The sequence below is a fragment of the Apodemus sylvaticus genome, chromosome 5, assembly GCF_947179515.1.
Source record: "Apodemus sylvaticus chromosome 5, mApoSyl1.1, whole genome shotgun sequence".
Lineage (NCBI taxonomy): Eukaryota > Metazoa > Chordata > Mammalia > Rodentia > Muridae > Apodemus > Apodemus sylvaticus.
Genome location: NC_067476.1, coordinates 173220 through 405000, shown reverse-complemented (window position 1 = coordinate 405000; position 231781 = coordinate 173220). Strand labels below are relative to the sequence as shown.

General features: G+C 38.7%; 1 protein-coding gene, 1 long non-coding RNA gene and 2 pseudogenes across 5 annotated transcripts; 3 read left to right on the top strand and 1 right to left on the bottom strand.

Moving 5' to 3' along the window:
* The first annotated feature begins 4680 nt into the window (after positions 1-4680).
* Positions 4681-148817, top strand: LOC127685016 (ubiquitin-conjugating enzyme E2 pex4-like). 4 transcript variants are annotated; one of them, XM_052181749.1, is made up of 12 exons: positions 4681-4764; positions 52259-52384; positions 62940-63140; positions 69872-70017; positions 97418-97520; positions 104546-104650; positions 107475-107572; positions 121751-121813; positions 124143-124179; positions 141663-141804; positions 147067-147347; positions 148377-148817. In XM_052181749.1, the coding sequence occupies exons 6-11, from the start codon at positions 104616-104618 to the stop codon at positions 147196-147198; spliced, it is 507 nt and encodes a 168-aa protein (XP_052037709.1). In that variant the 5' UTR covers positions 4681-4764; positions 52259-52384; positions 62940-63140; positions 69872-70017; positions 97418-97520; positions 104546-104615; the 3' UTR covers positions 147199-147347; positions 148377-148817. The 4 variants fall into 4 exon arrangements, 1 of the variants encoding a protein (XP_052037709.1); XR_007977777.1 differs by lacking the exons at positions 121751-121813; positions 124143-124179; positions 141663-141804; positions 147067-147347; positions 148377-148817 and adding exons at positions 84648-84763; positions 113271-113408; XR_007977776.1 differs by lacking the exons at positions 4681-4764; positions 121751-121813; positions 124143-124179; ... (1 more) ...; positions 147067-147347; positions 148377-148817 and adding exons at positions 45664-45742; positions 84648-84763; positions 113229-113408.
* Positions 148818-151127: 2310 nt separating this feature from the next.
* Positions 151128-152493, bottom strand: LOC127685014 (vomeronasal type-1 receptor 1-like; annotated as a pseudogene).
* Positions 152494-173299: 20806 nt separating this feature from the next.
* LOC127686625 (uncharacterized) lies at positions 173300-173428 on the top strand (annotated as a pseudogene).
* A 3393-nt stretch (positions 173429-176821) lies between these two features.
* On the top strand, positions 176822-183115 carry LOC127685021 (uncharacterized). The gene is made up of 3 exons (XR_007977782.1): positions 176822-177225; positions 178063-178141; positions 182952-183115. It is a non-coding gene; the product is annotated as an uncharacterized LOC127685021 (long non-coding RNA).
* Positions 183116-231781: the final 48666 nt, after the last annotated feature.

Genomic DNA, 231781 nt, shown 5'->3' with positions numbered 1-231781 from the left:
CCAGTGAAAGAACATGGGAGCCAAGATCTTGCTAATTGTAGTGACCCTGCCTGCATTGTGAGTGTCAGATGATTTGACAGGACTGACATGCAGCTAAATGGAATAGGAAAAGGCACGTCAGTGGACTGTTGGTCCATTAGTTTGCCCAGGCATCTTGTTTTACTAAGGAGCTCTCTAATGGTTTCTCGGTAATAATTACTCTCTCTCTTCCTCATGGTATTCAACATGACAGGCACTTGCCGAAGTCACAGCTAATATATTTGCACTCTAACAGGCCCCAATGCTGGGTCTCCTTGAGTACTTTGGCTAAGATATGAGTGATGTCTATGCTTTTTTTTTCCTTGAGAAAAATCTCTAATGCAGAAGACAACCGTTTTATTTTGGATATTAAGCAGGTATGTGGTGTGGCATGAGTGCTTGAGAAAAGAAAATGATGCATTAGCTGTGAACTCCCCATTGTATGTCCTGTGTATTAGTAGTTGATGATATTGAAACAGACGAAAACTTTTATGGGCTGATTTACTTACACAGTGATAATTCAGACTTGATCCAGAAGCACAGATAGGGAGGGGGTTTCCATAGACATGAACTTCCAGGCAACTGTCTTGAAAGTACACAGTATGGGATGATTCTTTCATTTCAGATGATGTGCAATCGGGAAGTAGTTTTCCTACTTCCTACACTTTCCTACAGTTTTTTAAACCAAAGAAGGTATCTTAGAGTAATTTAGCTTAAAAAAATGTTCTTCAGGTCACTTCTTTTTGATATGTATTTGATTTCCCCTATAGCAAGATTTACTTTTTGGAAGTCAATTTGAAGTTCTATATTAAGTATTTTAGTTTAGTTAATAATTATTGGATTCTTTTGAGATTCCTAACACAGTTTGTTAGTGTATAGCTTTGGAAAACAGTGTATGTCATAGTCCTGCACAGTGACATGATCATTTTTCTTACAATCTTTGAATGGTGTGGTCATAAAATAATCCTTGTGCTAGAAAATACAAGAGGAAGAAGAAATACATGCGTAGAGGCTATGGTTTGGGTTTCAGTGTCTCTTCTTCATATTCATGTATTTGTAGGGGGGTGGTCCTACTCAGAAGTTTCATCAGATTAAAGATCCCTGTTTATTTTTTATTTTTTATTTTTTTTAAGATCCCTGTTTATAAACTCTTTAGAGGGTTGAAGAAATAAGCAACAACTCGATTTCAGATACTTATTTTTTCAACCTTCAGCTATCTCTTAGAACAGTTTCTTACTTTTTTAAAAAAAGTACTTATGTTTTGCTGTATCAGAAAGAAGAGAAAAAATCTTAGAAACATATTAAGCATATGATGAAATTGAAAGGGTTCTGAAGAATCCTTTAGAATCTGTTTTCTTTGTGCAGGTACCAGATGTTGATGTTGGCAGCACTTATGAGGGTCACAGGACATTTAAAATCACTAGGCTGGGGTGAATAAAATTCCAGGTCTGTTGCACTGAAAATTATTTGAAACTTGTGTTTGTTTACTCAGTGGTAAGTAGTACAAAAAGCATTTTTTTCTATATGAGTGTGTTTTAAACAGGTACCTTTGACATACATACATGATCAATGAAAATGTTTAAAACACATTTGTGTCCCAGGGGCTCCTATCACTGCAGGCCACTGGTTCCGTTGAAGTCCATTTTCACATGTGCAGAGCTGATCACGCTGCACTTGACCTTCCTTGTAAGTTATTTGTTTCATGTACTAGAGGGCTAAGGCTACATAGCTGTGCAAGAAGGGGGAAAAGGCGTATGTGCTACACTTAGGTAGTATTTCCTTAGTGTTCTCTGACAGTAATTTTGAGAAGAAAAGAGGACTTTTTATGCCCACCCCCACTTTTGGGACTGAGCTAAGTTTCTCATTGATAAAATAATTAAGAGTTTATAGTTTCAATGCTAAAATAGAAAGTAAATAAATGGTTTTGAGGAACAGAACCAATTCCAACAGGGGGTACCTCTCTGTACTCACTGTAGATTCTTATTCTTGTTTTATGGGTATCACACTTGAGTAGTTAGGTTGCCTCCTTTCTTAGTTTTCCAAAGGAGTTTAATACATAGATCCTCCAGTTTGCCTTGTTTCTTTAGTTAGGAGTTTGAACCAATGCTGTAAGTGCAACGAAATCCTTTTCTTCTAGTCTGTGTTATCTATCTTATTACCGTCCATCACGATAGTATTCCAGCTTTCTGTGGGAAGGGAAGTATTTTGAATAGTCTGTCAGAGGAAATGGCTAGGAGGAAAAGCAGATCTCAGCAGCTCTCATTTCTGGGATTACGGCTGACTTCTTCCTTTTTAGCACACCTTTCAGGTTGTGTATAATTATACAGAGTGGAAATAAGAAAAATAGTATGTGTGATGAAGTTAATTTTTATACACCAAAGAAGTCCAGATGTTGCTTGTTCTGTTTGTAGATCCTGGTGCCTTGGTTTCATTCAATGACAAAGAGAGGTGTGGTGTTATTTGTGCTCTCATGTCGCTAAACCTCAGGAACATGCCAGGACATTTAGATTGAATTGTTATGTGAACATCACTGAATAGTCTTCACAGTCCTAGATGGTGTGGCCTGTTCCTTAAGGTTATGTGATACATTATCTTGCTCCTAAGTCACAAGACTATACAGCGTATTTCTGTTCTGTATATTGTAGTCAACCGGAACAGATATTTTTATATTTAAAAACATCTAACACAGAAAAGATACAAAAAGAACACAGTAGAAATGCTGAAAATCAAGCATACATAGGGTGCACTTCTATGAGTGGAGTTTACAAACCTAAAGCCGTGGTGAGTTGGTGAGTGAATGGTGTGTGACTTTGAGGACCTGGGGCATTATAACAAACTACTGTAGACTTTGTAAGCCCTCTGCACTTAGTTCGGTTTTTTAATTAGTTGTATTCTTTATTTACATTTCAAATGTTGTCCCCATTCCTGGTTCTGCTTTCCCCCAAAACTCCCTAACCCTTCCCCCCTCCCCCTGCTCACCAACCCACACACTCCGTCTTCCCTGTACTATCATTCCCCTATACTAGGGCATCTCGCCTTCTCAGGACCAAGGGCTCTTCTCCCTTTGGTGTCCAACAAGCCATCCTCAGCTACATATGCATCTGTAGCCCTGGGGCCCTCCATGTGTACTCTTTGGTTGGTGGTTTAGTTCCTGGGAGCTCTGGGAGTACTGGGTAGTTCTTTAGTAATTAATCAAGTTACTGAATCTTTGCATTTTATAAAACTTATTTTTAAATGTTTGAATCTTATACTTAGATTAATATATGGATATATTGTACAAGATTATTTGACTGTTGTCAAGACATTTTTCATTTAAACCTTTTTCTGATTAAAAACTAATATAAGAGCTGAAGTCTAAACAATGTCAGGATCATATCTTGTCATCCTGGAAAGTCGTCCGTGGGTGTGACAAGATGGAGATGCCCATTTGCTTAGCACCGTCTCTCAAGCCCTTCTGAGGACTGCCTCCTCCTCAGACACAAATGTGTCTGTAGTAGTTTTTCTGGTTTCTCTCTTCTTCTTCTTTTTAATCATAGATTTATTTGTAAGCAGATAATTTACCATCAATATTTTGCTCCAACAATAAGGCCTTTGTTTTCTTGTCCTTCAGTTTCTTTTTTTTTCTTTTTCAACTATGTGTACATTAGATCATTTTATAAACATTGCTTCATGTCACTCTGTGGGACCACCGTGTTCTCATGGTCCATTGTCAAATGAAGCATTGTCTGAACAAGCTAGCTGTCACACACAGCCATTTGATGTTTAGATTGGTAGTGTATATAGCCACAGATCCTATATCCATAGGGTTTCTGATCACCAAAGACAGAATGTTTTAAACTGATGTATTTTAACTTAACATTACTGTGATAATTACGACATAGGTCTTTTATATATTATATACATACATATGTATCTATAAATTTATTATATTTACTTGTATTTATATTGCTAATCAGTATACTTATGTAAAGGAAACAGACTTACATGGTAGGCAGCATTGAGGGGGAATTTTAGAATGCCTTTGTCAAGTCTTTAGTTTAGTGGAGTATGTAAAATAAACAATGCCTACTGTGTGATGAACGCCAAAGAGCTAATCAATTTTGGATATTACTCCTGGTTAGAACTCATGTAAGCTGTCCTGTATTATAGTTACTTGGAAAGATGTGTAGAAGTCTAATGTTTTGAGTGGGTAAATTTGTTTTGTAACCTGTGAAATGTGTTCCTGGGGATAGTGCATCTAACCTCTGAACTTTCCACTCATTGTCTATGCAGTGAGGATTCCAATAATGCTTTTCTTTTGGATGATATGAGGATATAGGAATACCTTTTGTAAGTTTATATGCAGTTTGCTAATTTACTAATATATTCTTGCCAAATGACCTAAATTAGAAGGAGGGTGAATTGGATCAAGTCCCTGAGCTCACTGTCTAGAGTCAGATTACATTTGTCCATTCTACTTGGAAGAGGTGTGTGTGTGTGGGGGGGCATCAAAGATGTATGATTTTAATCTTATTTTTGTTAGAGGCTATGACTACTCTAACCCCCATAGCTTCAATTAAAAAACTTGAAAATAGTTCATTTTCTATTCTAATTACTTGGCAGAAATTTAGAATAGCAAGAAACAAGTAACAACCAAATCTTTCCTTTGCACTTACAGATCAACGGAAGAGATTCTTGTGTCCTACAGACCAAAGAAAGAATCAGCAGGAATGCCCAGGGTGAATGATGGATTGCAGAGCCTGACTGGTAATTACTTTCACTGAGCTAAAACATTAACTTGATACATGGGAGTAAGGCCAGATGAAAATCAGGAGGTGGACCTCTTCCTCCCAATGGAATGCCCATACTTGCCTTGTGGAGGTAGTTGTTTCTTTGGTGGGAGAGTCCAGCTCAGCTTCCTTTCCCGAGCCTCAGCATGGATTTTCATCTACCATCCCGGTAGACAAGGAGTGGTACCTTTGTTTTGGCCATTGTAATGATAGGTGTTTAAGTCATCCTGCTTTCTGAGATGGCAAGAACTCACAGTTTCTCAAGACTTTTCAGTAGGATACCCGATAACAGATTATTTCTCCTCTTGGGGTTCAGCTTTTTTGTAATTTTTTTCATAATTTGGGCTCTGGAACCCACATGGTTGATAAGCATTTTAGCATTAACTTAGCTTTTGGATTTTTGTAACATGGCTACTGAACAGATTCCTTACACTGAGCTAGAGAATACTGTTCTCTTCAGAAGAGCCAGGGGATATTTTTAATGACATATAATAGTTATTAATACTTCACTACTTTGCTATCTAGGAAAGATTGTGATGTGCTTATGACACCATGTATGTTTTCATTCATGCATGGTTTCAGATGGCCATAGAATGTAACGTATGTGAGAACTCATTCAGTGCCACTGTGCTCTCTGTGACTACCGTCTCAGCATACAGTACACTTGAACTTGAATTTTCTGAGTTCAAGTTGATTATTACCTCATGGGAATAATAGTTATTGTTTTGAGAGACTTAGAGTAGATTAGATCTTAAAATCTATACTAAAGATAGAAATGGCACTAGATGATGAACTCTCCCGTATTGTTTCTTTTATTTTAATCATGCTCCATTTCTCCAACCATGATGTTTTGTGCTGGTCAGGAAGTTCTCTGTTGTGTGCCATATTGTTGAAAGTCTAACTTTCTGATATCAGAGTCCATGGTTTCTTGCCATCTGCCGAACAGGCTGACCTGAACATCTATTGCCATGCTAGCCACAATGGGTACTTACTAATCTAGCCGGCAATTGTGGGCATGCACTACAGTCAGTGAAAAGGATGCTTATCAGTCTTGTTGTTTTTGACATCCATGGAGAGCCAGAAAGGCAGATAATGGATATTGAATTTACAGATGCTCTATTTCTAATGTTAGATTGTGTTTTGTGTATTTATGAGTTAGTTATATTTCTGACATATAAACATTTCTCACATGTGATTTTACAGATATATTCTCTTGCAACAGACATTCTGTGGAAGCATGATTTTGTTGTTGAAACATCTACCATACTTTGCTTTCTTAGACGTCTGAATTGAAGGTGTACTATTTTGAGTATCTATAAATACTCAGTCTAGCTAGCATAAGCGTTTAAGTTGAAAGGCTTCAATTATAAAAAAAGATTCCTTTAAAGAGCTGATTTTTGTGGAATTTTTAAGTAACATGAGAATATTATTGATAAAAGGAACTTTTATTAAACACTGTTAGTTTCTGTGGGATGTACTTGTTGACTCATTGACAGCATGGAATACTGGTTTGGTAGTTTATCTATTTTCTTTACTTACGTGCTTTGAGAGTGGGTGTATTGTTTTTTCAAACCTTCATTGTCACAAACTTGGAGCACAGGGCTGGAGATGGTTCAGTGGTTAAAGACACTGTTCCTCTGGAAGAGGAGTAATCTGGGGTTTGATTTCCAGCACCCAGGGTGGCTCACAACTGTCTGTAACAGGCACTCGTGGTGCACCTATATCTATGTAAGCAAAGCACCCATTCACATAAAATAAAATAAATGCAATTTTTGAGTGAGGGGTGCTATCTTTTTTGAAAGATTCCTAATCTTGAAGTGACCTGCTCTATTTTTTTTTTACCACAACATTTTCCTCAACCCCATTTCCTATATTACAGAAGGACCAAGTCATGGCATAAGGAAAATTGGAAAGTTTTTGTTTTTATACTAGCATTTTCTGTAGTTAGACTTGTAAATCATGTCTTTACTGGCTTCTATAAATCTCAGGCCCTTGGGAATGAAACCCATGACGTGTCTTACTTCAAAAGGTGAGAAAACCAAGGAACTCAAATGTTCTCTGCAGTAGAGCTGTGTTCATGCCCCTCCTTAGCATCATCACCTGGGGAAGTGAGGAACAGCATTCCCATCCACCTCTTACCGGCAGTGGCTTGCATGGCTTGGAGGAAGCTTTGGGACTGAGCAGAGGTTTATAACTACTGCTGTCTGGCCTTCCTTGACCATTGTTTCCCCTTCCAGGATTCCTGTAACTGTCAGCCGATGGTTCATACTCCCAAATGTTTCTAATACTGCAATGATGTCAGAAGTATTTTTTTAAAGGCTAGGATTAGCAGTTACAGTTTTTCTTCAAACATCTTTGGAGTGGAGAAACTTCTGTCAAACGTGGAGTGCTCTTTTCCTCTTTTCTATCTTCCTGCAGTTTTCCCACTTCTTTTGCTAACTTATTCCACCTACATTGCTTTGGAATCCCCACCCTACAAAAGTTAGTCAACATAGATTATATCAATTATACTCTGTCTCCACTTTGGCACCACTCTTTCTGTGGATCTTTATTGAGCATTGCATCTTCCTTAAGTTAGTTAAAGGCATCAGGGAGGTTGAAAATTGGTCTAGACAGTGGATGAATCCTGTGAAGGGTGATTCAAGTCTTGGGGTTTTCCTGAGATAGGTCCTGATTTAGACCTGGTAATATTTGAATGCCTGAGGTAAAGGCATTAAGTGTCAGAACAGATGCTTCAATGGAAAGAACAAGCTACAGGGCACAGGAAGAGAAGATGATTGTGTTCTGTAGGGGGTATGTGCTATATAGTTCAGCTTAAAATTAAGAAAGACTTCATACATTTACATTCATACTTGTTTCCATGCTTAGGGTAGATGCTGTCTGTATGACATAGGAGGGTGTCTGATACGCTCAGAAGCTTTTTACTCTCTGGCTTTTAAGGTAATATGATTTCATCATTGTCTTAGTCACTTTTATATTGGTGTGTTAAAATACCATGACCCAGGCAACTTGCAACAATTTTTTGAGGGTCATAGTTTTAGAGGGTTACAGTCCATGACCAGTGTGGTAGTGCGTATGGCATCAGGAGGCAAGCATGGTGCCCGGGGAACACTCTTCCATTCTTGGTCAGAGTGCAAACTTGTACAGCTACTTTGGAAGTCAATATGGATGTTTCTCAGAAAATTTGGAATTGATTTACTTTAAGACACAGCTATACCACTCCTGGGCATATACCCAAAGACACTCCATCTTACCACAAAGACACTTGCTCAACTATGTTTATAGCTGCTTTATTCATAATAGTCAGACTCTGGAAACAACCTAGATTTTCCTCAACCAAAGAATGGATAAAGGAAATATACACTTAAACAATGGAGTATTACTCAGATGTTAAAAAATGACAATGTGAAATTTTCAGACAAATAGATTAGACTACAAACCAACCAACCAACCAACCAACCAATCAAAAATACCATGATCCTTAGCAAGGCAACACAGACCCAGAAAGGCAAGCATGATATATACTCACTTGTAAGTGGATATTAGTTGTTAAGGATAATCATACTGCAAGTCACAAACCCAGAGAGGGTAAGTAACAAGGAGAGAGGACTGTGGTGGGGGTGGGTACGTGGATCTTCTGGAAAGGGAAAACAGAATTTGTAGGTGGACCAGGGGCAGGTAGGAATAGGAACAGGATTGACACTATTTTTCAAGGAAAGGAAAAGTTGCCTAATCAAGAAAGGACAGTTCATTTATCAAATACATACATACATACATACATACATACGTACGTACGTACATACGTACATATATACATACATCATGCAAAATTCATTGACTGATCTAAATCCCTATATTCTTCCCTCAACCCTAATTCCCCATAGCAAAGACTTACTACAGAGAGGAGTGGGCCATACTGGAAAGTGTAAAATTAATGATAACATAGACTATTGTTCTGATTGCTTTTGTTGGCTGAGAAATTCAGCTTTTTAAAAGCTGGGCTGAGTCTTACAGTAGGAAAATAGTTCCCTGTCCTCTGATCTTTCTGTTATGTAATGGTAAAGTGTTTTCTTAGCCACCGCTGGATAATGATGCAACTGTCCACAGAACAACCCCTTCACAGTTTTCAAATAGATACTTAAAAATAATCGAGGCAAATACTTGTACCTAATGTGAAAACACTGATGCCTATGCCTGCCCCTTCTTTCCTGGGGGCATGGTGTAGACTAGGAGCATGAAAGTCCTAGCTCTCAACAAAGAGAGAGATGCCTCGTGATTTTAGTCATGGAGATGAACAGCCTTGAGAGTAGGCACTGGACCAAGTTTTCTCCAGTGCTTCCTGAGAGGAACTATGCTAGGAGAGGGTAGTGATTACTTCCTATCTGAAATTTAGAAAATTAACTGCTTGCAATAAGGCTGTGGAGCTCAAAAAGGCAATGAGACAGCCCTACCTTCTGAGGGAGACTCTTACCACAGTAAGAGGCCGAAGCTGTGATGGATACCCAACACTGGGCATCACCTCTGACCTACTGTTTTATTATCTTACGTTCCCTTCCTGGAATTCGCATCCTCGATGCAGAAGCTACAGAGCTACCATCAGCTTATGCTGGGTCTGCCTGCCATTGTGAATTCTGACTCAAAACGGAACATATATATTCCTCCTTCTTCTCTTCTGTCTTTAGGTTGCTGGCCAGAGCTAAATATGCTTTCTCTAGTCCTTTAGGTCTCCTTTTCTTTAAAGCTTTTGTGTCTGCCCTGTAGCTGTTATCTGCCAGGTGGCTGACCTCCATGTTGGCTTAACTCAAACCCTTTCCTGTTCAATTCTGTGACAGCTGCTGAGGTTTACAGCTTACCTGCTTTCAAGTTTCTCTTTTCAATTTTAGTAAAATTGTCTTTGAACATCTAACAACAAGAAGTCACACCATGCATTCCATTTCTATAGAATTTATTTATTTATTTATTTATTTATTTATTTATTTATTTATTTATTTATTTATTTATTTATTGTTGCAATACTTGGTTGGCAAGCTCTCCTTTCTGGTGAGATGGCGAAGTAGACAGAGTTTTCCCCACATGGAAGCCCACTGATGGTGAAGTTGCCTTATTAACTGCCTTGATTTTACTTCTTGTGTCACCTTCATGGAAGATGTGTTAGAGTAAACCGTTATTATGTCTCCTGCTGCTTACAAACTGAGTCTCTTTTTCTTGGTCATCTTACTTCTGCTTTGGGTTGTTATGATGACAGAGGAAGAAGCATGTTTTGAGAAACATGAAAAGCCATTGTCATTCTGAGAGCAGTTAGTTAGTTTTCATTGTGTTCATTTAGCCTGCCGTGTTTGCTTTAGTGTCTGAGTTTGGTGACAGTTCTGTTATTATATTAAAGATGTTTCCTGCCATACATTTTCCATTTCAGTTACGAAAACTCACTTTATTTCCTAAGATGAATTATAATTAGGATTGTTTGGTACTGAGACTCTTTTCCTCACTTAATACCCCTAATGAGATACAAATGTTCTAAATGTCCTTATGAGCGGATTATATTTAGAGAGGAATCCACTTATTTTAGTTAACTAATCCCTTTGCTCCTGTGTCACACATCCTTATTAGGCCCTCACGTTCCTGCTCCTTATGGAATTCTTGTGAGATCAGACCTCTGCAAGCAGTATGATTAACTTTCAGGGTCAGAGGTATTGAAAATGTCAGTGGAATTTGTTGATGCTCCATACCTTGTTGTAGCAGCACTCTTCTTAGACACATTAATGATAAATACAAGACTTTTTCTAGTCTTACAAAGCGAATTTTTTTAGTGATCTTCTTGTATTTATGTCAGTTTTCCATAGAATAAAATAATGGACTTATTTTGAATTTTTTTTCACTCTGTTCTCCTGCCACCCTTAGCATCTTGGAATGGTTTTTCTAACTCAGTGGGTCATTGTTTGTTGTACTTGATGTCCCAGGAGAGCAAACTGTGTGTGGTGTTGAACATCACTAAGTGATATCTGTGCAACATCTAGGGATCAGTATTGGGTACCCTTCCTGATGACTGTGTTTATTTTGTACAGAAAGCAGAGAGAAATAGCATTTTGAACAGCTTGATTTGTGAAGTTGCTTTTTGAGTTCAAATCCTGGCTTTATTGCTGACTGTTGGCCTATCTGTAGATGAATTATTGGACTTCCTTATTCTCTGGCATTCTGCTATACATACAGGTGATTATAATGCTACTTGCCTTGTGGGTGGCTACGAGGATTCTGTGAGCACATTAGAGAATAGTACCAGTTGCAGTCGCTGTGTATATTTGTATGATAGTGTCTGGTTGGATTTCTACAAGTATTGTCTAATATTATTCTCTCTTGGTCCATTCAACCAATGAAAAAATATTACTGACTTTGTAAAAGGAATGTCATAAAAATATAATAGTACCCATAATTTTGTTACTGGTATCAGAGTTGGAATTGTAGGACAAATTTCTTCTCATCTATTAATCTAGATGGAATTGCGTCTTCAGGGACCTCCCCACTTCTTTGATTATTATAAGATGTAGGAAGGTACTCAAGTTCTATTTCTTAAATCTGTGGTGATTCAGTTCATTCATTTTAAAATTATTTTAAGTATAATTGTTTCTTCTTTTACATGACTTTGGCTTTTACTTGCCATGGTTAATTAATACCAGTTCCCTATCAGTAGAGTCTAATTATATCAGAAGTCATGTTAATGAGTTATGATTCACTGTATTAGTGGTGTTAGTTCTTTCTGTTGGTTTATGAGCAGACAGGCATGTAGTTATGTTGTCCCCTTGTCTTTGATAAACTCATGTGACAGGTCAAAAGAAGTGATAATAGAAAAGAAATCTGTCAAGAAAGCTCAAAGTGAAGCAAAGAAAAAGTATTCACACTGAAAATAAGATTTGAACTAATTATAAACAGGATTCCTGGAACAGGGTAACTGACCAAGGGCACATCAAGCCTCGCACTGGTGTCAGAACTGTGTGGAGTTGGGAAAGCAAAGAATTCATCAAGCCACAGAAGAGCTACCTAGTGAGCACTATGCACTGTTCAATATAGTGTTCTTGTTTGTAAATTAAACAACACACCTTGAAAGTACCCCTATGTGATAGAGAAAATAACGTCTATTCTCCTGCCCGTTATTGGTATCACCAATATTTTTCTCACCCCTGTAGTTTAGTCTTTTCGGAATGTGATACAAATGTAAATCATACAGTGTGTATTTGTAAGTGTGGTGGTTTCATTTGAGATTCATGACTGTTGTTGCATGTAAGAACCTTTGGGGCTTAAGCCAAACTGTAAGACTTGCCTGAAGATAGAGAAGGGAGGGCTCTTATTGTAACCTGGCTAGGCTCTGGTCGGGAGTACACATTCAACATGCAGCGTGAGTCCTGGCTTCAAGAATCCTGTGGGAGCTGAAACATGTCTCAGCTGAGGCCCTTAGGAGCTGCCACAGGTGGTGGGGGGGACTGGCCTAGTGTGGTGAGGAGAGAGGATTATCCAGAGGTGAAGCCCAGCAGGCTATGGAGCATGTGAGGAAGTTACTTTCTCCCATTGTTCTCTGTTCTTTGCCTAAATTACTTTTCTGGCATTACTTTTCTGATTTTGCTTCATTAAATGGCTCCTTTTCTTTCCATTCCACCTCGTCACCACAGGAATGTGTTTCCAGTACTGGTACCGCACTTTGGATCACTCCTGTTGTTAAATCAGGCGTCATGTTTATAGGGACCAATCTTTGCTGCCTTCTGGCGATGGCAATGCCATTGTGCTCCTGAATTCACACTGTTGTACATGTGGGGAAGGGGCTTGTGCGGCCTCGTGATGAGCTGTTGGCAGTTAATGGTTGCTAGAAGAGGAAGAATCATTCTTCTCATAATTATAGCCATTGCCAAATTGCCCATGCTTCAATAAATAACCACTAACTCATGCCCCTGCAAGCAACCTTAATTAAATTGAGTTGGTTACAGAAAAAAAAAGACAAAGAAAAAAGAGAGGAACGGAAAGAAAAGGAAGAAGGATATGAAAATGGGAGAAGTGAGAATGAGGGGGCTCAGTGTTGGGAGATGATAATGGGGTTAAAATGACTAAAATTCAATATAACGCATGTATAAAGTTGTTAAAGAATAATGAAAAGGGACCTATCTCAGTTTATCTGAAGTTTTCCATTGCTTCCCACAGGGAACAACAGCATAAATGTCACTGAGATGTTGGTGAATTGGGGGCCCCTTAGAGCTGCAAGTCAAGGGTTCGGTAGTCCCAAACCAGTTATAGGCTCTTTTGTAAAGATCTTGGTAAATCTTCTACCAATTGGGATTCTATGGATTTTTTTTTAACCTTTATTTTTAGTACTGGGGAATCAAACCCAGAGTTCATCATATAGTCATGTATTTTCCAAGTGTCCATCAACTGAAACATACTCCCTGTTCCTGGGACCATATTTTTAAAGGTACAGTACACAAGCTAGATTGAACTCTGTGGCAAAGACATAATGGTGAAGTAATGAAGCATTGGTAATTCTTGGGCCATGATCAACTAACTCATCCTTTGTGTAATCCTCATCAGCATACTCCTGAAGCTGCATCAAGCTAAGTAGGAGATTCTAGCTTGATTAATAGTTGTCTGTCTGTGGCATAGGGGGTGAAGTACTCTAAGAGGTGGTATTCAGAATAGCTGTACTTCCCACAAAAACATTTACCAAAAGGTAGTTTGTTCATATAAATACTCATGCTGGAAAGATACTATCATTAATTACAAAATAGTAACTAGAGTTATAGCTGAAGTACATTTTATACTTAGGGATAGGTCCATCAGAGAAAAGACGGTTTCTTGTCTGTTATAGGCAGGAAACTGAGGCAAGGGCAATTTAGCCTGAGGTCTGATCGCTGGTGGTAGGGGAACAGAGACTCACACTCAGGCAGTCTGCTTGAGACTCTGTATTCTGCTGTGTATATGTGTGGCCTTCGGAGTTCTAGCATATTAGTGAGTGCCTGAAGGACGCTCAGGAAACTCATTGTGTGTCCTTCATTTTAAGAGCAAGGTCTTCAGGAGACTTTAAGATGATCATGGTGTCTTGGAGTAAACTCGATTCTCCTGCCAGAGGCCCTGGTCGCTGAAGGAGGTGTTAGGTTGGCTTGTTGCTGGTCTCATGTCAGGGGACAGAGAGATGTCGCTCATCTAGGAAGACTCACGAAATTGGCGTTCCTTTCTATTCTATGCCTTGGCCCTGGCCCTCTCTTGCCTGGGAATACATTAATTTGTTCTCTTCCTGTGCTCTCTGCCACTTATTTTTCCCAGGGAGCCTGGAATCCCCGTTATCTTTTCTAGGCTGCCCTCTCTATTTGCTTGACCCATCCACCAGGTCTCTGTATGTAAAGTACTGTTCTAGCTGCTGCCAGATACCCATGCTCCTGGCTTGCTTTCTATTGTGTTAAACATCGCTTGTGGGCACTTGTGGGGGAAGGCCTTCCTTGGCTTACACATTCCAGATCACTGTCCATCACTGACGATGTCAGAACAGGAGCTCCAGCAGGAACAAAGATGGGAACCTCAGCAGAACGACACTTCCTGCTTGCTCCCAGGCCCATGTTCAGTTGCCTTTCTCATACCTCCCAGGACCACCTGCCTACAGATAGCACTGCCCGCTGTGGTCTGGGCCTTCCATGTAGCTCAGCCCCCAAGAAGCTGTCACATAGACATGCCTACAAACCAAACTGATAGGAGTCATTCAGTTCATTCTTCCCCAGTGACTAGTGTGTGTCAAGCTGACAAAAGCCAACCCGCATGCCAGGTATGAAGGAGAATACCAGTGCATTATATTCACTAGTCGCTGACTTTTTCCTCCATATTTTCTACAATTAAGAATGTCCTTCTCAATTTCAACTCAAAATACCTGAAAAGAGTCCTTGTTTAGTTAAGAGAGAGTAAATTTCCCCAGGTAAGTTCCCATATGTTTTCTGTAAAAACCAGCACACACTTTCTTTGTATTTCACCCCCGTCGATGAGAGTCTTAGAACAGTAATCAGCCAGGATAAGCCACTCAGCTCCTGTTGCCTTGCATTTTGTTGGGCAATTTCAGCTCTTTTATTTATTTTTTTTTTTTTGGTGCTATTCAGAAGAGTCTGCTTCTTGTCACAACACTGGCATCCCAGGTTCTGTGATCCTTTTCTTTGCAGGCCCTGGAGCAGTTGAACTGTAGGTCTGCTCACCTAAGTAGGTACAATGGTACAAGATGCTCGGGAGGGGTGTGTGTGTGGTTCCATTCCGATTCCGGTTCTGGTTCCGGGAAGGTCTGGTAGTGTGTGCACATGGCCACTGCTTTTGTAAGGTTGGCATGTGTGTGTTTATATCCCCCCAGGCCTCTGTTCTTCCCTTCCCTTCTAGAGCCTTTCCCTCCTTTTGTTGGCCCTTTACTCCCTACTTGGGGCTTTGTGCATGCTAAGTGTGCACACAACTGTCTATGTGTAGCAATAGCCCTGCATGCTTTCTCTTACAGCTTTTTATGGTTTATCCAAGGAGTGGCTAAAGGACCTGGTAAATGTATGCTCCTCCTTCCCTCTGCCTCTTCCTTCTTTTCCCTCCTGCTCCCCTCTCTTCCTTCTTTCCTCCTCCTTCCCTCTTCCTTTGCATCCATTTAGTTCCAGCTCTGGCTCAAGAATGTGTTCTTGAATAGCTCCTTCAAGAAGTAAACAGTGCGAACCTTAGTGCATCTTAGTTCATGACCCATTTATGTGTTTGTGGCCCAAATCCTTCCATGTGTGATATTACCTTCTTAGAATAATTGAGGCCTTCGTGAAATACAGAATAGCTGTGTGCCCTGTCAGATAGGATGTGAAGGCCCTGTGTAATCCTTTGCTAGTGGGATACTTTAAGGCACGTTTGCACTACACTGAAGGCTTAAGTATGGGCCCAAGTTTAACCTTATCTATTAGGTAAATGGGTTCGGCACAGTTTGTTTAAGGTCCTAGGCCTTTCTGTGAACTGAAAACGTGCTCTTTTCCCCCCAAAAGTCCCCACTGTAGAAGTGCGGATTCTGTGCTAACGTCCAGCTCTCACCGTTCGTACATTAAATACAGTGTTTTCATTTCACGTCCTTTGCAGCTGCTTCCCCTTTGAATGTCTTTTGAACCCTGAGTTGTAGTGGCTGGAGCTGGAGGGCTGGGGTTGGTTGGTGGTGCATTTTTATCCCTGCTCAGAGCCCTTTCTTGGCGTGTTACCTTGCTGCTCAGGTCGCCTTCAGTTTCTCTACAGGACAGTCTTCTTGGGGTTGGAGACTTCAAAGAAAATCTTCTGACAGTGTCGTTGCTCTTCGTTGGGCAAACTCCTCAGCTGTGTAGCCAGAGCCTCTTTTGAGTGTAGGGCAGCTTACCTGTCTGCATTCACTTTTCTCTGATAGTCTTTACCTGTTTGGTACCAGGCTTAGTGTTCCCTAGTTTCTTAATCTTGTCCTTTCCTTATCACAATTGTTCCTTTAGTAGAGTTGCTAGTATATTTATGTACTGCTCTGAACTAGGTTTTAAAGTCCTGGAAGAACTTTAGCCAGGTATGGTAGAGGCACTGTATAGACCTTTTATGGTGACATAGACCTGCAGATTCCATGCTGAGAGGTAGAACAGGTTACCCTCATTCACAGGATAACCTAATTTAAGATTACCTTCAGCTATACAGTGAGTTCAAGACCACCCTGGCTATTTGAGGCCCTGCATCAAAACAAACACTGGCAATAAAGATTTTATACATTTAAAAGGATTTTAATATTTCTGTCTGGAAAGATTACCACTATTCTTTTGGCTAATTGTGTTGTCAACTAATATTAGTTAAGACTGATCTAATTTAAATATGAATTTGATGTTTGAATTTAATATTTTAAGGCAGCATGGAAAGAAGGTGAATGGTATAGTGGCTTCAATAGAGGCTGAATTTATGAATGAATTTTAAATTCGAGTTTGTTGTATAGACACTGTGATCAAGTGCTAAGTAAGTAATGTGAATGATATTGTTTAAAGCTTTTCCCAAACAGATCTTAAATCTTAATCAATACCCAACTGTCTGAACTGTAAAATTGTTTCAGTAGACCAACTGAGCTATGGGTAAATGTGTAGAAATCTTGGAGAATGCAAAAGTGCAGGCTTAGATATGATACAAGCGTAAGCCATTATGATTTACATGATTTATCTCCTCAGTATAAATATTGTACTTGTAAAGTTAAAACTGCTGTCCTGGAAATCAGATTGTGGTTGTCTTGAGTATTTGTGGGCCTGGCAGAGGTTTTAGGGTTATGTTTGTGTTTAGATTAAATTTGAATGGTAAGTTAAGATTTATGGTGAACAGTATGTAGAAAATATTATTTGCTTTTTCAGAGCTTATGAGTAAAAGCAACATCTGAATTTAATGTTTGAGAACCAACCAAATTCAAGAAATATGATACAATTCTATTTTAATTGTTTCCCTTAATTGTTCCTAACTTCTGATCATTTACGGTTTATGTGTTTATGATATTAACATATTTAGTACCCTGTCACTGGTTACATTTAAGTTTCTGTAGTCATACTTTCGGGATTTTTTTTCTCTTAAGACAGGAATAATATGAGACCTCTGTTTGCCCAGAGTCCTAGATGATTGTATTCTGATTTTGTTCATTACATGAGATATGCTCACATGGTTTGCTTCTGAATAAATCCTTTTAAGAATTAGTCAGTCTTTTCCCTGAAATGCACCTTTTACCTATTCATCCATTCATATATGAATCTTGTGTCTCCCTCTCCCTCCCTTTTTTCCTCCCTCTTCCCCTCCCCCTCTCAAATATTGGTCATAGGCTTGTGTAGCTCTAGGGTAAAGGCTGTCCTTGGATCAGAAATCCGTAAAACAAAACAACAGCAAAAAATGATACTGCTTGGTAAGAACTACGGCTGTGAATAAAACAGAGACATTGTGTGTGCTCTAGGTAACTGTGAATGAAGCTGAGGAGAGAAATAAAGGAGATAGTCACCAGTCTACACACTATGGACCTGTCTACACAGACAGGGTGCAGTCCAAAGACTTCCAGGAGGAAACGGCACCTCTGCCTCCATATTCTTTAGTTCCAGAAAGGTGAAAATTGACACACCGTTAAAACTCAAGGCAACCAAAGCTCCATGTCCTCAACCAGAGCTCTCATTTTAGGTCAGGAAAGTCTTTGCTCTGCATCTTACCTGATGAGAAGATGAGAATGTGTTCTTTGAGATCCTTTCTTCCACAACAGAAATAAGTGTTTGTTTTAGAAAATTTGAATTGGATATTTTTAACCATCAGTCTCTAAGATGCCTTGTTGATAGAGTAAATTTAAAAATGAATCTGTATTGAATCTGGACAAATAAACCACAGTTTGAAGCTCCAAAAGAAATGCATACCATTAACTGTCATCTTTCAATATTAGTTTTCTCTGAATGTATGTGTGCAACCCGTCCAGCGGGTCAGTTATTCCAGGGTTCCGAAGGGGTGCTACCTGCGGGTCAAAAGGGGTGGAGAGAGGGACGGAGGCCAAGCACCAAGAATGACATGCCAATCTGAGTTGTGTCAAAGCCTCGTTTAATGTTCTGGGGTACACAGGTTTTAAGGCTTTCAGGAGAGGCATACCCCAAAGCAAGGACAAAGGAAGGAAAGGCAATCTAGCAGATTAGCAGGAAGAGATAAGGGTCCTCTGGTGGAGACAACAGGTGTTTGCACAGGCCGGAGCCTGCCGCAGTTATCTCAGGACTTCCTTCCACCGCAATTACTGGAGTCGGTGGGTGATGATGCAGGCAGGATCATTCTGTAGTTATCTTCAAGACAATGGCTAAACCAATGCCCGCGGGAGAGGCTCCAGTTAATTGTTCTTGTATTTTAGCAGCCACCACCTTAGGGCCATGAGTAAGCAATAGTCCGAATAGCTCAGGATGGCTTCCCACATATGTGGTCATAAATCTTTCTTTATGTTTCTGTCTATTGGTAATTTCATACAAATGGAATTGTCTATGTTATTTTGCATTAATCTTCTTTCATTTGCAGACCATTTTAAAGCATCATTCACAACATATCTGTGCATAACTGTGGATAATTATGTAACTTCAATATGGGGGTTGCAGTAAATTTGGCCAAAGCAGAAGACCCTGAATATACAGCAACAAAATCCCTGATGATTCAAAAGCAAACACGTGATGAGTTTATTGTGTGTCTGTGGTCTTGCTTGCACTGTGGTGCCCTGTCACTTCATTGCAGTCTGCATTCGGAAGCACAAGATTTGCAACGTCTTCTACAGTCCCTCACACCCTGTGGGCTCACCGGTGGCCTGACATACCTCAGCTCAGGATTGAAACTATTGTATGCAATTATTAAATTCAGTGCTTTTACGAAACCTTGACGTTTCGACTTTTACAGAAACAGGATGGTTTAATTATGGTAACAAACACTTTTAGTATTTTTCTACCATCGGTTTTTTTAGCATTTAAGTACAAATGAGTATTAATGAGCATTTGGGATATTATTGTGTTATAATGTTTGATTTCAAAATTGCTGTTTGTTGGTGAGTCTTGGTGCACACTTGGGAGGTGGAGGCAGAACCAGGTGTGCAGTGTGCTTGTGAAGAGCTGGGGGGGGGGTAAGACCCTGTCTTACCCACCCTTCCTCAACAGGAAATAGGCATCATGAGTAGCTTTTCTGAATTTCATGAAAAATTACTATGGCTTGGGGTAGAACAGAATTTCCAACCATTTCTAAGATGGCCCAAAACATCCTTACATCATGTTTTATCATGTATTATGTGAAGTGGCATCCTCAGCATTGGTCATTATAAATCAAAGACCACCTCTCCCTGAAGAAGTTTAATCTCTGCATCCAGCAGTAGCCAAGATTTAATTCCCTATGTAAAAATAAGCATCAACAAAAAACCATGTCCATCTTTGTATGCAAATTTCCATCAATAAATGAACACATTTGTATATGTGCATATACATATATATATACATATATATATGCACCAAAGAATCTTTTAAATAATTTTATTATTGTTTTCAATATGCATCTTATGCATCTGTACACTTAGAATTATATAAAAATGTTTTGATAGAAAATGAATTGTGAGTAGAAAAAATTAGAAGCCTTGGCTGATGCCAATACTTTATTCTACCACCACATGCTAGTATTCTATCAATATATCATGTCTCCATTATCTATTTATCAGTTGATGAACTAGATATATTTTAACATTTAAGCTAATTGGGGGAGTCGTACGGAATAAAATGAGGAAGGATTGAAGTTCTCAGAACCTCAGTCAAGAACCTTAGGAGCTTGAGAGTTTGTTAGGGTTGAGAGTGCTTGTGAGTAAATGCTGAGAGAATGCAGTGAGTCGCAGAGGTCTCATGTTGAAAACAGGATCACATGACCAGTCGACCTGTCAGACTCACCAGAGCGCTTAGTCTCCTTTGCTTCTCCATATACTGAGTAGATACTGAATCAAAATTGCTCGTTGTTCATAGTTTGTTTGTAGTCTTAGAGTCAGTGTCTGTTCTATAGCCAACCTATTGCCTTAAATTCATGATTTCTGGGATTACTCTATCAGCAGACAGCAGCAGCAATATATTTTGTTTAGTCATTGGATTTTTATTATTATAATAATACTGTCCCTAAAAGCAGGCAAAAGAATGCACACACACAAACACACACACACACACACACTCACACAACACACACACACACACACACACACACATACATGCATACACACATAAACACACACAAACACACACACACAAACACACACACGTACATACACATACACACACATATACACACATATCCCTATCCTCAGGGATCAGAAATCCTTAGTATAATCTCATGGCTGTCTCACATTAAGACCTGCTTCCTTGTCCTCTCTTCTATTGTATGTGAAAGTTTCTGACATAATACAGGCTTAGTAAATTGTGACTTTTGCATTTTTATTTTAGGTTATTAATTTGACTACAGTAACTCAGATCAGTTTGATAATAACATTTTAAAACTGAAAACGATCTATATATTATGATAATATATCATTGCATCCTGTAGATGTATTTTTACATTTATCTGTCTCTGTGTGTGTGGGTGTGTGGTGGTGGTGATCTAAGGACAGTCTGTTGGAGCTGCTGCTTTCCTTTGACTGTGTGGATTTCAGACTGGTTAGCAAGCGCTTCTACCTGCCAAGCTGTCTATCTTAGGGCTTAGCTCCCAATGTCTGCATCTTTGTCTCAGAATATTGTTTTCATGACGCTTGGAATTCTGTGTAATATCCTTGCCTGGCTTCAGTACACCCTGAGGTCATGGCTTGCAGAGACCATAATTCCTCCAAGTCTTTATGATGTTACACTTTAAAGGCAGAACAAACGTCCAATTCTTTCACTTTATTTTGCTCTTCCTCAGGTCCAGGTTTCCAGTTTTCTCACTCTTTTACCTCTGTTTACCTTGGCAAAGCTGTCCTTGTCACCTTTACCTGTCACACGTGGCTGCTCCTGCTTAGCGGTTACCTTTAAGCAGTCCTTCCTTCAGAGTGGCTGTGGCTTCTTCTCAGACCCCTATGATTAATTTCATTACACTGTTCCCATTATTTTTCTATCACATTATCTCAGATTTGAAATTAAGTGTTTAATTGTATTAATTATGTGTAGAGTGCTTTCTTTCATTCAAATAAAAAAATAATTGAGTGGTTTACATTATATAGTACAATTGAAAGACAGTTTTAAGGTTTATCATCTATTGCTCTAAATTTGGATATTAAATAATATTAAAGATATTTTCAGCAATTGAGTAGTGTTTTTTTCTTTTTGTATCTTTTACATTTGCCTGTGGCAAATTAATAAATGTTTAAAGAGTATTAAATATCTTAAACAGTACACACTTAATATCACATTGAATAGTTTAAGGGCATGGTTTTTATAGTTTAGCATGTGTCAGAATCACCTGCTCATGGAGTTTCATAGGGGTTCTGGGCCTTGAACCCACAGTTGTGTTCATACTTGGTCATGCTGATTGAACTTGACCTCATTCCTAGCACATCATGCTTGATTCCAAAGTGCTGGGCCCTGTTCACATTCTCTGATTTGTAGATCTGTGCCACAGCCTGAGAATTTACATCTCAATGAGATGCTGTTGCTGGTTCCAGTACCATACATGGGGCTATGGCATAGCAAACAAGTACTCTACCACTGTGCCACACAGCCTCTTGAGACCATGCTTTGAGAGTAATTGCTATAAAGGAATGTAGAAATAATGTTTAGATTATCTGTGCTTTTTTATCCTTATTTCTTTTCTCTTTATAAGAGTAAATAAGACAAATGATGGCCCTGTTTTAGAAGATATGGCATTTAAAAAAAAGCAGAAGCAGGGGTTGTAATGATGTCTCAGTGGACAGAACAATGACTGCTCTTCCAGAGTAGCTGGGATCAATTCGCAGCACCTGCATGGCAGCTCCCAACCATCTGTAACTTCTAAATTTAGGGGATCCAATGCCCTCTACTGGCTTCTGAGGACACTTCACACACATGGTGCAGATAAATATGCAGACAGAATACCCAAACATATAAAATAATAACAAAAATTAAAATAAAAATCGTATTGATAAAATATAGGAAGGGCTAGTGGTGTGGAGAAGACTCAGGAACAAAGTCTTACTTAAAAATCTAGGGTTTTTTCACCCAAGACACAAACCTTTTCATTCCTTACACTTTTAAGAGTTTGTTTTTGTTTTTTTTTTTTGGAAATCAAGTGATTGCCACATGATTCTAGTTCTGCAGGCATGCTCTTAGTATATTTAAGCAGTTTATAGTATTAGAACTGTCACCACTTAAATGCCTTCTATATAGGCATTTAATAATAGTCAAAGTAGCTTTTTTTTTTCATTTTGGTCATTTATTTTTATGTGTGTGGATGTTTTGCCTGCATATGTGTTCATGTACCTTGTGTATGCCTGGTGCCTGTAGAGTCTAGACAGAGATGTAGGAACTGGAGATACAGTCGGTTGGAGGCTGCCACGTTCATGCTGGGAATTGATCCCAGGTTCTCTGGAAGAATAGCCAGTGCTCATAACTGCTGAGCAGATACCCCAGATTCCTCAGAGCATTTTTAATAGCATTTTGTAAAAGTTTTTTTTTTTTATCACAATTGGAATTTAAAATGTGATTGAGAAAATACATAGTAAAATCAAAACTAGTCTGTAAAGCAATAGAAATCAGAGCTACAAAACAGGTAATTGTCTGTATGTCAAGTTTACTGGTGGAATAGAAGATTGAGCCCAGAAAAGAAAAGGAGGTGATAGAGAAATTTCAAAGCAATGAGTTGAAACTGTTGTTCGATGCTTTTGGTTCATCGGATCCAAGTTTAGCTCGGTGTGCAGTTCCTTATCAGATCTTGTAGTCACTGTACTTACTAGAGACGTGGCAATTTGGACCTTTTGGATTTGAACAACTTCTGTTTGACAGCCGGGAGGATGGAATAAAAAGACGCAGCTGGCTGTCGTGCACATTATTTGTGTTTGCATATAAAGAATATACTGTTAGAGGAAGCACAGGAGGGAAAGGCTGTTGTGGATAATCAGTCTCTGTGTAGCTTAAATTAAAGGAAATAGTGATGGATTGCTATGGAGATAAATATGATATATCACACAGGAAAAACTACATTAAAAGAACATTAAAGGTGGGACAGAAAGCCCTAAAAAGTGAAGAAATTCACTGCTAAGGTTGAAAAGTGATATCATTTACATCGCTGCTAATATGTAGACCTAACAGGAAGCATTAGGAAGTTGTGAGCATGCTCTGATTTGGAAGGAAGAAGGCTTGGACTTAACACACTACATTTAATACACAGTTTCATTGCCTGGATTTAATTAAAGTTCATCTCTGAATGATCATAGTCCATGAGGGAAAAGCTGTTCCTTTGACTAGAAGACTTTGGGGGTTTTAGAGTTTGGCTGTGGAGGGCCAGGTGGTAATTCTGCACCATTGCATTTAAATACCTGAGCCCTTAGCTTTAGTGTCATATAAGTCAAGGATTCTTTTTGGAAGGCTTAGCTTAATTTGTGCATTCTAGACATTGATTAACAATTAAATAATTTAATAATAGGTTTAGTAATATTAATGCCATTGTAACTTCTGGATCAAAGAATTTAGGTTGTATTCATTTCATGAGGGTGTGTTGCTCCAGGATACATCTAAAATTTTGCTTGAATATTTTGAGAAAATTAGGGTCCTGTGATAGAGCCCTTATTCAGAATCAAAGTCTAATCACATTTTGAATTTATAAAATCATATCATGACACTCGAAAACTTCTGATGACTTTGGATTTTTCCTTAAAGTTTGTCTGTTTATTATGTGCTTACCATATTAGGAGCAGAAATCCCTCCAAAGGCTCTGGACCAGCGTGGCATAGAATGTATGCATGATAGATCTTGAATAATATAAAATGAACCCTTAGCTGCTTTTGTTCCTTCTTTATGTACAGAAGTCATTACCTTTCCTTAGATCAAGAGCTGGGATTGGATGTGTTACTTACCAAGACTCAGATGGCAGAGATGATGAATCCTGTGCTTCCTGGGACAGGCCCAGCTCCCTCCCTCTCTTCCCCTTTGTTTCCCCCTCCTCTGTCTTCCTTACTATTTCCCCTTTGCTCAGTTCCCACAGCCCTTCTTCCTGTTTACCTCCTCATCTCCTCTTAGTTCCTCACCTCCTCTCTTATGTTTGCTCCCATCCTTTTGGATGGGGAGGGATTTTATGTTCTTCCATAGACATGTGCTTATCTGAGAAGGCAGAATCAACCCAACTATGAAATCGCTGGACCATGGAGAGCAATGTAGTTAGCGAATTTAGATATTCTTGGTCAGTGTCCTGCTACTATAGCAAACATCAGAGTTAGTCATGTTAGAAGAAGGGTTTATTTGGGCTCATGGTTTCTGTTCCTGGTCACTTGGCTCTGTTGCTGTGGTTCTGTAGTAGCCCGGTATGTGTGGTATAGTAGAAAAGCTCTGTTCACCTCATGGAAGTGTAGAGAGTTAGGAAGAAACTGAGATTCCAGTGTCCCTTCAAAGGACACAGCATCAGGGAGCCTACATTCTCCCACTGGGGACCACCTACCAAATATTCCATCCCTCCCAGGACAACTATAGGTTGACCACTAAGACTTTACCGTGTAGACTTTTGCAAACCTAAAAGATTCAAATTGAAGTTATACAGAATCTTAAAAACTATGTCACTATGTTTGTTGTTTAGAAACAGAATTTGTTGTTTACTATTAGACGTATTATATGTAGGATAATAACCTGTTAAGAAGTATATTTCTGTGTTGAAGTAGGTAAAAGATTTTATTTGTACTTTTTGAGGAATGAAATATGAGCTGCGGTTACTAGTTTTACTAGTAACTATAAAGGGGACAATGAAATTACCTTAAGTAAAATAATGATTAACCAGCCTATTTATGGTGTGCAGATCTGAGCAATAGTAATTTGTGTCTATGGCAGGATATATATTCATATCTTCTGTCACAGATTTTTAGGTCGAGTTACTTCCTAAATGGGTGTTTATATTTCTGATTAATTTTCAGAACCTTCCTAAGGCTAAATATTTAGAATTGAATATTTCTCCGGTGTTCACTTTGGTACATTTCGATAGGCTGTTTTTTTTAACACAAAATAAATCTGTGTGCCTGTCTGGAGTTTTAAATGCAATATAAATGTTATGCATCATCAGAAGTGTGCAAACATGTTTGAAAACACAGTATTATATGGAAGCAATTACTGGCAGTGACTGAGCTACACACCCCAAGAATGGGGTAGTGCCAAAAAAACCCAAAGGGTTTCTAAACAGAATTACTTTTGTGTGGGTGGGAAAGAGAGCAAGGGTAACTTTTATTAGGAACCAATTCCAGTTGTGATTTTAATTCTAATCATATATTTGATAGCTCAAGTAAATGAGTGGTAAAGAGACTTCATGTTAGGGTTAGATTATTTGTTCCTTTCTTAGTGGGGAGGAGTTAGTGTTTACCAAAAAAGGACATGACAGATACAAATATTAATAAGACCAATAGATGTCTTACTTTCTTACTTTTCTGTTTGCTGATGCCGGGCCTTGCCTAAAGATGATCTTGCTGCTTTTTTTTTTTTTTTTTTTTTTTGACCTTTTTGTTTTCTTTTTTTTTTAAATTTTTTTTATTCGATATAATTTATTTACATTTCAAATGATTTCCCCTTTTCTAGCCCCCCACTCCCCGAAAGTCCCATAAGCCCCTTTCTCTTCCCCTGTCCTCCCACCCACCCCTTCCCACTTCCCCATTCTGGTTTTGTAGAATACTGCTTCACTGAGTCTTTCCAGAACAAGGGGCCACTCCTCCTTTCTTCTTGTACCTCATTTGGTGTGTGGATTATGTTTTGGGTATTCCAGTTTTCTAGGTTAATATCCACTTATTAGTGAGTGCATACCATAATTCACCTTTTGAGTCTGGGTTACCTCACTTAGCATGATGTTCTCTAGCTCCATCCATTTGCCTAAGAATTTCATGAATTCATTGTTTCTAATGGCTGAATAGTACACCATTGTGTAGATATACCACATTTTTTGCATCCACTCTTCTGTTGAGGGATACCTGGGTTCTTTCCAGCATCTGGCAATTATAAATAGGGCTGCTATGAACATAGTAGAGCATGTATCCTTATTACATGGTGGGGAATCCTCTGGGTATATGCCTAGGAGTGGTATAGCAGGATCTTCTGGAAGTGAGGTGCCCAGTTTTCAGAGGAACCGCCAGACTGCTTTCCAGAGTGGTTGTACCAATTTGCAATCCCACCAACAGTGGAGGAGTGTTCCTCTTTCTCCACACCCTCTCCAACACCTGCTGTCTCCTGAATTTTTAATCTTAGCCATTCTGACTGGTGTAAGGTGAAATCTCAGGGTTGTTTTGATTTGCATTTCCCTAATGACTAATGATGTTGAGCATTTTTTAAGATGCTTCTCAGCCATCCGAAGTTCTTCAGGTGAGAATTCTTTGTTTAACTCTGTACCCCATTTTTTAATAGGGTTGTTCAGTTTTCTGGAGTCTAACTTCTTGATACCAAATACCAAAATTAAATCAGGACCAACTAGACCATCTAAACAGTCCCATAATGCCTAAAGAAATAGAAGGAGTCATAGAAAGTCTTCCAACCAAAAAAAGCACAGGACCAGATGGTTTCAGTGCAGAATTCTATCAGACCTCCAAAGAAGAGTTAACACCAATAATCTTCAAACTATTCCACAAGATAGAAACAGAAGGAACACTACCCAATTCCTTCTACGAAGCCACAATTACACTGATACCAAAACCACACAAAGATCCAACAAAGATCTTGCTGCTTTTTGTGACTTGGTACTTGAACATTCTTTTGCTGGGTGTGTTGTGTTCATGCTTAACAGATGTAAAAGCATGGAGGAAGGTTAGATTTTTATCATTTGGAAGTAAGAGGCTCTGCGACTTTCTCCCATTAACTAGTAGGCAGAAGAATATAAGACTGGATTCTCTGTTCTGTCCCCTATATTTCAAGTTTTGTTTATTTTTGAACTTTACATCAAAATGAGATTTTTAAACCAAGGTGATTTGTGGCGGCGTCTATAGATCTTAACTGTGGAGAGAAAGGAGGTTGTTGTACAAAAGTTGGTTTGTGGCTGACATTTTAGTGAATTTTTTGTTTTCACTGGAAAGAAGTTTAAGTGGATTTTCTTTTAAATTCTCAGAAGCCAGTACCACTCCCAGCTGGAGAGATGTTTTGTTGGTGTCCAGGTTGGTCTGAGCAGCTCTGTAGACAGCACAGTGCTTGTAGCCCCTTAACCGTTGTCAGAACATCGTTGTATTGATGAGTGAGGCCTGGTCAAGTCACTTAACCTTTCTTCCTTGGTTTTCTCTTATGTAGACTGGAAATGATAATATCTGCCTTTGATCTCACAGGGATGCTTCAATCCATTAGAATCATTAAAGCACTTTAAGTAAGGTGTAAGGCACTAGAATCAAGGCGCCTTCGTTATTGTTATCATTATTGTTACTTTATTACAGTGCCATATACGGGGGGGGGGGCACTTATTAATCCTAAATAGTCAAGTCTCGGAATATGTTCTGCGGGCATGAAGCATTAGCTTCAGAGGTCAGGTTTTTCCCTCTTTTCTCTTGTGCTTAGGCTGTTTTCCCTTACCTCCATTAATTTGGAGAATGCAAAAATTGTAACAAAGGCAAAAACACAAAAATGAATGTAGAAAGCAAGGAGACCGAGGTAACTTTCTTAGGATCCCTGAGAGCTTCGGGCTTCCTAAAATGGAATCAGTTTGAAGGCCTTGCTCCATTGTTCGTCTCCTGTCCATGAAATGAATGATCAGGAGTTCTAAAGTGCTTTCGAGTAATCACCCACCCACCCTCCACCCTGCCCCCCCCCTTTTTTTTAAAGTACTGTTTTTCTAGCAAAGAGCAAAATATTTGGAGTTGATGGGTAAAGATCTCTGTCTTTGGAAAGTGTTCAAAGGCATTTTGTACAAGCTGATTGTATTTCGTAGATCAGCCCCTTCTGGCGTTTTGTCTTGAATATTTCCTTCCTCACACCTCATATACTGTCCCAGAAGGTGATAGATTTCCATATGGCCTTGGGTGGCACCAACTTGATGTCTATGAAAAAGTGGAAGATGGAGGTCTACCCAGAACAGAGAGTTCGTGTCCTGGTTCTTTTGATCTCACAGATGTCACTGTTCTGAAAGAAGCTAACCTGGCCTTCCTTTATCTCTGCTCTCTGAAACTGAAGAATGTGGCTCTGCCGGTGCTTTGTCTGCCTTCTTACTCGTTGATACTCTGACTACTGAAATAATGTTTGCTCCATTTCTAAACTGATCCATCTCAAACACTTTTGATTTGGTGGCTTATACCATTTGCCAACTACAAAGCACTAACTTCTCAAATAAGAGTCTTTATAGTTAATGCACATAGTCCTTATAGTTAATAATCTTGTAATTAAGATAACTGAGCATCATAGTCTGAACTGGGACTCTACATAGCCCTGAATGTGCAGGAATTCACTATGTAGACTAGGCTGGCCTCAAACTCACAGAGTTATACCTGCCTCTACTGGATTAAAGGCACACCTGGCTCTCCTCTCCTCACCTCCCTTCCTCTCCCCTCCCCTCCCCTTCTCTCCCCTCCCCTCCTCTCCCCTCCCCTCCCGTCTCTCTGTCTTTGAAATGCTTTTTGTCCAGTAAAACATGGATGTCATATGGATGTCACAAACCATCTATATTTGATTACAAACACTAAAGAATTTACAAGCCCGAAATAGATAAGGACTAGTAAAGTCACACTAGCCTATCATTTATTATTTGGGTTTTATACTAGTTATTGAATAATTAGAATCCCAAAGTTTTGACAGATATGCTGCTTTTAAATTTTGGTAGATTTATTTGTTTGTTTTTTAAACTCCTAACTTAAATAAAAGAAAACTTCCAGGCTAGCTGAATTCTATAGAATTAATTTTTTATGGAAAAAATCAGATCACATTACATAATTAATAATGCATTTTGCTGGAATGATATAGTTACATGAAATTATAAAAGTAAGTGGAATATGGATATTATAGATAAAACATTTTCAGAATAAAGAATAATCTCTTAAGTTTCAAACTGCCTTTGCTGCCTCTACATCTAAAGAATTATATATATATATATATATATATATATATATGTGTGTGTGTGTGTGTGTGTGTGTGTGTGTGTGTGTGTGTGTATACATATATGTATATATACATCACACTCATGTGTGATGATTTGGTATTGATCAGAGTCAGGCAAGCTTTTTCTTCAGTGTTACCTGAATTTATTTATTTATTTATTTATGAAGAGTTTCAGCAGCACCCATCTTGTTCTTCCCTGTTGCCATCTGCTCCCCAAATTCCATGGGAGCAGCTTCATTTCTTGTTACATTTCAAACACAGTTTGTGTGGTTTCCAAGGTCATATTCTCCTCTGAGCTACTTCATGTCTCTTTGAGAATCCATTCATGACCTCATGGACAGTGCTATATTTCCTTCATTCCCTGTGTGGTATGCCTGGATGGTTTTTTAAGTAGGTAGGGGAATGAACAGGAGCAACGACTGCTGGGGCTATGGGAATGGAGGAGCTAGGAGTAGATAGTGAGGGGTCCCCTAATTTCTCAACTTCCCTGCTGCCCTCAGGGTCCAAAGCTTCCTTAGAGTTTGTTACTCTTTCTGTTCACTGCCCTTTTCCCAATACCATTTAAATGGAAATAATCCCAAGGAATAAAATTTAATCTGCTAAGGTTCAGCTTTGAAAGACCATAAACCGTGGTATTTTGAAGATTCATGTTTTAGACTCAGCATGTGGGTGCAGATAATATTAAACACTTTAGTTACTTATATTCCCCCTAATACTGAGTATATGTTCTGAGAGCCATTAAAGGAAGCTGAATACTTGGTAGCTTGCTAAGATGTCATTTTAGGTAACTTTCATGTCATTTCTTCCCCCAATAGAAGTGGCTTATATTTTTCATGATATAAAAATAAACCACATCATCATTTCATTGGATGCTGAAAAAGAATTTGATAAAATTCAGTATCCTTTCATGCTTAAAGTCTTGGAAAGAACAGGAATTCAAGGCCCATACCTAAACATAGTAAAAGCAATATACAGCAAACCAGTAGCCAACATCAGACTAAATGGAGAGAAACTTGAAGCAATCCCACTAAAATTAGGGATTAGACAAGGCTGCCCCCTCTCTCCTTATATTTTTAATATTGTACTTGAGGTACTAGCTTAGGCAATTAGACAACATAAGGAGGTCAAAGGGAAACAAATTGGAAAGGAAGAAGTCAAACTATCACTATTTGCAGATGATATGATAGTCTACATAAGTGACCCAAAAAACTCTACTAGAGAACTCCTACAGCTGACAGACAACTTCTGCAAAGTGGCCGGTTATAAAATCAACTCAAGCAAATCAGTGGCCTTCCTCTACTCAAAGGATAAGCAGGCTGAGAAATAAATTAGGGAAATGACACCCTTCACAATAGCCACAAAGAGTATAAAGTACCTTGCTATGACTGACCAAACAAGTGAAAGATCTGTATGACAAGAACTTCAAGACTGTGAAGAAGGAAATAGAAGAAGATCTCAGAAAATGAAAAAATCTCCCATGCTCATGGATTAGCAAGATTAATAATAGTTAAAATGGCGATTTTGCCAAAAGCAATATACAGATTCAACGCAATACCCATCAAAATCCCAACTCAGTCCTTCATAGAGTTAAAAGACAATTCTCAAATTCATCTAGAATAACAAAAACCCAGGATAGCTAAAACTATTCTCAACAACAAAAGAAATTCTGGGGGAATCAGTATGCCTGACCTCAAGCAGTACTACAGAGCAATAGTGTTAAAAACTACATGGTATTGGTACAGTGACAGGCAGGCAGATCAGTGGAATAGGATTGAAGATCCAGAAATGAACCCACACACCTATGGCCATTTGATCCTCGACAAAGGAGCTGGAAACATCCAATGGAAAAAAGATAGCCTTTTCAACAAATGGTGCTGGTTCAACTGGAGGTCAGCATGCAGAAGAATGCGAATTGATCCATCCTTATCTCCTTGTACTAAGCTCAACTCCAAATGGATCAAGGACCTCCACATAAAGCCAGACACTGAAGCTAATAGAAAAGAAACTAGGGAAGACCCTTGAGGACATTGGTACAGGGGGAAAGTTCCTGAACAGAACACCAATAGTGTATGCTCTAAGATCAAGAATTGACAAACGGAACCTCATATAATCACAAAGTTTCTGTAAGGCAAAGGACACCATCAAAAGGACAAATAGGCCACCAACAAATTGGGAAAAGATCTTCACCAACTCTACATCAGATAGAGGGCAAATATCCAATATATACAAAGAACTCAAGAAGTTAGACCACAGAAAGCCAAATAACCCTATTAAAAATGAGGTACAGAGCTAAACAAAGAATTTTCACCCAAAGAACTTCAGATGGCTGAGAAGCATCTTAAAAAATGCTCAACTTCATTAGTCATTAGGGAAATGCAAATCAAAACAACCCCGAGATTTCACCTTACACCAGTCAGAATGGCTAAGATTAAAAATTCAGGAGACAGCAGGTGTTGGCAAGGATGTAGAGAAAGAGGAACACTCTTTCACTGCTGGTGGGGTTGCAAATTGGTACAACCACTCTGGAAGTCAGTCTGGCAGTTCCTCAGAAAACTGGGCAGGTCATTTCCAGAAGATCCTGCTATACCACTCCTGGGCATATACCCAGAGGATTCCCCAGCAGGTAATAAGGATACGTGGTCCACTATGTTCATAGCAGACCTATTTATAATATCCAGAACCTGGAAAGAACCCAGGTATCCCTCAACGGAAGAATGGATGCAAAAAATGTGGTATATATATACAATGGAGTCCTTCATGAAATTCTTAGACAAATGGATGGAGCTGGAGAACATCATACTAAGTGAGGTAACCCAGTCTCAAAAGATTAATCATAGTATGCACTCACTAATAAGTGGATATTAGCCTAGAAAATTGGAATACCCAAAACATTATCCACACATCAAGTGATGTACAAGAAGAATGGAGGAGTGGCCTGGTTCTGGAAAGACTCAGTGTAGCAGTATAGGGCAAAACCAGAACAGGGAAGTGGGAAGGGGTGGATGGAAAAATAGGGGGAGGGAAAAGGGCTTATGGGACTTTCAGGGAATGGGGGGCCAGAAAAGGGAAAATCATTTGAAATGTAAATTAAAAAACATATCGAATAAAAAAATAATACACTCATATTACAAATTAAATTTAATATACCTAACTCATGAGTTTCTGATTCTAAAAATTGAAGTATTTTAAATTTATGTTACTTGTAGCCTTCAGTGTTACAGTGGCATGCCTACACAGATTTAAAATATGCAAACAATAAGACTGGATTGTAAATAAATGGCCTGGTAGAAAACGCACCTTGAGGATGCATGTTGACACTGTGTTGTGTGGGTAATATTAACATTCATTCACACTGATGCTAGTGAGGAAACTTACATTCCAACTGGAGGAGGGTAAAATGTCTTGGTAAAAACAAATTAAAGAAAATCAACTTTGTAGGGCTTGTTTGGTTGGTTGGTTCGTTGGTTGATTGGTTTTTGTCCTATGAGCCTTAATAAAATACCTTTCTATTAAAGTCCTTTCAGATGCCATTGACTTAGTAAGTTTGTGTCCCTGATTAAACAGGCTTTAGGTAAAGCCTTCTTTGTGGTTAAAAAAAAAAAAACCCAACTTTTTATAACAAAGCAAAAATATTAAGTACAATTTGTGTAACGTCTAACGTTCCAGTGCTGAAATCATACTTCATAATGTTGAAGTGTGAAGCTATAGCCTATTGTTGGAGTAGTAATGTGTAATTGGCACACTGTTTCTCTATGCTGCTTTCTGGTGTAATCTGAAAATTGTTACTATGCAGTTAGGTATGATAACGAAGTTTAGATGAATTAGTTTCCTAGAATTTATGACTTTAAAATGAAAACAAATCTGCTCAGGAATCACTGTGTGGAACACAAACAAACTGATCACAGAATATTTTACCCATCCAAGTGAAAGATAAATATATTTTTAGGTATTTTTTAAGTGTATATATGTGTGACTATAAATAAAATTAATTGATTATTTGAAGCTTTTAATTGTTGTGACAAGGTGGATACACCACACCATAATAGTTAGGAATACTGTAAATTCTCACTGTGAGGATGTTGACTTGAAAATTTTACATAGATTGTTTGGTCAACAGCACAATAGCCCCTCATTGTGTGCAAATATTAAGAACCTGCAAATTGCACCCAGCACATGCTGCTGTGTGCAGTAAAAGTACTTGGTATTCAAGCATGAGGTCATGAGTATAGATCCCCTGTACCTAGATAAATGTCAGGACTACTTGATAACAGTCCACATGTCATTTCGGTGCTTGGGAAGCAGAGACAAGTGATGCCTAGAATAAGCTCATAATCTAGACTAAGTGAACCAGTGAGCTCTGGGTTCAGTTGAGAGACCCTGCAGAAATAGGTGACCAAGCATCCAACATCAACCTTTCATACCAACAGACACACACGAACACTTTCATATAGACATGCACACCACATACATTGACAATAAAAGAGCCTGCAAATCTTAACCTTAGGGATGTTAGAGATGTGATTAAGGTTAAGGACTATGAGATAAGGGAGGTACTCCGGGGTAATTTATGTAGACCTAATTTAATTGCATGGGTAGTTAAGAGTTATGAAGTTTTTCTAGCTATGGTGAGGGAGAAAGCTATAATACTGGAAGGAAGAATGGTCAGATATAGCATCCTGCCTGTGAAGATAGAACAAGGGGGCACAAGCCAAGTAATCCAGACAGCCTATTGAACCTGGAAAGGACTGGGAAGCAGATTGTCTATTAGCACCTCTTGAAGATGCTACACTTTGAGATTGGCTCAGTGAGACCTGCCCAACAGAATGTAAGTTTCTCTTGTTTAAAGACATTGGAATTTTGTTAACTTGTTATGGTGACCATGTATGTACCCTACTGTGTTTTAAATTTGTTAAATATTTATTAAGTTTAAATACGATAAAGGAATAAAAGCTATTTGGTATAGTAAAAAAATGTGTGGTAATTTATAAGACTTCCTTACATGAGGACTGGTAACAGCCCATTTTGGTACTCCAATGAACTGAATGAATTAAGAACATCTTCATAGATAGGTTTTATCTTTTAATCAGAGGTTGCTGGGCCAGGGATGTATCTCAGTGATAACGTACTTGCCTAGCGTATTTGAGGTCCATGTTTATCCCTAGTATCAAGACAAAGAAAAAATCATTTTAATAGTGTCATGGTGTCAAATATATAACCAACATGTGATGATTGCTAAGAAGAGCAGGATTTCATTGACAGTTGCATTGATATTGTCCACGAATGTAGTTTTGACAAATGAGTTTGAAGACATACACAAACATAACTGGTTTTGTCATACAGAAGCACCATCTCCACCCTTTTGACACATGAGGGCATTTCTAATTTTGTCATGCTCAACAATTATCAAGAAATTGTATAAGGACTTACTGGACTCAAACTGCAGGGCCTGAGTTTATCTGTTTTCACATAGTGCTCTTCAGAAAGCAGGGGTGGTAAGGCATTGGAATCTTTATGAAAATGGCTTCCTGTTTAGTAATCAAACCTAATGCAGGAAGCCTGCAAAATGACAGGATTCAAGATACTCTACTACGGCAGGAGATCTAAGATTAGAATAAATATCTAGTAGGTAAGTACATAAAGATAAAATGAGCTTTAAGCAGTTTCTGTCCCTGTTCTGCCCAGCTATTGAAGGATAAACTCAGAAGTATTTATTTAGTCTCTTTCCGCTAATACTGGGGATATAGGTCCAAAGAGCTTTACCACTGTTGTATTTAGTGACAAATACAACAAAGAACCTAGGAAAAGAACAAGAAAGAGGACAGGGTTTAATTGTGTTTTTAATTTGTTAAATATTTATCAAATATCAAAATTTAAATATTATAAAGATATAAGCTATTTTGGTATAACACTAAATAGGTGATAATTTATAAGACTTGCTTACATTGAGACTGATAACAGCTCATTTTGGTACTCGAATGGAATGAATTCAGAACACCTTCATAGATATTCTATGAGATCTATGTGAGATGACTGGTAGAAACACTGGTCACTGGGAGAGGAGTCAGGTGATCAAAACTGGGAAGGTTGGCAGAGGTTGAAAATCATGTTCCTTTTAGAGGACTTGGGAGACTCAGCTTTAATTCAAAAATCAGTTCAAAAGGAGAAAATGCAAATCCACAAAGCTGAGGCAGGGGGTTATTTTAACTGTGAAAGTGCATGCTTGTTGGGATGTAGCTAGTGGACTAGAGAGTAAGTGAAGGTAGAGATACTGGAAGGCTCTAGAGATTGATTGCATAAGAAAAGTATTACAAGAACAACAAGGCTTCTGGGAAATGCAATCATTCTGCCAGCTACAAAAACAACAAACACATTCTCATCAAGAAAGGACACACATTACTGAGTAGGTATTGAAAGGTATGCACTTGTAAGGTAGCTCAAAACCGCTGAAAAGTTAGGGAAAAGTAGGTGAAAATAATAAAATTAAAATTGATAAAGTGTTTCCCCTTTGGGATAGTCTCTCTTAAATCTCCATGAGGATATTTGGATCCAAGACAATCATTTATACATATGTTGAGTTGATTTGCTAAGTAACAAATCTTACCATCTCTATACTGGTGTTATCATTATACTGTAAATCTAGAGACTGGGTTCAATCCTTAGAGAGATTTACCTCTGTTCCAAAAGTTAGAGAAAAGACTCAGATACACTATGTCTCCAAGGAAACACTTGTTTTACAAAATTGAGGAAGGAGAGAGTGGTGTGTATAAAAGGAAAAAGTCATTTCCGAGTTCAGTGGTGGATGACATCACTTGCTAAGGTGGGCAGAGTTGAGAAGTCAGGTTTGAAGTTGCTGTTGCACAGAGCCTTGGAGATGGATTTACACTAGAAAATTCATCTGTTGTGTAGAAATCGATTGTCTCATTAGGGTTTTAATGCTATGAAGAGATGCCATGACAACTTTTCTAACAGAAAATATTTAATTGAGGCTGGATTACAGTTTCAGAGGTTTAGTCCATTATGGTCATGGTGGCTAACACAGCAGATTGCAGGCCAGGCAGGAATGGTGCTGGAGAAGGAGCTGAGAGGTCTACATTTTGATCCCAAGGCAGGCAGCAGGAGACTGTGTGTCATGCCCGACATAGCTAGAGCACAGGAGACCTCAAAGCCTACTACTCAGTAACACACTTCCTTCAACAAGGCCACACCTACTCTGAACAAAGCCACGCTCCATAATAGTGCCAATAACTCCCTATGGCCCAATCATTTAAACACAGAGTCTTTGGGGGCCATTCCTATGTAGGCTGATGATAGGGCTTTGTGGCCCTCAACTGGATGTTGGTAGCTGGATAGGCTGGTATGTAGGGGCACAGAAAGTGAGAGGAGAAAGGGGGTCATTTCTTCTGCTGTGTAATCATAGATTTAACACAAGTAAATCATTCTTAAGTGGTTGATCCAGGAGGCATAGTCCTAGCAGTGGCTATTATTTTTATCTTTTAGTGCTTTTCCTGAACACTGTGGTAGAACATTTAGGTTGCCAACACTTGTAATCCAGATCTGTGCCTTCCGCAGTAGTGTGTGTGCTTAGGGGTTCCTCCCCTTGGCCTATGCTACTCACAGAGTTGTACCTTCTCTGAGTCTCTTGGGTGTGCTGACTGTTCTCCTGCTCCTGCGCCTCCCTTGAGACCTGGAATCCTCTCGTTCCTTCTGTCTTGCTGCCCTCCTTTGAACTTTTGCTTATTTGGAAATATTTTCATTTGTTTCCACACATAACTTGTAGATGTTTATCCCCCCGGCACAGTTAGGTATCCGTTTACTGGCTTATTTATTTGATCTGGAATGTGTTGGATTTGCAACCATAGCACAGATGCTTTTCTCTCCCAGGAGAGTGGGGGATGCACAGAGAATGGTTTTGTGTGGCTCAGAAGTGACGGTGAAGAGGGAAGTGTCTTATTGGGAAGAAATACCGAGTTGGAGCTCCAGGTGTGTGTCTAGAGTAGACTCACTTCATGACTATCTTAGTTGCTGCAACAAATTGAAAAAGGACATATAGGTGGGAAAAATTCTCATTTGCAAAATGTTTTTGATCTAGTTTAAAATTAGGACTGTCTGCCATCTACTGTATTACATAGATCAGTTTGTGTATCTTTTGTCCTGGAGCCACCTGCTTAAATCAGCCTCCTGTTCTGGTAAATCTAAAAGGATTCAAAGAAGCAGGGGGTTGGCTTCCTATGAAGAAATGCTTTTGCTGACCGGGTCTGACAAATAGAAAAGTAGGAAGAGGTAGCCTTCAGGAATCCCTTTCCATTTTATGAAGACTAGTGTTGGGGAACTGAAGTATAAATACAATCAAGAGAAAGCAATGGTGACCTGGACAGAGACTTTACCAACTGATGGTGTGAAATATTTGGTGGTCTCACAGTTTTAATGGGTTTGTCTTAGACAGTTCTCCCATGAAATTGTTGGTTAATAATTTACCCTTCCTGAGAGGCAGAGACCGCAATCATAGGTTGAGAGCAGGAACTCTGAGGCCTGTCATCTGCTGGAGTTCATCTTGCTGGCTAGAGCCATGAACCCTGTTGGTTGCCACAGGGTACCAAGCCTCTGAACATTGACAAAGAAAAGCTTCAGAGAGCTCAATAATGCAGAGATGTTTGGAGTGATTTACCTGAAGCGGTATCTAAAGTAATGTGTTACTACTGTAGCTACCCATCTGCTCTGCATCAAAAAGAATGTAACTCTACGTCTTTTGAAAAAGTTTATTTTGAAGTAGGGTGGAGCTGCGTATGGAGGGAAGAGAGTGTGGCAGGCTGATAAATTATTGCTACAGAATATTTATGAAACTTCGGGAGAAAGGACAAACAGCGCTTGTTGATTGATACCTGGAATATGTTTTTATTGTCTAACAAAATATTGGATGCAGCTGTACCTGTAAGACTTAGCTGCTGTGCGTGTGATCGTCAGTGGGAGCCGCCGGAGCGTGTTACCCCTTGCCATACACTGTTTTGATAGGATAGTAAGCTCAGCTCTGCTGTAGGCTTCAGTACAATTTATGTGAATTGTATTTCCCTGTTTAGTCATTGAATCATATTGTGATATGGGCATGGTAAGTTTTGTAATTTGCTTTCCTGTGTGAAGAGTACTTTTCTTCTACTGAAGGTTCATTGCTGCATACTTTTTTTTTTTATGTTAGGCATTATGTCATTACAAAGATTTACAGTTATTTAATAATGATTTATTGTAGTTATTTATTCTGCCAGCTGTGTCACTCTTTCGGTAGAATTTGTAAATCAAATTTATATAGAAATTTACCAGGACATGCATTTCAGGATTTAAAAAAATATACTTTAAAATCTTTTTGATTTTAATCACATTGTTAATGTTCAGCCTCTGCCATGTCTCTCCCACAACCACTGCAAAGAGGACCCTGTTAAGTCTGTTAAAATAGTTTCTGGCTTATCCTCTTTTCTTTCAGACTATTAGTGTCATGTTGTATTTGACCTGGGATGTTCACACGACATTAAGGAACGTGGAAACATCTTGACATAAGGCTCTCTGCAGTATCATAAGTTTTAATCACTACTAAAGTGCTCATCCAGGATCTAACTGAGAGCATTTTTAGGAGGTTGTGGAATCCCCTTCCTTTGCTCAGAGCTCACTGGCTGTAGCCATGAAGGCTGCATTGTGTTTTGGTTCATTGGGCAACTCACACTTTTTCTGTTACTTTGTTATATACAAACGCCAAGTTGTGTTTTATTTTTTTTTCTTTTTAAGGCTGCGTTTACTTAACACCATGTCTTTTGTTGTTGTCAGCACAGAATCAGAATCTAAATACAATCTAAATACTTGATTTCCAAGAGTGCATGAGAATTTTAGTTCTAAGATTAAAACACTAAGTTTTATGTACAACCTCATGAAACCTCTTTTGATTAATTGGCTGGCCCGAAAACACACTGATGGCATTGTTCAAATGTTTTGATATGGTAATGACTCTCTTAATGTTCCTTAAAGTTTCAGTCACCAATTAATTATACTTAAAGATGGAGGTTTTGGTTCAAGAGGGAAGTGAAAACATTAAAAGTATTCCAGACTCAACATTTATTCTACTGGTGTATATTTCTTTATCATGCTGGGCACTAGTAAATCAGAATGAATTCAAGAAAGAAACAAAGGCATCCCAAACAGCTTCCCACCTGAAGGTAACCCTTTGTCACACAGCTTCATTTGGACTACAGGTAGCAGGGGAACTATGACTTCTAAATTCGTTTCTTTTTTTTGTTTGTTTGTTCTCATATAATTTTTATTGGATATTTTATTTATTTACATTTCAATCTTCCCAATTCCCTCCCCCCAGCTAGAAAATCCAGAAAATTTCACCCGCTCCTGATTGTTTGAGTGTATGCCACACACACACACACACACACACACACACACACACACACTTCTGCCTCCCTGCCCTCAAATTCCCCTACACTGGGGCATCGAGCCTTCATAGAACCAAGGCCTCTTCTTCCATTGATGCCTCACAAAGGCCATCCTCTGCTACATATGTGACTGGAGCCTTGGGTCCCTCCATGTATACTCTTTGGTTGGTGGTTTAGACCCTGGGAGCTCTGGTTGGTTGATATTGTTGTTCTTTCTATGGAGTTGCAAACCTCTTCAACTGCTTCAGTCCTTTCTCTAGCTCCTCCATTGGGGACCCCGTGCTCAGTCCAATGGTTGCCTGCAAGCATCCGCCTCTATTTCTCAGGCTCTGACAGAGCCTCTCAGGAGAAAACTATATCAGGCTCCTGTCAGCATATACTTCTTGGCATCCACAATAGTGACTGTATATGGGATGAATCCCCAGGTGGGGCAGTTTCTGGATGACCTTTCCTTCAGTCTTTGCTCCATACCTTTTCTCAGTATTTTCTGAGTATTTTGTTCCCCCTTCTAAAAAGGATCAAAGAACTCACACTTTGGTCTTCCTTCTTCTTGAGCTTCATGTGGTCTGTGAATTGTTTCCTGGGTGTTCCAAGCTTTTGGGTTAATATCCACATATCAGTGAGTACATACCATGTGTGTTCTTTTGTGATTGGGTTACCTCACTCAAGATGATATTTTCTAGTTTCATCCATTTGCCTAAGAATTTCATGAAGTCATTGTTTTTAATAGCTGAGTAGTATTCCATTGTGTAAATATACCACATTTTCTGTATCCATTCTCCTGTTGAAGGACATCTGGGTTCTTTCCAGCTTCTGGCTATAATAAATAAGACTGCTATGAACATAGTGGAGCATATGTCCTTGTCATATTCATTTCTTTTTTAAGGCATAATTTTTAAAAGTGTTCTTAAAAACATTGCACGGCAGTTGATTTTTGCCTTCAGATGGGAATTCTGTATGTTAAGTAGAATCTTTACACTATCATATTAAAAGGAGAATAACGTTAGACAGCTTAGTGGTAGAGGGCTGATCATGCATGTTCGAGGTACAATCCATATCCACCCACACTGGCAAACATTTTTAATAATAATTGAAAATATGTACAAAACAATTTGCTTAGGAAAATATACCATGAAGGAGCTTATATACCAGAAAAACATTTACATCTTTTTATGAGTTGTGACTAAGAGTAATTGATGAATCCATAGTATAAGGGATAAAGAAGTGTTATGAGAGGGAACAGAGGCTGCACTTCTTTGGGCATATAGAGAGGGTATGTATGTATGTATGTATGTTTGTATGTATGTATTCTGAGCAAGCACTTTCTTCTGAGATATATCCCCAGCCAGGAGAGAGGCTCTTCTTGAAGGTTTTAATTTGTGGTTTCTTAGAGGTAGCACTTGCTTTCCTTAAAAGCATTTAGAATGTCATGTTGAAGAGATCATGGAGGAAGATGGAGGACTTTCTTTTACATTGTCTCAGCCAGCATCAAGTGTTCATGGTACCCTAGGCAGTTTACCTACAGTTGGTTAAATATTTAGGAAAGGACATTTAGAAGCACGTCTTCATGAATCTGGCCTTAGCTTGGACTTTGTCAGTTCTTTATTTTATTTTCCTTTTGTTTTGATCTGAAAACCTTTAAAATATGATTCTAACTAGAACCTTTAAAAGAAACGACAAAATTCAGTAATGAAGATGCCTCATCTTACAAGTGAGTCTTTACTGGCTAATGATGAATGCTCTGACAGGCTGAGGAGCTGAGGGAACAAACAAAACAAGGCAAGGTGCTCAGTCAGCAAAGGCTTCCAGTGCTGTTGAGGGAGCAGCCTGGATAAGCACACCCTGGGCTTAGCCCCTCTCCTCATCTAGTGTTCATTCCTTCATCCAAATTTCTTAAATACCTTTGAATACTGGGCAGTTTGCCAAATGTGGTAAGGCTATAGAAGTTAAACACTTGAATTTGCTTTTAAGCCCAGACGAGTAGGAGGTTTAATTGTTTGTTAACAAAACTCTGAAATGGGCAGGGAACAGTTATATGAGAACAGTTACAAAGGTCTGATTCACACACACTGAGTTTGGGGCCTGAGAGGAAGGCTCTTGAGTGTGGAAAATCACAAAGATTTAAGTGCTTGTGCGAGAGAGCATATACACTGGCCTCCTGGTTTAGTAGTTTACTGCGAGTTCTGGAAAGAGGCTCCTTCCTAAAGAGCATGGACAGGTGATCCCCTATAGAGATGTAAACACTGGGCGTAGTGTCTCTGTAGTTTATAGCAAAGCCATAGGTGCTGTTGTTTTGGGGTGAGCTTCCAGTTGGGATTATAAGGTAGAAAATGTCTATAAACATAGTGCCAATGCTCTGCTATATTTAATTTGCGAAATTATTTTGAGGTAGAAAAAAATTGGGCCACAAATACAAATACTGATACTTAAAATTTTCTGTAAACAAGTTTTTGAGTTATCCTACATGATCTTTTTAAAATGGAAGTACTTGTAAATTGCTAATTTATTTCATCTAATTGCAGGTGGAGGGGCCTCAGGTGCTACCATGTCATGGGCTTTCCCTTTTCTGTTTAAATATACTGTATTTCCAAGTGTTTATATACTTGTAGCATACAGAAAAACAGCAAGCTCTTTTGTTCTTGTACCTTGTATTCTGTGGGAATGTGGACATACAACCCTCACCCCAACCCCTGCCAACCGAATACTTACTGTTTCGATCTCTCTCTCTCTCTCTCTTCTTATATTCACTGCCCATTGTTCCTAGAAAACCACAAAGCTTGCATTGACTGGTTGAAGAGCATGGTTCTCCAGTCTCAAGGCCTGTGCAGTTGACCTATATAATCTCACCTCTTATTAATTCATTGCATCTCTCTGTCCAAGGTGCAGTGCTCCTGTGTACTTCCTCATGATGCCTTCCTGTTTAGAGTGCTGTCACAAGTCCTCTCAGGACCAAATTATTTCTGCTGCATTCACACTGCAGCTAGCAACACTTGCACTGATTTGGGGACTTTAAGAGAGCAAGTATTTACACCTTCTCTTTCCACTTAGGGTTTGTACATGCCTGCCTGACTAACCCGGAAGTCAGGAAGTGAGGGGACTTTGTTTAAAATGGTATAACTCTGAAGACATGGGCACTGTTTCCAGCCTCCTCCAGAGAAGAAACGAAGTTGCTTAGCTTATTTGGACCTATAAACCCTGTAACTCTGTTTGGTCATCTGTGTGTCCAGGCCACAGTATTGGGCTCTTCTCTCCTTTGTACTCTCTTTTTATTTTATACTTTAGACAGTAATGCCACAGACAGTGAGGATTTTCTGCACCTTTTGTGATTTTCTTGGAGATCCAAGAAATTTGCTTGGAGATGATTTTAAAAAGATCATGTAGGATAACTTTCTTGGAGATCCAAGAAATTTGCTTGGAGATGATTTTAAAAAGATCATGTAGGATAACTCAAAAACTTGTTTACAGAAAATTTTAAGTATCAGTATTTGTATTTGTGGCCTAATTTTTTTCTACCTCAAAATAATTTCGCAAATTAAATACAGCAGAGCGTTGGCACTATGTTTATAGACATTTTTCTCTTTCTTTTTAACAGCTACATAATATTCCATAGAAATATCATAATAAATTAAAACAAATTCTAAAAGCACGAAAATGTACATGTTAGTTGTACAATATGTAATTATTGTACATAAAACAAGCTGACTACAAAAAGGATAAACTTGGTAGATTATTGAAATTTTAAAAATGGTGTATTCCCAGATTTCTTTTGGTTTAAACTCTTCTGGGAAATAATTTCCCCAAGCCCTAAAGAGATTCATGTTAAGTGGTGTTCAGATTGAAAAACAATTGACAAATACTTTTACTTCTTAAGGAATCAAGATAGTATTTGACAATTTTCAAGGAAATGGTAAAAATGAAACAACACAGCCAGTTGAGGTGAGTACATGCTTTGAAAGTAGACCCACTCAGTCTTAAATTTTCACCTCAACAAGATTTGGCCAAGTGATTTCATCCTGCTAGTTTCCTCATTGATAAGGGAGACACATTGATATTAGTACCTACCTCATTAGTACCTACCTCATGGGGCTTATGAAAAACAAAATGAAATGTATTTGATACAAATGGGAATCATACACATACACACACACACACACACACACACACACACACATACATATGAGGTATCTCTTGTTCTCTCTGTCAACATGATCAGACTTTGGCTACAAATAGTATCTCAAATACTGTACTTCTTAGTAAACTTGCTTGGACTGCATCATAGGCTTATAGAAGAGCTCCTGGTCCTAACTATAGCCTTTGTCATCGTTGTTCTCATCTTCTTTATTTGTTATCCCTGGTCTTTCACTCAACACCTTGTCATTAAGGACCCCTGTTCCTGCTGGCTCAGGTCAAGTGGATGGATACTAATCTACTCTAATACACACACACACACACACTGATATAGATTATATACATATATATAATAGAGAAATTAGAATATATATAGGACTTAGAATCTACATTATTAAGCAAGGTCACATGACCTCAAAAACAAATGAATCACATCTTTTCTCTCATGCAGAATCAAGTCACTAACGTATGTGTAGATGTTGACAAATGTACTTGTGGATACCCTGTGACATGAAGAAAAGCTAAGCACAAGGGAATGATGTGGTGATTGATTTCAGGTCATTGATAAGTTAAGGGAACAGAGTAGTTTTTTCTGATTGAAATGTTGTCATAGAGTTTGGGCTTTTTTTTATTAGAGGAATACATAAAATATATTCAATACTTAAAGAGTAAAATTTAATATGAAAAATCCTAGATTCTACTTTGAGTTGCAGTTCTAACAGAACATAAGTTCATTACCTTACATAGGCTTTGGGTCTGGTATGTCGTGTTTTTATTTATTTGCATTTTTATAATAAGGCTTATGAAAAGAAAAATGGAATGTATGTAGGGGAATTTTGATCCTTTTCACAGTATCTGGCATACAGCAGGTAAACACTGAATGCAATAAATGTCTATAATGATTAAGGTAAGAATTCTAGTTGCTGGATTTTTGACCAATTCCATCTTTATGTAACTTGTCACTATGCCTTATAGAGTGAGTGATCTTAGCCAATGGACATATTTGCTTTCTTCCTTAACTCTTAGGATATGGCTTGGCTTTTCAATCTCTGGAAAGCAGGGCATGGAAACACTGTTTTTTCTATGTACCGTATATAGAATGCCCAGTGCTGGAGTTAGCCACGAGTCAGAGTATCTACCAGGGCTTGTGCTTGGAAAAGTTCATTGTCTGGCTCATGGGGCTATATGCAAAGAGCTAGAATCTGTCCAACTGTTGATGACTTCCAATCTTACCTATTTTAAGTTCTCAGTTTAAATACAATTTGCCTGGGAAGTTTCTTGAAAGTTTAATATTTGGTTTTGTCAGGTGAGTAGGAGAAACTCTGGTATACCATGAGTTTTCAATATATGGCCACTGCTTTAAACTCTGCTGTCAAAGCAATATGGTAGACCCAAGCCTAGAAAATGGTCCTGGTTCTGTTACCAACTCATTTTGTGTTCAGCCTCAGTTTCCTTGGTTGTAAAGCAATCATATTAAATTAGTCACCCCCAACCTCCCCGTGGGATGCCTCAAATTACAAAGGCTAAGACACCCAGGCTCTGCACTGCTCTTCCCCCATGTTCAGAATTCACATCTTCATTTTTCAGAGAAAAGATTTCCATTGATTGAAAGAAAATGCAATGGAAAACATGTGGAGCTGTGCATGGTGGTGCACACCTTTAATCCCAGCACTCAGGAGGCAGAGGAAGGTGGATCTCAGTGAGTTCAAGGCCAGCCTTGTTTAAATACCATTTTCCTTTGTGTGTGGGAATGAACTCTCCATATGTAGTACTTGAAAGGCTCAAGTAGCCAGGCAAACAACAAAATGAGGAAAACAGGTGATGGTTGAAGAGACTGGTGGGGGAGGTATGCCTGCTAAAAAGACAGGAGCTTCTGTTCCACCCCAGTTTAGAGTTTTTGAAAAGGAATATTTATGCTATGCCTTTAGTTTCCCAACACTTACCTTTTGTCTCTGTCTAACTCACCCTTTATATGTGAACTTTATATGTTGGCCATTAATTAAAACACAGGCCAAACAAAAATGCCCAAAGCCATCTAGTTTGAAATCTATACACACACACACACACACACACACACACACATACTGTGCATATGTGTGTGTGTGTGTGTGTGTGTGTGTGAGAGAGAGAGAGAGAGAGAGAGAGAGAGAGAGAGAGAGAGATATTCATATTTGTTGAGTATCTATGTCTAGAAACTAGGTAAACCTTTTGTACTAACCAAAGTATTTGGTTTTCACAATGATTCTATGAATTACTTCTACTACTACCATTTGGAGGTAGAAAATTTGGGTTAAGTGATTTGGTCAGTAAGTAAAAGCTTCTACAGATAGTCAATCCTATGTTTAAAAAACGTCTCCTTGCTGGAGTTCTAACCACATACACAGTTGACTGCTGGGCATGCAATGTGAATAAATGGCACATGGGCTGCTGTATGGCAGAAGCTGCTGAGTCATATGGAGACAGCTGTATGATACCAGTTCAGTGCATACATGTGCGTGATAGGATAAAATACTGAGTACTGTGTACTTTTATACTTTATGATTTTTTAATAAAGCTCAGTTAGATCATTGTCATTTTTTAAAAAGAAATTTTAGTCTTTCTCTTTGCTGCAAGCAAACCAGACTCACTGAGCTTTGGATCTAGTACCATCTGTGTCCAAGGGCAAATACCCCTTCTCCTTGCCATCTATAAGCCCCACTCATGGAAAGGCTCCAAGTCTTGAGTGATAATCACTTCCTCTGGGCTAGAGTATGAAGAGGAAAGTAAATCTAGGGGGGGCTAGAAAAGGGAAATCATTTGAAATGTAAATAAATTATATCAATTAAAAAAAAATAAAGAAAAAAAAAAGAAAGTAAATCTAGCAGGAGTGGTAAATCCCCACATACATCGATAAGTACTTGAGGTCAGAGACTGCATCTTTTATAGTTTGTCTACATACCAAAGTCATTAATATGAAGAGTCATCTTAGCAGTAGTGGTTGTAGTAGCGAAAATAATACAAAGAAGTTAGTCTCAGTCTGTGCTTTGCTATCCGCTTTCATGATGCCTAGGACTCAGGGATGTGTCTTTTGAGAAAGTAATGTGAAATCATCCCTCTCATGCTCCTCCTTTATTTTTGCTTTTTTCACCTAACCCTCATAAAATGTGTTTCAACCTTCACAACTCTTGCCTATAGGAATAAAACTATAAGATATTAGGAAGAAAAATAAAAATACTGTGGGGGAGAAAACCCTGTATGTTTATCTGTTTAGGTTGTTTCCCAGGGGCTTTTTAGGATACTTCAACACTATAACTTTTGTTTTTCCTTCTCTGAAAAAAAAATATTTTCACTGTATATATTCATTGTGCATATACGCACATTTTATACATGTATCTGCTATTCATTGAGCCTGTCCTCCACTGCACTCCCCCCTCACTTTCCCCTTTCTAGCTTATCCACTTGATGTGGGGTGGGAGAAGGAAAGAGCCAGTGACCCCGACAGTATTCTTCTTGACAGTCCATACCCATCACGTGAGTGGAAAGTACCAAAAAACCCATTTTCAGAACTGTATCTAGAGTCTCTGGCTCCTGAAGAAAACCAGTGTGGTTCTGATGTGGGACGGGAAGAGTGGTTTGCATTGGCACCGGCCCTGCGGGTGCTTTGGGGCTGGAGCACACACAGCTGTGGGTTACAGATGCTTGCTCTTCACTATTAATGTGGCCAGCATGTGAAACCATGGCACCGCAATACTACACAGAGGTCCACGCCTCTGATAGTTTGAGAAATAACTCCCAGCTGAAGGAATTTTTTCTTTGAAGGGCTGGAATACATTCCAGAATAGAAGGTCCTCTTCCAGAAATGGTAGAATTAACCACTGATTAATTCTAGTCTAGTGATGTTGGACTGGGCATTGGGGACTGCATCACATGTATCTAAGGGCTTGGCAGCTTTAACCAAAAATACAAGGGGAGGAAAAAAGAAATGAAAAAATAAATTAAAGTTCCTTTAAATCTTTGGTTAATAACTTCTGCATTCCTTACTGCGTGTATATCACAGACCTTGTTGTATACACTCTCAAGGCATTGCATAGTTTCTTTGAAATCACAACTGCAAAGCATTAGTAGGAGCTGTCATCTGAGTTGAGGTATGATAGACATGTTTCTACCAATTATTATTTCCCTGAGGATGGGGGAATCAGAGGCCTGTATATACAAACAGAAGAAATGTGTATGGTGTTGGGTATTGCTTAAAGTTCAGTAACAAAAATTATCTTCTAGACAGGAATTTCTTCTCTCTCTCTCTCTCTCTCTCTCTCTCTCTCTCTCTCTCTCTCTCTCTCTCTCTCTCTCTCTCTCAACGTATGTGCTCCCTTCTAATGGTATACTTGAGAGAGGGTCTTCCATCTGCCATTGTTAGTGAGAATGTTTTCTCATCCAGGTTACAATTTCCATTGAAATAGTTGCATACAAGTATTCAGAAGTTAGTTTATTGACTCTTATTGCACTTCGGGGTATCTAATAAATAATTTATTAGCTTGATGGATATGTGGCTACCTAACTATGGAGCATGAAATATGCACTGTTTCTCTAATACACTGTAGGGAGACCTGTTTATAAAGTATTTAGTATTGGTTTTATAATGCACTGTTGACAACAGGAGACCACGAAGTTCAAAGATCAATCTCATTTTGACCCACAGTATTAATGCTACTTTATAAAGCTATATGACAGGTCACTTAGACAGCGGTCCTTACAGAAAGGACTCTGTTAGGAAGGCTGGTTGTAGTGGCTGCCAGCACAGCAGATAAATGTCTTTGTCCATGTCCCTGAGATATTTGTTCAGTGGCTGTTGATACTGGCCATGTGATGGAACTCATCTTTTCCCTGGTCTCTAGAGGGATTCTGGACTAAAAGTGCTGAGGTCTCCTAATGCAATCCTCACTAATTGGGTAGAGAGTTGATGTGACTTTGGATCACATGGGCCTGGAGGTAGGAGTCAGCAGTAAGGGATGGGGGGCTTACCACCTCAGCTTTGTCTCATGTCTGCTAATGAAGCAATATTCTTAGACATCTCCTCTCTCCTTAATTCAAATCATATATGTGATATAGTTCAAAATATTTCCAGTTTTTATTTGCTTTGGGGAATTTCTTTAGCCAGGAGTAAACTTGCAGCCATTTTTTTTTTAAAAATGCTCTGTATATATTTAGAATTGGGTTTATGAATAAATAAAGATCAAATAATTTGGTCTAAAATGTATTCTTGGCATTTTAATTCTTTTACATGAACTCATCAGTGTGGGAATGTATGTGATCACTATAGTTCCCAAAGTTCTGTTTCTTTCCTGGGCTATATGTTCTGGAGCAAGGCATTACTGTCTGCATTCAGAACCCTTTATTGGTTTTCAGTATTTCAGATTTCAGTGTCAGTATTTCCAACTCCTAACTACACTGCCTTAAAAAAAATTCTTTAAATTTTAAAAGATAAATAAATCTTAGAGAGAGAGAGAAAAAACGAATGCACCTATGTACATACGTATGTATGTATGTATGTATGTATGTATGTATGTATGCACCTGATTATCAAATCCCCTGGAGCTATAGTTACAGCAGGTGTGAGCCATCTCATGTAGGTACTGGGAACTAAACTTGGATCCCATGTAAAAAAAAAAATTGTACATGTTCTTAACTACTAAGCCCAATGCGTTGTCTTAAAGCCAACATTGTCTTGACTGGGAGGAGACTTCCTAAGTACTTTCAGGGGCAGCCCTCTCTGCAGTTGACCTGTCTTCTGATCACCACTCATGGATTCTGACCTTCATTGTGCCTTTTTAAGTAGACTGTTCCTTTTCTCTTCTCCAGTTGTTCTCTAGTTTGTGCTCTTAACTGGAGTTGTAATATCTGTGTTTCTTTTTAAAAACATTAAGTGTATTTATTATTGTTTTAAGTAAAATATAATTACATCATTTCTCTCCATTCCCTTTCCTTCCTCTAACAACTTCCATGGCCCACCCTTGCTCCTTCTCAAGTTTCTGGCCTCATCTTCTTTAATTGTTACAATATGGCAGGGCCTGAACAAGGACAATGGGGGGGAAAAGTGGAAGAGGGAAATCCCGTGGGACCCCAACCTCAGACAAGAACTACAGGCAACTAAGGGATGCTGAGAGAGGTTGTCTTCCCTATGGAAGATGCCCTCTCATTGGTTATTCAATGCCAAGTGTCTGGTCCTCAAAGCATGTATATGCAAGCAACTGAGTAGACTGAGTAGGACCTATTTACACACACACACACACACACACACACACACACACACACACACACATCAATTCCTGAATTTCTTTGTTTTTGTTGGGTTGAGACAGGGTTTCTCTGGGTAGCCATGGCTGTCTAGAACTCACTCTGTAGACCAGGCTAGCTTCAAATTCAGAGATCTACTTGCCTCTGCCTCCTGAGTGCTGGGGTTAAAGGGGTATTCATCACTGCCTGGCCTTAATGCCTGAATTTCTTACCAGGGAAAAATTTCTATATCATTCCTTTGTGTCTGAGGGATTTTTTTCCTCTCTTCAGAGAACCTTTTCATTTGTGTTCTTACCACATTCTCTCCTAGGACCCTTTATATCATTTTCCCTCTGGCTTAGATCTTCAATATCCTCTTAACTGTCTTGGTACCCTTCACTCACTCTAGATTTTTCTTTTTAAACCTCCCATAGTGGAAAACAAGCTGTCTGTTCCTAGGGACACTTCTTTAAACCCTGCTAGCTTTTCAAGCCCCAAGGTTATTTTACTGTTCCTGCCCCAAATTACACATTCCTTTGCTCCTCAGACTGAGCTAAACTGTATTCTGCTTTCTCTAGAAAGTGCTGCCAGCCAGATCCCTAGTGTCACACTGGCTCTTGTGATCCACATGTTTAATCGTGTGTATGTGTCTGCATCTTGGGAGGGGGGCTTGTGTGTGCACATACATGCAAGTGCCTACAGAGGCTGGAAGAGGACATTGGATCCCCTGGAGTTGGAATTAACAAGATTACAGGCAGATGTGAGCCACCCAACATGAAAACTAACTTGGGCTCTCCACAAGAGCAGCGTGCTCTTAACCAGTGAGCTATCTGTCCCATGTCCTTACACATGTCCTGTCTGTCATTCCTAGGGCTTTAATTTCATTCCCACGGTGTCTTTTGTGTTTTGCTTTTTTTTTTCATCAGCCTTATCTGCTTATTTTACCTGTTTATTATAATAGTTCCCTGATTGATCTCTTAGCTTCCTTTTAGTTATGTTTTAATGTGTTGTCATAGATGTACTTTCTTTAAAAATATTAATATTTGCCCTGTGTTGAGGTTGTCTTTTTGTAGAGTTGGTTGATGACTTTGTGGATAACAGAATAGCAACTGAGTGGACTGTGGGACTCTTACCCATAGTTCCATTACCCACGCATCTTCCCATTTATTACTGCTTTATCCATCATCCTCCCTGCGCCCTAGTGAAACTAGATCACTTCTCTAGAGGAATATTGGTGGTCTCTCAGGGCCTAGAACAAAGGCAGCCTTTGCTTAGATGCTTCTTTCACATATCAGTGGGAAGGCATCCTTCCCTAAATCATAAGGATCTACTGTGCTTGCCTTAACACTATCTCTATTTATGTTAGGTCGTTTTAGCGCATGGCTTTTATTCTGTAGTAGATTATAAACCTGTGAGCAGGGATCATGTCTTATTTTGGTGTCCCCACAACTTCCTGTACTTGGTATGTGAAGCTTGATAAATAGTTCTTCAACAGTGAGTAAAAAGTTTTATAATGATTTTCTTGATGATTAGTAGAAGAAAATGGAGTAAGTTGGGGTATTGACTGGAGTGTGGCTCAGTGGTAGAACTTGTGTTTGGCAGCCCCGGTGTCAGATACCCACATGACTGTCCAGTTCCTCCTTAAAGAAAGAATCTTAAGTGCAATGCTGGTTTGGCTTCTTAGCACACAGGCTTGCACTCAAGAAGCCCTGAGTGGCTCCCTTGTCCTGTCACCCCTCAGTGAGCTATTCTGTTATTCCTCATTGTTGTTTTCTTATGGTTCATATATTTAACTGTTGGTTGCTATACACCTTAGTAATTAACTCTTTTTACAAGTGTTTGAGTGGTCAGAGGAGTATATTATATCTGTAGTTTTTAAGATAAAGTATCTTGATGCAACCAGGATTTCTGTAAAATACTGCCTGCAGACTATATAAAATTTCCTCTTCTAATCTCTCAACAGGCACATTTTGTGCCCTCCCCGCCTCCAAATTGCCTCAGTTACAAATCGGAAGGCAGGCTTGGTGACCAGGACTGGCAAGCACATTTTAAAGTCCCATGCTGTGGAGTTGATCCATCTCAACTTGAGGTATGTTGTTCTTTCTTATTTAAGTCACTTAAATATGCTCACATTCTCTGACTGTCCTATTGAGGTTTGTTCCCACATAATTATTCTTTGTTCCACCCTCTTACTGTCTTTCACACTCATGTGCACGCTAGGAAATGAATGTGTTTACTTGCTTCTCAACAGTTTTTAACCTCTGAAGATACTGAATGAAATAGAATTTTGTGGCAATAATTCGAATGATTTTGATTGTGATAAAGTGTCTTCTTTTATTTCATCCCCTTTTTCCCCTTTTCATTTTTTACACATAGTTCTAGGGAAGATTTATTCTAATTGTCACTATTTTTAAAATGGATGTGTTAGGGTAGTAATCTTTGAGAATTGAAATGTAACACATATGTAACACACACACAGACACACACACACACAGACACACACATACACGTGCAGACTAATGAGTTTCCCTAAGATGATCATAACCAGGACATCAGCTGATGGACAGACAGTGCAGTTGTGTGTGAAAAGCTTCCTGCCTGCTTGCGTCCAGCCGAGGTCCTACACCAAAGGCCCCCACTCTCCTATTTAAGTTTTTTTAATTTGAAAAACAATCCAGAAATCATACAAATTTTCTTTGCATCAATGTTTTTCACTTAAATGTATGTTTGTGTGGGCATATGCATGATTTTGTGTGTAAGCATGTTTTTGTGTCTAAGTAGTTTGTAAGGGCTTGTGTATGTTTGTGTATGTATGCATGTATGTATATGTGTGTATGTTCTTGTATATGTGTTTGTTAGTATGTGTGCATGTGTTTGTGCATGTATGTGTGCGTTTGTGTGTATTTATGTATGTATGTGTGTGTGTTTGTGAGTACTTGTATATGTGTTTGTATGTATGTATGTATGTGTGTGTTTGTGTGTGTTTGTGTGTATTGAGCCTTGTAACAGGGTTTTCTTGTGCAGAAGTGAATCTCAATCTTCCTTCTTGACAGTAATTTAAACTATTACTGTGACATTTTTACTAGAGCTGCCAGCATCTCAGGCTACAGTTTTTAGAAGGAAGTAAATAAAAGCATTAATATTATCTTTACAATCCCACAACTTTCGTGGTCATATGAAAGTAATTCCCCAGTGCACTTCCATGCCCCAGCCTGTTGGATTTTTGTCTTTTGCTTTTGCTTTTTATTTTTATCCTCATAGTCATTTAAGGAAAGATACCACTGATTCTTTCAGAAGATTTTTCTCACAGGACATCAACTGAAGCTTGTGATAGTAAGACAGCTTTTGTCACTGCTTGTACACACAAAAAAATTAAAGTCACTTTTTTACTTTTTAGATCAAAACAAAATAGGAAAATGTTTGATCTTTTGTAGGCATAAGATTTGTACTGACTGAAGATGCTTTTTTGAAATGTGAATCTTGATTCCAAGGGATTCTCATTTCCTTAGCATTTTGTAAGCTACCTGATCTACTGTACCTAACCACATCTGTCCATTTTCTGATCTTTTGCATCCATGGATTATAGCCTTTTAACATTTCTTGGAAGTGCATTCCGGCGCTCAGCCCTGACTAGGGTGTCAGACACAGCATCTCAGGCAAGTTAGACAAGTGTCAATTGGAGCATTTTCTCCTTTTCAGTAAAGCATTTAGGTAATATTTTCCTAAGGGGAATGTTAATGTCACTCTCTGAAGTAGCTCGAACCTTGTTTAAGGGGCTTGTGTTCCTTTTCTGGTCACATAAAGATATTTTTACTGCATAAGGTTTTCTCTGTCAGTATTGGTCACCATTTTCTTCTCTCAGTGCATAGCAGCTGTTATATATGTCTCGTGCACTGATGTGATTGGTGTTCATGTGAGTTCACATCTGAGTATTTAGTATGTCTATAATGGTTTGGCAGAAAGCTGACTATAAATGAAGGTATGGGTACTCTTACTTAAAAATTGAACAATGGTCTTATTCCTCAGAATCTTTGGGCTGTTTTGGCTGAAGCTACTATATGTTGAAATGTCCAACTAGGTTGTCAAAGCCATCTGGCATTTATATATAGTTATATATGAATATTATAAATATGAAGGAACAAGTGAATTCTAACACAGACTCTTGGAGGAGAAGGATTGAGATGCCAATCAAAGATGATAACATGAATTTAGATTTTTCTTCTCCTTTTCATAAAGACCCTTTAAGCTAATTTTAAATTAGCTAATTCATGGACTCTAAACCTAAATTCTTACCATAAAGATTTTAATAGAAAGAGTAATAGACTGTGTAGTTTAGATCGTATACATATGACACTTGGTTACATTTAGTTGTTGGCGTGCATGAATCATATATCTTTTTGAGGATAGGATCTCACTCCTATCTGCTTTGAAACTCACTATAGAGATCAAAGTGGCCTGGGATTCACAGAGGTCTGCCTGCCTCTGCCTCCCAAGGGCTGGGATTAAAATCTGAACCACCATGTACCCCCATGTACCCCCTGCCATGCGTCATCCTTTTAACCTGAATTAAAGACTGCTACATACATGTCAGTCTGCTACTTACAGCTCAGTCACCGAATAAACTGAAACAAGAAAAACAATTGCTAAATAAGAAAAATTTTCCTGGTTCCTTAAAATTTAAACATGAGGACCCATGATTACCAGATGTTACTGTTTGGGAACATTGGCAATCGAGACACAGTTGTCCATCTCTTACAGAGATCGAAATGGAAAGAAAGAAATTGGAAATCAGTTGGCAAGCAAAGATTTAGGTGTAACTATTAGGTGAATCTTAATTGTAACAATGAGTATCTTTACATTAAGGAAGATAATTCATAGAGGCAGGCAGATCTCTGTGAGTTCGAGTTGAGGCCAGGCTGAGCTACATAGTAAGTTCCAGGACAGTCAGAGCTATGTGGAAAAAACCCTGTCTCAAAAAGAAAACGATACAAAGCACAAACAAAAACACCTGTAACAACCAAACAAAACCGAAAAGATAATTCAGATCTTGATCTTTTATTTATCATTTTTTATTTTATGATCTTTTTTGGTTATTTTACTTATTTACATTTCAAATGAACAACATTATCAACCAAGCAGCTCTTGATCTTAAGAAGTACTTTTAAATGTCATTTCTTCTTTTCTCCACAGAGTGCACATAGATGTGCTTGTGTACTCATTATGTTTGGGTTTATATGTGTTAAGGGAAACAAATATTTTACTGTCCTCTCATCAAATTGTATAAACATAGATAACTATACAATTATAAAGCAAACAAAAAAGTGGAAATTAAAATTTAAAATTGAAATTATTATTTAAAATTTAAAATTGAAATTATTATTAGCTTTACTTTTTCCTATTCTTTATATTGAACCAAATTTGTTCCTCCTTAACTTTGTGTCTGAAAAGAAATGGCACAATAAAGTAGGGGTGTCAGGCTTCACAAGGGGAAAGGGTGGCAGGCTTCACTAGGGGAAAGGGTGGCTGTCAACCTTCTTCCTTAGGAGTATGGAAGTGAGGGAAATATCTGTTCAGAGGAGTTTTCCTTCATTAGTTCTTTCTCCTTTTTTTCCCACTTAACACATCTGTTAGCATTCCACACAGACCAACAGATGTTGCAAAGCAAGTCCTACACTTCGTTCTCAAGAAAAATGACATTTCCTCAGTTGCCTGCCCCACCTCTGTGACTGAGACCAGCCTGCTGCTCCTGCATAATTTGCATATATTAAGTTATGTGCCTTAATGCATTAGGAACCTGAGCTTCAGCATTCCTTTATATGTTAAGGTCGCATGTCATTAGTGACTAGTTTACAGGCTGCCTTAGAGTTCTGAGAAGGAAAGAGATTTGAGGATGGCAACCTGATTCTGTACACTGAGAGTGGATAGCCAGTTAGCAATATTTTTTCTATAAAATAGATGAGTTACAGAAAGCTCGAGCTGTCCCACCACGAGGAAGTGCTGATTGTCATGTGATGTGAAGCATCATTTTTATTATTTTGGCAAGAACAGGGACAGTTTTGTCTTGACAAGCCATTTGATGAATACCAGCGTGTGTCACATGAAAAACCACTGATCTTTAACCCAGGTCTGTACTTTACCAAGCTTTGGAAGTAAATTGTGACTGAAGGAAGAGCAAAGGCCAGTACACTGTCATTACAGATTACAGAGTCTGCTAACAGCGGGAGAACTGAGCCCAGGGAGCCACAGGTGCGGTTCTGTAAGCTGTCAGTAGTCCTGCGGATGCTTCTTAAACTGTGTGCACAAGCCATACATTTATTTTATATTTGTTCAGGATTTACGTTGTAGCCCTAGCTAGGGAGGAAAAAAAAACTGAAAGAGAGAGAGAGAGAGAGAGAGAGAGAGAGGGAGAGAGAGAGGGGGGGGAGGGGGGAGGGAGGGAGAGAGAGAGAGAAAGAAAGAAAGCCTTCAAGTGCTTTCTTAGTGCAGGGCCTGAGTTTCTTAGCACAGAACCACGACCTTTATATAGCTTCTATGTTCCCAGTCACAGAATGACATTAAGAAAGCCCTGTGTTTTGAAGAAATTAAATCCAGTGAAGAAAAGTAAAGTTGGGTATGGTGGAGCACACCCTTAATCCTAGCACTGGAGAGGCAGAGGCAGGCAGATCTCTCGAAATCAACCTGGTCAATAAAGTGAGTTCCAGGCCAGCCAGGGCTACATGATGATACTCTGTCTTTAAAAAAAATAATTGTAATATATATAAAGAAATGATGGGTTATATTCTCATAAACAAACAAACAAACAAACAATCCTTGTCTCCTTGTACTAAGCTCAAATCCAAATGGATCAAGGACCTCCACATAAAGCCAGACACTCTGAAGCTAATAGAAAAAAAACTGGGGAAGACCCTTGAGGACATCGGTACAGGGAGAAAGTTCCTGAACAGAACACCAATAGCGTATGCTCTAAGAGCAAGAATTGACAAATGGGACCTCATAAAATTACAAAGTTTCTGTAAGGCAAAGGACACCATCAAGAGGACAAATCGGCAACCAACAAATTGGGAAAAGATCTTCACCAATCCTACATCAGACAGAGGGCTAATATCCAATATATATAAAGAACTCAAGAAGTTAGACTCCAGAAAACCAAACAACCCTATTAAAAAATGGGGTACAGAGTTAAACAAAGAATTCTCCCCTGAAGAACTTCGGATGGCGGAGAAGCATCTTAAAAAATGCTCAACTTCATTAGTCATTAGGGAAATGCAAATCAAAACAACCCTAAGATTTCATCTTACACCAGTCAGAATGGCTAAGATTAAAAATTCAGGAGACAGCAGGTGTTGGAGAGGGTGTGGAGAAAGAGGAACACTCCTCCACTGCTGGTGGGGTTGCAAATTGGTACAACCACTCTGGAAATCAGTCTGGCGGTTCCTCCGAAAACTGGGCACCTCACTTCCAGAAGATCCTGCTATACCACTCCTGGGCATATACCCAGAAGACTCCCCACCATGTAATAAGGATACATGTTCTACTATGTTCATAGCAGCCCTATTTGTAATTGCCAGATGCTGGAAAGAACCCAGGTATCCCTCAACAGAAGAGTGGATGCAAAAAATGTGGTATATCTACACAATGGAGTACTATTCAGCCATTAGAAACAATGAATTCATGAAATTCTTAGGCAAATGGATGGAGCTAGAGAATATCATACTAAGTGAGGTAACCCAGACTCAAAAGGTGAATCATGGTATGCACTCACTAATAAGTGGATATTAACCTAGAAAACTGGAATACCCAAAACATAATCCACACATCAAATGAGGTACAAGAAGAAAGGAGGAGTGGCCCCTGGTTCTGGAAAGATTCAGTGAAACAGTATTCAGCAAAACCAGAACGGGGAAGTGGGAAGGGGTGGGTGGGAGGACAGGGGAAGAGAAGGGGGCGTACGGGACTTTCGGGGAGTGGGGGGGGCTAGAAGAGGGGAAATCATTTGAAATGTAAATAAATTATATCGAATAAAAAAAAATCAAAAGTAAAAAAAAAAATAATTGTAATATATAAAGAAATGATGGGTTATATTCTCATAAACAAACAAACAAACAAACAAACAAAAAGCAACACAATAAATAAACTAGTTTATTCCAAAAGTATATGCAAAAGAGCATTCTTTGGCCTGTCAGTAGTCAGTAACTGTGACTAACTTTTCCATCACTGTGTAATTTTTGAGAAAATAAAAGAAAAGACCCAAATTCACCTCACTACAAAATATTAAAAAGATAGTAATATTCTAAGCAATCACTTGTGGGAATTACTGCTTACAGAGTGAACAGGAAAGAACACACTGCCTTCCTCTGTTGGTGGGATTGCACTGCACCTCTCTGTAGTCTTGTTATCCTACACTAACTGAAATGCAAATTCTTTGTAACTAATTGGATCTCATTGAGGGTACATGCACAGTGTGTAGTTATGTGCAAAAAGGTTTTTAAAAGTATGAATTTCCTGTAATTACAACTTTTAATTACTATCCAAAGTGTGCAGTTAGTGCAGGGTTAGTATATATGCTTAACTTTAAAAAATATTATTAGAAGCATGACTGGTGAAATGTTTGATAAATACCAGATAAAAACAAATGTGTAATTGTAGCATCTGTAAATTGAATTTAAACTATTTTTTAAAATTAACATTTAGGATTTAGAATTTGAAGCCAGTTGAGTATACTGATGGCATGTTAATAGTACAGGTTTTTTTAAAATAAATAAATAAATAAGTAAAAACATTGTAAGTGTTAAAACATCATTAGTTATTTCCAGAGCTGCTTACCTTGTCCACTCTCCTGGTCTTATGTTACTGTTGTAAAAGTATTTCAGAGTTGTGTGTGTGTGTGTGTGTGTGTGTGTGTTACTGCTGTGTGTTATGAAGAAGAGTTAGTTACTCCTAGTTCTACAGTTTCTTCAGGACCTTGAGAGCTCCTTGGTGGACCTCTCATTGTACACAGCCTAACTCTCAGTCTCAGGGACTGTGAGGAGCGTCACGTGACCTTTCAGATTTGTGATCCCCTAATCTGAAGTACACGACTTTGAATCAGGAAGAAAGCAATAATTGTGAAAATGATGTTTATCCCCATGGCCTAGTTGTAAATAACTCGGATACAAAGGATATCAGAGGGTTATTCTGTAATCTACAGAATGTTGAGCCAATGGAAAGCCTCAGGAGATGTCTTGGTGCCTTGGTTTTGTTGTTAGTCATGGACCTGAGTCTCTAAAAAACAATTCAAGTCTCTTACTGACTAGAAAAGCATCAAGGTTCTACATTTCCCTATGGAAATGGATGGCAAGTTCACATAACATATTTTGGGACTTTCTATAGGAGTCAGAATTTTATGTTCTAAAATTTATTAAAAATGGTTTTAAACATAATAAACAAAACATAAACATTCAAGGTTTGTACTTTAGCATGTTTATATATAGCTAACTCTTTGGACTGGTGTCTGTTGTTATAATGAAGCTTTTACTTTTTTTTTTAACTGATTTTAGGAATTAACTAAAATTTTGTTTGACAAAATCCATCTAGGAGGTACAGTACTGTGTAATTGTTGTGATTTTTCTTGTGAATCTTACGAGGCTATCCTGATGTTTTTTTTTTTTTTAAGATTTATTTATTTATTATATGTAAGTACACTGTATCTGTCTTCAGACTCCCCAGAGGAGGGCATCAGATCTCATTAAGGATGGTTGTGAGCCACCATGTGGTTGCTGGGATTTGAACTCTGGACCTTTGAAAGAACACTCAGTGCTCTTAACTGCTGAGCCATCTCTCCAGCCCTATCCTGATGTTTTTAAGGCGTGGCTACGGCAGGAATATTTAGGTAATAGTTTTGCTGCAGACTTGTTTGGTTAGACCTTGCAGTCTGAGAGAGACCGGTTTGCATACTCTGGGTAGCATTTTGTCAGAGGACTGTGGCTGGGCATAGCAGATTTGGATGTATTAGCTAGTCAACCTGATAACCCTGTACAGACTGTATTGATTTTCTAGGAGAGAGTTTATGAACTAAATAAACTTGGGGTTGGTGTCTTAATAAACTGCTTCTCTCAGTCTGTCACATTTAGTTATGGAGCTGTGCAGTTTAGGGGGGAAAAGGGCTAATTCAGTTACAGATTGTTCACAGCAGGGTCTCCAAATTAGCCCTTTGTTTTGTAATGCCACCTTGCTTGGGCTCGTGTTGAGCATATTTCTCAGTTTTGCCCTAATGAGTTGCAACACTGATAATGTGGCCGATGATCTTTCATTGATTTCACTATCACTTGCTTGTCTGGTAATTGATCCGTTGCTGAGCCTCTAGTTAATTATATCGGCTTTGACATGGCCCGATCCCTGGGGAATTTCAAGTCTTGTAGAATAACAGTTTTAATAAAAGAGTCTATTACTGCAGGTGCTTGCTGCTGCATGAAAATTGATTTTTGTCTTGTGGTGTGGTGTGGTATGGTGTGTGTGTGTGTGTGTGTGTGTGTGTGTGTGTTCGTTCATTCATGCCCGCATGTGTGGGGGTTAGGGGAAATACCTGGGAAAGAAGAGGATCTCAGAACTGAGAAAAAGGGGTGGGGCTGGAAAAATAGGAAGAGGGAGTGAGGGAGAGTGGGGAAGGAGGGGGAAGGACTAGGAGAGAGGGAGAGGAAGCAGAAGAGGCCAGAGAGAACATGCAGGCAGAGGATACAACAGTGCTTGAGGGGAGAGAGGAGGAAGCTTGCTGTTGACAGTGTCCTTAAGCCTCCCATAAATAACAGCCATTAGTGGGAAGGTCAGGAGCTGAGCAGGCAGCTTGACTGAGGCACTGAGTGCCACTTCAGAAATCAAGAGGCTAGCAAATTTTAGAGGGAGTTAAGTGGGTAATAGTAAAGGTACAGTCACCGTTGACAATTGACTCATAGGGGCTTTTCCCGCCCTCCCCCTCGAAAGAATATTTTTATTGACCACAGGTAGACTTAATATATTTTAAGGCAACAATTCTTTGGGTTCTTGTTTGTCTCCTTTCAGATATTGAATTGGCTTCTTTTGAGACTTTTTTGTGCTTAATGGTGGTGAACTGGAGGGAAGTTTAACAGAAAAGCTTTCAGGAGATGTCAGTTCTAGAAGGGAAGGCACATTTGTGTCAACATAGCGTACGGTTGCTCATCTTTTCTCATTGTCCACTAATGACACAGGCTGCCATCGAAACGCTTTTCTGTTTCTTCTGTTGTTTCTGAGAGGAAGGTTTATTGTTATTCTTTCGTTAAGAAGGAGCGAACAGAGTGCTACATTTGTCCTCAGTATTTGTAAGTGGCTGAAGATTAATGTTCCTTACATTTTAAGTTTAGGAAGGATGGCTTTTTCCTGCTGACTACTTTTATGAGATGGCATGAATTTAGCTTTCCATTTTGAAGTTACAGTGTTTATGTACAGTGGATTTTGTTCAGTTCTGCTTTTTCCATAAATAAGGGAGATAAATACTATCTAACAAATGGTTGTTTTGTTTTAAAACTGGTTTAATTAAAAATATGACCCGCTATCAGGGTTATATTTCATCAGGCAGGGAAACATTATAGAATTTTCCATAGAGGTCCTAAATGAAAAATGGCATTTTTATATGCATTACTTTTTGCCTGAAATAGGACAGGTTTCTTTTTTTCTTCATCTTTTGCCCTTTTTTTTTATGATTTAAAAGGTTGATGTAGATGTCTTACCTGAGAACTTTAACAAAGGATTTTATTCTGCATGTGAGCTTTAAGAAAAGGTATTCATTTTTCTTCTCTTCCTTCAGTGTCTCTTTACTTAACCTTCCATTTGGTAATTAATGGCCTGAGGTGCTGGGTATTAAGTGATATATATTTATTTTTGCATATGTTTAGTGTACATCTTCCATGTTTAACTGGTAGCTTTGCTTGTTCACCCTTTATAATATAAGGTCAAATCTCTGTATATTATTTTCCCTATGAGTTTATATGTGGTTATAAATAGCCCCAGCATTACGGTGTGACTTGTGGCAGCTAATATTTAAAAAGCCACTAAGCAAACTTTATGTTCTCCTCCAGATGAATCTTTACTTGCTTCCAGTTTAATTAAAAATATTTAAGTGTCATAGTTTTGCAAGTGTTAAAGAAAGGACTGGTGCTGGATATAACATGTTACAGCAGAAAGCATTGTTGGCGAAAATTCCCAGGGAGGAGCCCTGGCTTTCCCTGGCCTTGTGGGTGGTGATCGTGGCAGTCCGTGGAGTATGCACCAGTGTGTGTGTCTATCTGTGTATCTGGAGGGGGGTTAGTACAGTGTCATTTGGTGCCTGACAGTGGAACAGTGCAGTTGACTCCTAGCTCTGCTGTCCAATGACATGCAGTGGCTGAGGGTTTGAAGCTGATGGTTGGGTCTCCAGTGCTGCCTGCGCACCTGACAGGCAGCTGTGAAACTGAGCAGAGGCAAGCTAGGGGAGTCACAATCTATGCATAAATGATAGGGATATCTGTGCAGAAGGTGCGAAGGAAGCTCTGACCCCCCCTCCCCCAGATCTCCCCTTTCCCGAATGAAATGCACAGTTCAGCCAGCTTCTTACCTACACTGTACTCCTGCTACTGGCTGCCAAGAAGCTCAAAAAATCCACCTTCACTTTTCAGTCAGAAGAGGCAGAAGTGGATGTGAGAGAAAGAGACACACAGAGAGACAGAGAGCCAAAGAGGGCAAGAGACTTGACTTTAAGAGACTCCTGTACTGACAACTCCATGCAGTTCGGAACCAGAACGACTGAGGCTGGACCAGGGTTCATGGGGACATGGCAAAATGCTGATACTAACCTCTTATTCAGAATGTCCCAACAGGTAAGTTACTTTTTCTTTCATTTTTTTTTTTAAAGAAACCTCGAGTTGTTATGTGCCCTTTTCTTCCTGCTACTTTTCTTTCTAAATGTTTTTGAAATTAAAAAAATATATATATATATATATATATATTGTCATTTCTGTGTTACTGGAATGTGCAGTGTTACTTCATGGCTTCCCCAAGGGCTCTTTAAGGAAAAGGGGGGAAAGGACATCGAAGTTAGAGAAAGCAAAGGCATTTGTTGCAAAGTTTCACCGTGTGCAGCCTGAGCCCTGCCTTAATTTATTTCTTTGTTTCCCGCGAAAAAGAGAAAAGGCCACTCAACAAATGTGTCTTTCTGACTGTGAAAGACTTGGTCAAAGTGTCTGCTGTCTCGAAGTAGGTCTTGCAACTGAACAGTCATAAAGCGCAGCGGGTTTGACTTCTGGTGTCTGGAGCAGCTGGACTCAGACCCGAGCGAGGCTGTGCAGGCTTCCCTGCCGGCCGGGTCAAGCCGAAGGGCGGCAGGCTGCACTCAGGCTTGCTCTCGGCCTCCATTCTGGCTCTCGGTGGGTGGCTCGGTGCCTTCGCTCTCCCCTGTGCTCCACTGGCCCAGGTGCAGCCAGCTCGGCTTGTCACCTGCCCGCCGCCTGCTGCCCACCGCCCGCCGCCCGGCATGGTGCACTCACACTGGGCGCGGCCCCTGCTTTCTCCCAGAGCCGCTTCTCGCTCAGCCGCCGCAGGCAGCTCGGCTGCTGCCCTGCAGGGAGAGCTGCCTGGAGAGCGCCAGGGCAGCAGCGGACAGATCATTAATCACCCGCAGCGCTCGGTGATTTGCGCCCTGCGTGCCCGGCTCCTCTTGCACAATTGCAGGCTCTCAGGCTCCGCGGGGGAGCGAGGGTTAAGTGGAGGCAAAGGGGAAACAACCCAGAAACTTTCCTCTTTTCAGAAGCCTACCCTAAACCCATACAAAGCAAGAGTTAGTTTATCTTCCATGCCCCACTTTAAAATTTAGATATCACCAATCCGGGTTTTCCTTGAGTTGTGTGTATGTACATGCATGCTGTGAAAGGTTAGATTGCTTTAGGTTTTTCCCTCTAGTGAAAAAAGAGTTAATAAAACAGATAGAGATAATGATCAATTGATAAATGGCTATTGAACCACATAGATGTGTTAGATTGCTGCTTTGGCAAGAGCCCATTTCCAAGTAGATTTGCATCTAAGGAGACTTTAAGTGATGCAAAACATTTAGGACTAAAAGAAATAAAAGCAAATTACATAAAAATAGGTCAGAATTAGGAAAATAATTTAAATTCCTCATAGAGAAACTTGTATGACCAGCTCACTGTGGTGTTTTCTGTGTGTTTGCTTGTGTACCTGTATGAATGTATGTGGACTGTGAGCCTTGGTGCCTGTGAGAATAAACACAGGGAAGGCCTTTATGCTTGATGAACAGATTATGACACAGAACACTATGACAAAGGATGAAAATCACAAACTTAAAAAGTATTGTAAATCAACCATTTAGCTGTAGTTTGTTATTATTTTGTTTTTTTTGTGTGGTTGTTGTTGTTTTGGTGTTGTTAGTGATGCTTAGCTTCCCATTTACTTTCAGAGTTACTAAATGTTTACCTTTTGTGCATTTTGGAAGTCATCTAAGAAGAGTATATGTTTACATGTGTAGATGTACTTTTCTTTCTCTTTCAAGATGCCATTTCAGAATGTGTAGTCTTAAATTCAAAATCTGCCTAAATATGCACTGTGCTGTGCATGCCTAATGTTTTTGTTTTCCTTATGGGTAGTGGGTCAGCAGTGCTGGTTCAGTGTGAGTGGGACAGAGTGTGTGCATGGGGGATGGGGTGGGGGAGGGAATGATTCCTGAAATGCTCTCTTAAAAGTCAACAGTTTTGAAGAATAATAGTTTCAATATCCACATTAAGCCACCTTTTGCTAAAGATAAAAAGGTTTTTTTCTAATTTAATCAAATATGTACAATTCTCTATATATAATTGTTTAGGATAAAAGAGGCTTTTCTGCTTGATTATTTTAATCTGAGTAAAAATTTAGCTCATAGAGTGAATGAAATCTTTTAAGTACAGTTTTCCACAGTTTTCTATAGTAGAATACAAATTAATATTTCCTTGAATATCTTGGTAAGCATTGGACAAAACTGACTACTAGAGCCAGTAAAAGATGTTTAAAGACTGAGCTATAGAGAACTCACCACATATGATGTTAGCTACAGAAAAATGTATGCTTGGGAATCGGATGAACGCTGAAGTTGAAGAATCTAGGTCTGTGTCTTCTAAACGTAAGCTAGGCAGAGGCATGGGACAATCTGTATCTTGCATTTCCCCTGAACAAAGTTAGATTTCCTTAACTGTAAATCTTTCCTTTATCTAACATTAGCAAATGATTTGACTCAGACTCAGTGGAGTTAAGTCTGTTCCCCTTAAAGCTTTAAATGGGACTTCCTGACTTCATCTCTCTACCTTACACTATTTTCCCTAAAATCAAAGATTATTCCTCTAAAAATCAATATGATTTGTTGTTGTTATTGTTGTTTAGAAAAATAATATTTTCTTGTAGCAAGATACTTGAGAGGTGTAGCTGTTGACTTGTGTAGCTGTTGACTTTTGTAACTGAGAGTTCTGGATTCAGTTATGAGTTGATAATGTCCAAAACCATTTTCTCCTTTTCCTTATCTCTTAAAACCTCAAAGGTTATTTTTCTCAGGATACTCTCTTAAGGTGTTGTTAAAAAGACAGATGGGGGTGGTAGGAGAAAGGAGCTTGCTTTTGGAAGGTTGTTTTGTTTTTTTTAATCATACTTTGAAAGCTGTTTTTTCTACATAATTTGTACGTTTGTGTATTTGAGACAGTAGCAAATAAAATCCTTATAGCTTCCTCTAAGAGCAGGTATAGTTCGATCTAATTGAAATCTTTTTAAGAAATGACACTGTGCAGATAATGGTGATAGTGTACTTTTCCCATATTACCAGAGGTGTTTATACCTTTTATTATTGCTCAGGTATACTTAACCTGTTTCAAATAAAATGCAGATCCCTTAATAAGGTCTCTTTTCAGAGTAGAGTGAGATACCAAGTTAGAATTATAAATGACGCCTTGCATCATTATGGAGTAATTTAGGATTCACCCAATGATGTAACAAAACTAACAACATAATTTCATTGTGAAACTGTGTCTTATTAAAGAACAACTGTCTGACATTCTTTTACAGTTGCTTTATTTAACTTCATGCAAATATTATTAGTAGTGACATTTTTCTGTTGTGTATTAGATTCTCTCATTAGCACGATGTGTTAGTTATCACCAGAGAAATCATTTCCTAGATAGGTGAGGGACAAAATCGAGAAAGCTAAAAATTATATCAGTGATTTACATTACTACCAGACCGTCTGCTCACCAGAGATATGACAGAGTAAACTTTTTGACTAGTATAAAACCTAGCACTTCTGAGAAATGATTAAAAGATTTATAAGAAATATATAATAATATTTTTGGAAATCATTTACAAGAGTGCTCAATACAAATTTTTCTTCCAGTAGTCTTTTAGTATTTTCAATTCATGAGGACAAACACAGTTCCAGTCATAGGATTTGTAGTCAAAATGGAAATGATGTGTGTTTTCTTTTCTGGTTTCTAACCCTCCCAAAAAAATTTAAACATCTCTAACAATTTTAAAGATTCATATATAGTATTTCTTGTTTGTCACGTATCTAAAATATGTGCTGTGGGTGGCTTGGTTGTTCTTTGAAGTTCATGCAATATATTTTTATTCTAAAGCTTCTCCTCAAAACTGGACACATCCCTTTGACATAGGATGAATAGTCTTATTTAATCAGAGCTACGAATAAGGCAGTTGATAGTTAATGGCCTTTGAAAATGACTTCCATTGTGAGGCAGCATCCATTTCTAGGTTTCCCTCTCTATTTTTTCTCTCTTCCTTTTTAGTATTTCCTTCTTATAGTTGGTGTATTTGGGTAATCACAGCTTACTTCAAAAGGATTAACTTGACAAAACTTACCTTTATGTTAAAATAGGTGTTTATATTTGGTGGCAAATAGTTTTAGCTTGTTGAATTAGCATGCTGCCACCTCTCAGTTCCTCTAACTTGAGAGATGATGTGCTTTATTTTGAACTGTTAATGATAGGTACATATTGAAATTAAAATGTAAGCCTTGACATTCACTTTAATACTGTAGCACACAAGTAGGAATATTTGGATAATTGTCATAGCAGTATTGGATTAGAAATCGTGGTAAAGAGGTGAGTCCCTGTGTGTCAGCCTTTACTTCCAACTTGGTGTGAACATGCAGGCCTCACTAACAGCTCTGCATACTGTATAATGAAATGGGAATGGCGTAGGCCTTGTATGTATGATATTCCACGTGTGAGTTATTGTAATGAAACATGCACAAATAGATCCTCAGATGTGTATACACGCGAATAAACTCATTCACCAATTTAAAGCTTATTTCTAACACGTAGCACTTCAAATGAATTTAAGCATAGTTGGGGATCATTTTGAAATTACTTCTTTCAATATCTCTGTTATCTGTAACCAAGTAGCTTTATGGAAATTGATTAATGTAACAGGACAGACTTAGGCTTCCACCACAACATAGCGTCCTACGCCTATGTCAGGGATAAGCGCCATGACGATTCTTCCCTTACTAATTAGATGCTGAGCAAGACATCTCTGGGAAGTTGGGACAAACATGAATGGGTCACAGCCAAGGCAGGATTGCAAGGATTCCAGTGATAGTGAAAGCATTCAAGTTTGCCAGGTCGCTGTGACACAGGAGCTGATTCCAAAGGAACAGCCCGTTACAGATAGTGAGATGGCGTCACATACTTCAGTGAAAAACAAAACCCTAGGGTTTCTTCTTTTCCAACTTACACATTGCACACACTTATTTAAAGGAAGACACAATGGACATGGCTCTGGTCAGTCTTCAGTTAGCATGTAGGTAATGCCTGTCCATAGCTAACTTGGTAATGTGGACGAGAATATATATAAAGTATAAGGAGAGGAAATTGGAGCTTGCCTTTGCCTTTACCCTGTATTCATAAGTGAACTATGGTGGATAAATTGTTTTAGGTGTGAACTCCTTTCCCCCAGAGTATATAGAGAGAACTCTGTGCAGTAAGGAAAACTGAATTGGTGAATCATGGGAATACCTTTTTCAGTGAAACCCATTTTCTCTAGAACTCACTGTTCTTTGTTATTGAAGGAACATTGGATATAACTGTCCCAGGAGTTCTTTCCTTTGGAAGGTTTGGCATCTAATGTGATGTGTGTGGAAGCATGGGCTTTGTTCCATGTGCAGACATGCTCATGCCTTTCATGACACATGTTTGCTGGTGACTAACCACGGTTCTCCAGGCTTTGGCCAGAAGAATGTTTGGGGTCGTAGGAAATGATTGATGTCACACACATCTGCCAGAGCTGATGCCATTCTTATTTGCAGAAGAGCAGCTGGTGTCCACATTTTGCGTGGTTCCCCTCATCCACTGAAGCACCTGGGATTAGAGGCAAGAGGAGTCAAATACCCTTTGGAGGAACTTTGACTTCTAATAAGCTTAAGAGAAGTAAAGAAAGAGGGGCAGAGCAGGAACAGCAGTCTTTAGGTTCTGTTGTATAAACAAAACAAAAAGCAGGAGTATCTTAGAAGACAAACTGATAAAGAATACAGAGGGAAACAGGATGGAAAAAATTATCCTGGGAAAAAGAAAGACTATGTGCTATGACATCACTAAGATGGTGTGGGAGCTGTGACTGCGGCCCACAGTTCCCCCTGAGCCTTTCCTGTACCATGTCTCCCTCCCTGGGCTTAAAAGGAAGTTTAGAGAATAGGAAAAAAAAGTATTGATTGTTTTTTCAATTTGTACCTTCCCTGTCGGAAACCTCACACATTTCATAGTGTACGCTTGCTCCACCTTCCAGTGTAACACTTATGACTGGACTTGGCATGGGTGAGGGCAGAGTTCTGGGTCCTCTCGATGGGACACAGCGCACAGCGTTTTGTGCCATGGTGTGTGGGGATGAGAGAGCGTTGTCTCCTTCTGCAGTCAGAGCCCTCCTTAATGGGAGTACTACAGGGAAACAATGCCTCACTCAAACCAGGGCGTTCAGAAATCAAATTCTCCGCTTATTAATCATCATTCTAATTAAGAAAAAGAATTGATCCTTTAACAACAATATAATATCCTTTTGTTTTCCTTTAATTAAGTCCATCAGTTTTTCATTTCTCTCTATAAAGGAAGAATAATGTTAAATTGTAGGAAGTTACTTATTGAAACCACTGATGCGATTCCCTGGAGCACCTCTGACATCTTATTTATCCATCCTTAGGAACTGTAATGCTACTTTGCTGCTACATTTAGTGTTTGGGTCAGAGAAGGGTGTTGAGTTATGACTCCTGTGCCTGTTTGGCTGATAGACATTTACCTAATAGCCTTAGTACAAGGTTAGTTTGTTCTTATTCCCCGATTCCTCTTTCTTAAACTTCATTTCTCTCTTCTACCTTCACTTCTCTCATTATACAACTGCTTCCTTAGTTTTACTGCCTCTCTTTTGCCTAATGCAAAGGAATTAAAATGTGCTTGAAAGTAACAACTATTGAATCAGGTATCCTTTTGCCAATCTGTCATTTTGATAAGTTCAGGAATGTGGTGCTATCCTCACATACAAACATGTCGGTGACAGGACTATCCTTGTTTTACTGCAGGCCTGTCACCCTGGCTACTAAAGAATCCTCAGACTTCAGTGGTTGGCTTACCAACTGCAGTCTTCAGTTTGGTATTTAGTGCCAAGAAGGAAAGTGATCATTTCACATCCATTGATTGGTTCTCGATTCCAGGCTGCACTGTAAATGTATGTATATAATAACTAATTTGATTCTTATGATAGTCTAATGGAATCAGGAAGTGTTCTATCTTGATTCTCCAGATCTAGAAAACTAGCTTTTAACTTGGCAGTGTCTTCATGGAAAGTTACTCAGTAGCAATATTCAGTACCAGTTCCCTAAAGAAACAAAGTTATTAAGGAGTGCTATGCTTTTTGTTCCAGGAGAATGCTTTCTATAAGTCTTCAAAAATTACCTACCATGAACATAAGACAGTAGTATTTTCTAGACTATCAAATTTGTTTTTACCCATTAAAACACAAACTTTTCTTGTAAACTGGTCAAACTTCAACCTAAAATTTATGAATGCTTCAGTTTTCCCCAAATTGTTATTTTTTTCCTAAATACATTGTGTTTTTTAAAAAGTTTAAAAGATTTAATGTTAATTCATAAAAAGGAATCATCTTCCACATATGTTCATTTACTTTTAATATTTAATATCATGAAACTGAATTGGTATTATTTTTGTAAAATTTCTTTACATTATTGTTTGATGTGTGTGATGATAACCATTGACTGCTGTTCCTCCCGACTCCTCTAATCTCATGGCTCACAAATGCTTTCTACATAAAAGCTGGTGTCTATCTACATATTCTTTGAACAATATGTCATATGTTTTGAACAGTTTGATATTCACATAATATTTTTTAATATTTAAATTATATGAGCAGGGTAGAGTAATGAATTACTGAAAGAGTAGCTATCAGTATATATATGGTTGTGAAAATATGTCATTCCTTACAAAGATGTATGGCTCAAATTTAAAGCCACTAAGTGTAAGGGAAAGAAATGCATGTGCCTTTTTGTCCGTTGTCATGGCCCTTAGAATACTGACATCACAATGGTTCTTCATCCTGACTGCTACAGAATCCTCGGACTTCAGTAGGTTGACTACCAACCTTAGTCACCAGTTTGCTATTCAGGACTAGAAAGACAAAATTCGAGTTTATTCAAAGGTTCTCCCTTCCAGGCTCCACCAAAAAGGTATTTTTTTTATAAGTAATTTGTTTCTCATGATAGCTTAATCATATCAGGAAATGTTCTCTCTTTATTCCTCTAGATCATATGAACTAACTCTCAACTCAGTAGTGGTTTCTTGAAAAGGTAGACATTCAAGCCATATTCGGTACCAATCTTCTGTAGAAACAACATTATTATATGAAGGGAGGTATGCTTTAAGCATACAGGAGAACAATTTCTGTAAATCTTACCAAAAAAAAGTGTCCAGGTTATGCTTGAGCATTGTTTTATATGCAACCCAATTGTTTTAACCACCATGACTACAAATATTTTTAAAAAGAATTGGTCATTCTTTTTTGTAGACCCTAAACCTTAGAACTCCCTGGTTTTCTTCAAATTGTTATAGTTACAACACATATTGTGTTCTTTGGAATATATTTTGAATATTTGAACATTAATTCTAATTAGACAGGAACTACTTTCCAGACATGTTAATTTCCTTTCAGTTTGTCCATCACAAAATTTCGTTGCTATTATTTTGTAACATATCTTCACATTAGTGTTTGAAGTATGCGATGACAACCATTGGCTGCTGTTCCTCCTGACTTTGAATCTCATGGGTCTCATAGGCTTTCCACATAAATGCTGGTGTCTCTCTACATATTCTTTGAAAGACGTCATATGTTTTGGCGAGAATTATAGTCACTAAATATATAATTTTAATATTTGTATTGTATGAGCAGGGTAGAGAAAAGAAATCACCAAAAAGTATGAGTCACTGCATGTGTGTGTGTGTGTAACCAGTGAGAATCACATCAAGTCTGTCTTCTACATACAGGATTTAAGACTTATCAAAATGTACAGTATTGTCCTGGACCTGGGGTTCATGAGTTCACTGTCCCTGCTCTTTGTGTGTTTATTAGCACAGAGATGTAACAGCCCACACAAAAACATTTTTCTCTTATTATGACCTTAACATTTGCCAAAAGTGCCCCATACTGAAATTCCTTTTTAGTATCTTTTTTCCCCTTAGACCAAAGCCAGATGTGTACCCAGACACAAAGCCTCTGTGTATAGCAAGCTGTTTTAAATATTGTGACTCGGCAATGTGCTGTCTTTTCTCTGCTTGAGCCAAGGATCTCTGCTCAGTGTCTGTGGGTTACCAAGCTCCTTCTTTATTGTATGTCTTGTCAGCTATCCCTATTCATTTAACCTTTCATTAGCGTCTGTGCAGCTTTCCTGTCTGCAAAGGCAAGGAGAACCCGAAAGGCCCCACTGTCACAGTTATTAGATTTCTCCGTTACATCCCAGCAACCACAAAGAAGCAAGAGTGGAGACTATTGTCGTGCATGCTGCTGTCCTGGGGTGCAGCTCTTCTGTGCATGTCAAGGACATGTGCCACATGTTGATATATGCATCCCAGGAATAAATGCGCAACATGGGGGATAGGCTGACAGAGGCAGCAATGAGCTTTGTAGGAGTTATTGCGAAGACCAACAGTTAGTGAAGGAATTTTGCTTAACCAGCCAAGGAGATAGACGGAGTTGAGAGTTGCCAAGATCTGCCTTGTGGAGCTTGTCAGTCCCATTGTTTTCATCTAAACTTCATTTGAGGGAAAATTGAATACCTTCGACAGGAATGAAAGTCTTCTTTTCTCCTTTAACCTCGGAGGTGAAAATGTTATTTCTGATGACTGTTATGGTGCATTACAACTATTTTTGTATGGACTAAAGATATGTGAATGATTATGTTACTTACGTCTCATAATTTTTACAATTTCACTGCAAAATCGTGAAAAATGTTTTAACAGGGATTTGTATGTTTTATAAATCTGGTTTTAAAATGGAGCACGTGAATCTCCTTGTGCTCCTGCTTTGCTGTGGCTGCCATAGCACAGTGTGGCTATCACCTGGTTTTTATACATGTGTTTTCATGCTTGCTGTAATATGGAGGAGAAGAGGAATGATTACAGGTCTCTTTCACATAATAATAAATACAAATACTTGGATATGTAGAGTGGAAAAGATTTCATTTTAAACATCATAATGAACTCTCAGAGCTGGAAGAGAGCTCAGTTGGTAGAGCGCCTCCCACAGGAGCATGAAGACCTTGCTCCCCAACAAGTATAATGGGCCAGCCAGCATGGCACCTTTCATTGCTGTTCTCAGGGCTGGGAAGGCAGTGACAGGCAGGTCCCTGGGGTTCACTAGCCACCCAGCTCAGCCTCATTGTTGAGGAGAAGGCAGGGAATCACCATGAATGCCATTGGTTCTGGTGTCTAATCTTGACCCACTCAGTGTTTGGGGATGTCTGCCTTGGAAAGCAGAGTTTAAAGTGAGCATACACTATAATGGCTTCAGTTATGGCGTTTCTGTGCATATGCTTCCTTCTCTTTGTGGCACTGCCTGCTCATTCCTATTAGCCAAACAACCAGTTTGGTAATCTCTATGGCTGCCTCCCCACAACTGCTTGGTGATATAAGTCCTAGTGGTTTCGTTTTAACTGCTTTATTGTGAGATACCTCACATACCACCATGTAATCACCCTTTAAAATGTACATTAATAATACCCCATTATATGGATACACGGTTTCTTTTAGCATCATCAATTTATGGATTTTTTACTATTATGCATAATGCTGCTGAGAACTTTATTTGGGAGAGGGTCAGATGTTTTTATTTCTCTTGGATGTATACCTTTAAGAAGAATTGTTGGATCATGTGGCCTTCTTTTTGTCCATTTGAGTTGTCTTCAGAAAAACAAACCAAAACCAAAAACCAAAAAAACCTCTTGTGGTCTTAAAAAATACATATGTGGTAAAAGGGTTTTTTTTGTTTTTTTTGTTTTTTGTTTTGCTCGCTCTCTCTCTTTCTTTCTTTTACATTAATAAAAAGCTGTTACTGGGTGGTGGTAAGGCAGAAGCAGACAGATTTCTGAGTTCAAGGACAGCCTGCTTTACAGGGCAAGTTCTAGGACAGACTGGGATACACAGAGAAACCCTATCTTGAAAAACAAAAAATTAGGAAAGGAAAATCATATGCTTAGGTTATTTAGATGTATGGTTAGGAATGAACTCAATTTGTGAAAGTGTGAAAAAGGAAAAGGACTCATGTAGTATGCACTTTATATTGCAAAAAAATTCCTTTTCTAGTGGCATTCACTCACATACACATACACACACACACACACACACACACACAGACACTAATTGATTTAAGAAATTAAGAAAATATGGTGGTGATGGCGCACACCTTTAATCCCAGCACTTGGAAGGCAGAGGCAGGTGGATTTCTGAGTTCGAGGCCAGCCTGGTCTACAGAGTGAGTGCCAAGACAGCCAGGGCTATACAGAGAAACTCTGTCTTGAAAAGAACCGAGCCCCCCCCCCAAAAAAAGAAAATATTTCTTGATTGGGTTTCTTGTTATATTTGTTCTTTCTTATTAATTCCTCACATTAACAAATCTAATTTACTTTTGAATAGTGACTTGGCCCCGTCTTAAAGCATTACTGTTATTTTAGAAACCCAGTGGAGTTTTAACATTTGTTTTCCCTAGTTTTTTTTTAAATACTAATAATCATTTTCCACCCCCCAGAGGTAGCTACTCTAGCAACAAAAGGCTATCTGTTGCAGTTGAAGAGAAATTTACTAGTGGGATCCCCCTCCCCACCTGCAAAAATAAAAGTTTGAAAAACAGTAGTAAAATTATCTCTTTTTCCTATGTAGGCCAAGAGGGCTTGCCCTGGTTATAGTCTCAATATTTTAAGTCATAGGATCATGTAAAATTTTGACTTGCTAGCATTAAACTTCTGATATATAAAATGAAAGCTTTAGATTTAATTCCAAATTTACCAAATAATTTGAGTGCATACTTCCCAGAATAGCAACATAAAGTAAGTCAAAGAATGAACAGCATAAAATTCTTGCTAGCATAAGAGAGATAATGAGCTAGACAATTAAGTTAGAAATTCTTTTTTTTAAGATTTATTTATTATTATATGTAAGTACACTAGCTGTTTTCAAACACTCCAGAAGAGGGCGTCAGATCTTGTTACGGGTGGTTGTGAGTCACCATGTGGTTGCTGGGATTTGAACTCAGGACCTTTGGAAGAGCAGTCAGTGCTCTTAACCACTGAGCCATCTCTCCAGCCCTAAGTTAGGAATTCTAACCTATTAGTGATGAGTGAGAAGATTGGTGATGTGGATGGGTTGGGGGTAGCATGTTGATTGTCTGAGGGACTAGCTTTCTAGGTGGAGAGAAGAACCAGCACAGAAGCTCTGAAGTGGGCAGAGGGACTTACATTGCCTGGGGCACATGGGGTCTTGGTATTAGTGGGGTGAATGTTGGCTTTTACTCTCTCTCTCTCTCTCTCTCTCTCTCTCTCTCTCTCTCTCTCTCTCTCTCCTCTTGAGGCTAAATGGTTCAATAAGGAAGCAAGTAGTAGATACAAAGAACTTAAATCTTTGTGCACTAGTTTTTTAAGAGTCACAGGAACTGATGGAGGATAGGAAAAGAGTGAGGAAAACAAAACAAAATCAAATTTGGTTGGTCTGTAAGACAAGCAAAGGAAGTTTCACATAGAGGTCAGGTAAGGTAGGGATGAGGTTGCCACTGGAGATGAATGTTACTTTGAGGGTGGCAGTTTAAGTGAAGTGGGCCAAAGCTTGGTCTGAGCTTGGGAGAATGAAAGGAAAGTGAGTATAGGAAATGAAAACAACTGTTTAAATTGTACCTCAAAGGGCAAAAGGAAGCACCTGAAGTTAGGGTGTTTCATTTTTGTTTTGGTAAAATTGCAGAATTGTTAGCATATTTAATATTGAGATTGAATTTAGTGGAGAAGGAATGGTTGACACAGGAGGGAACTGGAAGTGTTTTTTTTGTTGTTGTTGTTGTTTTGAGAAAATTTAAGATGGGATTCTAATCACTGCCTGTGTTGAAAGCTTTATTTAGCTATGATCAGTTTAAGTATGATCAGTTCATCTGAAACAGAAAGATGGTGGTGTAGTTAGTATATGAGACTCAGGAAGATTAAATGTGTAGAATGTGGAAACCGTTTAGGACAAGAATAGAGACTTTTCATGAGAATTAGTCAATATTTGCTTTTCCCCCAAGATTTATTTTTATGGGGCTAGGGAGATGACTAAATAATTAAGAGGGCTTGCTTCTTTTGCACTCCAGCACTAGGGCCAGGCAGTTCAGAACTGTCTGTAACTCAGTCCTAAGCGATCTGGCACCTTCCTCTCTCCTCCTTGGATACCTGCATATACATGTCTTGGTCATGTACATAAATAAGAATAATACAAATACATTTTAAAATATTTATATGTTTGTGTGTTTGCCCATCCACAGGGGTCAGAATAAGGCACTTGCTGCTCTTTACTGCTGAGCCATTCTTCCTCTTTGTTAATATTTGTAAAGTCATTATTGAACACAAGAATTAATTACTTAGTGATTTCTTCAGTTACTACAGCTATCACTTGGAGAGATAACTGTAAAGAATTGGTTTTTAAATTGTGCAAGTTTTTTATGTATTGCTTGTGAAGTTACAATGTGATTCCTATAGCTAGTTTATTTTACTCACCCTTGTAATACTCCAGAAATACTGGGTATTCATTCAAGTTAGGTAAATGAGTTCAAAACTTGTAGATAAGTCATCTTTTCTTTCCCAAGGTGTTAGCCTCCACAGGTTCCACCTACCTAGACTATTAAAGCATATCCCAGAAAGACAAAGAGTTTTATAGTTTTAATCTGAAACAGATGATTTTTAAGGCCTTAAAGGATGTTTAGTGTTCAATATCTAGATAAAGGTTCTTATAGTGAAATTGTAACTGTGTAATAGAAAGTTGAATTCTTTATCAGTATTGAATAGAAAGAAGTAGTAGAGAAATTACAAATAAGTTGAGTTAATTATAAGCCGGGCGGTGTGGTGCACGCCTGTAATCCCAGCACTCTGGGAGGCAGAGGCAGGTGGATTTCTGAGTTCGAGGCCAGCCTGGTCTACAGAGTGAGTTCCAGGACAGTCAGGGCTATACAGAGAAACCCTGTCTCAAAAACCCCAAGTCCAAAAACAAAAACAATACCACCACCAACAAAAAAGTTGTAATTATAGTTGTAGGATTGATTGTAAAGCTGGAGCAGGTCACATACGTTTTGTAGAGTTGGAAACAGGAAATACTTGGGAAGTCTATCTAGAGTCTCCCTGACTTTGAATATGTGCACTCATTCCTATTTTAAACTAGGATACGGAAAATTAGGGACTGGATACTTGGCTCAGCAGTTATGAGTGCTTACTATTTCAGAGGACTGGAATTCAGTTTGCCAACACCCACAGAGATGGCCTGTAAGTCTAGATTGAGGGGATTTGATGGTTTCTTCTAGACTCTCTGGGGACTTGCACTTATACCTCTCACTCCATTCCCATAATTAAACATCATAAAAATAAGTTTTTTTAAGAGACTGGAGAGATGGCTCAGTTGTTCAGAGCACTGGCTGTTCTTCCAGATGACTTAGCCTCATTCTCAGTACCACCTACATACAGGATAGCTCACAATTGTCTGTAAGTCTGGTCCCAAGGGATCTGACACCCTTTTCTGGGCTCCTCTGGTACCAGATAAGCATGTGTTATTCCGACATACATGCAGGCAAAACACTCTTACACATAAAAATTTTAAATGTCTTTTTTAAAACATGTAGAAAGTTAAACTCAGTATCAGTTTAGTGTATAAGCTCAGGACATATTTTAGAGAGATAGTGGTTAAAGGAGAATCAGATAGATCTTAGTGAGGTTTCTGTTGGGTTATTGGGAAAGAAGTGATAGGTCTAAGGTAGATTTGTAAAGAAGATCTAGGGTCAAAACCTCTTTAAAGAACACAGAGAATAGCCGGGCAGTGGTGGCGCATGCTTATAATCCCAGCACTCCGGGAGGCAGAGGCAGGCGGATTTCTGAGTTCAAGGCCAGCCTGGTCTACAAAGTGAGTTCCAGGACAGCCAGGGCTATACAGAGAAACCCTGTCTCAAAAAAACCAAATCCAAAAACAAACAAACAAACAAAAAAAACCAAAAAACAAAAAAAACAAAACAAACAAACAAACAAACAAAAAAAAACCACAGAGAGGTTGGAAACTTAAAGAGGACAATTAGAGAAGAATTGGATTTGAATCAAAGGCCAATAACTTAAAAGTAGTTAAAGATATGTGAAACGCTATTTGAGGGACCAATGGATCAGTAGATAAAGGCACTTACTTGTCACCAAGCCTTATAGAGTTTAAAGCATAGCTTGTTCGAACCTTCATGGTAGAAGGAGGGAACTAACTTCCACAAGTTGTCCTCTGACCTCTACACACTCAAAGTTGCATGTTCACAGGTGGACACAAGTAAACATAAATAATTTAAGCAAACAATCTTTAGTAAAATATAGTATTTTAAGTATACCCACAGAACTAAATTATTTTAATGAATTAATGCTTTCCAAAATACTTCATTTGTTAATAAAATAGTCAACATTTGAAAAACAGTATTTATTGTAAATGAGTTAAATGGATCCTGTAGTCTACAAAAACATTGATATAAGGGAAGGGCTGTAAGGAAGACAAAAAATTACAATGCCAATATTAATGAGGAGACTACATTTGTAGGCAATATTTCAGTTAACAGTGTGCTCTTTTAGATAGGAAAGAGTAGTATCTGTCTGTACAGGATATAAATAGTTCAAGTTAAAATTAAATACAAATAAAGGAAAATTTTCAAAGCAGCGTATATATCTCAATCCCCCAATGAGTTCTTACAAGTTTGTAAGTTAACCAGCACTTGAAAGGCAGAAGGAAATGGTCTACATTTCAAGGTTCAAGCTAGCCAGGAGTGTTCAGTAACATTGTCTCAAAAAAATTTTATGGTTTATGTAAAGGAAAAGGGGAAAGTGAAGCACAAACATATATAAAATGTACTTTAATAAAATTATGGAAGAGAACATGCTTGAAAAGCTCAGGAACATAGACTGTAAAAAGTTTAAGTATAGAAGGAAATACTGTGAATAAAAATTTTATTAAAGAATTGTAGGAACTATAGCATTAATGTTTCTCTGTTCTATTTCTTGACTGTGGTAGACACTGTGTGTATGACCAGTTGCCTTAGATTCTTGCCACTGTGTCTTCCTCACCTTAGATTCTTGCCACTGACTTTTTTTTTTAATCTTAATGGATGTTATGTCTTCAAACTGTGTGAATCAAAGCAAATATTTTCCTCAAAAAAATTGCAGTATCAAACCAAACTTTAAGACAGTCCTTAAAGAAAGAAAGTTTTAAAATAATTTTTTTAAAAACTTAATCAGCACAAGGACCAAATAGCAAAGTGAAAATGTACCACAGGCATGAAGAGGTTTTTTTCTTTCTTTTTCTTTTTCTTTCTCTTTCTTTTTCTTTTGTTCTCTTCCCTCCCTCCCTCCCTCCCTCCTTACCCCCCTCTCTTTCTTATGATGCGAGGGGACAGGTTCTCACCATGTAGCCCTCACTTAGCTGAAACTTTCTGTGCAGACCAGGTTGGTCTAGATTTTTACAAATAGCTAGCTGCCTGTCTTTGCTGTGCTACAATTAAAGATGTGTGCTACCCAGCCCAACAAACCTCTTCTTTTGCCTAGGCTATCTGGCCAGCTTGCTTCTTGGACCCATCTGTCTCTACTCCACACTCAGGTTTCAGATACATTTGGCTCTTGCCTGGCTTTTTTGTTGGTGTTGGGGACTTAAACATCGGTTCTCATGTTTGCGCATCAGATGCTCTTACACACTGTTTACCTATTCTCACAGAATTTTTAAAGAGGGGTGTGTGTGTGTGTCTGTCATTGTATGCCTGTGTCAGTTTTCTGTTGCTGTGAAGAAATACCATTACCATGGCAACTCTTTATAAAAAAAAAAGCATTTAATTGGAGCTTGTTTAGTCTATTGTCATGTTGGGATGCATGATTGCAGGCAGGCATGTAGACATAGTGTTAAGAGTTGTTGAGAGTTCTACATGTGGATTGGCAGGCAGCAGAAAGAGAAAAACACTGAGTTTTGTTTGAGCATTTGAAACTTCAAAGCCAAACCCCTAGTGACACACTCCTCTAACGAGACCACACTTATTCCAAAAAGGCCTTGGACTTAGAGCTCATGTTTTTTTGGCCAGGGTGTAAGTCAGTAAGCTTCAGTGATTCTTTTGAAGCTGGGGTAAGTTACATGTGTGTGCAGGATACCTGGCTTGTTATGTGGGTAACTATGATCTGAACTTCTAGCTCTCATGATTCAGTAAACACTCCACCCTTACAATATCAAACTGATGGGGAAATAAGTTGATATTTGTATTTTCTATTTATCAATATATGAAATAGGGTCTCATATAGCTCAGACTGACTTTCAACCGACTATGTAGCTAATGATGAACTTTAACTTAAAAAAAAAAACACTTATTTTTTTGAGACAGGATTTCTCTGAGTTGTTCTGGCTGTCCTGGAATTTACTCAAGACCAGGCTGGCTTCTGACTCAGAGATCTACCTGTCTCTTCCTCCTGAGTGCTGGGATCAAGGGTGTGTACCACCTCACCTAGATTTTTCCCCCTGCATGTATGCCTGTGTGAGAGTGTCAGATTCTCTGGAAACTGGAACTACAGACAACCGTGTGGGTGCTGGGAATTGAACCTAGGTCCTATGGAAGAAAAACCAGTGCTCTCAAATATTGAGCCATCTCAAATATTGAGCCATCAAATATAGCTCCTTTATTGTTTTGAAACACTGAGTCTTAACTATGTAGGCTTGGCTGGCCTGGTATTTCCTTTGTTAGACTGAGATGGCACCAAAGAGATCAGCCTACTTATGCCTCCAGAGCACTAGGATTCACGGTGTGTGCTGTCACATGTTGCTTTTAATTACACATTTATTTTGTGTAGGTTTGTGTGTATGTGAGCTTATGTGTACCATGGGCACATGTGTAGTGGAAATCAGTTCTCGGTTTTGAACTCAAGTCCCAAAGTTTAGCAACAAAACACCCTTACCTGCCTAGACTTCTCACTGGCTTCAGCTCCAGTGAGAGTTAAAATTATGGAGGCATCTGTTCTCTAAGTAATTTAAGACATCTTGAAATTCCTTTATTCTGTTTTTTAGCCTTTTTATTTTCTAACATTTAATTGAATGCTCAGTACTTAATTTTAATTTATGATCAGTTGAAAGGACTTAGATTGTGGGTCTTAAAAAATGTTGGAAGTTTTACCATGTTGTATCCCTGGCTGGCCTTGAACTCCGAATCTATTTGCTTCTACCTTCTAGAAGTCTGGGATAAGAGGTGTTGGTCACGATGTCTGGCTGGAGTTTGATCACTAGAAAAAGTGACTCTGTCTTTTGGCTCTCAATGTTTCATTGTTTTTTTCTTTAATGAGTTTCAAAAATGTTTATATCTGCCTGATACATTTTTTGTCTAACTGTTACTTTTAACTTCTCAAAGTCACCCTTTTAGGTTTGTCTCATGTAGACCCTGTAGATGGATCCATGTAGTTGGATCAGGATTAGGTTTTTTTTGGTTTTTTTTGGGGGGGGGTTAGGGGGGACCCAATTTAAAATGCTTTTACTTGTTCACATAATGTGGGTTTACTTCTGTAATATTAGTCATTTTTTGTTGTTGTTGCTTGTGTTTCTGCCTGTTTTTTTATCATCTTTTAAAATTACTTTTTAATTTGCTCTCATTGTTCTTCTCATCTTACAAAAATACTTTATTTCATTTTGTTTAGGATACCATCAATTTTTTAATGTTTTATTTTCCTTTAATAAAGCCAACATGTAATAAACTGCTAGCATGGATAAATGTTGTCAAACCACGACATCATCAGTTGTAATATGGATGCTGATTTCAAATAAGCTAAAACGTGAAATTGAGTGCATTTTAGAATGATGGTCCTTTGCTGTTTGTACTTGACCTGTACAGTAACCTGTTGTTACTGAAAAGCCGAAGCCTTAATACACTTCAGTCTATTATATTTATCAAGTATCTTTTCTGAGAGCGGTTGCCTGAAGGCAATATTCTCAGCATTCTTAGCTTTGAAGTACTATTCATGGCTTTCAAGTGAAAGGATGTTTTGTCTGACAATATTTTAATATTTAAATTAAAAGTCAGAATTGGAGCTACACTTCTTTTTCCTTAAAACCCAACAGACTGTTCCCTTATCTATTGGCCTATAGGGTTACTATAGGGAAGTCTGGGACCAGCCTGACTTTTTTTTTCCCCTTTGTAGGTGACCTACTTCTGCCTGGGTATTGGCAGATTGCTTTCTTTATCCTTGAAGTTCAGTAACTTTATTAGACTGTATCTCGCTCTTGGTGTGATTCTCTATTACATTTTTCCTATTAGTGGTAAGCCATCTCGATCGGTGGGTTCAGGAAAATTTCTTAGATATCTTACATGCTTTAATTTTTGGAATTCTTTCTTAAGCATTAGTTATATAATTGCCCATCTTCATTTCCGGCTCCATTTCATTATTTACTAAATGCTTCCTTTGTTCTGTTCTGATATGTTATTTTCTTGATAATCTTTACTAAGTTTGTTCTCTTCAGTATTAGGACTACTACTTATAATGTGGATTTGTTTTGTTTGTTAGTTTCATTTTGATAGTGGCTTCACCACTTCATTCAGTTTTGTTATGTATGTCTGTGAGCAGGCTTTTCAATTTACCTTCTATTTACAAATGCTTTTAGTACTTGTAATGTCAAAAGGTGAAGCTATGTTGTTTTTGAGAAGATGGGTTCAAAACAGTTATAGAGTAGCCATGTCAAAATCTATTCTCTGTGAACACAAAATCAAATGATTTTGATTAAGTCTTTGTGTCAGATTTTGTGTTTTGTTAATGACTTGAGATTTGGTAAAAGCTCAATCATAATTCTTTCTGAAGATGTATAAACTGCATGCGCATAGTAGAATTCTGTTTGTTGTGTATGTTTCTGTGTATCAATAAAGGATGATTAATTATTTTTTACTTATGATTAATTACTTTTTACTTATAGTCATTAAAAGTCTATAAAGGTTATTTTTTATTGAGTAAGTTACCATGCAGAATAGATGAAATTCTTTGATGTTATGACTGATGTATTCTCTATCATTCATGTGTACCACAATGAAAAGTTCTTTTGTAAGAATTTCTCCAGAGTACCAATTTGTTCTTTGTGTTTGTTCTGGGTGGGGAACTGAAGATGGTGAACAATGTGCTCCTGATCTTTATTCAGACTTGAAGGCTGTAGTGGACAATGGGACTGTGACTAGTTGTTGTTAATGTGTGAGATTATTACTCTGACTTTGAATAAAAAAGGCCATTTCACTTGTTAATGGAGCAGGCTCTCTCATGAGCAAGTTTGTGTTAATTTTCTCTGTCTGTCTTCTTCCCCCTGAGGTGCAAATATACGTCTCAGAATTTCTTAAGGATTCTAAACTATTTTACTTAATTATCAATATTGTGACTGCTTCCTGTGATGTTTCTGGGGTTTTTTTTTTTTGTTTCTTTGTTTGTTTGTTTTGTTTTTAACCAGCAATTAGTTTGTCAAACACTTATTGCCATAGATAATAGATCCTGGGGCTTTAATAAACAAAAATTCATGTTCCTTCAAACTAGCATTCTAGGTGAAGTAAAGGAGTTAAACACAATTAATAAAATGTAGTAGAATACTAAGTGGAAAGGAAAAGTTTACATTTCCTAAGAACATGGGAGTCATAATTAAAGTTAGGGTGACATTTAAGAATGCTTGGTGAGGGAGTGAATGTGAATGTGTGAAGGGTACCACAAGTGCAGCATCTGCAACGGGGATATAGATGAGAATGTTGCAGGAAAATGATAGAGTAGCTGAACCCAGAGACAGAAGGTGGGAGTGAGATACTGGTAAATTCTGAAGGACTTTTTAAGGCCCTCACCAAGTGAGATTAGGCTTCCATATGAACAGCAACACGATTTAGGTTTATAGGGGTTTCTCTGGCTGCTAAATTGATCATAGAAACAGTAAGGTAGGCTAGGTGGAAGTGGAAGTCTTCCCAGCACTCGGGAAAGCAGAGATAGGCAGATCTCTGGGTTTGAGGTCAGCTTGGTCTGTAGAACAAGTTCTAGAACAGCCAGAGATATACACAGACAGCCTGTCTCATAAAATAAACAAAACAAAATAACAGCAAGGTATTTTGGCTAGCATTTTAGTATACACATATATACACATATACACATATAAGCAAATGTTTTATAACTGAAACGATACATTTACTAACAATACTATTTTTTGTTTCTGTTAGGAGAAAGGAATTCTGGTCAAATTACGGTAGATTTGTTTGATTCCACATCTTGTCGGTGACTAACACTGTCAAATAAGTTATAGCCCTGACTTAATAAGTAAAATTTTGGTTGTATATTCAGACAAAATGAATAAAATGTAAATTACAAATAATAAAAGCTAAAAATTAAATACCTAAAATTCTTCTAATAAACTGCTACTAAAGAGTTGTTGCTGCTCCCTAGGGACAACTGCTTTCATAAAATATTTTTGGTTCAGATTTCCTGGGGATTTAACTCCATGCTTCTAAATGATATGTTTATAGTGTCTGTGTTTTTGGTTTATCAACTTTAGACATTCTCTCTTGACTTCTTGCTATGACAGATGTTTTCAGTCCCACTTCTCACTACTGACCTTCCTCGTTCATCGGTCACTGACTTGGCGCCTCTCTGGGGTTCTGCCCAGAAGATTTAGCCTTCCTCCTTCGCCTCAGCCCCTCTGTGAGTATTTTGCTCCCTACACTTTGCTGACCAGTTCATGTTCTTCTATCTGTCTCCATCCTTCAGAACCATGGGCAAACTATGTAGTTTTTGAAAAAAATTTAAGAATTTTTATTGGCTTAGGTTCATATTGGCACTTTGGAACTCTTGAATAATAGACTAGAATATTAGGTCAAAAGGGTTTTTTTTATATGTATACACTTGAATAATTTAGTTTTTGTTTTGCTATTAAAATGTTTTGAAGATTTGTTATTTTACATACATGAATGCTTTGCCTGAATGTATGTCTGTACACCTGTGTGCCTGGAGTTCAAGTAAGTCAGAAGAGGCTGTCAGATGACCTGGAGTTGAAGTTACAGATGCTTGTTAGCCACTATGCCAATGCTGGGAACTGAACCCAGGTTCTCTGCAAGAGCAACAAGTGATCTTGACAACTGAGCCATCTCTGCAACCCACTTTCTGTTTTTTAAAGAGATAGATGATATATTTGCCATATTTCATTCTTCAAACAACTAAATTTTCTCATGTCAGCATCTACTCTTTCAAAGTATACTAAATAGGTATGTAATTTTTTTTCATATCCTGGTACTATAATATTTCTTTCATTTTGAGTTTTTAAAGTTGTAATTAAAAATACTTGAATTATTATTGAATTTTTCCAGCAAAAATATTTTTATGTTCCAGTTATTTCTCTTCTAGGAATAGCCATTTCTAAGTCAAGAAGATAGGCTTTAAAAGTTTTGGTTGCTTTAGAAAGGTTTTACAGGTCAGAACTCTCCCTTTTATTACTAGAAAGTGAATAAAGGATAAAGTCAGTCATGATTCGGATCACAGAAGTATATTATTTCCATCACCTTAGATGGAAAAGATTTGAAAATGAATTTGAAGCATGATAGAGGGATATACCAGAAAGTGAATCAATATGCATCTGTATATTCATTACTTTCTTTGTGGCTATGATCAATACAGAATCAGCTTAAGGAAAAGTTCGTTTTGTTTGGATCATGGTTCTATTTCTCCCCCCCCCCCCACCAAGATTCTACCGCCTACCACCCACCCAATTGCTTATGGTTTTAAAAAGTATAGTTTTTCATGGTCAGGAATAGTGTTGCAGCAGGAAGATAGATCACTTTCCTGGAGCTCTTTATAGCCTAATGGATCAGGATTCAGAGCATTTGTGCTAGAACCAGAAATTACTATCACCTTTAAAGCCTTGTCTCACCAGTCCACTTCTGCTAGTTAGGCCACAATCCTCAAATTTTCACAACTTCCTAAAACTGCAGCACCAGCTGGTGGCCAAATGCTCCACGCGTGAACATACATGATGTTTCATATATTTTTAAACCATAATAGAGTGTATCATAGCTGGTTCAATACTGTCTTACTTGATATGCCTTGTATTGCACCTGGTATGGCCTGATGCTTAGCTTAGATTATTTTCTCCCATACACCTAGGTCTAAGAAGTAGTGGAAGATTTGCAGGGGTGGGGGCTGTTGAAATCTCTAGCTTTGGCTGTCCAGGAACTTGCTCTGTAGAACAGGCTAGCTTTGAACTCAGAGATCTGCCTGCCTCTGCTTTAAAGGCTTGTACCACCACACCCGGCTTGATTTTTTTTTAAAATAGGTTTATTGTGTGTGTATGATTATATTGCCTGGATATTTGTAAGTGTACCACCCTTGGCCAGAAAAGGTTATTGGACCTCTTAGATCTTTAGTTATAGGTGGTTGTGAGCTGCCACATAGATGCTAAGACTGAACCTGGGTCCTTTGCAAGAATAGTAAGTGTTCTTAGGCGTTGAACCAGCTCTCTAGCTCTCAATTCTCTCTCTCTCTCTCTCTCTCTCTCTCTCTCCTCCCTCCGTCCGTCCCTCCCTCTCCTTCTCCCTCCTCTCTCCATCTCCCTCCTTCCCACACTCTCTCCCTCCCTCCCTCCCTCCTCTCAAAAGAATGATTTTACATCATATGTATGAGTGTTTTGCCTACTGAGTCATTGCTCTAGCTCTCTCAACAGTGTTTTAGAATACATATATTTGAGTGTTTGTTTTGTATACTGTTTGTATTTTTATAAATATTCTATAGTTACATGAAAATAGATTACTACTTAATCATATAAGTATTTTTACTTTATTATTCAAGGTGATATATTTCTGTATAGGTGACTGTTATTCTGACCTATGTGACTTAAGTTTTCATGTCATGCTTGTCTCAACCAAAAAATATCCAGCCAAATTATTTTGGTACTCATCAATTTAATTTTTAGATAAAAACAGTACTCTTGTACTTGACCAAATCATCAGTCCATGCAGTTACAGAGATTGAACCAATCTATGTATATATATAAAAGTACACATACATATGTATTAATTTGCCTTTTAATTTTTTGGTATGTATGGTTTACCTGCATATATTTTTGTATATTTTGTGCATGCCTGGTGCACATAGAGTCTAGAAGAGGGTATCTGATCTCTGAAAATTGTAGTTACAGATGGCTATGAGCCACGATTTGGTTGCTGGAACCAAACCTAGGTACCTTCACAAGTAATAAATATTCTTTACTGCTGAGCAATCGTGTATATTTTTAGGCTTGTGGTAATATTTTTAGTTTTGGGTGTTTGTGTGGACTCAGTAATTATTATTTGTGTTTCGGATTACAAAATTCATTTTTAGCAGTACAAGAAGCAGGCCAGAGAGATGGGTCACTGGGTAAGGGTTCCTGTCCCGAAGCCTGACCACCTAAATTCAATTTATATGGTAGAAAGGGAGAACTAAGTCCTGCAAGCTGTCCTTTAACTTCCACATGCACAGTATGGTGCAGTGTACATGTTCACACTATAAATGATGTAAAAAAGAAAAAAAAAATTAAGAAACAAGTTCTAAGGTTCATCCACAATCTTGTTCATCCTAGTTTGATTTCTTTGACTTCCTTATTCTTTGTATCACACTTTGCTTTAGAATTCTGTAGTTTTGTCACTACCAGCTATGCATTGTTATGGAGAAATAAATCTGAGACCAACTTGATTCTTCTGCCCACATTTTTTTTTACTTGATTTCCTTCTCCTAGATGCCCATGTTATTGCTTTAAGTTTAGTACTTCTTGCTCAAATATGTTCTATTTATTCTATATTTTTATTTTCTTGTGAATTAGTTTAAGCTGTATTTATTACGGAAAGCTTATATATGACTTTTAAACACTGAGACATTTCTCTAGCTTCAACTTTTATAGTTAGTCATTTTTATTTTTTAAACTACATTTTAAAAGTAAACTTATACAGTATCTTATTGTCAGCGTTTTGAGATACAGGTAAAGGAGGCAGTTTCACACTGTCGACCTCAGCAGCCTAACATATTCCCAAAGAGTTTTAGGAAAATTGACTCAGGCCAAACCAGCATTTGTGAATTTGACTTGAAAAGAAGTCAGGACTAGACAGCATATTATGAAGCAGACAGAGTTTAGTAAACATTTTAATACAGGTTTAAGCATGTATTAATAGATGTCTTGTAGGTTTACAAATGGTGAGGAAAAAAGTCTTCCCTCAGGAATATTGGAAGTTAGAATATTTTTACTGTAAGCAGGGAGTCAGGGGTGGAGGGCTCACAGCAACTCTCATTAGAAACATAGTTTGGATGATGTTTGGAGCTGGCTAGTATTTTTCTTAAAAGGTGGTAGCGAAGGTATAGGCTTGTTCTTGAGATTCTTTTGTTTTGTTTTGTTTTTTGTTTTTTGTTTTTTTTTTAATTTGGTTTTTTCGAGACAGGGTTTCCCTGTATAGCCCTGGCTGTCCTGGAGCTCACTCTGTAGACCAGGCTGGCCTCGAACTCAGAAATCCGCCTGCCTCTGCCTCCCAGAGTGCTGGGATTACAGGCGTGTGCCACCACCGCCTGGCTCTCCATGCTGTCTTAACTACCCGTCAACTCAAAGACCCTCCTACTTCCTGAGGCTGTTCTTGAGATTCTAAAGAACATTGTATTTGTTAGACTATGGGAAGACAATGGATAATTAACATTTTCTACATGTATCCTAAGATAGGACAATATTTTGTGTCTTCTTTTGGTGATGAGGAAACAGCTCAGTCAGTAAATTGCCTGTTCCAAAGCTTGAGAGGATCCCAGTTTAGATTCCCTGCAGGGACTTAATGCTAGAAGGGCCAGGGGCAGCCCTGGAGCTCATTGGCTAGCCAATTTAGTCAAATCAGTGAGCTCAAAGTTCAGCGAGAGACCCTGTCTCAAATCTGAAACCACCAGCTGTTGGTCCTTGCCTTCCAGACTCAAGCACTTATATGCACACACCTTATTTTTCTGTTTTATAATACCACTATAGGTTTTATCCTACTTTATGGATAAGAAAATGAAGCTTGGGAAAAAAATGAGATGACTAAATTTGGCAAGACTAAGGAGAATTGAAATGCAGACTTAGTCCTGACATATAATACCATATAATGTATATGGTCTTCTGTTCTCAGGAATTCCTGCTGCATCAGATTTCAGCAGAGAAGTATGCTGATGATGTTGTATTTAAGCACAAGCTACAACATACAAAGGGTATCAGGATATGTCTAGATAAACTCATCAGGATATGTTTAGAATATAAGAGTCATTTAAGTTTGTAGGGAGAGAGAAAGAATGAGAATTTAGATGACTTTGACAACAGAACAGCTTTATTTAACCTGAGAATGACACACCATGGTCAGATGTAGGTGGTAGAATGTACCTGTTAATTCTAAGGAAGAAAATCCTTTTGGCAGAATATTAGAAAGTCTTTATAAATATGGAATGACTGTTTTTTGCCTGTCTGCTCCATGGTCCACCCCCCCTTTTTTTTAACCAGTTAGGAAGTCAGCTCACTGTAGCCTATGACTCAAATGTAAAGAAAAATATTCTAATTGTAAGCAGTTTTAATGTTGATTAGAAATCTATAAAGATTATTAGATTGGATCTTTAAAAAAACTATAGTAGAAATGTAATAAAATTTGTGCAGTTGTTTGTTGATATATCACTTTATTAGTTACTTTTCTATTACTGTGAAAAAACACCATGACCAAGGCAATTTATAAAAGAAAGTGTTTAATTGGGCTTACAGTTCCAGAGGATTAGACTTTATGATGGTTGAATAAAGGCATGGTGGCAGGAACACCTGAGAATTTGACTCTTAAACAGCAAGCAAGAGACACAGTACTAATCTCAATGCTCACTGCTGCTGACACATCTCCTCCATTAAGGCCATACCTCCTAATCCTTCCCAAACAGTTCTACAAACTGGGAACCAGGTATATGAACATGAGCCTATGAGGGCTGTTCTCATTCAAACCACCACTGGTATTTTTCCAATATTGATTTATTAATGAAGGTTGAGGAAATGATTGTTTGTGTAGTTACAGTAATTACAAAACACACCTCTTTTCTGTTTCTCAACACTATTACAGTAGATGTGTAGCAATTCCTGTGATAGAGTGGTAACATTATTTTGGTAAATCATAATTTACTTAAGAGAATCTACAGAATATTTAGATAAAAGGTTTTATATGTTACCTTAATGGTTTAAAGAATTGGGCATGATGGTGCACTTCTGTAATTTCAATTCTAAGTTGAGGCAGGATTATAAATTCAACGCTAGCCTGGACTACATAGTGAGACTTTACCTCAGAAAGCCAGAAACTTGCAAAGATGGAAAGTTAAAAAAAAAAAGATTCAAAGAGGATCTGCTGTAAAGATGGGACTCTAAGTTTGGGGTCATGGTTTTTGCCTTTAACCCTAGTGCTGGGGCACTAGGGAGGCAGAGCAGGCTATCTAGGGACAGACAGTGAGACCTTGTCTAAAAAACCAAAATGTTTATTTTTATTATTACTATCATCATTGTTATTTGTTTGTTTGTTTATTATTGAGACAGGGTTTTTCTGCATAGCCCTGGCTATCCTAGAACTTGTTATATAGACTAAGCTGGCCTGGATCTCAGAAATTCGCTCACTTACCTCTGCCTCCCAAGTGCTGAGATTAAAGGCATATGCCACCACTGCCTGGCAGATATTTCTTAATATCTGTTATCTAGTCAGATTTCATATATTCAGTTAACTCATAAACATCTCTCACCTCTTTAATGTTTAGATTCTATAGAAAATTGCTTGCAATCCCAGGTCTTGTCCTTATAATTTCTCACATGTAGCTTCTATTAGTTATATTCATAACAGGGATTCTCTTAACGTGTTTCTCTGTGTGTTTTATATTTGACTTTTTTTTGTTGTTGTTGTTGTTGTTTGGTTTTTTTTGTTTTGTTTTGTTTTGTTTTGGTTTTGGTTTTTTTGAGACAGGTTTCTTCCTGGTTGTCCTGGAACTCACTCTACTGTAGACCAGGCTGGCCTTGAACTCAGAAATCCACCTGCCTCTGCCTCCCAAGTGCTAGGATTACAGGTGTGCACCACCACGCCCCGTTTTATATTTGACTCTTACTATGAGCTTTGAACAGGTTCAGTTTTGCTACATGAGATTACCTCAAAAATAATGACTTTTATCTTTTAAAGATTTATTTGGTTTATTCATTTTACATAGAAATTTTTAAAAATGTAGAAAAAGTAATAAAGTGACATTTCTGAAACTTTTCAGCTTAATGTATTTTTATTTTTTAAGCCAGAGGACAATCTTGCTTTAAAAGAAAAAAAGCAAAACAAGACCCAAAAACCCAGAGAAGGCAAACTTTAAATTTCTGCAGCTTCTTAAAGTAGGAAGATAAAAAGGAGGAAGAAGAAGCTATGTCTTTTGAATCAGGAAAAGTTAAATTTGTTTGAGTAATTCAGAAAATTGGGCATGTTCAACTTAGCCATACCCAGGGGCTCCATAAACAATCGCATAGCTGGAGTTTTTTAGAGATGTTATTTGATAACATAATTATTATTTCAGTATTTGATAATAGAGTGCAAGGTTCTTCTACTTTCTTTGGTTTTCAAAATAATGTATTGCTTGCACAGAGTAGGCCAAGAATTGGATGATGAGATGGCTCTGTGGAAAAGATGTTGTTACCAAGCCTGCTGACCTGAGATTGATTCTTTACATGGTTGAAGAAGTATATCCCTCCCTCCCATCCTTTTTTCTCTGTAGCTTTGGCTGTCCTGGAACACATTCTATACACCAGGCTAGCCTTGATCTCACAGATATCTGTCTGCCTCTGCCTCCTGAGTGCTGGCATTAAGCCAGCTGTGGGATAAGACCCAAATCAAAATGACAAAATGGTTTACTAGCACCTAATTATAACAGCCATGGCTGGTTGGTTTTGTGTGTGTATGTTAGTTACTCATGTATTGAAATACATTTGTCTATCCTTCACGGTTATTATTCATACTAATACTCAACTCATAACATTTTTAGCCAGTGGGGCTTCTAACTGATAGCTTTTGTTTTATTTAGTATTGAGAAGAGCCTAACACATTTTATTGAGTATTGAGAAGAGCCTAACATATTTTTTCCTTATGCCTCAGACTTAGAATCTGTCATTTCTTCACAAAACCCTGCTTGTATTAGAAGACCATATTGTGGATACTAGGAATGTTCATCATACTGAGATGACTGTTTCCCTGAACCTTTTCTGGTGTATAAGCCTAGTTTTTAAAAAAAACACTTTATGAATTTGTATTGATCCTAATAATTCATGTTTGTTCACTTTTCATATGCTCTCATCTTTTTAGAGACATGTCTGACAGGATCTTCTTTTCCCACCCTCCAAAAGCTGAAATCAGAGAGTATACACTATTATGCTTACTCTTAGTTTTTGTGGATTCATGCCTCTCCCCCTGCCCCAAATTAGTTGATTCTCAGAGCGAGGTCTGATTCTATAGCCTGGGCTGCAAGGGAAGATCCTATTTAAAACAACAGCAGCAATAACCACAACCATTATAGTGTCATATGTCTGTAGTCTTAGCAAAGAGGCTAAAGGGTAAGGCCAGCCAGTCTACATACAAATTTCAGGCCCACTAAGACAAAATCGTGCCTTAAACAAAACAAAACAAAACAAAACAAAAAACCTGAAAAATCAACCAAATAAAACTACTTGATTGCATGAATTTCATTTGCTCGTGGCTATGGCTACTGTAATTTTTCTATCTATCGAAACCTTAGAGAAACAATTTCCACTTGCACTTTTCCACCTTAACCTTGTTAGTGTTGTTCTAGTTATCTTTACTGCTTATGCTGAAGACGGTTTTGGCTTTCTTTTTTGAACCCAATGGCCTTAATTGAGATAGTGTTTCCATGCTGTAGAAGAGTGAACTTATCATTGTTGGCTATTTACTCTGTTAAACATATTAGCCTCTTTGTTTTCCTGCTTTCCTCTCTGGCAAAAACCCTGATATATTCTGAGGATGTCTCTCAGTGGTAGAAGACTTGCCTAGTGTATGCAAGGTCCAAAGTACAGTCTATAACTCTGCAAAGACAGCCCCTCTCCCAACATATACAACATATATGTGCTGTAGAAATTTAACATTAAGTAAGTTTTCCCCTTTCAAACAAGTATCTCATCTTGTGTTTCCTATTTTAATACATTTGTGTCATTTTAAGAACTAAGATGAGATATAATATGTTCAAATGTAATAAACAACATATATACAAATAATAGTAGATAAACATATCTATGTTCACAGTATTATACAACCATTAACCTTTTCTAGTTTCAAAACCATTTCACCACTTCATCAAGTATCTTCAGTGTTTGTGTTATTTATAAGTATGTACCAACATGCCTAGCATGGTTTTTAAAGAATGACTGCTTTCTTTTTAACTATGTATACATTTGTGTCTGTATATGGGTTTGTGCATTTGAGGCCAGAAGATGGCATCGTCTCCCCTAGAGCTGGAGTTACACCTAATATGGGTATTGGGAATCAAACTCAAGTTTTCTGCAACTGCTATATCATCTTTTTCTTTTTTTCTTTTCCTCTTTTCCTTTCTTTCTTTCTTTTTCTTTTATTTTTAGATTTATTTATTTTATGTATATGAGTACAATGTAATTGTCTTCAGATACCAGAAGAGGGCATCGGATCCTATAATAGGTGGTTGTGAGTCACCATATGGTTGCTGGGAATTGAACTCAGGACATCTGGAAGAGCAGTCAGTGCTCTTAAATAACGAACCATCTCTCAAGCTCCCTGGTATATCATCTTTTAAGCTCTGAGCCATCTATCCAACTTTTTTTTTTTTTTTTATTATTCGATATAATTTATTTACATTTCAAATGATTTCCCCTCTTCTAGCCCCCCCCACTCCCCGAAAGTCCCGCAAGCCCCCTTCTCTTCCCCTGTCCTCCCACCCACCCCTTCCCACTTCCCCGTTCTGGTTTTGCTGAATACTGTTTCACTGAGTCTTTCCAGAACCAGGGGTCACTCCTCCTTTCTTCTTGTACCTCATTTGATGTGTGGATTATGTTTTGGGTATTCCAGTTTTCTAGGTTAATATCCACTTATTAGTGAGTGCATACCATGATTCACCTTTTGAGTCTGGGTTACCTCACTTAGTATGATATTCTCTAGCTCCATCCATTTGCCTAAGAATTTCATGAATTCATTGTTTCTAATGGCTGAATAGTACTCCATTGTGTAGATATACCACATTTTTTGCATCCACTCTTCTGTTGAGGGATACCTGGGTTCTTTCCAGCATCTGGCAATTACAAATAGGGCTGCTATGAACATAGTAGAACATGTATCCTTATTACATGGTGGGGAGTCTTCTGGGTATATGCCCAGGAGTGGTATAGCAGGATCTTCTGGAAGTAAGGTGCCCAGTTTTCGGAGGAACCGCCAGACTGATTTCCAGAGTGGTTGTACCAATTTGCAATCCCACCAGCAGTGGAGGAGTGTTCCTCTTTCTCCACACCCTCTCCAACACCTGCTGTCTCCTGAATTTTTAATCTTAGCCATTCTGACTGGTGTAAGATGAAATCTTAGGGTTGTTTTGATTTGCATTTCCCTAATGACTAATGAGGTTGAGCATTTTTTAAGATGCTTCTCCGTCATCCGGAGTTCTGAGACAGGGTTTCTCTGTGTAGTCCTGGCTGTCCTGTAACTCACTCTGTAGACCAGGCTGGCCTCGAACTCAGAAACCCACCTGCCTCTGCCTCCCAAGTGCTGGGATTACAGGCGTGCGCCACCACGCCCGGCTATCTATCCAACTTCTAAAACTGGTTTTTGAACATTTAAATCTCCCAAGCTCGCCCTACTTTTGGAAAATGTATTAAGAACAAATACATTCCAATTCTTCCAAGGGTTATCATTGCTCCATGTATGAAGTTGAAACTTAATATGGCTAACAAACGCCTTTACTTTCCAGTTTTTGCCATTTTGTCTTGTTTCATTTATGCCTCTTTGTTCAGTATAGGCCCAGTTCTTCATTGTAGATATTCTATAAGTCTTTCTCTTTCCCTTTCTCCCTCCAAGGCAGGGTCTCATTATTAGTCACGGTCATTTTGCAACTTAACCCACCTCTACTTCCCATGTTCTGGAATAAAATGTATGTGTCCCTCTGTGCTGCACCCCCTTCCCCCTTTTTAAACTTTTGAGACTAGACATCACAATATAGACTTGGCTGGCCTCAGAGTTGTGGTGCTCTTCCTGCCTTTTTTTTTTTTTTAAAGCTATTAAAGATTGTTATATGCCCTTCTTTTGTACTTCTTTAACCCCTATTCCTTGTACTACTTTTAGGTTACCTATTTCACATTGTCCTTACTTATATATTTTTCTGGAACAATGAACCCATGATAGTCAAATGCTAGGTAATACAATACAGGCTGCAACTATAATGAATAGGATTTTTAACAGAAGTCAAGATTATTTAATAAATTATTTTTAAAAAGGTTTCAAAGATAGGAGGGTAGTTCTTGAGCTAGACCTCAAAGGAACCATTCCCATCAACACTAAAGTGTGTATGTGTATTCTTTTTTAGTAGCTAGCAACATAGTTGGGATTCAGTGAAACGTATATGATTATAAACATAATAAGTTTAAAATGCAAATCATATCTTAATGGTATTTTAAAATACAGATTTTATCTGTTTGCTTTGCTTATTAGATTTATAAAATCTGTGTTCAAAATCCAAGAAAAGAAGTTCTTTGTGTTAAAATACAATTTAATTCTTTATTTTTATCATTTTGTTGTTGTTGTCTGCATGTTGTGATGTACATTAATTACTTTATTGTTAGTTGGACAAAATAATTGATCAAAACAGCTTTAGGAAGAATTGTTTATGGTTCATCAATTATTTAGTTCGTCATGCTTGGTAAGGTATGATAGCTGCAATGTGACAGCAGTAAAATGATGGGAGTGGGTATGAGTCTTGTATTCTGTTTCACAATCCTTTTAGAATAGTTCCAACCACATTCCAAATTAAACTGTTTTAGAAGCACCCTCAGACATGCACAAGAGGTGTGTCTCCCAAGTAATTTCAAATTCCAGTAGATTGACAAATGAAGATGGACCTAATAGCCCTATATGAAGTTGTAATTGTTGAACTAAAACCACCTTTGATTGCTCAAAGTTATGGAGTTAGTGCTTCCATAGTTACCAGCACACTGTTTGGCATTTTATAGTACTCTGTGTTGTATTATATTTGCTTTCATGATTAGATGGCTTATCTTGATGATGGGCAAGTACTGTATGAGAATCATGTACTCATTTAGATTTCTGGCAAGTCCTTTCTAAACTGCTCTTAAACATGTTTTGTCCTTACTCACTGCCCAGTTTGAATCAGTCAGTCCTCAGCTCTCTTGACAAAATAATAACTTTTCTGGTGATTGTTGTGTATACTTACTATCATGATTCTTATCCTGCCTTCAAAGATGATAGTATATTAAAAGTATCAAATTATATAGTATACCTATTATATATACCTATAGGTATATATAGTATACCTCTAATGTCAGTTACACTTACTTAAGGCTATTTGAAAAACTCATGCGATCTGCCCATTACAAAGACATCCTTATTTTATTACATCCATCTCTGTAAACTCTTAAGGTTATACTCTTCCTAACCTGTTGTTTGATGATCCTTTGTTGGCCTTTGTTTTTCTACCTTACTAGTTCCTTGTCTCGATTCTTAATTTTCTGCCCTCATCATCTATTCTTCATGGCAGAACACTGTTTAGAAGAGAAGAATCTTATGATACCATCACTATTTCTGTAGGCACCAGCTATTCTTAGAAAGCTATTCCTGTTGCATAGTTGAATGTACCTCAAGGCATCATGGCAATCAGACAGATGTTAATGTAAGTAAGAGTTGAAAACACTCGGCAATTCTGACGTAAAAGTGCTTTTGGTTGTTTTTTTAAGAATTAGTCTTAAAGGCTATAGAAAACTTGCCATTTCTGATTTGATTTGACTTTTGATTTTCTTTCAACTAAAATCTCTTGTGAGAATCAGCCTTATTTGCATTTTGATTGCCTCTCATAAAACCTACCCAGAATGCTAAGAGCTTTGGTTGAATCCCAAGGTAGATGTAGGAAGACAAAACAATTCCATCTGGATAGGTTAATATACCCATGGCTTCCTTGTTGTATGGAAATGTTATAGTTATGAAGCAGCATTTTAATAGTTTTCATAGTTTATAGCTTATTTATGGTCATACTTTACCTGTTGGAGAAAAACTGTTTTAAAGTTTTTATTGAAATTTTCTTTTTCCACAGAACTCAACAAAAATCCAGTGGGAGGCTTTTCAGCAGGTTTAATAGACGACAATGATCTCTATCGTTGGGAAGTCCTTATTATTGGTCCTCCAGATACACTTTAGTAAGTATACTGGAACTGACATCTTCACTCCTTCAACTAAAATTAAAACTTAATTTTGAAAATTGAAAAAAATTCTAAAGTAGCAAGCAAAATGGTTATATCGAGTATCATTTCAATGTGATCATGTGTAGAGCCTTTGTGTTATGCTTGAAGCTCTAATGTCTAAAACATGTTTTTAAAAAGATAGCTTCAGAAATTTAAGCTATGTTGCTGCTGGAATAAATATGTTATGAAAAGCTTTTTCTAGTGAGGTTATATGTAACCCTCCCCCCCTCCCCCCCCCCCACACACACAGGGTTTTTCTGTGTAGCCCTGGCTGTCCTGGAACTTTCTCTGTAGACCAGATTAACCTCAGAATCAGAGATCTGCGTGGTTCTGCCCCCTGAATCCTGGGATTTAAGATGTGTGCTATGTGCTACTATTGCCTGACTGTAAATAATTTACACACACACACACACACACACACCCCTTCTATAATTTAGGATATTAATTTTTGTAAGCTTGGAGGAGAAGAGAAAATTTCATCTCTAATTATATATTTATGTGTGCTTCTGTGAGATTATGTTCATGTGAATGAAGGTGCACTAGGAGGCCATAGCTGTTGGATCCCCTGGAGCTGGAGTAACACCTGATTATAAACTGTTTGCTATGAGTATTAAGATCAAATTCAAATCCTTTAGAGGCTCTTAACCTCTGAGCCATTGCTCCAGCCAAAAGAGAAAAAAGTCCTATGCAATTTAGAGAAATTTCTCAGTAGTTAAGAGTACTGAGGTCCTAGGTTCAATTCCCTATGGAAATGATTTTCCTTCTTATGTTTACCATGCCTTGACCCCAAAGGAAACACCATAATTAAGGATGACAGTTTTACTATTTTTTTAACACCACTTTTTAAAAATAATTTATTTTTCTTTTATGTTCATTAGTGTTTTGACTTCATGTAGCTCTGTGTGAGGGTGTTTGATCTCCTGGAACTGGAATTATAGACAAGTGTGAGCTGCCATGTGGGCTCTGGGAATTGAACCCAGGTCCCCTGGAAGAGCAGCCAGTACTCTTAACTGCTTAGCTACCTCTCCAGCCCCAGTTTTACTGTTCTTAATGCCTTATTTATTAAAGAATAAGATTGCAATTTTTTTCTTTTTAAAAACAGTTCCTTTTAATGTAATTAAGTCAATTAATATCTATGTGTATGGTGTTTTGCATGCATATATATTCACTGTGTTTGTCTGGTATCTGAGGAGGTGGATGGCATGGGAACCTCTAGAACTGTACTTATAGATGGCTGTGACCTGTCCACCAATAGGTGCTGGGAATTGAACCTAGGGCCTCTGGAAGAACAGCCAGTACTCTTAACTAATGAGACATCTCTCTGGCCCTGAGATTTTTACATAGAATGTATTCTGTATATCTGTGTTTTATGACTTAAGGGAACTTTCAAGGTCTATTTTAATAATTTTATAACCTGGTCTTCACAGAGTATAGTTTATAAGACTATATTTTGTTAGTTTAGTGTTAGGACATAAAATAACTTATTAACTGACTACCAGTTGTTGAAAATGAGGCGAATGAGCTAGAGAATGATAACAGATCTTTACATCTGCAATTCTTTGGGACTGCACTTCCTTCTTGTAAGTCCTTCCCCCTAGCCCTCAAGTAGCTGTTTGAATATATATATATATATATATATATATATATATATATATATATATATATATTCAAAAAGTGGATATATATAAAAAGAAGGGCTGGTGAAGATGACTCAATAAATGTTTGCTATAGAAATGTGATGACAATTCCCAGAACCCATGTAAAAAAAGTGTAATGTAGTAGCCTGTGTTTGTGATCCCAACACTCCTGTTGCAAGATGAGAGATAGAAATAGGAGAATTAACCCAGTTATCTTGGAGTAGACATTTGGCAGAAATGAGGGAAGCTCCCTCAAAAATAAGGTGGAAAAAGAGAGGAAAAAGTTAAAGCAATGTGGGAGTTCATGTTTTACACAGTGGACAAAGGGTGGTTCATGCTTTGTTATAGTTTTTAGCAGTCATTGTTGCTCATATGTTTGTTTTGTTTTTGTTTTTGTTTTTGGATTTGGTTTTTTGAAACAGGTTTCTCTGTGTAGCCCTAGCTGTCCTGGAAATCACTCTGTAGACCAGGCTGGCCTTGAACTCAGAAATCCGCCTGCCTCTGCCTCCCAAGTGCTGGGATTAAAAGCTTGCGCCACCACTGCCCGGCTTCATATGTTTCTTTGAAAACAACATATGTTTCTTTTAAAATTGATATATTTGCATCCATCAGTTTTGCCAGTTGATTTAGGTGAATCTGGTCATGGCATGGCATTAGGATTCTTTCATAGCTGCCAGTAGCCACCGGAAACCAGTTTAGAGATAACTCCCTCACAATCACATTGTTATTTGAGGTAAACTTTATAAATTTTGCAAATCATTCTATGTAAGTAACCTGGTCTATGATCCTAACACAGTTCTGGTCTGTTCTTCATGTTTATTCTTCTGTGTTTAAAATAGTGTTTGGTTTTATTCCCTCCAGGCATAGTACCTCTAGGGGATACAGAGGAACATTTTGATGATAGGATTCCTTTACCCTTAGTGTAGCTATAAAATAATGAGAATTATTCTCCTAAACCAAGTTCTTATGGAACATTGTTTAGGAATCCAGGCTTAAAGCTTCAACTCTTAAGGGATCACTGAATTTTTTATCCTTACATGCATTTGTGTCAAGTATTATTAGTTGATCAACAAACACACACACTTCTGGGTTTTTAAAAGATAGCTACTCGAGCATGTGGTGCAAACTTTTAATCCCAGCACCATGCAGCAGGGCTCCATAGTGATACCCTGTCTCATATAAAGTCCATATAGTAAGACCATTTTAGTTAACAGCTCATTCTTTTTATTAACACCCCATTTTACTGCCCCCTCCCCGCGCACGTGTGTGAGGCCAGGTTGGCCTCAAACTCAGAAATTTGCTGGCTTTTGTCTCTTGAGTGCAGGAATTAGAGGCATGTATAACTACTGCCCAGCTTATTTTTATTATCTATAATTATGTGCTCATGTTGTAGAAATTTTAAATCCCAATCCCGAGTTTCTACCCTCCTTTGATCATTCAGTTCCTGGATAAAAGACACACTCAAACTTTGTATTTGTAATAAACCTTAATCAGCATTAAGAGCTGGGGAGATATCTATCCTCTATACTATTATTTCTGTTTCCCAGCCAATAGTCCTATTATATAATTTGCCATGTTTCTTCTGGGTTGCACTTAACTCTAACTGGCCATACAACATGGCCATTACTTCAAGATTAATCTAACTGGTGGCAGCTTCTCCTCCATTCACTTCCTTCTTTCCCTTTCTCAAGGTTTTCCTCTGACCACCAGCCCTGGAATCCTAATCCCTGCCTATGTCTGTAGGCTGTGAGCATCTTTATTTACCAATGGGAAATAACTTGGGGCCCAGGTCACATAGCATCAATTGACTCTACTTTAGGACTCTCTGGTCTTTGGAGCAATGCTAATACTAGTCTTGAGGAACCAGTATTAGCACTAGAATACAAGCAATATCAAGCCAACCCAGTACATATACAGGTCTCTGTGTAGGTATGTGTATGTGAGTGGAGTTGCTTCTCAGAGGTTGAACTTGTAAGATCTCGTTGGAACTGTGCTTGTAGTGGTTGTGAGCCACCTGACTCCTCAAACAGATCAATGCTGTTAACTGCTGAACCATCTGCCATCTATTCAACTCTGGTTGTGGGTTATAAAATGTATTTCTCACTGTATGTTTCTAAAAGTGTTGGCTGTTGGTTTGTAATGTGAATAGCAGACATGTTTGTGGCAACTTTGAATGTACTAATGAGACACTGGCCACTTTATCCAGTGCTTTTCTGAAATCTATAACTTTTGTTTAGGGAAGAAGAGACCGTGTGCCTGGGACAGGTCCTGAGAAAATAGCTAGAAAGGTGTCAGGACAAAGGACAGGGAAAGACTTTATAAATGGAAGCTTTCTAAAATGTTACTTGTTGGGGGAGATAGGTACTAGGACAATTTTATTAGAGTTTGAAAGAAAAACCTGAGATCTGGCAAACTAAATCTTAATAGCTTCTTAGTGGAGGACAACGAAGGAGAGAAGGAGAAGACCCTGCCATTTAAACTGTCCACATAAGAGGTTAGTTTACATGGCTGTGGTGGAGGGTGGGAGGGAGCTTAGAAAAAGAGTAAGGAAGCACAAAATGTTGGGGAAAAGGCCAAGTGGTAAGGCAGTGGCTCTCAACCTGTGAGGCACAACCCCTTGTGGTGGTTGAATGACCCTTTCATAGAGGTCATATCAGATACCATCCTGCATATCATATTTACATTTATGATTCATAACAAAAGCAAAATTACAGTCATGAAGTAGCAGCAAAAAATTATTTTATTGTTGGAGGTCGCCACAACATGAGGATTGCAACATTAGGAAGGTTAAGAACTACTGTGTTAGGGAAGTGTGCTTACAAAAGAAAGATAAAGGACTGGAGAGATGGCTCAGCAGTTAAGAGCACTGACTGCTTGCTCTTCCAGAGGTCCTGAGTTCAATTCCCAGCAACTACATGGTGGTTCACCACCATCGTTAATGGGATTTGATGCTCTTTTCTGGTGTGTCTGAAGATAGCTGCAATGTACTCATATATAAAATAAATAAACCTTAAAGGAAGGGGTGGATGGGGGAACAGGGGGAGGGAAGAGGGCTTATGGGACTTTCGGGGAGTGGGGAGCCAGAAAAGGGGAAATCATTTGAAATGGAAGTAAAAAATATATCGAATAAAAAAAAAAGATAAAGAAGACAAGGAAAAGCAGACAGACTTAAATGACATTTACAAGGCTGTTAATTCTAAGTACTTTATAGTATGTTCTTAAAAAGCACTTATTGACTTAAGTGCAAGAAAGTGATCTTGTAGTTATTTCAATAATGTGAAGAGGATAGACTGATTGAAAATAAGTTGGCATGGATTTGAGTGGTATTTAAATCTCAGTGATAGTGGTCTGAGGTGTTAACTCAGAGAAAGTGTTATGCCAAAATTCTGTAAAAATATGGTATGCTGTTTTGTGATAGTATAACTAACCTTCACTTAATTACTAAAGGACACTCCACACTATTTACAGTCTGTGTAATCAGTGCCTAGTACATTTAAGTGTTACTTTAAGACTGATAGTTGCCAGGGCTGTTACAGAGAGAAACATCTTGAAAAACAAAACAAAAAGATTGATAGTTACTGAGTATTTATGTAGTGTGATGGCTTATATGCTTGTTCCAAGCAGTGGCACTATTAGGAGGTGTGGCCTTGTTGGAATAGGTGTGTCACTGTGGGTGTGAGCTTAAGACCCTCACCCTAGCTGCCTCGAAGTCAGCCCTACTAGCTGCCTTCAGATGAAGATATATAACTCTCAGCTTCTCCTGTACCAGTGAGTATCTGGATTCCTGCTTTGATGACAATGGACTAACCTCTAAACTGTAAGCCAACCCCAATTAAATATTGCCTTTTATAAGACTTGCCTTGGTCGTGGTATCTGTTCACAGTAGTAAAACCCTAAGACATGTAGTTATTTTACCCATCTTCACCTAGCATAATGTTTTTAAAATCTGTATCCAATATTGAATTTTTCTAGTGCTGCCAAGAATAGATTTTCTTAGCCAGGTTTGGTGGTGCATGGCTTTAATCCCAGCATTTGGGAGGAGGCAGAGACAAGCTGATCTTTGAATTTGAGGCCAGCCTAGTCTATAGAGAGAATTCTAGGACAGTCAGTGCTACAGAGCGAAACCCTATCTTGACCCAAACCGCTTCCTCCAAGTAACTTTTCTTATGTGTATAACATTTGGAAAGAAAGGACCAAGCTCTTTAGGCAAGTGCTGGACCACTGACAGATTCTGAACGCCAAAATAGAGTTTTTTGTTTTTGTTTTTAATTGAAAAGGGGGTCTTGATATGTAGTTTGGGTTACTTTAAATTCAGTAGGCCTTCTGCCTCATACTTTCCAATGCTAGATTATAGGCATGTGCCATACCCAGTTAAGACTTTTGTGATTTAATTTACAAAAATAACAAAAGGAGGTTTTGTGCCAGAAATATGACCTTGGTTTTCAAATGTTCAGCAGTTGGTTATATAATTCCTTAACATCATGTTAATTGTTCTACCAATACTTTCTACATGGAGAAATATTTTTACTTCACTGCTACTTCAATGTCTTTTTTCGTCCCCATAGTCAAATCTTTTTATGTGTGAACAATAATAAATACAGTCTGTCTGTCTACTTTGTGATTTTTACCTATGAGTTTTTTAGTTCCTCTGTCCTAACTTGACATTGAAAGTTTGTATACTCACAAATTGGCTGCCACTAAGCCAGGTGGGTTTTTTTTTAATTTTTTAATTTATTAATTATTTTATTTATTTATTTATGTAAGGTGGTTTTTTTGGGGAGTGGGTAAAGTGAGGTAGGAGAGGCACAGGTAGATGATCCTTAGGTAAAGTAGAGGATAAGTGAATCCATTTTAAAAAAAACATTTGAGAACTAGCGTAATTATTAGAAAAACTTCTGCCTTAAAATTTTTTAGGGCAACACTATTAAGTAAATTTGACAATTACTTATTTAATTACACAATTTAGAGGGGCAGTAGCTACTTTTTAGCATGAGAATTCCAGTCAGATATTGTGAAGCTTTTGAATGAATTAAATCAACCAAAATGAAGTGACCTGGGAGAAATGAGGTACAGATATTTTGTAGAGACTTTTCTAATACCCCTTTACATATATTCTTGGCTCTTTTATGGATTTCTAGCTTTCTCAAATTCTGTCTGTCTACTTATTTTCTACTCTTATTTTAAAATGCTTATTTTTAAGACTAATTACTTTCTTTTTAATCCTTGATATCTGTGCTACCTTTTATGTTCATTCCTCCATGGGAAAAAAACAGCTTTTAAAAAAAACTAAAAAGATTGTGTTCATGTGTCTGAATGAGTAATATAAACATCACATGGGTGCAGGTGCCCCTGGAGGCCTGAAGAAGGCACTGGATCCCTGAAATTGGAGGACCAGGCAGCTGTGAGCTGCCACATGCAGATGCTGAGAACTGAGCCTTTGCAAGAGTAGTAAGTGCTCTGTGTCATTCCTCCAGCCTTACATCGTTCCTTTTTCATGGTTATGCTTTATACTAGCTTTATTTTATTTTTTTCACTTCTAGCTAATTTCTGATGACTTATTATTTGGAGGCCGGGTCTCATGTATCCAAGACTAGCCTTCAGTACCTTGCTATATATTAGAGGACCTCTGTTCCTAGTTGTCTTTCTGCTAGTCTCCTCCCATTGCCTCAGAAACTAGTTTTATTCCTTTTTTAGAGACCTTTATTTGTATTATGTACCACCCTCTTTTAATCCCCCAGCCTTAAAATCAAGAGAAAAGATCTTTCTCAGGCTGATATGGTCTTTATTATTTGACTAGGCTGGCCTTGAACTTATGAGAATCACCTTGAGTTGCCAAGCATGCACAACCACACAGACTCTCCATATATAAATGTTAATTTTTTCACCAAATTATCCCCTTCATTGTGCGCTTTACCATTTTTCCATTTAATCTTTTATGAACTTTTTCTTACTGTTTTCATCAAGTGTGATTTTCTTTTCAGACTCTGAGCCCTCAGCTTACCTCCTTACTATTTGGAAATATTTTATATTAATAGCACGCCCTAGCTCCCCACGTCCCCTTTAATGTTTACCCTGTGCATGCAGTGCCTATGGAGTCCAGAAGAGGGCGGCTGATAGCCTTGGAATTAGAGTTACAGATGCTTGTCTCTGTGTGTGTTGGGAATTAAACCCTGGTTTTCTGGAATATCAGCTAGTTCCCTCAACTGCTAAATAATCTCAAACATTTTTTAAGCAGAAAAAAGTAATAAAATCCAGTATTTATAATTAAAATTTCAATCTGTACTGAAATGTGCAAAGCACATTAAAAGGATCCCATGTCTTATATCCTACAGTTGATAACTGTTACATGTAACGTGTTGTTCTTATTGTTATTATTGCTGTCATCATCATCATCATCATCATTTGATTTTGTTTTTGAGACAGGGTTTCACTATGTATCTTTGGCTGTCCTGGAACTCACTCTGGAAACCAGGCTGGCTTCCAACTCAGAGCCTGGCTTTTTTCTTTTGAGATAGGATCTCTGCCATTTTTTCTTTCCTATATTCTTTTTAAAGATTAATTTATGTTTATGAATGCACTGTAGCTATTTTCACATATATCAGAGGACATCAGATCCCATTACAGATGGTTGTGAACCACCATGTGGAATTGAACTCAGGACCTCTGGAAGAGCAATCAATGAGTGCTCGAACTGCTGAACCATCTCTCCAGGCCCTCACTTTTTTTTTAGTATACATATATAGCAATATCTCTATTCATAATCCCACACTACAATCCTCCAAGCTCATAACCACAGTGACTAGAGACTTCCCCCAAACTTGAAGGATGAAGAACAGCATTCTGTTGAGTGTTAACATTACACATGGGCTTAAACAGACCAGCAAATAGTCAGCAGGATTGGAACCTGTGCTTGGAGAAGGGATTTCTAGTCTATTGCCTTAACCACTTGGCTGTGACCACAGCTCTGTTTCTATTTTTATGTCAGTGTACAAACATCTGTCCCCATCTTTTAAAAATTACTTATTAGTGTGAGTGTGCATAATGTGTATGTGGGTATGTGCTCCACAGCATAGATAAAGAGGCCAGGTGACAAATTTGTAGAGTTTGTTCTTTCCATCCATCTTTAAGTAGGTTTTGGTGACAGAGCTCAGGGGTCAGGCTTGTGTATCAAGTGCCTTTATTTCCTGAACCATCTTATCAGTCTAATATACACCTTTTAGAGATTGGGTCTTGCTGTGTAGCCCAGGATGACCTTGAGCTAGATATCAGGTGCTAGAATTCCATGTGAATATCACCATTTAGTCATTTTTGCTTCCTAAGGCTGACTTGATTTCTTCTAGCTGTATGGACAGTTACTTGTGAGTTGCCATTTGGGTGCTGGGAATCAAACCTATATCCTCTGCAAGAATAAGTACTCTTAACAATTGAATAATTTCTGTAGTCTCCAGTTAGCATTCACATAATTCATCTGCTCAGGGATTGCTATTCACAGTGGACTGGGTCCTCCCATGTCAGTCATCAGTCATGACAATCTTTCACAGACATTATCATAGGCAAATATGACCCAGAAAATTCTTTAATGGAAGTGTTCTCCTTTCAGGTGGTTCTAGGGTCAAGTAGATAATAAAAACTAACCAAGACACAAGCCATTTTCAGAGTGTTACTGGGTAGTACATTAGATAGTACAGACAGAGTATCAATATTGCAGCATTTCCATTCTGGAAAGTTAGTAGTATAAAACCTCTCTGGGAGACGTTTTTTATTTATTACTGTCCTTCTAATGAAGTTTTAATATATGATGAAATGAACAAACGAGATAAATAGAAGTATGGCAATCTGATACCAGAAAGGGAAATCACAAAATATATGCCTAAACTTTAAGATGAGAAAGAGGTCTGGGTATGACCAGAGCATAGAAGAAAGATTATTTGAAACCAATATAGAAAATTCAGCAAATTGAATCATGTAGACAAGATTAAACTTCCTGAATTTCATTTGAAGACATATACTGAAAAGACTTTTACCATATCACCAATAATCTGATCTGGACACCTCTGTTTCCAAGTGTTCCTTTTAGTTTTACTAATTACCTGAGAGTTTAGCAAAGCAGAACTTATAGTAGTTTATTAAATTGTGTATTTGTATTTAGGAAACTAGTATTTTTGTCTACCTTTTTTGTTGGCTTATCATCTGTACCCTTTTATTTGTCTGATTGAGTACTTATAAAGAATAACTTAAATTCATGAACCTGGTTTTTCTTTTATTTTTTCAGTGAAGGTGGTGTTTTTAAGGCTTATCTCATTTTCCCAAAAGATTATCCCCTCCAGCCTCCTAAAATGAAATTCATTACAGATATTTGGCCCCCAAATGGTAAGTTTTCTAATTTTATTTTCACATTTGCAAGTTTAATGATCTGTCACTAAAGATTTCACAACTATCTCAGTAAAAGTGCTAAGTGATTTTATGGTTTTTTTGTGCATATGGTCTTGTAATTGACTCTAAATACAAAGGTTCTTAGGTACTTTCCTTCCTTCCTTCCTTCCTTCCTTCCTTCCTTCCTTCCTTCCTTCCTTCCTTCCTTCCTTCCTTCCTTCCCTTCCTTCCTTCCTTCCTTCCTTCCTTCCTTCCTTCCTTCCTTCCTTCCTTCCTTCCTTCCTTCCTTCCTTCCTTCCTTCCTTCCTTCCTTCCTTCCCTTCCTTCCTTCCTTCCTTTCCTTCCTTCCCTTTTCTTTCTTTTTTCGTAGTTTTCTGCTTTGTTTGGAGATGAGGAGTAGCAGGCTTGAGTTCCAGATCAACATGGACCTCACTATGTAGCTAAATTTTGCCTTGAACTTTTGGTAATCTTTGTGTCTTAAGTTGCCAATTGGTCGGCTTACAGGCAAGAGCCACTACCACACTCTGGGAGTGTTTACCTAGCATGCACAAAATCTTAGATTTGCTCTTCAACATTGCATAAAATGTATGTGGTGATGATGCAAACATGTACTCTTCTAGCTATATAACAAAGAAAGTTGTAAAGGTGTATCCCAAAATCTTATAGATTGCAGAATTATTTATGTTAGCTAAAAAGTTATGGCTAAAAGTTAGCCATAATACTAGTGCCTATCAGTTGATGAAAGTAAAAGCAAAATACTGCATATACATATAATGAAACGTGATTTGATTTATAAAAGTGTTTGGTATGATTTGGTAACAAAAAAGTGAAACCAGATGCCTTTGGTATCTGTCAGTGTCTGCCTTCACATGCACGGCCATACACAGGCATATGTTCATACATGGAAAATAAATATTTTTTTCAAATTAACAAACAGATGGAAGCAATCATTTAATAATTCCACTTATGAAATTTCAAGAATATGCAACTCTGAAGAGTATATTCATGGTTGTTTAGGACTGCTGGACAGCTTGAAGGGGAGAAGGGTCAATATAGATTATAAAAGAATTTGTGGGGGTGGTAATGATGACAAAAGTTCCTAAAAATGTGTGTGCTTTGGTTGTATAACTGAGAAGTGTACTATATAGAAACAATTGGATTGTATGCTTCAACTAGATGAATAATGTGTTGGGTGTTAAAGTTATTATGGAGATAGCTGGTAAAATTGTTCAGTGAGTTAAAGTTCTTGCCATGGAAGCCTAGTAATCTGAGTTTGATCCCTGGAATCCATATAGAGGTAGAGATCGCATTCCACTAAGTTATGCTCTGGCCTCTGCACATGGTCTGTGGCCTATGTGTTCATAGATACACACAATAATAATAATAAAATAATTTCCAAAAACACTACATAGCAAATAGTAATTTGTGTAGCTTAGATGTATGTCAGTTTAGACCTCTCTCTCTCTTCTGTTGTTGGTTTTTACTTGTTTGTCATTTTGGTTTAGTTTTTTTTTGTTTGTTTGTTTGGTTGGTTGGTTCTTTTATTTTTGAGACAGGTTGTCACTGTAACATTGGCTGGCCTGAAATTATGTATGTAGATCAGGCTGGCATTAAACTCAGAAATTATCCTGCTTTTGCCTGTCATGTGCTGGAATTAAAGATTTGTACTGTCATGCCTAGCTTTCATACAGGGTTTTCAAGTGGATTTAGTATTAGAAATAAATCCATTTGTAAAGAGCAATGAGATGAAAGGGAAAAAATAACAGACAAAACATTGTATGGGGAATTAAGAGCATTTTGGCAAAATAAATGTAAATATTAAGTGTACAGCTAGCTATAGAGTTAATAATTAACATCTCACAGAGAACATAGTTGTCATTCAACATACTTTTGGAAACGTTGCTTAAATCAGAGATCACTAGAATTTAAACAGTGTCAGTATAGAAGAACTTTTGTCTTGAATAAGACAGCCATAATGGCATCAGTGTTTATTTCTGATGACTATATAAATGACATATTTATTTTAAAAGTGTGATTCGGCATGATTCTAATTTTGGTCATTCAACTTGGAATGCATTCTACCAACATTTAATGATGAATCTTGAAGACATGATAATTGAAATATGACAAATTTAAAAGAACAAAACTGATTGTGTGATTCTGCTTCAGTGAAATATTTAATTAAAATAGAATGGGGCATTTTAGACACTGAAGATTTAGGGAAAGTAAAGAATTTGTATAGGCAATTTGATTTGAGGAAGATGTATAGTGGTTGTAATTGTGTATCATTGTGATTTTTAATTCTTAACTGAGAAATGGAAAAAATTGTAATTTTATTTGCTATATATAGTACAATAAAAATAAATTTCATGTCAACAGATATTAATCTGTTAATTAATGAGATAGATATTCTCATTTTTGAAGTGACGTGTAAAATTAAAATATTTTAAGATTCTATAGCTTTAAATCTAAAATGATTCAAATTTAAATGACTAGTAATTGTTTTTGTTTCTTGAGACAGGGTTTCTCTGTGTAGTCCTGGCTGTTCTGGAGCTCACTCTGTAAACTAGACTGGCCTCTAACTCTTAGAGATCTTCCTGCCTCTGCCTTCTGAGTACTGGGACAAAAAACATTCACCATTACTGTTCTACCAAATGATTGCTTTTTAAAAGTAATTTTCTTTTAAAATTGTTATTATTATTATTGTGGTGTTTGCTTATGTATGTATGTATGTATGTATGTATGTATGTATGTATGTGTGTATGTATGTATGTATGTATCCACCCATCCTATCTATCTACCTATCTATCTATCTATCTATCTATCTATCTATCTATCTATCTATCTATCTATCTTATCTATCTATCTATCTATCTATCTATCTATCTATCTATCTATCTATCTATCTTATCTGTCTATCTATTATCTATCTTATCTATCTATCATCTATCTATCTATCTTATCTATCCATCTTATCTATCTATTATCTATCTATCATCTATCTATCCTATCTATCTATCCTATCTATCTTATCTATCTTATCTATCTTATCTATCCTATGTATCTATGTATCTATCTATCTATCTAATCTATCTTATCTATCATCTATCTATCTATCTTATCTGTCTTATCTATATATCTTATCTATCTATCTTATCTATTCTACCTATCTTATCTATCTATCTTATCTATTTATCTATCTATCAGGTCTTATCATCTACCCTTGGCTGGCATGGAACTCAGAAATCTGTCTGCTTCCACCTCCTATATTATGTGATTAAAGGCATGGGCCACCACACTATATTATTATTAATTTGTTCTGTGTGTATGGGTGCTTTGCCTGCATGTAGGTGGGTCCTTGTATATGTGTACCTGGTGCCTCAAGATCACAAAAGTGGGTTTTGTATATCCTAGGACTACAATTATATAAGGTTGTGCTGCCACATAGTTGCTGGGAATCAAACTCAAGTCCTCTGGAAGAACAGCGAATACTCTTAACAATGGAGTAATCTTAACAGACCCATTAATGATTTGGGGGTTGGGGGTTGATACAAGGTCTCATGCATTCCAGGCTGGCCTTGATCTTGCAGCTAAGGATATCCTTGAACTACTAATCTTTCTATTTATGTTTACCTCTTGAGTGTTGAACTTATAAATATGTGCTGTCATGACTGGTTTATAGGATGCTGGATGTGGGACCAAGGCTATGCATTCTGGGCAAGTCCTCTTTTCTCTGAGCTACATATACCCTTCAGTTCCTATCTTCCAAATCTTGATCTTAAGTAGATTCCTTCTGATGGAATTATATACAATTATTCAATCTCATTTTTTCAAAGACAGTTCCTTATTTTGTAAAACGTAGTGGAAAACAAAAACAACATTTTGGGCTGAATGTTACAATGTTTAATACTGTTCCTTTTTTATTTGTTAATTCCATTTTGTTGGATTTCACAAGCCATGGGAGTGGGTTAAGAAGAGAAACCTCAGTTAAAGGAAAGTTTCTGTATAAATCAGCAAAAACATGAGTTTTTGATTACATGTGAAGAGTAATTTTGCTTTACAGTAGGGCTTCCAAAAGTACTTGTTGGATTGATTAATTTTATATCCCTTGACATACAAACACCCACCCTCCCTCCTTTCCTCCCTCCCTCTTTCTGTTTCTGTCTCTCCCTATTCCCTCAGTCTCCCTGTGTTCTTTAACCATGAGTTGGGATAGGAAGATTGCTAACAGGGACAGTTAAAACTCTTTCAAAACAACAGCCAACCAAACAAGCATACATATGTTATTACTGATTGAAATCTTTTTATACTCAGAAAATTTATTTATTCCTACTTGTTTTGTAAACTTCTTCAAGTAATAATAGTATTTTTGACAGAAGACATTTACTGTGAAAAGTTACTTTTATTAATTGCTGATATAATTATTTGAATATGTTTATAGATTAACACTGTAGGATTTTTTGAGAATATTTACTTTTGGATAAAATAGTGCAAAGTGAGATATAGTTGTGTCTATCTTTATCCCCTATAAAATTGAGGATATTTCTGTATTTCTACCCCCACTGACTGTTACTATATGGAACTTGCATTTAAAATGAGTTTGTGAAGTAGATTATGAGTATCACTTATTTATTTTAAAGCTTTTGTTATTGTGTATATTTATGTTTATGAGTGTTCTGTCTGCATATATGTATGTGTACCATGTACCTATGGATGTTGGAGAAAGGTGTTGGCTCCCCTGGAAGCAGAATTACAGATGATTGTGAATTGCCTTGTGGGTGCTGGGAATTAAACTTAGGTCCTCTGCAAGAGCCCCAGTGTTATTAACCACTGCAACATCTCTCTAGCCCCTATTTTATTAATTTTAGTATGTGGATGTTTTGCTTTTATATATATATATAAATGTCATATATATATATGTCTGTATACCACATGCATGCCTGGTATCCACAGAGGCCAGAAAAGGGTGTCAGATTCTCTGGGACTGTAGGGTGTGAACTCTCATGTGAGTTCTCAGAATCGTACTCTGGTCTTCTGTGAGAGCAGCCAGTGTTTCTAAAGATATATTTATTTATTTTATATATGTGAGTACACTATATCAGACTTAGGACATACCAGAAGAGGGCATCATATCTTACTACATTTGGTTGTGAGCCACCATGTGGTTGCTGGGAATTGAACTCAAGACCTCTATAAGAGCAGTCAGTGCTCTTAGCCGCTGCCATTTCTCCAGCTCATGGCCAATGCTTCTAATCACTGAGATATCTCTCCAATGTGTGTCTTTCTTTGAGTCTGTTAATTTTTATTATTATTATATCACCCTCCCCCTTTAAAATTTTTATTTGCTGAACCTTGAGGACCATCTTAACTAGAATTTGAGAAAGACAACTGTAAATGCTGAGAATAAAGAATTGGAGAAGTAGAAAAGAGACGGCATGTCCTTTGAATCAGGGACAGCAGTGGAGGTCTGCAATTACTTGTAATTTTAAAGAATGTAAAATATAGTTAATCTGTAACATTCTTAAAAGTTAGTAGATTACATTTAGGAAATCTCCATGTAAATAATGTTTTATATGCATAAGTAACAGATTATGCATTTGTAATAGATTATGTGTAACCAAATTTAAACAATTCTTATTCTATAATTTTACAGTTGATAAAAATGGTGATGTTTTGCATTTCATTTCTTCATGAGCCTGGGGAGGATAAATATGGTTATGAGAAGCCAGAGGAACGCTGGTTACCTATCCATACTGTGGAAACCATCATGATTAGTGTCATTTCTATGCTGGCAGATCCTAATGGAGACTCACCTGCAAATGTAGATGCTGCGGTAAGGTATTTGCCTAATAACTGCTCCTTCTATCCTTTACCTTTTTTATTCTCTCTTAATAAAACTCAACATGAAACTTACTACGTATATGAATCTCTTTGTGTCCACATTTTCATAAAAATAAAAATTTATTATGTATAATGGATTATTTTGTATAATCTATGTATAATGGATTATTTTGAAATATGTAGGATAAATACGGTTATGAGAAGCCAGATATTGCACAATATCTAGATACTGTGCCATAGCAAATTTGATCTAGTTGGCATGCATTAATTCCCTCACTAATTTTTTAGTAAGAACAATTAAAATCTATTCCTTTTCATTAGTATTCAAAATAATGGATTTCATTATGATATATGTTCATAAAATTATCTTGTAGTTGTCTTGGTTTGAGGTCTTTTTTGGTTTTTTTTTTTTTTTTTTTTTTTTTTTTTTGGTTTTTGGTTTTTTCAAGACAGGGTTTCTCTGTGTAGCCCTGGCTGTCCTGGAACTCACTCTGTAGACCAGGCTGGCCTTGAACTCAGAAATCTGACTGCCTCTGCCTCCCAGAGTGTTGGGATTACAGCCATGCGCCACGACCGCCCGGCTGAGGCCTTTTTTTTACTTTGAAAAAATAAAAATTAAAAATTACTATTGTCTCTGCATTCTTTGAATGGTTGTTATAGGAAAGAGAAATAAAGGCTAAGTATTTTTGTGAGCATTTCCTGGTATCTACTTGTTTATTAAAAGTTGGTTTGTTGCCGGGCGGTGGTGGTGCACGCCTGTAATCCCAGCACTCTGGTAGACAGAGGCAGGTGGATTTCTGAGTTTGAGGCCAGCCTGGTCTACAGAGTGAGTTCCAGGACAGCTGGAGCTACACAGAGAAACCCTGTCTCGGAAAACAAACAAACAAACAAACAAACAAACAAACAAACAAAATCCAACATGCCTTCATGACCAAAATTCTATGGTCAATAGTACTAGAAAAAGCATACGTCAAACCCCCAAAAAAAAAGAAAAACAAAAGGCCAGGTGGTGGGCGCACGCCTGTAATCCCAGCACTCTGGGAGGCAGAGGCAGGCGGATTTCTGAGATTGAGGCCAGCCTGGTCTACAGAGTGAATTCCAGGACAGCCAGGGCTATACAGAGAAACCCAGTCTTGGGGATGGGGGTGGGGAACCAAAACCCCAAAACCAACCAAACAACAACAACAAAAAGCATATGTCTGTAAATTAAAAAGCAGAACCTTTTCTGCTTTGCTTTGTCTGGCCTCAAAATAGTGTTTCTCTTTGTGTAGGCCCTGCAGGCCTGGCCTGGAACTTGCTCTGTCAACTTGGCTAGCCTCAAACTCACAGTCAGAGAGTTTTTCACTTAAGCCACCAGAAAGAAGTCACAGCCACATGTTTTTCTCCTGCTTTTTGTCTATTTCTTTTAAGTGCCAGATGAACCAAACCTTTTAAAAGTTTTTTTTTAATCAAAATGCATAACAATAGCTGGGCTACAGAGCACATTCCAGGATAGCCAGGGCTAGCTACACAAAGAAACCCTGTCTCGAAAAATCCAAAAAAAAGTAAGCAAGAAGGCAAGCAAACAAACAAACAAGGAAGGAAGGAAGGAAGGAAAGAAAGAAAGAAAGAAATTAAACTGATTACAAATGTTCCTTCTCTGCATATCCAACCACTCCCAGATATTAACATTTTACAAATGTGTTCTTTTTTTTTTTTTTTTTTTTGATTTGATTTTTTCGAGGCAGGGTTTCTCTGTGTAGTCCTGGCTGTCCTGGAACTCACTCTGTAGACCAGGCTGGCCTCGAACTCAAAAATCCACCTGCCTCTGCCTACCAGAGTGCTGGGATTACAGGCGTGCACCACCACCGCCCGGCTCTACAATTGTGTTCTTGATATTGAATTAACAAAACTTCCTTTAAGAATAGAGGATTTCGCCGGGCAGTGGTGGTACATACCTGTAGTCCTAGCACTCTGAGAGGCAGAGACATGCGTATTTCTGAGTTTGAGGCCAGCCTGGTCTACAGAGTGAGTTCCAGGACAGCCAGGTCTATACAGAAAAACTCTGTCTTCGAAAATTCAAAAAAAAAGAAAAGATTAGAGGAATTTGATCTTCAGTACTAGGGAGGGTAAAAATACAGAATATGGTAGGCATTTTGCCTATGGTATCTGTTCATATGTAGTCACAGGTGATTGTGAGCCCCTATAAAGGTACTAGATACAAATCCTTTTTTTTTAAACAATCATTCAGTACTCTAAATTGTGGAGCCAGTGGGACATTTCTCTAGCCCATGAAGGGATTTTTGTGTGTGTGTGTGTTTGTGGGTGTGTTTGTGTGTATCTGTCTGTGTTGTTTTCTTTAAGTGTATAGAATGATAGTAGACTGTAGAGTTGGTTAGGTTCAACTCTTGTTTCCTTTTTTTTTTTTTTTTTTTTTTTTTTTGGTTGTTTGAGACAGGGTTTCTATGTATAGTCCTGACTGTCCTGGAACTCACTCTGTAGACCAGGCTGGCCTCAAACTCAGAAATCTACCTGCCTCTGCCTCCCAGAGTGCTGGGATTACAGGTGTGTACCACCACTGCCCTGCTCCCTGATGACTTTGAACTTAGAGATTTCCCTGTCAAAATCTTCTGGGATTCATAGCCACTGTGTCTCAAGATCTCTAAGCCAAGTTCCAGGTCAGAGTTCATTCCAGATATAGTCAAGTTGACCACCAGGGATAGCTGCTACATGGAATATAGTTGGTCTTGCCAGTTGCTTCTTGCCAGTTACTTCAGTCCACTTCACAGATAAACTAAAGTGAGGTGGGGTTTAATTTCTGGAAAACTTAATTTGTTTACTTCTAGTTTGTTCTTATTTCTGAGATACTAACCCCTTATATAGAGATCAGAATATTTGGAAGATTTGTAGACTGCAGTCCTCATTCTTTTAGTATGGTGTTTGTTAAAAACATGGCTACTTTTCAGCCACTCCTCTGGAGTTGACAGATTGGTCTCAGAGTGGAAAGAACCCTATTTGGGGAGAAGTAGCAGATCTTTGTAAATTTTGTTCTCTTCTGATACTTGACTAATTTCCATTACTTGGGAGGTGTCTTTGGTTGGGACAATTTTGTATAGAAAACAGTTTTAGTTTCTTGTGGGCTTTGCTTGGTGTTGTTTTTCCTTCAATATAGACACCAAGCTCACAGCCTCTTGAAAGACAGGCAAGTACTGCACTCCTGATCCATATCTATAGTCTAAGCATCTATCTGAGTATCAGACCTGTCTACCCTCCTTATTACACCATCAATAAGGATTTTCTCACTGGCTTTTCACAGCAGAAACCTTGGTGAGCATAGGTGCTCTTAAATGAGCAATCAAATGAATTACTATTTGTAATTTTTTATGTATGTATGTATGTATGTATGTATGTATGTATGTATGTATGTATGTATTCATTCAGAACAGATACTGTTTCTGTAGTCTAGCCTGGTCCTGAGCTCATTATGCAAATGAAGCTGTCTTTGAACTCCTGATTCTCCTCATTCTACCTCCCAGACACTGAAATTATAGGTGTAATACCTCATACCTGGCTTTAAATTTGAAGATATATTTTATTATCTGTAGAGAAATGGCATGAGGAGATTGCTCCCAGCTTGCTAGTTTCCAGGCAACCTAGGGTCTTTGTCATTCTCAGCCGACCAAGACAGAGGAGACACTTCCTCACGCAGAGAACCTGATGTTCTCCCAAGCAAGCTGCAAACCTGAGGAAGCGACCTTCCTGTTCCCCTTCCCATGAGAAAGTAACTTTGCTTATAGTTTAATAGACATCATGATGGGCAGCAATGCAGCAAGCAGCAGGCATGGCAGCTGGAGTAGAATGCAGAGAGCTCACATCTGCAGGCACAAAGTGTGAAGCAGAGAAAGCAGACTGAATATGGCAACAGTCTTTAACCTCTCAAAGCTGACCTCTGGGGACTCACTTCCTCCAGCAAGGCCGCATCTGTTAATCCCTTCCAAGGAGCACCACCAGCTAAGTGTCCAAATATCTGAATCTGTGGGGGACATTCTTATTCAGTTACATTAATGACTGTGACATACACGTTAGCAGAATTCTCAAGTCATTTGCTTTTAAAAGTAGGTGTATAGATTCAGAGTTTCTTGGAAACAGTAATTTTCTAATAGGAATTTCTCTGACTCTTAAGGGATAAAGTCTTCAGGACTGGTAAATAAGCTACTTAAGGAGAATTTGAGAGAAACACATGGCAGTTCTGGGCTTATAATGAATACACCATTGAACACCCTCACACCTGCCTGGAGGAAAATTGAAAGCAAAACTCTTCTGTTCGCAGAATTAGTAATTTATTCTCAGGGCCTTTTCCATATGCCCCTAAAACATTTAAATTTTCTTTTTTACTCCTATGACTTAGCTGACAACTTCTGTGTGTCTTTAGCCATATTTCATGTATATAATATGTCATTAATACAAATTTCAGAAAGAGAAACCAAATCAAAGGTCATTTCAAAAACTAAAGAGTCATGTGTGTGGATAAAATATGTTTTAAGTGTTAAAGATTCTTATAAATCTTACAAAAGCTAATTTGACTTTAATAGGGTATTTAATGCTTCATATAATAATCTTTGATATAAACATGCATAATTACCAAAAGCAGTGTAAATATTGTATTAATTTATGAAATGTAATGCAGTGATAGTCTAAGTTGTGGCTAGAAAAATTTGACTTTCTGCCTCTTTTGGTCTAATAATGAGCTTACTAGTTAGTCCCTAAGACTGAAGCTAGAGACGTGTCAGTGTTTGGTAATCCTGGTGTTGTATGGTACAGTTTAGTTCTGCCAGTGTTTTCTGTCCTCTGTCCCCCTCTTCCCTTATCTGCCCTCATGGCTCTGCTCTTGTCTGCCTCTACCCAGTCTGCAGGTCCTCACCCCTCTGCTATCTCCCAGTAAACCTCCTCACACCTGATCTCTTGCATGTAGTAATTTCTCAAGAGCACATCTTGGCATGGGTGTGCAGTAATACCCCCTTGCTGTATTATATTTCAGCCTCATGCATTACATATTTTATCCTGATAATCAGTCCCTTGTGCTGTGTTCTTTTAATGAACTTCTCACGGGGTGCAGTTTGTATGGCAGGTGTGTTATACTGTGTGTGTTTTCTTGATTGGCTAGTATGACCTAGTTTAAGAGCCATTTTCTGTCAGATGATGAAGGATGTTAGCATTCTGTCCAAACTCCATCCCATCGTTACCTGGCAATAGCCAGGTAGGCCTGACCCACTATAAAAGAGCCTGGTTGCCCCCTCTTTGCTCTCTTGCCCTCTTGGTCTCTTGCTCCTCCCTTGCTCTTTTCCTGCTTCCCTTTTTCTCTTCTCTCATTGCCTTCCCCCCTCTCTCTCCACGTGCCATGGTTGGCCTCTACATCTCTACTCTACTTCTCTAGTGTCTCTTTCTCTGCCTCTACCACCCTCTTAACTCTCCTCCCCATGCCCTTAATAAACTCTATTCTATACTATACCATCATGTGGCTGGTCCTCAGGGAGAAGGGATGCCTTGGCATGGGCCTGCTGAGGCACCCCATTCTCCCATACCTCACCACATCACCATAGAACATATCCCCTCCTCTCTGTATCTTTCTACAAACACTCCAAAGGGAATATTTTAGTAGATTGTTTAACTAAGTAGTGGTAACAAGTAAGTGACTGTTAATTTGATTTATTGATGTTTTATGCAAAGTGAATGTTAAGTGCTGTTATTCAGGAGGGCATGGATTCATTCTCTATAGACCTCACTCAGCCAGTTGAAAGGTTGAAATGTGTTTAAATATGAGGCTTAAACTGTAGGGAGGAAGTTCTCTGGACAGATTGTACTGATAAAGCATCCTGAAAATAATGCATTTGACAAAATTTACTTGGCATTAATCTTTTGTCTTCCGTTAATTGGACATTTGAATTTTCAAATTTCCCATTTCCCTTGATAAATATCAACGAAGAGTACATTATTATATAAAATTGACTTAATTTTTTCTACCCACCACGAGGCAGGGCTGTTGGAGGAAGCAATCTGAGAATGATGACTGGGAAAATGGGTGTGTTTAATGAATAAAGACAGTTACATGTCTAGATAATTATTTTCTTTTTAGTTTATGATATGGTTTCAGGTATGATGTGACTTTATACACCAACTCTGTGTTTTTAGTGTTCATAAACTGTAACCCTTAAAGTTCACTTTACTGTCAAGAATTTTGTCCTGAGGAAGTAGATATTTTGCATAGAACAATTTAACGTATTTTAGTTTATCTCAGCATTGCTGGTAATACTGAGAATTAGGAACATTGCACAAGTATCTAGTACATAGTGTCATCTGTTTCTCTGGGCTATGACTCTTAATGTATGTGATTATTAGCACTCTTTAGTCCTTAGCAGTCCTTAGCAGTCTTTAGTCCTTGTTATAGAGACAAAAACTAGAGCTACATTTTCATTAGTATAGTATTGTACTGTTATCTCTGTGATGACTGAAACTAACTATTAGGGACAGGTTTGTTGAGTTAAAACTAAGTACTAATCAATCAAAATATTTGCTATGCTTAATGAGGGTAGATCATATTGTTTATAATTACAAGTTTTGCTGGTAAAGTGTTACTTCAGAGTCTATCCTAGTACAGGTTTTAGAGTTAGTCTCTAGAAAATGCAAAATTTTCTTCAATGTACCTTGGCAAATTTAATTTCTAGACTTCGGTCACATATACTCTGAGAAACAAAAAATTGTTTAAAAATATCATTGCTTTTTATAATCACTAGTTAAGAAACTCCTTAATTCTCTGTAGCACCTTATTCATGTGGAAGGAAATGAATGAGAAAACAATTGCAGTAATTACTATTTATTTCTTAATATTTGGTCTTATTATTTGGTATGTTTGTTTCCCTCTGGTGTTGGATTTAGAAAATTGTGGTTCTTTTATTATTAGTTTTTTATTAGTATTTATTATTGTCCTTTTTATTAGTCTTTACTAGTATTTATTATTGGTCTTTAATTAGTAGGGAGGGGCTGACCGCACAAAGATCCTTGGCTTTTGTGTTTTTTTGCCCTCTGGATCTTTTGTCTGGCTTATAGCCTTCAGCATGTGTGTTGATATTAGGCAGCCTGCAGTGTAAGCATTTGGGAGAGCTGGTTTGTCTGTCCTGTGCCCTGTTTAGAAGTGTGGTGGGGGGATATTGGAAATTTGAAAGCTGCAGGGGAAGTTTGGCTTGCGGCTGAAATGCCTAGATCAGTCTGCTGTGTCTGTGAAGAAAGCTCTGGAAAGATAGCTGTTGTTGTTCAATTGCTGATCTTCAGCTGTGAATGTTGCTTTTCAGGCAGCATTGATTTTGGGTCCTTGAATTTTTCTCAGGCTCAGGGAACCCCAACTATGCTGTGACATTGGCGCCACCTTGTGGCCCAGCTCAGGGCTGCGTTGTTACCTCTGGTTGTTTAGGATATAGGGGGCTGGATTTTCCTCTCAATTTAGTTCAGTTCTAAGCTGGATATAAGGTGCACGAATTTGTTGCTAAAATTTCCAACCCTTATAGCCCATATAAATGACACATAATCCAAATATTTTAATTATAAGTCATATGTCTTCATTGGCAAAATACTTACTTCCCAATCACTAAGATTTGTGCTTTCTCCCATCCACGTGGTCCATAGTGGCTTCCTCCTCTCCTCTTCCTTCTCTCTTTTTCTTCCTCTACCTGATCCCCCTTTTGAACCTCCAATCCCACCTTTCCCCTCCACTACCCAATCATAGACTCTAACCTTTGATTGACCAATTAAAATAGAGAGAAGGTTCACATGGCATCACCTAAGTACATGATGGTCTGCTTGTGTGGTCTGACTCTTTAATACAAATCCAAATAGTGTTAGTTATTTAAATGTGTGTTTTACTATATTTCTTACACAGCTGTTTTCCAAATATGCCTTTGTCTAGTCTGCTGTAGCAGCATAGACATGTTTTGTTAACAGTGTATTTTCTTGCCAGGAATACATGCATATTTGTTTGTCAGATATGCTACTATTGATATCTAGAGTCATAATGGTTCAACACTAAAGCTAACTGTCAGAATTTTGTTTTGGTTTTGAGTCAGGGTTTTCTGTATAGCCCTGACTGTCCTGGAACTCACTTTGTAGACCAGGTTACCCTCGAACTCACAGAGATCTGCCTGCCCTCAGTCTCTGAGTGCTGTGGTTTAAGTCCTGCACCTGGCTTGATTTTTTTTAAATACATCATTTTGTTGACTTCTGGGTGTTTGGTGATACCTAGTAAATTTGCACTTTAAATATATTTAAGTGGATCTTCACTTCCTGCTCAATCCTTTATCTTAACAGGCAAGCTTCCTCTGATTTGGAACAAAATAAAAACAGGCTGGTCTTCCCTTGTACCTGACACAGGTAGGTACTAAAATTGTTTTCTTCAAAACAGTTCTATTTGATGCTTTCATTCTGATGTTCTTACTGGTATTCTAATGATTCCAAACTTCTTAATATAAAAATCCTCTAGGAATGTTAGGTTATATAAGTTACAGTAACTATAACTGAAAACTTTGCTACTATGTTTCCCATTAAACTTAACTGTGGCTACCTCAAAATGTCAGGTCATTTCAGTGCTGTATGCACTGGGATTCCAAGCTTTCCTTCTTCATGGGGACTTTATAAACAGCTGAATTTATGAGCTGTATAAATGTGACATTTTATATTCCGTTCCTAATCTCCTGTGAGAATGATGCTGATTGGTAAGGGTAATTGAGATTTTCTAGAAGGCTGTTTCAATAATGCACTCTTAAAAATTAAAATTGAAATAGAACTGTTGTAACTATGTGGTAAACTTAGGGAGATTGTTTTAACATCTATGTAGATTGTCTCATTTGTGTGTGTGGCTAACACTTGTCATCCCAATCCAACAGGAAGCTGTTTTGTGATAGTTGTTACTTAAACTAGATTCTAGTTCAGTTATTTTGACAAAGGTTTTGGTCTCTTTTTATTTTGTGGGCAAAAAGTAAGGTTCAAGATTATATGATAGTAATCTTTATAACTGTGGAAAGGGAGGCATAAAGAGGGAGATGCTAATGGGGTTTTAGAAAGTTGCAGGGTCTTTCTATGTGAATGTTTGTTGCTCTTATGTTATTTGTTTGTATATCTAAATAGGCTTTTAGCCAGTAGTTTGGAATATTTCATAATAATGCCATCTGTTATTTGTTTCTTGTTTTTTTTTAACCAAAGGTCACTTGATCTTGAAAGCTTTAGAATACTATTATGAGTTAGGTCAATGAATGGGAGTAAATTTTTAAATTTATATGTTGTAAGAAACCATGTGATAGGCATTTTATTTAAATCTTCTGTGCCCCTTAAATATTTAACATTTTTTAGGTTGTTTACCTTCTGTTTCATAGTACTTTGAACAGTAGAATTGTGATTGTTGTTTGCTTTACATATTCAAGGCCCTGAGTTTGATACCTTGTTCTACAAAAGAAAGATCGTGATTAGTGAAATTTACATAGAGAATGGCAAGAGTTTGATTTAGTGTAGCCTGGATCTGAGTCCTTGCTCTGCCACTTTCTGCGACAGGAACATGCATGGGTGTTTGCCTTTCTTGCCTATTTCCTCTCTGCAAGAGGAACGACAGGAATCAGTGATGCCCAGCGTACGTCTGCTTAAAAGCAGTAGGGAAAAAGGTTCAGTGCCTTGCACCTAGTGGGACTAGACAATCGCCTCACAGTTAGTACGTGAAGTGGCTCAGTTGTTCCGGAGTAAGTTTTTTATTTTGTTTTGTTTTGTTGTTTAAAGCTGATACGCAAGCATATTCTTTGAAATCAGAACTTCTTATAAGCTTAGAAAGTTCTTAGAGTTTAGATTCTTAGATTTAGGACCTGTAGTATTATATTTTGGAACACCATGAGAGGTATTTGTAATAAAATTATTATAAAGTAATATTATCCTAATAGTTGGATTATAATAATCCTTATAAACAATCTCTGGTTTTTCTAAGTCAGTAATTGGCCTTACGAGATAATATTAACTTTCAGCTCCATAAATGCAATAAACGTGCTGCAGAACTAGTAACATCTAATGGTGAAAGAAAAATTCCCTTTGTATGTAGATTTTTGGTTTTTTCTGTGGACTTTTTGAAATATGTCTAATTAGAAGAGTAGTATGATAGCCTAAAAAGTTGGAAATCAAGCAGACTGGAGTTAAATTGCAATTTGGGCATTCATCAGCTGTGGGACTTAAATTACTAGTCTATAAAAGGTGGGGGTAGTAGTAATGTTTTCCATAGTGCTGTGAGAATTAATCTATCCCCCTGTAAACCTCTTTGTTTTAATACTTATCAAGAACACTGGGAGGCAGTAGCCATTGTTATTGTTGTTTCATTAAATAAAGTTTGTAGAGTTGTGCAGAATGGAGCTTATTAAAGCTAAGTATGTGAAACTACACATACCAAAATTGTTACAAATAATCAAATTTATCTTGTAAAATTAAATTTTAAAAGAAGACAATTAGAAAATAGAATAAGAAAGAATACCATGGTGTTGTTAGAAGTGATTTAAAATTCTATCAGATAACTAGAGAAACTGAAATTCATCTATTAAGGTGGTATACAGTCCATAGTATATTCTATATTATGTTATGATACCATTCTTCTTGAATGTGATTTCTAAAATTAACTAATCTGTTTTAAATGATAAGTATTAGTTTGGGTTTGAATGTTCTTTTTTCCTTTTAGGCAAATTGAGCTGGCCCAGACAGCAGAGCTCTGTAAGGCATGTTGATATTGATTGCTTCTTTGTCTCAGGGGCTATAAGAAATATAACATATCTCAAAGGTCTGTATTCTTGTTTGTTTTAAGAAAGTTGATACATATCAATGTGTGTGTGTGTGTGTGTGTGTGTGTGTGTGTGTGTGTGTGTGTGTATGTGTGTGTGAATTGATAACAATGTATTCTTTGGAAAGTATTTTGATTTTTCTTAGTCAAATCTATTCCTTTGTTCAAATTGGCTGGAGCCTATATTCACAAGTGTAGGAAAATTAGAAAACTACTGCTTGGTGTAAGCTGAAATATACAGAGAAAAGTATCTTAAATTGAGGACTGTATTATCTCAAATAGATGAGGATATTTTCTGGATATTTTTCATATCTTTTTATTGTTTGTTAAGGGAAAATTTCTATTATCCTGTGTCTTCAGACTTTCTGTTCTTCTGTTGAAGTAACTCTCCTCTATGAATGTAGGTAAACATACTAATCTTTGGGTTTTGATAATTTTATACTCTAGAGGTGAGTCATCTGGGCAGTCTGCTTTTTTTTTAAAATGAAATTTTAGGTTTATATGTGTACTACTTACTAGTATTGAAACATTTATTTAGGATTTTTCCTTATTTCTTTCTTGACAAGAAAGCTACAATAGTGTTTTCTTTTTAAAGTCAGTTTTTCTCTTATGTGAAAATCCTAGAAAATTCTAGATTCCCAACAAGGCTTTATTTTTGTCCTAGGTAGTTGTGACTTAGCTCTGAAAAGTATTATTTTGAATTTGAAAGAATTAGTTTTAGCCTTGGGACAACTTACCTTCTAGTAAATTGTTCTTTTTTCTAGTTTATATGGAGAGGCAAGAAGACTTTCTGTGTTATGTGTTTCTTTGTTCTGAGTCTCCTGCCCTCTAAGCCTGTGGTGTTTTACTTGCACATCAGTTTTACAACATTATTGTTGTCTTGTAATTTTATACATAAAAGGAAATGATACATTAAAGTAATGTTCTTAACCAAAGCAAAATCTGGGGGTCTGAAATTCACATTTGGTTATATGTTAAACATCAGATTTTCATTGCTGTGCATGAATCTGCAGTTTGTTTCTATTGCTATAAAATTAAAAAAAAATAAAATGGGAGGATAAATGTATTTATATCCGAATTGTAAAAGTCTGTTTATAGTTTTTGTTTTGTTGTCTATTCCTACAATTTGAGCCTGGGATCTGAGTTGTCTGCTTTTCATTGTAAGAAATGAAAAGCCATGGAAAACTGACTCTGCTGATTTTAGATTGAGTCGGTTTACAGAAACATTGCTGGAGCCATGCGTGCTGCATGCTTTTAATCCTAGCAGGTGAACATCAGTGAGTTCCTGGCCAGCGTGGTCTACATAGAGAATTTCAGAAGACCCTGTCTTAAAAAACATTAGGTGATGTTATATGGTGATGCTTTTTAAGATTTAATGCATAAGTGATTAAAGAACAAATATTATATAATTAAAATTGCATGAAAAATTTCCATTAAATGACCTTAACATCCTTTGGTACGTAGAGAAACAATTCAATTTTTTTTTTCTCACAGGAAAAACAGTGGCTCTGTCAGCAACCATGGCACAGGAAGGTCACCTTTTCATCCTGGTGCTAACATCCAACTGGAGTGGCAGTATTACCAAAATAAAATCCTGAAAGGAGAAGCAGGTACACATGAGTGTTTAAAAGCCATAGTAACCTCTGGGTGGCTTCTGGATATTGCTGGTGGTGTTGGTACCTTAGAAGTACAAGTAGAATTAGAATAATTAACAATTTGAAGTTGAAGGTTTTAAGGATGCTAGTGACTGTAGAGAGAATATCTTGTGTATTTTACTAAAAGAAAACTACAGCCTATAGGAAAGTGTAGAATACAAAATGAGACATTCAGAAGGCAGAAAGAATTCTGGGATAGAGCCAGGGATGAGATATTTGCCTGGGAAAATGTGACGAGACTGACACATGGTACCTGAGCCCAGGTAAGTAGTCATGTGTCAGAAAGTAGATTTGAGTAAGTGGGTTATAATGCACTATGGCCTAGTCAGAGAAGACTAGCTATAAGGCCAAGATATTTGTAAGTATACATATTTTGAGTCTGAGTTTTATTTCTGGGAGCATGGGGCTGGGAAGAAGCCCTAGGTCCAAACTTCTACAAGTGACAACTTGAATCACAACAAAATCTAAATCTGAGCAGATGACCAGTGCATAGTTATGTTTTCTGGAATTGGATGATGGTGTTTTCCTGAAACCCAATCTACTGTGTATAAATTTAGATTGGGATTGTAAAGCATGGTGTGAATTGTTTTCATATTAACTAAATAAGTTATTAGCCATTTGGCTTATGTCACAGTGAAGACACTGAAGTTTGTGTTCTTCAGTATTTTTAAGAATTTAAAGGTAGACACGGTGGTACCTAATCCCAGCCTTTGGGAGATAGCACCAGGAGAACAGTATTTTCAAGGGAAGGCTACAGAGTAGGGAAACCCTGATTTAAGAAAGGACACAACCTCTTTTGGAACCAGAATCTAAATGCCTCATTTGAGTGAACTTGTTTTTTAGAAGAAATATTTTCATAGCTGTCTTAGAAAACTAGTCTCTTCACATTCATAAGACCTTTATGTGTTTTTATTACCTTGCATTACAATTTGAAAGAAATTGGGAATCATTTCTCATTGGTTTCCTTGTGGAATAAACTGTTAAAACCACAAATCTTTAAAAAAAAAATCATTCTTTTAGAGAAGCATTTACCAGAAGACTGATCTATAGCACAGTAGAAAGGATCTAGAGTTTGGTTTTATCCAAGTTACTTTGGTTCCCTGTTTTGTCAGATATAAAACACTGGGATTATTTTATAAAAGACCCAGATGAGGCAAAACAGAGTCTGGGCATCTGGATTTCTTTTCTGGAATTAGTCTTTCTTGATTGTAATCATCTGCTTACACAGTGTATTGGGAAGCATAATTGTAGGCACACATTTATACTTTATATATATAATGAGTTTTTCAAGTCTTCTAAGGCTTTTATTAGCTGTTATCTGTTTTCAGAATATTTTGAGATTTAGTGATTTTTGTCAGTAGATCATGGGGTAACTTTCTTAACTTGTTTAGGCCTTGCTTCATTTTTTATGGTTAGTTTCTTAAGCATACCTTTATACAAGGTGGCAATGGGGTCTCCCTTTCTGGTCTTCTCTAGCTACCAATACTGCTTCCCCTGCTCCTCCTTCAGAGGAACCATGTGGACTGTTTCCTGTGGCTGCCACTTCTGCTATCCACTGGTCTTGTACAAGCATGTTTAAGTTTAGCGGTGGTAGGGGAGTTGTAGGTGGAGCTGAGTGTCGTTTATCACTCCTATCCTACCATAGCCAAGAGCATCCTTTCAGAGGTGCAGGCAAGGGAGAAGGTGAGGGATAAAACCTATGTCTCTCTGGTCTCCAGCCCTCACACCTTGCTTGAGGTTTCTCTTTGTCCTGGAGGGATGGATAGCTAGTTCCTTCAAGCTGGGAATAACACAGTGTCTTGTGGGCAGAGGTGCTAGTCTGCTCATGGAAGGACCTGGTCCTCGTGTTTCTTGTGCCCCAACCCCAACCCATCTCTGTGTTTCATCCTGGGGCACTGGAGAATTGTGGGAACCTTAGCTTCCTAGGCTTGGTGTCCATCTAGATGGGATGTGCGGATCTCTGGCAGCAGGCACTTTCTCCACTCTCTATATTCCCTCAAAGCATGATGATAATATGGTACATGTTGGGTAGGGGAAAGGCAATGAGAGGCAATCAGTCTCCCCACCCCCACCCCTGCCTCCTTCTGTCTTGTATTTTGCTATGTTTTTTATTTATTTATTTAATTTAATTTTATTTTTTTAAAAACACTCATTTATTTATTATATGTAAGTACACTGTAGCTATCCTCCGATGCTCCAGAAGAGGGTGTCAGATCTCATTACAGATGGTTGTGAGCCATCATGTGGTTCCTGGGATTTGAACTCAGGACCTTCAGAAGAACAGTCAGTGCTCTTAACCTTTGAGACATCTCTCCAGCCCAGTATGTTACTATGTTGGCCAGATTTCTGCCCATCTGGATCATAATTTCCTCCACCCCAGGTCTACCAGATGTCAAATCTGGACTTTTTTTTTTCTTTATTTAAATGAGGTTTAAGTTGGCCATTTTCCTTAACTTTTCTTTTCCTAAGAGGATTGTCAGCTAGTTGCCTGGTTGTTGTGTATATCACTCTTGGTCTCTAGCATTAGGGCAATGGTGAAGTTGGTATTTTGTTCTCCATGTCACCTTGATTCCTAGTTGACAAGTTGTCCTTTTTATTAAAGCCAAAATTTGTTTTTAGTACAGTACTCATGATACAACAGTGAATAATAAGATGGACCATTTTTTTTTTTAGAAAAGTGGACCGATTTTTAATATTTAATGATTATTTATTAACAATTAGAAAATACAACCATTAACTTTTATTTTGTTCCTTCTTTTTTAATAATAAAAACCATAATGAGTTCAAGCAGTTTAGTGGCTGTTTTCTTGGTTTTTTTTAAATTTCTTATTAAATTATGGTAGTGTTGACCACGTATCCCTGTCTTACTCAACAGAATAAATTGTATTAATGAGTGTTAAAGTAAGATGGGCCAGCTTTAATTTTTAAAGTCATTACTTTCTTATTACAATAAAAAGTGGTAAAAAAAAAATAGATCTTTTCATCTCTCTCTCTCACTATGTCTCTCTGTCTCTGTCTCTGTCTCTCTCTCTTCCTTTTGGATGATTGTGTGCTTTTTAAAAAGATTTTTAATATCTGAAGAAAAATAAAATATTCGGCTAGGTTTGTTTTGTTTCATTTCACTTTTTCTTTTGATTTTGCCTTAATAAACATAAGGAGGTTGACCTCTCTCTCCAGCCTTCCTTGTTTTCGAGGGGCCATTATGAGTCGTTAGCCTTCTTATGCTCTGTCCTTTTCCTCTCTTCTTTATCTGTCTATCTCTGTCTGTCTCTGTTTATATGTCTGTCTGTCTATCCTCTATGTTTTAGCATTTTTATTATGTAGCCTTGGATCTCTTGGTTAATTTTATTTAATCCTCCTGTGAGGGTTGTGCTATAGATCTCCCACAAGCACACACAATTTTAAATTTTAATTATTATAATAAAAGGAGATTGACAAGTATCTTTTGTTGTTGGTGGTGGTGAAGATGATGGTGGCAGATGTTGCTGCAGTGGCAGCTCTCTTTTTCTTTTTTCTTCCTATGAAAAGAAAAAAGAAAATATTCGGCTATTTCTATCGTTCCTCCAGCTTTCCTGTCTTGTTTGTTTATATTTAATCCTCCAGTGATGGTAGTCCTGTGTGCATGTGCGAGCATACACACACATAGACACACACACACACACACATTCACTACACAACATCCAGGGATGGGGGGCAGTCATGGAGAAGGAAGAACTCATTAGGAAGCATTTGGCTTAGACATATGAGAAAGGTGATAGTGAACCAGACTTTGAATGTCAAGCTATTATATTCCTTAAAACTTACAATAACTGTTCTAACAAAGAAATATTGAGTTTTTCTCCATCTGTTTCTTTTCACTCCACAGATCATGCTGACCCAGAAAGTGGAGATCTGATTGCTGAGATTAAAGGCTTGAGCCACCATGATTATCTGTAATAAAGTGAGGTGTTAGAGCCTGTAGCCTAGTGAAGTGAACATCGGGGCTGGGCGAGTATGGACTCAGAGATGACCAACTCTGTGTGTGTGTGTTCTTCAGTCTCAGGTTCCTTTTGTTATTTGACCTCTATACAATAGGGTCTGATTACAGGTTACTCTTTACAGGACCGGTGGGTGTAGGTCTGGCCTTAGAGATAACAAACTCAGATCAGGAGATTTACATTTGAGTTAATACAAAGCTCAGAGCTGCCTCAAAGCTGCTCAAAGCTGCAGAGGCTTGAGAGATGCAGTTTTGTCTTGCAGGCCTCACTTAGAGAGTTTCTGGCCAAAAGAACATTTTTAACAGATCCATACAGATGTGGTTCAAAATGAAGTTCAAACTTAGATCTAAAATTTTGGCCTGCCTACTACATACAAAATTATTATAGATTTAAGATTTTCATTAGAAGGTTATTCCTCAAGAAATGGCTTGCTCTTAACATTGGGCGTTTAAATTTTTTAAGAAAATGATTTTCAAAAGGTGTTAAGATAAATATTTTGCCTAAGACACTGCTTTAAGTTCGTCATTTAAGCTTCTGATGTCCTCAAGATAGATGCAAAACAAATACTGAGAGACATAACTTGGAGAAAGCTACCATAAGTATTTGTCAACAGTTGATGATATATGTTCACTTCCATTCCTTAACAAAGAGAACATTAATATAAAATCTCTCCAAATAAGGTTTTGACATCCTCCAATAAAGATTTGATATAATAATAAAAAGTTACAAAATAAAATCATAAAAATATTTTTTAAAAAAAGAATGTTTTAAGAGCATGATAAAATGTTTGTTCCTTATTTTAAACAGCAATCAAATTGATTATTATTAATCATTAATCTATTACATGACAAGATTTTTGACAAAATTAATAGTTGCTATCTAAAAGATAAATTGTTAAAAATTTGCCTCTATACATGTTTTTATATTGTTATAGATTTATACATGCATCCTATAAAAATGCATCTACTATGGGAGTAAAGCTCATATAATTAGATCACATGTTTATTCTTTTGAGTGTCCCCTTGAACTGGGTGCTGTAGCTGTTCTTTTAAAATGTTAAAAATCAAACTTTTGATTTTTTTTGTTTTTTGTTTTTTTGGGGAGGAAAGGTTTTATTCAGCTTACACTTCCACATTGCTGTTCATTACCAAATGAGTCAAGACAAGAGTCCAAATAGGACAGGATTTATTTTTAAATTTGGTATATTCTTTATTTACATTTCAAATGATTTCACCTTTTCTGGCTCCCCACTCCGGAAAGTCCCGTAAGCCCTCTTCCCTCCACCCCTGATCCTTCATCTACTCCTTCCCACTTCCCTGTTCTGGTATTCCCCTATACTGCTGCACTGAGCCTTTCCAGAACCAGGGGCCACTCCTTCCTTCTTCTTGGACATCATTTGATATGTGGATTATGTCTTGGGTATTCAAAATTTCTAGGCTAATAATCCACTTGTCAGCGAGTACATACCATGATTGATCTTTGGAGACTGGGTTACCTCTCTTAGTATGATGTTCTCCAGCTCCATCCATTTGTCTAAGAATTGCATGAATTCCCGTAAGCCCCCTTCTCTTTCCCTGTCCTCCCACCCACCCCTTCCCACTTCCCCGTTCTGGTTTTGCCGAATACTGCTTCACTGAGTCTTTCCAGAACAAGGGGCCACTCCTCCTTTCTTCTTGTACCTCATTTGATATGTGGATTATGTTTTGGGTATTCCAGTTTTCTAGGTTAATATCCACTTATTAGTGAGTGCGTACCATGATTCACCTTTTGAGTCTGGGTTACCTCACTTAGTATGATGTTCTCTAACTCCATCCATTTGCCTAAGAATTTCATGAATTCATTGTTTCTAATGGCTGAATAGTACTCCATTGTGTAGATATACCACATTTTTTGCATCCACTCTTCTGTTGAGGGATACCTGGGTTCTTTCCAGCATCTGGCAATTATAAATAGGACTGCTATGAACATAGTAGAGCATGTATCCTTATTACATGGTGGGGAATCCTCTGGGTATATGCTCAGGAGTGGTATAGCAGGATCTTCTGGAAGTGAGATGCCCAGTTTTCAGAGGAACCGCCAGACTGATTTCCAGAGTGGCTGTACCAATTTGCAACCCCACCAGCAGTGGAGGAGTGTTCCTCTTTCTCCACACCCTCTCCAACTGGGAGTGGGGGGCTAGAAAAGGGGAAATCATTTGAAATGTAAAGAAATTATATCGAATAAAAAAATTAAAAAAAAAGAATTTCATGAATTCATTGTTTCTAATGGCTGAATAGTACTCCATTGTGTAAATATACCACATTTTTTGTATCCATTCCTCTGTTGAGGGACACCTGGGTTCTTTCCAGCTTCTGGCTACTACAAATAGGGCTGCTATGAACATAGTGGAGCATGTGTTCTTATTGCATGCCAGGGAATCCTCTGGGTATATACCCATGAGTGGTATAGCAGGGTCCTCTGGATCTGCCAGCCTGCTGGTCTTGGAGCCTGTGTCCTGCTTGGAGAGCAGCTGAGGGAGAGACTCCCCGTGGCCATATTCACTGCGTGCCTGGGGCAGAAAAGTATAACTAGCTTAAAACTGTATATACATAAAATTATAAAGATTACTGTCATTGTCTATGTATATGCCAATTAAATGAACAATTTAAAGTAAAAGAAAAAAGATCTCTGGGGGTGCAAACCACCAGGGATCTGCCTGCACCCAGGACCTGAGCACATAGGCGGTTCACCTGCCAGCCTGCCGGTCATGGGCCTGTGTCCTGCTTGGAGAACAGCAGAGGGAGAGACTTCCCACAGCCACCTTCAAGGCCTGCCTGGGCAGAAAAGCATCACTAGGTACTGTATTATCCTGAGCTTAAGACCTCTGGGGGTACAAACCTCCAGGGGTGTGCCTGCGCCCAGGACCTGAGAACATTGGTGGTTTATCTGCCAGCCGGTCGTGGGGCCTGTGTCCTATGTGAGAATCAACAGAGGGAGTGACGCCCCCCAGCCCCCGCCACCAGAGCAGTCCAGGAACACCTGGTTCACCTTGACAACCCAAGTATAACATTGCTTGAGGCAGGACAGGATCTGGGAGGTAGGAGCTGATGTAGAGGCCATGGAGGGGTGCTGTTTACAAGCCTACCTACCAGGCTTTCTCAGCCTGCTTTCTTTTTTTTTTTTTTTTATTCGATATAATTTATTTACATTTCAAATGATTTCCCCTTTTCCAGCCCCCCCCCTCCCCGAAAGTCCCGTAAGTCCCCTTCTCTTCCCCTGTCCTCCCTCCCACCCCTTCCCAGTTCCCCGTTCTGGTTTTGCCAAATACTGTTTCACTGAGTCTTTCCAGAACCATGGACCACTCCTGCTTTCTTCTTGTATCTCATTTGATGTGTGGATTATGTTTTGGGTATTCCAGTTTTCTAGGTTAATAACCACTTATTAGTGAGTGCATACCATGATTCACCTTTTGAGTCTGGGTTACCTCACTTAGTATGATGTTCTCTAGCTCCATCCATTTGCCTAAGAATTTCATGAATTCATTGTTTCTAATGGCTGAATAGTACTCCATTGTGTAGATATACCACATTTTTTGCATCCACTCTTCTGTTGAGGGATACCTGGGTTCTTTCCAGCATCTGGCAATTATAAATAGGGCTGCTATGAACATAGTAGAGCATGTATCCTTATTACATGGTGGGGAATCCTCTGGGTATATGCCCAGGAGTGGTATAGCAGGATATTCTGGAAGTGAGGTGCCCAGTTTTCGGAGGAACCACCAGACTGATTTCCAGAGTGGTTGTACCAATTTGCAACCCCACCAGCAGTGGGGTAATAATATACATATACTATATGTATATTACTATATTACTATATTACTATATAGCTACATATATAGCTACATATAGTAATATGTAGTAATATAATATTACTATATTACTATATGTAGCTATATATGTATAACATACATATATAGCTCATGGCTTGCAATTGCTTAAAGTTGTTTCTTTTTAATGATACTAATTCTTAACTTTTACAATTATTTATACAAATACAATTCAAAAAATTAATCAGAAATAGACATACGACTATTGACAGCTTTTCAAGCTTTCTAGTTATAACTGTTTTAACATAAGAAACAAAATAAAAAATAAAATTAGTCATTACATATGTTATTTTTAATATTAAATGTTCCAAATCAGATTAAGACAAATATTATAACTGATTATTATAATCAGTCATTTGAGATGTCTTATTAACAATTTGATATTGGTCATATTACTGAGATTCCTCATAATTCGCATAGACAAGATATTATAGAACAAGCCCATAGAACTTTGCAATATTTATATAATAAAAGAGGGGAGAATAACATCTCTATATACCATAAAATTTAAAAATTTTTAATGCCAGGGAACTCTAAGTGTAGAGAAGAGGTATGTTTGTGTTCTTTCTACAGGATGCTGAAGGAACATGCTAGCTGCCAGAGTATGCAGATGCTGAGATTTCACCCTGGCTTTCCACCTTGCTCTCCAGCCTTTTGGGGCCCCTCCTGGGTCTTTTGTTTCTTTTGTCATTTGGCCCCTGGGCCTTTAACAGATTAACCAGTTTTGTTAAATCACAGATTGATTCTGCCTTGAGAGACGTGGAGGTAGCAACCATCGGCCTTCAGTTCTCTACCCTTGCTGCAGGCAAAGAGCTTTCTTGCTTCCTAAGCAGTAGAAACGTCAATGCCAGAGAGGGTGACCTCCGGCTCCTAATAGTGGCTGAGGGCCATAAGCTGTGGAGTAGCTAATGACGGGAAATATTGTGGTGCCACGAGCCAGATGCACACCGCCTCTTGGCTGCAGGGTGACTCCATGACGGGATTATTGTGAGTCCGCTACCTGGATGCCCGTCACACCCACCAAGGGCCTGATTAAGCCATTGGAGTGGGATGTGATGCCAGGAGTGGATGCAACTTACATAGCCTAAGGCAGAGGCCCTGCCCTACTAGGATCTAAAAGGGCCTAGTTACTGTGGTGCTGGACGTGGGGGCAAAACCACATAGCCTAAAACAGGCTCTCCGCCGACCCTCTTTCCATAGCCACCCCCCAACTTAAGAAAGAAAAAAGGAGGAGATGTGGGAAGCCATCCTGAGCTATTTGGACTATTGCTTACTCATGGCCCTAAGGTGGTGGCTGCTAAAATACAAGAACAATTAACTGGAGCCTCTCCCGTGGGCATTGGTTTAGCCATTGCCTCGAGATAACTGCAGAATGGTCCTGCCTGCATCATCACCCACCGACTCTGGTAATTGCGGTGGAAGGAAGTCCTGAGATAACTGCGGCAGGCTCCAGCCTGTGCAAACACCTGTTGTCTCCACCGGAGGACCCTTATCTATTCCTGCTAAACTGCTAGATTGCCCTTCCTTTCTTTGTCCTTGCCTTGGGGTACGCCCCTCCTGAAAGCCTTAAAACATGTGTACCCCAGAACATTAAATGAGGCTTTGACACAACCCAGAGTGATTTGCCGTTCTTGGTGCTTGGCCTCCCTCCTTCTCTCCCCCCTTTTGACCCGCAGGTAGCACCCCTTCAGAACCCTGGAATAACTGACCTGCCGGACGGGTTACACAAAAGCCCTGTGTTTCCCATAATGTGTCTCTGTGATTTGTCATTTATTCACAAAAGCCTGCTGGTTGCCAGACGCTATACTTGGTTCTAGAGACACACAAACACTTGGCCAAGGCTCCTTCCTAGGGAAGCCTATGGCTCAGAGAAGGAACAGTCTATCCTTGATTGCCACAGGATTCTGTCTGTGTCCCTACATACCCACACTATGCCGCAGAAGCAAAAACAGTGGGGGCAGAGCCAGGGGGTTGGTTCCAAATTCTAGTCACAACAAAGCCAAGCCAGGGAGTGTTTTGTTCAAATGACCCAGGTAGATAAACGAGGCCAGCACAGGCCGTCATGACACCACACACCTCTAGAACACCCTAGCTGTGCTAGGAGCCTGTGATGTCACCGGGTATTTTCTTCCCTTCCTTTGCAGATGTTGCTAAGGGGCGGCCAGTTTCCCTGTGATCTCCCTCAGATGACAATCTGCATGCCCTTCCTGCTCTGGTGACACTCTTGCCAGCTCTCTGCACAGCTATGCTCATTTCAAGCCTCACATTGGTTAATTTTACTCTAAAATGTATGCTGTATCTTTTGAAAAGAGCTTTATACCATATGGAGTATTTTGAAATTTACAATGTATGAAGCTTGTAATTTGAGAATTGAAAAACTTTTTTTTTAAAAAAATTACTGCTCATAAGAAGAGGAAATAAGCTCCTCATTCCCTGGAGTCAGTCCATAGAATTCAGAAGGGCTGGCTTTTGTTTTATGTGAAATCTCAGCCATTCATTTATTTATCAGATATCGATAAGATCCTTCACAGTTGCTCTGCATTGTGCTGAGCAACAGGGTGTAAGACAGGCTCATTTCTGGGAATAAGGGAGAGAAGCCCATGCTCAGCTCTAGGATGGGAAGGCTTCTACAAATGTCTTTTATTTTTTGTAACAGAAATGGATTCAAAGGTAGTGGGAATCTATTAAAATGAATTACTAAATCTGCAGTCTACTATATGCAGAGAGAGGATGGCTAAGAGCCTGACACAGTAATTCACAAGCAAGAAGAGGCATTGTTATTTTTATTCAAAATAAACAATGCACCAGGGGGTTGCCTTCAGGGCCATTTGCCTTATGTGTTATTTTGTAACACACCTCTTGGGGTAGCCTAAAAGTCATGACCCTGATATAGCTACATTTATTGTCTATATGACCATTCTCCTGTTGTCAAACCCCAGGTGTGCTCTGAGACTCTGAGACTAAATTTGACAATCCCTTATCAAAAGCTGGATTAAGCTTGGCCGATTGAACCTGGAATGGGTGGATATCTGCAGTAGAGCCCTTAGCAGCGGTTTTCTTCACTTAGGTGCATTTAAAAGTTCATGACAGAAAACAGCTTATCTAAAGCCATCCTTATCAAGCTTGGACGCTGTTCTCTTGTCCCTGGACAAAAGCCATCCAGAGCCAAGCACAGTGAGAAGACAGACTTCTGGCTTCTAACAAGATCAGAGATCAGGGAGCTGCTGCAATGCCTGGCCCTTTCTCTGGACTTCTAGTGATTTTGACATGCATTATCCTTTACAGTCATTTAACTGGGGCTATTCTCCTATAGTACCACTTCACCTGACAACAGAACTCCTTACCTATGACCTTAGGTGTCCTTTGGTAATCAAGTGAACAATTGTGATGATGGTATGAAAACTATTCTACATCAACGGATAACCTTGAGATTGGCCAGGAAAACCAGCTCCAGCATTTTGGACCAAATATAAGTTAGCTTTAAATATTAAATATTGACCAAGGAAAAGACTTTGTTCAGGACCATTTCCTGGAATTTTCCAGCTGAGAACAGCCTCAAAACCATGTGTTGTAGGGGGTTATAAGGACAAACATATAAGACATTATTTTCCCAATTGATTTAGTGATTTTCTAAGAATTATAACTTCCAGCATTCCAGGAAGTTACCTGGTCCCTGGGCAGGTGTGGCATACAGGTTAATTTTCTGCATTACACAACCTGGATTTGTTGTCATCATAATCTCTTCACCACTATCCATTGTTCCTCTAGTAAGTAATGTGATGTTATTCATATATTATAAATGAGGTACTGCATGTCAAGTAATGGGTATAGACAAAATTTCTACTGCTATGATCCATTACTAGCTTAAGTCCATTCTCAATGGATTTAAATGAAATATGTGTGTGTGTGTGTGTTTGTGTATAAAATATACCATATTATAATATATGTGTTTTTTTCTATAAATGGATATATATGATCTATTTATGGTATTAAGTGCTTATGTTAAACTGATAAAATGATTTCTATTTGAATAGATGGATATGTTTTAATTGGAAAACACTGGATTTTCTTATATTTATAAGATTCTACACTAATAGGCTAGTTCAATAGTACATATGTAAATCTTTCTGTTTAGGAAAAAAATAAGAGCAGGCTGATTTATTAAGGCAGCCTATTTTGGTAAGTTCAGCTTCTCATTCCTATGAAGCTCTGTGACCTGAACAGGGGCCTATTTCTTTCAACCAGAACACTTGGTGACTTTCCAGATCTAGTAAAAATATTTTAAACATCTATAAATTACAGAGAAACAATGTGGAATTAGGAAGAAATAACAATTCTTTTGAGGAAAGTAGAAGAAAGAACATCTGGAATTTGAAAAGGAAAGTGTGGCTGGAATTTCCAAGCCCAATAATCCCTTATAAAAAGAACACACAATCTAGCTATTATAATTATAAGCTGTATGGCTAGACTGGGCCGGAACAAGACGATACTAACTTATTCCCCAGCTATAAGGACCCCTTCCTACTTGTGGTATCTCCTGGCTACATGGTTCTCTCATTGTGCATTCTCCTCCTGTGTCCTCTCTCCTTCCCCTCTAGTCCTCTTTTCCTTCTCTACCTGCCCCCAGTATTGAACCTCCAGTCCTACCTTCCCCTCCACTGCTCAGTCCCAGACTCTATCCTTTATTGACCAGTTAAAATGGGGATAAGATTCATACCTCAGCACTTGTTGGACTGCCAGTCTGGGGCAGCAATCCCTCCTGAGGAAGCAAAATTAACATCAGACTGTTAACCAACCCACAGCAGGACTGAACAAAAACGGAGTGTTGTATGGGGGAGTTAGAAAGGAGAGTGCAGTGGATGGGCAATTACTGAATGCAGGAGAGGATGGGGGACTTCACAGGACATCTTGGGGCCTAGAGGAGAAACAGAGTCCTGCTGGAGAAGAAAAAAGGAATGAGCAAGTGAAGAATGTCAGTGCCTGTAGGCTCCTTGTGGGCAGACAGAGGAGGCAGCCCCATGTGGGTGGAAAACATGGACAGAAAGCAGAACAACCCCTTCCAGAGGACTTGAAGGGCTTTGAACGCAACAGCAAACCCTTGGGATTTCTATCTGTAAGTCATTCTGAGCCTTGGAGTACCATGATTTGTTCTGTCTTTCCCGGGGTCCTGGGAATAGAAGGAAATCATAAAAATAATTAAACTAAAAATTTAAAAATAATTGGAGAGGGAAAGAAAGTTTAGCCTATTATATAAAGGAGAAGCCATAATAACACCACACCTCCTAATAGTGCCACTCCCTATGGGACAAGCATTTAAACCCATGAGCCTATGAGGGCCATTCTTATTCAAAGCATCACAGTGGATAAGTCTTCTGTCAGGAGCCAGCCCCAGCAGAGGTGTTTCTTTCTTCTTGGTTCTTCTTGAGGCAGCAGAAGGTGGAAGTGCATCAGAGGGGGTAAGACTTTGTCTTATGGAAAATTTAGAGTTGCTGCATAATAAAAGGCTTACTTATCTAAGTCTAAGTTACTATGCTAATGTAGCTGACCTGCCTTCTGCTTTCCTCTGAAGCTAGAGAGTCTCAGGCACTTAGCACTTCACCCTAAAACAGCAGGAGATTAAGGACAGAATTAGTTGCTAGAGTCTTTTCCCCATTGTTCAGATGCCTCTTGCTTGTCAGTCTAAGGAGGAAGTTAGAAGCAATAAACTTCTATTGAACCAGGAGAAGAGAATAACACTTGCAGAAAGAAAAACTTTTACATAAGTGAATATGCATAATCTCACAGAAATTTATACACAGCTTCAAACATAACAGAGATTTCATTTCCACATTTTCACACAAATTCATACCTACATGCACATCTGATCCCAGCTTGCATACATTCTCACAATTTCACACTAACACAAGTTTACAACAGAGAATGTTTACATGCATATCCATTAGAAGTAATTATCTAGCTAGACATCTATCATTTGTCTTCTCTACAGGTTCATAGAAAGTTTAAAACCATAACACACACACACATGCATACATTCTCACAATCACATACTTACACACACATCCATACTTACATATGCATATGGAGCAAAAGACCAGCACTGGTGCAGAAAGAACTCACTCATTCTGGATGAAAAATATTTATTGCATTGAGAAGGAAAAAGTTTCACCCTTTTAATGCTATGAATTAAATCCATGTTTGTAAAAAAAAAAAAAAAATAAGTCTAAGCCTGCTTTGTCCTTACCATGGGACCTGTCCTCTCCTATGGCAAGGCGAAGCCTGCCTGCTCCTTCTGTTCTCTGCAACATCTTTTTTTTCTTCTTTCCCTCTGCATCCTGCACATTGTTCTCTTAGTTATTTTATGTTACCTATAGTTTCTAAGTTATTCTACTCTCCATTCTCCTATTCTCCTTCTAATCTTGTTCTCTTATGACTAAAAACTTCTCCTCAGTTCAGTTCTTCTCTCAGCTCTGTTCCTCAAACCTAAATTCTTCTTTTCTCTCTTCTCTTTGTCTTCAGCCCTTAAAACATCTTTCAGAATACATAATCACACGTTACAAAGTTCATCATAAGTTCACACAAAATATCAAATCACCGATTGAAATAAGGAGTTTACAAAAGAGAATGTTTACATGCATATCCATTAGAAGTAATCATCTAGCTAGACATCTATCATTTGTCTTCACTACAGGTTAATAGGAAGTTTAAAACCATGACTAAGTTAAAAGTGAAATTTCGTATAGATAAACCCAGTCAATATTTTATCTTCTGTCCTAACACCTATAATAAATCCTAGTTCCCTTTTTATGACCTTTGGTTGTATTACAACCTCTTGGCTCTGTGTAGGAGAATGTCTGGCTGCCATCTAAGAGTACTTAATAAAAGGGCTTAAAAGGGGAGAGTATAGGGGGTTAGGTGAGTGTGGGTAGGCGGCGTGGAGGAAGGTGTCCAGGCGGGCCCTTGCCTGGGCACCTCTGTGCCTGAGGGACCACCCCCCCCCACACACACACACAGGCATGGTATAAAATAGAGTTTATTCAGAGTAGGGGATGGAAGTTAGTGGTAGAGAGAGAGGCAGAGAGAGAGAGAGAGAGAGAGAGAGAGAGAGAGAGAGAGAGAGAGAGAGAGAGGGAGAGGGAGAGGGACAGGGAGAGGGAGAGGGAGAGGGAGAGAGAACAGAGAGAGAGAGAATAGAGAGAGTTTAGTGGAGGCCGGCCATGACCACGTGGAGGGAGGAAGGAAGAGCCCCAGGGGCAGAGAGGTGAAAATGTGGAAGAGCTGAGAGCAAAAAGAGAAAGAGGAGGAGCAAGTAGCCCCTCTTATACTGGACCAGATCTCTGGGGCAGGGCATACCTGGCTATTTCCAGGTAGGTGTGGGGTGGAGCTTAGACAGAACCCCAACACTTAACTGTGACACTTGGGAGACTGGCAGACTTTTCATTGCAGTTTTGACTATCAGAAAAGGACCTAATAGAAGTTCCACTATTAAAGAACTTAATAATCACAGATAAAATTTTAGGAATTGTTATAGCATCATCAATAAAACTTGTCATCTATTTGTCTGCATAGCAACACTATAAGACAGTACATCTTTGTGGATCTACAGAGATCTGCTCCAAAGGGGTGTGCTGTTTTAGATTGAGTCGGTTTATCAGAAACATTGCTGGAGCCACTCTTGGTGTATGCTTTTAATCCTATCAGGTGAACATCAGTGAATTCCTGGCCAGCGTGGTCTACATAGAGAATTTCAGAAGACCCTGTCTTAAAAAAAATTAGGTGATGTTATATGGTGATGCTTTTTAAGATTTAATGCATAAGTGATTAAAGAACAAATGTTATATAATTAAAATTCCATGAAAAAAATCCATTACATGACCTTAACATCCTTTTGTACTTAGAGAAACAATTCAATTTCTTTTTCTCACAGGAAAAACAGTGGCTCTGTCAGCAACCATGGCACAGGAAGGTCACCTTTTCATCCTGGTGCTAACATCCAGCTGGAGTGGCAGTATTACCAAAATAAAATCCTGAAAGGAGAAGCAGGTACACATGAGTGTTTAAAAGCCATGGTAAGCTCAGGATGTTGCTGGTGGTGTTGGTACCTTAGAAGTACAAGTAGAATTAGAATAATTAACAATTTGAAGTTGAAGGTTTTAAGGATGATAGTGACTGTAGAGAGAATATCTTGTGTATTGTACTAAAAGAAAACTATGGCCTATAGGAAAGTGTAGAATACAAGATGAGACATTCAGAAGGCAGAAAGAATTCTGGGATAGAGCCAGGGATGAGATATTTGCCTGGGAAAATGTGACGAGACTGACACATGGTACCTGAGCCCAGGTAAGTAGTCATATGTCAGAAAGTAGATTTGAGTAAGTGGGTTATAATGCACTGTGGCCTAGTCAGAGAAGACTAGCTATAAGGCCAAGATATTTGTAAGTATACATATTTTGAGTCTGAGTTTTATTTCTGGGAGCATGGGGCTGGGAAGAAGCCCTAGGTCCAAACTTCTACAAGTGACAACTTGAATCACAACAAAATCTAAATCTGAGCAGATGACCAGTGCATAGTTATGTTTTCTGGAATTGGATGATGGTGTTTTCCTGAAACCCAATCTACTGTGTATAAATTTAGATTGGGATTGTAAAGCATGGTGTGAATTGTTTTCATATTAACTAAATAAGTTATTAGCCATTTGGCTTATGTCACAGTGAAGACACTGAAGTTTGTGTTCTTCAGTATTTTTAAGAATTTAAAGGTAGACACGGTGGTACCTAATCCCAGTCTTTGGGAGATAGCACCAGGAGAACAGTATTTTCAAGGGAAGGCTACAGAGTAGGGAAACCCTGATTTAAGAAAGGACACAACCTCTTTTGGAACCAGAATCTAAATGCCTCATTTGAGTGAACTTGTTTTTTAGAAGAAATATTTTCATAGCTGTCTTAGAAAACTAGTCTCTTTACATTCATAAGACCTTTATGTAGTTTTTATTCCTTGCATTACAATTTGAAAGAAATTGGAAATTCTTTCTCATTGGTTTCCTTGTGGAATAAATTGTTAAAACCACAAATCTTTAAAAAAAAAAAATCAATCTTTTAGAGAAGCATTTACCAGAAGACCGATATATAGCACAGTAGAAAGGATCTAGAGTTTGGTTTTATCCAAGTTACTTTGGTTCCCTGTTTTGTCAGATATAAAACACTGGGATTATTTTATAAAAGACCCAGGTGAGGCAAAACAGAGTCTGGGCATCTGGATTTCTTTTTTGGAATTAATCTTTCTTGATTGTAATCATCTGCTTACACATTGTATTGGGAAACATAATTGTAGGCACACATTTATACTTTATCTATCTATCTATCTATCTATCTATCTATCTATCTATCTATCTATCTATCTACCTATCTATCTATCTATCTATCTATCTATCTATCTATCTATCTATCTATCTATCAGTTTTTCAAGTTTTCTAAGGCTTTTATTAGCTGTTATCTGTTTTCAGAAAATTTTGAGAGTTAGTGATTTTTGTCAGTATATCATGGGGTAACTTCCTGAACTTGTTTAGGCCTTGCTTCATTGTTTGTAGTTAGTTTCTTAAGCACACCTTTGTACAACGTTGCTTTATCTTTCTGGATTTTTTATATGGTATTATTTTTTAAAAAAGATTTATTTATTTTATGTATACGAGTACACTGTAGCTGTCTTCAGACACACCAAAAAGGGACATTTGATAACATTGCAGATGGTAGTGAGCCACCGCGTGGTTGCTGGGATTTGAACTCTGGACCTCTGAAAGAGCAGTTGGTGCTCTTAACCACTGAGGCATCTCTCTAGCCCCTCTACATGGTATTATAAAAAGATAAAAACTTGAGTTCTAGAAAGCAAGAAATGTGTAGCTGAAGGAAGTACACAGTACTAGTGGCATGTTGAACACTAAGTAAATACTTCCTGAACATCTGTCAAAATGAGAAAAACCCTCAGATGTATATATTTAATAGTCTCTAAGTTCCTTTGTTGCACAGTCTGGTGGGTGAGTCTAAGTTGGCTGATTGTTTAAAAAGTCTGCATCGAGATTTTGGCCTTGGTAGGCACTTGTTCTTTGAAAGTAGCAAGGAGCCGGCGATCTTCTTTTGTCTTGCTTTCCATCACTGTCTGTTCTTTGCCTCTTTTCAGCCACTGGGTTTTATAATATTTAACAACCTTTTATACTTAAGTCTCCTTCATTTCTAAATCTGAGCAGATGATCAGAAGCCAAATATTAGAGGAAATGTTTGAGTTCCACTTGCTATTGAAAATTGATGAAAGGAGATTTTCCTCTCCTTAAAAAAAGTGGCTATAATAACTTGATAATATATTCTTGTTTTAACATTATGATGTATGTTTTTGTATCTTAAGCACTTTAACCCCTTTGGCACTTGTGAAAATATTTGCTATTCATAAAACAACTAGATACTCTTTTATTAAGTTTGTAGCCAACCCTGTCTAGAAATTGTCTTCCAATGCCTTTTACTTTTCATGGTATTTCATTCTATGGGTCAATATTAGACATAGCATCAAAATTAAATGTACTAAGAGTCAGTTTAGAAGTTAGGCTCTGGACTGAGCAGACATGTACAGACATGTACGCAGAGACCACCTGAGTATAAGATTGTTTGGGACACAGCCCCCCAGGGCCCCACCTGCACCTAGGAGCTGTGCTGTGCTGCTACAGCCTTCTGTGCACCTAATCAGAATTTATTTAACTTTTAAAGTAGTTTCTCTGTATGTCTAGAATAAAATAAAAATAAATTTCTGAGAATGAGAAAGCCACCAGAGTGGCTTTCCTAGGTTTTGCTTTGATGTTGGAAATAGGATTGTGCTGATGAAATAACTTACTGGGGCTTCTTGTTTCCAGACAGGAAAACTCGAAGATCTCAGGGAAGTCTGTTTTTTGAAGTGTTCAGGAACGAGAGGTGTTTTATTATCTTTAGTGTGATGTTTTCTACCATTTTTGTACGAGGAGTTTTTCCTGTGTTGAATTTTGGTTCTTAAGTTGGAAAGTAAAGCAACCTAGTAATATTCTTCATTCCTACCTTTGCTCTCTTTTTTTAATGTGTTGTTTTCCCTTTATTGTTTATGAAAATGAAACCATATCTTTGTAATAATAAAAACTTTGAGGTGATGCATCAAATTATTCTAATAAACTTATGATTGTGCCTATGTAAATTATATTTCCATAGTACTAGTTATTTTTACTTAGCATTTGTCCTTGGCAAAATGGCTTTTTGTAATTCCTTTTATATCTCAGTCTCAACTTTAAGTCAGGATATTAAGCCTTGTGTCTGACAGTTAAAAATAAACATGAAACACTGCTTGTCTTTTTAACATTTGTCCCAAAATTTAATAATTAATAAATTACTCTGTATGGACTATGTTCCAGGAGTCTTTGCTAAGTGGTTTCCCTTTTGATATTGAGAAGCAGCATATAAATTGGCACACTCAGCAAGAAACAGATTTGTAGAGATAATAATGGTACTTGGTTGGGTTACATGGTAGGAAAGGAACCGGGATTTTCACTTACTTCCTTTTCATTCATAACCCAGGTCCTAACTCTTTTGTGGGCTATATTTTAAAAGAACAGAGTTTTTGCATTTTTGCCATACATTTGTAGGTGTTTTTTCCTCCAAATCACTGGCAGTTTTTCATTATTTCTGCCTAAGACAATATCTGTTTCCTGGAAGCTATACTCATGGGTGTTTAGAGGATGCTGGAATTTGGACTCCAGGCCTCATGATTGCACAATAAGTTCTTTTAACCTGGGGACCATCTGTCTAGTCCCCAGAACAATAGTTTATAAAGAGTTTAATATAGATTTAAACATGGAGATTAGGGAGGAGAAACACATGTAAGCATGATAGGCATGAGATAAGGAGAGGTAGATGTGGGGAAGTGAGCTATGTAAACCAAAGACAGAAGTGAGTCTGGGCCAACAAGAGATGATGTGAAAAACCTTTAATTAGTTAATTAATTAATAATTACATTAATTTATTCTGTGTTCATATGTGTGTGTTAGTGTGCATTTATAGAGGCCAGAGGATAGTGACTGGGCAGTTTATTGTCCTACCACATGGGTTCTGGTGATCGAACGTGGATCCTCATGTTTACTAACAAGTGCTTTAACCCCCTTTAAAATTACATTTATTATTTGTGTATGTGGGGGTGGGCAGGAGTTGTATATGTGGATGGTGTAGAAATTATTTAATCCCAACTCCGGTTTTTACCCTGCCTTTGACCACTTAGTTCTCAGACAAACATTGCACACAACCTTTCTATGTACAATTGGCCTTAATCAGCACAAGAGCTGGGCAGATTGTGCACCTCTCGCTGTTGTCTATTTCCCACTACTAATCCCACGATAGAATGTGCCATGTTTCATTTGGACTGCTCTTATTTACAGGTAGCCAACCCACATGGTCTTTATTTTACGACTCACCTAACCCATGGTGTCTTCCCCCTTGTGGTTCTTCTCTGATGCTGGAAGTCCTGGAATGCTAAACCCTGCCTGCATGGGTTTCTTCTGCCCAGCTATTGACTGTTGTCATCTCTATTCACCAATCAGAAATAATTTGGAGGCAAGGTCACATAGCCTCACTTGGATCTACCTGTGCACTTTCTTGTCTCTGGGACAATACATACAACAGACCAAACCTCATCAATAGAGGTCCCAGGTATTGGACAGGTTATATCAGACTTGCCTGCAAGAACCTTTACCCATTGAGCTCTCTTACTGCAGCGGATGAAAATCCTTTTACAGGATAGTTTGGTCCTGTGGCCCTGCACATGTAAGCTTGCGTGTGGAGACCAGAGGACAACCTTGGATGTCATTCTTCAGGTGCCATCCACTGTTTTTTGTAAAACAGGATTTTTGATTGGCTTTGAATTGGATAGGTAGGCTCAGATGGCTGGCTAGGGAGGACATGGAGTCTCTGTCTCCCTGGCACAAGTGTGTGCCACCAAACCAGATTTTATTATTGTTGTTATTATTATTATTGTAATTGGCTTCTTATGTTTGGACTGAGTATCTGACTCAAGGCTTTCCATGAGAGCAGGAGGCCCACCATTCACCAAATCATGAGGCACCCCATGATCAGGAAGAGTGTGGTATGTTTACCACTTCCATGCAGATTTTCCCAGGTACCCCAAGCCCCAGAACTGTCACGACCATGAGAGTCATCACATACAAGCCTGACAGGAATATGTCCTCCTGCAATCCCCAAAAGCAGCTCTCTGGATCCCTGCAGTCTCCCAAGAATGTAACAATCACAGGCTCCTCCTCTGGGGATACCTTTCAGAAAGAGACCCTTATGGAGGAAAATAACCTCACCCAGGAAGTGGCCATCAATCAGGAAGAAGCTGTCCATTGGAAAGCTGTGGTCATTCAGGAAAAGCCCATTTCTGATGGCCAGCCTCAGGGTGCAAGCTGAGCTTCCCCTCAAACCTGGCAATACCACTGCAAGGGCAGGAGGAAGACAATCATGAACGGCCTCCAAAATCTCTGCTGCTGCTGCCGTTCTCCCACAAGAACCCTGCTCCAAGGAAAGAAGCTGGATCCTGGAGTCCTTCCCAGGATCAGGTGGGTGCAAGTCCTCATTCATTTATTCCTTACTCTGTCTTGTCCTTTGTGAGAAATGAAGAGTGCGCCCCCTTGTGGCACATTTAGGAACTTAATATTCTGTCACTTCAGAACAATTCAATAGAAACCCCTGAAAGACCACCTCATGGTTTCTAAGCCTGAAGTGGAGAGCAGAGATGCTGAGAGCAGGGAGAGGGGAGGGTGAGGGCATAGCCAAAGGAAACAGAGAGTCACTGGCAAGCCAGATGGGTGCTGTGGCCAGGCAGCAGCCCAGTATGACCTGTGTGTTTTCAAGTCATTAAGACACTCCCTCCTGTTTCATTCTGCTTTTAAGTCTGGAAGAGGACCAGCCCCAGCTCCATGACTTGTGAGTCATGGGTGGGGGTCAGTCTGGCTGGGAATCAGATAGCGCCTTAGGGAGGCCAGGCCAGATGTCCAGGAGCCAGTGTGGTCACAGGCCCATTCGGCGCAGGAAGACATGTGCACAGCAGCCCAGACCTGTCCAGGTAAAATCCCAGGCAGGCAGGTCTGGCTTTTCACAGGGTCATGCTCAGTGGAGTGGGCTGAGGTGCAAAAGTGCCCCAGAGTTGTCTGCAGAACAGTAGCCCTGTGTCCTCTCCTCCAGCCTGAGTAAACATCAGAGTGGATCGACGGGAAGTGTCTGTCCTTTGCTCTGTTTCTCACAGTGAGCATGGTATTCTTTATAATCTTTCCTTAGAGAAGCCTCCCTAGCCAGCCTGTCCAACCTTCCCTAAAATGGGTTCCCAAGTTGAGAATGAGGCCTGCAGTGTCTCTGTGGGTGTCCTCTACAAAACAGCCTACTGCCAACCTTTTACAAACCCCACCCACACTTATTCCCCTGCCAAAGCCATGATAGTTCACATGACTTGAGTCCTCAGACCTAACTCAGAGCAAAGTTTATGAAAACCACAGCTGTGGGGTGACTCCAGGGGCAGCTGTGCCCTCTCTCTCCACCATTTCTACCCTGGAGTTCCTCACCTCCTGCCTTGCTACGCTTCTTCCTTCCAGGCCACCATTCGCCTTATCAACCGGAAGTCAGACACCCCACCAAGTTCCACACTGTGTGAGAATGATGGCTATTGTGACCAGGGTGAATCTAGAGACCCTTCTGATGAGCAGCAACCTGCTGTGCAGCTGGAGTCCAGTCTCATCTCAGCTGCAAGTCTCTACCTGGAGCCTGCACTCAGCTGGACACATCTGAAGATTGCTTCCATTCCTTTGAGTGTGTGCACATTTCTTGTTCTTGCCCAGGTAAGCAGGTGTGTTCTGACTAGCAGCTGTGGAGCTAACCTCATGTAACTTCTCTATGCTTCATGATGGACAGAAGAGAAGGCACAAGTGACTACAAGCCTGAGCCCAAACATGCAGCAGAGGGAAGTGGCAAGATGGGGCTTCATTCTGCTGTTTCAACATTTAGTGCCCTCTCTCCTTGGGCAATCTCACCTGACTCACATTTAGTCATTTCTAGGGAGTTTGCGGATTTTAATTAAGACTAGATGTCAGAGCTATGGTGAAGGTGTATGCATATCATCTCATGTCTGAAGGCTCAGTAGGCCTGTCTCCTGTGTAAGAGACTAGTCTTATGGTCAAGACCAGCCTGTACATATAGAGAAAAAGAGTCTAGTTTGGGTGGCAGTGTGAATCCTAAAAACAAGAACGATGATGACGACAACAGCAACAACAGGATTAGTGATATAGCTTAGTATCAGTAGCATGCAGGAGTCCCTGTGTTCTAGGCCAACATCAAATCAATGTGGTGTCTATGGCAAGAAACCTAGGATTGAAGGGTAGAAGCAAGAGGACCAGACACTCAGCATCATCCTCCCCAAAGGGAGTTTGAGGACAGTGTAGAATGACTGACACTCTTTAAAAACATACACCATCCCACCCAGCCCCAAATCTTAGTACTCAACTCTGAGAAAAGTGACTTGGCAGCTCATAACAACCACACATTTCCCGTGAATCAGAAGTCCCCTCTGTGACAGAGAAGAAAACTGGGCATCCATATGTGCAGTAATTACTTCCTGTGGCTCATATCTGGAGTCGGCCTGAGGATTGAGTTTGTCCCTGGTGCACAGCACTGAGGAGCTGTGAAGTAAGAACTTCCTGCCTGCCCTGTGGGAGGCGCTGAAGAGCTGTGCAGCCAGCACTCCCTGCTGGCCCTTTTGGAGGCACTGTGTAGTTGAGTGGTCCCTGTTCCCTGATAGTCCCTTAGCAGGAAATAAGAAGGAAGTTTTGAGGGCATGGGGGCCCCAAACTTTGCCAATAAGGAAGTCAGGAATTCTGCTGGCCTTGCAGCCAGTTAGAAAGTGACGGTGTACTGTCCCCTTGTGGCTGCTCTGCATTAGCACTTTGTCCATGACCTCAGGAAAGCCTGTATTCAAGTAGGGGAAGAGAATCCTTCCTTAAGTGAGGCTTGTTCCAACTAGCTCATAATTCAGTTATCACATTTATACTAATCTGACACACGGCTAGTTTCCTCTCCTCTATTTTGCAGTAAGACTTCCTGAGTGTCTTAGAAGAAAATCTCCCTATACCAGACTTCCTCCCTCTGTTCAGAAGTCCACCTTACAAATCTGCACTTCGATAGAGGTCATGGGCTTTTTATTTTAACAAATTTATATTAACATTTTCTTAGACAGGCATAGAAGGACAGAGACACATCATCACACATTGTACAAAAACATCCCTAATAGCTATGCAAAGCAAAAAGTGGAAGGATGGAGTTTTCCCTTCTTAGCTGTCACTGTGCCAAGTCAGGTAAAAGACCTGGATCTGTGAGTCAGTTGTAAGAATTTCCCATGACCATAAATGGTGCTGTTTCATTAATTCCATCCCCCAAAGAGGGGAGTTTTATTTGAAGTTAGTTTTATTACACAGGAGTTTAATTTCATAATCTGCATGATTTTTTATGATGAGATATTTCCCATGATAGAAAAGGAAAAGAAATACCTGATCAAGAGAAGAATATTTCAGAGGCTTTGCAGCTATCAGGGCATTCCATAGTGTCCCAAAATATCACCTTACTGCAGGTTTAAGAGTTCAGGTAACTACCCTAGCAGTATTTTTTGGCTGCCATGTAACTGTTTTACCCCCTTTTGCGGAGAAAAAGTTAGAAGGTTTTTGCCAATGCCCACATGGACTGTTGGGGTTCAGGTAGAGGTTTGGGGAGTAACATGGCCGGATGATTTCATTGTCCTTTCCATGCCTCTGAACCAGACTTGATTGCATAAATCAAAACAAAATAGAAAAATCAGCCTGAGGGACCTCAGATTATGGTGGCTTGGGGTCTTTGGGATGATGTCAAAGGTTGGCATGAACTCATCCAGTCCTGCTTGAACCAGAGATCCTGTTGGATCCTCATAGTGTGCCAGTTTCTGCCCCAAGTCTGCTCTGCCCTTGGGATATAATGGTACCACAGCCCACCTGCTTTACCTGAAGCACCGAAGCTTAGCCTGGTAGATGGTTTAACAGGATCTCAGCCAATGTGACTTCAGGATAAAAAACCTTCTCTGGAGACAATTTATATTGAATTAGCTCTCTTTATTAGGGGTGAAGAATGGCTGTTAAACCCTGGTGTGTGGGGAGTGTTTTGTATTGAGTGTACATCATTTCCAGAGGCTGAGGTGCTTGAAATTCATCAGTCACATGAAGAAGAACTCGCACTGATAGCTGGGCTTGTCTTAATAAGGAGATAGGAAGTTTAAGGCAAAACCTGGCCACCAGGATCCATGACTATATTGCATGGCAGAGTGGAAGTTGTACAGGCTACATACAAGGGTCCAACTCTGGAGAGGAGGGAACAGTCCTACTCCTTCCAGTCTCAGGCTTAGGTTCTCATGGGTTGGACACATCTTGACCTCACTCTCTTGCTCCAGACTTCTTACCCCAGTCATATGGCTTTGCAGCCCCACCATGAAGGGTCTTCAACAAGGACCCTTAGGATCCCTAAAGATCAACAGCAAGGGAGAAACGGTGGGCAAGCTTACAGTCAGAACTTCTTTGACATACCTCCCCCATAAATGAGTGTTCACAAAAGAAATGTGAAAGAAAGTACAAATACAGTCTAGAAGATAAAAGGTCACAAATGTGACCACCAGCATGACTGTAGTGTGGGCTGCTCTGGTCTCAGCATAGACTCTGAGCTTCTGATTGTGGTTGTGTATATAGTGCATTCTCTTGTGGTGTCTCTTCAGGTGAATCATCATAGAGAAAACTGGTCCAGATCATGATGCTGATAAATAAAATGTCCTGGGCAAACCGCAATAAGCTAATGCCAACACTGACAACAGAGAGGGATCAGATCCACTTACCTTTAGAATCAGTGCCATTGTGTCTTTTCTGTGGACCACTAGCATTCATTGGAATGTACGCATTATTTAAGACACTGAAAAACCAGCAACTGTAACAAAAATATGTCATGAACTTGGGGGTATTTCTCTGAGCATGACCCTTGTCCAATTACCAGGAACATGAGTGACAAACTGGTAGGTGGTCAGGGCACAGGTAGAACACATGTTTGTGCTTTGAGACACCATGTGAAAGAAGTATGAAAGTTTACCTGTGAGGTCAGTTGGAGGCTTCCTTGGAGCCAAAACTGTAATATGGTTTGGAAATGTCAAGAAGAGGAGATTGAAGGTATTGCCCACAGCTAAGTTTGATAGAATGACTTGAATGGGCCTCAGATGAGTGTCAGTCAAAATTGGAGATAAATTATGAAGAAACACAAGAATGTTACCCACAGTCCCAACCTCAGCCTGGCAAAGCAAAAGTATCTGAAGAGCCACTTCTTCTGTAGTATTCAGGGTTTTATTTTGAGATAACATGGAGATAGCTTCATTGGATCAGGTAGGACACTGTTGTCTTCAAGAGTCTTCCCAATTATTTGAGATTTTCAATTGTTTTTGGAGTCTTTTATCTCAAGAATGTGGCCCTGCTTTGTCACTACAAGAGTTTTCTCTGAAAAAAACCAAGAATATTTAATTTACACTTATTTTGCTTCCTTTCCCTCATGATGGAATTGTGCATGTGATGGAACTCTATCTCTCATGTTCAACACCATAAACACATATTTCTACACATTATGGGTTCTGCATGTGTATACATGTATATCTGTAGACATGAGTGCATTTTTGCTCCATTGGAATTCAACATTATCTTTCAAAACAATGTGCTAAAAATAGTAATTTGTTGTTGAAGAGATGGTCCTAGTCTGCTCATATTTGAGGAACTGTATTTATGCAGTTTTGATTGAACAAGCAGGCAGAACAATCATATTCATAAGATAATTAAATATTCCAAAATATAATTAAGAGATGGGGGCATGGGTCAGTGGTGAAGAGCACTGGCTCCTCTTCTAGAGGACCCACACTCCATTGCCAGCATCTACATGACCCTTGTAACTGTATGTAACTCCAGTTCCAGGGACCTGGCACCTTCACATTCATACATACCATCAAAACACCAGTGCATATAAACTAAAAATATATCAAATAATTTTAACAAATGATAATGAAAAATTAATATTCTTACTTTATATAAGAACTTGAATTAAGATCTTTATATAGAATGTTATAAAGAATGTTCCCTTAAAATAATCCAATCTGTGTTTATATACTTTTATAGTACTCATCATTGTTTAGAAAGAAAATATTTCTGAAAAAGTCAATAGCTTTCTGTTTATAAAGGACAATATTGATATATACCTGTAATATCTATTGTGAAGAAAACTGAGAGACCCAGGCATATCATTGATTCACAAATGTCCACATTTTAACTGTATTTCTAATGAATCTGATGCTGGAATTATATTGGATAAATGACCAGTTTTCATCAATCACAATCCAAAAACATTACTGTCACCTCTGTTAAAGTCTTTGCATACAGAGATTTTTTTAAAACTCAGATTTTGAATGCTCCTGTTTAGTCTCCAACTTACATGGTTTATGTTGATTTTTATAAAAACAATAAGCTTTTATCCAACAACTAAAAATCTGTCATATCACATATGAAAGTCACATTAAAAGGCATTTTCAGATGAGTGCTGCACCATGACATAGACATTTCTTTTGCCTAGAGAAATCATTGACAAAATTATGTAAACTGTGGAGACAAAAACAAATTCCTTCTAATGATTAATGTTGATTTCAGAATACACTGGACTGTAGGGAGGAGAATAGAACTTTAAACAGAAACATAAAGCTGCAGGAATCTTACCTACCACAAGGATGGGGTTTACTCACAGGGATGAAGGCCTGCTCCTAATCAGGTACTGGAGAAAAAGCTCTGATTTCGTTTCCTGTTGAAGATCTTTTCAGTGTATCTGTTCCCTAAGACAGATCCAAAGGAATGGTGAAGTCTCATATCTTCCAGGAAATGTTGTGCAAATGGCTGAATGAGGTGAGATATCAGAGCCCACAAAGGGACAGACGTCGCTTACAGAGTCCAATACATTGTCATCTGTGTTGTTACTGGGCATGGCTTTATACAGCTTCTAGAATACCTCTAAATGGAAAACACATGTATCCCCAGTACAAATCAATATGCTTTCCTTCTAGTAATCAATGAGGCCCAAGAGTTTTCTAGGTCATAGTGGGTAGAACAGAGGTTAAAACAAGTTTCCTTACTTTCTTTGGGGAAATCTAAGTTCAGAATTGGTGCTGTCATCAGGTGTGGAGAAGTGTACTACCAGGGAGATCAAGAGAATTGTTAGGTGTATTTCCAGGGACTGCATTACACTGTATACATTCACTGTTGCAAACTTGTGCTGACATCAGAAAGCCCATAAGCATGTTATCTGGAGTCTTGCATTTTCCTATTCTTGGACAAAGATATTTTAGTTTGACAAATCAAGCAACAGAAGCCTGTGTTAACTCATATGTCCTTGGGTTATTCCAATGTCCCTTTGCTTTGAGGTAGATCATGACTCATTTTCTAATATACCATGAAGGCTTATTAGAAGTATAATAGGTTGTGATATTTTCTATAGATTCTAAATGTAAATAATCAATTTTGTACATACAGTAAAGGATATGGGCTGAGCAATCATTGACTAATAGAGAGAACCATCCCTGTCCATCCCACTGTATTCACAGTAGCCATGAAATAGAACCAGGTTAATTGTCCATCAGTTAATGAATGGATCGCTATACAATGGGGATTATACATCTCTTAAGCAAAATGTAATTATGAATGTTTTAGGTAATTTGATGATTATGCATATGATACTCCACAAATTAAAAGAAATGTTCTGCATTTTCCCCAATTTTTAGACATTAGTTTTGAATCTTGAGTTATGTGTGTTTCACTTGGAATACTTTATAAAGGTCAGGAGTGAAGTAAAATATAGATGGTTAGGGGACTTTTGTTAGAACACAGTTGTTTAAAGGATGTAAGTAGACAATGGACTGTAGACAATTAATCTATCTTGGAAATATAGCATGTATCAGAGAAAAGGAAAAGTTAATAATAATATTAAGGCTCCATTAAAACCTACTAGTTTACAATTTTAAAAACATAGTTGATCTATTTCTATTTGTCATTTATATCGATATCATCTATATATCATTTATATCTATATTTATCTCTCTCTCCCTCTCTCTCTGTGTGTGTGTGTGTGTGTGTGTGTGTGAGAGAGAGAGAGAGAGAGAGAGAGAGAGAGAGAGAGAGAGAGAGAGACTTATTGCATTTTTTTTGTATATCATAACACATGGGCAATTTCCTGTGAGACATGTAGGGTATCTAGCCAGGCACTTTGATGTTATAGATCTTTTGTTGTAGTGTTCATTCCCACAGCTCTCAAATATATACATTATCTATACAGGTTAGAGGATATTCAACAGCCTTCTCACTACTCCAAAGTGTCTGTGGATTGGGTTAGTGATGCCAAAGGATAGACTCTCTTTGAGACTAGGGATTACCTAGTTACACTTTAGAATCAATGGAATAGCCTATTTTTTAAGTAACTAAAAATGAAAATTATAGTATTATTTAAAAGCTACATACTTGAGTTATTTCTTTCATTTACATGGTATCAGAGGGGAAATTACTTATTCAATTCGTCTCCTTATCTCAACATGGATGCAATGATGTTGAGTGAAATATTTAAAAAGTGTGATTGGCACGTTCCCATGCTTGTGCCTCAAACCCTCTGCCCCAGGGACCATGCAATAGAGATTCATGGAGAGTCACTGTCCAGGAGCTTCTGAAACATCTCCACCTAGCTCGCTAGGTTCCTATTGGTGGGTTGCTACCACTCCAACCCCGTGCTTCAAATCCCTCACGACCTTTGTGGAGCACCTCAGGCAAACACACACTTGGCCACCATACCTTTCTCTCTTGAACCCAGATGAGGTGCAACATGGAGGAAAATGTAGCACAAACTTAGTTGAGAAACAATGGTAACTCAGTCTTACAGTGCAGCAAATAAATGCAATCTTGTAAGCCTTAGTAAAATCTGATCCCTCCGGTGGAAGATCCTTGCAAATCCACCATGATACTAAGAAACTCTAACAGCTACATCTGACCTCTCTACTGACCTGGTTCCTAGAGGAAGTAACTCTCTCCTGTTTCCTCTCTTTCTCTGTCCAACCAAGAAGTCCAGCCTACTCTCCCAGTGATGGGCACCTTCATTAATTAGGTGATTGGTTCACAAGAACAGCACCAGGCCCATCCATAACACAATGACACCAGTATCTAATATGCATAAGTAGCTGTTGAGCAGCCACAGAGAACTGGGTCTACCAGGAGGGAGAGCTGGGGATGAAAGAGGGACAGGCAAGAGAAAATAATGAGCCAAGACAAAATTCATTCTGATCAAGTCTCAAAGTTTAATGTTCAGCTCTCAATATATAAGGGGAAAAACCCAAAGATCTTTCTTTGCTGGATTGAATTGCAAAGCAAGCTCAATGAACAGTTTGTTTTCTTGCAGGAAGCTGAAGTGGGGAGAAGGCCTGAGACTTCCATCTATGTTGGAAGACTCCACCCAGGTCAACAGAAGACCGATTGTGGTAGACAAATAAGGTTTGGTTAGCCCTCTCAAGATCAGGGGAAGGTCACACACATTGCACATACATCTAAACACACAATAAAAAAATAAATAAATTAGTAAGACTTGAAAACTATGTGATGGAGACAGTCTAAATATCTTCTGGTTAGGTGAAGAGAGTTGTTGAGTTTAATGGTAATAAAATTAAAGGATAAATTCACCAGAGAATCTAAGATGGTAGATGTCAGTTTGTCTCCTACAATCCCCAGGGTATATACTGAGTATACTTGCCTAAGCACCTCTGAAAATCAACAAGATAGATACACCCTTAGCCAACCTAACCAGAGGCAACTGAGACAGTATCCAAATCAAGAAAATCAGAAATGAAAAGGGAGACAAAACAACAGAAACTGAGGAAATTTAAAACCTCATCCTATCCAACTAAAAAAGCCTATACTCAACAAAACTGGAATATCTGGATGAACTGGACAATTTTCTAGTCAGATACCAAATACCAAAGTTAAATCAGGAGCAGATAAATGATCTAAACAGTCTCATAACCCCTAAAGAAATAGAAGCAATTATTAATTGTCTCCCAAACAAAAAAGCACAGGACCAGATGGGTTTAATGCAGAATTGTATCGGACCTTCAAAGAAAAACTCATAACAATTCTTTGTAAATTATTCTACTAATTAGAAATGGAAAGAACACTACCCAATGTATGGGTAGTGGCTATGTAGGCACAATTACTCTGACACCTAAACTGCACAAGACCCCAAAAAAGAAAGAGAACTTCAGACAAACTTTCTTATGATTATAGATGCAAAAATGCTCAATAAATTCCTGCAAAATGAAACCAGGAACTCATCAAAACAATCATCTATCATGATCAAATAGGCTTCATCCCAGGGATTCAGGGATGGTTTAAGATATGGAAATCCATCAACATAATCCACTATATAAACAAACTCAAAAAAACCCAAACAAACATGATCATTTCATTAGATGCTGAGAAAGCATTTGGCAAAATCCAATACCTCTTCATTATAAGTCTTAGAAATATCAGGAATTTAAGGCCCATTCCTAAACATAGGTAGAACAATATACAGCAAATCAGTAGCCAACAGCAAGCTAAATGGAGAGAAACTTGAAGCAATCCCACTAAAATAAGGGACCAGACAAGGCGGCACACTCTTTCCATACCTATGTAATATACTTGATTTCCTAGCCAGAGAAATTAGACAACAAAAGGAGGTCAAAAGGATGCAATTTGAAAAGGAATAAGTCAAAGTATCACTATTTGCAGATGATATGATAGTATACTTAAGTGACCCTAAAAATTCCACCAAAGAACTCCTAATGTTGATAAACAACATCAGCAAAGTGGCTGGATATAAAATTAAGTCAAACAAATCAGTGGCTTTCTTGCACTCAAAGGATAAACAGACAGAGAAAGAAATTAGGGAAAAAACTCCCTTCACAATAGTCACAAATAATTTAAAATACCTTGGTGTGACTCTAACAAAGCAAGTGAAAGATCTGTATTACAAGAATTTCAAGTCTCTAAAGAAAGAAATCAAAGAAGATCTCAGAAGATGGAAAGAACTCCCACGCTCATGGATTGGCAGGATTAATATATCAAACCTGGCCATCTTGCCAAAAGCAATCTATAGATTCAATGCAATCAATCACCATCAAAATTCCAAATCAGTTCTTCATAGATTTAGAGCAATTTGCAAATTCAAGTTCTTAGCTTATTCCCTAATGTAGTTTATGACATCTCTAGTTATATGAAATTGAAATTGTGTGTGGACATTCCTTGTGTGCTCCAGATCTCTTGCTATGAGGTTGTTGCCTGATGCCCCAGGAGTTCTGACATTATCAGCTGGTGTGGACCATTTTTCAATCAGGAGATGTTGTGAAAACCTGCAATAAGCAAGACTTCTGAGTTTCTCAGTATAGTTCAGACATGCACAGTAGTGCTCTTTTTATTCTATTCTCTATGAGGAGTGACTATGGCCATTGAGGTATGTCTAGCCTGTGGCCTGAAGACCACTTGCATTTAGGGATAGCTATGAATGTGAACTCAACACACTTCACACACACACGCACACACATACACTCACTCATGAACACATGCACTGGTGTTTGCACAAGCACACAAAATTAAAATTCTAAAAAATAATGAATGCATAGGAAAATAGAAACATTTAATAAAGCAATACAGTCTGAAAACTTCCTGCTATTATGAAAATTTCATCCAAATGATTATCAAACAAGGAACCCTGGGTAGGAAAAAAAGTAAAATAATACTTTCATATTCGGGCTAATAGAGTCCAAAGGGAAAGTGGAATACTCTAGAATGTCATTTTGTAAACATAATGATTACAGAAGATCAGAGTACTTTTTCTAAAATTTATTCTCTTACATCCCAGTATCAACCACTCCTTCCTCCCAGGGCCCCGCCCTCATACAGCCTCTACCCCCTTTCTCCTCCCCTTCTCATCAGAGAAGTGGGAGACCCCCTCGAAGCCCAGGTGTCAGAGCTCTTAAAATCAAATGACAGAAGGCAGCTTTGCTAATTCTGGTGGGATTTCTTTCATGAAGTTTCCTCCAAGGCATAAACATTCTAAACTCCACAAGTTCTGGATCTCTGCGGGCTGGGATGTTCTGCAGCCGGTTGCCGCCCAGGCTGAGGGTCTGCAGCTCCAGCAGCTAGGCGGGCACCTCCTGGTAGCAGCCGCCTCTAAGGTTGAGCACTGGAGGCTGCAGCAGACAGAGTGGCGGCCAGGCAGCGAGCCTGGGCAGCCAAGCTGGTTGTGCGCAGGCCGCTCAGCAGTGGCAGCTCGGGTCCCAGCGCCTGAGCTCATTGCCGCCCCCTTCTGTCCAGGAGCTGGAGGTGCAGGAAGCCGCCACCCAGAGCCCGCGGCAGTGATGTCAGGCCTTCGTAGGGCAGAGGCGGCCACAGCAGCCTCTTCTGCGGGCCCTGCTGCTCCTCGGTGCACACCTCCAGCTGACTCCTGGGCCTTGGCCAATGCGCTGAGCAGGACCATTTGAGTTCGGCCTCCCCGGGCAAGCAAGGCCTCCTCCATCCCGCTGGATGCCAGGCCACAAGCCTAGGCAGTCCCCCAGAGCTGAAGCAAGCGCCCTGTTGGAAGTGGGGAGGCCTGGCCCGGGCACTCACCCACACACGCAGCCCTCCCCTAACTTTTTCTAGTTCCTCTTAAAAATGTTTCAGTTTTAAAATTTTATGTGAATGGACTTGTGTCTGCTTATATGTCTATGTACTACATGAATTCAGGGTCTGCAGAGGTCATTAAAGGGTGACTGATACCTTGGGACTGGGGACACATATGGTTGTGAGCTGCCATGTGAGTGCTAAGAACCAACTATTGTTTCTCTGCTAGAACAGGATATGCTCTCTCCTAAACTTTTAATTTTTTCTATTTATTTATTTACTTACTTACTTACTTACTTACTTACTTACTGATTCACTTTACAAACTGTTTGCACCCCTCCACTTCCCCTTTTCCTCCCAGTCTCCCTCACCTCTCCCTCTCACATCAGAGAAAAGGGAAGTCCCTCCTGGGTACCAACCCACCCAGGCACCTCAAGTTACTGTGACACTTGGCACAGCCTCTCCCACTGAGGCCAGACAAAGCAGCCCAGTTAGGGGAACAGGATCCACAGTCAGGCATCTGAGTCAGGGACAGCCCCCAATCCAGTTGTTGGGGGTCCTACATGAAGACAAAGCTACACATCTGCTACATAAGTGCAGGGGCCTAGGTCCAGCACTCCTATGTTCCTTGGCTGATGCTTTGTCTCTTGGAACTCCCAAGGGTATTGGACAGTTGACTCTGATGGTCTTCTGTGGAGTCCCTATCCCCTTAAGGTTCCCCAATCCTCCCCACAACTCTTCCATGACTTCCTGAGCTTGGTCTCACATTTAGCTGTGAGTCTTCTCATCTCTTTCAGTAGCTGCTGGGTGGAGCCTCTCAGAGGACAATTAGTGTGAATCCAGGCTGACAGATACAAACATAGCCTGAGGCTCCAAGGTAGGAAGGCAGGCCTATGATGTACTATTGATCCTTGGAGGACAGATCAGCACATTTATGTCTGTCTTACACAGGGCACCTATTTATCTAGGCCAGCAGTGACAAACTTAGCTGTCAATAGTGTCTTCACATCTTCTATCATTGTGACAAGGCTTTGACCAACAATGAGGTATCAAAGCCTCACAATGTGGCCGTGTGAATCCACTGTCCATGCAGTCACAGTAGTAGTTGTTTCCTCCATCCACACACAGATATCCATGGAGTCATGGCTGACTATGTCACATCATCAAAGTTGAGTTCCAAGTGGTCTCCAAGAAGTCTAGGTGCACAGTCACAGAAGTGAGTCCCAAGAGCATCCTGACTCATGGGGCATCATGTAGACACAGCTGGGATCCACACCCATCAACTACCAACTCACAGTTCACTATAGAATACTCTCAAGGACAGACTCATGTGTCTACTCACTGAAGTCTCCCAGAGTTTTAAACATTGTGGTTTTTTATGTATGTATGTATGTATGTATGTATGTATGTATGTATGTATGTGTGTATGTATGTATGTGTGTCTACGTATGTGTGTCTATGTATGTACGTTTATATGTATGTATGTGTATGTATGTATGTGTGTATGTGTATGTATGTATGTATGTTTATGTATGTATGTAAGCATGCATCTATGTGTGTGTGTGTGTGTGTGTGTGTGTGTGTAGGTGTTTGAACACTCTCCTGTGGGTGCCACAGAGGTTAGAAGACAACATTGCAGCCTGTGGAGCTGCTGTTACAGATGTTTGTGAGGAATCTAAGATGGATTTTGGGAGCTGAACCCCAGTCCTCTGCAAGAGCAACAAGTACTCTTGACTTCTGAGCCTTCCTTCCAGCCCTTTAAAGGAAAATTTTAGTTAGCATGCAAATAAGAGGATTCACAATTACATTTTATACACATGTTATAACACTTTGTTTTGTCCGTCTTCCTCCCATCACCCTCCTCCCTCATCTTCATCCCACCACCCTCCTCCCACCACCCTCCTTCCTGCAGCATGCTGCCTTTTTCTATCACTTTCCTTCATCTAAATAATGACTTCTACTTTCTTTCCTTTTCTTTTATTGAAGAGAGAATTTTGTTTTTTCTTCACATAGCATTCTGATCACAGTCTTCCTTCCCTCTACTTCTCCCATTCCCTCCCTACCTCTTCTTCCACCTGGATCTACTCTCTTTCTACCATTAGGAAAAAAAAATAGACTTCTAAGAAGGAATACTTCTAAGAGCTATGAAAACATGAAATGTAATGATTACAATAAAAATCTGTTATACTGGAGTTGTACAAGATAAACAGAGAGAAGGAAAAGTGCCCAAAAGAAGGCGTAAGAACCAGTGACACACTCATTCACAGACTCAGGAATCCCATAACAAACCTACATTTGCACTCATAATATATGTGCAGATGACCTTGTGTCAACCTGTGTGGGTCCTGAACTTGCTGCTTCAGTCTGAGTTCATACAATCTTTGCTCCTGTTGACTGAGAGGGCCTGTTTTCTTGTTGTCCTTCAACCCCTGCTGGCTGTTACACTCTTTATGCCTCCACTTCCATGGGGTTTCCTGAGCCCTCAGGGGAGGGATTTAGTAAACATAACCAATGTAGGGCTGAGTGTTTCTAGCTCTCTCAGTCTCCTCATGTCTGGCTGTGGGTCTCTGTATTTGTTTCCATCTCCTGCAGGAGGAATTTTCTTTGGTGATGGCTGAGCAAAGTGCTGATCTGTGAGTATGACAAAATGCCATTAGGATTAGTTTGATGGCCACTTTTTTCTTTTGGACGAGTATCATTTGGTTTTGCCACTTAGTTACCCAGTCTCAGGTATCTGGCCACCCAACCAGAGTTGGGTGTGGGTTCCTTCTTGTGGAGTGGGCCTTAGGTCAAATCAGACACTGACTGGTTACTCTTACAAACTTTCTGACTCTATTGCACCAGCATATCTTGCAAGCAGGGCACCATTGTGGATGACTTGGTGTTTATGTTTTGCTTTTTGTAGCATGCAGAGTACCTTCCTGTACCAAAGGCAATAGAACACAGGGTTAAAGGCTTTGTGTAGGCATATCAGCTTGGATTCTGCATGTTCATTGAATTGCTTAGTTCTTTTCAGAAATGGTCTCTGCTGTCAGCAAGCTATAGTCCTGAAAATAACCTGGGCTGCTTGGGTATTCTCACAAGACAGCTCTGAACAAGTCAATTCGATATAACCTAAGCCCAGGACTGGAAACTTCATTTGGTGAGAAGAGATGGCCTCTTCTCACCAAATGGCCTCTCCCATTATTTGATGATTTCATTTAGATCACACTTATATATGTATACATTTTAGGAAGATTCTACTGTACAGGTTTCCATACTCCCCCTCAAATGGCCCTTATATTAGACATCTCTCCTCTCCAGTTCCCCACTTGATCTTCCCATTCCAGTCCCCCTCAATGGTAACTATCTATTCTACTTCTCTTTCCTAACACAATCTAGCTAGACCCCCACTGTCTCTAAATCTATACCCAATTTCTGTAGTTCTACTGATGGTAGCTAGTTTAACATTGACTCAACAGGTAATATCCACATATACTGGAACATGTAATATTTATCTGGGTGGGTTATTCCACGCAGGAGGTTTTTCTCTATTTTGTTTTCCTTTTAATTCCACTCACTTACCTATGAGCTTCATGATGACACTTTTTTAAACAATTATTTTTCCCATCTGCTGCTGGAAGAAGCCTTTCTGATGATGACTGGACAAGGCACTGATCTGTGACTATGCTAGAATACAATTAAGAATCATTTCATTAATTTTTTTGTGCCTGTTGTGTTTGGGTCTACTGGAGGTTTAAGGGTGTTGTAGCAGGATCTTGAGGGAGACCTAGTCTTATCTTACTAAGGAACTGCCACACTTACATCCATAGTGACTGTACACGTTTGTATTCCTTCCAGCAATGGATGAATGTTTCTTTCTCCATATCCTTGTCACGATAACCTGACCCTACTTTATTGATCCTAGTCATTCTGACAAGTGTAAGATTAAGTCTTAAAGTAGGTTTGATTTGCTTTTCCCTGATGTACAAAGGATGCTGAACATTTCTTTAAGCGTTTCCAAGCCATTTGAGATTCCTTTTTGATGAAACTGTTTAGATCTATACCCTATTTTAAAAAACCTGCATTGTTCTATTGATACTTGAGTTCTTTGTATATTTAGGATAGAAGCCCTATGTTGGATGTGTAGTTCATAACAATCTTTTTCTGTTTGTGGACTGCTGCTTTGTCCCAATGACAGCATTTTTTTTTTCTGTTTTCAGTTTCACAAGGTCCCGTTTATTAGCTATATATCTCAGTATCTGTGCCAACTATCTTTTTTTTTTTTTTTTTTTTTTTTTTTTTTTTTTTTTTTTTTTAGAAAATCTTTCCCTGTGCAGATGCATTCAAGGCTATTTCCTTCTTTCTCTTCTGTCAGGTTCAGATTCAAACTCCTGCATCCATCTGGGGCCACACTTTGTACACAGTGATAAATGGGGTTCTATTGTCATTCTTCTACATGTAGCCATCAAGCATGACCAGCACGCATTGTTATAGATGCTTCCCTTTTCCCAGTGTGTATTTCTGGTTTTTTGTTTTTAATGAAAAAAACAGGTGTCCATAGGCGTGTGGATTCATATCTGAGTCTTTAATTTGATTCTATTGATCAATGTATCTGTTTCTTTTGCAGTACCATGCTATTTTTATTACTACAGCTCTGAAGCACAACTTGAAACCAGGGAGAGTGATACTTCCAGTAGTTCTTTATAATCCAGGATTGTTTTAGCTTCCCTGTGATTTTCGTTTTCATGTGATGAAGGGCCCATCTTAACACTACACACTCGATTTTGCTTTCAGATTCTGTTTTATGTTTAACTTGCCATCTGAAATAACTCAGCTACTGGAAAAATACCAACTTGTTTTAAAAGCCATGTCAGCCTGGTAACAATCCCAGTTCTGCTTGGCAAATAGTCACTTCCCTCCTAGCAACAACCTATCAGTTCTTAAGTACCTAATGTCTAAAGTAGATTGATTTAGCTAGCAAAGTAGATTGATTTAGCTAGCAACCATTGTTCATACCAAGCTGAAATCATCACTAGCTAATAGATGAGAACCAAGCAAATGTCAACTGCCCATGTAACTGCCACGTTGGAAAGTTGCTCACCCTGCTATCATGATAAATAGGCAAGGTTTGTACCAGCACTGGACCTTCCACAGTTTTCAGTGTGCTTAGAGATTTGGGGGTCTGTGCTTGAGCTGGAATAAAGACTCTTTGGCTTTGCATAGATGTTGGACACCTGGTGGTCTCTGATGGTCTGTGGGGACAATTCGATCTGGGCATAACACCATATACGTTAATAATAAATATTAAAAGTACAAAAAGAAGGCCAGGAGGTTGAGGTCTGACAGACTCCCTGACAACCTCTTCACACACACACACACACCATGAGTGAGAACAAGAGGTAATTTCCCAGGGTCACCTTGCTCACAGGGAACTAACCAGACTAGGTGAGATGGTTTCTAAATCTGAGCTTCTGCCTGGGAGGGACTGGAGCTGCATCCCAAGGCATGGATTTCTGGAGAGTATCCTGAGATCTCGGGATCTTCCTCTACCTGCTGAGGCCTCTCAACTTCATGGTGTACCTGTGCCCTGCCCCCAAAGCCCCTGCCTCCTACACTCCCACACTCCCACACTCCCACACTCCCACACTCACTCACAAAAACATCTCTTTGACAGCTTCTACATTTGAAACTGACAGATGTGCAAGATAGCAGCTTGGTGCCACCTCTGCAGATGAGACCCAGCTTTTTGAATGAAAAGGAATTATTTTCAACAAGGCTCAGGGTGTGTGTGTGTATGGGGGGGGGGTGTATGCATGTGTGTAACTGTACTTGTGAAAGTATAAGTGTGAGGCTTCTTCCATCATCAAAATCTATCTTACTGTATCCCAGAATCTTACTGCATTCCCTCTCTAGGTTCCCTGTTTCCCTCTTTTTCCATCATTGTTTTTCTTACCTGTCACAGTCTAGCTTTGTTTCTGTGTCTGAAAGCTCCAGAAATAAAGAGATAATTTTCTGGTTCTAATTTTGTCTCTGGTCCCTTTTTGGTCTCATGAAGGTCTTGGGGACATAGCTAAAACATTAAGACCCAAGTACAGGTTTCTAGGTGTCTTTTAAAAAGCTGGGTGCAATGGTAAACATATATATATATATATATATATATATATATATGTATTTACATATATATGTATTTACATATATATATGTAAACATATATATATATATATGTGTGTGTGTGTGTGTCTGTGTATGTATCTGTATATGTGTATATATGTATACTTCTAAGTATGTATACATGTATATGTGTGTGTATCTGTATATGAATATATACATACATGAATAGATGTGTATATTTGTATACATGTACATATTTTTATATGTTTGTCTATATGTATATTTATGGGTGAATGGGTGTATATGTAAATTTATGTACCATAAACCACACACACAATACATGCACTCACAGAACAAACAGCCAATTTTCTTCTAGAACATAGTGCTTCTGTCCTGTTATTTGCATGGGGTCACTCTGGTAGCCATTCACTCACTCATTTTTCAGCAAAACTCAGCAAATGGAATCTAGTTAAAGGTCATGGAATATAGCTTCTTCAGGAAGTGTTAGGTAAATACCAATCCTAAGTGCTGTCTTGCCTGAGCAGGCAGTCCTTAGGGGCTAGAGTGTATACCAAGACTTCTGAAGGTCTTGAGAGCATGCCACAGGTCTGGGAGGAAGTTGAACCCCATCTTTAAGGGAGACTCTAGGTCATATGCAAGAAGGTCTATCAAGGTTGATACCCCAACAAGAGAGGACTTTTTCTTCTCACCACTTCAAAAAAAATTAAAATCCACACAAAAAAAAAATGAATTCCAGTCTCCAAATTCCAGCTAGGGCTATTAGGTTTAGAGGTGCTGTTTCCTAAGGGGCAAAAGAGACAGGGGTGAGAATATCTGGGGAGGAAGGTGACTCAGACCTCCTAGGGTGTGTTCTAAGATGTCTGAGAGTTGCCCAGCACCTGCCCCAGTCTCCAAACTCCAGAAACAGGGTAAGCATGATTCCTCTTCCTTTCTTCACCTTCTTTTAACCCCTCTCTCCACCTGGCCAGAGGAAGGCAAAACCATGGAACTCAAGAACACTTTGCTAACATTTGAACGTCCTCTAGCCTGACTCCTCCCCACTTCTTTCGTTTTCTCTTGTGTTTTAAGACAATCTCTTGTAGCTCATGCTGCCCTCTTTAGATAGCCTCTTGTAGCACACGCTGGCCTCTAACTTGCTGTGTAGCCAAAGCTGACTTTGAACTCTTGTTCCCACCACTCAAGTGCTTACCATGCCAAGTTTTATCTCCTTGAGAACCTCTGGAGAGAGGCCTGCTATCTGTACAAACAGACTTCTCTAATTGGAAACCTGTTAGAACATTCTTCTGCAGACTGAAATGAAAACTAGACTGGACCACGCTTGTCTTCAGGCTCAGGGGAGCTTCTGGGTTCTTCCTTGTTACCTGGCATCCGCTGGATTGCTAACTGGACCCTTCTGGAACTGGCTCTCCTCCTGGCTGTGGTTTACATGTGATCACTGCGGTCTGAAGGAGCCTAGACTGATCTTGAGAGACCTAATCTTTTAAGTTCAGACTCCATTTTAGAGCACCTGACCTAAGTTTGAACTCAGGTAAACTAACAGGCTGGTACCTAGCATTAGTTTCTAAGTTGCCCCCCGAGTTTCTAGGTTTATAATCAAGAAGGCCAGAGTTTCCAGGTTATACCCTCAACAAGACCAGTGTCTTCAGTTTATTCCTCCAACAAACCCGCACCCCTTAGCCACCCCTTGCCTAATGACCACCAATGCAGAGAGGAGCAGAAGTTAAGTCTATGATATGACTCCCAGAACCAGCCAATTATGTTAAAGGCCACAGTAGCTTCCTAATTAGATGCTTGCACACGTACTCCCTGCTTGCTGCTTACTATAAAGCCTTGCCCCATAGACATTCAGGGCTCCCCAACACCAAAATCATCCTTTGTGATGGTGGTGCATTGGGGGGGGGGGTTGTCCAAGCTATCTCAAATGCAATAAAGACCCTGCTGTGAGTTGCATCATATTGGCTCCTGTGTGTGTTTTAGGGAACCACCAACATTTCCCTGGCACAACAATTTCATAGCAGATGAGCTGAATGGAGGAACAAGAAATATCATGGGTGTGTATATAGAGCATTTTGTAGGTAACATGAAGAGACCCAACATAGATTGAGAAGGTAGAAGTAAGCCTAGATCCTGGTCCTGCCTCTCTTGGGCATTATACTTTTTTGCCTCTGTGTCTCTAGGATCCTGTCCTAGTCCAAAGAGGTACAGAAAACTAGATCTCACCCCTTAGTTGCTTACACAGTCTATCTCATGTTGCTACCTTCTGACCACTGAAATCTGAAGTGTAGAAGAAGGGCAGGGTGTTATTGTATTAGGTTGGTCAGATAAGACAAGTTTTCAGAAAATCAAATACCCATTAGTTCCCATAAGAACAGGCCCCTCTCTTAACCATCCCAGCACCATTTCTGCTTTCCATTCAGTATTCCAGCACAGCACAGCACAGCCTGAGATGATCACCACTCAACAATGTTGTTGCTTGGCTTTGAACATTTATTGTGTTCGTCCTCTATACAGCTTAGCTGGGTACTGGGGATACATGGAGGAATAGTATGTGTCCCTTGAGGGAGAAGCCAACAGCTAAACATATAAAGGTATTTTATTTTTTTATTTTAAATTTTAGTTAATTTTTATGTGTATCAGTGTTTTAGGCCATCTGCTAATCAGGCAACTCCAAAGGCTGAGTACCTCTACCCTGACTGCTCCTACCTCTTGGGAGTTTGTAATTTTCTTGCAAAGTGAGGAGCCATGACTGGAGGTGGCACTATAGTTTTTGGATTCTTTAATGAGAACATAGATCAGACGCTCCTCCTTGCCCAGCCTCTGGATAGGTACCAGCTAGGTCTGGCGATAGCAATGTCAGTACCAGCCACCTACTCTGGGCATAGCTCAGCACCATCAGGTTGGGTTTCTCAAGAGCAATGACCTGGTACAGCATGGGTCTGGCAGCCTTCCCTGCACAGTAGAGCCCCCAGCCCTTGAAGGACTGCTGTGCACAGAGATGAGATGGTAACCACAGTCCTGCTGAGGCCAGGGCTATCTGGGAAGGCATTTGGGGTGCCTGAGGTCAAGCGGAACATGGAGGACAGGTTGAGAGCACAGGAATGCACCTCAGCTAGGTCCTTCTCATTAAGGAAGCCTTTGTAAACATACCCATTAGTGCCTGAAAAATCAAACAAACAAACAAAACCAAATAAAACATGATGTGACCAAGCTGGCTCTGTCAGTCAACAGGGTCTCAAGTGAGGGACTGAGGATTGAAAAAGAAAAACAGACATCGTCATTACAGGACTCCAGCCCACACAGAGGCTGAAGCAGCTTTATTCTTTCCCAGCCTTCTTTTATATTATTGTACGTACATCCAAAACTCATCGTCAGTTCTTAGATCAAAGACAAAGTAATCAAGCAAAGTAGTACACAAGGAGATTACACAATAAAGTCACCATGCAGAGAGATCGCATAAGGAAGGAATTCAGCAAAGCCGTAAGCAAAGCCCCACGGTCACTGTTTCTAATGCTCCTATCTCCACCTTCCTTGTCCAAGCCCAGTGACAAATGCCAAGTTCCTAGAATTGTTGAGAGCACCAAAAGCTCTCAACAATGATGGGAGAAATGTCACAGCAGCCATGGTGCTCTTCTCCTTGGGCCTTCAAAACTTCCTCCCCATAGCTCTTGGCTATCCCTCTGCCCCAACTCTGCGGACACCCCTAACGCAAGCTAAGAATACACCTGAATGTTCTTTAGAAAAGCAGAGGGATTTGCTCAAGATGTCTTGAACTCACACACCCGCCAAGAGGTTCCTTAGAAAACCTGGTTAGGTTCTTCCTTCAGTGACACAGGTACATCTTCTCTCCTCTTGGACTTCAGACTTTTGGGAGCTTGCCCTCCAATACCCAAAGGGCATAAGGTGAAATCTTCCAGCACCAGTTTGGTTGGGAGTCTCACCTGCCTTGATGAAGTGCAGGTGATGCTATCCCTCAGGTCTAGGGAGCTCACTCACATTGCACAGCAACTGCTGCAGGCTGGCCTTGGATCCCAGACTGGAGGACCCACCACTCCTCCCGAGTGGCACAAACAGTTCCCGTTTCTCGCCAGAAACTAGTGAACGCTGGCTGGACTCAGGCCGACCCCCTCAGGCACCCAAAAGCCAAAGTATGGCCGGGAGCTGAGAAAACAGGCTTAATCATTCTCTAAGTGAAAGGACGCGACTAACAGTCGGTTAGCGGGGCAAGGAACAGGCACAATTAGCAGAAGGGAGCCTCCAAACATGATGGAAGAGGAGGGTGGCGGCGACATTTTTGTCTCTCTCATTCTGTTTTCTGTTTAATGTTCCTCTCCTCCTTGCCACCACCGCTGCCTGCCCTCCCGCCCTCACTCACCAGCCCGCCCACCCACTGTACCCTTTTCAAAGACTAAATACAGAGTTAAATTTAAAAAGTGGTAGGATGGTTAAAAATCCCATTTCTGTCTTTGCTTCCTTGCTATTTGTTTGCTTGTTTGTTTGTTTGTTTTTGTTCTGTTTTGTTTTTCTAGGAATACCTTTTCAAAGTGATTTGTTTTCACTTTGGCCAGAAAGTAATTATTTTTTGCACTGCTTTCCTTTGGTCATGTGAGTGGTGGTGGTGGTGGTGGTGGTGGTGGTGGTGGTGTGTGTGTGTGTGTGTGTTGGTATATCTGTTCTTTTCCTTCCTTCCTTCCTTCCTTCCTTCCTTCCTTCCTTCCTTCCTTCCTTCCTTCCTTCCTTCCTTCCTTCCTTCCTTCCAATAGCTTGTCTGCCTATTTCCAGTCCCTGACTGCTAGAGTTACTGAGTTTATACAATACAGAGTTCAGCAAGGGAACCAGGGATACACCTGGGGGTCTGAGATCATCAGAGATCAGCATTAGTGGCAAAGGGGGATTTCCGCCCAAGGTGGTTACAAATAGAATATATTGCCAGACAACTTGGGCCAGATGGGGAGGAGGGGGAGGAGGAGGGGAATAACAAATGCGATGATGTTTAAGATAATTTTGATAGACTCCCTCATTCACAGCAGCACTCAGAGAAAAAAAAAGGCTAAGAGCCTGCCTCAGTGAGAGCATGTGTCTGGGTCCCAGAGGGTTAGGGAGGCATAACATGGTTCAAGAAGCTGCAATTTTGGTGAAGGTCTGTAAGTATCCTTGTAGTTTACAAGATGGCCTTCTTTGGTAAATCAGACAGCTAGAAGGAGTACTGTATTCCTACAACTCAAATCCAGCCTAAATTCTTAATACTATTATATACTGCTAGACAAGATACAGTGTATAATCTCTATTGTTAAAAGTCCTATGTTGGATACAGAGGAGCTTGTCCCTAATGCCAGCAATAAAGAAACAGAAGCAGGTTGGAGAATGGCCTGCTCTTCACAGTAGTTATAGGCCAGCTGCATCTACATAGTGAACTCTACTCAAACAAACAAGCAAGCAAGCAAACAAACAAATAAATTAAAAAAAAATCAATTCATATTTGAAATTTTGGATTTGGCTCAGCTGAAAAGACTGTCCCTGGAACACACTAATAAAAGTTAAGGGAAAAAACACATAGAAAAAGAAAGATGGCAGGAAGGCTGGAAGGCAGCAGGCTGGAAGTCTGTCCCCACCATCACAAGACCCTAGATAGAGTTCCCATATGAAAAGTAACTCTACTAACTGAAGATTTACCTGGTGTCATAACAAGCAACTTACCCAAAATGTAAATGTGAGGAAAACATATTTGTTCAAAGACTGTGGCAGACGACTAAACACATGGACAGAGGAAGTCACAGGTGGGAGAGGGCAAACTTGCTCGGGCCTGTGGAGAGGATGACAGGCAAGGAAGAAGAGACCTCTGAGTCGCAGGCAGTCATGAATGGGGAAAAGCTGGAAATCTATTGTCAGGGCCCCAGGAGCCTTCAAGGGCAGACAAAGGAGGGATGCTGGGGGATGAACACAATATACACTGCTTGAGGCAGCACAGGCTTGGGTGTCTGGGCTCAGGATTCCTGTGGGATCCATTACAGAGAGCTGGCAAGCACAGCAGAATCATGGGGATTGTAAGCAACAGTCACCTTAATGTACAGCAACACAACCCTGTCCCCATTTGACCAAGCCCAGATTGGACTCTAACACCCACCCAAACCACACGGGGACTCCACCTTGCCCAGTAAGGGGGGCAGAAAAGGCTACTCCACCCCTTGCCCTCGCCCTCTCCTTGGGAGGAGTCCCCGAGGAACCCAGCCACCACCCACCTCTTTAGCCTGCCTTACGAGGTCTAGGGAGCTGTGGGGGCCTGTGACAGTGTGTCTGCTTGTGTCTTGTGTCTCTGTCTGTCTGTCTGTCTGTCTGTCTGTCTCTGTCTAATGTTGCAAGGGTGAATTTTGAGAGGATTAGCACATTTATGTGTGAGTGAATTGGTAGACCCTGGTGGGTGAGTTCATGTGCTGGTATGTGTGGGTGTGAGAGCAAGCAGGAGACTGTGTGATGGGTGTGAGTGTGTGTTGTCATCCTACCTTCTGCTAATGTGCCTCTGTGTGTGTGTGTGTGTGTGTGTGTAGCATGAGGGCCCTTCCTGCATACTTGCTCTTATCAGCCAGTACACACAAGTGTGTGTGTGTGTGCCTGGGGGATTGGGTGGGTGTGCCAGCCCGCTAGTGTAGGAGTGCTGTGTGTATATATGTGTGTGTATGTGTGATGGCATGTGTGTTTTGGGGCTGGAAGCGCTTACACGGGCCCACGCAGTGCGATCATGCTTGTGAGTGCGTGTGTGAATGTGCGTGTGTGTGCAGGCATGTGTGTAACCAGTCCTCAAGTTCCCACTTCCGTGCATCAGTAGTGTGTCTGGGCCATCGCGCTTTCTCACCCGTGTGCGCCCGCAAGCCCTTGCTTGTTTCGGGCGCATTGTGCCCCTGTGTGGGTATTGTGTGTGCGCCCGCTCGCTCCAAAGGGAGGGCAGGGAGAGTGCCTGGCTCCCAGGCTAGCCTGTGCTGCTGGGTGTGGCTGTACGGATGCTGGGTGGGATGGGATGCCAGCCATCCACAGTCGGTCGAATTCCCTTGCGTGTCCAGGCTGAGGGTCCCAGTCCGGGGATGGACGGAGGGACAGAGGGACAGAGGGACGGACGGTGCAGTGAGCGAGGTGGGGCCCAGCGCCCCCCGATTCCAGATTCCAGAAGCTGGACCGTCCTCCTAGTCCTCCTCGTGCGTCCGGGGCAAGAGGAAGTCACGGGTGGGTAGGTGGGTGGGTGAGGACGTTGGTCCAAGAACCTTCAGGGAGGGAGGGGAAGGGAGGGGAGGGGAGGCGAGGAGAGGGGAGGGGAGGGGAGGAGCAGGAGAAGGAGAGATCTCTGTGGGGCCAAGGCTGGCACTCACTGTCTGGGCCCTTGCTCCATCGGGGTGGCCAGAGGAGGGCTGAAGGGGTTCGGGGAGGTTGTAGGCTGGCAGTGTGGGCTGGCGTGTGTACGTGGGGCTCAGGCCGGGCAGAGGGCCGTGCATGCGTGTGTGTGGTTCTTGGTGTGTGGTGCGGTACAGTGCATGTGTCTGTGGGGCCCTGGACTCGCATGGGCTCGGCGTCGGGCTGGTGGGCAGGCGGGCGGGCGGGCGTGCGGGCGGGCAGCGTTGACAGTGGCTGCGGGCGGGCGCCGGCAGCAGGCTCTTGGGGCTTTCCGGAGTGGCAGCCGTCCCACCCTGAACACGCCCGATTGTGCCCGATCTCGTCTGATCTCAGAAGCTAAGCAGGGTCAGGCCTGGTTAGTACTTGGATGGGAGACCGCCTGGGAATACCGGGTGCTGTAGGCTTTTTGGACTCCGCCCAGTCGTGTCCTCTCTTGCTTTTGGTCACTGTCAGGACCACAGCCGGCCGCTCAGGTTTCTTTTGGGGGGGGGGGGGAGTTAGAGACAGGGTTTCTCTGTGTGGCCCTGGCTGTCCTGGAACTCACTCTGTAGACCAGCCTGGCCTTGAACTCAGAAATTCACCTGCCTCTGCTTCCCACTGCCCAGTGCACCCCACCATCTTATCTGCATATTTCCAGCTCCTGACTTCTAAAACTACTGAGTTTATTACATAATACAGTGTTCAGCAAGGCAGGCAGGTACACACCTGGGGTCAGAGAGAGAGAGAGAGAGAGAGAGAGAGAGAGAGGAGAGACAGAAAGAGAGGAGAGAGGGGGAAAGAGAGAAAGGAGAGGAAGGAGAGAGAGGGAGGAGAGACAGAGAGAGAGGAAGGAGAGAGGAGAGACAGAGACAGAGAGTGACAGACAGAGAGAGAGAGAGAGAGAGGAAGGAGAGAGAAGAGAGACAGATAGACAGAGACAGACAGAGAGACCATAAACCAGGCACCCAGCACCACCTTCCCTTGATTGTTTGTTTTATCCCAGGTTAATAATTATAGTTATATTTTTCCTGTTCATTGACTTAGTTGGGGCAGGCAGGGGAGTCTCTACATAGCCCTGGAAATCACTATCTAGATCAGACCTGCCTCCAATTCACAGCATTGCCTCTGTTTCCTTCCTTTCTGAGTGATGGGATGAAAGGCATATATGGCCACACCCGGTTCTGTTATTTCATTAACCCCAGGAAAGGTTATTTTGGATATTGTTTTGTTTTGGTCTCTGTTTTAGATTTTTTCTTTTTCTTTACTGTGTGTTTAGTTCAAATTCAATTTGTGTGTGTGTGTGTGTTTCCCCGGAAGGTGTGATTGCTCATTGACCTCACCAAGATGGAAGGTGACCTGTGGATGGCAGCCATCTTAGCTGCCGGCTGACTGACCTCACCATGATGGCGAGGTGTGACCTACCTTTTCCTTTCTTTCCCAGCCGCTAGGGGACCAGAACTGCAGCTAAACCAGTGTAGAACGGTGAGAAGGCACTGAAAAGCCACCAGAAAGAAGCCACAGCCACCTGTTTTTCTCTTGCTTTTTGTCTATTACTTTTAAGTGTCAGATGAATCGAACCTTTTAAAATTTTTGTTATTTTTTTATTAAAATGCATAATAAAAGGTAAATATAATCAGTCATCCTGGAACTCCTCTTGTATGCCAGGCAGACTTAGTTACTTGGTTAGTTAGCTAGACAGTCAAAATAGGTTAAAATTATATAAACATAAATATCAGTCACTAAGAATGATAATGTAATTCACACTGTCTGAAGAAAAAAGAAGGAAGGAAGGAAGGAAGGAAGGAAGGAAGGAAGGAAGGAAGGAAGGAAGGAAGGAAGGAAGGAAGGAATAAGTAATGCTCTCTGAAACACAAATCTGGGCTGGGTCCTAGCTTGACCATGGAAACACACACACACACACACACACAGACACGTGGGGCAAGGGGGCATGAAACAATTTCCACATCCTTCCATGCAAGTCTCCTTAGTCTGAGCATGGAGGAAAGACTGAGAAAAGCTGCAACAGTGGATACTATATATAAGCTTGAAGAGTCTTGGACCAGAATGATTTCCTATACCAGCAGCAAGTGGCCAAGAAATGGACGATTCCAAAATCCCTTTTTGCTGTTGTTCCTCACAATCAGTCATGATGGAACTCCGTTCGTCTAACTCCATCTGTAGACAAGGCTAGCCACAAAGTTACAGTGATCTACATCCCTTTGCCACTACCACTAGAATCATACTTGTATTGTTGTTGGTGGTGTTGGTTGTGATGGTGGAGATTGCTTGTTTATTTGTAAGTGTAACCTGGAAATATTCTTTCTTTGATCTGCGTACCTTAGAGATGATGGCGTATCTTTAAATAAAATGGGAAAATTAGTTCACACAGGTATGGTTTTCCCCATTATTGTTTTTGTTTCATGTAACTAGGAGCTTCCTCAGACACAACTCTGTAACAGGAAAATGGATGACGGAAGTTTAACTAACATCCTCGTTCTTCTCCTACCTATCCTGTTTCTGTCTTTCGTGGTTTCACGTCCCACCACCACCCACAGGGCAAGCCTGACAGCCATTCATAACTCTAACTCTAATTTCAGCACATCTGACATCTGACCCTTCATCTGGCTTTTTTTTTTTTTTTTTTTTTTTTGGACAGGGTTTCTCTGTGTAGCCCTGGCTGTACTGAAACTCACTCTGTAGACCAGGCTGGCCTGGAACTCAGAAATCCGCCTGCCTCTGTCTCCCCATTGCTGAGATTAAAGGCTACCACTGCCCGGCATATGTGCCTGTGTTTGTAATTTCCTGTTCTGTTAATGGATTGTCAGCAGAATGTTAACCCCAGAACGTTTTTTGTCTATTTAATCTAATTTCAAAATATATCCGTGTGTGTGTGTGTGTGTGTGTGTGTGTGTGTGTTGTGTATTGTATGTTTGTGTATGTTGCATGCGTGTGAGTGAGTGGATGCATGTCTCTCTGTGTGCATTGGTGTGATGGATAGCTCCCAGCCATTAGCTCTCATTATTTGTTGTTTGTATGTATGTGTGTATGTATGTATGTATGTATGTATGTATGTATGTATGTATGTATGCAATTACTTGCTTAGTTTTTATTTATTTGAAACAAGGTTTCTTTTGGGGAGGGGCGTTAGAGACAGGGTTTCTCTGTGTAGCCCTGGCTGTCCTGGAACTCACTCTGTAGACCAAGCTGGCCTCGAACTCAGAAATCCACCTGCCCTCCCTCCCAAGTGCTGGGATTAAAGATGTGTGCCACCACTGCCTGGCGCTTTATTTTATTAAACATTAAACATAAAGTAGAAATTCCAAATCATGTAAATAATGTGTAGATTTTGCCTCACAAATCCCTGAGGTGGCAGGGCAAGGCTGTAGTCTTCCTCTTTGTGTTAGGGTGTGTTAGCAACTCCATTAGCATTTCCAAAGAGCCTAGGGTTTTGGTTCAGCAGGTGCCTGAGCCAGTGTGGCCCTGAAAGACAGTGAGTTCAGACATTTAAGCTGAAATATCACTTGCTCGCAGACTTCACGCGTGAAATTTGCCTCTGGAGAGACATGGCTCAGCAGTAAAGTATGCCAGGCCAGGGAATGTGCAGACTTCACAGACTGGCAGGAATGTGCAGCCAGCTCAGCAATGCTCTGCTCCACCCCTCCCCCATTCCCCACACCCAGGGAGAAGGAGGGAGAAGGCAGTGTAGGGGAGGGGCAGGGAGCTGTAGAGAGAGAGTTGAGATGGGGGGGGGCAAATCAATAAACTGGAGACTTCGTTCATTTATTTGCCTTATTGAGTGTATGGTGGATGAGGGAAAATGAATCAAAAGGGTGCAACTTCTCTGTCAGAACGGGTGCCAGACAAAGCTACACCAGCTTGGCACTTCCTGTGGGCTCCCAGCCTCTCAACCTCAAAGACTGCCCCTTTAACTGTCAGACACCTTATCGCAGGTTCCTGCTGAGCACAGTGCAGCTACTGGTGGGATTTCATCACTCTAGGCCTCCTAGCCCTGCTGGGGAAAGAGGGTCTGGCACTGGTGATTGGATGACTCTGTGATACCTCAATCCAGCCTATGGCTGCAGCAGCTGCCGTGAGGAAGGGAAGCTCCTGGGACAGGAAATGAGAGGAGTGTCCCCAAGCCCTGCTCACTACAAACTGCCCTGCTTGTGCAAGCAGGAGATGGACCGTGAGCACGGCCATGAACCAGGTCAGATACAGGAAGGTAGGTGCTGGCCAGGATGCTAAGGAAATTGCACAAACAAACAAGATAACAGAGGGAGCTGGAGACATAGAGACAGCTTATGTAAAACTAACCCATGGGGACTGGCAAGAAGGCTCAGCCTGTGGAAGTACCTGCCACCAAGCCTGCTGACATATGTTTGATCCCCAGAGCCCATATGGTGGGAGGGGAGAACTCCACAAAGTTGTCTTCTGTCCTCCAAACATACCTTGCACCAAGGCACACAAGTTCAGGTGCAGGTATAGGAGTGCTCTCTGTCTCTGTCTGTCTGTCTGTCTGACTCCTTTCTCTCTCTCTCTCTCTCTCTCTCTCTCTCTCTCTCTCTCTCTCTCTCTCTCTCTCTGTCTCTCTCTCTCTCTCTCTCTCTCTGTCTCTCTCTCTGTCTCTCTCTCTCTCTCTGTCTCTGTCTCTCTCTCTCTCTCTCTCTCTCACACACACACACACACACACTTTCACTCACACCCATACATACACAAAATAAGTAAATTTCATCAACAGGAAATAAGTCTAGGGAGATGTTTTCAAGGGAGCTTTAGAAATTGATCACCAGTAGCAAGGGTGGAAAAAGTAACTAGACCAAATACACAAAGCCATCAGTGATGGCCCACACCTGTAATCCTGGCACTTGGGAGGCGGAGGCTAGACTATCAGGAATTCAAGTCCTCTAGTTCCTTGCTGGACATGCTGGTCTCTGGGGAGACCACACAGTATCTGCCAGTGCTCATCCCAACATGGGTGGAATCACCTCTCCAGGATTTTGAATTTGAGCAGATTGTGAATCTCCCGGTCCTGCTAGTTTCTCTTGGTATTCCTTTCCAGCACATAGTGCCTTTTAAAAAGATGGCTCTGGAGCTGTGAGATAGCAATGAAGACTGGAAACAGACAGAGAAGGAACAAGGTAAAGGTTTCAACATGAGCTGTTGTTATTAAATAAATCCCAGAGAAGTTTCCCAAGAACTTCCCAAGACTGGGTGACCAGAGCTGCCCAGAGCACAGCTCTCACTCTGAGCTCCCCCTTCACTCCTTTCTGTTTGTGGTCCTCACCTCCCAGAGCTGAAGCACCGCAGCCTCTGCAGGGGCAGCTGTGAAGCCTCCCCTCCCTCCCACAGTCCGTGTTCTGACAGAACTTCACTTTTATCCCAGCTCCCCAAAGCTTCACCCATTCACTGCTTCACTCTGAATCCGGGTGTTGAAGGATCGCACAAATTGTCTGCCCCTTTCCCATTTCCCTTAGCCACAGTTCTGACTGACCTGCCCCCTTCCAGCTCTCAGTGAAACCAAGCACTCAGCAGAGTTTGAGTCTTGGCCCAGGAAAAACAACCAGCAAAGCCATTTCTATGTTTGTTCATGTGCCTACTTAGATAATATTCCCTTCTGTCTACACTGGCTATGTGCACTGAGACCGGCCACCCCGGGGCCCAACAGACAGACCCATCTTTCCATGTTCTCACTGGCCAACTCCAAAAGTCCATCCATTTTCCAAAGCTCTGCATGCCTAGGGAGCAAAGCCAATATCCACAAACTCTACAGACAGACAGACCTTTATTATTTGTTGGTCTGAGGAGGCATATTTGTAGACAGGAGATTTTGGAGTTTAGAAAGATGTACCAAATACTTGATGGCTATTCATGATGCTCACACAGTGAAGAGAAGAACTCCCTTCAACAGGCAAGTGTGAAGGTCACAGCTATAGCTACGTGGGCCTCCAAGGTCCACCCTTCCCATTAGGCCGCTTCTGAAATCTCTATGCAGAGGAGCGGGCTCCAGTCCCAAATATATCCAGAGGGTAAACCCAGGAGAAAAGTCTGAACAACTCCATCCATAAACTCATTCACTCCATCATTCATTCACTTAGTGAAGCACACATTATGTGCTAGGCACACACTATTCAGAAGCAGATGTAGAACGACCTATAAGACCCATTCACTCTGCTGCTAAGGGCGGCTCCAGACCCAGTTGTCTATATTTCTGTCCTTCCTAACTGCCCAAAATGGGTAAAGTAAAGCTCCTTCTGAGCTCGCAAGGGAAGGGATCTTTACTCCTCCTCAGAAATTTTATTTTTCGAATTTATTACATTCCTTCACAACTTTTCAAAAAGATATGCTCTCAAGGAAACATGTTCATTTGTAATCAGATCAATCTAAGCACAGCGTAGGTAGCCAGGCCTGCGTTCCTGGTGCCCTATCTGGTCAGCAAGAGCAAGACTGGAAAAACAGCTACTGCACAGGGAGAGCCAGGTAGACATCGTTCACTTTAAGATGCATGCATGAGGTTCCTGGATCATTTAGTCTGCAGACTCACACATAACTGAGGGTGCTATTGTTCTTTGTTTGTTTGCTTGCTTGCTTTATTACAATGCAGAAATGGATATTGTTAGCATTCTGTCTAAGCTCCACCCCACAGTTACCTGGCAACAGCCAGGTATTTTCTGCCTTGGGGAGAGAGCAGGAAGGGAATGGGGAGAGAAGGGGGAAGGGAAGCAGGGAATGAGCAAGAGAGGACCAAGAGACCAAGAGAGCATGGAGAGGGGCAAGCAGCAACTTTTAGAGTTGGTGGGCCCACAAGGTGTTGCCAGGTAACTGCGGGGTGGAGCTTAGACAGAATGCTAACAGATGTGAATTTCTATTAGAGAGCAGTGACTTAGAGTATAGTTATTTTGTTTGTGTGTGTGTGTGTGTGTTTCTTAGAATACTAGATGATTTTTGTTTGCCTTTGTTGTTTTATTAGCACTATTTATTTAATATGCTAGAAAGAGTTAAACTCAAAAGTAAAGATAAACACAAATGATACATATATGCCTCAGTAATTAAAAAGTGGAGTGATTTTCTCCACATACAAAAAATTAATAAATTGTTGGAGCATTGTAAATTAGATTCAATTAAGTCGATAGTAAAAAAATCACTGTTTAGAATAAGATGCCTCCATTTGCTTGACAGATTTCATAAGCCATTGTGATAATTGTCGACACTAGGAAGATTTGTAAAGACTGCAGTCTTTAGTCAGTCTTAAATAGTTTATTTCGGAATTTGCGCTTGATAGTTAAATTTTCAAGCAAAACACAACAAATATGGGGGTTTTGACAATCCATGCAGAGTAACTTGTGATTCTTCAATATTAAACCAAGTTACATGCTATCAGTAATGCCATAAACTTAATCATTTCTATTTTATGTGGTATTTAAGAGTAACATCATCAAAAAATCAAAATATCAAAAATTGTATGAGACACAAATAAGATTGGTTACATATTATCTGGTTCTAAGATTTGTATAATTATTTGCATCTTTTGTATACATGTTTGTCATCAACAATTAATTTTCATTTCTATAAGCCTGAAATTCAGATTTTTTTATTTCAATTTATGTGGTTTCCTTTCCAAATTAATATAGTGTTTCAAGATGCAGATACTTATGATCTCATTTGAACTCAAGTTGTTTTTGAAGACCATCATGGGTTACAGGAGCAATCAAATGTTTCATTTTCAATTAGTTGATACTTAATTTCTCAAAAATAGTCTTTTTTTACTCTAGAATGATAATAATCTCCTCCACAAAATCTTCTACAATTTATAGGACATTTAAATCCCTAAAATTCAAATTTGATTTTGTGAGTAATGTGCACAGACAGTTCCATTCTTAGGGAATACAAGAAACAAATAGATTCAAGCATCAAGCTTTCCAAATCCCTGCTAGATATATATTTTTTTAGCTTTATGATTTCTGTATGTAAAATATCTGTGAAAACAATTTAAAGGAGAATGGATTTATCTTGTTTCAGGGTTCCAGAAATATCTGCTGAGTGAGTAGCAGGGCAAGAATGATGGTGTATAGTTCACCTTGTCGTTTCCAGGAAAGGGAGCCAGAGTAGTAGACTGGGATATATTGGATAGATGGATGGGATGGTACAACTCACAGGTCTCTCTGTGAGCTAATTCCTCTGGCTAGACCATACCTACCAAAGTGTCTACAATCTTCTAAGATATCTCTGCTGCTGCTTGTACAACCAACATTCAAAGAATGTTACAGTAAGACATTCAATGTTCAAGAGATTATGTATTTGACCTGGACTAAAGTAAAATAAAGCTGATTTATTCTATTTCTAAGGGTTTTAGGACATTGAGAAAATTTAAAACTGTCATGTGTATACAGTGTTTATAAAGGGATTTTCTAGGACAAACTTTTAGTTGTCTTTAAATTGAACAAATGTTACATTATTTAGCTGAAGATTTAAAGATGTAGACTAAGAATGGTTTTAGTTTTAATTTCCTAATAGATGGTTAGTGATTGTTAAAAATATTTTCTTTTGTTTAGCTTTTCTATTTATTTAAACAGACTATATTTGCAGAGGTTTCAGATTTACATAAAAATTGGGAAGCAGGTATCTATTCTATAGCTCATGGTGTTAAATAGATGCAAAAGCTTCTGAAGAAGGAACATATCACATGATAGAAGCATATTTGTTTCAGTTGAAGAAACTAAGTTGACAAATCATCATTCAGAGTTTCCATTGGTTGTCCCTGGTACTGTGTCTTCTGTAGCTTGAAGAAGTATACAGTGACATGTATTCTCTACTATAGCATCATACAGTGTCACTGCCCTAAAATGATGTAGGATTCTGCCTCTTCAGACTTCTTTATCCTCAACAAGTTGGCAGCCATTTTACTCCTCAACTTTTTGAACGTTCTGTAATTTCACAAAGGAGAAATGATAAAAACCTTCAGCATTCACATTGTTCTTTTTTATTTGATGTATACATGTAAGTTCCTTCATCTTCTTATAGCCTATAACTCAGTCTGTTTAATGATGAAACCTGCTCTTTTTTCCAGAGGTCATTTATATGTCCATTCACTGAATATCAATCTAGTTGCTCCTAAGATTTGAAAATTTTGAGTAAAATGTATCACCTCTATGTGAGATACATTGTGTGGATGTGTTTTCAACCATACTCTGTGAATAAATGTCAAGGAACAGAATTGTTGTGTAATGGACCGTAAGTGTCTTTAGTTCTGTAAAAAACTGTCAAATATTTTCCAAAGCATTTTTTTTATTCCCACCAGCACTTGCAAATCTTGAATAGCATTTGATTTTAATCATATACTGGGCTTTTACCATTGTAATAGGTATGAAGTATGACCTTTTTCTGTTTTAAGTTGCATTCCCTTGGTCTAACATATTGTTTGTTAACTTGAAGTAATGTACAGAGAGGTTTTATGCTGATTTTTAGTGTATTTTTTCAGTTTCTTATTTCTGGATTTAAGGATTCTCTGTATATTTTAGAAATTTTTTGAGTAAATTTTCTTCTCATCTTTTGCATCATTCATTCATCACATAATTTTCATATTTTAGATCTATCTTGTCACTTATTTCTTCCATGATACTTATCTTACATCAAATATTACATCACTTTTGACTCACAATTTTTACATATAGGCAACTTATAGTTTTATAATGGACTTTTGTGCTTATGGTATATGTTAGTAAATTTTATGAGTGTGTTCCAGAACTATATATAGTTCTAGAACTAAATATTGAAATAATTAATGTTTTTATTTCATGGATCTCACTGTTATAAAAAGTGAGATAAGCCCATTTTTTTTAACTTTGCATGGTTTTAATAAGCTTTCATTTGTAGCCAAAACTTGATTTCCATTTGCTTACCTTTAACTGGTTGGACAATGTGCTTATTCATGGGATTTTCGGCAGTCTCTAGGTTATGGCAGTTGCTTCCTGGCCTGTTCCTGGACTACTATTCACCATGACCACTCGAAACAGCAAACATACATCCTACCTTTTCTGCAAATAGTTTTTGACAGTTATTTTTAATTAAATAAACTTATAGTTCTACTTGTATGCTGAGATAAATATTAATTTTCTATTGTTCACTGCTTCCATTTTGTATGATTTTTAGCTGTATAGTTAATAAATGGGTCTGTGCTATCCCTGTCTTTTGTTATTTGCCTCAGAAATGTAAGTGTCAGAATTTTTTTTTATTTTGAATAGTGCTTTATAATGCAATATTTAAACTACAAATAGTCTAGTTTGCCTTTCAATTTAATTTTGTTCTCTCTCTCTCTCTCTCTCTCTCTCTCTCTCTCTCTCTCTCTCTCCATCCTTCCCTTCTTCCCTCCTTTCCTCCCTTTCTTCCTCTCCCTCTCCCTTTCTCTCTTTACAGACCAAGCTGACCTTAAATGCAAAGAGATCTTGCCTGTCTCTCTTCCTATGTACTGAAATTAATAGTTTGTGCCATGTATATTTAGAATATAAGTACTTAACTTGTTAAGCTATGTGTGTATAATTTTTATTGATAATATTAATAAGAATTCATTTCTAAAATTAGCATTCATTTCTTTCCTTATAGGTATATAGCCTTGCATACTAATTATAACTATTTTTATATATTAGTTAAATTTGAAAATCTGTTTTATTAATCTAATACTGCTCATTAATCTTGTAGATAAATTGTTTCATGTCTATATCAACATATGAAAATAAGTTGCACTTCATTCTTCCTAAAATATTTACCCCAATTTTATTACATTAAAAAAGGTTTTCAGTAAATTTTGAAAGGAGTATAGCAATGGTATAATATTTTGTTGTTTCTGATAAGATGTTTTATTTCAACTTTCTCCTTTGTCTTTTACATTATCCTTACTGGAACTATATGTATGAAAATGTAATGTCTTAGAAATTGGCAGACTTCTAGAACCAAATGTACCTTCTAGGAATGCATCTCAGGGAAAATTATCATTAAAGTTTTTAGTTTTAGGGTCTTCTCTGCTGGGCTTTATACAGAGATAAAATCAACCTTTCAAGTGCATAGCATTGCTTAACAGGTTCTAAGTTATGAAGAAATAATTTTATTGTTCAAAATAATTTAACTCAAATGAGTTCAAAATAATTAAATTCCAAAGAGCTTATTTTTTATTGGTTTTCTCCTTATTCATTGATACAATACCTGAAACATAGAATATGCTTACTCTATACTATTTAAGTTGTCATTAACTAAAGCCATTCTTCATTGGTATTTACATCATTATTTTGTTTGCACCATACTCTATAGCATTTGAGATAACATGAGATCATTTATGTAGAAGCTATGTGAGTGATTTTTTTTTTTTGGTGACAAATGATTACTGTTTAAAACTGAATGGCATAATCAATTATGACAATTTTTGACTCCTGTAAAAAACAGGTATAGAAGAGCTTTGAATCTGACATAAGGGAAATATTCTCTTTTATTGAAAAATTGAGGAAAAAAGAACTCTTTCATCTGTAATTAAATGATGTACCACTAAAATACATGTGGTTATAATGGTTTTAATCATTTGGTCACAGAGTTGATGGAAAATATTTCATTTTGTCCACATTGTTTAGTTCACCCAAGCCTCTTGCTTTTCTTTGCTACTGAGGGAGAGAAGATAATTTCTATTTTGCACATCTTTATTAATGAAGCAAAGAAAGAGAACAGATGTGGGATACTTTAGCTGTTATAGGGATAAACAGAAGGAGATTTGCAAATTTTGGTTGTGTTGTTTTAAATGATGCCCATGAGACATCGCAGCAGAGGTAGAGGCTTTAAGGTGTAGAATACTAATGCCAGTAACACTGTTTAAAGAAAAAGTAAATGCATGGTAGGTCAGTTTTATCGTACATTAATTATACAGTCAGTCACGTATACACTGCAGCTTGTTGTTGAAAGGGCTCATGCTTCCTATGTGTTCTTTAAGTTTGTGGAAAGGTTAAATGGAGGAATTGGGTGAGGGAGGAAAAATGGGGGAGGACAACTAAGTGCCACTTGGGGGGAATCCTATGGCAACCTACTACAGTAGGAGCTTCCTAAAATACACATATGCGAAAGAAAGCTAAATGGAGTCACTCAATAATAGGGTCACAGTATCCCCATAGAAATTTTTTGCCACCAAATAAAACCTCCAGTGCCAGGGAAAAGTTGCATCTAGTTAAATCATAGGCCAGAGGGACAATGTGCATGAGCTTTTCTACACAGCCTCTTTGTTGCCAGAATAATAACATGGAGACTTAATTATGACAAAATGCCTAGTCCATAATCTTTGGTTGATTTCTGACTAGCTCATAACTTATAAAAACTGCTTATTCTATTCTATGTCTGCTACATGGCTACTTATGTCTCTTCAGGTTCATTTGTTTCCTCCTTTGAGTCCAAGGCAAAATCTTGAATTTGACTCACTCCCAGAATTCTCTTTCTCTGCCAGATGTCTCCCCTTCTATTTCATGCCTCAGCTAATAAGCCATCAGCTTTTTATTGACAGGTAATGCTTGCACAGTACATACGAGATTCTCTGTACAGGGCACCACGGAAACCCCAAAATACCCCATGCTTTTGTCATGGTAATCGGTTGCTCTCCACAAACTTATGGTGAAACCTAATAGCTGAAAACAACACAAACATACACACACACACACACATACACACACACACACACACACACACACAAACACACACACTCATACAGACACATAATTTATATAACTTAACATGAAAATGTAGAGTTAGTTCCTAAGTAGAATCTTCTCCATGACTGAGTAGAAGATTGTACTAGAAAGTACTCTGCCATGCTACTAGAGACAAAAGATTACCATTAACCCAGCTACAAATTCTCTCATCTAGAATGGTGACCTATCTTCAATGTACAATAATGAAATAGAGGCATGAATATGGGTGTAACCAACTGCTCTGTTATTTTTTATAAAGTTCACTAAATGGGATTGAACACATCTTTCAATAGCTGTCCAACTGCTGCTTAGTTGGCCAAGAACCTGTGACTAGAAATAAAGGTCATTGTCTTATGGAACCAAATGCTCCTATTCTGCTAAGGGCTTGTACCAATAAAATAATTCCTAGTAACATTTTGTTATGCCCCCAAATCTGTACTTCAGTTAGCTATCATCAGAAAAGATTCCTCTTGTACTGAATGATGAATTAACATGGAAATCTATGACTAAACAATGTGCAGAGTGACAGACTTGCAAACAGTCAATCCTAAATAAGATACCTTCATCAAATTCCTCCTCTCAAGACTCAGAGAGATGTGACAAATAGGAAGCAGAAAGATTGTAAGAGTAAAAATACTGCTTTCTAGACACAACAGAACTGCTATACATATAAAATCTCACAGACTGTGGCAGCAGAATCAAAGCTTCCACAGCTTCAAGCAGTGAGGGTCTCAGTGCTGACAGGCAGAAGTAGACTAAGGATCACACTGCTAAACAAGTATCTGTCCTCAATAGTCACCTACCTGCAAAGAAAACATTAGTTTTTTTCCTAATGGAGTCTCATTTTGAATATTAATCATAGGTCGAGTAGGTAACAGGCAATAGTGGGTCAATACAAAAAAAGTAGCATATTGTACTTTTTTGTAAACTTCTTGTCTTATTGATTCTTGCTTATTTTAATTTATTTTTCACTATTTAGTCTTAACAGCCTTTACTTTGTACAATTTGCTTTCTTATTTTGTGTTTTTATAAGTGTTGTATGTATGTTTCTTGTTTTTTTTTTTTTTTTTTTCATTTTCTCTTGCTATGTGCACTGCCTGGCTTTGTGTGTCAACTTGACACAGGCTGGAGTTATCACAGAAAAAGGAGTTTCAGTTGGGCAAGTGCTTCCCTGACATCCAGTTGTGGGGCATTTTCTCAATTAGTGATCAAGAGTGTAGGGCCCCATGTGGGTGGTACCATCTCTGGGTTGGCATTCTTGGGTTCTATAAGAGAGCAGGCTGAGCAAGCCAGGGGAAGCAAGCCAGTAAATAACATCCCCCCCAGCCCCCCCCCCATGGCTTCTGCATCAGCTCCTGCTTCCTGAACTGCTTGAGTTCCAGTCCTGACTTCCTTTGGTGATGAACAGCTGTGTGGAAGTTTAAGCTCAATAAACCCTTTCCTCCTCAACTTGCTTCTTGGTCATGATGTTTGTACAGGAATAGAAACCCTGACTAAGACAGTATGTTTGTTTGTTTTTTGTTTGTCTGCCTGTTTGTTGTATTTGTTACTTAGGGAGAGAGAGAGAGAGAGAGAGAGAGAGAGAGAGAGAGAGAGAGAGAGAGAGAGAGAGAGAGAAGGTGGGGGGAGAAAGAGAGAGAGAGAGATGAAACTTCACAGGTGTGTGAAGTCAGGAAAATTCTGTGAGATGAAGAAGGAGAAGGAGGGATAACTAATCAGAATATATTGATACATTGTATAAAATATATTAAAAAAGATTGCAAGAATCAAATTTGAGAAATTTTGCTATGATATTCTGCCTCCTAAAAATATCAGAGAAACTATACTCCTTATACCTTGATACTACACTGTTGAAACATGGTCTGAATAATGACAATATCAATAAACTTGCTAACATGAAAAGGGAAAAATCTTACAGAATCAATTTCTAGACCAAGTACTATATACAAGTAATGACTGCTAAGTGATAGAGAATTAATAACTTTCAGGGACAAACCTTCTAAATGGTTATCTAAAATAAAGTAGTCAGTCCTAAAGTTATATCCACATAAGCCACACTAAATATGCTCAATAGCTTATATTTTATACTTATGAAATAATATGTAATAATAAAACAAAAATCCATCCATTTGAAAGGAAGTGAGGAAGCATAATAAAGGGTTTGGAAGAAAAGTTGTAATTACAATTTCTAAATTTTAATAATTTTTATTTAAATGCCCAATTTAAATAAATGGTATTTAATGAAGCAATTTTAATCTTCAGTAGTTAAGAATAATAATCAAACTTCTGATATATATATATCAGAAGTTTGATTATTATATATATAATATATATTATATATATTTTATATATAATATATATTATATATTATATATTATATATATATTATATATTATAATTATATATATTTTTATATTAAATATATATATTTAATATAATTATATATATAATTATATTATATAATTATATATATAATTTTAAAACACTTGCTTTTTAAAAATATCTATTTATAAACCAGAAAATGTTAATCCAGAAATATTTCACCCATGTCTCTAATTGACTAGTTTATACAGTGTTCATAGAGTGAAGGATCAATGCCAAGACAGAGCCCAAGTATTTCCCCCGCAAAGATTATTGCTTCTTATTTAATTTCCATGAGCCTACTGATTATATGGCTTTGATTATTTTTCCCACAGCAAATAGTGCAAAATGTGTGGTTAGAGTATAATATACACACCTATTCCCTGACTCTTAGAATTCCAAAATCTTAGGATATAATTCAAATGAGAAAGTTTTACTATTTTCTAGAGAAATGTTACTTCATAATTGTGTGTAGAGAAAAAAATTACACTAAAGTCATTATGAGGAAGTTTGGACCTGTGATACATATGTCATGGATCTACCCACTCTCAGCAAACAGAAAGGATAAAGATTTAATACATTTCAAATAACATAGGAAATATTTACAGAAGACTTTCATGTTTTCTAAAATGTCAGTAAACATAATCATTAAAAATTAGTAGGCAGAATTCTTTACTGCTCTTCCAGAAACTAAAATAAAGTTTTGTTTTGTTTTGTTCTTTTTTTTAACCTTAGAAAAGGTAGCCAAATCTAGTAGGCTTTCTGGCATACTCAAACATCAGTAATAATAACTGAGACAGTATAAAATGCATTGAACTATTTCTATGTAATGGACATCCGTGCCACCAATTAACAATTTCCTTTCCTTTCCCTTGCTTTCCCTTCCCTTTCCTTTCTTTCCTTTCCCTTCCCTTCCTTTTCCTTCCCTTCCCTTCCCTTCCTTACCTTTCCCTTTCCCTCCCCTCCCCTCCCCTCCCCTCCCCTCCTCTCCTCTCCTCTTCTTTTCTTTTCTTTTTGTTTTTCTTTTCTTTTCTTGACTTTTCTCTTTCCCCATGTCTGCCTTCTTCCTTCCTTCCTTCTTTCCTTCCTTCTTTCCTTCCTTCCTTCCTTCCTTCCTTCCTTCCTTCCTTCCTTCCTTCCTCCCTCTCTCTCTCTCTCTCTCTCTCTCTCTCTCTCTCCTCTCTCTCTCTCTCTCTTTCTTTCTTTCTCAAAAGAAAGTATTTAACTGGGGCTGGCTTATAGTCCATAGCTTTAGTCCATTATCTCCATGGGAAGCATGCCAGCAGAAAGGCAGACAAGGATGCTGGTGAGGTAGCTGAGACTTCTGCATCTGGATAAGTAGGAAGCAGGAAAAGAGACTAGACTTCCAACTTTTGAAAAAATATATAAGAGAAACCAGCATGAAGTATTTGTTCAGTATTCCATATGCATCTCAGTATATATCAGAAAGCTTAAAGCAATAATATTCATTCTGTGTCTTGAATATGTATAGGTATTCTTTACTATGAAGCACAGTTAACTTGTCATTTGTCAATTTTTCTTGAGTATACGAATAACATAACAATAGAAAGCATTACTTATGTTGGAAAGTGTATTAATTTAATAACTGCTTGTGAGTGTTGACCATAGAGAAATATGTGATGAGAAGCTACCACAGATCAAGATGAAGATGAACATACTCAACATATATATCCTGTAGGAACAAAAATATGATTTAATAATGTTTGCATTAATATTTTTCTTCCTTGTGACATTTAATCAAAGGGAAGTTCTGAAGAACAGACAGTTCTGAAGTATACTTCATTAATCTCCCATACCTTATTAATCCAACTATACTGAAAACTGTAAATAATCATTGCAGTATGTTTATAGTAAGAATAGGAGTAATGATAGCTAAGATAAGAGTATCAAAGGGGGGCTGTGGTGGAACAGGCCTTTAACCCCAGTGTGTGGGAGGCAGAAACAGGAGGATTTCTGAGTTTGAGGCCAGCCTGGTCTACAGAGAAACCCTGTCTCGAAAAAACCAAAAAAAAAAAAAAAAAAAAAGTATCAAAGGAAGCAGAAGTTTACATGAATACATTTTTTTTCAACTGGCACGACCTCGGTAGGGACAGAATGACATGGTTCCTACTCCTGGTACAGGGCTAGCAGGCATAAGTCTCGACAAGAGTTAATAGCTGCTGTTGTAGACAGAAGATTTTTTGTATAATAATGTACATATTTTACATTCCTCCTTTAAGGAATTCCCTTCCTGTTAACATTAATGACTCCATGATAATCCACAGACAGCATGAGTGAATGACAGTAAGTCAGGCCTTGTGACACAAGGAGGCAAGGTGATCTGGGGAAAGTATGCTCAAGTTACCAACAATCCTGAAAACGGAGGGTGCATAAATGTGGTCTTGTTGGTTTGACAGTGATGTCATACAAGTCATTTCACTCAATACCAAAGACACTGTCAGGAAAACACTATTTCTGGGATCTTTGTAAACTACCAAACAGCCTTACCACATGTGCAGTCATCAAAAAGTATTTATTAAATTGTAAAGGAAAATAAAACACTGCCCAACAGGAAATCATCAAACTCAGGGCCGAAATCAATCAAGTAGAAACAAAGAGAACCATACAAAAATTCAACAAAACCAGGAGCTGGTTCTTTGAGAAAATCAACAAGATAGATAAACCCTTAGCCAGACTGACCAAAGGACACAGAGAAAGTATCCAAATTAACAAACTTAGAAATGAAAAGGGAGATATAACAATGGAAACTGAGGAAATCCAAAAAATCATCAGATCCTACTACAAGAGCCTGTACTCAACACAACTGGAGAATCTGGAGGAAATGGACAATTTCCTTGACAGATACCAAATACCAAAATTAAATCAGGACCAACTAGACCATCTAAACAGTCCCATAATGCCTAAAGAAATAGAAGGAGTCATAGAAAGTCTTCCAACCAAAAAAAGCACAGGCCCAGATGGCTTCAGTGCAGAATTCTACCAGACCTTCAAAGAAGAGTTAACACCAATACTCTTCAAACTATTCCACAAAATAGAAACAGAAGGAACACTACCCAATTCCTTCTACGAAGCCACAATTACGCTGATACCAAAGTCACACAAAGATCCAACAAAGAAAGAGAACTTCAGAACAATTTCCTTTATGAACATAGATGCAAAAATACTCAATAAAATTCTTGCCAGCCGAATCCAAGAACACATCAAAACGATCATCCACCATGATCAAGTAGGCTTTATCCCGGGAATGCAGGGTTGGTTCAATATACGGAAATCCATCAATACAATCCACTACATAAACAAACTCAAAGAAAAAAACCACATGGTCATTTCATTGGATGCTGAAAAAGCATTTGACAAAATTCAGCATCCTTTCATGCTTAAAGTCTTGGAGAGAACAGGAATTCAAGGCCCATACCTAAACATAGTAAAAGCAATATACAGCAAACCGGTAGCCAGCATCAAACTAAATGGAGAGAAACTTGAAGCAATCCCACTGAAATCAGGGACCAGACAAGGCTGCCCCCTTTCTCCTTATCTTTTCAATATTGTACTTGAGGTACTAGCTCGGGCAATTCAACAACATAAGGAGGTCAAAGGGATACAAATTGGAAAGGAAGAAGTCAAACTATCATTATTTGCAGACGACATGATCGTCTACCTAAGTGACCCAAAGAACTCCACTAGAGAGCTCCTACAGCTGATAAACAACTTCAGCAAAGTGGCAGGTTATAAAATCAACTCAAGCAAATCAGTGGCCTTCCTATACTCAAAGGATAAGCAGGCTGAGAAAGAAATTAGGGAAATGACCCCCTTCACAATAGCCACAAACTGTATAAAGTATCTTGGGGTGACTCTTACCAAACATGTGAAAGATCTGTATGACAAGAACTTCAAGACTCTGAAGAAGGAAATGGAAGAAGACCTCAAAAAATGGGAAAACCTCCCATGCTCATGGATCGGTAGAATCAATATAGTTAAAATGGCCATTTTGCCTAAAGCACTATACAGATTCAATGCAATACCCATCAAAATCCCAACTCAATTCTTCACAGAGTTAGAAAGAGCAATTATCAAATTCATCTGGAACAACAAAAAACCCAGGATAGCTAAAACTATTCTCAGCAACAAAAGAAAATCTGGGGGAATCAGTATCCCTGACCTCAAGCAATACTACAGAGCAATAGTGTTAAAAACTGCATGGTATTGGTACAGTGACAGGCAGGAGGATCAATGGAACAGGATTGAAGATCCAGAAATGAACCCACACACCTATGGCCACTTGATCCTCGACAAAGAGGCTGAAAACATCCAATGGAAAAAAGATAGCCTTTTCAACAAATGGTGCTGGTTCAACTGGAGGTCAGCATGCAGAAGAATGCGAATTGATCCATCCTTGTCTCCTTGTACTAAGCTTAAATCCAAATGGATCAAGGACCTCCACATAAAGCCAGACACTCTGAAGCTAATAGAAAAGAAACTGGGGAAGACCCTTGAGGACATCGGTACAGGGAGAAAGTTTCTGAACAGAACAACAATAGCGTATGCTCTAAGAGCAAGAATTGACAAATGGGACCTCATAAGGTTACAGAGTTTCTGTAAGGCAAAGGACACCATCAAGAGCACAGATTGGCAACCAACAAATTGGGAAAAGATCTTCACCAATCCTACATCAGATAGAGAGCTAATATCCAATATATATAAAGAACTCAAGAAGTTAGACTCCAGAAAACCGAACAACCCTATTAAAAATTGGGGTACAGAGTTAAACAAAGAATTCTCACCTGAAGAACTTCGGATGGCAGAGAAGCATCTTAAAAAATGCTCAACTTCATTAGTCATTAGGGAAATGCAAATCAAAACAACCCTAAGATTTCATCTTATACCAGTCAGAATAGCTAAGATTAAAAATTCAGGAGACAGCAGGTGTTGGAGAGGGTGTGGAGAAAGAGGAACACTCCTCCATTGCTGGTGGGGTTGCAAATTGGTACAACCACTCTGGAAATCAGTCTGGCGGTTCCTCCGAAAACTGGGCACCTCACTTCCAGAAGATCCTGCTATACCACTCCTGGGCATATATCCAGAGGATTCCCCATCATGTAATAAGGATACATGCTCTACTATGTTCATAGCAGCCCTATTTATAATTGCCAGATGCTGGAAAGAACCCAGGTATCCCTCAACAGAAGAGTGGATGCAAAAAATGTGGTATATCTACACAATGGAGTACTATTCAGCCATTAGAAACAATGAATTCATGAAATTCTTAGGCAAATGGATGGAGCTAGAGAACATCATACTAAGTGAGGTAACCCAGACTCAAAAGGTGAATCATGGTATGCACTCACTAATAAGTGGTTATTAACCTAGAGAACTGGAATACCCAAAACATAATCCACACATCAAATGAGATACAAGAAGAAAGGAGGAGTGGCCCCTGGTTCTGGAAAGACTCAGTGAAACAGTATTCGGCAAAACCAGAACGGGGAAGTGGGAAGGGGTAGGAGGGAGGACAGGGAAAGAGAAGGGGGCTTACGGGGAGTGGGGGGGCTAGAAATGGGGAAATCATTTGAAATGTAAATAAATTATATCGAATTAAAAAAAAAAGGAAAAAAAAACACTGCCCAATTTTACATTTGGTCTTTATTTGGGGGCATAATAGTTTACATGTTAATAAAATTTAGTGACTGAGTAGCAAGCAGACAAATGCATTAAGGATTAGGTATGCAGCAAGGCAGGTCTGTCGTTACTTGAAAAGTCATCAGTGTAGTTGAAAGTTCCCATAAAAGTCAAGTATTTCCCATCTCATTGCCACTAATCCTAAAATGTGGAACATTTTAAACATATGGTAGTGTTTAAATTCATAAAATATCACATTAAAAGTCTGAGAGAAGGTAAATTAGATTAAAAAATTTCACAACTTAAAAAAGACAAAAGAAAATGTGTGCTTGCTATCTCCCAAGAACTAAGGGGCGGGGGTTAAGGGATGCTGAGTCATAGGATAATCAAAAGGAAATGTGGAGTCAATAACTGGATTGTTACGTAAAATAAAAATAAAAGACTGAACTTATGATTTATAAGCTATCCAGATATCTGGAGATTTCCAGAGAGCTGAACATAGAGAAAGCAATGTGGAAAGCTGTCTCAAGCAGAATATAGATCATCAGCTTGGAGCACAGTTTCACTTCTAGTCATTTGTTTTGCTGCTCCTAGAAACACTCTCCAAGCCAAGGATGCTCCTTGGCAACACTCATTTTTTTAATTGAATATTTTATATATTTAGATTTCCAATGTTATCCCCTTTCCTGGTTTTCCCTCCGGAAAACCCCTATTCCATCCTCCCTCCCCCTGCTTCTATGATGGTGATCCCCCACCCACCCACTCTCCTCCCTGTTTTGGCAACAGCTATTTAGTAAGTTCATTAGAACTCCAAATTCCAGGAAGAAGAAATTCTTTCTCTTCACTTGCATATACTTTTATTTACAAAGAGAGTAGGAAGGGAAAGGGAGGGGGAGGAGAATGCAGAAAGGATGAGGAGAGGAAGAGGAAGTGAGAGGGGGAGAGAGACTACTTTAGAGAGCTACTACTTTTAAAGTTATTCAGTATTGCTTTATCCTTTGTTGAATTTTTCCATACTCACATAATCACACTTATTCAATTAATCTGGATATTTTTCTCTTTTCCTTTATTTCCTAGATTTTTAATGGTTTCTAAATATTTACTGGTTCAAATTCAAATATTTTAGTTGAAATTCAGTATTTGAATATATTTATTAGGTCACAAAATTGCATCCACTTATGGGACTTTAAATGATATTTTAATGCATATGTACTGAATAGTCTTCAAGTTAAGTTAAAGATGTTGAACTTAAACATCATTACTGTTTTAGAGTAAACACTTTAAAAGTACTTCCAGCTATTTGAAACATATAGTACATTACAGGGGAACACATACACTATGTAAGATCCAAAATAGCTATGGGCTGTGCAATGAAAATTAAATTACTATTTAACTTCTAACTTCCCATCACATTTATGCCTCCAGAGTTATCCACACATCGATTTATCCAACACTGGTGGTGTGGCTGTGAAGTAGAGCAAGAAAAATGATTATTGGTGAACTTATATTCATACTGATTAGACAGAATTGAAAGTGAGGTGATCATGCAGAAGAGAAGGGAAAGATCACAACTTGAGACAAAAGCACATAGAATTTGTGTGCAGTGACTGTCAATTGGCCCTCTGTCTGAATCTACTCTACGTTCCTGAAAACAACAGTGAAATGAAGAGAACTATCAATGAAACCATCTTAGTGAATAATACTAAAGGTTTTGTGTTTAACTTGGAACTCCTGTAGAATTCAGTGAGCTAGAAAAGGGGTCACTGGAGGGGGCAGGAAGATCTTAAGCAAGTATGGTAGGTAGTAAACCGAAGGCAATGTGAGTGAGAAAGAATTAGGGAGTGAGGCTTTGGTGGGGAGAGAGATGGGCCTGTAGGAACAGGAGTGTGAATGATGGATAACTAACCTTAAAGATGTTTGAAAACATTGCTATGCAGCCTGCCTAGGAAGTGGAGTAATCATCTGTATACACACCTAGCTGGAACACCTATGAATCACAATGGAAATACTAACAATATGTCCACAATTACAATAATAAAAGCACTTTTATATTGGGGATAATTAGGAACTGTTTAATTGTATTTGATCTTCTCTAAGATCCTCTTGAGAGAAGAAAATTCCCATTGTGTTTTGTTCACCTAACAAACTACCCATAGCTGGGGAGGTCATAAACACAAAAGAATATACACTTCAGTGGGGACCCTGCTATTCTCCTGCACAAGATAGGAAAGCCTGCCTTCTGCCAGCCTCATCTTTCCCTGTCTCTGAATTTTTCAAAACCCACCCTTGAGTGCCTGCCCAAGGGCTTAACATTTTTACCACATATAGGCATGATCCCAGCTCCTCGTTCACAAATCATCACCCCTTGTACAAGACCCTCCCTTACTTTAGTCTGGGTATATGTCTCCAATGACTTCTACCCTAGAGATCAGAGCTGTCTCTCAATAAACCTGACTTCATATCCTTGAATAGGCTTGAGTTGGATTATTGGTGAAGAAACCTATTTTGTAATACTTTCATTTCCTAAGCCAATAACAATTGTGTTTGTATTTACTTGTCCTTATATGCACAGGTGCACAAAAGAAAACCTTCACTTTGTAATAGATGAAAACTACTGGTTTTAGAACAGATCAAATGGATAGAAAGACTACTGGTGAAAATGAGAGAATAAAGAAATGTGGACTTCCACGCCTAACCACTATTATCTCTACAACAGAACTCATAAATTTAAGGCACAGTGAAAACCATAGAGGATGGGGAAGAAATATTGTATGAGCCAAGGTCCAGGAAAGCATCTGCTAGATAGTGACTTTTAGACAAGATAGAGAAAATGTAACAATGAACTTCCAATGATATAATTTTCTGAACAAGTACCTCATGACATTTGACATGTCCATATTGGCAAAAGAAATTCTACATGTTTCCACCTCTAGCTAAAGAGCTACAGCTGATCAGTGGCTGCTAAAATGGGAAGTTGGTGGCTTCCATGGAGAGATCCCACATGGAATGTCCAATGTCAAGTGGCCAGCCCTGGACAAATGTATATATTATTAAATCAAAATGGATTCAATAAGTAATTCATACATTTGCATAAACACATACACAACCAAATGAACACACACACACACACACACACACATACACACACACACACACACACACACACATACACACACACACACACACACAAACACAAACACACACTTCCTCCCCATTTGCTAGCTTCCCTAGGTCAAGATCGTGTTGTATAGACTGCTGGGGTGAAGGTCATCAATAGTCTCTCTCAGCTGTGAACATCATAAACTGTAAGAAAGACATGTATGACAGGCTGTAGGCATGGGTGTGACAGTGTCATGAATACATGGAGTAAGCACAGCTTTCTGAGTGTATCTAACTCCACACTCCACAGGAGGAAATACATCCCTGGTAATGTAAACCCAGTCAAGAACCCATGCTGGAGGGCCTCACATCCCCAGCAATGAGTTTACTATCATTCCAATAAGTGCTATGATATCACACTCTTCTCTATGTGATTACCTCTCTTTCCATGGTCTACTGCAGCTCTCTGACCTCATCAGAGAAGTGTCTTTGTGCACTGGATAGTGGCTCATAGAGAAATTCACAACTGATCTGCCTTAGAGTTACCATTGCTGCGATGACATACCATGACCAAAAAGCAAATTGAGAAGAAACGGTGCTTCTTAGCCTTTTCTCATCACTGTTTATCACCAAAGGAACTTAGGAACTCAAGCATAGGAGGAAGCTGGAGTCAGGAACTGATGCAGAGGCCATGGAGAGTGCTACTTACAGGCTTTCTTCCCATGTCTTGTTCAGCCTGCTATCTTATAGAAACCAGGACCTCCAGTCCAGGTTTGACACCACACACAATCGGCTGAGTCCTTCCTCACTGTTCACTACTTGAGAAACAGCCTTACAGCTGGATCTCATGGAGGCATTTCCTCAACTGATGCTCCTTTCTCTCTGATTAGTCTAGCTTGTGTCAACCTCATATAAAACCAGTGAGTCCAGGACCAAAAGGTCTAGCATGTATCAGTTAGTGCTCAGCTATAAAGGGACATCTGTATTACCCCTGTACTCTATTGCCAAGGCTCAGGAAAATGTATGGATTAGAAAGCAGAGGCTGCAAGAGCCAGAAAATTGGGAGAGCAGAAGAGAAACAATGAAATCATGAATATTGCCTTAACACTCTTGAAATAGAAATTATGATCTGTGGGTTTTGGAGGAGTGTCTTAGTCAGGGTTTCTATTCCTGGACTAAACATCATGACCAAGAAGCAAGTTGGGGGGAGAGGGTTTATTCAGCTTAGACTTAAAAATTGCTATTTATCAACAAAGGAGGTCAGGACTGGAACTCAAGCATGTCAGGAAGCAGGAGCTGATGCAGAGGTCATGGAGGGATGTTTCTTACTGGCTTGCTTGTTCAGCTTGTTTTCATATAGAACCCAAGACCACCAGCCCAGGGATGGCACCACCCACAAGGGTCTAGGCCCTCACCCCTTGATCACTAATTGAGAAAATGTCTTATAGCTGGATCTCATGGAGGCATTTTCTCAACTGAAACTCCTTTCTCTGTTATAACTCCAGCTTGTGTCAAGTTGACACATAAAATAAGACAGTACAAGGAATTACAATGAAAAAGAATATTTAATGTATTGGCATTGAAATCTTTCAAATTCATACTTCAATTAATTAAAGTACTATATTACTTTTATGACTTGTGCTGTGTTCTTATTCATGACAATTTATTAATAATGTTTTCCAGTCAAAAAGTAGTTCTTCAGTTTAATGACTAAAATATGCAATCTTATGAGTTACATGTTCATAAAAAACACCACAGTTCATAAATTGGGTAGAAGTCAAATCTTTTTCCTAGTGCCATTTTCTAATTTTCTGTCCAAATCACACTAGCTCCAAATAAGGAAATGGATAATGTTTTCTCTTTATTCTGTTAAAGAATTTCCATAAGATTTTCTTATTTTGTCTTCTGGGTTTATATGTACTTTTCTACATAAATATAGGATTTTCTTGTGCTTAGTAAAACAAGTTTACTTTATCTTGCTCATGCTAATACTAATCTGAATAACATTTTGAACTAAATATAAAATTTATCTACTGAAGAATTATGAAGTTGTTTGACTTAGGAAAGACATTGTAATTTTAAGAAGGCACAGAGAATTTCCCAAGGTTTGGTTTGCTTGGCTTAGTTGTTGTTCCCTAATGTTTTTGTTTTCGAATTTATTTCTCTCAAATTTTGATCTGAGGTTAAAGAGAAGCCTTGGTGCTAACCAAAGCATGCCCATCTATAACCTGAGGAAAGCATCTCTGTCTTAGTATCTGAAGGGTTGAACACTTGTAGAAGATCTATAAATTTATTTCTTCAGTTTTTTCTTCTCTTCTGTGTCCTCTCAGTGGCATCAAGGAAAACCCCAAACTTTAGCTGTGTCAAAACAACAGGCAATTTAAACTCCAAGAAAAGCTGATCTTCAAAACAAGCAACTGATGACTAAGAGTCATCAAATGCCTCTTCTTGGCATTTGAGATTCCTCTGTTGAGAATTCTCTGTTTAGCTCTGTAGCCTGTTTTTTAAATTGGGTTATTTGGATTATTAGTTCCTACATTCTTGAGCTCTTTATACATTTTGGATATTGGCCCCCTCCCCACTAGCACACTATATTAATGAAACTCTGCTGTGCTTAGACAGGAGTATAACATAACTCTTCTCTGAGAGGCTCCACCCAGTAGTTTACTGAAACAGATGTAGAGACCCAGAACTAAACATTTGAACTCAGGGAGTCTTATGGAAGAATTGGTCTAAGGATTGATTAAGGTAATAGCGACTCTACTGTAACAACAGCTAGTTAACTAACTTGGATCCTTGGTGGCTCTGAGTCTGGACCACCAATGAAAGACCATACATAGCCTGGAACTAGGCCCCCCACAAATATGTAGCCGATGTACAGATCAGTCTTAATGTAGGTTCCCCAACAACTGGAGCAGGGGTTGTTTTTAAAGCTGTGGGCTGTCTGTATATCTGGTTCCCCTAACTAGTCAGTCTTGTTTGGGTTCAGTGGCAGAGGACGTTCCTAGTCCTGTCAAGACTTGATGTGCCAGGGTAGGGAAATTCCCAGGATAGAACTCCACTCTCTCTGTGGAGAAGTGGCAGGGGGATGGTAAAAGGGGGAGGTGGGTGTCATAGGTCATGGCTTGGAGGTGGGACAGTGAGGAATGCAGCAATAATCCAGATGTAAATTTAATAAAAGTAGAAAGAATGAGAGAGAGAGAGAGAGAGAGAGAGAGAGAGCGAGAAGAAAGAAAGAATGAATGAATGAAAGAAAGAAGGAAAGAAAGAAAGAAAGAAAGAAAAGAAATGGAAAACAAAGAGACCAACATAAACAGCAAACAAACAAACAAACAAACAAACAAACAAAAAACAAAGCAACTGGCCTGAGCAGCACAGCAGAGCTTACTTTCCAGGCAGAGTGCACAGGCGAGCCGACACAAGGGTATGAGCATAGGAGAGCTGGACCCACCAGGTGGTGGAATGGGCACGGGAGAGATGCCTTCATGATGCCTTCATCAACACCTGTGGCAGGCAGGGATAGAAGGCTCCAAGTGTGGAGTGAAAATTTGAAAGGACAGGGAGATGTATGAGGTTGGGCGTACATGTATGATATTCACAAAGCATCAATAAAGTTAAACATACAAACTACAAATGAACCATGATGGCAACTTTGCAAGCAACTGTGTGAATTAGACTCACCAAGAAATTTTTAGTATGTTTTTTTTCCTCTTGTGTCAGAGAATCAGTAGCCTTTATTTTACAAATCATACACGTAGCAGGAACACACTGTATGAGAAGATCTAGCCAATTTAAAGTAAGAGGCTAGAAAGCAGAAGTTAAGTGTCAGACTATAGATATCATTAATCTGTACATGGAAGAATCTCAAGGAATTTATGAAAAATTTCTAATACTGATTGAGCTAAAAATAGTAGAAGATACCATATCAGCATATAAAAGTTTATACTTTTATATTGTCAGAGATCATTCATGAATAATATTTATGATAGGACCAAAGAGACATGATCTATTGATGCTTGGAGAATGTGCATGATCTATGTCAAAACTTACAGAACCATGATGACATAAGATTAGAATAAAGATTAACTAAACTGTAACTGTAGTTAACAAAATCTAATGAATGACTTTGATTCTCATGAAGTACTCAGTAAATATAATCCGAATAAGAATAAAGGTAGATTCTTGGAAACAATAACTGTCCCTTCCCCCCACAGCATTTAGCTGTGACCCTCCTGGCTGGCAACCCCCACCCTTCCCCAGGCGTTATCTTCGGCCTATTCAAGCTGCAGCATTCCTGGCCTACAGCCTCCATCCTTCCCTGGCATTATCTCCGGCCCTAGTTCCTTGGGAACAATACAGCTGATTTCACCTCAGCGCAGCTCCACCCGGAGACCAACAGAAAACTGACTGAAAGCAGACAACCCGCCGAGAAGAAGATCTAATGAACTCTCGGCCATTTGGGGGGCAGGGTGGTTTTTCCTAAGATTATGAATATTGGCTTAATGATAGTAAAGTCGGTCTCTATGGGCAACTGTCCTCTTGACTCATTTCTCTTTTGCCCCCTTCCCGTTAACCTCAGAATTCTCTTCCAGGTATTCCAGTTCGTATGTGGCCGCTGGTGGCAACAAGTAACAAAGCAGTTTTAGATATTTATGGAAATGTAAGGGATTAGTAAAGTAGAAATAATAGTATACAAGAAATACCTAATATTTGTACAAAATAACAACAAAAACTAAAATAAGCATGCCAATGGACTAGGTATGTTAATCAAGGTAACAGATTGCAATTCAAAAAAACTAAATAGGGTAAACTATTGATGGTGGTTATCAATGTACATATCTATATCATTCGGATTGGTACTCAAATGATGATCAGACAGAATTCCTTAGAATGATGAACCACTGTGTTTCTTGCTTGGCCAAATGACTCTATGTACATACTGAGGAATATCTTTAATATTCAATCAGGAAGGTTAAAAATTTATCGTTGCCTTCAAATAACTCTTACTGAGTCTCAGATGAAACATAGGTGGACTCCTCAGACACTCTTCAAAATCTCAAACACAATGCAAAGCAGGGCAGAGAGAAGCACAGCTTTTTCCATGCATGTAGTTGTCATGGTGATTGGGAGCACAGACAGTTTTACAAAATCTTTTATGCTTATTTTGGGAATATATCTGATAAATTCTCCAGAATTTTTTTAAGATTTTCATTTGTTTGTTCATTTCATTTTTAGCCCACTGTTTTCCAAAGCTGTATGTACCTTCTCAGGTGTGACTAACAAATGATTTTCATACACGTTCCTAAAAAAAGAAGTTCTATATCAAGTTGGGCACAGACAGATCTTGCTGGTCTATGAAGGAGGCAGAGAGACGCAATTGAACAAACCTTCATCAGTGGAGTATTACAAGAATTCCAACTGAGTTATTTTCTTGAGTGTTTGCGGAATTTAGAGTCATCGCTTTGTGTGGTTTTTGTGGCATTGCAGGACTTTGAAGAACATAAATAAAGCAAAGACCATAAAGTTCCTCATTCTTATTAAGATTCAGTCTTTTATTTTTGTATTTTTAATCAGTACTTCCTGGATTGCAATATGTCTTTAGTCAATTTTCAGAAATCTGACGAAGTTAGTGCTGAAACCATCTGCCCTTGTTTTTCTTCCTTTGCTGTGGACAGTATCTTAGAAAGCCTGTGGTCCACCATTTGCTTTGATGTCACTCTTTTATCTTCACTGTATTGATCAAGTTTGCTTCCCTGTTTTACTATTTTATTGGTTTTATAATGGAGATCCCAAAAGTTACATTTTAGACAGTAGATGAATTGAATTTATGCCTAGAATTTCATTTTCTCTCTGGACAATGAAAAGTAACATGGTGTGCCCACTTTGAAGTTTCATTGTTATTTTATTTTTTAATAACTCTGGAGATTAGAGAAGTATATGGCTGTTTCCTTATCAAGTGTCTCCTAAGGAACTGAGTATGAACTACACATTTGCTAAATTTCCATCACTTCCCTCCAAGTCAGATATGAAAGTTGATGTAGATGATCCCATAAAATTAGAAAAACTATGACAAGTTTCTTATCCTTATAACAAACTGGGTGTTGGAGGTTCCTCATATCTTCTAACTAGAACTCTTCTTTATATACCAACTTACATATAATTTGTGTTACTAGTGTTTATAATATAAATGCCTGATTATGAGAGAAAAAGTACCTCAGGAAAATTATACAAATTGTTTACGAAAAATAGAATTACTTCAATGTAATTAAGCTGCTCTTCCAACCATTCCCAAGCCAATATGGCTCCTGAAAGGAAAGTAACTAGGAAAAATCACTCTGGGTTCTGTTTTATTTTCTCGGTTTCCTGTGCCTCTACATAGAAACAAGGCAAGTTAATATTGATGCTTCCAGCTCTAACTCTGAGGCACACTATATGACATTCACTTCTATTTATTTGCTCTTTGCATAATTTCCTCTAATGATTGCTTGTAATTGGAAAAGACCCTGCTTTATGACCATAAAACTAGAGTGTAGGAACACAACAATCCAATGTTCTTATCTAGTAAGAACCTTAGCAAGACTGCATTCTTGTTACTGCTTTATATTCTATAAGCTACATAAGATGTACCTTTAAAACATTTAGGGTCATAGAGCTAATACATATATGCTGTTATGAAAGCCAGAGCCCAGTGTTTAATCAATACTTAACATGCAATATTGAACTAATTCTGTCTCCATCATGCAAGGATAACAAACTTCTAAGAATCAATCTATTTGAAACCTCAGTAATCTCATCTATGTCCAGGGGAATCATGAATACAGGGTTTGGAAAACTTTGGGAGGAATGGTGTTGAAAGACACTTGAGTCATGGTCCATGGGAATATCAAACTGGTGATCATTTACTAGTGCCATTTCTACTGGCTAGCTTGCATCATGTTTGAACTATGCTTGATATTGAAAGATAAAATTCAGCCACAGTTCCACCCATCTGTGAACCTTAAAGGCTAAAATAATGATGACTTTGACACAATCTATCCATTTGTGCAACAGTTGCATAAATGTTAACGGAAGTAATCCCAATCATTTTTTTGTTTGGAACAAAAGCTCATTCCATATAATGGAACCCCTAACTGGCACAGTTAATGGGGACAAGAACATGTGTCCAGAGAGGTCATAGACCCTAGAGGACATTCAATTACTATTATTCCACTAGATGGAAATAGTATTATAATTACTCCTAATTACTTAGTGCAATATCTATATATTAATGTATCTCTCAATCCTCATCAAATCTGTTTCTTCTTGTAGCAAATGACATTTAACATAGAAACCCTCAAATTGTCACTGTGCAGAGAATAAGGGACTGTGAAGTGCTCAACCACTTCCCAAAAGATGGATTGCTCATATGTAAGGAAATTCCATCATGGAGAAGGAAAGGTGGGCCCACTATCCCTATAGACATTTTATTTTCAGTTCATTTTCAATAAACTAATTTCAATATAAATTAAGATTGCATTGCAGGAAGTGTTTTTCAGCCGCCTGTGTTATGATAAGGAATGCTAGTCTTGGCTGTATGCTCTCACATCTGCTTCTGGTTTGCCTTTGCTCTTCATATTGTGGTTGAGTGTATGAGCTTACAGCTTCCTGCTACCGTATCTACCTGCTGCCATGCATACTTTCACTGATCGACTTATCCTTATGGCATCATAAGCCCCCAATTGGTGTTTTACTACAGATAGGAAGAATTAATGAAAAAAACTTGATTTGAGAAAACAAAAGCAATATAGAGTCTTAGTGTGACATAATAGAAATAAAAGATGTTCTGATGTTCTGATCTGACATTGTAATTAGAGAAGTAAACCATTAACAATCTGGGTGTGATCCATTCATTAACTAGAAGATCTCTGAAAGTAATTACTATCTTCTTATTGGTGTTTCAGTACTGTGGGTGACCTTTCCCTAAGTGGAGTTTTGTTCCACAAGAAAGAAGAGCTATTCTGGCTTAAAAGTTTTGAGATGGGTGGGTGACCCTCATTCCTCAACCAGGGTCCAAGCCTAACTTCTGGATATGGTCTCTATAAGTTCTCTCTCACCTTTGTTGGGTATTTCAGCTATTGTCATCCCCAGTGGGTCCTGGGAGCCTCTTGCTTTCCTGGCATCTGGGACTTTACGGTGGCTACACCCAGTTCCTCATCCCCCCTTGCTACATACCTCAGAATGGCTCCTGTCTGAAGGAAATGCAGGGACAAAGAGTAGAGCAGAGACTTATGATAAGGCCATCCAGAGACTGCCACACGGGAGGATCAGCCACCAAATCCAGATACTACCATGGATGAGAAGAAGTGCTTGCTAACAGGAAGGTGATATAGCTGTCTCCTGAGAGGCTCTACCAGTGCCTGACCAATACAGTTTCAGATGCTTAAAACAGAGCATGGGACAGAGCATGGAGATCCCAAAGGAGGACATATGGGGAGGATTGAAGGAAATGAAAGGGTCTGCAACCCCATAGGAAGAACGATAATATCAACCAACCAGACACCCCAGAGCTCCCAGAAACTAAACCACCAACCAAAGAATACACATGGAGAGACCCATAGCTCCAGCTGCATATGTAGTAGAGGATGACCTTATCTGGCACAATGGGAGGGAGGCCCTTGACCCTGTGAAGGCTCAATGACCCAAGGTATGGGTATGCTAAAGCAATGAGACAGGAGTGGGTAGGTGAGTAGGTGAGCATCTGCATAGAAGCAGAGGGACAGGAGATAGGATAGAGGGTTTTTTGGAGAGACAATGAGAAGGGGGATAACATTTCAAATGTAAATAAATAAAATAACCAATAAAAATGGACAAAAAAGGAAATAAGAGCCATGACTAACAAAATATACATGGTCATGGGCAAATAGGTTATCTGCTCAAATCCATGATCTTCTGGCCCCTGGTAGTTTCTTTCAAACTAAAGCTGGAAAGTCTGTGCCAGGGTTAAAAGCCATTCACTGAGTTATGTACAACTATAATCCCTTTATATTTGTGACTTACTATATTTGTTCAGCAAATGAAGACCTGGGGAACAAATGCATGTAGAAATATTTGATTAGGAAAGCCCTGGCATAAAAAGTTTGCAATATGTTTTCTGTTAAGGTATCTCCATATAGCTATATAAATAAAATATTTATAGAAAGGACTGGCATCAGCATCTTGAATTTTCTTGGAGCTTCAGTATGCTGCAGTTATATTCAATAAAAATAGCTATTACCAATATAGGCAGACATCAACTTTAAAATGTTCATTTAGTCTAAAAAAATCATTGTTACAAATGCTTGCTTTTAAAGTTAGAGTTCATTGTTCCATAAAACTCCTGGGTAGATTAGTGTTTGGGATTGCAGACAGCAGCCCAAACCTTATTTAAACTCAATATACTTGAGGTGCTATGGCAGTAGTATTATTTCAGTTATTTATAACAGCTATTTGAAAATGGTTTCTATTTGCAACTGAATTCTGAGTTAGATATCAAGAAGCCAGGAACAGTGCACAACACTTAGAATTTAATAACAATGAAAGCACTCCCCATCAAAATTTGTGTGATACAGCTAAAGTAGTACTTGGGAAAATGAGAAGCCTTGAACACAACTGTCACAAAACAAGAATAAGTGGAAACAATTGAGCTACCACTGTATGCAGTTGTTGAAGCATCAATAATGCATAAGGCCTTCTGTTTTGTGCTGATGAGAGTATAAAAAAAATCTCCAATAAACTAATGAAATTCTTGTACAAAGTCCATTTTTCCCCAAATGTCTATCCCTGTGGACACACTGGGTAAGATAATGAGTGACCTATAGATTTACCAAGTATAATATCCTGAGTGCTTCAGTGTAAGTAAAGTCTACAAAATTGGGTATTAAGCCAAAAATGTTAAAAAGTTGTCATAAAAATTTCAGAAATCCATGTAATTATGTAATAATATATGTCGAATTTTTCAACATACATCTTGTTCTCTCAATTAAGAGAACTGGAATGTAGAATACGAAGAAAAGATTTTCTTTACAAAATCAAAGTGTACAATTTATTATTGATTTCTGTGCCCATGTTTCCTAGCTTCTTAGGATTTATGGGGAGATTTTGAAGATATTTTTGGAATCAGAAAACCCAATTTAGATATAATCTAGACAAGTTTGTGATGAAAAGAAGGGGTGTCAAGATAACACACACTTTTACCACTTTCCTTTTGAAAAACTATTAACATAAAGGATTAACAAAAGATCAATTCTGCCTCTAATCTTGTATCTAAATTTCATCCAACTTCACATCTATTGATTCAATAAGGTAATATTCTTCAAGGTAAAAGCTGTAATTATTTTTAACTATTATTTTATGGGTAATATTAAAAGAAATAATGGACAAGTCTAGATTAAATTAGACTAAAATTTACTTTGTTTGTAAAAATGAAGGTAAAAAGATTATTCAGACCATTTATTTCAGACAAAAGAAAAAACTTTCCAAAATTTTTATTTTATCTCAAAAATGAAAAGTCATTGGGCTCCTTCTAAAACACTTCTTTAAGTATTAGCAATTAACATTAGCAGACAGAAAATTATTTTTTATAGACATTATTAAATTAGTTTCCAACTCTCAATCTTTAATTTTGTAACTAAATACTGTGAACAAAGTAACCAATAGTACCTACAATCGTAGCCCCAAATGCTGCTTTTTAAAATATCTTCCTTGCTTCTACTTTGGCCTCACATTTGTAAGTAGTTTTTACAGAATAGTACTGTTTTTGAAACATATATGACTGCCTTCTGTTTTACCTTTTTAAGATGTTCTGGAATAGACGTTTGGAGGAATATCATTTGAATCCTCATAATGGATGGAAGATTCTTAATTCTCTCTGGTGCATATTTGTATTGGGGGAAAGGAGTTTGTATTGTTATTATTATTTGTTTTTATGTATCTCAGATGAATTAGACACTGTGCTTTGAAGTATGAACATACAACAATGAATGAGGATTTAAGTTTAAATTTCATCTTGGAAATACAGTTATAGAGCTTAGGGACTCCATAATATTCAGAACTTATGGATATTCGAAGAGAGTGTGGGACTCTCCGAATTGATGCTGCACTTCTTAACCACTTATGCTCAGGTTCTCGTTACTAGGCACAGACACCTCTGTTTTCCAAACACATTTTTTCAAATTTCTGTTTTCCAAAAGGTTTTTTTTTTAATTCTATGAGATTTTGTTGATGCTTAGAAATCTATTTTGGGGATTCTTCATAATTCTGGAATTATAACTCGGGTTTTTTCTTTAGAAAAAAAGTAGATCACATTAGTAGTAAATGTATTTTTGGTGTGGTTATTTCTGTGGTGAAAGATAATTTGATTGTAGTTACCAGACTCTAGCTAATGGTATTTACTAATCTGTTTGCTGCAAATGATAGACCAATGGAAATAATGCAGACAGAATGATATAAGTGCAAATTATGAGGAGCCAATGTACGATATAACCCATCCTCAGCTGTTTTCCTTTTCTCTTAATAGAAGAGGAAAATTCTGTAATACAGAGTGAGCCTCAGTTGATCCTTGAACATATTATGGAGTTTAGTTCACCACACATCATGAACATTATATCAGATAACATGCATTTCCACTTCTTAAGGTAGATTAGTATTTACACATGAATTAGCAATTTGAATTGGAGGGAGAGGCATTGAGTTTGAAACCAGCTATCCAAAGACTTCTGTCATAAGCCTTGCTGTCATCCAGAATTATTGAACAATAACAAGTATAACATCCAAAGCTCTCCTCCTCTCCAATTAGAACCTTGGCTCTTTTAAGGCTGACTCATTAAAAAAAAATGGGCTCAAATTGACCAGAAGCATTTTACATTAGTTCTAATATCACAGGATACCTAGAGCAAGTGTTACCAAACACTGTAGGAGATAAATGCTTCAGAAGTGAAGTGCACATAGGTTTATCTATATTGTAAAATGGTAACTAAAACTTCTCAACATATTATTGTGGTAAATGTGATATATCAACTCACCATCAAAGCAGAAACAAGCATTTTGGATATAGGAAGCATTGGGTAGAATGTGAAGTCCTTATCCCAAAACTAATTAACTCCATCAATGAATTAATTCATTTGTAAATTCATTATCAAATATAAGTTATTCATCGATGAATTATAATAATGATAGCTAAATAATAATGATTCTTTATAGAGCACATAGTCTTAGTTAGGACTTCTATCAGTGTGAAAAACCATCTTGGACAAAAGCAACATGTAGGATGGTGATCATATCTGACAGCTTGTTGTCTATCATCTAAGGAAGTCAGAGCAAGACCTTAAGACAGGAACCTGGAGGAAAGAACTGAAGTAGAGACCATGGAGTAATACTTCTTAGTAGCTTCCTTTACATGGTTGTCTCTTTTTGTACACTACTCAGTACCACTGGCCTGTGGATGACACCACTCACAGTGGGATGAGACCCTCAAATCAATTATTAATCAAGAAACACCTCACAGGCTTGCCACAGCCAGTTTAATGTGTATGTTTTTTAAGTTAAGATGCTCTCCCCTTAGGTTACTTTAGCTCATAATATTAACAAAACAAACAACAAAAATCTAACCAGGGTAGAGCATCTGTTTTATTTCTACAATCTTCTTCTATGTAAAACTGGGTGTACTAGCTGGTTTTTTGGGTCAACTTGGCACAGGCTGGAGTTATCACAGAGAAAGGAGCTTCAATTGGGGAAGTGTCTCCATGAGATCCAGCTGTCAGGCATTTTCTCAATTAGGGGTCAAGAGGGGAGGCCCTTGTGCGTGGTGCCATCCCTGGGCTGGTAGTCTTGGGTTCTATAAGAGAGCAGGCTGAGCAAGCCAGGAGAAGCAAGCCAGTAAGTCCACAGTCTCTGCTCCTGCTTCCTGGCCTAATTGAGCTCTAGCCCTGACTTCCTTTAGTAATAAATAGCAATGTGGGAATGTAAGTTAAGTAAACCCTTTCTTCCCTAACTTGCTTCTTGATCATGTTTGTGCAGGAATAGAAACCATGACTAAGACACCTGGCATCTGTTTCTCACAATGATAACCTCATAAGATTAGATGCCAAATGTAGTCTTGGGTATAAAAATGACTGTTATATGAAATAGGGCAAAGGGCATGCCAATCTTTAACTATTCACATTCCTTTTCCTATTTTCCAGTTCAAATTCCTCTTTAGTATGGAAGAACAAGAGTGTATTCATGAGACTGAGGCATGAAGATAGAAAAGAGTTCTTAAATATCTTGTATTACATCTTTTTCAGTTTATCCTAACAAAAACAAAATATAGTTTTTCATGCAAGAATATGTGATCAGTTAGATACCCAGCATTACTGTATGACCTTTAACCTTGTTCTAAGTATCAAACCTGAAACTTATTTACGTAAAACACATGCCCTAACACCCTTATAAAAACACTTGTGGTCCATGTCTGTCACTTCTCAGATTGCAATACCATAGAATGAACCTCTGTGTGGTAGTAAAAATTTAAGAAGACATAGAATTGTTGATTTTGAATTTATCAGAGACTCTTTTAACAAGCATTACACAAGCATCCGGACAAGGTGAAGTCATTCAGTTTAAGAGGGATATTGAGTAGCCTGTTCTGGTTATCATTATGTTTTCTCGTCCATTTCTTCCTGTCATGTTCTTTTCTTATATTTTTCTTTACATGTAGTGCATCTTTCTCCCTTAATATCATTTTCGTGTTCTAACTTGTATTTCTCCTTTATAATGAAATTTCCATTTCCCTGCCATGACTGTAGTTTCATAAGAGAGTTTGTATATGTGATAGAAAGAAGTAATAAGACAGTAAGTAGGAAAGACATCCAGGCATCATAAAAATAACAATAGTTTTGCTTTCTCATTCAAGTCTCGCACAGCACAAAAGGTACCGTCTGCCCTTACATAGCAACAAGGGGAAAATTGGACATGTGACTTGCCCATCCTTGACACAACACTAATAATATATGTCCATAAACTACAATATAGAAAACAAGGCAAAGAGTTCAGTAAATGCACATTAGAGAGGAAGATATTTTGTTGTGTATTCCCATCAGCAAAGTGGGCAATAATTATAATTCTTTTAGCTTTATACAAGGGTAAAAATAAAGTGTTTATGTTGGTGTTCTAGTAAATGTTTAATAAATGTGTGGGTGAAGATTTGGATTAGCATTGATTTTTAATGTTCAGTGATTTCAATTCTGGAAAAATTGCCACTGTATCCAATTCCAAGCTCCAAGGCTGCATTATTGCACATGCTTTTGTATGGACTACCATTTGATGTAATTTATCTTTATATTATGACTCTTCTAAAACTTTATTGCTCTTCCTGTGTGACTGTGTATTTATATGCGTCTGGTATTTGGCTCACACATGTACTAAAAGCAAAAATAAAAACAAAGATACATGAAGCTGTTGGCAGCAATGGGTCACTCGAAAGATTTGCAAAGATAATTATGAATGAAAATGTTTGACGTGAATTGAAAAATTTATGTGACAGTGAACAGTTTTCTACCCTGGGTCTATGGAATGGTTGGATACTTATATAAGCTAGGTTTTTTGCTCTGGAAGGTGTTCCAAGTTTGGTTTACAGCACCAAAATGGGACAACACAAAACACAAAACCAGCCTCATGTAGCTCTATCTTCAAGGGTTCTGCCACAATCCTTTAGCATTTTAGGACATTTGGACACACATGTGCACATACAGTCAAGCTCACATACATGCATAAACATAAATTAAATGAAATGCTTTCAAAGAAACTAAAAACAATATAGGAAAGTATTAAAATGTAATAACAATGAATTACTAAGTAGAAAATTGTTAATCATTAGAAATGTCGGGTCTGTGAGCCCGTGTTTCTTACTTCAAGAATGATTGTTTTGATATTTGTGCTTGTTTTATTTGCTTTTAACATCTTTATCCCCATTTCAAGAAGTGAGAATAAGGAGAAAACTTTTGTTTAGACAGAGGAACGATTTTCTAAGATACTCTGCGTTTCCAGTTGTATGACACAAATACACAAGAAATAAGTGATTACTTTCCCAAGATCTGGCAGCCACAGACAGCACAGTCTGAACTATTCAGTGACTTTGAAATAAATGCAATTTAGGTTGACTCGTTAATTTTTAAAACAGGCAAACCTATTGTGAGAACAATTAGCATGCAAAGGATGCTCTAATGGTCAAGTTACATTCTCTCCCATAGTTTAATAGACTTTTAAAGAATTAACGTCTTTCCATTTCACCAGTCCCTTCTATTCTCTTTTGCAAACAATATTCCTTATTTTTAAATGAATTTACCTAGTGTGAGGCTAAGTAATGAAAATTCACTCAGTAATTTTTTTCAAAATCAAAATAAAAAAAAAAAAAGAAAAGAAAAACTTTCCTTCCCAATTTGTATGGATTTCCCAATGGAGTAGGTAGCTTTCAGAAAATTGTATACAACTTGATGCAACTTGTTTATATTAAGTTATAAGTTTGGAATAGTTCAGTGGATAGGAGAATAATTTTGCAAGGAGTGCCAAAGAAGGGTCAATCTATATAACACACACATAAAAGATGCTAGAACTGCAAACCTGAAAGCTTCAGAACTTAAAATGGTCTCTTAAAAAGTCTTCCAAAATGGGACCACGCTGGACTCTATTATTTTCCTTCATTGATTTTTCAGTTGTAATGTGACCTTGAACAAGATGGCTCTCTGCAGTAGAAACAATCCTCCAAGTCTGTGATTGCTGAAAGATACTGCCTAACAGGGCTCACTCAAAACAGGCAGGGGTGCTTCAGTAAGGGGATCATGTGCACTGGCAGCATCTAGCCCATAGTGCTCTCTAGCTAAGAGGCTGGAGAAGATGTTTTTGCTCAACTGTGCTTTGCATGGGCAAACCAATCAGATCTTTTTCTTCTAAAAGAGAATACCTTATACACTAATGCTACTATTTTTTCTTTTCTTTTTTTTTTTTTTTTGGTCATTTTTGTGCTACACTGGTCTTTTTCTTAGTGTTCACCTCATATAACTAACAAAAGAAATATTGGTATAGAGAAGTATACCTAATTTTTCAAGTCAATTTACATAGTTTAAAGCACCAGTCAGCAATTATGCTGCGTTTTATTAATCATGCTCACATGACAAGCTATAGATTATTTTTACCATGGATAGTAATTTTTTAAATGCATAGGAATGATATATGACTTGCTTTATATTAAAAATATCTGTGCTTATATGTATGCACATGTGTGTTTGTGTGTACATAGACACATATATACATCAAATGTCAACTGAGATAAATATCACTGTAAAGGCTCCTTGATTGTGAAATATGGTCGTGATATTTCATAAAGTGTCATAAACAACTACACATATATGTTGTTAAGCTGAATTAATTAGACCTATTCAATAGAGATTTTCAGATAAAGAATCTAAATCACTTCTAGAAAAAAATAAATTTTATATACATTGCTTGTAGCTAAATAATACCTAGAATATTAATGGATCTCTCAGAAAAATTAAAATAATTTCTTGTTAAATTCACCAATTTTTCATTAGGTCTAAACACTGACACAACTGAGATACTGTATGTTCACATGAGAGGATTCCTAAGGTGCAGAGCCCCCACGGAGGATTTTCTGATTGTTTTCTTAATAGTCAGTGTGATTCTGAAAAGACCACACACTGGGCAACCTTCTGAGTGATTTAGAGAGAAACTACTGCTCAGAGAATAGCAATGTGTTTCATATATATTAGTGAGAATCTTTTGAGAAGAAATGGACTTGTGTTCCTGTGAATGATGCAATGACAGTGTTTGCTCATAATGCCAGCAGGGGATTGAATGTCATTTTCCCTGGGCAAGAACCTTCTTTGTGTTTCAATAGGCAGCACGTCATTCAGCAGGAAGGTCTTATGAAGATGACACACCTCAGAAATGTCCTCAATCACTTGCTGTCTTTTAAAGCAGGCCAATTTTTGACAAAAGACAAAGGGGAAAAAGAGGTCCCACAATTTCTTCAATTCTAGAGCTGAAAGAATGTACTATTTCAATTATGTTCTGACAAATGTATGTCAAAATTATATAGCTATTCGGTGTGGTGAAAAATGTGTGGAAAATTGCCTCATTTCTTCAGATATAATATTATCATGAAGGATATATTATATAATTTTAAATGACTCAATATTTTAAAGATAAAAAAATTTACATACTAAAATATTTGTTATTTTCCTATTTAGCTTGCGTTAATTACTTTTCTTGTCACAGTGAAAAAAGTAACTCAAAGGATATCCTAAGAAATTCTAACTCACAGTGTGAGGCGATATATTCTGTCTTGCCAAGGCGGTCATTATGGTAGGAACAACTGCCTTTGGTAGCTGTCCCTTCCAATGTGGCGTGCTACATCTTGACAGATTCAGAATCAGCAAGATTTGCTGTAATGAGAAACTGATCTTACAGTCAAGGTCTACCTACCTACTGTGATAAAGAGATCATAAAACCAATAGGATCCAATAGGGTTCTATCATCTCCCAATACATCACTATTGTTTGTAGATAGCCTATTGGGATTGTATCTAGAAAATTATAGTATGTGATTTTAGTTTGAGGAAAGATGCTATATAACTAGCAGTAAATTATAATAGATTCAGTCTCCAGAAATATTTGAACATTATTTAGATAAAGCATTGCTATTATTATTAAAGTCTATTATTAAAATGTCTACAAAAGAAAAAAATAAGTATATTTAACAGGAAAAGGCTAGGCCCTGTGTCACAGATTTTATCCCTGGTACAGAGCACTTTAAAGCAACAGGATGATGAATTCAAATTTCCTGAGTTGCTGGGCAGTGGTGGTGAATGCCTTTAATCCCAGCACTTAGGGGGCAGAGGCAGGCAGATTTCTGAGTTTGAGGCCAACCTGGTCTACAGAGTGAGTTCCAGGACAGCCCCGGCTACACAGAGAAACCCTGCCTCAAAAAAACCCAACCAAACCAAACCAAAACAAAACAAAGCAAAACAAATTTCCTGACTTAAAGAATGAGTGCAAGACTAGTCTTGTCTTTGTAGAATGTTTCTGTCTTAAAATAAATGTTAAAGGAAAAGCAGGGCTGAAGCTTAAGAGAATAGTAGTTCAGCATCTCATAGACCCTGGATTGACTTTTCAGTACCATCACCACGAATGAAAAAGATAGAGAGAACAAAAGCAAGTAAGAAAGCAAGAAAGAAAGAAACAAACAAAGAAATGAAGGAAAGAAAGCAAGAAAGCTAGCACGCAAGCAAGAAAGGAAGGAAGGAAGGAAGGAAGGAAGGAAGGAAGAGAAAAGGAGTAAGGAAGGAGGGAGGTACAAATGGAAGAAAAGACGAAGAAGAAGAACAAAGAAGGAAAAGCAGCAGGTACATCAGATTTTTTTTCAATATTTTTATTTTTTATATTCTTTGTTTACATTCCAAATGATTTCCCCTTTCCCAGATCCCCCCTCCCCATATGTCCCATAAACCTTCTTCTCTCCATCCATTCTCCTATTACCTCCCTCCTTTTTCTCTGTCCTTATATTCCCCTCCAATGCTAGATCAATCCTTTCCAGGATCAGGACCTTCTCCATACTTCTTCATGGGAGTCATTTGTTATACGATTTGTGCCTTGGGTATTCAGGGCTTCTAGGCTAATTAATATCCACTTATCAGAGATTGCATTCCATGTGTATTCTTTTGTGACTGGGTTACCTCACTTAGGATGATATTTTCCAGATCAAGCCATTTGCCTAAAAATTTTGTGAATTCATTGTTTCTAATTGCTGAGTAGTATTCCATTGTGTAAATATACCACATTTTCTCTATCCATTCCTCCTTCGAGGAGCATCTGGGTTCTTTCAAGCTTCTGGCTATTATAAATAAGGCTGCTATGAACATAATGGAGCATGTGTCTTTATTGCATGCTGGGGAATCCTTTGGGTATATGCCCAGGAGAGGTATAGCGGGGTCCTCCGGAAGTGTCATGTCCAGTTTTCTGAGGAACCGCCAGACTGATTTCCAAAGTGGTTGTACCATCTCACAGCCCAGCAGTGGAGGAGTGTTCCTCTTTCTCCACATCCTCGCCAACACCTGCTGTCTCCTGAGTTTTTGACCTTAGCCATTCTGACTGGTCTAAGGTGAAATCTCAGGGTTGTTTTGATTTGCATTTCCCTAATGACTAATGTACATCAGATATTTAACTACATAAGTGGATCATCTGATTGGAAACCACTTCGAACATTAGCATTATAGAGTACAATTGAAAAGTAGACTTCCAATAAAAAAAAAAAGGAATATCTATCAACTCCATAGAAGAAAAGGAGGAAGTAGTTAAGCAGCAGAGTGAACTATCAAAATTCCGATGGATCTGGGTCTGAAACTCAGTAAATCTGTACAAATTTCTTTGATGGGGCTGAGATTTATTTATTATCAAAGAGGAGAATCAACACCCCAAGAATATACACCCTGTTGTCATAAGGTAAGGCATGGAAGCTCAAATTTCTATAGAAAGTTAGGGACTTTCCTAATGGCAATATTTGATGCCTCCATGCATCCTTGTCTAATATGGGGGATTGGAGAGAAGATGATACTTTGCCTTCTGTTTTGTTGATATCCCTGGGTGGCCTGTTCTTTTCTGAAGGGAAACTGAGGAGCAATAGATCTGGGGAGTGGAGAATTTAGGGGTAGGTATTGGGAGGAACGGAAAATGTAATCAGAATGTAATATATCAAAAAAGAATAAACTAAAAATATTCATGAGAGATACAGACACAGAAACAGAGAGAGGAGACAGATAGGCAGACAGACAGAGCCAGAGAGACTCAAGTCTGTAACTATGAGGTATTAGCATTTTTTAATGACAAGAAACAAATCCTTTTGTATGTTTACTAAGATGCTCATGATTTGACTTTATTCTTGTACACTTCCTTACTAGCTAGAATTATAGCATTGATGTTTACGGTTAAGATTCAGATTTTTGTTCATTTTAAATGTGCATCAGTCCTGTTTTGTCATGAAGACACTGTTTCCTTGGGGCCACCCACCACCTATAGCTCTTACAATTCCTTTGCCTCCTTTTCCCTATAGATACCTAAGCCTTGAGGGGGATGGAATTGATAAAGACATCCTACTCATAACCAAGAAGCTGCTTTGAAACTGATACCTTCTGAGTAAGGAGAAATCAGTTTTCTCCAGTGAATTGTCTCTGGGTATATGAAGCATACTCCAGGGCAAGCCACATGCCCAGGAGTAACCAGCAGGCATAAAATGGAACCCGTGGTATTTTTATACGTGTGGCTCAGTTTGTTTTGATAAATTATATCTCATTGAATTGTTTTGTTTGGCTGTTTTTTTTCTTTGTTCGGAGGAGTGAGATAAAGAGAAAAAAACAGTTGGGTGGACAGGTGGGAATGAAAAAAATACTATGATCAAAATATTGCATGTAAATTTTGAATAAAAATAAATCAATACTAATAACAAGTAAGATAAAAATGTAAGTAATTTCTAATGGCAAATGCCAGGAAAGGATATTGTTTTAGTTTCAAGATATATAGTTTACTTATATAAACACATAGATATAGAGCATTATAATTTCCTTTTGTTGAAAACTTTACATGTCATGTTCCCTGTATTGGGTGTCATATATTTAATCAATATTCATGATAATATTTTCAAATTTTATAATGGTTTTGCATGTATAGGTGTTTTACCTGCAAGTATGTTTGGGCAGCACATGCTTGCCTGGTGCCTGTGAAGTGAATGGATGTCACATACCCTGAGACTTAAGTTACAGATGGTTTGAGAAACCACAAAGGGGACTGGGATCGCCTGAGAGTAGAATTAAGATGCCTGTGATCCACCCATTTGGGGACTGGAAATTAAACATAGGACTTCTAGATCTTATAGAAGATCAGTCAGTGCTTTTAACTGCTGAGCCATTTGTCCAGCCCCCAGTATTTATGATAATCTAATAGGTAAGTCAGAACTGGTCTTTTACATTCTATACATGAAAACACAGAACTGTATTACTTGAAAAAATCTCCAGTGAGTTTGTATAATTAATGCATAGCAAAGCTGGGGTATAAGGCCAGGACTGTCTAACTGAAACCTCTGGGATTTCTGAAAAGCTGTACTACCTACCCCTGAACAGCTACATATGTCTTATGCACTTTGCCAGAATTGTCCATATTATTTATCTGTCTAGCCAGGTAGGTTTGCCTAAGACAAATATTAACTAGGACAACAAATGTAAACCACAACTGTGCTAGATAAAATGGGCAAGTACGGGCTGGTGAGATGGCTCAGTGGGTTAAGAACTCTCTCTGAGGCTGAAAACATCCAATGGAAAAAAGATAGCCTTTTCAACAAATGGTGCTGGTTCAACTGGAGGTCAGCATGCAGAAGAATGCGAATTGATCCATCCTTGTCTCCTTGTACTAAGCTCAAATCCAAATGGATCAAGGACCTCCACATAAAGCCAAACACTCTGAAGCTAATAGAAAAGAAACTGGGGAAGACCCTTGAGGACATCGGTACAGGGAGAAAGTTTCTGAACAGAACACCAATAGCGTATGCTCTAAGATCAAGAATTGACAAATGGGACCTCATAAAATTACAAAGTTTCTGTAAGGCCAAGGACACCATCAAGAGGACAAATTGGCAACCAACAAACTGGGAAAAGATCTTCACCAATCCTACATCATATAGAAGGCTAATATCCAATATATATAAAGAACTCAAGAAGTTAGACTCCAGAAAACCAAACAACCCTATTAAAAAATGGGGTAGAGAGTTAAACAAAGAATTCTCACCTGAAGAACTTTGGATGGTGAAGAAGCATCTTAAAAAATGCTCAACTTCATTAGTCATTAGGGAAATGCAAATCAAAACAACTCTGAGATTTCACCTTACACCAGTCAGAATGGCTAGGATTAAAAATTCAGGAGACAGCAGGTGTTGGAGAGGGTGTGGAGAAAGAGGAACACTCCTCCACTGCTGGTGGGGTTGCAAATTGGTACAACCACTCTGGAAATCAGTCTGGTGGTTCCTCTGAAAACTGGGTATCTCACTTCCAGAAGATCCTGCTATACCACTCCTGGGCATATACCCAGAGGATTCTCCACCACGTAATAAGGATACATGCTCTACTATGTTCATAGCAGCCATATTTATAATAGCCAGAAACTGGAAAGAACCCAGGTATTCCTCAGCAGAAGAATGGATGCAAAAAATGTGGTATATATACACAATGGAGTACTATTCAGCCATTAGAAACAATGAATTCATGAAATTCTTAGGCAAATGGATGGAGCTAGAGAACATCATACTAAGTGAGGCAACCCTGACTCAAAAGGTGAATCATGGTATGCACACACTAATAAGTGGATATTAACCTAGAAAACTGGAATACCCAAAACATAATCCACACATCAAATGAGGTACAAGAAGAAAGGAGTGGCCCCTTGTTCTGGAAAGACTCAGTGAAGCAGTATTCGGCAAAACCAGAACGGGGAAGTGGGAAGGGGTGGGTGGGAGGACAGGGGGAAAGAAGGGGACTTATGGGACTTTCGGGAAGTGGGGGGCTAGAAAAGGGGAAATCATTTGAAATGTAAATAAAAAATATATTGAATAAAAAAAAAACACTTTAAAATTGACTATTTCATGGAAAATTAAAAAAAAAAAAAAAAGAACTCTCTCTGACTGTTCTTCCAAAGGTCCTGAGTTCAAATCCCAGCAACCACATGGTGGGTCACAACCATCCCTAATGAGATATGAAGCCCTTTTCTGGTGTGCCTGAAGATAGCTACAGTGTACTTACATATAATAATAAATAAAATCTTTGGGCCAGAACAAGTAGGGCTGGAATGAGCAGAGGTCCTGAGTTCAATTCCTAGCAACCATATGATGGCTCACAAACATCTGTACAAGCTGTACAGCTACAGTGTACTCATATACATAAAATAAATAAATCTTTTTTAAAAATGGGGCAAGCACAATCTTAAGGGCATTGAACGAATGAGTTATCATGTGACATCATGTACTATAGCTACCTGTAGGGTTTGTCTCAAGAATCTGAACTATTACCTAATCTGCATTTATAAAATGTAGTCTTGCATCCAATTTGCAGGAATTATTCATTGCAAATGGTTGATTTCCTGCCTTTCCTTGGATTTGTGTAAGTGACTCAATTATAATCAAGAAACAGCAGAGCTCGCAATGTAACTGTGTAATCACCAATATGGGTCTCAAGCTCTGATGGGATGCTGCTCAGATATTACATGCAAGCTGAAAAGGGGACAGGGAGTCAATGAAGTATTTGCCCTTACTGTTTCAGAAAAACTAATAGTAAGTTTTCATCATTCTACAAGCATTCTTCCTCAAATTTGCTATCCTGCCATATCTAGGTTTTAGGACGATACGTCAGTGTGAGAACAACAGATCTGCACTGGTAATGACACAATTGCAAATGCTTCAACACGGGTGAGAAATTAGGTTCGTCGGCTTGGCAAGTGGTTCTTACTCTGTTCTTTTAATAGAATCTTAGAGAAGAACTCAGTGAGCTGCTGCTTCCCATCAAGCACCGTGTTTATCTCTTTCATGGCTTTTGGTGGAGGGCTCTTGTGAATATGTCACTTTTTTCTCTCTCCAGACCTCTATAAAAATGAGACATTCCTTCTGTGAGGAAAGAAAGGCCAGTCTAGAAAACACATTGAACTTCTCTGATCCTGGCTCACTTTTGTGGGCTAATAATAGAACAAGAATTTCTCGGTCCATGGTTTCTACCATGTCACATGGCTACAGACTCCAATAGACACCAGCATTGTTTAAAACAAGCACTGGGCTCATTTAGCGAAGATTGACACAGAAACAACGTAGGTACCCAAGGAGCTGGCAAACACATTACCTTGCACTTGCAAACGACATACAATCCTCAAACCTTCTTTTTAAATAGAGCAAAGAGAAGAAAGCCTTTCTTCCCAAATGCATCCTTCCTTGAGTTCCAAACTATTAACATCAGTCCCTAATTAGGGCTTGCAGGAATATCCCATTGCAGGAACTGTGCCAGATCTATTAAATAAAAGGTCTCAGAGCATGCTAGGGTCACTTTTAATATCATTGGGGACAATTTATATTTATGTGTGTTTAAATCAATCTGTAGTCTTGGTCTCCAAAAACTCATGTATCTCTGGTATTGAATATAGTTTTGCCATATATGGTAGCACGCAGATGTAATTCCAGAGCTCCAAGGGAATGAGGCAGTAGGATTTTAGCTAGTATAGGATCAGCCTGTATAACAGTGAGTTGGATACTGGCCTCTGCTATAGAGTAAGATGTCTCAAAATCAAAACAACTGGCACTGGAGATGAGGCTCAGCAGTTGAGGGCACTTGCTGCTCTTGCAGAGGACAACAGTTTGTTTCTCAACACCTACATGAGAGCTCATAACTGTCTACAACTCCAGCGACAGTAGATACAATGCCCTCTTCTCACCTCTATACTGATGTCATGTGCATGCTGGCAACACTCATACATATAAATAGAAACAAGTAATATTTAAGATTATATTAGTTTCCCCTAAATTTGGTGTTTTCTTTCATACATATGAAAATAACAAATAAATCAAGCAAATTCTTATACTCACAGAATTGGGGGGGGGGGAATTTCACACAAGATCTCACTACGTAGCTCAAACTGGCCTTGATCTTGTGGTTCTCATGTCTCCGTCCTACAGAATGTTGGAGCTACAGGTGCGGGGCACCATGCTCACATCTAGGTTGTTTTTGTTTGTTTGTTTGTTTGTTTATTTGCTTTTTGATTCTCATTTTTCAAACACACTAAGAACCACTTTACATAGTAATTTATTTCTGGATTTGGTTTTGTCGAGACAGGGTTTCTCTGTGTAGCCCTGGCTGTCCTAGAATTCACTCTGTAGACCAGGCTGGCCTTGAACTCAGAAATCCACTTGCCTCTGCCTCCCAGAGTGCTGGGATTACAGGCGTGTGCCACCACTGCCCAGCTAGTAATTTATTTCTTATCTACCGATATTTACATAAATCAAGGAGTTTGACAGAGGGTCCTTCCAATAAGATGTTTAGAACTCAGAAAGATTTAGTGTTTTCTCTCCACAAAGCAATGATAGATGTCAGAGCTCTAACTAGATGAAATATTTGGAGAAAGGAAGATTCAAAAATGTTTTGTCTATTTTCCTCCAGTAAGTCCATCACATCATTGAATATTGAGTGTAACCTTCAGGAATTCAGAGTTTTTCCTTTACAGCTACATTCTTATGCCTAGAAAACCCTATAAAATACAGAAACTATTCAAACAAATACTTGTCAAAACTGTTCACATATCATGTGTCAGTCAAAAAGGAATGTAAATGTTTTCTATGGTAAAGAGCATGTGAAAGCAGAATCCCAAAATACAGCATGGTCTAAGTCCATGCTTTCTAAAAGCTAAATGCTTTTCCTGAGGTGTATATTTACACTTTGTGGCATATACATATATATATACATAAATGTTTCATATATATGTACATATATGAAATGTTTTTAAGAGTTATTTATTTTATAAATGTGAGTCCATTGTAGCTGTCTTCAGACACACCCGAAGAGGGCATCAGATACCATTACAGATGGTTGTGAGCTACCATGTGGTTTCTGGGAATTGAACTCAGGACCCCTGGAAAAACAGTCAGTGCTCTTAATTGCTGAGCCATCTCTCCAGCCCAGGAAACTTTTTTAAATGTGTACATGATTAAGTATATATTTTTCCCTATGTTTGTGTGTCTTATATACTAAAGATTTTGTTATTTCTTTAGAATTATTATTTAATTCTTCATATAATATATTTTTCTCATATTTTTCCACACCCTCATCTCCTCTCAGACCTCTTCTACCTCTCTACCAACCAAAGGTCATGCTCTCTCTCTCTTTCTCTGTGTTTCTCCCTCAAAAAACAAAAAACAAACAGACACAATGATACAATACAAAACAATAAAAAGATCCACCAAACAAAACATGCTCCATGTTCTCTATAAAATGTATTTTTAAAAATCCGTGTTCAATATAGAGATGATGTTCAGTTTTGTAGTTTTATATTTGGGAGCTCTCAAGATCATTTTATTTTGCAACCATGTTTATAAGCAGCTGAAGGATAAACACAAAGACCAGAAGAAGATACTTTATAATAGATTAAAAAACAATAGAGAATATAACTCTGCTGCTACATTAGACACTACCCTTTTCCAGCTGAATGGCTCTTACTTGGAAGTTAAAATAAATGTCGAAAATTATGACCAGAAGAAATAAAATTTAATTAAAATATATTCATGTAACATATAAGCATATTCAGATTATGAATTGGGAAAAAGAACTGAAAATTTAGCATTTAAAACTTTTACTGAAAATAGATTCTTTCTTGATACAATACATCTTAACCACTGTTTCCTTCTGTCTACTCTTCCTAACTCCCACACACATGATCCCCTCTAATCTACACCTACTGCCATCTCTACTTCCTTTACAGAAAATAGTAGGCCTCTAAGAGATGACAGCCAAATAGGATAAAACAAAACACAGTGAGTCAGGGCAAAAGTCCTTATGGTGAGGCTGGACAAGGCAACATGAAAAGATGAAAGGCATCTCAAGAGCAGGCAAAAGTGTCAGAGACACACCCACTCCCACTGTTAGTAGTCATACAAAGCCACCAAACTAATAACCATTATCTATTTTCAGAGGATGTGGTACAGACCTATGCTTAACAGCTCAGTTTCTGTGAGGCCAAGTGATCCCTGTTTAGTTAATTTAATGGTCCATCTTCTCCTGGTTCCATGTTCTCCCCCATAACCTCTGACTCCTACAGTCTTTCCTACTCTTCCATTCTCTTCTGCAGGGTTCCTGATCTCTGATGGAAAGGACTTGATGGAGACCTTCAGTGTAGACTCTCTCTTTCTGTATAATAGGTGACTATGGGTCTCTGCCCCTGCTCCTATCTTCTACAGGAGGAAGCCTCTCTGATAATGACTGGGCTAGGCACTGATCTGTCAGTGAGTATAGCAGAGTATCATTAGGAATAATTTCATTGACTTTTTTTGTTTTGTTTTTTTTGTTGTTGTTGTTTTATTTTGTTTTGTTTTGTTTTAAACCAGTCTTGTTTGGTTCTAACTTAGGTCTCTAAGGATCAAACATCCAGTTCTTGGTCATTCAGGCAGTGTTCAGTTATCAGCTCCCTCTTGTGGAGTAGGCCTTGAGTTAAATCAGACATTGCTTGGCTGCCTGTACAACTTCTCTACCACCATTGGCTCAACAAATCGTGTGAGTAGGACAGGTTGTAGGTTTAGGGTCTTGTGGCTGGGTTTGGTGACTAGGTTTCCCTTTTCATAGCCCACAGAGAACCTACTGTGACAAAGAGATTAGATTACAGTAGTGAAGACTCCAAGCCTGCATCAGCTCAACTTCCTTGTGTTCAATGAGCTGGCTGGAAATTGTCCTTGGCAATAGGGCCCTGCTGTCAGATTTCATAAATCTATCTCTGTCTTAGCACCGAACTTGGTTCCTTAGAGATCTCCATGGAACCTCTTCAGCCAACAACTCAATCAAATGTAACCCAAGGCCTCCATTCGACACATTTCCTGACTACAAAAGGTGACAGTTCAGATTCTGAATCCATTAGTAGGAGCCTGCAATACTGTTACACTCAGAGATTCAATAAAGTTTCTACTGCACTAGGTTTCTACATCGGCCCCAAATGCCTCCCAAATCTGGCTGCCTCTCCCTACACATTCTCTCTCTCTACCCCCCTACCACGCACATACACACGTTTCTCCCATTCCTGTCCCCTTTTCCCCCAGCCCCACCCATAGCCACAGCACATGGGAAAATCTAGTCTATTTAATACTCCTTCCCAGGGAAACCCATGCTTCTCTTTATAGCCCTCCTCTTTACTTAACCTGTCTGGATCTGTGTATTGTAGCCTGATTATTATTTACTTAACAGCTAATATTCACTTACCAGTGAGTGCATACCATATTTGTCTTTCTGGTCCTGGGTGACTTCACTCAGGATATTTTTTTGAAGTTTCATCCATTTGCCTGCAAACTTTGTGATGTCATTTATTTTTAACCACTGAGTAATACTCCATCGTATAAATGTTCTACATTTTCTTTATCTATTCTTTAGTTCAGGAACATATACATTGTTTTCAGTTCCTGGAAATTATGAATAAAGCTGCTATGAGCATTGATAAGCAAGTGTCCTTGTAGTAGAATGGGTCATCCTTTGGGTATATGTCCAAGACTCGTATAGCTGGGTATTGAGGAAGTTCGATTTCCAATTTTCTGGGGAACCAGTATTTTGATTTCCACAGGGGCTGTACAAGTTTGTACTTCCACCAGCAATGAACGAATGTTCCCCAGGCTTCACATCCTCACCAGCATGTGTTGTCACTTGTGTTGAAAATGTAACATCGTATACAACTTCTAGAAACCTAACTTATGTTTCAAAGTTGTATTCAGGTATGTATATTATAGAGATTAAATAAGCTTTTTATTCTTAGAGAATTCCATACATTATATTTTTATCACATTTCTGTCCTGTCACCCAACTCCTTCTAGATCTACCCTCATCTATACCTGCCTAATTTCTTATTCTTTCCCCCTTAAAACAAAACAAAAACAAATGAAGAAGAAATTGCTAGACAGTCAATTTGTGTTGGCTAAGTATTCCAAAGCCATTGTGTGTAGTTGATAAATGCCAACTGTCACTTCATCAAAGACAACTTAATTTTAGTTTTCCTAACAGCTGTTTATTATTCTTGTCTGTCTGCTTGGCTCGGATAGGACCCTGAGATCATTTCTCTTTCTCCATTCTGGGATTTTGTTTGGTTTGAGCTTATGTGAGTCTCAGATAGGTTGCCTCCATCTCTGTGAGTTTGTGAGTACACATGGACTATTGGAACTGGAAAATAATGTTGTTTTCTTAAAATCATCTACCATCTCTAGCTCTTACAATCTTTCTCCTCCCTCTTTTGCATATATCTTTGAGTCTTGAGACGATGGCTGTTGTATGAATCATTTGGAATGCCTACAGAGGTTAAGTGGTTAGGAAGAGACAATAAAAGAATATCTTCCAAGGACAAGGAGATAAAGAGAAAGTTAGAAAAGGTAGATTGAACAGGTCATGGGTAGGAGAACAAGATAAAGGAAGAAGTACAGTGAGGGGTAACTGACAATAATGACTTTTTGAAAAAAACACATGAAAGCCTACTAGTATAGAATTTTCCTAATTATATAGCTATATAAAGAGAATTTAAATTGAGTTACTATATAATGTGGAAGAGAGAGCCCCAGCTAGATATCATATGCTACCACGAAATGGGTTATCTTTTTGCGTTATTGGTCAAAATGGAGGGTCCCATATATTCCCCCAAATGCTACAGGCTATTTCCAATGCTATTGTTTAAATGTGTATGTAAAATATTTTAAAAAAGATATCCAATAAATTATTTCAATTGTAATTGTCAATTATTTCAACAAAATATATGTTTGGGTACATCAAAAGTTTTATGTGGGAGCAAGTAGAACAAGATACTTCTCAACAGCAACCAGTGGAATATCTGATCCTAAAATATGAATCAACCAGTTCCAGACCTAACCTTGACATCATACTCTGACAGTCGTTTTCATTTCATAATAAATATTACCATGTGTTGGAATTCTTTATTTCATCCAGGCAAGTTGGCTTAGAGATACGGATTATTCCTCATTCAGGAAGGTATGATTCTACAACCTAAGAATTAGTGAGTAATAGACATAGTTACTCAAAGAAGTTTTATGTAGTAGTCAACTCTTTATTGGTAGTTTTCTCAGAGAATCAGTAATGTCAGTGTTTAATCATATTAACCTACCCTAGGCCCTCTAAGGTATCTGTATAATTGGCACTGTTTTGGGGAACTCACAAAGTAGGAATTGTGGTAAGTAGCCCAATGTCTCTCTCATGCCATCCCTAAGACTCCCCCGACTAATAACTTTATGGAAATATATTTGCAAGTATGCAATGTTATATAATAAAATAATTTGCATATGTAAAGTTACTAATAAGTTGCTCCAAAAGTAGAAAGACTTATCATGAGGTCTCTAATGTAGTCATAAGATCTTTTTTTTATTTTTATTTCTGTGTTTCCTCTTTAAGGGCTTCTACTTTTTGATCTATATTCTCTTGTATTTCTTTTTTTTAGATTATTTATTTATTTATTTATTTATTTATTTATTTATTGGTTGTTGAGAAGAGATTTTTTTATTTGATATATTTTTTATTTACATTTCAAATGATTTCCCCTTTTCTGGCCCCCTATTCCCCAAAAGTCCCACACACCCCCTTCCCTCCCCCTGTTCTCCCACCCACCCCTTTCCACTTCCCTTTTCAGGTTTTGCACTATACTGCTACGCTGAGTCTTTCCAGAACAAGGGGCCACTCCTCTTTTCTTCTTGTACCACATTTGATATGTGGATTATATTTTGGGTATTCCAGTTTTCTAGGTTAATATCCACTTATTAGTTAGTGCATACCATGTTACCACTGAGGAGAGTGGAGTGTTGAAGTCACCCACCATTATTGTGTTAGGTGCAATGTGTGCTTTGAGCTTTAGTAAAGTTTCTTTTACGAATGAGGGTGCCCTTGCATTTGGTGCATAGATATTCAGAACTGAAAGTTCTTCTTGGTGTATTTTTCCTTTGACCAGCAAGAAGTGTCCTTCTGTGTCTCCTTTGATGACTTTAGGTTGGAAGTCAGTTTTATCTGATATTAGAATGGCTATTCTGGCTCGTTTCCCAAGACCGTTGGCTTGTAAAATTGTCTTCCAGCCTTTTACTCTAAGGTAGTTTTTGTCTTTACACTGGAGTGTGTCTCCTGTATGCAGCAAAATGTAGGGTCCTCTTTCCTTATCCAGTCTGTTAGTCTATGTCTTTTTATTGGGGAATTGAGTCCATTGATGTTAAGAGATATTAAGGAATAGTGATTATTACTTCCTGTCATTTTTGATGTTATTTTTATATTTGAGTGGTTATCTTCTTTTGGGTTTGATGAAGGAAGGTAAACTATCTTGCGTTTTCCAGGGTGAAGTTTCCCTCCTTGAATTGGAGTTGTCCTCCTATTATTCTTTGCAGAGCTGGGTTTATGGAAAGATAGTGTGTATATTTGGTTTGAACATGGAATATCTTAGTTTCTCCATCTATGGTGATTGAGAGTTTTGCTGGGTATAGTAGTTTTGGCTGACATTCGTGTTCTCTTAGAGTCTGCATGAGATCTGTCCAGGATCTTCTAGCTTTCATGGTCTCTGGTGAGAAGTCTGGTGTGATTCTGATAGGTCTTCCTTTATATGTTACTTGGCCTTTTTCTCTTACTGCCTTTAATATTCTTTCTTTGTTTAGTACATTTGGGGTTTTGATTATTATGTGACGGGAGGTATTTCTGCTCAGGTCCAGTCTGTTGGAGTTCTGTAGGCTTCTTGTATATTCATGGGCATCTCTCTCTTTAAATTGAGAAAGTTTTCTTCCATAATTTTGTTGAAGATATTTGCTGGCCCTTTCAGTTGTAAATCTTCACTCTCATCTATTCCTATAATCCTTAGGGTTTGGTCTTCTCATTGTGTCCTGGATTTCCTTGATGTTCAGGGATACAAGTTTTTTGCATTTTTTATTTTCTTTGACTGTTGTGTCAATGGTTTCTATGGTATCTTTGACATCTGAGATTCTTTCTTCCATCTCTTGTATTCTGTTGTTGATATTTGCATCAATGGCCCCTGTTTTCTTCTCAAGGTTTCCTATCTCCAAAATTGTCTCCCTTTGTGATTTTTTTAGTTGTTTCTACTTCTGGTTTTAGAGCCAGAATCATTTTTCTCAGTTCCTTCATTTGTTTGTTTGTGTTTTCCTTTAATTCTTTAAGAGATTTTTGTGTTTCTTCTTTCATGACTTCTGCCTGTTGACTCAAGTTCTCCTGCATTTCTTTAATATTTTTTTGTGTGTGTGTTTCTTCTTTATTGGCTTCCATCTCTTGAGCCTTATTCTCCTGAATTCCTTTAAGTGATTTTTGTGTTTCCATTATATGGGTTTCTAGCTTATTCATGTTCCGCTGTATTTCTTTAAGACATTCATTTATGTTCTTTTTGTGTTCTTCTAGCAGCATCATGTCCAGCGATTTTAAATCCAAATCTTGCTTTTCTGGTGTGTTGGCATAACCAGGACTTGCTGATGTTGGAAAGTTTGGTTCAGATGCTGCCATATTGCCTAGATTTCTGTTAGTAGTGTTCCTGCTTTTGCCCTTTGCCATCTTGTTCTCTGGCATTAGTTGGTCTTGTCTCTGGGTGGTGTTTGAGCCTCCTGTGAGGCTCTAGGGTTATTTCCGCAACACTGGATGGCTGGGTTTCCCCTGTCACAGATTGCTGATGTGCTGTCCTCCTCTTGGGTGCCCTTTGAGCCCTAGTGTGCCTTGCCCCAGATTGTCTCTGTGAACCAGGTGGTGCCCGTTTGCTCCTTCAGGGAGTGCTGATGGTGTATGCTGCAGGACCTTTTCTGAGTGATGATCACTCTGCTGGGCAGGCGATCTCCCAACCGGGTTGGTGCACACAAGGCTAGCCTCCACAAAATCTTTAAAATAACAATGAACAGTCTCTGACTTGTGGTAGAATGAAGAAGGGGAGGCAAAGAAAGTCAATCATGGGAGAGACAGATATTTTCCATATTCAAAGTATAAGAAGGGTTTGAAGAGAAAAGGACTAGAGCTCTCAGTCCAATGATCATGGAGATTTGAAATTTATCCATGACCCAAGTGAACCCAATTAGGTTTCCTAAATGACACAAATTTCAATTGACAGATATGAGGTCTTCAGAAGAGAAAACAACTCATGGCTTCCACTCATGAGGACTGTTATGGTTTGTATATGCTCAGCACAGGGAATGGCACTATTAGAAGGTATGGCCCTGTTGGAGTAGGTATGGCCTTGTTGGAGTAGGCATGGGAGTGTGGATGTGGCCTAAAGTGACCCTAATCTTAGGAGCCTGGAAGTCAATATTCTGCTAGGAGCCTTTAGATGAAGATGTAGAACTTTCAGCTCCTTCCTGGATGCTGTCATGTTCCTGCCTTGATGATAAGGGACTGAATTTCTGAACCTGTATGCCAGCCTCAATTAATTGTTGTCCTTTATAAGACTTGCCTTGGTCATTGTGTCTGTTCATAGCAGTAAAACCTTAACTAAGACAAGGACTGAGCAGCAAGTTATGTTATAGGGTAATAACAAAAGTTGGGTTCTATTGTTTGATAATATCACCACCTAGCCTACAAATAAACTAAAACTTGTCATTCACAAAATACAATGTACTAAATACATGGTACAGAGCTAAAATAGTAGCTCTGTACCATGGTCTCCTACCTATTGTGGACGGCCCTGGTGCTGTTTGTATTTTGATGTTAATTTCCTCTAATCAATAAAGGAAGTAATCACTGGGCAAGTAGGTGGGATTCCAGGTTAGAGAGAGGAAGAGAAGAAATAGGATTCGCCTTGGGAGGATATGGATTTACTATGGCTTACAAGATTAGGATTCTAGTTGTTGAGCCCAGTGACTGAGTTACCATTATTTTGAACTAAGTTTGTGTGGTGTATTCCTTCACACAGCAGCTCAACTGGGTTCCAGAGAGAAAGGTAGAGTGGCTAAGTGTGGGTTTGCCAGAAGTGCACCACAAAAGGCCATGAGAGTTTTGAAGCTGGTGGGATAGTGACTCACCATTGAGAACTTAGGGAGCTGGGTGGGGAGATTTTGGAGCTCTGAGTCAGTCTCCTTGAGATGAGAACAGGCCGGCCATGGCCACCATGATCTACCGGCATAGCATGAACTGCATTTTTTACTATTTCTCACAACACCTATCCATGATGCTATTATGCCAATTTATGATCTTGTGTTCATATCAGCAGATGAAACCTAGTGGAGGTCAAAATTACCTGAAAAGGTTTTTAATATGCAGTTACCTGGCTATCACCCTTAATTTCTGATTAATCAAATCTGGAACATGGTTAAAAGTATGTACCTGTTTTGCAGCATCTGAAGTAATACTGTTTTTAGTTCTCCAGTAATCCCACAGAGGAAACGACTGTTTTATAGGATGTTTCTGTTCCTCTTCAGTGTATACTTCATCTTCCGTGGAAAAGGCTTGTTATGTATGACTTACAGTTTCTGTGGCAGTTCTTTGGGTGGCAAATGAGTATTGTCATGGTGCCTGGAGCCCAAATGCTCTTCTGTGCCTGAGAAATGGAAAGGAAGGATTTATAGCATCTACCTAAATTGCTTTTAAAGAACGCTCGATGAAAATCATTTAATTCTATTTGTGGCAACAATGTTAACCACATACCTGCCTTCACCAGATTTCCCTCAAATTCAGCAAGCAATGGGTTTCTGTTTGTTTCCTCTGATGGTCTTAAACCTAGAGTGCATTTCGAGTCCCTATTGCCAAGATCTTAGGAATTAAAAAGTCAATGAACAAACAACAGGAAATCTATGTCTTAGAAATTTCCCAAGAGAAGCAATTCAAACAAGGTATCAGGCCCTATAGAATAATGTTAATAAACAATTGGTTTCACTTGAGAGAATAAATCCTAACTGGATATCTGTTAACATGTGCAGAAGCACTCTATCCATTTTGTACCTCAGGATCCCAAAGCAAGTAATCTTTATGCCACATCAAAGTGTATTTTGACTTTCTTTTAATATTGAATACATTTTCAATATGTTTAACATGTTTATTGAAGTATGGTTTATTTATCATAAAATTCTCTGATTTTAACCTTAACAGTTTTTGTTGTATTTACTGAGCTGTTTTGAAACATCCCACTGATAAAGTTTCTAATTCTAAACATACCAACAAGATCACTTGTACTAGTTTAGAGTTACTCTGCA

Excerpts from the sequence above, each read along its gene's own strand:
- LOC127685016 (XM_052181749.1), top strand. The coding sequence starts at position 104,616 with ATGCAGATGCTGAGAACTGAGCCTTTGCAAGAGTA. Across the intron at positions 104,651-107,474 it reads ACTGAGCCTTTGCAAGAGTA|TGAAGGTGGTGTTTTTAAGG; the intron begins GTAAGTGCTCTG and ends TTATTTTTTCAG. Across the intron at positions 141,805-147,066 it reads ATGAGTGTTTAAAAGCCATG|AAAGAGACCCTTATGGAGGA; the intron begins GTAAGCTCAGGA and ends GATACCTTTCAG.